This window comes from Scyliorhinus canicula, chromosome 29 (assembly GCF_902713615.1).
Source record: "Scyliorhinus canicula chromosome 29, sScyCan1.1, whole genome shotgun sequence".
NCBI lineage: Eukaryota > Metazoa > Chordata > Chondrichthyes > Carcharhiniformes > Scyliorhinidae > Scyliorhinus > Scyliorhinus canicula.
Window position 1 is genome coordinate 10,315,920 of NC_052174.1, and position 288,358 is coordinate 10,604,277.

Consider the following 288,358-nt stretch of genomic DNA (forward strand, 5'->3'; position numbering starts at 1 on the left):
CACGGCCAATCCACCCTAACCTGCACATCTTTGGACTGTGTTAGGAAGCCGGAGCACCCGGAGGAAACCCACGCGCACACGGGGAGGATGTGCAGACTCTGCACAGACAGTGACCCAAGCCGGGAATCGAACCTGAGACCCTGGAGCTGTGAAGCAATTGTGCTATCCACAATGCTACCATGCTGGAGGGAAGGGGGACTGTTACTGCTCCACTTACAGGTTTTTACAAGACGTTGTTTTAACAGCTTGTCCAAGAGATTTCAAAATGGCTACTTTGGTCACATAGTTATTTCAGTAGGCATTTGTTTAGCTGAACTGACTGTGACTTTTGTTTCATGCCCGAGGTTCTGTAATGTTTTCACCATTAACGTCTCAATGATCCATCTTGATGCAATAGGAAAAATAACTTTCCATGTAGCCACAGCCCTGGTAGACATTCAGTCTCCGCTTGATATGCAGCCTCTTGGAACTACCAATGTGACGGCCAGCGTAGTGCCTTTCGAAATACTTCTGAAGTAGTTCTTGACATCAGCAGGTGTGAAATTCAATGAGCATTTCTGGGAATCGTAGTTCACATTGAAACTTTCCCGAAACCGGCCAGCTTGCACATGTGCCAGGTGACTAGTGGCGGCCATCTTAAGTCGATGCTTTTTCTTGCCTTTAAATCGTCCCTTTTCAACAGTTCAGAGTATTTCTGATCACCTGATGAATTTACACAGCAATATTACTCATTGTGAGAAGGTTCGAGGGGCCTCGATGCCTGTCCCCTGTTCACAGATGCCTTCTAGAATCGCTGTCGTCCAGTGGGTTGGAAATGAACTGTTCAATTTCCCCTCCCCCTCACCCCCCCCCCCCCCCTCAACTCATCCCCGCCGAACAGAATCCAGCTCGAACATCCATCACCTCAATGAGCCGAAACACAAATAGAAAGCATCGAAGGCCAACAGCACCACAGGACAGAGAACTGTTAGTGTAAGAGCATTGAGTTTTCCTTTCAGTAAAGCCATTAGTCGCAGAACTCCAGCTGGGGAACCTGCCAGCTGACATTTCACTGAGATGAACGTGTTCTCTGGAGGTCGATATCTGGGACTTCTCCTGACAGGAGTTATCAAGAGTCCTCGTCGAGCCATGCACTGTTATTACCTTAACAGAACCAATCTCAAAGCTGGTATTTAGCGATCTCCCACCGTGACGAATGCAGGGCCCCCAACTGTCAGGTGATAGAGGGGGGTGGGGGGGGAGGGGGCATGGCCTTCGTTGCCAATTAACCTGCTCCACAAATCAATGAGCCTTTCAGCCACCGGGGTCAGAGTTCACAGGTTTAGTCTGCACACAGGCCGTGTGTCGACAGATAGCGTACGCGAACGCCGCCAGGTAGTGGATAGGGTGGGTCAGGAGCTCATCTGTACCACAGATCAGTGTCTCACCAGAATCAGAATGCCTTATTTCTCTCACCCCCATCTGAATGGCAAGAGATCAACCCCAACTCCACAACCAGAGAATTCCATTTCACTTTATCCGCCATTTTGGACCATTTTCCTCCCGTCCGATTGCCCTGCTCACAGCCACTCCTACCAGGAGATCTGTTGTCATGGATTTTCCCTCGCTAACTATAGGCCCCAGGCTCTTCTCAAGAGCCTGGCCATTTTTTTTACACAGATAATTGAAAGGATGAGGGCGTCGCTGGGCAAGGCCAACATTTGTTGCCCATCCCTAATAGCCCTTGAGCTGAGTGGCTTCCCGGCCGTTTTCTGAGAGTATTTAAGAGCCAACCACATTTGGCTGTGGATCGGGAGTCACATGTAGGCCAGACCGGGTAAGGGCAGCTGATTTCCTTCCCGAAAGGGGACATTAGTGAACCACATGGACAATCAACCATGGTCATCATTGGATTCATAGAATCTACAGTGCAGAAGGAGGCCATTCAGCCCATCGAGTCTGCACCGGCTCTTGGAAAGATCACCCTACCTAAGCCCCACACCTCCACCCTGTAACCCAGTAACCCCACCTAACCATTTTGGACACTAAGGGGAATTTATCATGGCCAAACCACCTAACCTGCACATCTTTGGGCTGTGGGAGGAAACCGGAGCGCCCGGAGGAAACCCACGCACACACGGGGAGAACCCCGCACAGACGGTGACCCAAGCCGGGAATCGAACCTGGGACCCTGGGGCTGTGAAGCAACCGTGCTAACCACTGTGCTACCGTGCCGCCCTAACTTTGAATTCCAGCTTTTTTGATCGCGCTGCTAACCCATTAGGATCTCATCGGCCCATCCCAGTCCTCATGGACCTAGAAGGAGTCACGTCCGCGTCTTGCACAGCTCAAGCTGATGGGCCCCCTAATTTGGCCTCGCACAACCTGCCGTACCCTGGGATATGGCCACTGGTGCGACAACCGACGTCCCAGGCGAGAGTTGGAGAGCTGTGGGACACACCGGCTTCCCTTACCCACACCCCTATTGACCTGGAGGGTGTGGCTGGGCAGGGGATCAAATGCACTTGCCTCCCCCTACCCCCCCCCCCCCCCCACCCCATGACAAACATCTCTTCCTTACATATTCCCAGCATGCTCCTATTTTGCCGTGGAATATCACTCTCTCATATTGTTTGCTTCTTTGTTGTATTAAGTTGCTGTTCCACAAGGTGGAGTCTTTTACAATCAGCCAGGACAAGTCAATCTCCTCGTTCTCAGCCAATCATACGTACGTTATGAGTTCGGAGCAGAGGGAGGCCCCTCGAGCTTGCTCCGCCATTCAATACGATCATGGCTGATCTGGGGCGCGATTCTCCCCAACCCGGTGGGACGGGGGGTCCCGGCGTAGCGGAGTGGCGCCAACCACTCCGGCGTCAGGCCCCCCCAAAGGTGCAGAATTCTCCGCACCTTTGGGGGCTAGGCCCGTGCCGGAGCGGTTCGCACACGCCGAATGGCGGCAAAACCGGCACCAACGGCCTTTGACGCCCGCCGCCCGGTGCTGGGGCTGCCGCTGACGTCACCACCGGCGCATGCGCGCTGGGGGATTCTCTTCCGCCTCCGCCATGGTGTAGGCCGTGACGGCGGCAGAAGAGAAAGAGTGCCCCCCATGGCACTGGCCCGCCCGCTGATCGGTGGGCCCTCGATCGCGGGCCTGGCCACCGTGGGGGGCACCCCCCGGGGTCCGATCGCCCTCGCGCGCCCCCCCCAGGACCCCGGGGGGCCCGCTCGCGCCGCCGATCCCGCCGCCACCAGAGGTGGTTCAAACCTCGGCGGCGGGAGAGGCCTCCCAGCGGCGGGAATTCGGCCCGGGGGGCTCGCCGCTCAACGTGGCGCGATTCCCGCCGAAAATCCCGAGATTTTCGGCGGCCCCGGGCGATTCCCCGACCCTGCGTGGGGTCCCCGACCAGCGCGGCGCGATTCCCACCCCCGCCAAAACCCTGGCGTCGGAGAGTTCGGCAGCCGGCGGGGGCCCCCGGTGATTCTTCCACCCGGCGGGGGGGCCGAGAATCTCGCCCCAGGGTTTTCATTCTTTTTTACAAAAGTTTAGTGTATCCAATTAACTTTTTCTATTAACGGGCAATTTAGCGCGGCCACTCCACCTACATTGCACATCTTTGGGTTGTGGGGGCGAAACCCACGCAGACACGGGGAGAATGTGCAAACTCCACACGGACAGTGACCTGCGACCTCGGCGCCATGAGGCACCCACCGTGCTGCCCTCAGGAGAGGTTTCTTGACACAAAAGGTTGATGGGGTGCAGAATATTTTCCCCAGGGAGTGAGAAAGGTGCGCACTGTTGCGTCTTTTAATGGAACAGTGGATGCGTGTTTGAATCAAAGGTCATGGGCTGGGATTCTCCCCTACCCGGCGGGGCGGGGGGTCCCGGCGTGTTGGGGTGGCGTGAACCACTCCGACATCGGGCCGCCCCAAAGGTGTGGAAGTCTCCGCACCTTTAGGGGCCAAGCCCTGACATTGAGGGGCTAGGCCCGCGCCGGAGTGGTTGGCGCTCCGCCGGCTGGTGTGAACGGCCTTTTGGCACCGAGGGTGAAAGGACTTCGCCGGCCGGCGTAAATCCGCGCATGCGCCGGAGCGTCAGTGGCTTCTGATGTCATCCCGGCGCATGCACAGGGGAGGGGGTCACTTCCGCCTCCGCTATGGTGAAGCCCATGGCGAAGGCGGAAGAAAAAGAGTGGCCCCCACGGCACAGGCCCGCCCGCCGATCGGTGGGCCCCAATCGGGGGCCAGGCCACCGTGGGGGCACCCCCCGGGGTCAGATCGCCCCCCGCCCCCCCCAGGACCCCGGCGCCCGCCCGCGCCGCCAATCCCGCCGGTCAGGTAGGTGTTTTGATTCCCGCCGGCGGGAGAGGCCTGTCAGCGGCGAGACGTCGGCCCATCGCGGGCCGGAGAATCGCCACGGGGGGCCCGCCGACCGGCGCAGCGCGATTCCCGCCCCCGCCGAATCTCTGGTGGCGGAGAATACGGGACACGGCGGGGGCGGGATTGACGCTGGCCCCCGGCGATTCTCCGACCTGGCAGAGGGGTCGGAGAATCCCGACCATGGAGAGCAATGTTTGCTTGTCTCGGGATTATGGGCTGAGGGTGGATACAGATGAAGGAGGAACTGAACCTCTGCTTTATAATTGGACAGCTTGCAATCTTGTAGAATGAATACTGAGTTCAACAACTTCAGATCCAAACCGCTGCTCCCATTTTCTTTACAGAGCAACTGCTGCTGGTTGTAATAAGCCCCGTGGGGTTTGCGGAATACTAATTTCCCCGGTACTGGGTGTAGCCCACCCGGGTGGGGCTGGGAAGACCGAGCATAAATGCCGGCCCTGGCAGGGACTGACATGTTTGTCGTCCCAATGGGGACAGCGAAGCAGACTTTACGTGACCTTTAATAAATCCTTTCGTAGCCAGGCTGGGGAAAGGATGGCCGATCTCATTTCCTGGAGGACATGCGTTAACCAGATGGGTTGGCATGCCGACTGACAAGCGTTTTACGGCCACCCTTACCGAGGCGGGCTTTGCAAATTCCCCGGTTCACCAGCCGGCGTGGCACGGTCGGGAACCCGTGACCACAGAGCTTGAACCTGGGCCCCTGGATTGGTGGTCCAGGGACATGCCCGCCATGCCAGCGTCGCCACCCATTACCGTTGACCCCGTTTCCAGCTCCTTTCACCTTGCACCAACGTTCCTGTTGTCGTTTAGGTTCTCCCGCCTCCCGACTGTACGTCCCCGTTGCTCAGCTGCAGCGCCGGCCGTGGGCGCAAATCCCGTAATGGCTGCCAAATATCGCGAGAGGCCAAAAACGGGATTCGCGTTGGCGAAGACCCCGACCGCGGTCTTCTCTGCCACCCCCCACCCACCCACCCTGCCAATGACTCGATCGGCCTATTTTAGAATGAATTTCAATAGGATTAGCGAGTAAAACGGAAAACAACAGCGGTTGGCAAGCCAGAGGTGAACAGTGAGGTAAACCCACCCACCCCCCCCCCCCCCTGCCCCAGTGCCTCTGAAGGGGGTGGGACTGATGCCACGATCCAGGGGTCGGAGAGGGGCTTTGCCCCGATCCTTGTGGAGGACGGGTTGGGCCAGGCCGGGGGGGGGGGGGGGGGGCGATGCCATTGATGAGGAGGGGGAACCGGACCCTCTGACTATGAGAGGAGGTGGTGCCAGTGGATGAGAAGGGGAGGCTGCCCGTGTTGGGGGGGGGGGGGTGATGGATGGCCCCGATGCCAGGGGATTGGGCGGTCACCTCGATGCTGGTGCGGTGGTGTTGCGGGGGGGGGGGGGGGGGGGGGGGGGGGCGACGAAAAGGCGGTCGGCCTGAAATGTTAACTCTGTTACTTCCTCCACAGGGTCCTCGAAACACACGGTGACGTATAAAACTGGACACAAACCGTTGTCTTGGGTATTGAAATGAAATGAAACGAAAATGGCTTATTGTCACGAGTAGGCTTCAATGAAGTTACTGTGAAAAGCCCCTAGTCGCCACATTCCGGCGCCTCTGTTCGGGGAGGCTGGTACGGGAATTGAACCCGCGCTGCTGGCCTGCCTTGGTCTGCTTTAAAAGCCAGCGATTTAGCCCAGTGTGCTAAACCAGCCCCTTCAGTTTGATCGCAGGGCACAGCATTCCGTATGTCTGCCTCCTAACGCCAAAGGCCTTGAGCATGCTGGTGAACACAGTGTGTGTGTGTGTGCTCCCTCTCCAGGGAATCCCGGATGCGGGTATAGCCTTGGAAGGGGGACAGGGAGTTGGAGCGGCTGCCCTCTTCCCTGCCCGCTGTCTGGACCGGTTCTTGGCCACTCTGGCCGGGCCCAGGGGCAGGCTTTCAAGGAGTTCCCCCTCAGCACCCTCCCAGCTCCCTTTACACTCCTGAGTACGCTCCAGCGAACCCATAGAATTCCTACAGAAGGAGACTATTCGGCTTCGCCCCTGTGAGGTGGCACGGAGGTGGCACGGCAGTGAATGTGTGGCAGGGAGTGCGAAACACCGCGACGGGTGAGGAGCAGAGGCCCAAGCAACCGGAGACGTGTCAATCTCTTGGCACTCATTTGAGAATATCCATTAAACAAATGGGCAAATTAACTCATTCACACAAATTGACAGCTCCTTAACGGGACACCGTGACTCAGGAACAGAACTGGAGGCACATTCCCCAACGAATTAAATTAAAATATCGTTCTGGGGGGTCAATGATGTCCCGCACTGCCCACCAGTCAAGTAGGCCTCAAATGGACGCCACATGCTACACCTCCCTGGCCGTGAATGCAAGTCTCTCTTTAGAAATGCTTCAAGTACTTAATTGAACAATGCCCTGTGTTGCTTCATTATATAACTAACATATCATTAACACCCAGGTGCTGCCAGACCTGCTGAGCATTCCCAGCATTTCTAGCTTTCTTTCAGATTTCCGATATTTGTCCCACAATGTGTTGGGGAATTGAATTCCCACCACGGCTGCGAAAACATCGCCGATTGTCGCGGAAAAAAAAAAATCACCTGGTTCGCTCACGTCGCCTTGAGGGAAGGAAATCTGCCGTCCTGACCCGGTCTGGCCTACACGTGACCCCTGACCCCACAGCCACCTGGTTGACTCTCAAATGCCCCTTGGTAATGGCCGAGCGGGCCACACTCAGTTCAGGGGCAATTAGGGATGGGCAACGAAAGCTGGGTCCAGCCCGGTGGTGCTCACAACCCCAAGAACAATTAAAAGAGGGTTTTGTTTTTTTTTTTTTGGATGGTTCCAGCGGCAGGGAGGTGGAGCCTGGATGGGCCAAATGGCCTCCTGTTCTCTTGTCAGCTTCCATGGGTCACAAGGAAATACTGGAGGGGGCCTTCTAATATTAATAGGGAAGGGAACCTTTGTGAGTGATATTTGAGGGCCCAAGGGTAAAATGTACCCGACTACATACAATTTTCAGGCTGGGATCGGATTAAGTCAGGCTGACTGACCCCAGCACTGACGGCAGCACGGTAGCATTGTGGACAGCACAATGGCTTCACAGCTCCAGGGCCCCAGGTTCGATTCCCGGCTGGGTCACTGTCTGTGCAGAGTCTGCACGTCCTCCCCGTGTCTGCGTGGGTTTCCTCCGGGTGCTCCGGTTTCCTCCCGCAGTCCAAAGATGAGCAGGTTAGGTGGATTGGCCGTGATAAATTGCCCTTAGTGTCCAAAATTGCCCTTAGTGTTGGGTGGGGTTACTGGGTTATTGGGATAGGGTGGAGGTGTTGACCTTGGGTGGGGTGCTCTTTCCAAGAGCCGGTGCAGACTCGATGGGTCGAATGGCCTCCTTCTGCACTGTAAATTCTATGAAGCAGAGGGTAAGTGGGCACAGGTGTGGACAAATGGCAAGGTGAGCTGCCTAGATGAGCCACCTTGGTTCCCTGGGACTTTACCTCAGTTGCTTTAGCAGTTGTTCGGGCCTCTACTCCTCACCCGCCGCGGTGTGCCGCACTCCCTGCCACACATTCACCGCCATGCCACCTCTGTGCCACCTCACAGCCCCAACCCCTCCCCCACCGACCCACATGCCTCTTCATAACCTTCCTGACCAACCCCTCCCCCACCGACCCACATGCCTCTTCATAATCTTCCTGACCAACCCGTGCCCACATCCCTTGTCCTCCCTCGTCCCAGCTCAAATGCCATCGCATGCCCTCCAACCACCCACCCCATGAAGGCATCCGTGCCGCCTCCATGGCCACTTACCCAGAATCCACCAGGGGTTGGAAGCCAGGTGGAGGTGAAAAGAAAACAAAATTCCAACGACCCAAGACAGCTCTCGCCAACACACGCTGGATACTGAAAGTACCCCCCCCCCCCCCGAAATCCTTTCAAAACCTTTTCAGCCTCCTCAAGAGGTTCGCCTCCGATAAGAACAAACATATTCAGATCCTGCATTAAAGACGGCGAATCCTTTAATAACCTCTTTAAAGAGTAAATCAAACTGAATTCGCAAAACCCTCCTGAGACAATTATAGCTTTTGAAACTCAGCCAAGTGTTCATACAATGGCACAGAGATTACCTTCAGAAAACCTCAACAAAGAGGTCGATTGAAACTGCAGGAGCAGATCTTTTTTTGCCTAACATCTACCAAAATGGTTGCCAATCAATGTAGCCCAATCGAAGGTGTGTGTTTTTTTAACTTCAACTGACGGCTTCAACCCGTTCCTTGGAAAATGTTTATAGAAGGGGGCATTTCAAAAATTAATCAGGTTTTGCTCGACTGAAACAGAACTCACATCCAGCCTACAAGAGTGTTTGCGTCTACTCCATCGATTTGTGACTCCCCCGCTGTGGGTTTGAGACCCTTGCGACGGCCAAAGTGTTTGAACTCAGCGCCGGGTCCGAAATGGGATGGGCAGCCCCTCATTAGTGCCCCGCCCGCCGCCTTTAAAGGCCTGCGGAGCAGGAAGGCCCCCACGGGCATCTGGCCCTTGACCTCACGGGCTGTTTTCCATTCCCTCTCACACCTCTTACTGATCTGTGATTGGGCCCGACAGAACGTGGCTCCAGAGAACATTCCAGAGAACAGAAACGGACCAGCTGGTGTCTCTGCTGTTCACCTCCACCATTCCCCGTGTCAGCAGCGCCCGCCTTCCCCACCCCCCCCCACCCTCTGGAGTTTCCATCAATGGCCACACTTGGATTGGTGGCCTACTACTTCTGGTCTCGTCCACATTTTCCTCGATGTCTACCCTGTAAAACCTCTTCTATCGCTTGGGAAACCTCTAAGACCCCTGAAAGGAGATCATCAGCCTATTCAGATATTCTGGTAGTCACAGGGCGCGATTCAGCGTGTATCCGGTTTTAGGGCGCGTTTAGTGGGGCGTTTCTTGCCGATGGACACCCCACTATTCAACGGCACTTTTCCCTTTGTTTTTGGCTTCCGGAAGTTTCTCTCCGCCGAGGTCGTGCTTGAGTCATTTCCTCCTGGCCAGCACAGGGGGAAAGGCGCCTCGTAGATCGTGCCGCCATTTTGTCTGGCCGCCCCCCCCCGATCTTCCCCGCCCCACTTCAGACTCCCCCCCCTTCCCCGCCAGTCCCTCTTCCCTTCCCTTCTCCCCCAACCTCGGCATCCGGCGCGGTCCGCTACCCAGGGGCGGCGATTAGGCCCCAGGCTCTAGGGGAATCCCACGAGAGCGCATTGAAATTGGCCGAGTGGCTCATTTAAATATGCCGACCTGGGTCAACAGCCAGGGTGGGCGAGATCCAGGTGGCGAGGTCTGACGAGATCTCGTTAGATCCCGCGAGGCCTTTCGGAGAGCCGCAAGCACGGTAGGGGCAGCACGGTAGCATGGTGGTTAGCATAAATGCTTCACAGCTCCAGGGTCCCAGGTTCAGTTCCCGGCTGGGTCACTGTCTGTGCGGAGTCTGCACGTCCTCCCCGTGTGTGCGTGGGTTTCCTCCGGGTGCTCCGGTTTCCTCCCACAGTCCAAAGATGTGCGGGTTAGGTGGATTGGCCGTGCTAAATTGCCCGTAGTGTCCTAAAAAGTAAGGTTAAGGGGGGGTTGTTGGGTTACGGGTATAGGGTGGATACGTGGGTTTGAGTAGGGTGGTCATTGCTCGGCACAACATCGAGGGCCGAAGGGCCTGTTCTGTGCTGTACTGTTCTATGTTCTAAGCCTCAGGTGGGGCCTCCCGCAAAATTCAACAGCCACCAAGTCGGGCCCAAGGAGGCCGCTAAATTGCGCCCCCAACCCCTCCGTTGTGACCTCACGCTTGTCAATGTTTAATGGCGTGGATTTTCGAAAGCCGGCTGGAGTTTGCCGGTGTGGCCCAGCCCAGCTCGTGATGGGGACAGAGGGGATTTGCCGTATTATGAATGTTTATTTACAGGACTTCCCATTGAGTCAGTCCTTAATTAATAAGGGGGTCAGGGGTTATGGGGAGAAGGCAGGAGAATGGGGATGAGGACCAAATCAGCCGTGATTGAATGGCGGAGCAGACCCCCGATGGGCCGAGTGGCCTAATTCTGCTTCTATGTCTTATGGTCAACCAATGAATTCGGGACTTTACTTCAGGGCCGTGACCAAAACTACAACACTCTCCTGAGTCCTTCACAATCATTTCTCATTCAAAATACAGTGAGCGGGAGCTAGTAAATTTAAAAAAAAAACATTTTAAAGTACCCAATTCATCTTTTGTTTCCAATTAAGGGGCAATTTAGTGCGGCCAATTCACCTAGCCCTGCACATCTTTTTGGGTTGTTGGGGGGGGGGGGGGGGGGGGGGTTGAGACCCACGCAGACACGGGGAGAATGTGCAAGCTCCACACGGATGGTGACCCGGAGCCGGGATCGAACCTGGATCCTCAGCGCCGTGAGGCCGCAGTGGGAAGATGGGTAGATAAAGTAAATTGATTATGCATTCATGAGATGGTTGAGCAATGCATATTATGCACACAAACTCCAACGCGGTCACTTATTACAGTGGTGGTCTGCAGGTGTGATCGACAGTGAGGAAATGGCTCAATTGTTACTATTGTGGTATTGTGGCATGGGATGACCGTGCTAATAGCCTTTAGATGAGGCCCATTTTCCCCTACATCAGCTCGGCTGCCAATGTGTTGAGAGTTCACCATGCAGCCCCCCCCCCCCCCCCCCCCCCCCCCCCCACCCCGGGAGAAATGAAAAAATTAAATGAAAATCGCTTATTGTCACGAGTAGGCTTCGATGAAGTGACTGTGAAAAGCCCCTAGTCGCCACATTCCGGCGCCTGTTCGGGGAGGCTGGTACGGGAATCAAACCGTGCTGCTGGCCTGCCTGGGTCTGCTTTCAAAGCCAGCGATTTAGCCCAGTGAGCTAAACCAGCCCCAACGCATCCAAATTTAGGCTTTTGGGCCTAAAGTTGGTACTCAAACCGAATGCGTTTAGTTAGTGGTCAGAGCATTAACGGCTCGTGTGAAGTCTGCCTGAGGTGTGGGCTGAGGGTTGAGGCCTACTCTATGCACTTGAAGCACCGCTTGTGTCTTTGAACTGGCTTTTCTTGACCGTCCTGTGGTCCGGAGGCCGGCTCGGTTCGGAATGTCCGCGGAAGAGCCTTCCCGTAACTCTCTTTTCTTAGTTCAGTTACAGCTGTGTCTGAGATTGGCCGGCAACCTCGCTCACCGCCCCCCCCACCCCGTGCAACAGGGCCGAAAAGTCGCCTCACCGCGTGCAAAGCTCAAGATTGGGATACTTCCCAGCGTCCATTTTCATCCAGGAGATCGGCTGACCGACAGTTTGTCCGAGAGACGCATTTCTCCGAGGGCCCTGAAGAGGGCGAATCCAGACCCCCGGCGATTTCTTTTTTCGAAACATGTGTAAACATTTGTGCCATCTTCCTGGGTTTTGTCCACCTTTGCTTCTGTGTAAGTAGCCGGTAAATAAATTTATTAGTGCGAGCCAGAATGCAATCAACTTGACGGCGTGGTTGTTTTGCCATCTCTTGAAGGGGGCCAGGGGAGAATGGCGGTCGTCCCTTCTGACCTCTGGTGCGTGACGCCCTCGCAGTCCACGTGCTCCACTGAGGCGTCCTCCCGCCTTCTCCCATCGAAGGCCGATCGTCACGACCCTCTCGCTCAGCGGTGGACAGCTTACGTCCGGCGGGGGCGGGTGGCTGCATGCGGCCCATCTGGGTTACGAGTGCGACCCACAAGACATTATGTTGACCGCTGCCCACGCGCGGGGTCGCCACATTGCGCCAATATCGCCCTGCTTAGCTATTTTCCGACCGGTCTGGCTCAAGTGATTTGCCCGTAAAGCGAGGACGGGTGAAGCGAGGTGGGTGCGGATCGCTCACACTGACTGTGAGAGCCGTGCTCTGTACCAGAGTGTCAATATTTATCCTGTTTTGACCATTTGAAGTTGACGACAATTCTATTAATACATGAACGATTCAGCATTTTCTATAACCTGTTATGAAATATTCGGCGTGTGTCAAATGTATTTAATCTTATTCATGGGGTCACGGTCAGTGAACAAGCCCGAGTTCAACCTTTTAATAATCTTTATTCGTGTCACAAGTAGGCTTACATTAACACTGTGAGAATCCCCTCGTCGCCACACTCCAGCGCCTGTTCGGGTACACTGAGGGAGAATTCAGAATGTCCAATTCACCCAACAAGCACGTCTTTCAGGACTTGTGGGAGGGAACCGGCGCACCCGGAGAAAACCCACACAGACCACGGGGAGAACGTGCAGACTCCGCACGGACAGTGACCCAAGCCGGGAATCGAACGTGGGTCCCTGTGAAGCAACAGTGCTAACCACTGTGCTACCTTGCCGCCCACTGAGGTAAAGGAGGGTCACACACGCGGGCCACTCGCTGGCCGAGGTTGCCCATCACTGCTCTATTATCTTGTCCCTCATATGAATGTCCAGGTTTCCCCTTGATTATCCTGTTCAGCAACTCACCAAGGCAGCACTGTGATGAACGGTATTTACCTTTAATACCTTGCCCTTTTAAGAGGCTTGGAACCCTGGGGGACTCCGCCTCTGGCTACGCCCCCAGGAAACAGTATATAGGATAAGGCTCCATGTGGCGAGCACACTTCTCTCGAATGCTGTCCTGTTCTCTGTATATTAAAGCCTTTGATTACTGACCTCGTTCTCGCGTCGTAATTGAGAGTACCTCAATTTAATATACAGAGAACAGGACAGCATCCGAGAGAAGTGTGCTCGCCACTTGGAGCCTTATCCTATATACTGTTTCCTGGGGGCGTAGCCAGAGGCGGAGTCCCCCAGGGTTCCAAGCCTCTTAAAGGGGCAAGGTATTAAAGGTAAATACCGTTCATCACATTCACCCCCTGTTTAAAAAAAAACACCTAGTCCGTCGGGGGTGAAGTGTTTTAAATTATAAGTTCACAGCACCTTCCAAACCCGCAATCTAGAAGGACAAGAGCAGCAGATACCTGGGAACCCCACCACCTGGAGGTTCCCCTCCCAGTCACTCACCGTCCCGACTGGGAAATATATCGGCCGTTCCTTCACTGTCGCTGGGGGCAAAATCCTGGAACTCCCTCCCTACTGTGGCTTGTCGATGGTTGATCAGACCGATGCCTGGGATGGGAGGCTTCTGAGGAGATTGAACACATAAGGACATGGCAATTGGGATCAGGGGTAGCCCATTCGGCCCCTCCAGCCTGCCCCTCCGGTCAACGAGGCCATGGCTGATTCGACGTGGCTATAATTCCACCTTGCTGCCCGAGGGGGGGAAGGGGAAATAGAGTCGGAAGTACAGCTCAACCATGATCTTATTGAATGATGGGGCAGGCTCAAAGGGCTTTTCATTTGGTATGTTCCACACGCTTCCCAATGCGAGCCACGTCTATCAGGGATAGATGGCATGGCACCACAGGTCTGACGTGTGCCGGGCAACCCAGCTCAGACACCGCACTCCAAACGTTATAGGGTCAATTCCAACAGGCTGACGAATTAGTCGCTCACTGTGAGGCCCAGTTGGGTGCCCTTCCCCGGTTGTACTGAATTGAAAGGGCTGTTTCTATGGCAACTAGAGGAAGAATCTTGGGCCCTTCCTTGAGGGGAGCTTGCTGGAGGGGATGGGGTGCAACGGTACGAGGGTGAAGGTGGACTGGCCGTGCTCGGGGCTGGTTTAGCACAGTGGGCTAAACAGCTGGCTTGTCATGCGGAACAAGGCCAGCAGCACTGTTCAATTCCCGTACCGGCCTCCCCGAACAGGCGCCGGAATGTGGCGACTAGGGGTTTTTCACAGTAACTTCATTTGAAGCCTACTCGTGATAATAAGCCATTATTATTATTAAAATTGTCCCTTGGTATCCAAAGATGTGCAGGTCAGGTGGATTGGCCATGTTAGAATTGCCCCTTGGTGTCCAAAGATGTGCACGTTAGGTGGATTGGCCAGGCTAAAATTGTGCCTTCGTGTCCAAAGATGTGCAGGTAACGTGGATTGGCCATTCTAGAATTGCCCCTTGGTGTGTTAGGTGGGTTATGGGGATAGGGCGGGGCAGAGGGCCTGAGTAGGGGTGGTCTTTCAGAGGTTCGGTGCAGACTCGATGGGCCGAGTGGCCTCCATCTGTGCTGTAGGGATTCTGTAAACTCTACGGATTCTGTGATTGGGCGGGGAGGTGATGGGTGGGGGTCTCTGCCCCACCCCCCCCCTTGTCGCCTCAGATGGCCTTCCTGCCCCATTGCCAATTGAGGCCCTTTGAGTGAACAGATAATGTCCACTTAAAGGCCTCAGTCTCTGGTTTTAACCAAAGACAGGTGGGCCGGGGGCCAAGGGTGGGGGCTCACTAAGTGGAAGGGGTCCAACAAGAACCCCCGGTGTGTTCACTTGGCAGTGGGGGAGGGGGGGAAAGAGGGTCTGGGGGGGGGGGGGGGGGGGGTTCCTTCATAAAAGGCCCCCAGCACCTGACTTAGGGACCCGTCATTGGAAAGGGGATGGTATGATAGCTGGAAGCCACTGCCTACCCTTGCTGTTGATCGCCACCCCCCCCCCCCCACACCCCCACACCCCTCTCTCCCATGACCCTTCCACCTCCCGACGACACCGCCGTCCCTGCCCTGCATGACAATGGCTGCCCTCCTCAACCACCCGGGGCTCGGGTGGGTGTCATACTGGCAGCAACCACTGCCTCCCTGGTGGCGCCACCGCAGAAGAGCTGCCATGTCCGATTGGCTGCCAGCGCTCGGCGGGCGGGAACACCCCCCCACCCGCCCCCCCCCAGGGACCTTGTCTGCCCCGGCCTACCAACCACCCGACTAGCACAAGGTGTGCAGGGCCTTCCTGAAAAGAGTCAACGCGGGGACCTCGCCCACGAGACAGGCAGCGGCCGAGACGCCCATAACCTCCACAAGATTCTGCTCCACATTTTTAGTCTGCTTCCAATCATCCTATTTGATGTTCAGCCAATTAAACTAAAGCAAACAAACAGAGGCACATCAAAAGAGCAGCCCCTTTCAAGGGACACAACACCAAACAAAAACGGATGGCATCGGAAACTTAAAACATCCAACCAAAATGTGATTAATGGAGTTGATAATAAAGCACAGTCCCTACGGTGCCCACTGGGCACGGAATGTTTCTATTTATGCTCGATAGAATTAAATGGAATTAATATACAGTTAACAAGCATATCACTGAAGCGCAGCGGCATCGATATTAATGACTAAGACAGGTGGGCCATAGTGGCACGGTGGTTAGCACTACTGCTTCACGATGCTGAGGTCCCAGGTTCGATCCCGGCCCCGGGTCACTGTCCGTGTGGGAGTTTGCACGTTCTCCCCGTGTCTGCGTGGGTCTCACACAACCCAAAGATGTGCGGGGTAGGTGGGTTGGCCACGCTAAACTGCCCCTTAGTTGGACAACAAATAAAGAATTGATCAGAGAATTTCCAGTGCAGAAGGAGGCCATTCGGCCCATCGAGTCTGCACCGGCTCTTGGAAAGAGCACCCCACCCAAGGTCAACACCTCCACCCTATCCCCATAACCCAGTAACCCCACCCAACACTAAGGGCAATTTTGGACACTAAGGGCAATTTATCACGGCCAATCCACCCTAACCTGCACGTCTATGGATACTCTAAATGTATAAAAAGACGAAGAGGACCCTGTGTCCATCCAGTTGCCTCACACTGTGAGTCACAATGACTAGGCTGAACGGGGAGAGAGAATGGAAGACAAGGAAGAAAATGCTGCTCCTCCGCCTCGTGGGACCTCCCACCTCGCCTGCCTAAAGATCTGCAGGCGCAGGATCGGCAGGGGCCTCACGGTAGCATGGTGGTTAGCATCAATGCTTCACAGCTCCAGGGTCCCAGGTTCGATTCCCGGCTGAGTCACTGTCTGTGTGGAGTCTGCACGTCCTCCCCGTGTGTGCGTGGGTTTCCTCCGGGTGCTCCGGTTTCCTCCCACAGTCCAAAGATGTGCGGGTTAGGTGGATTGGCCGTGCTAAATTGCCCGTAGTGTAAGGTTAATGGGGGGATTGTTGGGTTACGGGTATACGGATTACGTGGGTTTAAGTAGGGTGATCATTGCTCGGCACAACATCGAGGGCCGAAGGGCCTGTTCTGTGCTGTACTGTTCTATTCTATATCTTCGATATGTTCCGCCACGGATGACGATCCGCGGCAGAAACCAGGGGCCATGGGGCAATGGCCGCCGAGGACGAATAGGCACAAGGGCGGCCAAGCATTTACAGCACCGAATCAGACCATTCGGCCCAACTGGAACGTCCTCCCATCCCTTGCTCGTCTCATCCTATCCGCACATTCCGTTCTTTCTCGTGCCTTTACCCCTGAAATGCGTCTGCACATTTGGCCCCGATTGCTCCATGTGGGAGTGAGTTGTATATTGTAACCAGGACGATGCCCACCTCAACGTCGAACAAGAGCGCGATCAGAGGCCAGGGTTCCTCCCGAGCCCCGACGGGAACACCAGGCAGGGCCCCATCGATCTGGGTTGATGACCGAGAGAAATCCCGGATTGTCGGTGAGCACACGGGGCTCCTCCTTGGAGTCCCCGCAGCATTTGGGAAAATACTGGTGTCGTGGCGACGTCACTTGCTTTACGCCACCCTGGGACAATGTGCAGCCTCTGCCACAACACGGCTGAAGTTATCTCTCTCGTTAAAGCACCTGAGGTCTTCGGCTGGCCGGTAATGACAGTCACCAGGTTTGTAAACTTAAACACAATTAACTTTTCATTATTAACTAACTAACTATACTGGCACATGAAGAAAGACTGGATCGACTGGACTTGTACTCACTGGAGTTTAGGAGAATGAGAGGGGATCTCGCAGAATCGTATAAAATCCTGACGGGACTGGACAGGCTTGATGTGGGAAGAATGTTTCCGATGTTGGGGATGTCCAGAACTAGGGGGTCACAGCCTCAGAATAAGGGGTCAGCCATTCAGGACTGAAATGAGGAATGATTTCTTCTCTGAAAGAGTTGTGGAGTTGTGGAAATCTCCACCACAGAAAGCTGTTGGGGCCAGTTTGTTGGATATATTCAAGAGGGAGCTGGACGTGGCCCTTGCGGCTAAAGGGATGAAGGGATAGGGAGAGAAAACAAGAGTGGGATACTGATTTTGCATGGTCAGCCATGATTATATTGAATGGTGGTGCAGGCTCAAAGGGCTGAATGGACGACTCCTGCACCTATTTGCTATGTTTCTTTCATTACTCGGCAATAAATACAACTGATTAACCACTATCTAATCTCTAACCCCCATTTAACTTGCCCCACCCTCTTCACACTCACAAAGACAAACAAACACAGAGGGGAGAGAGGGGTGAAAAATACTGTTAAAATTCAAAATTTAAGAGTTAGTTTCTTTGTCAGTCTAGGCTTTCAAGTGGGTGATATTTTTTCATTCAGCCTGCAATGGTTTTCAATGTAGGACTCATAGAAGTAGCCAGCAGCCAGCCTTCAAGCGAGAGAGATACAGCTTCTTTTTTAAGGATCTAGAACAGGGGTGGGCAAACTTTTCCGTGCAAGGGCCACATTCAGAAATTCACAATTCACAAAGGGCCGCATAATATATTAAGTAAAATAATTACTTCACCCGGTTATGATTCTGGGCGCCTCATATAGAACATAGAACAGTACAGCACAGAACAGGCCCTTCGGCCCTCGACGTTGTGCCGAGCAATTATCACCCTACTCAAGTCAACATATCCACCCTATACCCGTAAGTAACCCAACAGCCCCCCCAATTAACCTTAAAAAAAAATTAAAAAAAAAAAAAAAATTTAAAAAAAAATTTTTTTTTTTTAATGACTTGGTGGGCCGCAGAAATACCTTTGGCGGGCCGCATGCGGCCCGCGGGCCGTAGTTTGCCCACCCCTGATCTAGAAGCTTCCGCCTTCTAGACAGTAGGCGGCAGAGAAAGAGAGAGCTGTAGGTCCAGTGGCTTCTCTCCAACAAACTTCACCTGTCAGGAACCAATCGCGGTCGGGTGCCGGGCAGAATACTGTCCCTGGCCAATCAATTGACCACCAGCCTACCAGTCGAAACTAACCCCTCCAATTTCTTGGGTGCCATAAAGTCTGGGTTATTCGGCCCAAGGTATAAAGCTTTATAACACAGTGAGCTGTTTTGACACTTCCTCTGCCTGACATAAAGTTATTGCTCCATTGACGACCCATGGACTAAAAACAATAGTGGTAAAGGAAAAGAAATTGGAACTGAGGGAATCAACAGGAAGGGTCCTCACAGTCGAATAGTACACTGAGGTTAATCCGCTGGGAACATGGGTTCGAATCCTACCATGGCACCAAGTGAAATTCAAATTCAATTAAATAAATTTCGAATATAAAGATAGCCTCAGAATTGGCGATTATGAAACGATTGTTGTTGAATGGGTTCATTCGGGAAGGAAATTGTCCTTACCTGGCCTGGCTCACGCGTGACTCTGAATCCACAGCAATGTGGGGCGGCAGGGTGGCGCAGTGGTTAGCACTGCTGCCTCAAGGCACCGAGGACCCGGGTTCGATCCCAGCCCCCGGGTCACTGCCCGTGTGGATTTTCCACGTTCTCCCCGTGTCCGCGTGGGTCTCACCCCCCACCCACCCACCCCCCCCCCCGACCCCACCCACAAGCCAAAGATGTGCAGGCGTAGATGGATTGGCCACGCTAAATTGCCCCTTAATTGGGGGGAAAAAACAAATTGGGGACTTTAAATTTAGGGCTGGCGCGATGGCGTAGTGGTTAGCACGGCTAGCACAAAGGTTCCAAGTTCGATTCCGACGGCGGGTGACTGTGCGGAGTCTGCACGTTCTCCCCCGTGTCTGCGTGGGTTTCCTCCGAGTGCTCCGGTTCCCTCCCGCGGTCCAAAGATGTGCAGGTTAGGGGTAGATTGACCATGCTTAATTGCCCCTAAATGACCCCTTAGTGTCCAACGGTTAATTGGGTTGCAGGGGTACGGGGATAGGGCGGGGGATTGGGCCTGGGTAAGATACTTGTGGTGAATGTAACTCCGTAATTCACACTGTATTCTATATACATGAGACCATGCATTTGTAAGCGCAGTTGCGTTTCCCGACCACTAGGGGGAGTAGCGCTGGGAATGCTTAGGACAGGGGTGGGCAAACTTTTCCGTTCAAGGGCCACATTCAGAAATTCACAATTCACAAAGGGCCGCATAGTATCTTAAGTAAAATAATTACTTCACCCGGTTATGATTCTGGGCGCCTCATATAGAACATAGAACAGTACAGCACAGAACAGGCCCTTCGGCCCTCGACGTTGTGCCGAGCAATGATCACCCTACTCAAGTCAACGTATCCACCCTATACCAGTAAGTAACCCAACAGCCCCCCCCCCATTAACCTTAAAAAAAAATTAAAAAAAAAAAAAAAAAATTTATTTAAAAAAAATTTTTTTTTTTTTTTTTTTTTAATGACTTGGTGGGCCGCAGAAATACCTTTGGGGGCCGTAGTTTGCCCACCCCTGGCTTAGGAGTTTGTACAGGGCTCCACCCTTGGCTCCGCCCACGACTCCTCCCCCTGGACTGCTGTATAAATACCAATGCTCAGAGCCAGTCGTTCAGTTCATCGAGAGTTCAACGCGGAACAGGCTGGCTCTGTTGTAAGTAGATTAAAACCACTGTTCATATCTTAAAGCGCGTGTCTAGTGAATTGATGGTTCCATCAATACTCTTTCAGAGGGTCGCTGCGGACTCGATGGGCCAAATGGCCTCCTTCTGCACTGTAGGATTCTATGATTCCATGAGTGTGGTTAACTCTCAACTGCTCCTCTGACATTGCCGAGCGAGCCCACTCGGTTTAAGGGCAATAAGGGCTGGGCAACAAACGCTGTCCTCGCCCGGCGACGCCCATGTCCCGTAAAACAAAATGGAAGACGTTCAGACCCCGGGGGTGACATGGTGACAGGTATATCCTTATCCAGCAGAGGGCGTTGCTCTGTGGTTTTGCCACAGGCGCCCTGCTAATTGGCACTCAGAATTCATGACTCTAATCATGAATCAAGCGAACCCTTTGGCAAAACCACAGAGCAACGCCCTCTGCTGGATAAGGATATACCTGTCACCATGTCACCCCCCGGGGTCTGAACGTCTTCCATTTTGTTTTACGGGACATGGGCGTTGCCGGGCGAGGACAGCGTTTGTTGCCCAGCCCTTATTACTTAACCCAGCAAGCGGGTGGCTTGGCGCCTTCGGAGTCAGCGGTACCACTGGACGAGGTGGTCACTCCTGAGGCAGGGGGTAGCTCGGGAGTTGGGCCAGGCTCAGGGGCGGGGGGGGGGGGGGGGGAGGAGCTGAAGGTCAGTGGAACCACGCTGCGGGGCCTTCCCCACATGGCTGCCCGCTGAGTTACTGCCCCTCAATGCCCCCAGGCCTTTTTCTCCAACCAGGGGGCCCCTGGGTGGGACTCACGGGAGTCTAGGCCTCGGCGAATCCGTAACTCCGCCGGCTTTTCCCGTCCGCCTGCCAGCCTCCTCCCTCGTTTCCACGGGGTTGGGAGTGGAGGGAGAGAGAAAAAGGAGGGTAGAGAAAGAGGGACAAAGATGGGATGGTGGAGATGGTGAGATGGTGAGAGAGAGAGAGAGAGAGACAAGAGGGTCAGGGGGCCAAAGAGATCGGCTTAATGAACACCATAGTTTGCGGTACATACATCGACCCGCCGTATAGGGAGACCCCATCTCTTCGACCCCCCAAAATCAATGACCCATTATATAAGTTGACCATCCTCTTTGTCCGCAACTTGCGATACACCCCCATGGGTAGATATCCTTAAGGTTTCAGACCACAAGCAGATACTTTACTCAATAATTAACCAGGGTGGAGGGTGGGGGGACAAACAAGTAATATAGACTGCGTCGCAAAGGCACGTGGGATTTTAAAGGCACGCCCATACACAGCAATCCATCTAACCTCCACATCTTTCAACAGTAAGGGGCAATTTAGCATGGCCAATTCACCTAACCTGCACATTATTGGACACTAGGGGGCAATGTTTCATGGCCAATCCACCTAACCTGCACATTATTGGACACTAAGGGGCAACTCATCATGGCCAATCCACCTAACCTGCACATTATTGGACACTAAGGGGCAACGTATCATGGCCAATCCACCTAACCTGCACATCTTTGGATACCAAGGGGCCGTTGATCATAGCCAATCCACCTAACCCGCACCCGCAAGGGGCAGCATGGTAGCATAGTGGTTAGCATCAATGCTTCACAGCTCCAGGGTCCCAGGTTCGGTTCCCGGCTGGGTCACTGTCTGTGCGGAGTCTGCACGTCCTCCCCTTGTGTGCGTGGGTTTCCTCCGGGTGCTCCGGTTTCCTCCCACAGTCCAAAGATGTGCGGGTTAGGTGGATTGGCCGTGCTAAATTGCCTGTAGTGTCCTAAAAAGTAAGGTTAAGGGGGAGTTGTTGGGTTACGGGTATAGGGTGGATACGTGGGTTTGAGTAGGGTGATCATTGCTCGGCACAACATTGAGGGCCGAAGGGCCTGTTCTGTGCTGTACTGTTCTAAATCTAAATCTTTGGACACTAAGGGCCAATTTAGCATGGCCAATCCACCTAACCCGCACATCTTTGGACACTAAGGGGCAATTTAGCACGGCCAATCCACTGAATGAATGCCAGTCATTTTCATCCCTCCCTTTCAGCCTCCTGCTAAGTAACAGGGGCACAGGCTCCAACTCCACCCCCCCCCCTCCCCCCTGCTGCGTTGACACGCCGTACCGACAGGAGGCCGGCTGAAGAGGCTTAACCTCCGCCCACTCGACAGGGTTTCCTTGGCGCGCTGCGTGGAACCCTCTGAGCTCTGGAGACCCACAGTTGCGTGGGACAATAATTAGATTGAGCAAACGCCAGCAGATCAATAACTTTCTCCGGAATGTAATTAAGGGCCTGGGTAGACGTTGCCAGGCAACGCAGGCCTGATAAATTAATTACCGCTCATGTTAATGGGAACATCAGGTGCAGATTCTTTCTGTGAATGATCACCCGCTGGTGAACTCCAAGTAGCTCCAAAGCTCACACACGTAACTAATCTGCTGTTAATATTTAATAAAGTTTCGTGGGGTAAATAAATTTGAAGACGTGTTTGTTGAGTTTGAAATTGAACGACTTTTCAAAGAGTATCTTTTCCCGGCGTATTTAACCTTTTGGGCAGGTAATCTTCACAGAATAGGAATCCCTAGGGTGCAGAAGGAGGCCATTCAGCCCATCCTGTCAGCACAGACCCTCTGAAAGAGCGCCCGACTGAGGCCCACTCGCTCGCCCTATCCCCGTGACCCCACCTGACCTGCACATCTTTGGACACTGGGGGGGCAATTTAGCCTGGCCAATCCACCCTAACCTGCACATCTTTGCTCCGTGGGAGGAAACCGGAGCACCCGGAGGAAACCCACGCAGACACGGGGAGAACGTGCAGACGCCGCACAGACAGTGACCCAAGCCGGGAATCGAACCTGGGACCCTGGCGCCGTGAGGCAGCCGTGCTAACCCACCGCACCGCCTCGCCGCCCAATTTTGGCCTCCGGTTTTTTTTGAGAGGGCGCCGAAAGACGCAGAGCAAGATCCCGTGGAGGGCAACGAGCCAAATCGCCGCTCTGTCGTTTTTGGCGGGGCCAAAACGTTTGGGGCTTTGGCCTTCCGCTCGTGAAGCAGCTGGGGAGGAGGCCCCAGGAGGTTGACCCCTGCGATCAACGGGGTTTGTCCTCGTGAATAAAGTCCAATGCCGATTGGCGTTCAGAAGAATGAGTGGTGGTCTTACCGGAACATTCTGAGGTGGGATGATGGTGGGGAGGGCTGTATTTTGCTGAGACGTGTAACCAGGCTCTTTCCAGTCAGCCAACAAGATTCTGATCAGGGGTAACTCCGACCCAGGTTTTAAGTCAGCCGTTTTCTCCCTATGTTTTGATTTGACGCGGGGATTTCAATAGCGTTTCTTAAAAATAAAATCCGACAGCAATTCGGGGAATCAGGGAGGCAGCTGATTGGAGTCTCCCTAAAATGCGGACCAAGGAAGTGTGAAGGGCGGAACTGAAGTGCTGCAGTGCCACCACTGTTGGGAGAGCGGAATTACAGCGTGACATTCTTCTGCAGGCAAAAATCCATTGCAAAAGTTGACATGGGTGATCTGTACTGTGAAAATTAACGGGATGTGCGTGCGTGGGATTGAATATCTTATTTTTAATTTGTGCAGCACGGTAGCACAAGTGGTCAGCACAGTTGCTTCACAGCTCCAGTGACCCAGGTTCGATTCCCGGCTGGGTCACTGTCTGTGCGGAGTCTGCACGTTCTCCCCGTGTCTGCGTGGGTCTCCTCCGGGTGCTCCGGCTTCCTCCCACAGTCCAAAGACGGGCAGGTTAGGTGGATCGGCCGTGCTAAATTGTCCTTGGTGTCCAAAAAAGGTTAAGAGGGGTTACTGGGATAGGGTGGAAGTGAGGGCTGAAGTGGGTCGGTGCAGACTGGATGGGCCGAATGGCCTCCTTCTGCACTGTGTGTTCTATGTACATGTTGCAGAGCGATGGATCAAGCATTTAGATGTTGCCCATTGACCTGCTCTTGGTGTGTGCATCTTACCGAAACCGGATGCGGAACTCTTGGGACCCAGTGGTTGGGACTATGAGGGAGAGACAGGCCCGTATCCTTTGTAGGACTGATTCCGTCATCCGCCATTGCCACACCGTTCCTCCCACCAAATCTCCCCCCATACCCCCATTGCTTTTCAAACCACACCGTGTTTTGCAGATATTGTTTTAATAAAACAGGTTGGGTCTTTGGTTTTGACACCTTGTCCAAGCTCAGCACAACGCAGGTCTTGTAGTCATCTGTACACCTGCTGGTATGTAAAGGGTTAACATAGTGTTAGACAACCACTAGATGGCAGCATCATATCCACATATATAAACTGAACTCAGACAATCTTCCCGCCTCACTGGACCGGGGGAAGCAAACTCTTTCGTATTTATATCTGTTATTCATTCAATGTTATTTCCTGTAAATTGAAGACTGATAGTTTCATTAAATTACAACCATCAGACCATTCTGGGAATGAGCAGAGTATTGACGTATCACAATCACGTAATATAACAGGTCTGACGCAAGTCTGTAAGTGCACAAAGGGTTTATTCACAGAAGTTTGTAAATGTCTCTGAAATCACATGGTTGACTGTACTCCATGCTGACAGGTCAGCGTCTTCCTGTGGTGCGAAGTTACTTTGCTCTGAGTCAACACCCAGGCTCGAATGATCAAGCACGGTGAGCATAGATCAGTTACGAGGTTCACATAATCAAGCACAGAACAATTAAACCATTGAACATTACGCCTCTGACTGTCTACGCATTGGGTGTGCCCGCCTGCGTTATGCACTCAAGTCATTGGAGTAGGGTTTGAACCCACAGTCTTTGTGACTCTGAGCTCTGTGGCCAATCTACATCTCTGTCTCCAGCAGATACTGCCCTTTCAATTCCCTTTCCTGGTGGAGGCCGAAGGAGCTCTGGCAGAAAGAATACATTTGCTTCCACAGGCATGGCTCCAGGGACGTAACGCAGTACAAGGAACCGTTCAAGGTGCCAATCCCCCGCTGGAGCTGAGCGAGGAACTGGTTCCTGGCACTGGGGAAGTGCTTGCCAAATATATCGATACTCAGGCAGTTGTAGTCAGCCCCCATGGGTATTCTGTAGGGGGTGGCGCCCAGGCTGAGGACCCTTGGCTCTTCCTGGCCGTCTGCCAACCAAATTAGATTTTTCTTCAGCAAGATCGCCAGGTTGCTCTGCAGGGGCCTGTACGGTGCCCAGTCCTGAACGATGGTCTTCCCGGGCAGCACTCCACCCACCACGTTGGGATTCAGGAACACGCGCTGGACGTCGGAGGCCCGAAGAAGAATGGGGTCTTCCCATTCCGTCCCACAGGCCTTCAGCTGGGAAATGGCAGCGTCCAGCTTTGGGCGGATCTCCTCCAGCTCGAAGCGTAGCAGCAGTATTTCCTGTAACCACACAAAGGAAGCTGTATGTTTTTTTTTTTTTTTTTTTCTTTATTTTTAATAAATTTAGAGTATCCAATTATTTTATTTTTTTTCCAATTAAGGGGCAATTTAGTGTGGCCAATCCACCTAACCTGCACATCTTTGGGTTGTGGGGGTGAAACCCACGCAGACATGGGGAGAATGTGCAAACTCCACACGGACAGTGACCCAGGGCCGGGATTCGAACCCGGGTCCTCAGCGCCGCAGTCCCAGTGCTATCCACTGCGCCACATGCCGCCCAGGAAGCTGTATGTTGGTATAGCGTCTGGCACAACCCAAACTCCAGGGTGGCAAGCATAAGATCAGCGGTCTTCATTAGCGTGTTTCTGTGAGAGGCTTTTATTGAACTGATCTCAAGATGTCTGAACAAAGAACAAAGAACAAAGAAAAGTACAGCACAGGAACAGGCCCTTCGGCCCTCCAAGCCTGTGCCGACCATGCTGCCCGTCTAAACTAAAATCCTCAACACTTCCGGGGTCCGTATCCCTCTATTCCCATCCTATTCATGTATTTGTCAAGATGCCCCTTAAACGTCACTGTCGTCCCTGCTTCCACCACCTCCTCCGGCAGCGAGTTCCAGGCACCCACTACACTCTGTGTAAAAAAACTTGCCTCGTACATCTCTAAACTTTGACCCTCGCACCTTAAACCTATGGCCCCTAGTAATTGACCCCTCTACCCTGGGGAAAAGCCTCTGACTATCCATTCTGTCTGTGCCCGTCATAATTTTGTAGACCTCTATTATGACGCCCCTCAACTCCTTCGTTCCAGCGAGAACAAACCAAGTTTATTCAACAGCTCCTCATAGCTAATGCCCTCCATACCGGGCAACATCTTAGTAAATCTCTTCTGCACCCTCTCTAAAGCCGCCGCATCCTTCTGGTAGTGTGGCGACCAGAATTGAACTCAATACTCCAAGTGTGGCCTAACTAAAGTTCGATAAGGCTGCAACATGACTTGTCAATTTTTATACTCAATGCCCCGGCCAATGAAGGCAAGCATGCCGTATGCCTTCTTGACTATCTTCTCCCCCGTGTTGCCCCTTTCAGTGACCTGTGGGCCTGTACACCTAGATCTCCCTGACTGTCAATACTCTTGAGGGTTCTACCATTCACTGTATATTCCCCACCTGCATTAGACCTTCCAAAATGCATTACCTCATATTTGTCCGGATTAAACTCCATCTGCCATCTCTCCGCCCAAGTCTCCAAACGATCTAAATCCTGCTGTTTCCTCTGACAGTCCTCATCGCTATCCGCAATTCCACCAACCTTTGTGTCGTCTGCAAACTTACTAATCAGGCCAGATACATTTTCCCCCAAATCATTTACATATACTACAAACAGCAAAGTTCCCAGCGCTGATCCCTGCGGAACACCACTAGTCACAGCCCTCCAATTAGAAAAGCACCCTTCCATTGCTACTCTTTGCCTTCTATAACCGAGCCAGTTCTGTATCCATCTTGCCAGCTCACCCCTGATCCCGTGTGACTTCACCTTTTGTACCAGTCTGCCATGAGGGACCTTGTCAAAGGCCTTTGCCTCCAGGAGCTGCCTCATGGCATACTCACCTGGCTACAGAAAGCCTGAAGTGACAATCAAATTGGCGAAACGGCAACACCAGAATGCCTCAAGGTATCCAGTGAAGTTCATGTTGAAGTGTAGCCCCTGTTTCAATCAGGGGAACACAGCAGCTAACCTGCTCGCAACAGCTACCACAAACAACAATATGATAAATGACAGCTAATCTGCTTTCGTGCTGTTGGTTAAGCGATCGGTGCTGGCCCCAAACACAATGTTCTCCTCACGGCCCTTTATAGTTAATTCATTCATGGGACGTGGGCTTCGCTGGCTGGGTCGACATTTATTGCCCATCCCTAATTGCCCTTCAGAAGGTGTTAGTGCGCCACCTTCTAGAACAACTGCAGGCCACAGAACAACACAGCGCCTGGGTCATAGGTTCGATTCCCGCTTGGGTCACTGTCTGCACGTTCTCCCAGTGTCTGCGTGGGTTTCCTCCGGGTGTTCCGGTTTCCTCCCACAAGTCCCGAAATGTACGATCTTTAGGTGAATTAGACCATCTGAATTCTCCCTCCGTGTACCCGAACAGGCGCCGGAATGTGGCGACGAGGGGATTTTCACCGCAACGTCATTGCAAGTGTTAATATAAGGCAACTCGTGACACTAATAAAGATTATTGAGGTCCACCCAGGTTATTCAGGTACAGCAAGTTCAAGAACCCGCCTTTCAATTAATTAGAATAAAATTAAAGCTTCCCGGGGTGGCAAGGTGGCGCATTGGTTAGCACTGCTGCCTCAGGGTGTTCAGGACCCATGACAATGCCTTCCCCATGCTCAGAGGTACTGCCCCTACCACACCCCCAATACTGCCCCCTACCACACTCCCAGGTACTGCCCCTACCACACTCCCAATACTGCCCCTGGCCACACTCCCAGGTATTGTCCCTACCACACTCCCAGGTACTGCCCCCTACCACACTCCCAGGTATTGTCCCTACCACACTCCCAGATACTGCCCCTACCCCACTCCCAGATACTGCCCCTACCCCACTCCCAGGTACTGCACCCTACCACACTCCCAGGTACTGTCCCTACCACACTCCCAATACTGCCCCCTACCACACTCCCAGGTACTGTCCCTACCACACTCCCAATACTGCCCCCTACCACACTCCCAGGTACTGCCCCCTACCACACTCCCAGGTACTGCCCCTACCACACCCCCAGGTACTGTCCCTACCACACTCCCAATACTGCCCCCTACCCCACTCCTAGGTACTGCCCCCTACCACACTCCCAGGTACTGCCCCTACCACACTCCCAGGTACTGCCCCCTACCACACTCCCAGGTACTGCCCCTACCACACCCCCAGGTACTGTCCTTACCACACTCCCAATACTGCCCCCTACCCCACTCCTAGGTACTGTCCCTACCACACCCCCAGGTACTGTCCCTACCCCACTCCCAGGTACTGTCCCTACCACACCCCCAGGTACTGTCCCCATACCACACTCCCAGGTACTATCCCTACCACACTCCCAGGTAATCTCCCTCCCACACTCCCAGGTACTGTCCCTACCACACTCCCAGGTACTATCCCTACCACACTCCCAGGTAATCTCCCTCCCACACTCCCAGGTACTGTCCCTACCACACTCCCAGGTACTGTCCCTACCCCACCCCCAGGTACTATCCCTACCACACTCCCAGGTAATCTCCCTCCCACACTCCCAGGTACTGTCCCTACCACACTCTCAGGTACTATCCCTACCACACTCCCAGGTAATCTCCCTCCCACACTCCCAGGTACTGTCCCTACCACACTCCCAGGTACTATCCCTACCACACTCCCAGGTAATCTCCCTCCCACACTCCCAGGTACTGTCCCTACCACACCCCCAGGTACTGTCCCTACCACACTCCCAGGTACTGCCCCCTACCACACTCCCAGGTACTGTCCCTACCACACTCCCAGGTACTGTCCCTACCACACTCCCAGGTACTGCCCCTACCACACTCCCAATACTGCCCCCTACCACACTCCCAGGTACTGTCTCTACCACACTCCCAGGTACTGCCCCCTACCACACCCCCAGGTACTGTCCCTACCACACTCCCAGGTACTGCCCCTAACACACTCCCAGGTACTGTCCCTACCACACTCCCAGGTACTGCCCCTAACCCACTCCCAGGTACTGTCCCTACCACACTCCCAGGTACTGTCCCTACCCCACTCCCAGGTAATGCCCCCTACCCCACCCCCAGGTACTGTCCCTAACCCACTCCCAGGTACGGTCCCTACCCCACCCCCAGGTACTGTCCCTACCCCACTCCCAGGTACTGTCCCTACCACACTCCCAGGTAATGCCCCCTATCCCACTCCCAGGTACTGTCCCTACCACACTCCCAGGTACGGCCCCCTACCACACTCCCAGGTACTGTCCCTACCACACTCCCAGGTAATGCCCCCTATCCCACTCCCAGGTACTGTCCCTACCACACTCCCAGGTACTGCTCCCTACCACACTCCCAGGTACTGTCCCTACCACACTCCCAGGTATGGCCCCCTACCACACTCCCAGGTACTGCCCCTACCACACTCCCAGGTATGGCCCCCTACCACACTCCCAGGTACTGTCCCTACCACACTCCCAGGTACGGCCCCCTACCACACTCCCAGGTACTGCCCCCTACCACACTCCCAGGTACTGCCCCCTAACCCACTCCCAGGTACTGCTCCCTACCACACTCCCAGGTACTGTCCCTACCCCACCCCAGGTACTGTCCCCTACCACACTCCCAGGTACTGTCCCTACCACACTCCCAGGTACTGCCCCTACCACACTCCCAGGTACTGTCCCTACCCCACTCCCAGGTACTGCCCCTACCACACTCCCAGGTACTGACCCTACCACACTCCCAGATACTGTCCCTACCACACTCCCAGGTACTGTCCCTACCACACTCCCAGGGACTGTCCCTACCCCACTCCCAGGTACTGCCCCTACCACACTCCCAGGTACTGACCCTACCACACTCCCAGATACTGTCCCTACCACACTCCCAGATACTGTCCCTACCACACTCCCAGATACTGTCCCTACCACACTCCCAGATACTGTCCCTACCACACTCCCAGGTACTGCCCCCTACCACACTCCCAGGTACTGTCCCTACCCCACCCCAGGTACTGTCCCTACCACACTCCCAGGTACTGTCCCTACCACACTCCCAGGGACTGTCCCTACCACACCCCCAGGTACTGTCCCTACCACACTCCCAGGTACTGCCCCTACCACACCCCCAGGTACAGCCCCTACCACATTCCCAGGTACTGCCCCCTACCACACTCCCAGGTACTGCCCACTACCGCACTCCCAGGTACTGTCCCTACCCCACTCCCAGGTACTGTCCCTACCACACTCCCAGTTACTGCCCCCTACCCCTCTCCCAGGTACTGTCCCTACCACACTCCCAGGTACTACCCCTACCACACCCCCAGGTACTGCCCCCTACCCCACCCCCAGGTACTGTCCCTACCACACCCCCAGGTACTGTCCCTACCCAACTCCCAGGTACTGCCCCCTACCACACCCCCAGGTACTGTCCCTACCACACTCCCAGGTACTGCCCCTACCACACTCCCAGGTACTGTCCCTACCCCACTCCCAGATACTGCCCCCTACCACACCCCTAGGTACTGCCCCCCACCCCACTCCCAGGTACTGTCCCGACCACACTCCCAGGTACTGTCCCTACCCCACTCCCAGGTACTGTCCCTACCACACTCCCAGGTACTGTCCCCACCACACTCCCAGGTACTGTCCCTACCACACTCCCAGGTACTGTCCCTACCACACTCCCAGGTACTGCCCCCTACCCCACTCCCAGGTACTGCCCCTACCACACGCCCAGGTACTGTCCCTACCACACTCCCAGGTACTGCCCCTACCACACTCCCAGGTACTGTCCCTACCACACTCCCAGGTACTGTCCCTACCACACTCCCAGGTACTGTCCCCTACCCCACTCCCAGGTACTGTCCCTACCACACTCCCAGGTACTGTCCCTACCACACTCCCAGGTACTGTCCCTACCACACTCCCTGGTACTGTCCCCTACCCCACTCCCAGGTACTGTCCCTACCCCACTCCCAGATACTGCCCCTACCACACTCCCAGGTTCTGCCCCCTACCCCACTCCGAGATACTGCCCCCTACCACACTCCCAGGTACTGTCCCTACCACACTCCCAGGTACTGTCCCTCCCACACCCCCAGTTACTGCCCCCTCCCACACTCCCAGGTACTGTCCCTACACCACTCCCAGGTACTGTCCCCACCACACTCCCAGGTACTGCCCCCTACCCCACTCCCAGGTACTGCCCCCTACCACACTCCCAGGTACGGCCCCCAACCCCACTCCCAGGTACTGTCCCTACCACACTCCCAGGTACTGTCCCTACCACACTCCCAGGTACTGCCCCGTACCACACTCCCAGGTACTGTCCCTACCCCACTCCCAGGTGCTGCCCCTACCCCAAGCCCAGGTACTGCCCCTACCCCAAGCCCAGATACTGTCCCCTACCACACCCCCAGGTACTGTCCGTACCACACCCCCAGGTACTGTCCCTACCCCACTCACAGGTACTGTCCCTACCCCACTCCCAGGTACTGCCTCCTACCCCACTCCCAGGTGCTGCCCCTACCCCAAGCCCAGGTACTGCCCCTACCCCAAGCCCAGATACTGTCCCCTACCCCACTCCCAGGTACTGTCCCTACCCCACTCCCAGGTACTGCCTCCTACCCCACTCCCAGGTACTGGCCCTACCACACTCCCAGATACTGCCCCCTACCCCACTCCCAGGTACTGTCCCTACCACACTCCCAGGTACTCTCCCTAACACACTCCCAGGTACGGCCCGTACCACACTGCCAGGTACTGTCCCTACCCCACTCCCAGGGACTGTCCCTACCCCACTCCCAGGTACTGTCCCTACCACACTCCCAGGTACTGCCCCTACCACACTCCCAGGTACTGCCCCCTACCACACCCCCAGGTACAGTCCCTACCACACTCCCAGGTACTGTCCCTACCACACCCCCAGGTACTGCCCCCTACCACACTCCCAGGTACTGTCCCTACCCCACTCCCAGGTACTGTCCCTACCACACTCCCAGATACTGTCCCCGACTACACTCCCAGGTACTGTCCCTACCCCACTCCCAGGTACTGTCCCTACCACACTCCCAGGTACTGCCCCCTAGAACACTCCCAGGTACTGCCCCCTACCCCACTCCCAGGTACTGCTCCCTACCACACCCCCAGGTACAGCCCCTACCACACTCCCAGGTACTGTCTCTACCACACCCCCAGGTACTGCCCCTACCACACTCCCAGGTACTGTCCCTACGCCACTCCCAGGTACTGTCCCCTACCCCACTCCCAGGTACTGCCCCCTACCACACCCCCAGGTACTGCCCCTACCACACTCCCAGGTACTGTCCCCTACCCCACTCCCAGGTACTGCCCCCTACCACACTCCCAGGTACTGTCCCTACCACACCCCCAGATACTGTCCCCGACTACACTCCCAGGTACTGTCCCTACCCCACTCCCAGGTACTGCCCCTACCCCACTCCCAGGTACTGCTCCCTACCACACCCCCAGGTACTGTCCCTATCACACTCCCAGGTACTGTCCCTACCCCACTCCCAGGTACTGTCCGTACCACACCCCCAGGTGCTGCCCCTACCCCACTCCCAGGTACTGTCCCCTACCCCACTCCCAGGTACTGTCCCTACCCCACTCCCAGGTACTGCCCCTACCCCACTCCCAGGTACTGTCCCTACCCCACTCCCAGGTACAGTCCCTACCCCACCCCCAGGTACTGTCCCTACCCCACCCCCAGGTACTGTCCCCTACCACACTCGCATGTACTGCTCCCTACCCCACTCCCAGGTACTGTCCCTACCCCACCCCCAGGTACTGTCCCCTACCCCACACCCAGGTACTGTCCCCTACCACACTCCCAGGTACTGTCCCTACCCCACTCCCAGGTACTGTCCCTACCCCACTCCCAGGTACTGTCCCTACCACACTCCCAGATACTGCCCCTACCACACTCCCAGGTACTGCCCCTACCCCACTCCCAGGTACTGCCCCCTACCACACACCCAGGCACTGCCCCTACCACACTCCCAATACTGCCCCCTACCACACTCCCAGGTACTGTCCCTACCACACTCCCAGTTACTGTCCCTACCACACTCCCAGGTACTGTCCCTACCCCACTCCCAGGTACTGCCCCCTACCGCACTCCCAGGTACTGTCCCTACCACACCCCCAGGTACTGTCCCTACCACATTCCCAGGTACTGCCCCTACCCCACTCCCAGATACTGTCTCTACCCCACTCCCAGTGACTGTCCCTACCCCACTCCCAGTGACTGTCCCTACCCCACTCCCAGGTACTGCCCCTACCCCACTCCCAGGCACTGCCCCCTACCACACCCCCAGATACTGCCCCTACCATACTCCCAGGTACTGTCCCTACCACACCCCCAGGTACTGCCCCTACCCCACTCCCAGGTACTGCTCCCTACCACACCCCCATGTATTGCCCCTACCAATCTCCCAGGTACTGTCCCTACCCCACTCCCAGGTACTGTCCCTACCACACTCCCAGGTACTGTCCCTACCCCACTCCCAGGTACTGTCCCTACCACACTCCCAGGTCCTGTCCCTACCCCACTCCCAGGTACTGCCCCCTACCCCACTCCCAGGTACTGTCCCCTACCACACCCCCAGGTCCTGTCCCTACCCCACTCCCAGGTACTGCCCCCTACCACACTCCCAGGTACTACACCCTACCCCACTCCCAGGTACTGTCCCTACCACACTCCCAGGTACTGTCCCTACCCCACTCCCAGGTACTGCCCCCTACCCCACTCCCAAGTACTGTCCCTACCACACCCCCAGGTACTACCCCCTACCACACTCCCAGGCACTGTCCCTACCCCACTCCCAGGTACGGCCCCCAACCCCACTCCCAGGTATTGTCCCTACCACACTCCCAGGTACTGCCCCCCACCCCACTCCCAGGTACTGTCCCAACCACACTCCCAGGTACAGCCCCTACCCCACTCCGAGGTACTGTCCCTACCCCACTCCCAGGTACTGTCCCCTACCACTCTCCCAGGTACTGTCCCTACCACACTCCCAGGTACTGTCCCAACCACACTCCCAGGTACAGCCCCTACCACACTCCCAGGTACTGTCCCTACCCCACCCCCAGGTACTGTCCCTACCACACTCCCAGGTACTGTCCCTACCACACTCCCAGGTACTGTCCCTACCACACTCCCAGGTACTGTCCCTACCACACCCCAGGTACTGTCCCTACCACACTCCCAGGTACTGTCCCTACCCCACTCCCAGGTACTGTCCCTACCACACTCCCAGGTACTGTCCCTACCCCACCCCCAGGTACTGCCCCTACCACACTCCCAGATACTGTCCCTACCACACTCCCAGATACTGCCCCCTACCGCACTCCCAGGTACTGCCCCTACCACACTCCCAGGTACTGCCCCTACCCCACTCCCCGATACTGCCCCTACCCCACTCCCAGGTACTGTCCCTACCCCACTACCAGGTACTGCCCCTACCCCACTCCCAGGTATGCCCCTACCCCACTCCCCGATACTGCCCCAATCCCACTCCCAGGTACTGCCCCAACCACACTCCCAGGTACTGCCCCTACCACACTCCCAGGTACTGTCCCTACGCCACTCCCAGATACTATCCCTACCACACCCCCAAATACTGCCCCCTACCCCACTCCCAGGTACTGTCCCTACAACACTCACAGGTACTACCCCCTACCACACCCCCAGTTACTGCCCCCTGCCAGGTACTGCCCCTACCCCACTCCCAGGTACTGTCCCTACCCCACTCCCAGGTACTGTCCCCTACCACACTCCCAGGTACTGTCCCTACCACACTCCCAGGTACTGTCCCTACCCCACTCCCAGGTACTGTCCCTACCCCACTCCCAGGTACTGTCCCCTACCACACTCCCAGGTACTGTCCCTACCACACTCCCAGGTACTGTCCCAACCACACTCCCAGGTACTGTCCCTACCACACTCCCAGGTACTGTCCCTACCCCACTACCAGGTACTGCCCCTACCCCACTCCCAGGTATGCCCCTACCCCACCCCCAGGTACTGTCCCTACCCCACTCCCAGGTACTGCCCCAACGACACTCCCAGGTACTGCCCCAACCACACTCCCAGGTACTGTCCCTACAACACGCACAGGTACTGCCCCTTACCACACCCCCAGATACTATCCCTACCACACCCCCAGGTACTGCCCCCTACCCCACTCCCAGGTACTGTCCCTACAACACTCACAGGTACTGCCCCTTACCACACCCCCAGTTACTGCCCCCTCCCAGGTACTGCCCCTACCACACTCCCAGGTACAGCCCCTACCCCACTCCCAGGTACTGCCCCCTACCCCACTCCCAGGTACTGTCCCTACCACACTCCCAGGTACTGTCCCTACCCCACTCCCAGGTACTGTCCCTACCACACTCCCAGGTACTGTCCCTACAACACTCCCAGGTACTGTCCCTACCACACTCCCAGGTACTGTCCCTACCACACCCCCAGGTACTGTCCCTACCACACTCCCAGGTACTGTCCCTACCCCACTCCCAGGTACTTCCCCTACCCCACCCCCAGGTACTGTCCCTACCACACTCCCAGGTACTGTCCCTACCCCACCCCAGATACTGCCCCTACCACACTCCCAGATACTGTCCCTACCACACTCCCAGATACTGCCCCCTACCACACTCCCAGGTACTGTCCTTACCACACTCCCAGGCACTGCCCCTACCCCACCCCCAGGTACTGTCCCTACCACATTCCCAGATACTGCCCCCTACCACACTCCCAGGTACTGTCCCTACCACACTCCCAGGTACTGTCCCTACCACTCCCAGGTACTGTCCCTACCACACTGCCAGATGCTGCCCCCTACCGCACTCCCAGGTACTGTCCCTACAACACTCCCAGGTACTGCCCCTACCCCACTCCCCGATACTGCCCCTACCCCACTCCCAGGTACTGTCCCTACCCCACTACCAGGTACTGCCCCTACCCCACTCCAGGTATGCCCCTACCCCACTCCCCGATACTGCCCCAACCCCACTCCCAGGTACTGCCCCAACCACACTCCCAGGTACTGCCCCTACCCCACTCCCAGGTACTGTCCCTACCACACTCCCAGGTACTGCCCCCCTACCCCACTCCCAGGTTCTGTCCTTACCACACTCCCAGATACTATCCCTACCACACCCCCAAATACTGCCCCCTACCCCACTCCCAGGTACTGTCCCTACAACACTGACAGGTACTGCCCCCTACCACACCCCCAGTTACTGCCCCCTCCCAGGTACTGCCCCTACCACACTCCCAGGTACTGTCCCCTACCACACCCCCAGGTACTGTCCCTACCACACTCCCAGGTACTGCCCCCTACCACACCCCCAGGTACTGTCCCTTCCACACTCCCAGGTACTGCCCCCTACCACACTCCCAGTTACTGCCCCCTACCATACTCCCAGGTACTGTCCCTACCACACTCCCAGTTTCTGTCCCTACCCCACTCCCAGGTACTGTCCCTACCACACTCCCAGGTACTGTCCCTTCCACACTCCCAGGTACTGTCCCTACCACACTCCCAGGTATTGCCCACTACCACACTCCCAGGTACTGCCCCTACCCCACTCCCAGGTACTGCCCCCTACCACACTCCCAGATACTGTCCCTACCCCACTCCCAGATACTGTCCCTACCACACTCCCAGGGACTGTCCCTACCCCACTCCCAGATACTGCCACCTACCACACCCCCAGGTACTGACCCTACCACACTCCCAGGTACTGTCCCTACCACACTCCCAGGCACTGCCCCTACCACACTCCCAGGTACTGTCCCTACCACACCCCCAGGTACTGACCCTACCACACTCCCAGGTACTGCCCCTACCCCACTCCCAGGTACTGCTCCCTACCACACCCCCATGTACTGCCCCTACCAATCTCCCAGGTACTGTCCCTACCACACTCCCAATACTGCCCCTACCACACTCCCAGGTACTGTCCCTCCCACACTCCCAGTTACTGTCCCTACCCCACTCCCAGATACTGCCCCTACCACACTCCCAGGTACTGCCCCCTACCCCACTCCCAGGTACTGCCCCCTACCCCACCCCCAGGTACTGACCCTACCACACCCCCAGGTACTGACCCTACCACACTCCCAGGTACTGTCCCTTCCACACTCCCAGGTACGGCCCCCAACCCCACTCCCAGGTACAGCCCCTACCCCACTCCCAGGTACTATCCCTACCACACTCCCAGGTACTGCCCCCTACCGCACCCCCAGGTACTGCCGCTACCACACTCCCAAGTACTGTCCCTACCACACTCCCAGGTACTGTCCCTACCACACTCCCAGGTACTGTCCCTACCACACTCCCAGGTACTGTCCCTACCACACTCCCAGGTACTGTCCCTACCACACTCCCAGGTACTGTCCCTACCCCACTCCCAGGTACTGCCCCTACCACACTCCCAGGTACTGTCCCTACCCCACTCCCAGGTTATGTCCCTACCACACTCCCAAGTACTGTCCCTACCACACTCCCAGGTACTGTCCCTACCACACTCCCAGGTACTGTCCCTACCACACTCCCAGGTACTGTCCCTACCACACTCCCAGGTACTGTCCCTACCCCACTCCCAGGTACTGTCCCTTCCCCACTCCCAGGTACTGCCCCTACCACACTCCCAGGTACTGCCCCCTACCACACTCACAGGTACTGTCCCTACCACACTCCCAGGTACTGCCCCTACCACACTCCCAGGTACTGCCCCCTACCACACTCACTGGTACTGCCCCTACCCCACTCCCAGGTACTCCTCCCTACCACACCCCCAGGTACTGTCCCTACCCCACTCCCAGGTACTGCCCCCTACCCCACTCCCAGGTACTGTCCCTACCACACTCCCAATACTGCCCCCTACCCCACCCCCAGGTACTGACCCTACCACACCCCCAGGTACTGACCCTACCCCACCCCCAGGTACAGTCCCTCCCACACTCCGAGGTACTGTCCCTACCACACCCCCAGGTACTGTCCCTACCCCACTCCCAGGTACTGTCCCTACCACACTCCCAGGTACTGTCCCTACCACACTCCCAGGTACTGCCCCCTACCACACTCCCAGGTACTGTCCCTACCACACTCCCAGGTACTGCCCCCTACCGCACTCCCAGGTACTGCCCCCTACAGCACTCCCAGGTACTGCCCCCTACCTCACCCCCAAGTACTGACCCTGCCACACTCCCAGATACTGCCCCCTACCACACCCCCAAGTACTGACCCTACCACACTCCCAGATACTGCCCCTACCCCACTCCCAGGTGCTGTCCCTACCACACTCCCAGATACTATCCCTACCGCACCCCCAAATACTGCCCCCTACCACACTCCCAGGTACTGTCCCTACCACACTCCCAGGTACTGTCCCTACCACACTCCCAGGTACTGTCCCTACCACACTCACAGGTACTGCCCCCCACCACACCCCCAGATACTGCCCCTACCACACTCCCAGGTACTGTCCCTACCACACTCCCAGGTACTGCCCCCTACCACACCCCCAGATAATGTCCCTACCCCACTCCCAGGTACTGCCCCCTACCACACTCCCAGGTACTGTCCCTACCACACTCACAGGTACTGCCCCCCACCACACCCCTAGATACTGCCCCTACCACACTCCCAGGTACTGCCCCCTACCACACTCCCAGGTACTGCCCCTACCACACTCCCAGGTGCAGCCCCTACCACACTCCCAGGTACTGTCCCTACCACACTCCCATGTACTGTCCCCTACCACACTCCCAGGTACTGTCCCTACCACACTCCCAGGTACTGCCCCCTACCACACTCCCAGGTACTGTCCCGACGCCACTCCCAGATATTGTCCCTACCACACTCCCAGATACTATCCCTACCACACTCCCAGGTACTGTCCCCTACCCCAGCCCCAGGTATGCCCCCTACCCCACTCCCAGGTACTGTCCCTACCCCACTCCCAGGTACTGTCCCTACCACACTCCCAGGTACTGCCCCCTACCACACCCCCAGGGTTTTGTGCCCAAGACAGAGATGGGGAGGATTTTCTTCTGATTGGATGTCTTTCTTGTTTGTGATTCTTCCCCCCCCCCCCCCCCCCCCCCCAGAGAGCAGTGCAGTGGGATTTTTCTCAATCACATCATGAGGCACTTTACAATCAGCCAACAAGGACGGAGATTTCCATCAGGTGTGACTCCAACCCAGTTTTTAAGTCTCCCCATTTTCTCACCATGTTTTGGTTTGACCCGGGGATTTCGATAGGGGTTTAAAAAAAATAAAATATGAAGGCAAGTCAGGGAATCAGAGAGGGAGCTGACCGGAATCTCCCTAAAGTGTGGACCAAGTAACTGTGCGGGGCGGAGTTGAAATGCTGCAGTGCCACCACTGTTGGGAGAGTGAAATTACAGCGTGACATGTTTACGCAGATATTTTACATTGCAAAAGTTGACGCGGGTGATCTGCAATGTGAAAATTAACGGGATGTGCACGCATGGGATGCTTTTTTTAATATCGATGTTACAGAGCGATGAATCAAGCATTTGAATGTGGCCCATTGACCTGCTCTTGGTGTGTGCACCTGACCAAATCTCCCCCCCCCCCGCCCCGCCCCCCCCCACCCCACCCCACCCCCACCGCCATTGCTTTTCAAACCACACCTTGTTTTGCAGTTATTGATTTAATAAAGCAGGTCGGGACCTTCGGTTCGACATCTTGTCTCAAGGTGAGCACAATGCAGGTCTGACGCTTGTTTCTAAGTGTACGACAGGTTTATTCACAGAAGTTTTTAAACGTCTCTGAAATCACATGGTTGACTGCACTCATGCTTAAAGCTCCGCATCTTCCTGCGGTGCAAAGTCACTTTGCTCTGAGTCAACACCCAGGCTCGAATGATCAAGCACGGATTGGATTGGATTGGATTGGATTTGTTTATTGTCACGTGTACCGAGGTACAGTGAAAAGTATTTTTCTGCGAGCAGCTCAACAGATCATTCAGTACATTGGAAGAAAGGGAATTGAACAGAATTCAAGAAAGTACATGAGAATACATAATAGGGCTACACAAGATATACAATGTAACTACATAAGCATTGGCATCGGATGAAGCATACAGGGTGTAGTGTTAATGAGGACAGTCCATAAAAGGGTCGTTTAGGAGTCTGGTGACAGTGGGGAAGAAGCTGTTTTTGAGTCTGTTCGTCCGTGTTCTCAGACTTCTGAATCTCCTGCCCGATGGAAGAAGTTGGAAAAGTGAGTAAGCCGGGTGGGAGGGATCCTTGATTATGCTGCCTGCTTTCCCCCGGCAGCGGGAGGTGTAGATGGAATCGATGGATGGGAGGCAGGTTCGTGTGATGGACTGGGCGGTATTCACGACTCTCTGAAGTTCCTTGCGGTCCTGGGCCGAGCAGTTGCCATACCAGGCTGTGATGCAGCCCGAGAGGATGCTCTCTATAGTGCATCTGTAAAAGTTGGTAAGGGTTAATGTGGACATGCCAAATTTCCTTAGTTTCCTGAGGAAGTAAAGGCGCTGTTGTGCTTTCTTGGTGATAGCGTCGACATGAGTGGACCAGGATAGATTTTTGGTGATGTGCACCCCTAGGAATTTGAAGCTGCTAACCATCTCTACCTCAGCTCCGTTGATGCTGACAGGGGTGTGTACAGTACTATGCTTCCTGAAGTCGATGACCAGCTCTTTAGTTTTTCTGGCATTAAGGGAGAGATTGTTGTCATTGCACCACTCAACTAGGTTCTCTATCTCCCTCCTGTATTCAGACTCGTCGTTGTTCGAGATCCGGCCCACTATGGTCGTATCGTCAGCAAACTTGTAGATGGAGTTGGAACCAAGTTTTGCCATGCAGTCGTGTGTGTACAGGGAGTAGAGTAGGGGGCTAAGTACGCAGCCTTGCGGGGCACCGGTGTTGAGGACTATTGTGGAGGAGGTGTTGGTGTTCATTCTTACTGACTGTGGTCTGTTGGTCAGAAAGTCAAGGATCCAGTTGCAGAGTGGAGAGCCAAGTCCTAAATTTTGGAGCTTTGATATGAGCTTGGCTGGGATTATGGTGTTGAAGGCGGAGCTGTAGTCAATAAATAGCAGTCTGATGTAGGAGTCCTTGTTTTCGAGATGCTCTAGGGATGAGTGTAAGGCCAGGGAAATGGCATCTGATGTGGACCGGTTGCGACGGTATGCGAATTGAAGTGGGTCAAGGCATTCCGGGAGTATGGAGGTGATGCGCTTCATGATCAGCCTCTCAAAGCACTTCATTACAACTGACGTCAGGGCCACCGGGCGGTAGTCATTGAGGCACGTTGCCTGGTTCTTCTTTGGTACCGGTATGATGGTGAGCATAAATCAGTTACGAGGTTCACATAATCAAGCACAGAACAATTAAACCATTGAACATTAGGCCTCTGACTGTGCACGCACTGGGTGCGCCCGCCTGCGTTATGCACTCAGGTCATTGGAGTGGGGCTTGAACCCACAGTCTTTGTGACTCTGAGCTCCGTGGCCAATCTACATCTCTGTCTCCAGCAGATACTGCCCATTCAATTCCCTTTGCTGGTAGAGGCCGAAGGAGATCTGGCAGAAAGAATACATTTGCTGCCACAGGCATGGCTCCAGATATAGGAGACAATATAAGGAACCCTGCAAGGTGCCAATCCCTCGCTGGAGCTGAGCGAGGAACTGGTTCCTGGCACTGGGGAAGTGCTTGCCAAATAAATCGATACTGAGGCAGTTGTAATCAGCACCCATGGGTATTCTGTAGGGGGTGGCACCCAGGCTGAGGACCCTTGGCTCTTCCTGGCCGTCTGCCAACCAAATGAGATTTTTCTTCAGCAAGATCGCCAGGTTGCTCTGCAGGGGCCTGTACGGTGCCCAGTCCTGAACGATGGTCTTCCCGGGCAGCACTCCACCCACCACGTTGGGATTCAGGAACACGCGCTGGACGTCGGAGGCCCGAAGAAGAATAGGATCTTCCCATTCCGTCCCACAGGCCTTCAGCTGGGAAATGGCAGCGTCCAGCTTTGGGCGGATCTCCTCCAGCTCGAAGCGTAGCAGCAGTATTTCCTGTAACCACACAAAGGAAGCTGTATGTTGGTATAGCGTCTGGCACAACCCAAACTCCAGGGTGGCAAGCATAAGAACAGCGGTCTTCATTAGCGTGTTTCTGTGAGAGGCTTTTATTGAACTGAAAAGACAACGCAGTTGCAAAGTCAGGTTCGGAACCTATTCCCCGTTTGGAAATGTGGGGCAAGCAAGTTTGATCACCAAAGTTGACTTGCTCAAAATATACTGGCGAGTACCTTTATCAGACAGGGCGAAAGAGGTTTTGGCTGTTTGACACTAAATGGTCTGTATCAGTTTAAGGTTACACTGTTACGAACACAGGCTGTGCCAGCAACATTCTAAAGATTAACCAACAAGGTAATTTCTGGACTAAGCACTTTGTGCCGTGTACATTGACAATTTGGTGGTCTTCAGTCAAAGGTGGAAGGAGCATTTGGAACATATGAAGGAATTAGTCGCTCGACTACAGGAGGCTGGATTGGTGGTAAACAAGGCAAAAAGTGAATTTGCGACAGCTCAAGTCACATTCTTAGGATATACAATTGGACACGGTTGGATGGCCCCGCGGAATGCAGAAACAAAGGCTGCTGGGGAGTCCCCAAAGCCATCAGCAAGGAGCGACGTTCTGAGATTTCTGGGCAGGAGTGGGTTCTCCCAGAATATTCGTACCAAATATCAGCAGCGTGGTCGCTCCGCTGGCTGAACTTCTGAAAAAACACAACAGGTTTCAGTGGACGTCAGGATGTCGTCAGGAGGCATCCAACAATCTGCAAATTGTGTTAACACCTGCACCGGAATTGGCGACACTTAATTATGTCAAGCAATTTAAGGTGGCAATTGATGCGAGTGATGTGGGTGCTATGCTGTTGTAGGAAGACAATGAAGGAATAGAAAAGCCTGTTGGTTATTTTTCTCAGAAACAAAATATCCATCAAACAAAATAGTCGACAATTGAGAAGGAGACATTGAGTTTGGATGCAACATTTTGACATTTATGTTGCGCCCTATTGATTGCAGACATTTCAATAATCCATGAACGTTATTGGAAAACTTTAAGGATCAAAATGCAAGGCTGTTTAAATGGAGTTTATTGCTACAACCATTTAACTTGAAAGTTGTAGATGCAGCAGGAAGAGAAATCATTTAAAAAAAAAATTTAGTGTACCCAATAATTTTTTCCAATTAAGGGGCAATTTAACGTGGCCAATCCACCTATCCTACACATCTTTAGGGTTGTGAGGGCGAAACCCACGCAGACATGGGGAGAATGTGCAAACTCCACACGGACAGTGACCCAGGGCCGGGATTCGAACCCGGGTCCTCAGCGCCGTAAGCAGCAATGCTAACCACTGTGCTACCATGCTGCCCTAGGAAGGGAAATCATGATTGCAGATGCCTTATCGTGACTTTGAAATGTGAGAAGACTGGAACGTTCAAAGGTGGATATATCACATTGAACTTACTTCAAAGTCTTGAGTATCTTTTGGTCAAAGCTGCATCGAGTTGCAGCCTGTGTTAGCCCAGAGTACATAACACAACACAAGTCTTTTGGCGTTTTGGTTTCTCTTATTCGGAATCTGTTTTGTCTTTGCCTCTGTCAGAAGATCAGCTGGCTACAGGGTGTGGAGTCTTGATAATCCAGTCAATGCGGTGTGCTACGCAAGGTTGACGCCCAATTTAGCCTGTTTCTCCCCATTGATTTTGTATTTAATTAAGTGTGTTGAATACCAAAACAGGAACATCTTGCCAAACCTTTACAAAGCTCTGGATAGGCCTCTCTCTATGCTAAATTCAATTAGTCATAGAATTTAGATCATAGAATTTACAGTGCAGCAGGAGGCCATTCGGCCCATCGAGTCTGCACCGGCTCTTCGAAAGAGCACCCTACCCAAGGTCAACACCTCCACCCTATCCCCATAACCCAGTCACCCCACCCAACACTAAGGGGAAGTGTGGACACTACGGGCAATTTATCACGGCCAATCCACCCTAACCTGCACATCTTTGGACTGTGGGAGGAAACCGGAGCACCCGGAGGAAACCCACGCACACATGGGGAGGATGTGCAGACTCCGCACAGACAGCGACCCAAGCCGGAATCGAACCTGCGACCCTGGAGCAGTGAAGCATATGTGCTGTCCACAATGCTACCGTGCTGCCCATAGTCAAATCTGAAATGAAAAGATAATCTCAATAATGCCAACCACTGTCATAAAAAAACATCTGGTTCAGTCAGGGAGGAAATCTGTTGCCCTTACCTGGTCTTTAGACTGTGAGAGGAAACCGGAGCACCCGGAGGAAATCTACGCAGACACATGGGAGAACGTGCAGACTCCGCACAGTCACCCAAGCTAGGAATCGAATCCGGGTCCCTGGCACCGCGAGGCAGCCGTATTAACCCACCGTGCCACCGCGCTGCCCAACTTCGGCCTTTTTTGAGAGGGCACCGAAAGACGCCGCTGCTATTGCGCACAGCAAGATCCCGCGGGGGGGGGGGGGGGGCAACGGGCCAAATCGGCGCTCTGTCGTTTTTGGCGGGGCCAAAACGTTTGGGGCTTTGGCCTTCCGCTCGTGAAGCAGCTGGGGAGGAGGCCCCAGGAGGTTGACCCCTGGGATCAAACGGGGTTTGTCCTCGTGAATAAAGTCCAATGCCGATTGGAGTTCAGAAGAATGAGAGGTGGTCTTACCGGAACATTCTGAGGTGGGATGGTGGTGGGGAGGGCCTCCCCCCACCCCACCCCTCCCTCCACACCCGGCCGGTATTTTGCACAGACGCGTAACCAGGTCGGTTACAACCGACAACAAGGTCGGAGATTTTGATCAGGGGTAACTCAGACTCAGGTTTTAAGTCAGCCGCAATCTCCCTGTGTTTGGATTTGATGCGGGGATTCCGATCGCGTTTTTTAAAAATAAAATCCAAAGGCAATTCGGGGAATCAGGGAGGGAGCTGACTGGAGTCTCCCTAAAATGTGAGTGGGGGGGGGGGGGAGCGGAGCTGAAGTGCTGCAGTGCCACCACTGTTGGGAGAGCGGAATTACAGCGTGACATTCTTCTGCAGGCAAAAACCCATTGCAAAAGTTGACATGGGTGATCTGTACTGTGAAAACTAACGGGATGTGCGTGTGTGGGATTGAATGTCTTATTTTTAATATATACATGTTACAGAGCGATGAATCACACATTTGAATGTGGTCCATTGACCTGCCCTTGGTGTGTGCATCTTAACGAAACATGATACGGAACTCTGGGGCCCCGGTGGATGGGACTGTGAAGGAGAGACCGGCCGTCTCCTTTGTAGGACTGATTCCGTCACCCGCCATTGCCATGTAGTGACTCTCAGCAAATCCCCCGCAACGCCCCCCCCCCCTCAATGCTATTCAAACAGCACCATGTTTTGCAGATATTGATTTAATAGAACAGATCAGGATCTTCGGCTTGACATCTTATCTCAAGGTGAGCACAATGCAGGTCTGACGTTAGTTTGTAAGTGTACAACAGGCTTATTCACAGAAGTTTTTAAACGACTGTGAAATCACATGGTTGACTGCACTCATGCTTAAAGCTCCGCACCTTCCTGCGGTGCGAAGTCACTTTGCTCTGAGTCAACACCCAGGCTCAAATGATCAAGCACGGTGAGCATAGATCAGTTACGGGGTTCACATAATCAAGCACAGAACAATTAAACCATTGAACATTACGCCTCTGACTGTGCACGCACTGGGTGCGCCCGCCTGCGTTATGCACTCAAGTCATTGGAGTGGGGCTTGAACCCACAGTCTTTGTGACTCTGAGCTCCGTGGCCAATCTACATCTCTGTCTCCAGCACATTCTGCCCCTCAAAGTCCCTTTCCTGGTGGAGGCCGAAGGAGATCTGGCAGAAAGAATACATTTGCTGCCACAGGCATGGATCCAGATATAGGAGACAATACAAGGAACCCTGCAAGGTGCCAATCCCTCGCTGGAGCTGAGCGAGGAACTGGTTCCTGGCACTGGGGAAGTGCTTGCCAAATAAATCGATACTGAGGCAGTTGTAATCAGCACCCATGGGTATTCTGTAGGGGGTGGCGCCCAGGCTGAGGACCCTTGGCTCTTCCTGGCCGTCTGCCAACCAAATGAGATTTTTCTTCAGCAAGATCTCCAGGTTGCTCTGCAGGGGCCTGTACGGTGCCCAGTCCAGAACGATGGTCTTCCCGGGCAGCACTCCACCCACCACGTTGGGATTCAGGAACACGCGCTGGACGTCGGAGGCCCGAAGAAGAATAGGATCTTCCCATTCCGTCCCACAGGCCTTCAGCTGGGAAATGGCAGCGTCCAGCTTTGGGCGGATCTCCTCCAGCTCGAAGCGTAGCAGCAGTATTTCCTGTAACCGCACAAAGGAAGCTGTATGTTGGTATAGCGTCTGGCACAACCCAAACTCCAGGGTGGCAAGCATAAGATCAGCGGTCTTCATTAGCGTGTTTCTGTGAGAGGCTTTTATTGAACTGAAAAGACAACGCAGTTGCAAAGTCAGGTTCGGAACCTATTCCCTGTTTGGAAATGTGGGGCAAGCAAGTTTGATTACCAAAGTTGACTTGCTCAAAATATACTGGCGAGTACCTTTATCAGACAGGGCGAAAGAGGTTTTGGCTGTTTGACACTAAATGGTCTGTATCAGTTTAAGGTTACACTGTTACGAACACAGGCTGTGCCAGCAACATTCTAAAGATTAACCAACAAGGTAATTTCTGGACTAAGCACTTTGTGCCGTGTACATTGACAATTTGGTGGTCTTCAGTCAAAGGTGGAAGGAGCATTTGGAACATATGAAGGAATTAGTCGCTCGACTACAGGAGGCTGGATTGGTGGTAAACAAGGCAAAAAGTGAATTTGCGACAGCTCAAGTCACATTCTTAGGATATACAATTGGACACGGTTGGATGGCCCCGCGGAATGCAGAAACAAAGGCTGCTGGGGAGTCCCCAAAGCCATCAGCAAGGAGCGACGTTCTGAGATTTCTGGGCAGGAGTGGGTTCTCCCAGAATATTCGTACCAAATATCAGCAGCGTGGTCGCTCCGCTGGCTGAACTTCTGAAAAAACACAACAGGTTTCAGTGGACGTCAGGCTGTCGTCAGGAGGCATCCGACAATCTGCAAATTGTGTTAACACCTGCACCGGAATTGGCGACACTTAATTATGTCAAGCAATTTAAGGTGGCAATTGATGCGAGTGATGTGGGTGCTATGCTGTTGTAGGAAGACAATGAAGGAATAGAAAAGCCTGTTGGTTATTTTTCTCAGAAACAAAATATCCATCAAACAAAATAGTCGACAATTGAGAAGGAGACATTGAGTTCGGATGCAACATTTTGACATTTATGTTGCGCCCTATTGATTGCAGACATTTCAATAATCCATGAACGTTATTGGAAAACTTTAAGGATCAAAATGCAAGGCTGTTTAAATGGAGTTTATTGCTACAACCATTTAACTTGAAAGTTGTAGATGCAGCAGGAAGAGAAATCATTTTTAAAAAAAATTTAGTGTACCCAATAATTTTTTCCAATTAAGGGGCAATTTAACGTGGCCAATCCACCTATTCTGCACATCTTTAGGGTTGTGAGGGCGAAACCCACGCAGACATGGGGAGAATGTGCAAACTCCACACGGACAGTGACCCAGGACCGGGATTCGAACCCGGGTCCTCAGCGCCGTAAGCAGCAATGCTAACCACTGTGCTACCATGCTGCCCTAGGAAGGGAAATCATGATTGCAGATGCCTTATCGTGACTTTGAAATGTGAGAAGACTGGAACGTTCAAAGGTGGATATATCACATTGAACTTACTTCAAAGTCTTGAGTATCTTTTGGTCAAAGCTGCATCGAGTTGCAGCCTGTGTTAGCCCAGAGTACATAACACAACACAAGTCTTTTGGTGTTTTGGTTTCTCTTATTCGGAATCTGTTTTGTCTTTGCCTCTGTCAGAAGATCAGCTGGCTACAGGGTGTGGAGTCTTGATAATCCAGTCAATGCGGTGTGCTACGCAAGGTTGACGCCCAATTTAGCCTGTTTCTCCCCATTGATTTTGTATTTAATTAAGTGTGTTGAATACCAAAACAGGAACATCTTGCCAAACCTTTACAAAGCTCTGGATAGGCCTCTCTCTATGCTAAATTCAATTAGTCATAGAATTTAGATCATAGAATTTACAGTGCAGCAGGAGGCCATTCGGCCCATCGAGTCTGCACCGGCTCTTCGAAAGAGCACCCTACCCAAGGTCAACACCTCCACCCTATCCCCATAACCCAGTCACCCCACCCAACACTAAGGGGAAGTGTGGACGCTACGGGCAATTTATCACGGCCAATCCACCCTAACCTGCACATCTTTGGACTGTGGGAGGAAACCGGAGCACCCGGAGGAAACCCACGCACACATGGGGAGGATGTGCAGACTCCGCACAGACAGCGACCCAAGCCGGAATCGAACCTGCGACCCTGGAGCTGCGAAGCATATGTGCTGTCCACAATGCTACCGTGCTGCCCATAGTCAAATCTGAAATGAAAAGATAATCTCAATAATGCCAACCACTGTCATAAAAAAACATCTGGTTCAGTCAGGGAGGAAATCTGTTGCCCTTACCTGGTCTTTAGACTGTGAGAGGAAACTGGAGCACCCGGAGGAAACCCACGCAGACAGGAGGAGAACGTGCAGACTCCGCACAGTCACCCAAGCTTGGAATCGAATCCGGGTCCCTGGCACCGCGAGGCAGCCGTATTAACCCACCGCGCCGCCCAACTTCGGCCTTTTTTCAGAGGGCGCCGAAAGACGCCGCTGCTATTGCGCAGAGCAAGACCCCGCGGGGGGGCAACGAGCCAAATCGCCGCTCTGTCGTTTTTGGCGGGGCCAAAACGTTTGGGGCTTTGGCCTTCCGCTCGTGAAGCAGCTGGGGTGAGGCCCCAGGAGGTTGACCCCTGGGATCAACGGGGTTTGTCCTCGTGAATAAAGTCCAATGCCGATTGGCGTTCAGAAGAATGAGAGGTGGTCTTACCGGAACATTCTGAGGTGGGATGGTGGTGGGGAGGGCCTCCCCCCACCCCACCCCTCCCTCCACGCCCGGCCGGTATTTTGCACAGACGCGTAACCAGGTCGGTTACAACCGACAACAAGGTCGGAGATTTTGATCAGGGGTAACTCAGACTCAGGTTTTAAGTCAGCCGCAATCTCCCTGTGTTTGGATTTGACGCGGGGATTCCGATCGCGTTTTTTAAAAATAAAATCCAAAGGCAATTCGGGGAATCAGGGAGGGAGCTGACTGGAGTCTCCCTAAAATGTGAGTGGGGGGGGGGGGGGAGCGGAGCTGAAGTGCTGCAGTGCCACCACTGTTGGGAGAGCGGAATTACAGCGTGACATTCTTCTGCAGGCAAAAACCCATTGCAAAAGTTGACATGGGTGATCTGTACTGTGAAAACTAACGGGATGTGCGTGTGTGGGATTGAATATCTTATTTTTAATATATACATGTTACAGAGCGATGAATCACACATTTGAATGTGGTCCATTGACCTGCCCTTGGTGTGTGCATCTTAACGAAACATGATACGGAACTCTGGGGCCCCGGTGGATGGGACTGTGAAGGAGAGACCGGCCGTCTCCTTTGTAGGACTGATTCCGTCACCCGCCATTGCCATGTAGTGACTCTCAGCAAATCCCCCGCAACGCCCCCCCCCCCTCAATGCTATTCAAACAGCACCATGTTTTGCAGATATTGATTTAATAGAACAGATCAGGATCTTCGGCTTGACATCTTATCTCAAGGTGAGCACAATGCAGGTCTGACGTTAGTTTGTAAGTGTACAACAGGCTTATTCACAGAAGTTTTTAAACGACTGTGAAATCACATGGTTGACTGCACTCATGCTTAAAGCTCCGCACCTTCCTGCGGTGCGAAGTCACTTTGCTCTGAGTCAACACCCAGGCTCAAATGATCAAGCACGGTGAGCATAGATCAGTTACGGGGTTCACATAATCAAGCACAGAACAATTAAACCATTGAACATTACGCCTCTGACTGTGCACGCACTGGGTGCGCCCGCCTGCGTTATGCACTCAAGTCATTGGAGTGGGGCTTGAACCCACAGTCTTTGTGACTCTGAGCTCCGTGGCCAATCTACATCTCTGTCTCCAGCACATTCTGCCCCTCAAAGTCCCTTTCCTGGTGGAGGCCGAAGGAGATCTGGCAGAAAGAATACATTTGCTGCCACAGGCATGGATCCAGGTATAGGAGACAATATAAGGAACCCTGCAAGGTGCCAATCCCTCGCTGGAGCTGAGCGAGGAACTGGTTCCTGGCACTGGGGAAGTGCTTGCCAAATATATCGATACTGAGGCGATTGCAATCAGCCCCCATGGGTATTCTGTAGGGGGTGGCGCCCAGGCTGAGGACCCTTGGCTCTTCCTGGCCGTCTGCCAACCAAATGAGATTTTTCTTCAGCAAGATCTCCAGGTTGCTCTGCAGGGGCCTGTACGGTGCCCAGTCCAGAACGATGGTCTTCCCGGGCAGCACTCCACCCACCACGTTGGGATTCAGGAACACGCGCTGGACGTCGGAGGCCCGAAGAAGAATGGGGTCTTCCCATTCCGTCCCACAGGCCTTCAGCTGGGAAATGGCAGCGTCCAGCTTTGGGCGGATCTCCTCCAGCTCGCAGTGTAGCGGCAGTATTTCCTGTAACCACACAAAGGAAGCTGTATGTTGGTATAGCGTCTGGCACAACCCAAACTCCAGGGTGGCAAGCATAAGATCAGCGGTCTTCATTAGCGTGTTTCTGTGAGAGGCTTTTATTGAACTGATCTCAAGATGTCTGCCTCCACAGGCTGCCTCATGGCATACTCACATGGCTACAGAAAGCCTGAAGTGACAATCAAATTGGCTAAACGGCAACACCAGGATGCCTCAAGGTATCCAGTGAAGTTCATGTTGAAGTGTAGCCCCTGTTTCAATCAGCTAACCTGCTCGCAATAACTACCACAAACAACAATATGATAAATGACAGCGAATCTGCTTTCGTGCTGTTGGTTAAGCGATCGGTGCTGGCCCCAAACACAGTGTTCTCCCCACTGCCCTTTATAGTTAATTCATTCACGGGACGTGGGCTTCGCTGGCTGGGTCGGCATTTATTGCCCGTCCCTAATTGCCCTTCAGAAGGTGGTGGTGAGCTGCCGTCTAGTACAAGGGCCTGGTTTAGCACAGTGGGCTAAACAGCTGACTTGTAATGCAGAACAAGGCCAGCAGCGCGGGTTCAATTCCCGTACCGGCCTCCCCGAACAGGCGCCGGAATGTGGCGACTAGGGGCTTCTCACAGTAACTTCATTGAAAGCCTACTTGTGACAATGAGCGACTATTATTATTAGCTGGCTACAGGGTCGTCTTGATGGTCGAGCCAGTGCGGTGTGCTGCGTAAGGTTGATGCACCACTTCGTCTGTCCCCACCCATTGATTTTGTATGAAATTATTTCATAGAATTAGAATTTACAGTGCAGAAGGTGGCCATTCGCCCATCGAGTCTGCACCGGCTCTTGGAAAGAGCACCCTACCCAAGATCAACACCTCCACCCTATCCCCATAACCCAGTAACCACACCCAACACTAAGGGCAATTTTAGACACTAAGGGGCAATTTAGCACGGCCAATCCACCTAACCTGCACATCTTTGGACTGTGGGAGGAAACTGGAGTACCCGGAGGAAACCCACGCGCACACGGGGAGGACGTGCAGACTCCGCACAGACAGTGACCCAAGCCGGGAATCGAACCTGGGACCCTGGAGCTGTCAAGCGATTGTGCTATCCACAATGCTACCGTGCTGCGTTGAAGACCAAAACAGGAGCATCTTGCTAAACCTTTACAAAGCTCTGGCAGACGCCATTGACAATTGTGACCCGTGACGTTACCTGTTTACATATCAGTCGGAACTTGGCCAAGGTCTCTGGTCCAAGGTAGCCGCTTCTGGTGTATCTCCGCACCTTGACCTCCGGGAACTGGGCCCTGATAAGATCGAAGCAATACTGCTGGATGATGCCTGCGATTCCTTTGCCTCTCTCCATCGGTGCGACCCTCAACCCTTCCACCACAGCCGTACACCCATCATCCACGACGTTTGCTGATACAAGGGCGATCTGCCAACATATTAAAAAGCTTGGTCAAGGAGGTACTTGTTGATTCTCATTAATAGTGGAGGGGAGGTTTGCATATATACATAGAACATACAGTGCAGAGGCCATTCAGCCCATCGAGTCTGCACTTAAGCCCTCACTTCCACCCTATCCCCGTAACCCAGGGAGGGATTTCCACAGCTTCACCTTCAGGGAGAAAGAGATGGTTGCCAATGATGGAGCAATTAAACTGAGGGAGGCGTGAGAGGCCAATGTTCGAGGGGAGCAGAGATCTCAGATGGTTATGTGGGTGTGAGAGATTACAGAGTTAGGGAGGGGAAGGGCCATGGAGGGATCTGAACAGGAGATCGCTGGAGGCTGATGATATTACAGAGGTGGTGGTCTCCACGTTAGCAGGGCTGCACGGCAGCACAAGTGATTAGCACTGTGGCTTCACAGCGCCAGGGTCCCAGGTTCGATTCCCCGCAGGGTCACTGTGTGCGGAGTCTGCACATTCTCCCCGTGTCTGCGTGGGATTCCTCCGGGTGCTCCGGTTTCCTCCCACAGTCCAAAGACGTGCAGGTTAGGTGGGACTGGCCGTGATAAATTGCCCTTAGTGTCCAAAAAAGATTAGGAGGGGTTACGGGGATAGGGTGGAAGCGAGGGCTTAAGTGGGTCGGTGCAGACTCGATGGGCCGAATGGCCTCCTTCTGAATTCTATGTTACGTACTGGGCCATAAGATCTCTCATTCCCCCCATGTCGGCCTGGGTTTCCTCCGCGTGCTCTCGTTTCTTCCTCCAGCTCAAAGAAATGCATGTTAGGTGGGGTTACAGGGATAGGAGAGGGGAGTGGGCCTAGGTAGAGTGCAGACTTGAAAGGCCTTATTCGGTGCTGTGGCAGTTCTGTGATTCAATGAATTATTAAGTTCAATTAAAAATAAAAACTGGAAACGCAAGCTCGTCCCAGCCATGGCGAATATGACCGACTGTAATAAAGCCCCATCTGGTTCTCTCACATCCCTTTAGGGGAGGAGATTTGCTGGCCTTACCTGGTCTGGCCTACATGTGGCTCCAAGCCTGCTCCAGTGTTGTCGACTCAGCTGCTCTCAAGGCCCTCTCGGTTCAAGGGCAATTAGGGACGGGCAACAAAGACTGGCCTTGCCAACAATACCCACAACCCATGAATGAAGGATAAAGAACACAAAGGGGGATAAAACATGAAGGTTGATGCTTCCACTCATGCTGGGTCAGTTAACTTCTGAAATCATAGAGTCATACAGCACAGAAAAGTCATACAGACCAGGACTGCACACAATATCCCGGTTGTAATTGTAAAGTCACCAAAGTCCCAGATGACCATAGGCTGCTTTCCCCTTTCAGGGGAAAGACTGGCTATTGGTGATTGAACCTGAAGATCACCACACCTCAGGCAAGGTTGAAAACTCAGGAACAATCTCAGCCGGTACAGGTACTGGCCTTGCTCCGCATCATGACCCAGGTCTCCAGCCAACTGAGCTAAACTGGCTCCAATGGAGGAGCAGATTGAAAGCCTCAACTGAAGGCCTCGACACAAAATAATCAAACTGGCAGGGGTCCATGTGAGACAGAGTCTTTTCGGCCGGGATTCTCCGACAGCCCGCCTGGTCGGAGTTTTTCAGGAGGCGCAATATTCCCGCCTACCGATCCGGGCGGGTTGTTTCCATGGGGCCTTCTTCCCTCCACGCCGGGCCCCTGTAGGATTTCGCCATATTGCCTGAGGGCCGGCGCAGAGAAGAAAACCCCCGCGCAAGCGGGGAAATACACTGGCCGGTCTGCGCATGCGCGGAAATACGTTCCGCACATGCGGCGTCGGCTGGAGTGGCACCAGCCACTCTGGCGTCAAATAGCCCCGAAAACTTGGAGAATTCCTCACTTTCGGGGGCTGTTGGCGCCGGAGTAGTTGCCGCCGGTATTCCCGCCAGTGTGGGGACTTAGTCTCCAGAAGGGAGAATCCCGGCCTTAGTCTTTTAGCCTTCGTATGTTTTTTACTCTTTTTCCTCTGTGTTTGTCTGTCTTGTGCGTGTGTAGCGAGTGGGGAGAGTTCAAAAAGGCGGGGTTCGGAATTAGATGACCAGTTAACCAGTTGCATTTGCTGCCTATATAATTATTGTTATTAATATACATTATTTGTGTATAAATTTCCAACCCTGGAGACTGTAGTTATTCGGCAGCCAAAGACTTTGGATATTGTCATGTGAGAATGCCTTTAAGAAATGGATGTTTAAGCAATGTACCTTTAAGAAATGCAGTGATGTCAGAGTGTGGGTGGAGCTGGGCTTTTAGCTCAGCCATTTTGAAGTTAGTTTCAGTTTGAGAGAGCAGCTGAAAAGTGCCTGGCTGGTTTGCTGAGAGCTACAGGAAGGAAAAGAGCTGGTCTGGTGATTTCTGAAAATCCAAAGACGATAAATATATTGAATGTAACCCGTTGTACTCCTATTTTTGAAGGGTTGAAGTCTTTTGGATGTGTAAAGGAACAGTTTTCAGGATTGGGTAGTGTATTATTTTTGGGGTTATCTTTGAATGGCCGCCTGCCCCATCACACTCGACACCACCTGCCTGCCAACCTTTTAAAAGGTTAAGTTGAGTTCATGGAATAAACGTTTTGTTTTAAAAACGTGTCCATAATTGTAATACCACACCGAGGGAACAAGCCGTGTGCTTCAAAAGCAACAATACATTAAAGGGGGAGGTTGGTTGGACTCCATGATACATTTTGGGGTTCTGAAAATTCCTCTCCCATAACAGTATTGGTCGAAGAATTAATAGTTAATTTCAATTGTGTTGCAACTCTGGGTCAAGTGGGGCTGGAATTGAATGAGTCCCGGTCCAAGGGGGTCGTAACATGGGGCAATACCTGTCTCTCGCCCAAACATTAAAAAACAGATCACCAAAAACCTATACTTACAGGAGTATTACTAAACAAAGCTCGACACCGAACACAGAAGGAGATATTAGGTGATCAAAAGTGGGGTCAAAGAGATCGATTTTGAAGGCTGGCTTAAAGGAGGGGAGTGTGGTCGAGGGTGGGAGAGGTTGAGGGAGGGGATTCCACGACTTGGGGGGGCAGGGAACTGAAGGCACGGCCGCCAATGGCGGAGCGATTATAATCGGGATTGGGCAAGAGGCCAGAGTTTGGACGAGCGCAGAGATCTCGGAGGGTTGTGGGCCTGGAGGTGATTACAGCGATAGGGAGGCATTTGAAAACCAGGACTGGAGTTTTGAAATCTCGACCGTGAGCCATCCTAGGCCAGCGAGTGGAGGGGGGGCTGATGGGGGAACGCTACGCGCCAAAACAAGGGCAGCCGAGCTTTGGACAACCTTAAGTCTAACGGAGGGTAGGATGGAGGGGGGGCAGTCAGGGATCCATTGGAATAGGTGAGTCTGGAGGTCGAAGTAGATGCAAATGAATGTCCCACCAACGTGGGGGGGGGGGGGGGGGGGGGTAGGTGACTGGCATGGCCGCCTTCCCCATCACACTCGACACCACCTGCCTGCCAACCCCCTCTCCAGGAGATGGGTGTGCTTAAACCTCCAGCCCGGGCCTCCCCGGAGAGATGGACGTGGGTCACCATCACAGTGCCGTCTCTGGAACCTCGCCTTGTGCAGATTGGCGGCTGAACTTGTCACATTCCAGCAGCGAGCGCAGTTGGCGGAGAAGGAGCGCTTCACAGGCCGTGTGGATTTCCTCTGCTCACAGAAGGCATTAACGCCAAGTTTTATTTTGCTGCGTGGGGGGGGGGGGGGGCGGGAATATGGGGCAGCCAATCCCTGAACGGCAATGGCGGGGGGGGGGGGGGGGGTGAAGCAGGCCGAGGTCTTGCTGAGGAACCGGCCAGGACATCTTCTTCAAAATGGTGGCCTTGGCAACCTTGACCTTCACTTGTCACCTGAGGGGTGGGGGAGGGGGGGGGGGGGGGAGGATTGGCTTGAATGTCTTGTTCATGGAGGGGAAATGGAGGGGAAGTGGAGGCTGGAAAGGGGGGGGGAGGGTGAGATTGAGGGAAGAAGTTTTGGAAACAGGGGTGAAGTGGGAGCAGGGCTGTGAAGGGGTCAGTGGGGGGGGGGGGGGGGAGGGGAAAGCTTAGTAGTCCGGGTAGTGCCTGAGAATTGGATTTATAGGCCCTGGTTTCTACCAAGTTGGAAAGGAGAGGGGAGGAGGTGCTGGTGGAGGTGAAAAGCAGGCAATCAATTCGACAGGGGACAACCGCACTTACCACTTGCCCCTTCTTTTTAGCCAGTATCACCCTTCGATCCGGTTCCTGAAGCCAGGCGTGGTACTTGGCAGGCAGGTAATCAATGCCCCCGTAAATGTCTTCCGAGATGGACATCACCTGCTCAAAGTCGGCCTCCTTGGCGAGGCAGAACTCCAGGCCGTGGCTCGCTCCTTCCATCTCGGGCAACCAGACCCACCTCCTCCCGTCGGCCGGCACTCGGAGTGACCTGTGGACGGGACAGGACACGGCTCGTCACATCGGAGGGTGGGGAGTGAGGATTACGGTGAACCTTCAGGCAACGTGGTGGGAGCTCATTTGCAACCGTGTTCTGGTTTTCCCCGAAGAAAATTTACCCAACCGACGTGCCCCTAACTTCGCTTTGAATGACGGGGCACAGGTTTGGGGGTGGGGGTAAGGGGAGGGCGGAGGAAGTGGTGGTGGGAGGGGGGGGGGGTCAGACGTCCGCCCCTTGGGAAAAGAGGCACAGTAGATTCTCCCCCGCTCTCCCCCGTCATGTCAAGGCTGAGGGCCCCTGGGAGATTTCCCGGGACACACACCGACAATTACGCCAACCGTCACCTTAGTCCCAACGGATCGGAGGGAAAGGGGGGACAGGAGAGAAGGGGATGTATTACACTACCTCTACTCACCCCCCAGCCCCCCCCCCCCCCCACCACCCCCAGACAGGGTAAGAGTCTAAATCCCAGTATGGCCCTTGCCCGCGCTACGGGCCGTCATTTTGGCACCTTTCGCCAAGGCCAAAACGTTGATCTGAATTTGATGCTGGCCTCGAGGTGGGACCTCCACCACCTCCAGCCCAGCAAGGGGAGGACTCCCTCGGCCCTGGAGGCCAGGGTCCTGATGCGCGCGCCCACCACCACCCACCCGCTGACAACTCCTCCAAACAGGCATCCAAATTCAGAACCGCCCTCCCCCCCCCCCCCCCGTCAGACGCGGCCCAGGAGATTTCAATCTCAGGCCGGGGAAAATAACGCGCGCTCCCCTCAGCTCCCCAGGAATATTTTCATTCGGGTTATGTTTTTCAATCAATGACCAAAATTGTCCACCCACCCGCCCGCCCCAACATCATGGTGAGGCGGGCAGGCAGGCAGGGCCGCCATCTGAAGGACCCTTCAGATTTGGGGTGCGTCCCCCTCAGGAACGTGGGAGTTCCGGCTCTCTCACCCTCAGCCCCACACACGGCCTATCCCCCGGCATCAAAATCGCCCCCCACCTTTCAGGCCCCTGGTACTTTTAAAAAATATATATTTTTATTCTACTCCTCTTTCACATTTTCTCCCAGATTTACACCCAACAATAAGCAATGATCAGTAACGAATGCAATGTCAATCCCGACAACAGCGATCCCATCCTCCCACCAAACCCCCACACATTGGCCCGCATGTTAACACAAACAAATGACAAAAAGGAATCAGGAATCACCCATAGTCACCATTAACACATACAGTCCCCCTCACCGCAACACCCCCAGTAACCCCCCCTAATGTTCGATGTTATCCAATTCTCAAAAGTACATGATGAATAACGCCCATGAATTGTCGAACCCTCTCCTTCCTTCCCCTCAGTTCAAACTTGACCTTCTCCAGAGTCAAGAATCCCACCAGGTTCCCCCCCCCCACGCCAGGGCACAGGGTGGAGAGGTTGCTCTCCAACCTATCAGGACCCGCCTTTGGGCGATCAACGAGGCGAAGGTGACAACATCTTCCGCAGCGCCTGTTTCAAACCCCGGCTGGTCCGACACCCCGAGTATGGCCTCCCCGAGGGCCCAGGCCTAGTTTCACGTGCACCACTTTAGAGATGACCTTAAACAGCTCCTTCCAGTAATCCTCCAGCTTTGGACAGGACCAAAACATATGAACGTGGTTTGCGGGCCCCCCCCATCGCAATGTTCACACACATCTTCTACCCCCTCAAAGAGCCGGCTCATCCTCGCCCTTGTGAGGTGCGCTCTGTACACCACCTTCAGCTGCGTCAGCCCCAACCTCGCACACGAGGTGGAGGCATTCACCCTCCGGAGCACCTCACACCAGAACCCCTCCGCTATGCCCTCTCCCAACTCTTCCTCCCACTTTGCCTTGATCCCTTCTAGCGGTGCCTTCTCTTCCTCCAAAATAGCCCCGTAAACCGCCGATACTACCCCCTTCTCCAGTCCCCCTGTCGTCAGCCCCTCCTCCAGCAATGTGGAAGGCGGCTCCACCGGGAGATTCTGTATCTCCTTTCTGGCAAAATCTCGAACCTGCATGTATCTAAATATTTTCCCATGCTCCAGCCCATACTTCGCTCCCAGCTCCTTCAATCCCGCTAAACGACCCCCAAGAAACAAATCTTTTAGTGTCCGAATTCCTTTCTCCTCCCATCTCCGAAAATTTCCATCCCACTTCCGTGGCTCTAATTTGTGGTTCCCCCGAATCGGCATTTCCCTTGACCCTGCCCCCAACCCGAAGTGCTGTCGAAACTGCCTCCAAATTCTCAACGAAGCTATTAATACCGGACTCCCTGAGTACTTCCCCAGGGCCATCGGGAACGGCGCTGTCGCTAGCGCCTTCAATCCCGACCCCCTACCCCTCCATTCTGACCCATTGGGAGTCAGCCCCTCTCCACCTTCTCCACATTCGCCGCCCAGTAATAATACATCAGGTTCGGAAGACCCAAACCCCCTCCCTGCCTTCCCCTCTGTAGTAGCACCTTTCTAACTCTGGCCACCTTCCCTCCCCATATGAACGAGGTAATCATCCCTTCAATCTCTCTAAAAAAAATGGCTTTGGCAGGAAAATCGGCAGGAATTGGAAAATAAACAGAAATCGCGGCAACGGGTTCATTTTAACCGCCTGTACCCGACCCGCCAGTGACAGAGGGAGACCATCCCACCTCGCCAGATCGGCTTTCCCTCTCCCCACCAAACTAGAGATGTTGTACCTACTGAGCCCCTCCTAATCTCGGGCAACCTGCACCCCCAGGTACCTAAGTGAGTCCCTGCCCTACGGAATGGCAGCCCCCCCCACCCCTGCCCCCACCCCTGGCCGAGACACCACAAAATATTCACCCGTGCCTAGATTCGATTTGTACCCCGAGAAAAACCTGTGCTAGGGTGACTAGAGGTATGACGGTACCTAACAATGCCGAGACACCATTGGTGGAGAAGGCTCGCTGCTCATTGATCCAGTGGTGTGTAACACCCGCCATCCATTGGTTAAAGTTGTCAGGTAGCCCCGCCCAGTAAGGCGGAGTATAAGAGCCTGTGTATCCCCCGCAGCTCCCTTTCTGTACCTGAGCTGCCGGGGGAAACATCTTGTCTGTTAAAGCCTTCAGTTCGGACTACAACCTCGCTTCTGTGGTCATTGATAGTGCATCAAAACCCAAACACTCGAAGCATTCCCCCTATTGACACGCTCGGTCCTGACACGTATAATAACAAGTCATCGGCAGATAAGGACACCCTATGCTCTAACCCCACCCCCACCCCCTTTGCGTACCCCCAAACTTCTTAATACAATGGCCAACGGCTCAATCGTGAGTGCAAACAGCGGGGGGGGGGGGGGGGGGGGGGCATAGGACATCCCAGCCTAGTCCCACGGTGGAGAGGAAGATATTCTGAGATGATGTTATTTGTGTGAACACTCGCCGTCGGCTCCTTATACAGCTTTACCCAGTCCACAAATCTGGGTCCAATCCTAAACCGCTCCAGAACCGCCATCAAGTGCCCGATTCTACCCGATCAAACGGTGTCTCGGCGTCCAATGCCACAACCACCTCTGTTTCCTTTCCCTCCGGCGGTGCCATAACCACGTTCAATACTCGCCTAACGGTCAAAAAGAGCTGCCTCCCTCTCACAAACCCCTTTAGGAGGCACTCCTCCAGCCTACCTGTATCTTTGCATCCACGTTTAAAAGTGGCATGGGCCTTTACGACCAAACTCCGTCGGATCCTTATCTTTCTTAAGTAACAGAGGAATCGATGCCTGACCCAAGGTTTGTGGTAACACCCCCTTCCCTATCACCTCTTCAAACATCCCCACCATCAGCGGTACCAGCTTATTGTTGAATTTTTTAATAATATTCCACCGGAAACCCATCCGGCCCTGCCACCTTCCCCGACTGCATCTTCCCAATTGCATCCTCTATCCCCTGCTCCACTATCGCCTCCTCTAATGTGGCCCTGTCCCCCTTCCCTAACCTCGGGTACTCCTGCCCATCTAGAAATTCCTGCACCTCTCGGCCTCCCCCAGGTGGCTCTGACCTGCACAACATCTCATAGAATTTCTTAAAGGCCTTGTTAATCTGATCGGGAGCCACCACCAACTTCCCTGCCCCCGGGACAACCTCCCTACGGAGCTGACCCGCCAACATACGCCCCGTGCTCGTAAACTGCCCCCCTGGCTCGTCTCAATTGGCATAGCGCCTTCCTGGTCGATAGTCGGTCAAAGCTCGCCTGGAGTGCCTTCCTCTTTTCCAACTGCGCTGGGTCCCTATCTCCTGCATAACCTCCTATCTACCTCCACCATCTCACTTATCACCCTCTGACGTTCCAACCTCTCCTCTTTGTCTAGCCTCGCCTTGGACGAGATCACCTCACCCCTCACCACCCCCGTTAAAGCCTTCCAGACAACCGCCTTCGATACCTCACCCGTGCAGCTAAAACCTACATATTCCTCGATTACTTTTTCAATTTTGTCACAGAACCTTCGTCCCCCAACAGTCCCACGTCTAACTTCCACCCTGGTCCCTGTACCATCCCCTTCTCCAGTACCTGAGGGCCCCTGGTACTTAGTTGAAATGCGACCTTGGGATTGCCGCTCAGGCACGGCGCCGCAGTACCTCTTCTGGCCACTGCGGCGCTGTCCCTGGAGGGGGCTGGAAAGCCACCCACCAGTCTGAGGTGGGATTTCCAATGCGTAGGCCCCTTGCTGCGAGAGGCCGCCCGAATTTGGACAAGGGGGCTTAAAATAGACGTTAGGCCTCCTGAACTAAGGAGCCTAATGCTTACTTTGGGGGGGGTCCTGGAAGTCTCCCTGACCAACAACCCCTCCGGTTGTCCGGCCACCTAGCTCCTCAAGGGTCCCGAGCACAAATCGGTCCCTTTAAGCTCGCGCGATGACACAAAAGTGAAATTTAAAGGGATCACGCGTTTTATTTTAGAATTCAGGGGCGGGGCAAAATAAAGATTGCTGGGCCTCCTGAGGACTCAGGGAGCTGGTCCGGAATTGTCTACCTCTCTGCTATCGCCCCCCCCCCCCCCCCCCACACACCCCCACTTCTCCGCCGGGAATGCTTTCCTGTGGAGAACAATTTCTATCAGCCCTCCGAGGTCTGGCTCCGCTCTCGCTCACAATCGCGGCAAACCCGCAGGAGTTGGCCAATGACTGGCCCAATGGGGGCATTCAGAGCCTGGGAGCACCCATTGATAGAGTTACCTGTCGACGAGGCGGCAGTAGCTTGGAATGTGAGGGACTCTGAACCTGGAGTGGCTTTTCAAGGGTTGCTCTGCATCACATGACTGAAGTGCACCGGGAACGAAAGGGCAAAGTGCAAAGTCTGGAGTGTTCACTGGGCGTCCTGAAGGCCTGAGCAACACAACCCTGGCTGTAGGCCCCCTCCCCTTTCCCGAGGGCAGAGTAGGGGGATGAATGGGACACTGAAGCCCAAGGCCCTGTCTGCCCCCCCACCCCTTCCAGGGATTGGCCAGGATCCAGACAGAGATTGAAGGTCAATCTCCCAGGCTGAAAATGGGAAGTGCTGGATAAACCCGGCAACGTCAGTGGAGAGAGAGAGAAATCAATAGTTGACGTTGCATATCTAAACCTCTACTTCCTTCCGTTTTAGATCCTGCGACAGGGCATCCACGGTGGCACAGGGGCGCTGTCACTGGCCTAACGAGCCAGAGACCCAGGATCTAGGGGCTTGGGTTCGAACCCCGCCACGGCTTTTGAACTCAGTGAAAACAAACCTGGGATTGCAAGGTCAGTCCGTTCTCCCATTGTCGCAAACGCCCGTCTGTTTCAAGTGTCCCCCTTTAGGGAAGGGGAAATCTTCAGGGTTAGCACTGTCGCCTCACAGCGCCGGGGGCCCCGGGTTCGATTCCGGTCTCGGCTGTGCGGAGTCCGCACGTTCTCCCCCGTGTCTGCGTGGGTTTCCCCCGGGTGCTCCCGGGTTTCCTCCCACAGTCCAACAATTGACAGGTTGTGGCGAATTGGCCGCGATCAATTGCCCCTTAGTGCCCACAGGTTAGTGGGGTAAGAGGTGGGTCGGCTGCTCTGTCGGAGGGTCGGTGCAGGCTCGATGGGCTGAATGGCCATCTGTCGGGATTCTATGATTGCGGTAGAGTCAGAGAGGTCTGCAGCACAGAAAAGCCCCCTGGGGCCCATCGAATCTGCGCTCGTCAAAAACGACCGCTTAACTATTCTAATCCCATTTGCCAGCACCTGGCCCACAGCCTTGTCTGCCCACGGCTCGCAAGTTTAAGAAATACTTCTTAAACATTAGTTTGCAATCGCTAGCTTCTGAAAGCTAGTGATTCGAAACAAACCTGTTGGACTTTAACCCCGGTGTTGTAAGACTTCTTACTCTGCTCACCCCAGTCCAACGCCGGCATCGCCATATCATTCTGGAATGTTCTGAGGGTTTCTGCCTCCACCCCCCCTTTCAGGCAGCGAGTTCCAGACTCCCACCCCCCTCTGGGGGAAAAGGTTTTTCCCTCACATCCCCTCCTGCCCCACACCTTAAATCTGCGCCCCCGGTCGTTGATCCCTCCACCAAGGGGAAAAGTTTCTTCCTGTCGACTCTATCTGTGTCCCTCATCATTTTATCCATCTCAATCCCTCCTCAGCCTCCTCCGCTCCAGGGAAAACAATCCCAGTCTATCCAATCTTTCTTTATAGCTGAATTTCTCCAGCCCAGGCAACATCCTGGTCAATCTCCTCTGTTCCCTTCCCAGTGGCTATCACATCCCTCCTGTCATGTCTTGCAGGGAGAGGTTGGGTCGACGGGGCCTGTATTCACTGGAGTTGAGACATTGAGATATATACGGTTCTGACTGGGCCGGATGGCCTGTATGCAGGGATGTGGTTTACTCCGGCTTGGGGGGGGGGGGGGGGGGGGGGGCGTATTGAATGGCGGAGCAGGATAAAGGGCCGAATGACCTCCTCCGACCCCCGTTTTCTGCGATTCTGTGTTTCTAACACCGGGAACATATTTTCTCTCAGATAAAAGAGAGAACAAGATAAATTTATTGAAACTATGCCCCAAACAATAAAAATAGTGGAATTGCAACGGCCATTTGGATGTCACAAGCATTTGCCTGGGCCCACACACACACACATGCACACATGCACACTTGAACACATGCACACGCACACTCACACACGCATACGCACACACACACATGCACACATGCACACTTGAACACATGCACACGCACACTCACACACGCATACGCACACACACACATGCACACATGCACACTTGAACACATGCACATGCACACACACATGCACACACACACGCACACACACACACACGCACATGCACGCACACACACACACACACTCACATGCATGCACACGTATACACACACACGCACATTCACACACAGACACACACATGCACATGCGCACATACATGCAAATGCAGACACACATGTAAACACGTGCACACACATGCACATGCACACACACACATACACGCATGCACACAATACACAGGAACACACATGCACACACATGAATACTCACGCCCACACATGCACACACACACGCAAATGCACACACATACATACATGCACACTTACACATGAACACACATGCACACACACATGAATACACACACACATACACAGGAACACATGCACACACATGAATACTCACGCACACACATGCACACACACACAAATGCACACACACATCCATGCACACTTACACATGAACACACATGCACACACACATGAATACACACACACGTACATGCACATACACAATCGCACACACTCAAACACACGCGCACACACACGTACACACACATGCTCACACACACCACTCAGACATGCAGACATATGAACACACATGCACCTACATGCACAGGTACACAAACACGTGCTCATACACACACACGCATGTGCACACACACATCCACACACACACACAGTACAGATGGCAGATTAAGAAATTGGCTAATAGGAGTTTTTACGGGTCGTGAAAGAAAAACCACAAGGGTTTGTGGTGAGCTGTTTCTTCGCTGCCACTGATGAGGGTAACGCCACCTTGTGGCCATTTTGTTCAGTTGCCTTCCTGGGTGTGGTTGTATGGAGCAAATTTCCATCCATCTTTCCCCCCCCCCCCCCTCAGAGGCCTTGGCTCACCACAAATTTCTCTTCCCAGGACGGTGACTTTGCCAAAACAAGCGAAACGATTCTGAGCGAGGTTGAGAGAGAGAAAGAGACATGTTTAACACAGAGTTGTCTTTTTCCCTCTCTGCCCTGATTGGTAAGGAGCTCTTAAATGCGCCTTGCTGGCTGTCGATTCCAGAGGAATTCCGTTAGTGCATGATTGCTGCAGTTATTGTTTCAGAGCACGCAATTGTATCTTTGTGTCTCAGCTCAGAATCATTTCACAATTATCAGTGTGCCGTGAAGCCAATGCAGCATAGTGTCTTTCACACTCCCCAGTGTATTGTCTGCTTCTTTCACCCTGCTTAGTGGAACGCAAGGCGGCATGTATTGTCGCATTCTGGGCAGTTCTGCCTCAGTACTGACCCTCTGACAGTGCGGCACTCCCTCAGTACTGACCCCCTGACAGTGCGGCACTCCCTCAGTACTGACCCTCTGACAGTGCGGCACTCCCTCAGTACTGACCCCCTGACAGTGCGGCACTCCCTCAGTACTGACCCTCTGACAGTGCGGCACTCCCTCAGTACTGACCCTCTGACAGTGCGGCACTCCCTCAGTACTGACCCTCTGACAGTGCGGCGCTCCCTCAGTACTGACCCTCTGACTGTGCAGCACTCCCTCAGTACTGACCCTCTGACAGTGCAGCACTCCCTCAGTACTGACCCTCTGACAGTGCGGCACTCCCTCAGTACTGACCCTCTGACAGTGCGGCACTCCCTCAGTACTGACCCTCTGACAGTGCAGCACTCCCTCAGTACTGACCCTCTGACAGTGCGGCACTCCCTCAGTACTGACCCTCTGACAGTGCGGCACTCCCTCAGTACTGACCCTCTGACAGTGCGGCTCTCCCTCAGTACTGACCCTCTGACAGTGCGGCACTCCCTCAGTACTGACCCTCTGACAGTGCGGCACTCCCTCAGTACTGACCCTCTGACAGTGCGGCACTCCCTCAGTACTGACCCTCTGACAGTGCAGCACTCCCTCAGTACTGACCCTCTGACAGTGCGGCACTCCCTCAGTACTGACCCTCTGACAGTGCAGCACTCCCTCAGTACTGACCCTCTGATGTGCAGCACTCCCTCAGTACTGACCCGCTGACAGTGCGGCACTCCCTCAGTACTGACCCTCTGACAGTGCGGCACTCCCTCAGTACTGACCCTCTGACAGTGCAGCACTCCCTCAGTACTGACCCCCTGACAGTGCGGCACTCCCTCAGTACTGACCCTCTGACAGTGCAGCACTCCCTCAGTACTGACCATCTGACAGTGCAGCACTCCCTCAGTACTGACCCTCTGACAGCGCGGCACTCCCTCAGTACTGACCCTCTGACAGTGCGGCACTCCCTCAGTACTGACCCTCTGACTATGCGGCACTCCCTCAGTACTGACCCTCTGACAGTGCGGCTCTCCCTCAGTACTGACCCTCTGACAGTGCAGCACTCCCTCAGCACTGACCCTCTGACAGTGCGGCACTCCCTCAGTACTGACCCTCCCACAGTGCGGCGCTCCCTCAGTACTGACCCTCTGACAGTGCAGCGCTCCCTCAGTACTGACCCTCTGACAGTGCAGCACTCCCTCAGTACTGACCCTCTGACAGTGCGGCACTCCCTCAGTACTGACCCTCTGACAGTGCGGCACTCCCTCAGTACTGACCCTCAGTGCAGCACTCCCTCAGTACTGACCCTCTGACAGTGCGGCACTCCCTCAGTACTGACCCTCTGACAGTGCGGCGCTCCCTCAGTACTGACCCTCTGACTGTGCAGCACTCCCTCAGTACTGACCCTCTGACAGTGCAGCACTCCCTCAGTACTGACCCTCTGACAGTGCGGCACTCCCTCAGTACTGACCCTCTGACAGTGCGGCACTCCCTCAGTACTGACCCTCTGACAGTGCAGCACTCCCTCAGTACTGACCCTCTGACAGTGCGGCACTCCCTCAGTACTGACCCTCTGACAGTGCGGCACTCCCTCAGTACTGACCCTCTGACAGTGCGGCTCTCCCTCAGTACTGACCCTCTGACAGTGCGGCACTCCCTCAGTACTGACCCTCTGACAGTGCGGCACTCCCTCAGTACTGACCCTCTGACAGTGCGGCACTCCCTCAGTACTGACCCTCTGACAGTGCAGCACTCCCTCAGTACTGACCCTCTGACAGTGCGGCACTCCCTCAGTACTGACCCTCTGACAGTGCAGCACTCCCTCAGTACTGACCCTCTGATGTGCAGCACTCCCTCAGTACTGACCCGCTGACAGTGCGGCACTCCCTCAGTACTGACCCTCTGACAGTGCGGCACTCCCTCAGTACTGACCCTCTGACAGTGCGGCACTCCCTCAGTACTGACCCTCTGACAGTGCAGCACTCCCTCAGTACTGACCCTCTGACAGTGCGGCACTCCCTCAGTACTGACCCTCTGACAGTGAAGCACTCCCTCAGTACTGACCATCTGACAGTGCGGCACTCCCTCAGTACTGACCCTCTGACAGTGCGGCACTCCCTCAGTACTGACCCTCTGACAGTGCGGCACTCCCTCAGTACTGACCCTCTGACAGTGCGGCGCTCCCTCAGTACTGACCCTTCTGACAGTGCGGCACTCCCTCAGTACTGACCCTCTGACAGTGCAGCACTCCCTCAGTACTGACCCTCTGACAGTGCGGCACTCCCTCAGTACTGACCCTCTGACAGTGCGGCGCTCCCTCAGTACTGACCCTCTGACAGTGCGGCAGTCCCTCAGTACTGACCCTCTGACAGTGCGGCGCTCCCTCAGTACTGACCCTCTGACAGTGCAGCACTCCCTCAGTACTGACCCTCTGACACTGCGGCACTCCCTCAGTACTGACCATCTGACAGTGCAGCACTCCCTCAGTACTGAACCTCTGACAGTGCGGCACTCCCTCAGTACTGAACCTCTGACATTGCGGCAGTCCCTCAGTACTGACCCTCTGACAGTGCGGCACTCCCTCAGTACTGACCCTCTGACAGTGCGGCACTCCCTCAGTACTGACCCTCTGACAGCGCAGCACTCCCTCAGTACTGATCCTCTGACAGTGCAGTACTCCCTCAGTACTGACCCTCTGACAGTGCGGCACACCCTCAGTACTGACCCTCTCACAGTGCGGCACTCCCTCAGTACTGACCCTCTGACAGTGCGGCACTCCTTCAGTACTGACCCTCTGACAGTGCGGCACTCCCTCAGTACTGACCCTCTGACAGTGCGGCACTCCCTCAGTACTGACCCTCTGACAGTGCAGCACTCCCTCAGTACTGACCCTCTGACAGTGCGGCACTCCCTCAGTACTGACCCTCTGACAGTGCGGCACTCCATCAGTACTGGCCCTCTGACAGTGCGGCATTCCCTCAGTACTGACCCTCTGACAGTGCAGCACTCCCTCAGTACTGACCCTGTGACAGTGCAGCACTCCCTCAGTACTGACTCTCTGACAGTGCAGCACTCCCTCAGTACTGACCCTCTGACAGTGCGGCATTCCCTCAGTACTGACCCTCTGACAGTGCGGCACTCCCTCAGTACTGACCCCCTGACCGTGCGACACTCCCTCAGTACTGACCCTCTGACAGTGCGGCACTACCTCAGTACTGACCCTCTGACAGTGCGGCACTCCCTCAGTACTGACCCTCTGACAGTACAGCACTCCCTCAGTACTGACCCTCTGACAGTACAGCACTCCCTCAGTACTGACCCTCTGACAGTGCAGCACTCCCTCAGTACTGACCCTCTGACAGTGCAGCACTCCCTCAGTACTGACCCTCTGACAGCGCGGCACTCCCTCAGTACTGACCCTCTGACGGTGCAGCACTCCCTCAGTACTGACCCTCTGACAGTGCAGCACTCCCTCAGTACTGAACCTCTGACAGTGCGGCACTCCCTAAGTACTGACCCTCTGACAGTGCAGCACTCCCTCAGTACTGACCCTCTGACAGTGCAGCACTCCCTCAGTACTGACCCTCTGACAGTGCGGCACTCCCTCAGTACTGACCCTCTGACAGTGCGGCACTCCATCAGTACTGGCCCTCTGACAGTGCGGCATTCCCTCAGTACTGACCCTCTGACAGTGCAGCACTCCCTCAGTACTGACCCTGTGACAGTGCAGCACTCCCTCAGTACTGACTCTCTGACAGTGCAGCACTCCCTCAGTACTGACCCTCTGACAGTGCGGCATTCCCTCAGTACTGACCCTCTGACAGTGCAGCACTCCCTCAGTACTGACCCTCTGACAGTGCAGCACTCCCTCAGTACTGACCCTGTGACAGTGCGGCACTCCCTCAGTACTGACCCTCTGACAGTACAGCACTCCCTCAGTACTGACCCTCTGACAGTACAGCACTCCCTCAGTACTGACCCTCTGACAGTGCAGCACTCCCTCAGTACTGACCCTCTGACAGTGCAGCACTCCCTCAGTACTGAACCTCTGACAGTGCGGCACTCCCTAAGTACTGACCCTCTGACAGTGCAGCACTCCCTCAGTACTGACCCTCTGACAGTGCAGCACTCCCTCAGTACTGACCCTCTGACAGTGCAGCACTCCCTCAGTACTGAACCTCTGACAGTGCGGCACTCCCTCAGTACTGACCCTCTGACAGTGCAGCATTCCCTCAGTACTGACCCTCTGACAGTGCAGCACTCCCTCAGTACGACCCTCTGACAGTGCAGCACTCCCTCAGTACTGACCCTCTGACAGTGCGGCACTCCCTCAGTACTGACCCTCTGACAGTGCTGCACTCCCTCAGTACTGACCCTCGGACAGTGCGGCTCTCCCTCAGTACTGACCCTCTGACAGTGCAGCACTCCCTCAGTACTGACCCTCTGACAGTGCGGCACTCCCTCAGTACTGACCCTCTGACAGTGCGGCACTCCCTCAGTACTGACCCTCTGACAGTGCGGCACTCCCTCAGTACTGACCCTCTGACAGTGCGGCACTCCCTCAGTACTGACCCTCTGACAGTGCAGCACTCCCTCAGTACTGACCCTCTGACAGTGCAGCACTCCCTCAGTACTGACCCTCTGACAGTGTTGCACTCCCTCAGTACTGACCCTCTGACAGTGCAGCACTCCCTCAGTACTGACCCTTTGACAGTGCGGCACTCCCTCAGTACTGACCCTCTGACAGTGCGGCACTCCCTCAGTACTGACCCTCTGACAGTGCAGCACTCCCTCAGTACTGACCCTCTGACAGTGCAGCACTCCCTCAGTACTGAACCTCTGACAGTGCAGCACTCCCTCAGTACTGACCCTCTGACAGTGCAGCACTCCCTCAGTACTGACCCTCTGACAGTGCAGCACTCCCTCAGTACTGACCCTCTGACAGTACAGCACTCCCTCAGTACTGACCCTCTGACAGTGCAGCACTCCCTCAGTACTGACCCTCTGACAGTGCAGCACTCCCTCAGTACTGAACCTCTGACAGTGCGGCACTCCCGAAGTACTGACCCTCTGACAGTGCAGCACTCCCTCAGTACTGACCCTCTGACAGTGCAGCACTCCCTCAGTACTGACCCTCTGACAGTGCAGCACTCCCTCAGTACTGAACCTCTGACAGTGCGGCACTCCCGAAGTACTGACCCTCTGACAGTGCAGCACTCCCTCAGTACTGACCCTCTGACAGTGCAGCACTCCCTCAGTACTGACCCTCTGACAGTGCAGCACTCCCTCAGTACTGAACCTCTGACAGCGCGGCACTCCCTCAGTACAGACCCTCTGACAGTGCAGCACTCCCTCAGTACTGACCCTCTGACAGTGCAGCACTCCCTCAGTACGACCCTCTGACAGTGCAGCACTCCCTCAGTACTGACCCTCTGACAGTGCGGCACTCCCTCAGTACTGACCCTCTGACAGTGCTGCACTCCCTCAGTACTGACCCTCGGACAGTGCGGCTCTCCCTCAGTACTGACCCTCTGACAGTGCAGCACTCCCTCAGTACTGACCCTCTGACAGTGCGGCACTCCCTCAGTACTGACCCTCTGACAGTGCAGCACTCCCTCAGTACTGACCCTCTGACAGTGCGGCACTCCCTCAGTACTGTGCTGTACTGTTCTATGTCTATGTCTATGATAGTGAGGGGAGTTTCAGCCTGGGTTACGTGTTCAGGAGGGAGACCTGAATCCCATGACCTACTGATTCAGAGGCAAGAGAGACCGGAGGGAGAGAGAGAAAGAGGGAGAGAGAGGAAGAGGGAGAGACAGCGAGTGGGAGAGAGATAGGCGGAGAGATGGAGAGAAAGAGGGAAGGAGAGAGGGGGAAGAAGAAGAGAGCGAGAGAAAGAGAGTGGGAGAAAGAGTGGGGTGGCAGAGTAAGAGACAGGAAGAGAATTTTGATGGACGGAAAGAGAGTGAGAAAGAGAGAGACAGGGCCAGAGAGAGAAAAAGACAGTTAGGAAGAGAGAGAGAGGGAGAAAGAAAGAGAGAGGGTGAGCAAAAAGGGATGTGAGAGAGGGGAAGAGAGTGCGAAAGGGAGAGGGGATTGACGGATAGAGAGAGGGGGGGGGGGGGGGGAGAGAGGGAAAGAGAGAGCGGGGAGTGATGGATAGAGAGAGAGGGGGGGGAGAGAGGGAAAGAGAGAGCGGGGAGTGATGGATAGAGAGAGAGGGAGAGAGAGAGGGAAAGAGAGAGAGGGGAGTGATGGATAGAGAGAGAGAGAGATAAGATGGAGAGAGAGAGAGAGAGGGAGGGGAAGAGTGAGGGGAGTGATGGATAGAGAGAGAGGGGTAGAGAGAGAGAGGGGAAAGAGAGAGAGACTAGTGATGGATGGAGAGAGAGAGAGAGAAGAGAGAAGAGAGAGAGAGGGAGGGGAAGAGAGAGAGGGAGTGATGGATAGAGAGAGAGAGGGGTAGAGAGAGAGAGAGGGAAAGAGAGGGAAAGAGAGGGGAATTATGGATAGAGAGAGAGAGAGGGAGAGAGAGAGAGGGGAAAAGAGAGAGAGAGAGGGGAGTGATGGATAGAGAGAGAGAGGGGTAGAGAGAGAGGGAAAGAGAGAGGGGAGTGATGGATAGAGAGAGAGGGGTGGGAGAGAGAGAGGGAAAGAGAGAGAAGGGAGTGATGGATAGAGAGAGAGAGGGGGAGAGAGTGAGGGAAAGAGAGAGAGGGAGCGATGGATAGAGAGAGAGAGAGAGAAGGGGGGGGAGAGAGAGAGAGAGAGAGGAAAAAGAGAGAGGGAGAGTGATGGATAGAGAGGGGGGGGGAGAGAGAGAGAGAGGGAAAGAGAGAGAGAGAGAGGAAAAAAGAGAGAGGGGAGTGATGGATAGAGAGAGAGAGAGAGAGAGAGGGGGGAGAGAGAGAGAGAGAGGAAAAAAGAGAGAGGGGAGTGATGGATAGGGAGAGAGAGAGGGGGAGAGAGGGAGAGGGAAAGAGAGAGAGGGGAGTATAGAGCGAGAGAGGGGGGAGAGAGAGAGAGAGGGAAAGAGGGAGAGAGAGAGAGGCAAAAAGAGAGGAGAGACAGGAACGAAGATCTGGAATGTAAATCTCCAGCCATGAAACCATCATCAGTTTTTGCATCTGTGCGACAGGGTGATGTTGCGGTAATTTAGCTGGACTGGCTACGGTCTGACTGGGGAATCATCGAATCCCTACAGTGCAGAAGGAGGCCATTCGGCCCATCGAGTCTGCACCGACCCTCAGAAGGAGCACCCTTACCCAGGCCCACTCCCCTGCCCTGTTCCTGTAACGCTGCCTATCCCGCACATCTTTGGACACTGAGGGGTAATTTATCGCGGCCAATCCATCCTAACCCGCACGTCTTTGGACTGTGGGAGGAAACCGGAGCGCCCGGAGGAAACCCACGCAGGCACGGGGGGGAGACTCCGCACGGACAGTCACCAGAGGCCGGAATCGAACCTGGGACCCTGGAGCTGTGGGGCAGCAGTGCCAATCGCAGTGCTGATCGCTGTACCGCCCAGGCTAATGCCCTGTGCTGTCGCTTCAATTCCTACAGGAGATTGGAGGGAGCCTTTCCGCATCATGAACATGGCGGATAGGGAGAAGTCGCTCCCCTCGCGCCAGCTGCCCCTGCCATACTTTCCCCGGCCAGCAGGTGGCGACTCGTGCCCAGCAGCAAGGCATCCAAACCTTGAAGGCCAGGAGATGCTGCCACCTACTGGAGCAGCCGGAGAAATTCACCCGCTTTGGGCCCAGGAGGCAACAACAATAGCTTGCATTCGTGCGGCGCCTATAACACGATAAACCATGCGGTTTGACACTGAGGGGACATTAGGACAGTTCACAAATTATTCAGCAGGACGTGGACGCCGCTGGCTGGGCCCAGCTTCTGTTGCCCATCCTTAATTGCCCCCTCGAGGAGGAAGTGGGTGAGCCGCCGTCTTGAACCTGCCGCAGTCCTCGTGGTGTAGGTACACCCACCGTGCTGTTGGGGAGGGAGTTCCAGGGTTTTCACCCAGCGCCCATGGGCGGCACGGCGGTTAGCACTGCTGCCTCACAGCTCCAGGGTCCCGGGTTCGATTCCGCCCTTGGGTGACTGTGCGGAGTCTGCACGCTCTCCCCCGTGTCTGCGTGGGGTTCCGCCGGGTGCTCCGGTTTCCTCCCACAAGTCCAAAGATGTGCAGGTCAGGGAGGATTGGCCGTGTAAAATGTCCCTTACTGCCGAGCAATGTGCAGGGTAGGTGGGTTTACAGGGCGGGGGAGTGGGATGGGCCTGGGGACGGTGCTCTTCCGGATGGTCGGTGCAGACTAGAGGGATTAATGGCCTCCTTTTGCGCTGCAGGGATTCTGTGAAGGAACTGTCAATATATTTCCAGGGCGGTAAGTAGTATGGAGGAGCACCACCAGGTGGCGGTGTTCGCCTGTGTCTGCTGCCCCTTTCCTTCTCGATGGCGAAGATCGCAGGTTTGGAAGGTGCTGTCGAAAGATATGAGGGGCAAGCAAGTGTTTTAAGGAGCGTCTCAATGACACAGAGAGATCGGGGAGGCAGAGGGGTTTCTGGGGGGGGGAATTCCAGAGTTTGAGGTCCAGGCAACTCATAGAATCCTCAAGCCAGAAATTCTTCCGGCTCAGAATGAGGCCCTTCGGCCTAGTGCGTCTGCGCGGGGCACAGAACACCTATCCACCACTTGATCCGTAGCCTTGTTTGCTCATCTAATGTTGTTCCCGCCTCTCCTATCCTTTCAGGCAGCGAGTTCCAGATTCCCAGCATCCTCTGGGGGAAAAGGTTTTTCCTCACATACCCTCCAAACCTCCTGCCCCTGACCGTAAATCTCTGCCCCCCGGGTTATTGATGCCTTGATGACGGGGAAGCGTTCCTTCTTATCCACCCTATCTCTGCCCCTCATCATTCTGGACACTGAAGGGGTTAAAATAGGGCACGTTCAAGAGGCCAGGATCAAGAAGGGGCCACAGAGGGTTGCCAGGCCGGGAGGAGATTGCAGAGATAGGGAGGGACAGAAGCCTGGTGGGGGTGGATCTGGAAACGTGGATGAGGATTTGAAAATGGAGAGCGCTGTGCCATGGCCTGAGACTTCCAAAGATTCTCAGCCCGCTGACTGAGGAAATTCCTCCTCATCTCGGCTAAACGATCCTGGCAGCGATTTTCCCTTGGCCGACGCTGAAATCGCAAAACACATCGGGTGGCGAATGGGTTCCGATGGCAAAATTGCGGCGGCCGCCGATTTGACGGCAAATCACGATTGTCGGTCACCTCGAGAGTGGCGTCAATGCATTCCGGATCGCACGCACACTAAACACGTATCGTTAGCGGGGTCCGACCCAGTAATCTCCGGGGCCTCCGCGATTCGCCACCCCCCGATGGGCTCAGTTCCTGACGGCGCGATGCTTTTAAAAACGGTGGACCCGGTGTCGTGGCTGCTGAGGGAGAGGGAGAGCGGGGGTAGGGCGCGGAGAGGCGTGACCGGGCGGGGGGGGGCTGCGAGGCCGGACACTGGCTGGGCTGGCTGGGGTGGGGGGGGCCTTACCAAGGCTGGGGGAGGCAGGACGGGGAGGAACAGGCCGAGTGTACGAGAGGACCCCCCAACCCCAGGGGCCAGGCACGCACCGCCATTACCGCGGCCATCTTACTGCGCACCCGTTGACCTTGGCTCCTGGCTCTGCAGAATGACACCGGGCACCCGGGTGCCCCTACTCCTCTACACCCCCCCCCCCCTCCCGCACCCCAACCTCTACCCCCCTCCCCACCCCCCGGCCGCAAGCCGCCGGCGGCCTACCAGGGCAACACCCAATAGTAGCCCCAGCAGTGCCAGCCGATGCTACCACTGGCGTCAGGAACGGGCGCGAGCGCCAGAGGCTCCCACGGTGTCGCCCACCGACGGGGTCAGAGTGATGGGGATGGGAGGGGAGAGGCAGGGACATGCTGGGGCTACCATAGAGCCCAGTGGACCTGGTTGGGCATGGGGGGGGGGAGTAGGCACCATGCTAACGTGTCGACCTTTCACCCCCTGCAGACAATGGATATTGGAATTCAACCAGCCAATGGCGGCCTTGCTCCGAGTCGTCGCGGCCCTGGGGGATTGCCCTGCGGCTGGGCGAGCTGGAGCTGCTCGAGGAGGAGGAGGAAGCTGCAGCAGCGGAACCTGTGCCAGAGGAACAGGAGGCAGCTGCCCAGGCTGCCGAGCTGGCTGGCCAACAGGCCGAGGAGGAGGAGGTGCCAAGGAGGAGCCACATGAGGCCTCGTCTGCCTGTCGCGCTGCCTGTCGTTCGAGGATCTGCGACCAGCAGTGTGATTGAGCTCAGCTCCGGCCTCCTGAAGCTGTGGTGCTCCTGAACCAAGAGTGTGCACTTTTTACGTACAAGCCTGTTTGAGCTGTCAAGGAACTGTCATGTTGACATACAATTGTCAAGAGATTCCTCACTTTAGTCGACTGCCGGTCAAGAGGACTGTTTTGCGGTCTTGTTGGCAACTGTAGAGGGGCCCTCCAGTACGAGGCTGAGAGTGAGGGTAGTGCGGAGGGGTGAGGGTGGGGGAGAGGGTGGTGCTGAGGATGGTGTGGGGGTGGTGTAGGGGAGGGGGGTTGACTCCGTTTTGGCGATCTCCCTTTCTTCCGGGCCGCTGACTATGTCCGGGGCCTCCTGCTGTGCCACAGCGAGGGGTTGCAGGTCCAATTGGTCCCCCTCCTGTCTTCTCCCGCTCTTGGAAGTTGTGCACGGCCTTCTCCGGCGGGAGGGGGAGGGTGGCAGGAAACAGACGATGACAGTGTTAGACAGTCTGACACATGCGGCCCAGGGGATGGGTAGCTGGTGGCCAGGGCACCCGGCCATGGGGGCCAGCATGTGTTCAGCCACCCTCCGGGGGGGGGGGGGGGTTACGGATGTGTGGGTGGGGTTGTGTTGCCAGGGGTGCAGTGCTGCCAATTCACTCTGGTCACCAAGAGTGTGCACTTTTTACGTACAGGCCTGTTTGAGCTGTCAAGGAACTGTCATGTTGACATACAATTGTCAAGGGATTCCTCACTTTAGTAGACTGCCGGTCAAGAGGACTGTTTTGCGGTCTTGTTGGCAACTGCAGAAAAGACCTGGGTGGAGAAGGCAGGGGACTAGCGGTTGGAAAGAGGGTTTAATTTGGAGAAGGAGGGGGACTGCTCTCTTTGATTGAGGGTGAACCCAGTCTCTTATAAATGGTGGCCCGCAGGGGGTAGCTTTTCATTCTGCAGGATGTGGGCTGGACTGGAGGTCAGACCCGCAGCCAACAGCCCATGCCCTCCCCCAGCCCCCCTCACCTCCAGTATGTGTGTGGATGCTGCCAGTTATTCAGGCAGGCTAGGTGGAAACACAGCCCTTTGCAATTTGTTGACGGCATGACAGCCCTCTGACAGTTCCTTGACAGTCCATCGAGAGCGGAACAGCTTGTTGACAGCTGGACAGTTACATAGAACATACAGTGCAGAAGGAGGCCATTCGGCCCATCGAGTCTGCACCGACCCAGTTAAGCCCTCACTTTCACCCTATCCCCGTAACCAAATAACCCCTCCTAACCTCATTTGGACACTAAGAGCAATTTAGCGTGGCCAATCCACCTAACGTGCACGTCTTTGGACCGTGGGAGGAAACCGGAGCACCCGGAGGAGACCCACGCAGACACGGGGGAGAACGTGCAGACTCCGCATAGACAGTGACCCAGCCGGGAATCGAACCTGGGACCCTGGAGCTGTGCAGCCACAGTGCTAGCCACGTGTGCTACTGTGCTACCCACAGTCCGTGAGCTAAACCTTGCATTGTTGAGGGGCTGGTTTAGCTCACTGAGCTAAATCGCTGGCTTTTAAAGCAGACCGAGCAGGTCAGCAGCACGGTTCGATTCCCGTACCAGCCTCCCCAGACAGGCGCCGGAATGTGGCGACTAGGGGCTTTTCACAGTAACTTCATTGAAGCCTACTCATGACAATAAGCCATTTTCATTTGCATTTTTCATTTTCCACGGCCTTGGCAGCTTTGTGGAAACTTTGTTGCGGATTCCTTTTATCGGGGAGCACTGTCCCTCCCAGATCCCACCAGCACCGGCGTGGGATTGGAACCAGTCCCCAGCTCTCCGGGGAATGGGGAATACCAGCTCAGGCTCCAGCATCAACTGATGGCCTGGAGCAGATCTTTCATCCGCAAATCCCGGGCGTTGCCATGACGCTGGGCACTGGGCGGGAGGAGGTAGAAACCCGTTGTCTGACCGCGTGCAGCTCTACCCGGCTTCTGTTGCGAGGGATGACGGCATCGCAGCAACTCACTGCTGTGCCAGAATTACTCACCACAGGCCCACGTACCACCTCAGCATTAGTCACCGTGGCCTTGTTATGCTTTTTGCCTGCATCCATCACGGCCCCCATCAAATCTCTGATGAACAATGCTGCTAACGGGAGCTAGGGACACAATCTTCAACAGCGCTTGAGGCAGCTTCCTCCCCCTAACACATTTAACAGTATAGAGGGAGCTTTACTCTGTATCTAACCCCGTGCTGTACCTGTCCTGGGAGTATTTGATGGGGACAGTGTAGAGGGAGCTTTACTCTGTATCTAACCCCGTGCTGTATCTGTCCTGGGTGTGTTTGATGAGGACAGTGTAGAGGGAGCTTTACTCTGTATCTAACCCCATGCTGTACCTGTCCTGGGAGAGTTTGATGGGGACAGAGTAGAGGGAGCTTTACTCTGTATCTAACCCCGTGCTGTACCTGTCCTGGGAGTGTTTGATGGGGACAGTGTAGAGGGAGCATTACTCTGTATCTAACCCCGTGCTGTACCTGTCCTGGGAGTGTTTGATGGGGACAGTGTAGAGGGAGCTTTACTCTGTATCTAACCCTGTGCTGTATCTGTCCTGGGAGTGTTTGATGGGGACAGTGTAGAGGGAGCTTTACTCTGTATCTAACCCCGTGCTGTACCTGTCCTGGGAGTGTTTGATGGGGACAGTGTAGAGGGAGCTTTACTCTGTATCTAACCCCGTGCTGTACCTGTCCTGGGAGTGTTTGATGGGGACAGTGTAGGGGGAGCTTTACTCTGTATCTAACCCCGTGCTGTACCTGTCCTGGGAGTGTTTGATGGAGACAGTGTAGAGGGAGCTTTACTCTGTATCTAACCCCGTGCTGTACCTGTCCTGGGAGAGTTTGATGGGGACAGTGTAGAGGGAGCTTTACTCTGTATCTAACCCCGTGCTGTACCTGTCCTGGGAGTGTTTGATGGGGACAGTGCAGAGAGAGCATTACTCGGTATCTAACCCCGTGCTGTACCTGCCCGGGGAGTGTTTGATGGGGATAGTGTAGAGGGAGCTTTACTCTGTATCTAACCCCGTGCTGTACCTGTCCTGGGAGTGTTTGATGGGGACAGTGTAGAGGGAGCTTTACTCTGTATCTAACCCCGTGCTGTACCTGTCCTGGGAGTGTTTGATGGGTCCAGTGTAGAGGGAGCTTTACTCTGTATCTAACCCCGTGCTGTACCTGTCCTGGGAGTGTTTGATGGGGACAGTGTGGAGGGAGCTTTACTCTGTATCTAACCCCGGGCTGTACCTGTCCTGGGAGTGTTTGATGGGGACAGTGTAGAGGGAGCTTTACTCTGTATCTAACCCCGTGCTGTACATGTCCTGGGAGTGTTTGATGGGGACAGTGTAGAGGGAGCTTTCCTCTGTATCTAACCCCGTGCTGTACCTGTCCTGGGAGTGTTTGATGGGGACAATGAGTGAGAACAATCAGCAATGTTCCAAGAAAATCCTCTCTCTGCAATCACTCCGAAAGATGAGATGGAAGACAAGGAACAAACTCGATGTGAAGAAAGGAGGAAAGGACTGAGATACGAGAGATTGGAGTGACTGTAAGGGGCAGCATCAGGTCTCATGGACCAGGGGAACAGTTTGCATTCGATGACATTCACCCAGAAACATGTATTAATTTAATAGTGAAGGCAATGTTGGAGGTCAATTTCATTTTGAAACGTGTTTGGGGCGCATGAAATGTTGAGTGATGGTGTCTGGCTTGACGTAATTGAGAACCACCAGCAGATTAATCCCGAGGAAGGCCCGATTGTCGCATGAGGAGAGGTTCAGAGGACTGGGCCTGTATTCATAGAAGCCATCGAATTTCTGAAGTGCAGAAGGAGACCATTTGGCCCATCGAGTCTGCTCCTCCATTCGATCATGGCTGATATGTTTCTCATCCCCGTTCTCCTGCCTTCTCCCCATAACCCCTGATCCCCTTGTTAATCAAGAACCTATCTATCTCTGTCTTAAAGACTCTCAGCGATTTGGCCTCCACAGCCTTCTGCGGCAAAGAGTCCCACAGATTCACCACCCTCTGGCTGAAGAAATTCCTCCTCATGTCTGTTTTAAAGGATCGTCCCTTTAGTCTGAGATTGTGTCCTCTGGTTCTAGTTTCTCCCACAAGTGGAAACATCCTCTCCACGTCCACTCTATCCAGGCCTCGCAGTATCCTGTAAGTTTCAATGAGATCCCCCTTCATCCTTCTCAACTCCAACGAGTACAGACCCAGAGTCCTCAACCGTTCCTCATACGACAAGATCTTCATTCCAGGGATCATTCTTGTGAACCTCCTCTGGACCATTTCCAAGGCCAGCACATCCTCCCTTAGATACGGGGCCCAAAACTGCTCACAATACTCCAAATGGGGTCTGACCAGAGCCTTATACAGCCTCAGAAGTACATCCCTGCTCTTGGATTCCAGCCCCCTCGACATGTATGCGAACATTGCATTTGCCTTCCTAACTGCCGACTGAACCTACACGTTAACCTTAAGAGAATCTTGAACTAGGATTCCTAAGTCCCCTTTGTGCTTCTGATTTCCTAAGCATTTTCCCATTTAGAAAATAATCTATGCCTCCATTCCTCCTTCCAAAGTTCATAACGTCACACTTTTCCACCTTGTATTCCATCTGCCAACTTCTTTGCCCACTCTCCTAGCCTGTCCAAATCCTTCTGCAGCCCCCTTGCTTCCTCAATACTACCTGTCCCTCTACAGATCTTTGTATCATCTGCAAACTTAGCAACAGTGCCTTCAGTTCCTTCTTCCAGATCATTAATGTATATTGTGAAAAGTTGTGGTCCCAGCACAGACCCCTGAGGCACACCACTAGTCACCGGCTGCCATCCTGAAAAAGACCCCTTTATCCCCCCACTCTCTGCCTTCTGCCAGTCAGCCAATCCTCTATCCATGCCAGGATCTTACCCTGAACACCATGGGCTCTTAACCTATTTAACAGCCTCCCATTTGGCACCTTGTCAAAGGCCTTCTGGAAATCTAAATAGATCACGTCCACTGGCTCTCCTTTGTCTAACCTCCTTATTACCTCCTCAAAGAACTCTAACAGATTTGTCAGACATGACCTCCCTTTGACAAAGCCGTGCTCACTAAGTCCTATTTTATCAAGCGCTTTCAAGTACTTTGCGATCTCATCTTTAATAACAGAATCTAAAATCTTACCAATGGCCGAAGTCAGGCTAACCGGCCTATAATTTACCGTCTTCTGCCTCCCTCCCTTCTTAAACAGGGGTGTTACATTAGCCACTTTCCAGTCCTCTGGGATCCTTACTGCCTCCAGTGATTCCTGAAAGATCATCACCAATGCCTCCACAATCTCCTCAGCTATCTCTTTTAGAACCCTGGGGTCTAGTCCATCCGGTCCAGGTGATTTATCCACCTTCAGACCTTTCAGTTTCCCCAGAACCTTCTCGGTACGGGCGCTCTATCTCAGTGTCAGTGCAGGCGCGATGGGCCAAATGGCCTCTTTCAGCACCGTACGGATTCTATTCTGAGGGGGTGGTTTGACGGGGTGCGTTCTGAGAGATTGATTCCCCGATTCTCCATTGCTAATCTGTCCCGTTACCGGTGCTGGTGAGGATGGAGAATTTGGCGTTGTTGCTAAATTTACTCTTTTGTCTAGATATTGATGTTACATCGCTTTCAGAATCGGCAGGTATCAAATGATACCACCACAGGGTTCAACCGGATATCGATCAAAGACCCAACAACCAGTTAGTTAGTTCAAGCTCAATAATACTTTATTTACACACAAGATTAACTTATACATGCAACATGAACACTACGAGCTAAACTACACCTAACAAATATGACAACCTGTACTTAACTTCAGGCACCCGGCTTAGGTCAGAGGAACAATGGCCTTTCGAATCAGGATCTGCTGGGTCTGGAGACGTAACTGCGGTTCAGCTCGGCTCATCCGGCCGGTAGCGGGAGTTGAACTTGGACTTGCTTCTGGTGGTACTCCAGTTGGAGGTGGACGTTGACGGAGCGCCAGGTCCAAAAGAGATCGAACACATTGCAGTATCTCTCTTCATCCTTGGGGGTTTTGCGCTCTTTTGGGTGGTCGTTAAGTTTAGACCCAATAATTCAACAGACTTCGATCACTGCCTTCGATCTGAGCCAATAAAGGGGCGGGTGCCTTGATGGCTGGGTGTGTCCTGAGCGGTCATTGACCTTTGGCTGTTTGTGTCTGGAATTGTATCGGTTACCTGAGTATCAATCCTTTATAGAATAATAGAACAGTACAGCACAGAACAGGCCCTTCGGCCCTCAATGTTGTGCCGAGCCATGATCACCCTACTCAAACCCACGTATCCACCCTATACCCGTAAACCAACAACCCCCCCCTTAACCTTACTTTTTTATTAGGACACTACGGGCAATTTAGCATGGCCAATCCACCTAACCCGCACATCTTTGGACTGTGGGAGGAAACCGGAGCACCCGGAGGAAACCCACGCACACAGGGGGAGGACGTGCAGACTCCACACAGACAGTGACCCAGCCGGGCATCGAACCTGGGACCCTGGAGCTGTGAAGCATTTATGCTAACCACCATGCTACCCTGCTGCCCCAGAAATTAGAATGCTGGAGGTTTCGATACTGTCTGCTTCTCCGCTTACAAATATACATTTAGGCTCTGAGCCTGAATCTCGTATTGGCCATATTTCCACTGAGCCTTTGCAAACGTCAATGTTTCTTTGCAAGTGCCCATCCCAGATGGCTACAGCGTTCCGCCCATTCTTTGCAGAGCAGCCGGAGTATCCGGCCGGTGTGAACGGAGGGACAATCCCGCCCTGGGTCATTGATGATACGCCCGGCTGAGTTAGACAGGTTTGTGATCTCCGGGGTGTCCAAGGTTTTTGGGGGTGGGGTGGGGGTGAGTGGTGGTGGGGGGGGGGCACATGGGAAAGTAGGGTTAAGCCCACGGTCTGGTAGAGCAGGCCCGAGGGGGCCGAAGGGCCAGCTCCTATCCCTTTCACTTCGCGTGCCATCAGTTGCCCGATGGGACGGCACACGCCCACACCATGTACCCCCGCTCGACGAGAAGCGAAAGATGCAAGACAGGAACGACAACTTTAAGTCGGCTGCGATTGCTGAGAGGTTTTGTCAGCGTCAAGCTGCAGGAGATTGGAGCTGGGAGTTTTGTCAGTGCAGTAACCATGACGTCTGCACAGTGACTCACGCAGTCATTAGAGAACTGCATTCGCTCCATTAACGTCGTGCTGACAATTCAGGGGCTGTGTGGCGCTCGCAAAACCGAGGAGTAGCGATCCCTCGAATTCCCAAGTCAGAGCTCGTAGGAAACAGGGGAAGAGGACGGCGGAGGGTGGGTGGGGGGGGGGGGGGGGGGGGGGGGGGGGGACAGAGAGAGGGGGGGGAAAGGCCATTCAGCCCTTTCAAAGTTGATCAGAACATGGTGGAACTTCATCTTGACTCTGCGAGCATGTTAGCACAGTGGGGGGCACAGTAGCACAGTGGGCAGCACAGTAGCACAGTGGGTGGCACAGTAGCACAGTGGGCAGCACAGTAGCACAGAGGGGGACACAGTAGCACAGTGGGGGGCACAGTAGCACAGTGGGCAGCACAGTAGCACAGAGGGGGGCACAGTAGCACAGTGGGGGGCACAGTAGCACAGTGGGTGGCACAGTAGCACAGTGGGGGGCACAGTAGCACAGTGGGGGGCACAGTAGCACAGTGGGCAGCACAGTAGCACAGTGGGGCAGCACAGTAGCACAGTGGGGGCACAGTAGCACAGTTCGGGGCACAGTGGCACAGTGGGCAGCACAGTAGCACAGTGGGGGGCACAGTAGCACAGTGGGCAGTACAGTAGCACAGTGGGCAGCACAGTAGCACAGTGGGCAGCACAGTAGCACAGTGGGGGGCACGGTAGCACAGTGGGGGGTACAGTAGCACAGTGGGGGGCACAGTAGCACAGTGGGGGCAGCACAGTAGCACAGTGGGCAGCACAGTAGCACAGTGGGGGGCACAGTAGCACAGTGGGGGGCACAGTAGCACAGTGGGGGGCACAGTAGAACAGTGGGTAGCACAGTAGCACAGTGGGGGGCACAGTAGCACAGTGGGCAGCACAGTAGAACAGTGGGGGGCACAGTAGCACAGTGGGGGGCACAGTAGCACAGTGGGGGGCACAGTAGCACAGTGGGCAGCACAGTAGCACAGTGGGGGGCACAGTAGCACAGTGGGGGGCACAGTAGCACAGTGGGCAGCACAGTAGCACAGTGGGGGCACAGTAGCACAGTGGGGGGCACGGTAGCACAGTGGGGGGTACAGTAGCACAGTGGGGGGCACAGTAGTACAGTGGGGGCAGCACAGTAGCACAGTGGGGGGCACAGTAGCACAGTGGGGGGCACAGTAGCACAGTGGGTAGCACAGTAGCACAGTGGGGCAGCACAGTAGCACAGTGGGGGGCACAGTAGCACAATGGGCAGCACAGTAGCACAGTGGGGGGCACAGTGTCACAGTGGGCAGCACAGTAGCACAGTGGGGGGCACAGTAGCACAGTGGGGGGCACAGTAGCACAGTGGCAGCACAGTAGCACAGTGGGCAGCACAGTAGCACAGCGGGGCAGCACAGTAGCACATTGGGCAGCACGGTAGCACAGTGGGGGGCACAGTAGCACAGTGGGGGGCACAGTAGCACAGTGGGCAGCACAGTAGCACAGTGGGGGGCACAGTAGCACAGTGGGGGGCACAGTAGCACAGTGGGCAGCACAGTAGCACATTGGGCAGCACGGTAGCACAGTGGGGGACACAGTAGCACAGTGGGGGGCACAGTAGCACAGTGGGGGGGGGCACAGTAGCACAGTGGGCAGCACAGTAGCACAGTGGGGGGCACAGTAGCACAGTGGGGGGCACAGTAGCACAGTGGGGGGCACAGTAGCACAGTGGGCAGCACAGTAGCACAGTGGGGGGGCACAGTAGCACAGTGGGCAGCACAGTAGCACAGTGGGGGCACAGTAGCACAGTGGGTAGCACGGTAGCACAGTGGGGGGCACAGTAGCACAGTGGGTAGCACAGTAGCACAGTGGGCAGCACAGTAGCACAGTGGGGGGCACAGTGGGTGGCACAGTAGCACAGTGGGGGGAAGCACAGTAGCACAGTGGGCAGCACAGTAGCACAGTGGGGCGCACAGTAGCACAGTGGGGCGCACAGTAGCACAGTGGGCAGCACAGTAGCACAGTGGGCAGCACAGTAGCACAGCGGGGCAGCACAGTAGCACAGTGGGCAGCACAGTAGCACAGTGGGCAGCACAGTAGCACAGTGGGCGCACAGTAGCACAGTGGGGGAAGCACAGTAGCACAGTGGGCAGCACAGTAGCACAGTGGGCAGCACAGTAGCACAGTGGGCAGCACAGTAGCACAGTGGGCAGCACAGTAGCACAATGGGGGGCACAGTAGCACAGTGGGGCACAGTAGCACAGTGGGGGCACAGTAGCACAGTGCGTGGCACAGTAGCTCAGTGGGGAGCACAGTAGCACAGTGTGGGGCACAGTGGGTGGCACAGTAGCACAGTGGGGGGCACAGTAGCACAGTGGGGGGCACAGTAGCACAGTGGGGGGCACAGTAGCACAGTGGGGGGCACAGTAGCACAGTGGGGGGCACAGTAGCACAGTGGGGGTACAGTAGCACAGTGGGGGGCACAGTAGCACAGTGGGGGGCACAGTAGCACAGTGGGGAGCACAGTAGCACAGTGGGGGGCACAGTATCACAGTGGGGGGCACAGTAGCACAGTGGGGGGCACAGTAGCACAGTGGGGCAGCACAGTAGCACAGTGGGCAGCACAGTAGCACAGCGGGGCAGCACAGTAGCACATTGGGCAGCACGGTAGCACAGTGGGGGACACAGTAGCACAGTGGGGGGCACAGTAGCACAGTGGGGGGGGGCACAGTAGCACAGTGGGCAGCACAGTAGCACAGTGGGGGGCACAGTAGCACAGTGGGGGGCACAGTAGCACAGTGGGGGGCACAGTAGCACAGTGGGCAGCACAGTAGCACAGTGGGGGGGCACAGTAGCACAGTGGGCAGCACAGTAGCACAGTGGGGGCACAGTAGCACAGTGGGTAGCACGGTAGCACAGTGGGGGGCACAGTAGCACAGTGGGTAGCACAGTAGCACAGTGGGCAGCACTGTAGCACAGTGGGGGGCACAGTGGGTGGCACAGTAGCACAGTGGGGGAAGCACAGTAGCACAGTGGGCAGCACAGTAGCACAGTGGGGCGCACAGTAGCACAGTGGGGCGCACAGTAGCACAGTGGGCAGCACAGTAGCACAGTGGGCAGCACAGTAGCACAGCGGGGCAGCACAGTAGCACAGTGGGCAGCACAGTAGCACAGTGGGCAGCACAGTAGCACAGTGGGCGCACAGTAGCACAGTGGGGGAAGCACAGTAGCACAGTGGGCAGCACAGTAGCACAGTGGGCAGCACAGTAGCACAGTGGGCAGCACAGTAGCACAGTGGGCAGCACAGTAGCACAATGGGGGGCACAGTAGCACAGTGGGGGCACAGTAGCACAGTGCGTGGCACAGTAGCTCAGTGGGGAGCACAGTAGCACAGTGTGGGGCACAGTGGGTAGCACAGTAGCACAGTGGGCAGCACAGTAGCACAGTGGGGGGCACAGTGGGTGGCACAGTAGCACAGTGGGGGAAGCACAGTAGCACAGTGGGCAGCACAGTAGCACAGTGGGGCGCACAGTAGCACAGTGGGGCGCACAGTAGCACAGTGGGCAGCACAGTAGCACAGTGGGCAGCACAGTAGCACAGCGGGGCAGCACAGTAGCACAGTGGGCAGCACAGTAGCACAGTGGGCAGCACAGTAGCACAGTGGGGCGCACAGTAGCACAGTGGGGGAAGCACAGTAGCACAGTGGGCAGCACAGTAGCACAGTGGGCAGCACAGTAGCACAGTGGGCAGCACAGTAGCACAGTGGGCAGCACAGTAGCACAATGGGGGGCACAGTAGCACAGTGGGGGCACAGTAGCACAGTGGGGGCACAGTAGCACAGTGCGTGGCACAGTAGCTCAGTGCGGAGCACAGTAGCACAGTGGGGGGCACAGTGGGTGGCACAGTAGCACAGTGGGGGGCACAGTAGCACAGTGGGGGGCACAGTAGCACAGTGGGGGGCACAGTAGCACAGTGGGGGGCACAGTAGCACAGTGGGGGGCACAGTAGCACAGTGGGGGTACAGTAGCACAGTGGGGGGCACAGTAGCACAGTGGGGGGCACAGTAGCACAGTGGGGAGCACAGTAGCACAGTGGGGGGCACAGTATCACAGTGGGGGGCACAGTAGCACAGTGGGGGGCACAGTAGCACAGTGGGGCAGCACAGTAGCACAGTGGGGGGGCACAGTAGCACAGTGGGCAGCACAGTAGCACAGTGGGGGGCACAGTAGCACAGTGGGGGGCACAGTAGCACAGTGGGGGGCACAGTAGCACAGTGGGGGGCACAGTAGCACAGTGGGGGGCACAGTAGCACAGTGGGCAGCACAGTAGCACAGTGGGGGGCACAGTAGCACAGTGGGGGGGCACAGTAGCACAGTGGGTGGCACAGTAACACAGTGGGGTGCACAGTAGCACAGTGGGCAGCATGGTAGCACAGTGGGAAGCACGGTAACACAGTGGGTGGCACAGTAGCACAGTGGGGGGCACAGTAGCACAGTGGGGGGCACAGTAGCACAGTGGGTGGCACAGTAGCACAGTGGGTGGCACAGTAGCACAGTGGGCAGCACAGTAGCACAGTGGGCAGCACAGTAGCACAGTGGGGGGGCACAGTAGCACAGGGGGGGGGCACAGTAGCACAGTGGGGGGCACAGTAGCACAGTGGGGCGCACAGTAGCACAGTGGGCAGCACAGTAGCACAGTGGGGCGCACAGTAGCACAGTGGGCAGCACAGTAGCACAGTGGGGGCACAGTAGCACAGTGGGGGGCACAGTAGCACAGTGGGCAGCACAGTAGCACAGTGGGGCGCACAGTAGCACAGTGGGCAGCACAGTAGCACAGTGGGTGGCACAGTAGCACAGTGGGGGGCACAGTAGCACAGTGGGGGGCACAGTAGCACAGTGGGGCGCACAGTAGCACAGTGGGCAGCACAGTAGCACAGTGGGTGGCACAGTAGCACAGTGGGGGGCACAGTAGCACAGTGGGGGTACAGTAGCTCAGTGGGGGGTACAGTAGCTCAGTGGGGGGCACAGTAGCACAGTGGGTGGCACAGTAGCACAGTGGGGGGCACAGTAGCACAGTGGGTGGCACAGTAGCACAGTGGGGGCACAGTAGCACAGTGGGGGGCACAGTAGCACAGTGGGGGTACAGTAGCTCAGTGGGGTGGCACAGTAGCTCAGTGGGGGAAGCACAGTAGCACAGTGGGCAGCACAGTAGCACAGTGGGTGGCACAGTAGCACAGTGGGCAGCACAGTAGCACAGTGGGGGGCACAGTAGCACAGTGGGGGGCACAGTAGCACAGTGGGTGGCACGGTGTGGGGCACTGACCCGTCAATGGCCCGTACGGCCCTCGTTGACGCCTCAGGCCTACCCTCCCCCCGCCCCCGGGGAGTGACTCTTGCCGAGACCCCAGTCCCGGGGGGTGGGGGGGGGGCATGAGGAAAAGGAGGGTGGCGCACGGCACGGATAGGGGCACGCTGGGCGAATAACGGGAGGGGGTATTTCCCGTGCGGAGTCAGCGAGTTAGCCCCACGATGATGGGGGGCGGGGGGCTGGGAGGGGGGGGGGGGAAAGATGATTCCGGAGCTCGGAGTAAGAGAAAGGGCAGGATATGTGCCTATTTCTGCACAACAGCACCTGTGAGTCATCGACTCAGCATGCCAACCTAATGAGAAAAACATAACGGTAAACACTTTATAAAAAGGATTGATTTTAGCCAGCCGTGACTCTGCTGTTGTTTATGTCGGAGCTGATTGGCTGCGTTTCAGGAGCTGAGCTCCAGAAAGTGGCTCCTTGCTTCATACTTGGGTCAGCTTCCCTGCAAGTGATCAGTGTCAAAGGAGGCCATTCGGCCCATTAACTTTGCACTTGCTCTCTCTCAGAGCGCGAGGTGAGGCATTTTGGGAGCGTTAACAAGGCACGGGCATCGACAACCGATTTCCTGGAGGTCGTTCTGCCCATCGCGACCCTCCAAAAGAGCAACCCTACCTCGGCCCACTCCCCCACACCCTATCCCCATAACCCCACTTAACCTGAATACCTTTGGACTGTAGGAGGAAACCGGAGCACCCGGAGGAAACCCACGCAGACACGGGGAGAACGTGCAGACCCTGCAGACAATGGCACAAGGCCGGAATTGAACCTGATTCTCTGGCTCTGTGAGGCAGCAGTGCTAACGCACTGTGCCATCGAGTCGCCCTTGAGCAGAGGACCAGAGGGACCTTGGTGTGCATATGAAGTGTCACGTGAGAGTGCCTTTAACAAATGGGTGCTTATAAATGTGTGTGTATATAAATATCTGTAGTGAGAGTACCTTTAAGAAATGGGTGTTTACTACTGCAGTGATGTCAAAGAGTGAGTGGAGCTGGGCTGTCTGTCAGCTTTTTACTTTTGTTTTAGGCTGTTTGCTGCAGGGTGTGTTTTAGTTTCGTTTTCAGTGTTGGAGCTGAAGCCAGACAGAGCAGGTGGGCTGCTGTTCTCTCTGCCATGAAAAGACTATCTCTTGATCATTTGGTGAATTCAGAATTATAAATGTTCTCAGTAGTGAATGTAAACCTGATGTGGTTCTGGTAAAAGGGGTTGTTTAAGTCGTATGGATGTTAAAAAGGAAAGCTTAAAGGATTACTTAGTGTTGTATTCTTTGGGGGTTGCATTTGAATTAATGGTTGCTAAGATGTTGACTGAATGTTTTAAAAAGGTTAACTTGAGTTCATAGAATAAACATTGTTTTGCTTTAAAAAATACTTCTCCATTTCTGCTGTACCACCCCTGTAGAGTGGGCCGTGTGCTCCCCATACCACAATCTATTAAAAGTTGTGGGTCAGGTGATACACTTTGGGGTTCTATAAACCCTGGCCCATAGCAGAAGCAGCAGGGCAAGTAGATAAGGCAGTTAAGAAGGCTTATGGGATACTTGCCGTTATTAGCTAAGGCATAAGAGCAGGGAGGTTACGATGGAGCTGTATAAAACGCTGGTTAGGCCACAGCTAGAGTACTGAGTGCCGTTCTCGTCGCCACTCTATAGGAAGGATGTGGTTGTGCTGGAGAGGGAGCAGAGGAGATTCACCAGGATGATGCCTGGGTTGGAGCGTCTCAGCTATGGGGAGAGGCTGGTTCGGCCGGGGTTGTTTTCCTTGGAGCAGAGAAGGCCGAGGGGGGACCTGATCGAGGTGGACAATATTATGAGAGACATTGATAGGGTGGATAGGGAGGAACTTTCCCCCTTAGTAGAGGGTCAATAACCAGGGGGGTTAGATTTAAGATCGGGACAGGAGATTTAGAGGAGATTTGAGGCGGGAAACCTCACAACGTTTATGAAGCATTTAATCAATGCCTTTTGGAAGCTACTACTTCACATTCACTTTATTGTAATTCTGGATGTAACAGTATGAGATAGATAATATTGACTGTTTGCTTTGTCGACTCTTGTATTGTAAGATGTCTTCCAATTGTTCAATGCTGCAGAAATTTGTTGCTTATTATTTTCGTGAGTAACTGGGGTTACAAACGACACCGGAAAAGTCACTGGTAACGAATTGGGGGGAGTCTGGCCGAGGATCGCGACAACGTGTGGGAGGTCTGGTTTGGGGTTGTAACAGATTGTTTCCAAATTAACTCCCAATTTGTTTTTTCAGACTTTTGTCCGTTCAAAGCCCGTTCTAGGGAGCGAAGGACCAAGGTTGACCCTCGACTGTGGTACTGAGGGAGTGCTGCACTGTCCAAGGTGCTACCTTCCAGATCCTTTGGCAGCAGGGTAGCATGGTGGTTAGCATAAATGCTTCACAGCTCCAGGGTCCCAGGTTCGATTCCCGGCTGGGTCACTGTCTGTGCGGAGTCTGCACGTCCTCCCCCTGTGTGCGTGGGTTTCCTCCGGGTGCTCCGGTTTCCTCCCACAGTCCAAAGATGTGCGGGTTAGGTGGATTGGCCGTGATAAATTGCCCCTTAGTGTCCTAATAAAAAAAGTAAGGTTAAGGGGGGGGGTTGTTGGGTTACGGGTATAGGGTGGATACGTGGGTTTGAGTAGGGTGATCATGGCTCGGCACAACATTGAGGGCCGAAGGGCCTGTTCTGTGTTCTATGTTCTATCAGACATCAAACCAAGAATCTCGCCTGTCCCCCAGCGATGAACAGAAAGGGTGGAGGCCTGATCTGAAAAAGGATGGGTGATTCTATGGATGGTACGTGCTGAAACCCCCCCCCCCCCCCCCCCCCCCCCCCCCGCATGGAGGGAACCGATGTCGAAAGTGGTGTGTGCAGCCAATAAAATAATTTAAAAACAGACACGCTTTAATCCGAACTGCACAAATGCATTGTGCCAGCCGTTATTTCAATCAAATTATGACCTTTCCGGGAAATACGACAAACGTTATTTTCATACTCAGACGTGCTTTAACCTTTACACAGGGAGCGAGACAGAGAGTGCTCACTGTTTGTGTGGGCTTCAACAAAGCTCAAAGCTGGGGGGGAGACAGAATTGTGCACACACACAGACACACACATATAGACAGACACACACACATATATAGACACACACACAGGCACACACACATATGGACAGACACAGAAACACACATATACACACACAAGCATAGGGGCTGGTTTAGCTCACCAGGCTAAATCGCTGGTTTTTAAAGCAGACCAAGCAGGCCAGCAGCACGGTTCGATTCCCGTACCAGCCTCCCCGGACAGGCGCCGGAATGTGGTGACTAGGGGCTTTTCACAGTAACTTCATTGAAGCCTACTCGTGACAATAAGCCATTTTCATTTCATTTCACATGCACACACATACACAATCTGACGTACATGCACACATACGCATACACACAATCTCTCTCACACACACACATGAGCACACTAACACACGTGTACGCATGCATTCAAGCATACACACACAATCTCACATACATGCACGCATACGCTTACACACAATCTCTCTCTCACACACGCCGACAATCACACACACACAAAGACATAGAACATACATAGAACATAGTACAGCACAGAACAGGCCCTTCGGCCCTCGATGTTGTGCCGAGCAATGATCACCCTACTCAAACCCACGTATCCACCCTATACCCGTAACCCAACAACCCCCCCCCCTTAACCTTACTTTTTAGGACACTACGGGCAATTTAGCATGGCCAATCCACCCTAACCCGCACATCTTTGGACTGTGGGAGGAAACCGGAGCACCCGGAGGAAACCCACGCACACACGGGGAGGACGTGCAGACTCCGCACAGACAGTGACCCAAGCCGGAATCGAACCTGGGACCCTGGAGCTGTGAAGCATTTATGCTAACCACCATGCTACCGTGCTGCCCAAACATACATTCATGCACACATACATATGCGCAAGCATATACACACACATGCACATACTCACTCACAGACACAAACACACGTGTGCCCACAATCTTTCTCGCACAAACACGCAAATGCTTACGCATACAATCTCACACACACACACAAAATCGGGGGCTGTTAGACGGGTCACAGACCAGGCACACCGAGGCCGAGCGTCTCGTCACTCAGGCGAGGAATTGGCCAGGCCTGAACAGATGCCACACAGATCTGAGATAGCGTCGCTGTGTCGGGGGTTAGGAGGAGGCAGGTGGTCAGACTGAGCCAGACACAGCACAGAGAGACCTCGAAGTCAGCCAAAGGCATAGCAGACGATACATCACATGTGTGACCAGGGAGTCACAAGAGCTGTCTGCAATCTAATCTGCAGTGTTATAGAGCTTGGGCCAATGACTCATTGTTTACAGCATTGATCAGTCGGAACAATTTACAAGGCACAGTGGTTGCTGGCAATGTTGACAGTGAAAACCCACGGTACGGGCCAGTTTTCTCTCCATCTCAGCACGTCCTTCCTTCCTTTGCAAACAGGTCGTTGGCGTGGTAACAGTTAATGTTTAGTGCTCCCAGACTCCACGCTTAGCTAATAGAGCAAAGGTCTGTTGGCTCAGCGTCCGATTATGGAGCTGTGACGTTTGCTAACATCATGAGTTAGACGATGGAGAGTGGGGGAGGTTGCAGTGCTGAAGAGACGGGGAGAGAATGAGAGGGGGGCCATTCAGCCCCTTGAACCCTTACTAGCGTGGAATCAAATCGTGAGCGATCGATACAACTCCATTCTCCGCCATTGACTAACACACCTCCACATGTCAAAGTCCTTTTGAAAACAATTGCCAATTGAGGGGCAATTTAGCGTGGCCAATCCACCTACCCTGTGATGCGACCATCAATTCACACGAGACAGTTGAAGTGAACAGTGGCTTTAATCAACTAGAACAGTGCCTGCCTGCGACTGATCTGCTCGTGTGAGCTGCCTACAGGGCAGCTGCTCTTTATACCTCCCCTCAAGGGGGAGGAGCCAGGGGCTGAGCCCACAATGGCACCAACATGATACAATCAGTGTAGTACAGTACGATGGTCCATAGGTGGAGCCCACATGGGCAACAGTGTGATACAATGTGATACAGTGGTGACTGGTTGGTACAATACGTTTACAACACCCTGCACGTCTTTGGGTTGTGGGGGCGAAACCCACGCAGACATGGGGAGAATGTGCAAACTCCACACGGACAGTGACCCAGGGCCGGGATCGAACCCTGGTCCTCGGAGCCGTGAGGCAGCAGTGCTAAACACCGCGCCACCGGACAGAGGGAAGGGGGAGTATCCAAGGTTATTAAGGGGGGGGGGGTTCGAAGCACAAATACATCAGCCATGATCTTATTGAATGGCGGAAGCAGGTTGGGGGGGCCGAATGGTCAACCTCTGCCCCCCCCCCATATTGAATGTTCGTTGGAACATCATTAGGCAGCTGCGGGAGTGACCCCCCCCCCCCACCCCTCCCGTTGTTGACCCAACCTCCTAGAGATTGAGTAACGAGCCCACCCGTGACCCCGCGGAGGGATTTCTCACGCAGAGTTGAGGCGGCAGGTGTACGGGGCGGTTGACGAGAATGGGATTGGAAACTGGCACTGAGGCCGGAGACGCGAGAGCCCAACAAGCAAAATGCCACCTTCCTGCCACCCAGGTGATCGTGGGGGAGGGTGGGAGCACCCATGGTTTCGTAGACCAACTCCAACAGAAAGGGAGTCCATTTGGCCTGTTGTTCTCTGAAGGAACAATACAGCAGACGCCACTCCTCCCACCTTCCACCCCATCTGTCTTTAGAGGTAATAATCCAATTCCCCCTGGAAATCCTCGATTGGACCTGCCTCACTCTCTCGGGCAGCCTCTTCCCCATCCTAACCCCTCGTTGGCTGAAAACGTTCCTCCTCTTTCCCGCGTCGCTCCCTTAGCCAATTAATAGAACAGAGAACATAGAACAGTACAGCACAGAACAGGCCCTTCGGCCCTCGATGTTGTGCCGAGCTTTGTCCGAAACCAAGACCAAGCTATCCCACTCCCCGTCATTCTGGTGGGCTCCATGTGCCTATCCAATAACCGCTTGAAAGTTCCTCAAGTGTCCGACTCCACTATCACAGCAGGCAGTCCATTCCACACCCTAACCACTCTCGGAGTAAAGAACTTGAAATGAAAATGAAAATGGCTTATTGTCACGAGTAGGCTTCAATGAAGTTACTGTGAAAAGTCCCTAGTCGCCACATTTCGGCGCCTGTTCGGGGAGGCTGTTACGGGAATTGAAACGTGCTGCTGACCTGCTTGGTGTGCTTTCAAAGCCAGCGACTTAGTCCTGTGCTAAACAGCCCCTTACTTACCTCGGACATCACTCCTATATCTCCCACCCTGAACCTTATAGTTATGCCCCCTTGTAACAGCTACATCCACCCGAGGAAATAGTCTCTGAACGTCCACTCTATCTATCCCCCCTCATCATAAACCTCTATTAAGTCACCTCTCATCCTCCTCCGCTCCAAAGAGAAAAGCCCTAACTCCCTCAACCTTTCCTCATAAGACCTACCCTCCAAACCAGGCAGCATCCTGGTAAATCTCCTTTGCGCCCTTTCCAATGCTTCCACATCCTTCCTATAGTGAGGTGACCAGAACTGCACACAATACTCCAAATGTGGGCTCACCAGGGTCAAGTACAATTGCAGCATAACCCACGGCTCTTAAACTCAAGCCCCCTGTGAATAAACGCTAACACACTGTAGGCCTTCTTCACGGCTTTATCCACTTGAGTGGCAACCTTCAGAGATCTGTGGACATGAACCCCAAGATCTCTCTGTTCCTCCACATTCCTCAGAACCCTGCCGTTGACTCTGTAATCCGCATTCAATTTTTTCCTACCAAAATGAATTTAAATATGTATCTTCCCTTACTCTCAATCCTTCCACCAATGGAACAGTTTCTCCCCCATCTGCTCTGTCCGGACCTCCCCTTATGCTTTCGAACATCTCAACCTCTCTCAACCGTCTTTCCTCCAAGGAAAACCCTCCCAACGTCTCCAATCTGTGCCCAGAACTGAAGTTCCTCATCCCCTGGAACCGTTCAAATGAATCATTTCTGCGCCTCTTCCAATACCTCCCCATCGTTCCCAAAGTGAGGCTCCCCAGAACTGGCCGCAATACTTTGGTTGAGGCCCAACCTTTGTTTAAGGAAATTTCCTTTGCTTTTGACCTCTGCGCACCTATTAACCCACTGACCTTCTATTCTACAACCGTCGCACGATGTGAAATTCCCCCTCAGTATTCAGGGGAGGAGAGCAAAAGGCTTGTCAATATTGGCAAAGGCTCAAGTAAATGTGCCCTTGAAATGCAACTCTATTTATCAAGAGGTCCCTTTAAATGCGACCCCATTCACAAAATGGTCCCTTTAAATGTATCTCTATTTGCAAAGGGTCCATTAAATGCATCTCTGTTAACAAAGGGGTCCTTTAAATGTGCCTCGAATGACAAAGGGTCTTTTAAATGTGCCTCGAATGACAAAGGGGTCTTTTAAATGCGTCTCTGTTAACAAAGGTGTCCTTAAAATGTGCCTCGAATGACAAAGGGTCTTTTAAATTTGCCTCGAATGACTGAGGGGTCTTTTGAATGTGCCTTGAATGACAAAGGGGTCCTTTAAATGTGCCTTGAATGACAAAGGGGTCCTTTAAATGTGCCTTGAATGACAAAGGGGTCCTTTAAATGTGCCTTGAATGACAAAGGGGTCCTTTAAATGTGCCTCGAATGACAAAGGGGTCCTTTAAATGCGCCTCTGTTGTCAATGGGGTCCCTTTGAGTGTTGTCAATATTTGCAATGGGGAACGTGTTGCCTTTTGCACAGGCCATTCGGCCCAACATGGTCGTCCTCGCCCTCTCTCAGCATCTTTTTTTTCCCGTCCTCCCCCCCCCCCCCCCACCCCCCGCCCCTGTCCCCTCATGTACCCTGTCTAGTTTGCCCCCTTAAACGCCTCTAATGGGGGGCACAAACGGTGTGTCCAGAGGAAGAGGCAACCAGTGTTTTCAAGGGGAGCTGAAGGCGGGGTGGGGAGTGGGGGGAGGGGGGGGGGGGGGCTCTGTTCCCAGGGGGGGGGGGGGGGGGGGTGAGGCTGAGGAGAAGCCACTCCTGGCAAGATGCTGCAGCAGCGATCTTGGCAAGTCAGTGATGCCGGCGTTCAGCTCTCACAGTGTGGGTGGTACCTGGTATTTTGATCGATTCTTGCTGGCGTGGAACTGTATCGCTTTGCTTTGCCAGGCTCTGTAATCCACGCTCCCAAAACCCCCCAAATATTTCCCTTTAAAATAACCATTTTCATTTGACGTGAAGGGGCCTTGATATATTTTTTTTTTTTTTGCAAGGGCTGGATGTATTGAAGGGTGAGCCTTCAAAGTCTTTGTTCAGTGAGGTGTGAATGAAAATTCTCTCTCTCTCGCTCACTCTCTCTCTCTCTCTTTCATTGAATGTTGGGAAGTCTTTTCAATACCCCCCCCCCCCCCCCCCCCCCCACATAGCAGCACTGACGCACAGTGAGGTTTGCAGTAGGTGAGTCACCAGCCTCAGGAGACAGGATCACAAATATAACTTCCACCGATACCTCCTGAATACTGATGAGCACTGCCCCATCTCCTTCCCTTCCCCTTTCTCCCCCAAGAAGGCGAGAACCTATTCAAATCTCATTTCCACTTCAAGGTTTAATTGCTGTGGCGATAAAGTGCATTTGTCTCTCTCGTTCTCTGCCTAACACTGCAGAATCTTTCCACTGCTGTGTTTGTGAATATCGGTCACCCCTCCCTCCATGCATCTCTCTCTCTCTCTTTATCTCTCTCTCTTTATCTCTCTTTCCCTCTCTCTCTCGCTCTCTTTATATCTCTCTCTCTCTTTATCTCTCTTTCTCTCTCACTCTCTTTATTACTCTCTCTCTCTCTTTCTCTCTCGCTCTCTATATCTCTATCTCTCTCTTTATCTCTCTCTCTTTATCTCTCTCTCTCTCTTTATCTCTCTCTCTTTATCTCTCTTTCCCTCTCTCTCGCTCTCTCTCTTTATCTCTCTCTCTTTATCTCTCTTTCTCTCTCTCTCACTCTCTTTATAACTCTCTCTCTCTTTCTCTCTCGCTCTCTATATCTCTCTCTCTCTTTATCTCGCTCTCTTTCTCTCTCTCTCTCTTTATGTCTCTCTCTTTATCTCTCTTTCCCTCTCTCTCTCACCCTCTTTATATCTCTCTCTCTCTTTATCTCTTTCTCTCTCACTCTCTTTATAACTCTCTCTCTCTTTCTGTCTCGCTCTCTATATCTCTCTCTCTCTTTATCTCTCTCTCGTTATCTCTCTTTCTCTCACTCTCACTCTCTTTATCTCTCTCTCTCTCTTTATCTCTCTCTCTCTTTATCTCTCTCTCGTTCTCTCTCACTCACACTCTTTATCTCTCTCTCTCTCTTTATCTCTCTCTCTTTATCTCACTTTCCCTCTCTCTCTCGCTCTCTTTATATCTCTCTCTCTCTTTATCTCTCTCTCACGCTCTCTTTATAACTCTCTCTTTCTCTCTCGCTCTCTATGTCTCTCCCTTTATCTTTCTCTCTTTATATCTCTCTCTTTCTCTCTTTCTCTCACTCTCTTTATCTCTCTCTATCTCTCTTTCTCTCTCTCTCGCTCTCTTTATAACTCTCTCTCTCTTTCTCTCTCGCTCTCTATATCTCTCTCTCGCTCTTTATCTCTCTGTTTATCTCTCTCTCTTTCTCTCTCCCTCTCGCTCTCTTTATATCTCTCTCTCTCTTTATCTCTCTCTTTATCTCTCTTTCTCTCTCTCGCTCTCTTTACCTCTGTCTCTCTTTATCTCTCTTTCTCTCTCACTCTCTTTATAACTCTCTCTCTCTCTTTATCTGTCTCTCTCTCTTTCATCTCTTTCTCTGCCTTCCTTCATTAATCTCTCTCCCATCGCCACGGAGGGGGGAGGGGGCGCGGTTAGGAAATCCCGCTCTCTTGTGTCATTCTCGCCCTCTCTCAACTTTCTCTCTTTCTGTCCATCTGCTTTATCTCTTTCTCTCTTATCCCTTTCTCAATCTCTCTCTCTCTCTCTCCCTACTGTGCCCCCCACTGTGCTACTGTGCTGCCCACTGTGCTACTGTGCCCCCCACTGTGCTACTGTGCCCCCCACTGTGCTACCGTGCCCCCCACTGTGCTACTGTGCCCCCCACTGTGCTACTGTGCTGCCCACTGTGCTACTGTGCCACCCACTGTGCTACTGTGCCCCCCACTGTGCTACTGTGCTGCCCACTGTGCTACTGTGCCACCCACTGTGCTACTGTGCTGCCCACTGTGCTACCGTGCCCCCCACTGTGCTACTGTGCCCCCCACTGTGCTACTGTGCTGCCCACTGTGCTACTCTGCCCCCCACTTTGCTACTGTGCTGCCCACTGTGCTACTGTGCTGCCCACTGTGCCACTGTGCTGCCCCCCACTGTGCTACTGTGCCCCCCACTGTGCTACTGTGCCCCCCACTGTGCTACTGTGCCCCCCACTGTGCTACTGTGCCACCCACTGTGCCATCCACTGTGCTGTCCGGCCTGCTGAGATGGTCCAGCCTTTTCTGGCAGTACGGCGGCGCAGTGGTTAGCACTGCGGCCTCACGGCGCCGAGGTCCCAGGTTCGATCCCGGCTCTGGGTCGCTGTCCGTGTGGAGTTTGCACATTCTCCCCGTGTCTGCGTGGGTTTCGCCACCACAGCCCAAAGATGTGCAGGGTAGGTGGATTGGCCACGCTAAATTGCCGCTGAATTGGAAAAAAATGAATTGGGTACTCTATATTTGTGGGCAGAACGGTAGCATAGTCGTTAGCACTGTGGCTTCACAGCGCCAGGGTCCCAGGTTCGATTCCGGCTTGGGTCACTGTCTGTGCGGAGTCTGCACGTTCTCCCCGTGTGTGCGTGGGTTTCCTCCGGGTGCTCCGGTTTCCTCCCGCAGTCCAAAGCCGTGCAGGTTAGGGTGGATTGGGCATGCTGAATTGTCCTTAGTGGCCAAAAAAGGTTAGGAGGGGTTATTGGGTTATGGGGATAGGGTGGAAGTGAGGGCTGAAGTGGGTCGGTGCAGACTCGATGGGCCGAATGGCCTCCTTCTGCACTGTATGTTCTGTTTTTGTTTCAGATTCCAGCATCTGCAGTAATTTGCTTTAATCTTAAAGTTGATAATTGCGGGCGGGGAAACCCCTGATGGGGCAGAATGTAGAACGCTTCCTCTCCATGCTTGACCATGGCCTCACACAAGATTGCCACATGCTGATGAATCAGTACTCCTCCACGTTGAAGGGAGCACTGAGGGTGGCAAGGACACAGAATGTACTCTGGGTGGGGGGGGGACTTCAATGTCCATCACCAAGGGTGACACGTTAGCACTGTTGCTTCACAGCTCCAGGGTCCCGGGTTCGATTCCCCGCTGGGTCACTGTCTGTGTGGAGTCTGCACGTTCTCCCCCGTGTCTGCGTGGGTTTCCTCCGGGTGCTCCAGTTCCCTCCCACAAGTCCCGAAAGACGTGCTGTTAGGTGAATTGGACGCTCTGAATTCTCCCTCAGTGTACCCGAACAGGCGCCGGAATGTGGCGACTAGGGGATTTTCACAGTGACTACATTGCAGTGTTAACATAAGCCTACTTGTGACACTAAAGATTATATTATATTAAGAGTGGCTCGGTAGAACCATGTAATCCCGACAGTGCAGAAGGAGGCCATTCGGCCCATTGAGTCTGCACTGACCCCCTGAAAGAGCACCCTACCTAGGCCCACGCCCTCACCCTAACCCAGTAACTTCACCTAACCTTTTGGACACTGAGGGGCAATTTTGGCATGGCCAATCCACCCTACCCTGCACATCTTTGGACTGTGGGAGGAAACCGGAGCACCCGGAGGAAACCCACGCAGACGCGAGGAAAAAGTGCCAATTCCACACAGACAGTCACCAGAGGCCGGAATTGAACCCGGGTCCCTGGCGCTGTGAGGCAGCAGTGCTAACCACTGGGCCATCGTGCCTTCCTTTCGTTACATGCTTTATGTGTGGCGGTACTATCATCACAGACCGAGCTGGTCGGGTCAAAGGACAGAGGTGCTAGACTGGGACTGCAGCAGGTGGTGAGGGAACCAACAAGAGGGAAAAACGTATTTAATCACCAACCAGCTTGCTGCAGATGCATCAGCCCATGAAGATATTGGTAGGAGTGACCACAGCAGTCCTTGTGGAGACAAAGTCCCGTCTTCACATTGAGGATACCCCCCCCAAGGCCCTGTGTAATTGCAGCAACATATCCCTGCTTCTATACTCGAAACTCTCGCAATGAAGGCCAACATATCCATTAGCCTTCTTTACCGCCTGCTGCACCTGCATGCTTACCTCCAGCGACTGGTGCACAAGGACACCCAGATCTCACTGCACACACTTCCCTCTCCCAATTTACAACCATTCAGGTAGTAATCTGCCTTCCTGTTTTGACTTTGAAAGCAAATAGCCTCACAATTATTCAAATTATACTGCATCTACCATTGATTTGCCCACTCACCCAACTTGTCCAGATCTTGCTGTCGGATCCCTGCATCCTCGTCACAGTTCACCCTCCCACCTAACTTGGTATCGTCTGCAAACTTTGAGATGTTACATTTTGATCCCTCATCCAAATCATTAATATATATTGTGAATAGCTGGGGTCCCAGCACCGATCCCTGTGGTACCCCACTGGTTACTGCCTGACAATTTGAAAAGGATCCATTAATCCCGACTCTTTGTTTCCTCTCTGCCAACCAGTTTTCTATCCACCTCAATACATTTGCCCCAATCCCATGCGCTTTAATTTTGCACAATAATCTCTTATGCGGGACTTTGTCAAACGCCTTCTGAAAATCCAAATATACCACATCGACTGGCTCCCCCTTATCAGCTGTACTGGTTACATTTCAAAGAATTCCAACAGATTTGTCAAGTATGATTTCCCCTTCACAAACCCATGCTGACTCTGACTGATCCTGCCACTGCTTTCTAAATGTTCCGCTATAAAGTCCTTGGTAATGGATTCAGAATTTCCCTCACTATCGATGTTAGGCTGACTGGTCTATAATTCCCTGCTTTCTCTCTACCTCCCTTTTTGAATATCGGAGTGACGTGAGCTACCCTCCAATCTGCAGGGACAGTTCCAGAGTCTATCGAATCCCGGAAGATGACCACCAATGCATCCACTATTTCCAGAGCCACCTCCTTAACCACTCTGGGATGCAGATTCTCAGGCCCTGGGGATTTATCCACCTTCAATCCCATCAGTTTTCCCAGCACCATTTCTCTACTAATGCTGATCTCCCTCAGATCTTCCCTCTCACTAAACCTTTCATTCTCCAACATTTACATAGAACATAGAACAGTACAGCACAGAACAGGCCCTTCGGCCCTCGATGTTGTGCCGAGCAATGATCACCCCTACTCAAGCCAACGTATCCACCCTATACCAGTAACCCCCCCATTAACCTTATTTTTTAGGACACTAAGGGCAATTTAGCATGGCCAATCCACCTAACCCACACATCTTTGGACAGTGGGAGGAAACCGGAGCACCCGGAGGAAACCCACGCACACATAGGGAGGACGTGCAGACTCCGCACAGACAGTGTCCCAGCCGGGAATCGAACCTGGGACCCTGGAGCTGTGAAGCATTTATGCTAACCACCATGCTACCGTGCTGCCCCCTATTGGCAATGATTTCTGGGATCTGATTTGTGTTCTCTTTTGTGAAGACAGATCCAAAGTATGTATTCAATTGCTCAGCCATTTCTTTGTCCCTTATTATGCTTCCCCTGTTTCTGTCTGTAGGGGGCCGACATTTCTCTTCACCAATCTCTTTCTCTTCACATATCTACAGAAACTCTTAGTGTCAGTCTTTATGTTCCCTGCAAGATTCCTTTGGTATTGTACTTTCCCCTTCTTAATCAATCCCTTCGTCTTTATTTGCTGAATTCTAAACTGCTCCAATCCTCAGACCTATTATTTTTCTTGTCCGATCTGTATGCTTGTTCCTTGTATTGGATACTATTTCTAATTTCCTTTGTAAGCCATGGATTGGCCCTCTTACCCCCTTTGGTTTTGTCCCAGACAGGAATGAACAGTTGCTGTAGTTCCTCCATGTGTTTCTTGAACGTTTGCCATTGTCTATCCACTGGCATCCATTTTAGTAACTCTCCCCAATCTATCAAGGCCAACTCACGCCTCATATCTTCATAGTTCCCTTTATTAAGATTCAGCACCCTAGTCTCCGAATTAACTACCTCACCTTGATAAAAAAATTCTATCATGTTATGGTCGCTCATCCCCAAAGGGCCTCGCACAGCCAGATTGGCAATGATTCCCGTCTCATTACACAGTACCCAGTCTAAGGTGGCCTGCTGTCTTGAATGGATAACATGGTGACACAGTGGTTATCACTGCTGCCTCACAGCGCCAGGGACCCGGGTTCAATTCCGGCCTTGGATGACTGCGCGGAGTCTGCACGTTCTCCCAGTGTGTGCGTGGGTTTCCTCCGGGTGCTCCGGTTCACTCCCACAGTCCAAAGATGTGGAGGTTAGGTGGGGTTACGGGGATAGAGTGGGGGACTGGGCCTGGGTAGGCACTCCTTCAGAGGGTCGGTGCAGACCCGATGGGCCGAATGGCCTCCTTCTGCACTGCAGGGATTGGTTGATTCTGCGATTCTGAATGGGCATATGAGGCTCCAGCACCTAAACCTCGGAGGAGGGGACAGCGGGAGATGACACGCCCCCTGTACATGGGATACTCTGAGCCATCATTGAGAGCTGCGATGTGGTGTGATAAGGAATTGTCACACCCTCAGGCTCCAGTGTTAGGCGATCAAAGGGAAGCGAAATAGCAACATCGAGATTCCAATTGCTGTTTGATTCATCCGTTCCAGCTTCAATAAAATCTTAATGGAAGCCCAGAGGGAGACATATCTGCCAGTGTGTGCATGAGTGTTTAATATTCTCTATGAAGACTCCTCTCACATTTTTCATTCCCTGGAACCCTTGTGTGTTACAATTCGTCAACCGCAGGGGTATCTTAACATTACCGGGTGGCGAGGTGGCACAGTGGTTAGCACTGCTGCCTCACGGCGCCAGGGACCCGGATTCGATTCCGGCCTCGGGTCACTGTCTGTGCAGAGTCTGCACGTTCTCCCCGTGTCTGCATGGGTTTCCCCCGGATGCTCCGGTTTCCTCCCACAGCCCAAAGATGGGCAGGTTAGGGGGATTGGCCACGCTAAATTGCCCCATTAGTGTCCAGTGTCTGGATCCGCACAGTTTACCGCAGTTGGGGGGGGGGGGGGGGGGGGGGTGGTATGCTGTTACGTGGCAGGGAGTGGAATTTTCAGCTCTGGGTTGGCTTCCGTCTCTACCTCTGCCTCCGCCGTTCTGCCTCGCTCCGCCCTGACAGACCAGCTGGAGCCACGTCGAGCGTTCCGGAACCTTCTCCGCCCAGTCAGTTAATGCCTCCCTGCTTTAGAACATAGAACAGCACAGCACAGAACAGGCCCTTCGGCCCTCAATGTTGTGCCGAGCCATGATCACCCTACTCAAACCCACGTATCCACCCTATACCCGTAACCCAACAACCCCCCCTTAACCTTACTTTTATTAGGACACTACGGGCAATTTAGCACGGCCAATCCACCTAACCCGCACATCTTTGGACTGTGGGAGGAAACCGGAGCACCCGGAGGAAACCCACGCACACAGGGGGAGGACGTGCAGACTCCACACAGACAGTGACCCAGCCGGGAATCGAACCTGGGACCCTGGAGCTGTGAAGCATTTATGCTAACCACCATGCTACCCTGCTGCCCCAAAATGGACGCGCTCCATTTGCCCAAACTGGCATTTGAAGCGGTGACATTCAGCTTTAGAGCAGCCTTGAGAGCATTGGCCAATGGGAGAAGAGGACCTGACGGGGTAGGGGGTTCCTCGGCACCTGGGCACAATGGCCCATCCATCGGAATCGATTCCACGGGGCAGGGCTTTGATGCTGGCAGATACAGCTTCAGGAGGACATTAGGATTGATCCGGCAATCCTCTCATTTGATCGCCAGGATTTGCCCACTGATGGAAGCTCTCAAAGATCTTAGCTTGATAGACCGTCTAGATTTCGCCACCGGAGAGTAAGGTGGTCACCACAAACTTATGAATCAGGGCCCCTGTCGACTCCCAAAGGTCCCTATTGCCAAAGACACATTGACACAGCTTGAAGGAAGCACATTGAACCGGTGCTGGACTACCTCATCGATGGTAGACCCTTGGGAGAAGCGGTTTCTGAGAGATGCAATGCAGGGAAACGCAGAAGCCAATTGTGCACAACAACATCCCCAAAGCACCCGAGTGTTGATGGGCGAGTGTCAGCCGGGACACCAGGGCCAACTCTTTATCCCCTCCTCCACCCCCCCCTCAGCACTGTTGCACTCCCTCAGTACCGTGCTGGACCTGCCAGCCTGGAGGACGCGCTCCATTTGCCCAAACTGGCATTTGAAGCGGTAACATTCAGCTGGCAACAGGGGGTGACGTTACGGCCGTGTGGTAGTGATGGCCACGGGACTGAAATATCCAATCCCCCCCCCCCCCCCCCCCCCCCCCCCCAAGCTGGACTCTCCAGCGAAACAGGTTCAAATCCCGCAGCATGGTAGCATTGTGGTTAGCACAATCGCTTCACAGCTCCAGGGTCCCAGGTTCGATTCCCGGCTTGGGTCACTGTCTGTGCGGAGTCTGCACGTCCTCCCCGTGTGTGCGTGGGTTTCCTCCGGGTGCTCCGGTTTCCTCCCACAGTCCAACGATGTGCAGGTTAGGTGGATTGGCCGTGCTAAATTGCCCATAGTGTCCTAAAAAGTAAGGTTAAGGGGGGGTTGTTGGGTTACGGGTATAGGGTGGATACGTGGGTTTGAGTAGGGTGATCATTGCTCGGCACAACATCGAGGGCCGAAGGGCCTGTTCTGTGCTGTACTGTTCTATGTTCTAAAATTGCCCTTAGTGTTGGGTGGGGTTACTGGGTTATGGGGATAGGGTGGAGGTGTGGACCTTGGGTAGGGTGCTCTTTCCAGGAGCCGGTGCAGACTCGGTGGGCCGAATGGCCTCCTTCTGTACTGTAAATTCTATGAAATCCCACCCTGGAAGCTGGGGAGGCGGTGGAATTGTGGTACCGTCACTGGGCTGGTTGTCCAGGGGTCCAAGGCAATGCTCTGGGGACCTGGGCACACATCGCGCCCGCAATGAAGGGAAACGCAGAAGCCCATCCGTGCACAGCAAGATCCCAAATGCACCTGAGTGCCGATGGTCGGTTTTGTTGCCGTCGGTTGGTGGGTTAGTGTCAGCCGGTGGGGGGGGCAGGCGGGGAAGATTGAAATTCCATAAAAGACAAAATCTGGAAGTGAAAGTCGGACAATGCCCACGAAAGCATCGTGGATCACTGTAACTGACGCCCCTTCAGGGAGGGAAATCTGTTGTCCTTCCCTGGTCCGGCCTACATGTGACTCCAGACCCCACACCAATGCGGTTGACTCTTATCTGCACCTCCCTGAAATGGCCGGGAGAGGAATTGCTCTCTCTTAGGCACTGAGGCCAATTATATACCCGGCCTGAGAAACAGCCAACAATGAAATGAAAATCGCTTATTGTCACGAGTAGGCTTCAATGAAGTTACTGTGAAAAGCCCCTAGTCGCCACATTCCGGCGCCTGTCCGGGGAGGCTGGTACGGGAATCGAACCGCGCTGCTGGCCTGCTTGGTCTGCTTTAAAAGCCAGCGATTTAGCTCAGTGAGCTAAACCAGCCCCAGTAACTGAGACCCAGGGTTAAATGTACTGAAGAGCTGGTCCCCAAAGACTCAAGTAGCCATTAGCTCAGGCACGGGATATTTGTTCCAATTTAGGAGGTGGCACGAAATCACTTTCATGTTACCGAGAATTCATTTTCAAAGCAGTGTTCATTTCTATCAACCCAAACAGATATGAATAATGAAGGACACGAGAGGCCTGTGCACACTTCAAGGAAGTTACCATTTCAAATTATAATATGAATTAAATTACTCCCTTGCTGCACGTCAACACCTAATTATAATAAATTAATTATAAATTAGAATAACTCGATGTAGGTCGAATGTTGCTCAGTTACCTCAGGGTGCAGCTGTGTCGAGCTCTATCTCCACACAGATCACTGCTCACTGATTGTACCTCCTCACTGGGGCCTAGTCCACACTGGGCCTACCTCCACACTGGGGTCATCTGGGGCCTTCTCCTCACTGGGGCCTAGTCCACACTGGTCCTACCTCCATACTGGGGCCATCTGGGGCCTTCTCCTCACTGGAGCCTAGTCCACACTGGGCCTATCTCCACACTGGGGCTATCTGGGGCCTTCTCCTCACTGGGGCCTAGTCCACAATGGGCCTATCTCCACACTGGGGCTATCTGGGGCCTTCTCCTCACTGGAGTCTAGTCCACACTGGGCCTATCTGCACACTGGGGCCATCTGGGGCCTTCTCCTCGCTGGGGCCTAGTCCACACTGGGCCTACCTCCACACTGGGGCCATCTGGGGCCTTCTCCTCGCTGGGGCCTAGTCCACACTGGGCCTACCTCCACACTGGGGCCATCTGGGGCCTTCTCCTCACTGGAGCCTAGTTCATACTGGGCCTATCTCCATACTGGGGCCATCTGGGGCCTTCTCCTCACTGGGGCCTAGTCCACACTGGGCCTATCTGCACTGGGGCCTTCTCTCTGGGGACATATACACATTGGGACCCATCTCCACACTGGGGCCATTCCTGCACCGGAGATATCTCCACACTGGGGCCAGATAAGGGTCATCTCCTCACTGGGGTCTTCTCGCCATTTGGACGCTCTCCTCACTGGGACCATCTCCACACTGGGGACATCTCACTGGGGTATTTTCCTCACTCAGGCCATCTCCACACTGAGGACCATCTCCACACTGGTACCACCCCCCTCACTGGCCCCTGTCTCCTCATTGCCATTCCCCATTAGGTGTCCATCGCCAACATGGAGCAAGACGTCGGGAAAGATCAGAAGCCGATCTTCACATTTATCGAGAAGCTGTTGGATACGAACGAGTGCAATTGAGAAAGTCAGGCGGTAAAACTGGAAGGAGTGGGGTGCGAGAATGGGGGGGGAGAGTGGGATTGGTGGCTGAACCCACTGTTCCATTTTAGTTGCCACCCCCCCTCCCCTCCCCAGACCTTGCCCACTCTCTGCTGGGTTCGGGGAGGGGTCTAACTCTGCCGCCCCCACACCCTGCACCCACCATTCACATACGCGCTCTCGTCAGGGCTTGCTGTTAATTTGCAGGTGAGGCCACACCTGGGGTACTGTGTACAGTTTTGCCCTCCGTACTTGAGAAGGGATGTACCAGAACTGAAGGGGGTGCAGAGGAGATTCACTAGGTTGGTTCCGGGGGGGAGAGGATTGGCTTATGAGTAGAGACCAAGTAGACTGGGACTGTACTCATTGAAATTTAGAAGAATGAGGGGGGATCTGATAGAAACATATAAAATTATGAAGGGAATAGATAGGATAGATGCGGGCAGGTTGTTTCCACTGGCGGGTGAAAGCAGAACTCGGGGGCATAGCCTCAAAATAAGGGGAAGTAGATTTAGGACTGAGTTTAGGAGGAACTTCTTCACCCAAAGGGTTGTGAATCTATGGAATTCCCTGCCCAGTGAAGCAGTTGAGGCTCCTTCATTAAATGTTTTCAAGGTAAAGATAGATAGTTTTTTGAAGAATAAAGGGATTAAGGGTTATGGTGTTCGGGTGAGTAAGTGGAGCTGAGTCCACAAAAGATCAGCCATGATCTCATTGAATGGCGGAGCAGGCCCGAGGGGCCAAGATGGCCGACTCCTGCTCCCAGTTCTGATGTTCTTATGACAATGAGTGACTCACATTGATGCACTTTGTCACAGCTGTCGAGACACGCCCTCACACAGGCCTTCACCCTTGCGCAATCGCGATCGAACTTAAACGGGCGCCAACGCTCAACCCTCAGCACTTGCGACTGCCCGCCTACCGACCGCCACGCATTCACGATGCGTCGGATTGATGCCCAAGTGTTAAACAGACACTGTGAGGCACAGGCAGTAATAAACACCCAGCAACTCACGCTTAGACACCAGATTTCTCCCCCCCCCCCCCCCCCCCCCCCCCCCCCAACACCTGAATCACCCCCAACACCCGAATCACCCTCCCCACCCACCCTGTCCGCTGTCTAAGTTCAGGACAATTCCCTAAACCGAGCGGTCTCTCCCAAACTTTTAAATACAGCTGGCCGGCAGCCAACACATTGAGATGAGCTCCAAGCCGGCTCTCCTTGAAGCGAATCACATCCGTGTCTATTTATAAATGAATCTCCGAGGCAATGTACTTACTGGCATTCATTTCATTACAGCTAGGCTGCTGGACCAATAAAGAAATGTCAGACTTCATCACCCAGAGGTAGCAGATGGATTAAACCCACAAGACAGCAGAAAGTACCATTAACATAGCAGAAGGAAATTCAGTTCATGATTTGAGTTTGTCCCCCAGGATACAGAGGGTTAGATACAGAGTAAAGCTCCCTCTACACTGTCCCCATCAAACACTCCCAGGACAGGTACAGCACGGGGTTAGATACAGAGTAAAGCTCCCTCTGCACTGTCCCCATCAAACACTCCCAGGACAGGTACAGCACGGGGTTAGATACAGAGTAAAGCTCCCTCTACACTGTCCCCATCAAACACTCCCAGGACAGGTACAGCACGGGGTTAGATACAGAGTAAAGCTCCCTCTACACTGTCCCCATCAAACACTCCCAGGACAGGTACAGCACGGGGTTAGATACAGAGTAAAGCTCCCTCTACACTGTCCCCATCAAACACTCCCAGGACAAGTACAGCACGGGGTTAGATACAGAGTAAAGCTCCCTCTACACTGTCCCCATCAAACACTCCCAGGACAGGTACAGCACGGGGTTAGATACAGAGTAAAGCTCCCTCTACACTGTCCCCATCAAACACTCCCAGGCCAGGTACAGCACGGGGTTAGATACAGAGTAAAGCTCCCTCTGCACTGTCCCCATCAAACACTCCCAGGACAGATACAGCACAGGGTTAGACACAGAGTAAAGCTCCCTCTGCACTGTCCCCATCAAACACTCCCAGGGCAGGTACAGCGCGGGGTTAGAGACAGAGTAAAGCTCCCTCGACACTGTCCCCATCAAACACTCCCAGGACAGGTACAGCACGGGGCTAGATACAGAGTAAAGCTCCCTCTACACTGTCCCCATCAAACACTCCCAGGACAGGGACAGCACGGGGTTAGATACAGAGTAAAGCTCCCTCTACACTGTCCCCATCAAACACTCCCAGGACAGGTACAGCACGGGGTTAGATACAGAGTAAAGCTCCCTCTACACTGTCCCCATCAAACACTCCCAGGACAGGTACAGCACGGGGTTAGATACAGAGTAAAGCTCCCTCTACACTGTCCCCATCAAACACTCCCAGGACAGGTACAGCACGGGGTTAGATACAGAGTAAAGCTCCCTCTACACTGTCCCCATCAAACACTCCCAGGACAGGGACAGCACGGGGTTAGATGCGGAATCTTCACTTTCAAATCCTATTACATGCTTGGAATATTTCCTGTGTGCTCATTCCTCAAATTGACACCTGAATCTGTACTAATCCATCTGGTGACTTCCAGCTTCTGTGCTTTATTATCCTTTGAATCTATAGAAGGGGAATGGGAGTGTTTGAAGAGCTCTTTCAACGAGCTGTCTCTGGTTCAATGGGGCTGAATGGTTTCCCTCTATGGGGGTATGAGTTCATTCCTCACTGATAACGTGGGCGGACATTTGGCTGCGATCAAGTGCGATTCAGTGGCATCTTCGAGGTGTCGCTGACACACCTCCCCAACGCTCAAACTTCTCGCGTTCATTTCCTCTCCGGCACATCAGGAGCTCGCTGGGAGATGTCTGCCAAAGCGCAGAGTCTTCAGGCTGAATATCAACGGGACACACAGGCCGTGCCCCGAGCGGATGGCAGAGAGCTGCTCCTGTTACATCACCATTGACGGCCTCACGATGCCTCAGAGCACCTGAGGGACAATCGGTTCGGAGGGGCTCGGGCCGTCTGCACGTCACCTGGACAGAAGTGACCCCATGCACAGGAAGACCCCACAAACAAACGACAGGAAAGAGCATTGGCATCGGCAAGACCGCCCCTGGGGTACTGTGCACGTCTGTCCCCCTTTTTTGAGGAAATGTAACGGAATTGGAGGCAGTTCAGAGGAGGTTCACTCGATTGATTCCAGAGAGGAGGAGTTTGCCGTACTAGGCGAGATCGAACAGTTTAGGCCGATACTCTCTGGAGTTTAGAAGAATGAGGGGAGATCTAATTGAGGTGTACAAGATGAACAAAAGGTGTGGATAAAGTAGACGCGGAGCGGATGATTCCTCTTGGGGGGCATTCTGAAACGAGAGGCCATAATGTTAGAAGAAGAAGTCTCGAATTTAAAACAGATTTGAGGAGAAACTACTTCCCCCAAAGGGTTGTGAATCTGTGGAATTCGCTCCCCCAGAGTGTGGTGGATGCTGGGACAGTGAGTAAATTTCAGGAGGAGTTGGACAGATGTTTAATTGAGAATGGGTTGAAGGGTTACGGAGAAGGGGCAGGACGGTGGAGTTGAGGCCAGGATGGGATCAGCCATGATCACAGTGAGGGTGTTTAGGCCCGGGAGGGTAAATTGCCGACTCTCGCTCCGAGGTCATGTGTTCCAGGGAGGAGATGCTCAGGCTGATTTCGCGATCCAGCTCGCAAACGTTGGCCTGCAACGTTGTCGGCGGCGGATGAGGAACGTATCAGCCTTGATAGAATGGCGGAGCCGACTCGATGGGCCGAGTGGCCTAATTCTGCTCCTGTATCTTCTGAACTTAGGAACAGCGGATGTTTCAAGTGGCGTTGGCCGCGATCTTCGAAAGGCGCGGCACAAGAGGGCGATCGCTCTGCCTCTGTGCTGTGCGACCCCTCACTGACAACCCCTTAAAATGGCCCAACAGGCCACTGGTGTTTCCACGTGATACAAAGCGTGGAAAATAGGAGCAGGAGGGGGCCATTCGGCCCCTCGAGCCTGCTCCGTCATTTAATCCGATCATGCCTGATCGTCGATCTCAATGCCAAACTTCCGCTCTCCCCCCAAACCCCTTCATGTCTAGATATCTATTACTTATTCCCATCCTATTCATGCCAAGATGCCCCTTAAACGTCACTATCGTCCCTGCTTCCACCACCTCCTCCGGCAGCGAGTTCCAGGCACCCACTAACCTCTGTGTAAAAAAATTTGCCTCGTACATCTCCTCTAAACCTTGCCCCTCGCACCTTGAACCTGTGCCCCCTAGTAATTGACCCCTCTACCCTGGGAAAAAGCCTCTGACTATCCACTCTGTCATAATTTTGTAGACCTCTATCAGGTCGCCCCTCAACCTCCGTCGTTCCAGTGAGAACAAACCGAGTTCATTCAACCGCTCCTCATAGCTAATGCCCTCCATACCAGGCAACATCCTGGTAAATCTCTTCTGCACCCTCTCTAAAGCCTCGGACCCAGGTGGTGTAGAAGATTTTAGTTTCGACGGGCAGCATGGTCGGCACGGGCTTGGAGGGCCGAAGGGCCTGTTCCTGTGCTGTACTTTTCTTTGTTCTTTGTTCTGTTGTAAGGCCTCCCCCGACTCTGTGGTAGAGAATTCCCCAGGTTCACCATTCTTCTGAGTGAAGAAATTTCCCTTCATCTCAGTCCTAAATGGCCCACCCTGTATCCTGAGAATGTGATCCCTTGTTCTGGACTGCCCCCCTCCTTCCCAGCCAGAGGAAGCCACATCCCTGTATCCAGTCTGTCTGGGCCTGACAGAATTCCATACGTTTCAATGTGATCCCCTCTCATTCTTCTAAATTCCAGTGAATACAGGCCCAGTTGACCCAACCTCTCCTCCTCCGACAGTCCTGCCATCGCAGGGATCAGTCTGGTGATCCTTCGCTGCACTCTCACTAAGGTAAGTACATCCTTTCTTAGATAAGGAGACCAAACTGCCCACGATACTCCAGGCGCAGTCTCACCTGTACAGCTGGAGTGAGACATCATTGCTCCTGTACTCCCAGTCCTCTCGCAATGAAGGCCAACACACCATTTACCTCCCCAACTGTCTGCTGCTTTCAGTGATTGGTGTGCGCGGGACACCCCAGGCCCCTTTTGTACCTCAACCTTTCCCAATCTATCACCGTTTAAATAATACTCTGCCATTCTGTCTCTCCATCCGAAGTGGATAACTTCACATTTATCCATGTTATACTGCATCTGCCGCACACTTGCCCACTCACTCGACTTACCTAAATCACCTTGAAGCTTCTGAACATCCTCTTCGCCACTCACAATTAGTTATGATGGCCACTCAAAATGGCCACTCAAGATGGCCACTCAAAATGGCCACTCAAGATGGCCACTCAAGATGGCCACTCAAGATGGCCACTCAAAATGACCACTCAAGGTGGCCACTCAAAATGGCCACTCAAGATTGCCTCTCAATGTGTGGAGTTTGTACATTCTCCCCGTGTCTGCGTGGGTTTCGCCCCCACAACCCAAAAATGTGCAGAGTAGGTGGATTGGCCACGCTAAATTGCCCCTTAATTGGAAAAAATAATTGGGTAATCTAAATTTAAAAAAAAAAAGATTGCCTCTCAAAAATGGCCACTCAAGATGGCCACTCAAAATGGCCACTCAAGATGGCCACTCAAAATGGCCACTCAAGATGGCCATTCAAAATGGCCACTCAAGATGGCCACTCAAGATGACCTCTCAAAATGGCCACTCAAAATGGCCAATCAAGATGGCCTCTCAAAATGGCCACTCAAGATGGCCACTCAAAATGGCCACTCAAGATGGCCACTCAAAATGGCCACTCAAGATGGCCACTCAAGATGGCCTCTCAAAATGGCCACTCAAAATGGCCACTCAAGGTGGCCACTCAAGATGGTCATCCAAATCATTGACATATATTGTGAATAGCTGGGGCCCACGCACTGATCCCTGTGGGATCCCAGGAGTCACAACCTTCCATTCTGAAAAAGATCCATTTATTCCGACTCTGCTTCCTGTCTGCGAACCTATTCTCAATCCGTGCCAATATATTACCCCCAATCCCATGGGTTTTAATTTTTCACACTAACCTCTTAGAAAATCTAAATACACCACATCCACTGGTTCACCCTTATCTATTTTACTAGTTACATCCTTCAAAAATCATGGCCAATCCACCTAACCCACACATCTTTCGATCGTTGAATTTGAAATTCCAACAGTGACTATTGGCAGGATCTGAACCTAGCCGTCAATTATTAACCTGAGCCTCTGGGTTACTGGTGTAGTGGCATTGAAGTAGTGAACCAGATGGGTCTTTAATGACAACGATTTCTTGGTCATCTTGTTTTCAATTTGTTGAATTCGACTTTTGTCATCTGCTGTACTTTGATTTGAACCATGCCACTGCCCAATCCCGTTGGCTGGCCCCGGGTTTGCCTTTCAAACCACTCAGTCCAAGGGCAATTAGAGATGGGCAACCAGCACTGAGATTCCGCAGTCCTACCAAACGATGAAGAGCAAAAACAAAATGGAGCCAGGTCCAGTCGCCTGCTTCACTCTTTGTTGAACATTTTGTAAGATTGCACCGCTGAGACCAGGGGCGGAATTCTCCGCTCCCGCGATAAATCGGGAAGGCCGTCGTGAAACTCGGCCGAGTTTCACGACGGCCTCGGAGGCCGCACCTCTCACCTTATTCACTCCCGGGGGGCTAGGAGTGGCGCTCCGTAACTCTCGGCCGCCGGGCCTTGACGCTTGCGTCAAGGCGGCGCGCCGAGAATGATGCGACGGCGGCATGTAAGTGACGTCAGCCGCGCATGCGCAGGTTGGCCGGCTGCAACCCGCGCACGCGTGGCTGACGTCACGACGGCTGACGGCTCAAACCCGCGCATGCCCGGTTGCCGTCTTCCCCTCCGCTACCCCGCAAGACGTGGCGGCTTGATCTTGCGGGGCGGCGGAGGGGAAAGAGTGCGTCGCTTTGAGACGCCGGCCCGATGATCGGTGGGCACCGACCGCGGGCCAGTCCCCTCCCGAGCACGGCCGTGGTGCTCACTCCCCTCTCCGCCCCCCCCACAAGCCTCAAACAAGCATTTGGCGCCCATGTTCACGACGGCAGTGACCAGGTGTGGTTGCCGCCATTGTGAACCGGTCGGGAACGGCAGGCCGCTCGGCCCATCCGGGCCGGAGAATCGTCGGTTGCCGTGAAAAACGGCGAGCGCCGATTCTTCCGAGCGGGGGATGGCAGAATCGCAGGGGGGCGCCAGGGGGGCGTGTCGTGAGTCGCCCGGCCCTCCCGCGATTCTCCCACCCGGCGTGGGGAGCAGAGGCGTAGATGAGCCTGAAGAATGATTGGATCAGCACATGGTCCTGTACAGATACGCAAGATGTCCTTCCATGAGCATTCTACTTCTTGACTCTGCCCCAACTCTTCTGATGACCGGAATTCTCTGTCCGCGAATTTCCCAGCGGCTTCAAATGGAAATCCCGCTGTCAAGCGGTGGGAAGAGAGGATCTCGCCACCGGCGAATGGCGCACCCTCCCGCCCGAGACACCAGCGGCTGGTGGTCCTGGGAATCCCGTCTACTCTTTCTCCAGCCCCTTTGCCACCCTCAACACCCTAATACTGCAGAGCCCCAGACTTACCGATTTGAAAAAGTCGCCTTGCCCACATATCCCCCCCTCCTCTCGACCCTGAGAACTATTTCCCAGTCTCGACGAGACGATTAAAATCTTCCTAATAATGCCACTCAGTTGTTTGCTCCATGCCTGTGAACGTTGCCAACAAATCTGCGCATCTATCTCCTTCTCACAGAAGCTCCTATAAAAACCGCACAGCCATGTAACAGTTCCCCTTCTGTTCCTTAACCCAAGCCAAGACGATTCTGTCCAGGGCCACACACACTTGCTATTTTGAGAGCGCCAACTTGGAATTTTATGAGAGATGTTCTCGTTTTCAAGTCAGGAGGCCTGTTCAAGAGCCACTCCAGGACTTGAGCGTCTGATACATCACTGCCAGTCCCAGCGTTGTGCTGAGGGAGCGCTGCACGAATAATAATTGCATATTGTCACATGACGTTACTGTGAAAAGCCCCGAGTCGCCACATTCTGGCGCCTGTTTGGGGAGGCTGGTACGGGAATTGAACCCGCGCTGCTGGCCCTGTTCTGCATTACGAGCCGGCTGTTTAGCCCACTGTGCTGAACCAGTCCCTGTCAGCAGTGCAAACTTTCAGAGGACATGTTACGCTGATGCCCCCCCCCCCCCCCCCCCCTCAGCCCACGGATGGTCTGGGACTTTTTTCCCTGGAGCGTAGGAGGCTTAGGAATGATCTTGTAGAGGTCGATAAGGGAGATAGTCAACGGGCGCGATTCTCCGCAAATGCGGAGAGTCGTGAAACTGGCCGTGTTTCACGGCAGCCTCCGCGACCCCTCCTGGGACCCGATTCTGCTCCCCGGTCGGGGCTAGCAGCGGGCCCCATGAACCTCGGCATCGCAGGCTTAGCGAACTTCGCTAAGCCCGCGCGCCAAGGGTAACGGCGGCTGACGCGCACGACGACGTCAGCCGCGCATGCGCGGATTGGACGGCTCCAACCCGCGCATGCGCGGATGACGTCATCACGCATATGCGTGAAACCGGCGCATGCGCGGGCCGTTATGCCCCTCAGCCGCCCCGCGGACTGATCCAACGGGGCGGCGGAGGAACAAATTATGCGTGGGGTTCGGACCCGCTGCCCGCGATCGGTGCCCACTGATCGCGGGCCCATGCCACCCTTGGCAGGGCCGTGGTGCGGCCGTGCCAATCGGTGCCATGGTTCTCGAGGACGGCACTTTGCGGCCGTTTTCACGAATGGTGAGAGCAGGTGTGTTGGAGTGCGTGAAAACGGCCGTAAAGGCCTGGGAACTCGGCCCATCGGATAGGTGGTGAGCATTTGGAACGGGCTGCCAGAGGCAGTGGTAGAGGTGGGTACAATTTTGTCCTTTATAAAGCAGTTAGACAGTTACATGGGCAGGGTGGGTATAGAGGGATATGGGCCAAATGCGGGCAAGTGGGACTAGCTTAGTGATAGAAACTGGGTGGCATGGACAAGCTGGGCCGAATGGCCTCTTTCCATGCTGTAAACATCTATGACTCTATGAATATGACTCTGAGTGCCCTGCCTCGCCCACCTCCTCCCCGCCCTCCCCCTGATCTCTTGCCCCCTCCCCTCCCACCATGCCCCGGACAAAATCCACCCCTTCAGTCGGCATTGCAAGCTCCCCTCTGAGCCACTCACCGTCCTCCTGACCTGGCCTCTCCTTCGCTGTTGCGAAGTACGGGAACTCCCTTCCTAAGCGCACTGCGGGTGTACCTACACTGCACGGACTACAGCGGCTCAGGAATTCCAAAGATGAGCAGGTTAGGCGGATTGGCCGTGCGAAATCGCCCCTCAAGTGTCCCAAGGTGTGCAGGTTCTGCTGGATTATGGGGATAAGGCGGAAGCCCGGGGGTGGGGGGGGGGGGGGTGTGAACCTGGATATGATGCTCTTTCGAAGGGGCAGTGCAGGCCCGATGGGCCGAATGGCCTCCTTCTGCGCCGCGGGAATTCCATAGATTCTATTTAAGGCGGCTCGCCACCACCTTCTCAAGGGGCAATTAGGGCTGGGCAATAAATGCTGGGCCCAGCCAGTGACAGCCCACAATCTGTCATGATATGCAGGCACACGCATAATGATATACAGACAAGCAGCTAATGGACACAGAGAACAGGACATGGCCAATAAGCAGGCAGGACACTCAGGGGTGGGATCTGACTATAAAAGGCGCGAGGCACTCACACTCCGCCTCCTTCCGCTGATGAAGATCTAGAGAGTGAGTCAGGGGTGTATGTACAGTATCACACCTCCAGCACGTGGCTAAGAGCTAGTCTGGTTCAGACAGACAGAGTAACCACACTAAAGTTAGCAGAGAGTCGAACTCACAGAGAACTGTGCTAACTGTGCTATTAGTTCAATAAACCTGATTGAACTAACTTCAAGGTCTGGAGTATCTTTCTGATCTAAGCTGCATCCAGTTGCAGCCAGTGTTAGACCAGTGTACCTAACACGACGCAATCCAAAAAAATAATAAAAGCGAAACAGGTGGACCGGCCTCGATTCCATCGCTGTATGTGGGATCTGTGCACAAATTACAGGCAGCGTTTCCTTACAACGTACAACAGTAACTGCACTTCACTGGCTGTTCTTGTGTGTTTTCGCTTAACGTGAAGTCGTGATGTTAGATATCTGTCCTTTCGAGCGAGTGAGGATAATGCGTTACCATCAGGTGTCCCACGAGGTTTTTGCGAACACGTAATTTGCAAGTGGCTGTGGGAATGTCATTAAAAATCTAATTGTGTTGGATTAAAGCCTCATAGGATGGGTCTGTCACTGTATAACACTGGGGTACAGTACTGGTGGGGACGGGTCTGTCACTGTATACCACTGGGGTACAGTACTGGTGGGGTCGGGTCTGTCACTGTATGACAGCAGGGGGCAGCAGGGTAGCATGGTGGTTAGCATAAATGCTTCACAGCTCCAGGGTCCCAGGTTCGATTCCCGGCTTGGGTCACTGTCTGTGTGGAGTCTGCACGTCCTCCCCCTGTGTGCGTGGGTTTCCTCCGGGTGCTCCGGTTTCCTCCCACAGTCCAAAGATGTGCGGGTTAGGTGGATTGGCCAGGCTAAATTGCCCGTAGTGTCCTAATAAAAGTAAGGTTAAGGGGGGGGTTGTTGGGTTACGGGTATAGGGTGGATACGTGGGTTTGAGTAGGGTGATCATTGCTCGGCACAACATTGAGGGCCGAAGGGCCTGTTCTGTGCTGTACTGTTCTATGTTCTATGTTCTATATTCCTCGTCATTAGCCAGGCCTCGGTTAGTGAATCATTTGAAGTCACGGGCCATCGCTCTGACGATTAGCTGCTTCTGGTTTGCAGCTTCCGGCCGGGTTAATGGCTCTCCTGCGGATTGGAAAGGGGGGGAAATCCTTTGTCGGCGTTGCGACACACAGCGGGAGAGGCTGCCGCCCTCACAAGGTCCAACCCCGCTTCGATTTTCAGCAGGGTGTCTTTTGGTGGTGATCCGGAGTGGTACCCCCACTCCCCCCCCCCCCCCCCCCACCCAAACCTATTCCGCGCACCCTCTCCCACAGAGCTGGCATTTCTTCTCCCCAATCCAGTGGCACTGAGGCCGAATGGGGCACCAACTATAACCCAGGCCCGTAAGGCCCAGGAGGCCCCCAGGTTTCATCGCTTGCTCTGGGCTGCCTTAGCCCGAATCCAGCCATGGGGGGGGGGGGGGGGGGGGGTCGCTGAGCTAGGGAGGCAAACACGACCAGAGAGGCTCCGCGCCCCTCGACGTTAATCTTTCCCTCCTTCGGCCGGTCCCTCAGGATCGGGGGTGACTTGTGGGTTCACTGGGTACTGTGATGGCTGATCAGTCTTATGCGCGATCTGTAGACTCTGCCAAATGTCTGGGTGTTGGGGGACGGGGGAGGTGTGGGAGGGGGGGCGGGCTTCACTTCCGCCCCCTTCCCGACAAAGTCTCTCGATGCTTTCGGAGCTTCCTCAAATGAACCTCCTCCGTTTGGGCCGGTCTCAGGCCAGGATCTCCCACGGGCCGCCCGGAGAGACCTCGGATCTCTCCAAGGACGGGTCGAGGACATCCCCAAAACAGTTTTCCTCTCCCTGGGAGCTACGACCGAGATCCGAGTGGTGGGGATGCCTCGGGAATCTGGGGTCAGGTGCCCAATCCAGAATTGAGCTGCTTGAGCACGTCATCGATCATAGAATTTACAGTGCAGAAGGAGGCCATTCGGCCCATCGAGTCGGGGCAGCACGGTAGCATGGTGGTTAGCATAAATGCTTCACAGCTCCAGGGTCCCAGGTTCGATTCCCGGCTGGGTCACTGTCTGTGCGGAGTCTGCACGTCCTCCCCGTGTGTGCGTGGGTTTCCTCCGGGTGCTCCGGTTTCCTCCCACAGTCCAAAGATGTGCGGGTTAGGTGGATTGGCCATGCTAAATTGCCCGTAGTGTCCTAAAAAGTAAGGTTAAGGGGGGGTTGTTGGGTTACGGGTATAGGGTGGATACGTGGGTTTGAGTAGGGTGATCATTGCTCGGCACAACATCGAGGGCCGAAGGGCCTGTTCTGTGCTGTACTGTTCTATGTTCTATGTTCTGCACCGGCTCCCGGGAAGAGCACCCCACCCAAGGTCCACACCTCCACCCTATCCCCATAACCCAGTAACCCCACCCAACACTGAGGGCAATTTTGGACACTGAGGGGCAATTTAGCACGGCCAATCCCCCCTAACCCGCACATCTTTGGACTGTGGGAGGAAACCGGAGCACCCGGAGGAAACCCATGCACACACGGGGAGGATGTGCAGACTCCGCACAGACAGTGACCCGAAGCCGGAATCGAACCTGGGACCCTGGAGCTGTGAAGCAAGTGTGCTCTCCACAATGGTACCGTGCTGCCCCTGTAGGCTCAATCCAGGCCATTCAAGAGGCGATTGGACCATTCTCTGAGAAGGAAGAGTGGGCAGGGGCATGGAGAGAAGGCTGGGGGGGGGGGGGGGGGGGGGGGGGGCGATGCGGGGTGAACTGTGCGTCCGGAGAACCAGGTACGGCAGGTGGAGTGGCCTCCTTCAGTGCTAACGCCGTTGCATAATTCTACCGATGTACAAAAAGAGAACTGGACAAATACTTGCTCGCTGGGTGAGGGCTATCTGCAAGCCCTTTCAAAGATGGCAATGGGCTGAATGGCCTCCTTCTTGCTTCTGAGGGAGCTCAGGATTGATGCACTGATGCTCCTGTGTGACCAGTACCGTTGTGTTGCGCGGAAACAGGAGCTGCACATGGCTGTGCGTCATTCATCGCCAAGCCTCTCCCTCTCGCCCTGTCTCCCTGAGAGGGCCACTTTGAAGCCAGCCCCCATCAATCATGTCACCAGGGAGTGGACGTTGAGGAAGGGATACAGGGAAGGGGGAGACAGAGCAAGGCCAGCATCACATGTTCAATTCCTGTATCGGCGAAGGTTATTCAAGAAGCCCCCCCCCCCCGTCTCCCACGTTGCCCTCTCAACCTTGCCCCTCGCCTGAGGTGTGGTTACATCGCCACCCAGCCAATCAGCTCTCCCCCTCAATGGGGAAAGCAGCCTATAGTTGTGGTGAACGTGTATAGTAACCATTCACCACTGTATCAGCTGGGAATCGAACCTGGGACCCCGGAGCTGTGAAGCAACAGTGCTACCCACTGAAGTGTCACAGTGGGTTAGCACCGCTGCCTCACGGCGCCAGGGACCCGGGTTCGATTCGGGGCCTCGGGTGACAGTGCGGAGTTTGCGCGTTCTCAACACAGAGAGTTGGAGCAGCACGGTAGCATTGTGGTTAGCACAGTTGCTTCACAGCTCCAGGGTCCCAGGTTCGATTCCCGGCTGGGTCACTGTCTGTGCGGAGTCTGCACGTTCTCCCCGTGTGTGCGTGGGTTTCCTCCGGGTGCTCCGGTTTCCTCCCACAGTCCAAAGATGTGCAGGTTAGGGTGGGGTTACGGGAAATTGGGCGGGGGGGAGGGTCGGTGCAGACCCGATGGGCTGAAAGGCCTCCTTATGCGCCATAGCGATTCTATAATTCTAATTTTCTGTGCAGGGATTGAAATTGAGGCTGGCATCATGGTGCAGTATTGAAGGAGTCTGCAGAGGGATTTGGATAGGTTAAGTGAATGGGCTAGGGTCTGGCAGATGGAATACAATGTTGACAAATGCGAGGTTATCCATTTTGGTAGGAATAACAGCAAACGGGATTATTATTCAAACGATAAAATATTAAAGCATGCCGCTGTGCAGAGAGACCTGGGTGTGCTAGTGCATGAGTCACAGGAAGTTGGTTTGCAGGTGCAACAGGTGATTAAGAAGGCAAATGGAATTTTGTCCTTCATTGCTAGAGGGAATGGAGTTTAAGACTAGGGAGGTTATTCTGCAATTGTATAAGGTGTTAGTGAGGCCACACCTGGAGTAGTGTGTCCTTACCTGAGAAAGGACGTACTGGCGCTGGAGGGTGTGCAGAGGAGATTCACTAGGTTAATCCCAGAGCTGAAGGGGGTTGGATTACGAGGAGAGGTTGAGTAGAATGGGACTGTACTCGTTGGAATTTAGAAGGATGAGGGGGGATCTTATAGAAACATTTAAAATTATGAAGGGAATTGGTAGGATAGATGCGGGCAGGTTGTTTCCACTGGCGGGTGAAAGCAGAACTAGGGGACATAGCCTCAAAATAAAGGGAAGTAGATTTAGGACTGAGTTTAGGAGGAACTTCTTCACCCAAAGGGTTGTGAATCTATGGAATTCCTTGCCCAGTGAAGCAGTTGAGGCTTCTTCATTACATGTTTTTAAGGTAAAGATAGATAGTTTTTTGAAGAATAAAGGGATTAAGGGTTATGGTGTTCGGGCCGGAAAGTGGAGCTGAGTCCACAAAAGATCAGCCATGATCTCATTGAATGGCGGAGCAGGCTCGAGGGGCCAGATGGCCGACTCCTGCTCCTAGTTCTTATGTTCTTATGAGTGCTGCACTGTGGGAGGTGCTCAGGTGTGGGTGTATGTTTGGACCCTCTTACATCGATGGAGATGAGAGAGAGAGAGAGATAGAACAGAGGAGTTATCTCTGGTATCCACGGCAATATTCTTACCCTGATCAATGCAGCTAAAAGGCAGAGTAGCAGCCCACTGCAATATTGCTACTTCTGTTCCCTTGAGGTTGCCCTCGGATTGCCAAAGGCGTGGCATTAAACGCCGGTCTTTCCTTCTCCGAATTATTGCCGCGCCACTTGTTCGGAAGAACAAGTGACCCTTTAAGTGAGGGCTGCCGAATTATCGGAGCGTCTGATGAATAATGCCCTGCGAAGGGACAAGGGTGCTTCTGCACTGAAGAGGAATCAATCTGTGAAATTATACATTAAGCATCGGTTTGCCGTGCCATTCAGCGGAGTCAGAGACACCCACACAAACCAAATTCGTGACAAATGGTTTTTTGAGAGTGTGACATTATTTGCTGCTGAGCATAGCTATAAATATCGCCAGTGTCTGTCTCCATTCTTATTTTCCGATTGCGTGCATTTCCAACATCAACCATCAAAGTTGTGCTGAGATCAAAGCTCTCTCTCCGTTTGCAATAGGTTTTCTGAGCTGTTTTGTTAGCTTTGATGGGGGTCTGTTTTGTTTCAATCTCTCTGCCTCTTTCTTCCCCTCTCTCCCGGGCGGTGCAGTGGCACAGTGGGTTAGCTCGGCTGCCTCACGGCACCAGGGACCCGGGTTCCATTCCCACCTCAGGTGAGTGCATGGGTGGAGTTTGTGCTTTCTCCCCCGCGTCTGCGTGGGTTTCCTCCGGGTGCTCCGGTTTCCCCCCCACAGGCCAACAGTGTGCAGATTAGGTGGATTGGCCGCGCTAAATTGTCCCTTAGTGTCCAAAGATGTGCAGGTTAGGTGGATTGGCCGTGCTAAACTGTCCCTTAGTGTCCAAAGATGTGCAGGTTAGGTGGATTGGCCGTGCTAAATTGTCCCTTAGTGTCCAAAAATGTACAGATTGTGTGGATTGGCCGTGCTAAATTGTCCCTTAGTGTCCAAAGATGTGCAGGTTAGGCAGATTGGCAGTGCTAAATTGTCTCTTAGTATTCAAAGATGTGCAGGTTAGGTGGCTTGGTCAAGCTAAATTATCCCTTAGTGTCCGAAGATGTACAGGTTAGGTAGATTGGCCATGCTAAATTTGCCCCTTAGTGTCCAAAGATGTGCAGGTTAGGTGGATTGGCCGTGCTAAATTGTCCCTTAGTGTCCAAAGATGTGTAGGGTCGGTAGATTGGCTGTGCTAAATTGTCCCTAAGTGTGCAAAGATGTGCAGGTTAGGTTGTGTGGATAGGGCGAGGTGGACAGGGGATTAGACATGAGTAGGATGCTCTTTCCGACGATCAGTGCAGATTCGATGGGCTGAATGGCCCCTTTTCCATTGCAGAGATTCTATTGGATTGGATTTTTTTATTGTCACGTGTACCGAGGTACAGTGAAAAGTATTTTTCTGCGAGCAGCTCAACAGATCATTGAGTACATGGGAAGAAAAGGGAAGAAAAGAAAATACATAATAGGGCAACACAAAATATACAATGTAACTACATAAGCACCGGCATCGGATGAAGCATACAGGGTGTAGTGTTAATGAGGTCAGTCCATCAGAGGGTCATTTAGGAGTCTGGTGACAGTGGGGAAGGAGCTGTTTTTGAGTCTGTTCGTGTATCTCCTGCCCGATGGAAGAAGTTGGAAGTGTGAGTAAGCCGGGTGGGAGGGGTCTTTGATTATGCTGCCCGCTTTCCCCAGGCAGCGGGAGGTGTAGATGTAGTCAATGGTTGGGAGGTGGGTTTGTGTGATGGACTGGGCGGTGTTCACAACTCTCTGAAGTTTCTTGCGGTCCTGGGCTGAGCAGTTGCCATACCAGGCTGTGATGCAGCCCGAGAGGATGCTTTCTATAGTGCATCTGTAAAAGTTGGTAAGGGTTAATGTGGACATGCCGAATTTCCTTAGTTTCCTGAGGAAGTATAGGCGCTGTTGTGCTTTCTTGGTGGTAGCATCGACGTGGGTGGACCAGGACAGATTTTTGGAGATGTGTACCTAGGAATTTGAAACTGCTAACCATCTCCACCTCGGCCCCGTTGATGCTGACAGGGGTGTGTACAGTACTTTGCTTCCTGAAGTCAACGACCAGCTCTTTAGTTTTGCTGGCATTGAGGGAGAGATTGTTGTCGTTACACTACTCTACTAGGTGGACGCTTCCTTCTGTTCCTCCGCCATTGTCCCCCGTTCTCTCTCTCCCTCGGGGAAGGAGAAATAAGCCTCTCGCCTCACCCAGAACCGCACAGCACACGGGCAGGCCATTCGCTCCTATTTGTCCATGCTGGCTCTTCGAAAGAGCTATCCAGTTACTTCCACTGGTCTGTTCTCCACAGCCTTTGTCCTTTGCATGTATTTACCCAACACCTCTTTTGAAACCTCCTACTGGAAACTGCTTGCGATGGTTTTTCAGGCAGTGCAGGTGGAGACAGGTCAGACTGTTATTTGGAAGGGCTTAACTTTCGTGCTAATCGTGAGGTGGTGGATACCGACGCTTCACCCAATGAGGAATCCAGAAGTAGCGTGCAAATTCAATCAGTGATTGGGAAGTCAACTGAAATGTTGGTCTTTATTTCAAAGGGAATGCATATAAAAATAGGGAAGTCTCGCTAAAACTATACACGGTACCAGTTAGACCACACCTGGGATACTGTGAACAGTTCTGGCCCCTTATCTAAGGAAGGATATACCGGCATTGGAGGCCGTCCAGAGAAGGTTCACTGGGTTGATCCCGGGTAGGGAGGGATTTTCCCATGAGGAGAGGTTGAGTAGGTCGGGCCTGTCCTCATTGGGAGTTGAGAAGAATGAGAGGCGGCCTTATTGAGACATCTCGGATTCTCAGGGTGTTTGACAGGGTCGATGCTGAGAGGCTGTTTCCCCGTGTGGGAGAGTCTGGGACCAGAGGGCAGAATCTCAGAGTGAGGAGGGGGGGGGGTGCCCATTTCAGACAGAGATGAGGAGGAATTTCTTCTCTCGGAGGGGAGTGAATCTGTGGAATTCTTTACCGCAGAGAGCTGTAGAGGGCGGGTCGTTAAGTATGTTCAAGGCCGAGATTGTTAATCAGCGAGGGGAGCGAGGGTCACGGGGGACAAGGCAGGAAAGTGGAGTTGAGCATTCTCACATCAGATCAGTCATTGAATGGCGGAGCAGACTCGATGGGCCGAATGGCCTACTTCTGTCCCTACATCTTCTGGTCGCATCACTTTCTGTTGGATAGGCAACTTTCATCCAACCTCTTCCTGAACATGTCTGGCCGAACATAGGTGGCACGGTGGCGCAGTGGTTAGCACTGCTGCCTCACAGCGCCAGGGACCTGGGTTCGATTCCAATCTCGCGTGACTGCCTGGGTGGACTTTGCACTTTCTCCTCATGCCTGCGTAGGTCTCCTCCGGGTGCTCCGCTTTCATCCCACAGTCCAAAGAAGCGCAGGCTAGGTGGATTGGCCATGATAAATTGCCCCTTGGTGTCCAGAGGCGAGGCGGTGTTATGGGGTAATGGGGATAGGGCGGGGAGATTGGACCTAGATAGGGTGCTCATTCGGAGGGTCGGTGAAAACTCAATGGGCCGAATGGCCTCCTTCTGCATTGTAGAGATTCTTTGGCATCTTACCAAATGCATTGAATGCGTCTTGAAGTCCCTTTCCCTCATAATGATGGTGCGATACATCAGAAAAGGAGGCTATTTAGCTGATTGTCCCCATGTTGGAGTTTTCTCACAGATGTTTAGTTAGCTCCCCACTTACCAAATAGAAATGGACTGAACAAATTACAAAAGTAAAGTTTGGCCAATTCCAATCTAGGTATCTTTTCTCAGCCCAACACCCTCTTTAGCTCTGAGAATTAACTTTTACAAGTGTGGTGTCACATTCCCCTTTCAAATTTAAAAGCTGTTAAAAACATTATTTCTGCTTATTTTCTTTGGTTTAATCTTCTTCACTTTCTCACATTTTACTTCTTGTACCTGGTTTGACATTTGATTAATTATTCAAGCGGACACTCCCTAGTTTGTGGCTTTTTTGGGATTCTCCAATCTGATTGGTTCAGAAAATCGACAGTTGCTGGTTTCGATCACATCGGTCATGGGTGGAACTCCCGGCAACAAGGTCAGTCCAAATCGAGCAAAAATAAAGCTTTGGGTGGGATTATCTACAACCACCACCCCCCCCGCCCATTTTCTGATGGCAGAGGGAGGCTCTCCATTGGCTGCCCGGGGGCTCCCCCAGGGCCGGCCGAAGTCCACGCCGTTTTACAGCTCGCCGGCTGGATTCTCTGGTCACCGTCGGCGAAACCGTGTTCGGCGATCGGCCGGAGAACCCTGGTTTCTGACCAAATGGGGGCGGTGCCAAAGTGGTGTATTCTAGGATATTGCCAGAGGCCGCCCCCCCTCCCCTCCCCCCCCCCCCCCCCCCCCCGATCCGGGGGGGGGGCATTATTCGGGGCTGGGGGCACTGTGGAGGGGTGGTCCGGGGCGTGAGAGCCAGCCAAAAGGGGGGGGCGCTATTTCACAGGCCGTTTTGGCAAGCAGGCTCCGCCATGTAGCACAGCACGGCTGCCACAGGTCGCCGCCGTGCGCATGCGCGACCACGGACCCGGCAATTCTCCGGGCCGGATCGGTATCGGCAGCTACAGCCGGGTGCTCTACGCTGCCGGCATGCTAGCCCCCGGCAAAACAGAGGATCGGTGGCCATTTTATTCGTTGCCAGCATTCCCACGCTGGAAGATCCCGCCGACGGGAAGGTCCGGAAAATCCCACCCTTTGTGGAAAATAGGATTAGGAGTTAGACCAGTGTCCCACATCAGGTGGAGTGAGTGCCTCTCCTCTCCTTCACAGCCTAGGAGAGTTGAAGTGGGTTACGTTTCACTGGGGGCTGTTGGACCTCAGGAGGAGGCCAATCAGCCCATCGAGCCTGCTCTCCAATTCAATACAATCATGGCTGATTGGACGGTTTAATGCCTTTAACATCCACTATCCCCATAACGTCATTGTTAATCAGAAACCTATCAATCTCTGCTTAAAACATCTTCAATGACCAAGATTCCACTGCCCTCTGGGATCGAGAATTCCAAAGATTCAAAGCCCTCTGCGTAAGGAATTTTTTCCTCACCTCGTCCTAAATGGTTTACTCCCTATTTCGAAATTGTGTCCATCCCGCCAGGATTCTAGACTCCCCCACCAAGGTCCTACCTGCATCTACCCTGAGGAAAAAAGAGGCATGCTACCGAAGCTTTCCATCTTGCATCCATCAGGGCAAATGCAAGAATACCAAATTTCAAATGATGGCGACATTTTATACGACAGCTGAAAAGGGTACTGATTGGCTGGTAAGTCAACTCTGGTCGCCCGAGGCACTGCCGTAAAGAAAGTAAAGGGGGAACTATCGGTTCACCAAGCTCCCGGGTAATCATTAAAAAATGTGCAAAGCTTGACCATATTTCTCTCGTTTGCAGAGAATGGGCCCCTACCTCCCTTTTCTCCTGTAGTATAAATTGTTCTGATCGATTGAAATATGGCTATCTTGTGTTTGGCCTGATGCGTGTGAGGCAAAAAGCTTTGACAACATGCCTCTCTTTTCAGCAATATCTAAATTCTGTAATGCCGCCAGCTCTGGGCACCGCACCTTAAGGAAGATGTTGAACCCTTTGAAGAGTGCGCAGAGGAGATGGGGGGATTCAGTTGATTGCAAAGGACTGCCGAAATTGGGACTGTCCCCTTTATAAGACCATAAGACATAGGAGTGGAAGTTAGGCCATTCGGCCCATCGAGTCCACTCCGCCATTCAATCATGGCTGATGGGCATTTCAACTCCACCTACCAGCATTCTCCCCGTAGCTTTGTTCTTATGACAAAGAACGCCACGGGAACGTGCATTTGAAGCTCTCAAAATTAGGAGGGGGTTTGAGGGAGTCGATAGGGAGAAATTGGTTCCATTGGAGGGGCATCAAAGGAAGGAAATGGGTAAAAGCATTCGGACATGCGGAGGGTAGACATGAACTAGCTTCAAAAACGCTTCTTAGAAATGCTGAAAGTGGAGGATTCCTGTTCGGTTCAAAGTAGTTACCCAGTCAGCCTGCAGAAGAAACAGATGGACAGGCTAGGTGAAGGTGGGAAAAAAAAGAACATAGATACTGTGAATCATCGAATTCATCTCTTCACACACTTCACCTCGGAGAGCGGTGTGAAGTACTGGAAGGAGTCTCAGACTGATCACCAGGGCGACCGGACGCAACATGATTTCACAGATTTTACAGTGCAGAAGGAGGCCATTCGGCCCATCGAGTCTGCACCGGCTCTTGGAAAGAGCACCCTACCCAAGGTCAACACCTCCACCCCATCCCCATAATCCAGTAACCCCACCCAACACTAAGGGCAACCTTGGACACTAAGAGCAATTTATCACGGCGAATCCACCTAACCCGCACATCTTTGGACTGTGGGAGGAAACCGGAGCACCCGGAGGAAACCCACGCATACACGGGGAGGATGTGCAGACTCCGCACAGGCAGTGACCCAAGCCGGAATCGAACCTGGGACCCTGGAGCTGTGAAGCCATTGTGCTATCCACAATGCTACCGTGCTGCCCACAGCCTCCTGCGTCCGCCTCCACCTCCTGCCTCCGCCTTAACCATCTGCATAACCGATCGAAAGGTGGAGGTGTTGGGGGCTTAGCCCCATGCAGCAGACGGGGCTCCCGCGGCTCACGGGATTGCAAGAGGAAGGACCCCACATAGAAATTCAACGCTCGCCAAGCGCGTGTCCCCTCGCTATACAGGCCAAAACAGTCGGCAACGGGGGTTGCAACTGCACATATTGACTCAGGCGTACCGCGAGGCAAACAGAAACTGAGACAGACCGTACGCAACCAGCCCGCATTTTCAAAACCCAAAACAAAATCTCCACCTTTAGCTGGGATTCCGCAATTGGGCAGCACTTGTTGAACAACCCTGATTGCGCTACCAGCTGCACGAACAGCCAAATTAAAAATAATCAGTCGAGCGCGTAACGTGGTCCGTTTACGCTTGCTGGAAGCGACGCACGTTCATACACCGGGGCCTGTCCTCTACATACAAAAGGAATAAGGCCAAGCCTTGCACCTCTTCTGAATTACTCAGGTGCTTGGGGAGCCTGCTGTTCCCCTTTGCTTCCTCTGTGGCAAAGCCTCAACCCAATCAGAATTGACTTGCCCAAGCACTCAGTCCCATTTTCTCCTGTACCATAAATTGTTGCGATCGTTTGAAATTTGTCCTGATGAGTTGCAGATGAAAAGCTTTGGCAACATGTCCCTCTTTTCAGCATGATTTGAGATCTACGTATGACAGAGGTCAACTCAAACTCGTGATTCAGTTTTCAATAGCAAATATCTCCCAAAAATGGATTCATAGACAAATGGTGAAAATTATTCCAATTTTAGCAGGGAATATAATTTTATTTTGGCAGCTTGCTGAGTTCTGTGGGTTGTAGAATGTTACCTGCTTCAGAGATTGGCAGGTGTACACGACAATAGTAAGGCACTCTTAGGTACCACCGCAACTAGTCCTCTGAACAGTTCAAGAAGTAATGGCAGGATTATTGAATCCATAGAAGCCCTGCTGTGCAGAAGGGGGCCGTTCGGCCCATCATGTCTGCACCAACCCTCCGAAAGAGCACCTCAGCTAGGTCCATTCCCCGCCCTATCTCTAAAACTCCACCTAACCGTTGGATATTAAGGGGCAATTTAGCACGGCCGATCCACCCAATCTGCACACCTTTGGACTGAAAGCTACACTCTTGGAGGGAACCCACGCAGATCCAGGGAGGAGAATGTGAAAACTCCACGTAGTCACCTAGGTCGGAATCGAACCTGGGTCCCTGGCGCTGTGAGGCAGCAGTGCTAACCACCGTGCCACAGCATCCATGAGCTAGGGAATCCTTGCAGAGACTCATTCACCCTCTCCCCCCCCCCCCCCCCCCCCGGCTGATGCACGTTGTGATCCATCGCAATTACTCAGCCAAATAACTTGAAAGACGTGCCTGAAAGCTATTCAACTGGGCAAGGAATCGCAACTAAAACTCACCCCAACTGGGATGGGGAACCAATCTGCGGCCAAGGATCCTGGAGGTCAATTCTAATCCCGCAACCCCCACTGCTCTCGTCCGCATGATCCCAAGCTACCCCAGGAAGGGTGGCTGTACACCCTTTGTCTAAATGTTGTTATTCGTTCTTGGTAATGCCAACACTTGTTGCCCATGCCTAAGTACCCTTGAACTGACTGGTAATTTCAGAGGGGCAGTTAAGAGTCAACGACATTGCTGTGGACTGGAGCCACATGTAGGCCAGACCAACTAACGATGGCAGATTTCCTTCCCTAAAGGACATTAGTGAACCTGATGTTTTTTTCCTCCCTCACTGTCTGCTCCCTCACTCTCCTCCTCTCTCACTCCTCACTCACTCCCCTCTCTCCCTGTATCCTCTCTCTCCTCTCTGACTCTCCTTTCTCCTCCCTCATAGTCTGCTCTCTCTCCTCTATCGATCTCATCTCATTCTCGCCTCCCACGCTCTCTCCGCTCCCACACTCTCACACTTCCCATGCTCACTGTATCCTCTCTCACACTCTCCTCTCTCCCTGTATCCTCTCTCACTCTGTCCTCTCTCACTCTCTCCTCTCTCCCTGTATCCTCTCTCACACTCCCTTCTCTCACTCTCTCCTCTCTCACTCTCTCCTCCCTCACTCTCTCCTTTCTCCCTCTCTCACAGTCCCTTCTCTCACTCTCTCCTCTCTCACACTCTCCTCTCTGCCACCTCACTGTCTCTCCTCCCTCACTGTCTGCTCCCTCACTATCACTCTCTCCTCTCTCACACTCTCCTCTCTCCCTGTATCCTCTCTCATTCTCTCCTCTCTCACTCTCGCCTCTCTCCCTGTATCCTCTCTCACTCTCTCCTCCCTCACTCTCTCCTCTCTCACTCTCTCACTCTCTCCTCTCTCCCTGTATCCTCTCTCACTCTCTCCTCCCTCACTCTCTCCTCTCTCACTCTCTCCTCTCTCCCTGTATCCTCTCTCACTCTCTCCTTCCTCACTCTCTCCTCTCTCACTCTCTCACACTCTCCTCTCTCCCTGTATCCTCTCACTCTCTCCTCCCTCACTGTCTGCTCCCTCACTATCACTCTCTCCTCTCTCACTCTCTCACACTCCGCTCTTTCTGTATCCTCTCTCACACTCTCCTCTCTGTCTACTCTCTGACTCTCCATCTCACTCCCTCCTCTCTCACTCTCTCCCTCTTTTCTCTCTCCCTCTCTCCTCTTTCATTCTCTCACACTCTCTCTCACATTCTGCTCTCTGTCACGTCTCTGACTCTCCTCACTCACTCTCTCCTCTCTCACTCTCTCCTCTCTCACTCTCTCCTCTCTCACTCTCTCCTCTCTCACTCTCTCCTCCCTCACTCTCTCCTCTCTCACTCTCTCCTCTCTCACTCTCTCCTCTCTCCCTCTCTCCTCTCTCCTCTCTCACACTCTCCTCTCTGTCTCCTCTCTGATTCTCCTCCCTCACTGTGTGCTCCCTCACTCTCTCCTCTCTCACTCTCTCCTCCCTCACTCTCTCCTCCCTCACTCTCTCCTCTCTCACTCTCACTCTCTCAGACTCCCCTTCTCCCTCTCTCCTCTCTCATACTCCCTTCTCTCACTCTCTCCTCTCTCCTCTCTCCTCTCTCATTCTCACACTCCCCTCTCTTCCTGTATCCTCTCTCACACTCTCCTCACTCTCTCCTCTCTCACTCTCTCCCCTCTCTCCTCTTTCATTCTCTCACACTCTCTCTCACATTCTGCTCTCTGTCACGTCTCTGACTCTCCTCACTCACTCTCTCCTCTCTCACTCTCTCAGACTCCCCTTCTCCCTCTCTCTCTCACACTCGCCTCTCTCCCTCTCTCCTCTCTCACACTCCCCTCTCTCCCTCTCCTCTCCCACACTCGCCTCTCTCCCTCTCTCCTCTCTCACACTCCCCTCTCTCCCTCTCCTCTCCCACACTCGCCTCTCTCCCTCTTCCTCTCTCCTCTCCCACACTCTCCTCTCTGTCTCCTCTCTGACTCTCCTCCCTCACTGTGTGCTCGCTCACTCTCTCCTCTCTCTCTCTCTCCTCTCTCTCACTCTCACACTCCCCTCTCTTCCTGTATCCTCTCTCACACTCTCCTCTCTGTCTCCTCTCTGATTCTCCTCCCTCACTCTCGCCTCTCTCTCTCTCTCTCCACTATTAATCTCTCCTCTCTCACACCCTCCACTCTCTCCGCTCTCCCTCTCTCCCCTGGACAAATCAGAAATGGAATGAAAGATTAGAGCTGACTTAACTCGCTGTTCTGTGTGTGTGTGTGTGTGTATGTGGGGGTGGAGGGGATGGGTCACTGCAGAAATAGCTCCCCAAGAGTCTGCAATTTGGCAATTTGCTGGTCAGGGTTGAGGAACTTGCAGCTCGAGACAAAGCATTGCAGAACCCTCCTGGCAGAGGCTCCTCACGGTGAGGGCAGTGACTGCTACTGGGCTGAACAAAGACACTGCACTTTGCAATGTGTTTGCAACCTGCCTGGAGTGTGTTTTTCTGTCAGGCTACAAGGCAGCCTCTGATCGATTGGATGTGCGTAGGTGCTGTCGTCACGGCCATTTCCAATCTCATCTGTTGGCCTCCAGAATGACAATAGGTTTTTTATTTATATATATAAATGTTCCTCGCCAGCGTGATTCACCCTCGTCCACAGCCACTGACTGCGGAAGAGGACACAGCACACACTGGGACGTCATCCCAACAGGAGCTAGACTCTGTGGGCAGGGCAGAGCGGTTTGGAAATGAGGAGGGGGAGGTCAGGAAGGAAAGTGACCAAGAAAAGAGGAATGGAGGGCAAAGAGAGAGAGTCAGGGGAAAGTGGGAGGGACAATATAGAGATTGAGACTGGCAGAGAAAATTTTCAATGAGCCAGATTTGTAAGGTAATGAGAGAGAGAGAGAGAAGGGGAAACTGGAGGAATAGGATAGGAACTGGGAATAGGAGAGATGAGAGCGGAGTGAGAGGTGACGGTGGGAAAGGGGAGAAGATGGAGGGAGGGAATGAGAGAGGAGAGAGTGATAAAGGAAAGAGTGAGCAAGGAGATAGTGAGAGGAGAGAGTTAGAGAGGAGTGTAAGAGAGGAGGGAGTGAGAGAGGAGAGAGTGATAGAGTAGAGAGTGAGAGAGGAGAACGTGAGAGAGGATAGAGAGAGGAGAGAGTGAGAAAGGAGAGAGTTAGAGAGGAGAGAGTGAGGGAGGAGAGAGTGAGATAGAAGAGAGAGAGAGGAGGGAGTGAGAGAGGAGAGAGTGAGAGAGGAGAGTGAGAGAGGAGAGAGAGAGAGGAGAGAGTGAGAGAGGAGAGAGTGAGAGAGGAGAGAGAGAGAGAGGAGAGAGGTGAGAGAGTAGAGATTGAGAGAGGAGAGGGTGAGAGAGAAGAGGGTGATAGTGGAGAGAGAGAGGATAGAGTGAAAGACAAGAGAGTGAGAGAGGGGAGAGTGAGAGACGATAGAGTGAGTGAGGAGAGAGTGAGAGAGGAGAGAAGAGAGAGAGAGAGTGAGAGACAAGAGAGTGAGATGAGAGAGTGATAGTGGAGAGAGAGAGGAGAGAGGAGAGTGATAGTGGAGAGAGAGAGGGAATGATAGTGGGGAGAGAGAGGAGAGTGATAGTGGAGAGAGGAGGAGAGAGTGATAGTGGAGAGAGAGGAGAGTGATAGTGGGGAGAGAGAGGAGAGAGTGATAGTGGAGAGAAAGAGGAGAGAGTGATAGTGGGGAGAGGGAGGAGAGAGAGAAGCGAGAGTGATAGTGGGGAGAGAGAGAGAGAGAGTGATAGTGGAGAGAGAGAGGAGAGAGAGAGGAGAGAGTGATAGTGGGTAGAGAGAGGAGAGAGTGATAGTGGAGAGAGAGAGGAGAGTGATAGTGGGGAGAGAGAGCAGAGTGAGGAGAGAGAGGAGGAAGAGAGGAGAGAGTGATAGTGGAGAGAGAGGAGAGTGATAGTGGAGAGAGGAGAGAGAGAGAGGAGAGAGTGACAGTGGAGAGAGAGAGGAGAGGAGAGGAGAGAGTGATAGTGAGAGAGGGAGGAGAGAGAGAGAGAAGAGAGAGAGGAGAGAGAGAGAAGAGAGTGATAGTGGAGAGGAGAGGAGAGAGTGATAGTGGAGGAGAGAGAGGGAGAGTGATAGGGGGAGAGAGAGGAGAGAGAGGAGAGAGTGATAATGGAGAGAGAGAGAGAGAGAGAGTGAGTGGGAGAAAGTGAGAGACAGAGCGTGAGGAGAGAGTGTAGTGGGGAGAAAGAGAGAGAGTGAGAGAGGATGAGTGAGTGAGGAGAGAGTGATAGTGGAGAGAGAGAGGAGAGAGTGATAGTGGAGAGAAGAGAGGAGGAGAGAGAGAGGAGCGAGAGTGATAGGAGAGAGTGAGGAGGAGAGAGAGTGAGGAGGAGAGAGAGAGGAGAGAGGAGTGGAGAGAGAGGAGAAGGAGTGATACTGGAGAGAGAGAGGAGAGAGTGATAGTGGAGAGAGGAGAGAGAGAGGAGAGAGTGATAGTGGAGAGAGAGAGGAGAGATGAGAGGAGAGGGTGATAGTGGAGAGAGAGGAGAGAGTGATATTGGAGAGAGAGAGGAGACAGCGCTGTTTCCCATGCTGTAAGCATCTATCACTCAAGGATAGAGTGAGAGAGGAGAATGATGGAGGAGAGGAGAGAATGAGAGAGTCAGAGAGGAGACAGTGAGAGTTTGAGAGATGAGAGAGAGAGAATGGGAGACAAGAGAGTGGGAGAGGGCAGAGCAAGACAGGAGACAGTGTAAGAGGAGGGAGAGAGATGCGAGAGAGGGAGAGAAGAGACAGTGAGAAAGGAGGGAGGGACAGAGGATAACGGTGATAGAGGACAGTGGGAGATAGGTAACAGGGAGGAGAGAGGGAGAGACGAGACAATGAGGAAGGAGATGAGGAAAGAGGGAGACAAGAGACAGTGAGAAAGGAGAGAGATATGGAGAGGGAGGGAAGAGACAGAGAAGGGAGAGAGAGGTCAGTGAGGGGGACGGAGCACAAGAGACAGATAAAAAGAATAGATGGAGCGAAGAGAGAAAATGAGAGAGGAAACAATGGAGAGAGGAGGCAGTGAAGGAGAGGGTGAAGGGAGGGAAGGGACAGTGACAAAGGAGAGAGGTAGAGAGGTGTGGAGGGAGCGGGGGGAAAAGGAGAGAGTGAGGGGAGAGTGAGAGAGTGAAAGAGTGGAGATTAAGAGAGGAGAGAGTGATGCGAGTTGAAAGGCGAGAGGAGAAAGCGAGAGGAGAGTGAGAGGAGGGCAAGATGATAAGTGAGGAGAGAGTTGAGGGAGGACAGAGTGAGAGAGGAGACAGCAAGGGAGTGGGGGAGTGAAAGTGAGAAAGGAGATTGTGGGAGTGGAGAGAGGTAGTGAAAAGACAGTGAGAAAAGAAAGAGGGAGAGAGCAGTTAGGGAGAGAGGGGGAGACATTGAGAGAGAAAGGATGAGAGAGGCGAGGATGAGAGGGGAAAGTGAGAGAGGAGACTGTGAGAGGAGTGATAGAAGGGGAAAAGTTGGAGAGCAGAGAGTGAGAGGGGAGACAGTGAGAGAATGAGAAAGGAGAGAGTGAGAGAGGAGACAGTGAAAGGAGACAGTGAGAGGAAGGGAGGAGAGTGAGAGAGCAGAGAGTGAGAGGAGACAGTGAGAGGAAGGGAGGAGAGAGTGAGAGAGCAGAGAGTGAGAGGGTAGACAGTGAGAGGGAGAATGAGAAAGGAGAGAGTGAGAGAGGAGACAGTGAGAGGAAACAGAGGACAGAAAGAGAGGAGAGAGTGAGAGAGGAGGGAGTGGGAGGGGAGAGAGAGAGAGCAGACAGTGAGAGGAGACAGAGAGAGAAAGAGAGTGGGAGAGGAGAGAGTGGGAGGGGAGAGAGAGAGAGCAGGCAGTGAGAGGAGACAGAGGGAGAAAGAGAGTGAGAGAGGAGAGGAGTGGGAGGGGAGAGAGTGAGAGGAGACAAGTGAGAGAGGAGAGAGTGCGAGGGAGGAGAGTGGAGAGTGGGGAGAGGGAGTGAGGAGAGAGTGAGCGAGGAGAGTGAGTGAGGCGAGGAGAGAGTGAGAGGTGAGACCGGAAAGAGAAGGAGACAGTAGGAGATTAGAATGTTAGGGAGCGAAGGAGAAAAATTAATTATTGAATCGACTTCAGAAAGAAATATAAGGGGAGCATAAAAAAGTAAATAAGAATAAATATGATGCAGGAAGAGGAGTCAGATAGAATCCAGAACAACTGGGAGTGCAAGTGACAGGATCATTGAGATCAAACTAAGGGAGGTTAAGAAGAAACTAAAAGACTGTGGGGAGCAGAAGAGCAGGAGGGGGGAATGGAGATGGGCGGAATGAAGGATTAAATAAATCGGAACGATGAGCAAATGGGGGGAATTCAGTCAATCAGCAATGAGAGGGAGGAGAGGAGACCGAGAGAGAGGGAAAGTAAGAGGACAGAAGGAAAAACGGATAGAAAGGTTACGAGAACCATAACAAGCTTTTCTGAGATTGGGTGATTAATAGTAGTCATATCCTGGGCCACCTGCTCTAACTGAATGTTGGGAACAGGCACAAGAGGAAACTGGCTTATAGTCAGAGGGAGGCATGAGACAGGATGCATAAAAGCTCAAGAGAGGGTAGAGCAGAGAAAGCCATTAGCAAGAGGAAGGAGGTGAGGGAACAGAAAGTACAGAGTGATGTCCAATCGTCAGATCAACTTATGGATGCTTGTAAAAAGCACAATTGTAAATATTGAATCTGAGTAACAGGTCAGGAAGCAACAGGAGTTTGTGTTGACAGAATCCCTCATGCATTACATCTGTAAATGATGCCTAGAGGCTGACTACTGGAAGGATGGGGTGTCTACGTCGTAAATACGTTTTGTGAGGCAGTGAAAGGGAAGGAGTCACGCGGAAGAATGGAAAGTAGAGAAAGAGAAAGTGCGAGGGAAAGAAAAAGGGGGGTGGGCAAAGAGAGAGAGAAGGAAGGAGAGAGAAAGGTGGCCCGGAGATAGAAGAGGAGGAAAGTGAGACAGAAAATAGTGGGAGGGCAGAATAGCCGGGATTGTGATACTCAAAGGAGGAAAACAGTCAAGGAAGCACAACAATGTCTCTACTTCCTACAGAAGCTAAAGAAATTTGGCATCGACTCTCACAAACTTCTACAGATGTGCCATAGAGAGCTTCCTATCCGGCTGCATCACAGCCTGCTATGGCAACTGCCTGGTCCAAGATCGCAAGAAACTGCAGAGTGTGGTGAACTCAGCCCAACGCATCACACAAGCTTGCCACCCCCACATTGATTCTGTCTACACCTCCCACTGCCTCAGGAAGGCAGGCAGGATTATCAGAGACCCCCCTCCTACCCAAGCATTGCCTTATTCCAGACCCTTCCATCAGGCAGAAGATACAGAGTCTGAAGACCCGCACATCCAGACATAGGAACAGCTTCTTCCCCACAGCTACCAAACGCCTCAACGACTCCCCCTCGGACTGATCTGTTCCCTGTAAGAACACTATTCACGACTCCCTATGCTGCTCTTGCTCATGTATTTGCTTTGTTCGACCCCTTGTTCCGCACTGTAACCAATCACTGTTTGCCGATGTACCATTTGTCAATGTTCTCTGTTGATTATTCTTTTTGTCTACTATGTACGTACTGTGTACGTTTCCCTCGGCCGCAGAAAAATACTTTGCACTGTACTTCAGTACACGTGACAAGAAATCAAATCAAATCAAACCGCAGGATGAAATGTTCAGCTTGCGTATGCAAAAACAGAGACACCAGAGGGAGATCTGAAATCCATTTCATTCTCTTCAGTCAAAACCTGCAACAAATAAATGCAACTTTAAAAGCATCCGGTTGCAATCGCGTTTTCCGGTTCCAATGATCTAATATTGTTGATCCCACAGAAGCGAATGGCATAATACTCAATTCCTTCGACCTAGGAGAACACAAAGGACTGAGGATTTACCTTGGTGTGTGGCAACGCTCCAACGAATCCCAGTACAACCTGGAGGAGCAGCATCTCATCTTCCGATTGGGCATGTTACAGCCCGCAGGGCTCAACATTGAGTTCAACAGATATAGACTGCAGCCTTTCTCCTCCATTTTAACCCTGTTATTAAAATCTATCCCAAACGTTTATTCTCTTGATGTAAAAACCCTCCCTCCATGCCCCCCCCCCCCCCCCCCCCCCCCCCCCCCCCCGTCCTTCCACACACACACCAAGACATTTGCCTCTTGTTCTTAAGCTTGTTACATTTTTGTTGCTCCCCCGGCTACAGTTTAATATCCAAAACATTTTCCTCTCTTTAGTTCTGATGAAGAGCCCACTGGACTCGAAAATCTGGTTTCTCTCCCTGCAGATGCTGCCAGTCCTGCTGGGATTTCCCAGCATCCTCTGTTCATGTTTCAGATTCCATCGTCCGCAATATTTTGTTGATTTCTGAATGTACCACGTTGTGTGTTTTGAACACATTTTCATTGCCAACGATCTTGAGGAGAGGGTTGGGGTGCAGGGGCTGGGGATGGAGAAGGTGGGGGGGAGAGTTTTCCTGGCCCACCTCTGTCAATCAAGCAACTCTACCTGCAAACGACAGGAGGGGCGTAGATGATTCGGAATTATTATCCATGGCATGGGCATATCTTGGAAGGACAGGGTCACCAACTCAGATGTCCTGGAGTGTGCTAACTCCATCAGCATACATTCAGTTACTTTTCCACATTCATTGGATGGAATGATGGTCATATACCCACAGACATTCATTATTGTGAATTTCCCAGTTAGCCACAACCTCCTGGATGTTCATACCTCCGCTGGAGAATCAGAGAACCTTTGCAATGCCCCATCTCGGAAAGAACATTCTACTTACTCCCATTCCCCTACCTTGTCCCCATAACCTTTCAAATTCTTTGTTTTCAGATAGAAATCCGATTTCCTTAATCAAAACTGCCTGCACCATACTCTGAGGTAAAAGCAAATTACTGTTCATCCTCTGATGGTAGTTTCCCTTCTGTTTGACCTTTCACATCTTTTGTCCTCCCTGGGGACTGCCATCAACACTCTTTCCCCTTGGTATCTGTGGCCATTAGCACCCGGTTTCCCTGGATTTCTGTGGCTATGACTTATCTTTCATTCTCACTCCACAGTATAAATATTTCCCACTTTCTCTGTCTGTTAGCTTTGACAAAGAGTCATCGGACTCGAAACGTTAGCTCTTTTCTCTCCTTACAGATGCTGCCAGACTTGCTGAGATTTTCCAGCATTTTCCCTTTCGTTCCATTCTCTGAGGGCTCCATTGGTGAGACCACACCTGGAATATTGTGCACCATTTTGGTCCTTATTTGAGGAAGGATCTAATAGCATAAGAGGATTGATTACAGAGATTAGGGGTTTGTTGTTTGTGCAGAGATTGAACAGTTTAGGCCGATACTGGCTAAAATTTAGAAGAATGGGAGGAGATCAAATTGAGCTGTACAAGATGATAAAAGGTGTGGATAAAGTAGATGTGGAGCAGATGTTTCCTCTTGTGGGGCATTCTAGAAAGGAAAGGTCATAGTCTTAGGATAAGAGGCAGCAGATTTAAACGGAGTTGAGGAGAAACTACTTCTCCCCAAAGGGTTTTGAATCTGTGGAATTCGCTCCCCCAAAGTGTGATGCATGCTGGGACAGTGAGTAAATTTAAGGAGGAGTTAGACAGATTTTTAATTGGTAATGGGTTGAAGGGTTATGGAGAATGGGCAGGACGGTGGAGTTAAGGCCGGGATGAGATCAGCTATGATCAAATTGCGGAGCAGACTTGATGGGTCAAATGGCCTATTTCTGCTCCTATATCTCATGAATGTATGACTCCAACCATGCTCTGGATAGAAAATGATTTCCTCAGATCTCTTTGACTCCTTTTGCCAAGTATGTTGAATCTGTGCCCCCTAGGTCTTGATATGCCCTATGTGTGGGAACGTTTTATTAAAATTTACCCTTTTCATACCACTCAAGATTGAATCATAGAATCATAGAATTTACACTGTAGAAGGAGGCCATTCAGCCCATCAAGTCTGCACTGGCCCTTCGAAAGAGCACCCTACCTAAGCCCACACACCTCCACCCAATCTCCGTAACCCAGTAACCCCACTTAACCTTTTGGACACTAACGGCAATTTTTTAAGCATGGCCAATCCACCTAACCTGCACATCTTTGGACTGTGGGAGGAAACCGGAGCACCCGGAGGAAACCTACGCAGATCTGGGGAGAACGTGCAGACTCCGCACAGACAGTGACCCAAGCCGGGAGTCAACCCTGTGACCCTGGAGCTGTGGGCAGCAGGGTAGCATGGTGGTTAGCATAAATGCTTCACAGCTCCAGGGTCCCAGGTTCGATTCCCGGCTGGGTCACAGTCTGTGTGGAGTCTGCACATCCTCCCCCTGTGTGCGTGGGTTTCCTCCGGGTGCTCCGGTTTCCTCCCACAGTCCAAAGATGTGCGGGTTAGGTGGATTGGCCATGCTAAATTGCCCGTAGTGTCCTACAAAAAGTAAGGTTAAGGGGGGGTTGTTGGGTTACGGGTATAGGGTGGATACGTGGGTTTGAGTAGGGTGATCATGGCTCGGCACAACATTGAGGGCCGAAGGGCCTGTTCTGTGCTGTACTGTTCTATGTTCTATGTTCTATGAAGCAACTATGTTAACCACTGTGCTACCATGCTGCCCTGATCTTGAATACCTCTACCAAATATCCTCTCTGCCTTCTTTGCTCCAAGGAAAATAGTCCTAACCTCTCCAATATCTCCACAAAGCTAGAGTTGTTTATCCCTGCAATCATTCTTGTGAGTCTCCTGTGTTCTCTCGAATGTCTTCACATCCTTCCTCAAGTGTGGGAGCAATAACTAGATGCAGTACTCTGAATGAGGCATAACTTGTGTCTTATACAAGTTTAACATGACCTCCTTGCTCTTGTACTCAAATGCCCCTTTAAATAAAGCTTAAGATACTATAAACTGTATTAACTGCTGTCTTAACATACTCTATCATTTTCAGTTATGTACATATACACCAAGGTCCCTCTATTCCTGCACCTCATTTAGAATTTTTCCCTTAATTTTGCATACTCTCTCCATATTCTTCCTTCCAAAATGGATCACCTTGCACTTCCCTGCATTCAACTTCATCTGCCATGTGTCTGCCCATTCCACTGTGTCTCTGTCCATTCGGAGTTCAAAACTATCCACATCACAGTTGACAACATTCCCAATCTTTGTATGATCTGAAAATTTTGAAATCATACCCTGAACACCACAGTCTAAGTCATCACTATATATCAAAAGAGCAAGGGTTCCAGCGCTGACTGCTGGTGAACTTCACTGCAAGCCTTCCTCCAATCTGGAGAACAACCGTTTATCACTGCTCTCTGTTTCTTGTCACTCAGCCACTTTCTTATCCAAATGCCTACTTTCCCTTTTATTCCATGAGCTAGAATTGTGCTCACAAGTCTGTTGTGTGGCATTACATCAAATGACCTTTTAAAATCCAGATACTCCACATCAAGAGCGTTGCCTTTATCAACCTTCTCTGCTACTTCCTCAAAACAAACTCCAGCAAGTTAGTTAAACATAACATTCTCTTAATGTAGGCATGTTGGCTCCTAATTATCCTGCGCTTGTCTATGTGACACAAGCAAGTGAGGTATGAAGATGGTGGACATTGACACTGATGACTGGGAGACCATCACTGATGGCTATGATCTCTAGGGTCTGATAGTTTGGAAAGACATTGGAAGGGGTGAGCAGAACAAAAAAGTCTGAGAAGAGTGCCCAGGTTAAACAGCGAGCCGTGCACCTTCTCAGCCCACTCTCTAATTCTGCAGAAAATACAGCCAAGATTGCCGTGTCTGAATGGGGCCCCTGAGCTATACCAAGCAATGGTTAACACAGAGTTTACCACCAGGAGATGGAAGGTTGGCATCACTATCCATGGTGCTGAAAGTCTGGTGGAAGATTGGTCGTGCGTTTATGGTGCTGGAGGGACAATAGCTGACTGAGATAAACTGCTAATTGTACAGAAAGTGTAGCAATTTACAAAGAATTGCTACCCATGGATATGACTAGGATTCACTGTCCAGGTCACTGAACAGGTAGCGAATGACCTAGGACTGCCGACCAGGGTGCCGATAGGACAGTGAATGTCCTAGGACCCACTGTCCAAGGTGTGGGAGGCCGACACCACCTGCTGCCTTGGGAAAGTGGGCAGCATAATCAAAGATCCCTCCCACCCAGATTATTCTCTCTTCCAAATTCTTCCATCAGTCAGAAGATACAGATGTCTGAGAACATGTACTAACAGATTGAAAAACAGCTTCTTTCCTGCTGTTACCAGATTCATGAATGGCCTTCCTATGGACTGAACTGAATCTAAATGCATCTTCTCTGCTGTTGGAGCACAATACTCTGGGGCTTCACCCGATGTCTTTGTCCATGTATTTACATTGGGCATTTATCGTAAGTCTATGTTTTTCATGTATGGAAGGATCTGCCTGGACTGTACGCAGAACAATACTGTACCTTGGTAAATGTGACAACAAATCTAAAGAGCAGTGTAAGGGCAGCACGGTAGCATGGTGGTTAGCATAAATGCTTCACAGCTCCAGGGTCCCAGGTTCGATTCCCGGCTGGGTCACTGTCTGTGCGGAGTCTGCACGTCCTCCCCGTGTGTGCGTGGGTTTCCTCCGGGTGCTCCGGTTTCCTCCCACAGTCCAAAGATGTGCGGGTTAGGTGGATTGGCCATGCTAAATTGCCCGTAGTGTCCTAAAAAGTAAGGTTAAGGGGGGGAGGGGTTGTTTGTTGGGTTACGGGTGTAGGGTGGATACGTGGGGTTGAGTAGGGTGATCATTGCTCGGCACAACATTGAGGGCCGAAGGGCCTGTTCTGTGCTGTACTGTTCTATGTTCTATGTTCTATGAATGTCCTCGGACCCGCTGTCCAAGGTGCTGAAAGGGCAGCAAATGTCCTAGGAGCCGCTGTCCACGGTGCTGAAAGGGCAGCGACTGCCCATTGTCCTGCTGTCCACGGTGCTGAAAGGGCAGCGAATCTCCTAGGAGCCGCTGTCCACGGTGCTGAAAGGGCAGCGACTGCCCATTGTCCTGCTGTCCACGGTGCTGAAAGGGCAGCGAATCTCCTAGGAGCCGCTGTCCACGGTGCTGAAAGGGCAGCGAATGCCCTCGGTGCCGCTGTCCACGGTGCTGAAAGGGTAGCGAATGTCCTAGGAGCCGTTGTCCACGGTGCTGAAAGGGCAGCGAATGTCCTAGGAGCCGTTGTCCACGGTGCTGAAAGGGCAGTCACTGCCCATTGTCCTGCTGTCCAAGGTTCTGAAAGGGCAGTGAATGTCCTAGGAGCCACTGTCCACGATGTTGAAAGGGCAGTGAATGTCCATGGTCCTGCTGTCCAAGGTTCTGAAAGGATAGAGACTGTCCTCGGACCCGCTGTCCATGGGGCTGAAAGGGCAGTGAATGGCTAGGATGTGCTGTCCAAGCCCAAATAGAATATGCTGGAAAATCTCAGCAGGCAGGTCTGGCAGCATCTGTGAGGAGATAAAAGAACTAATGTTTCGAGTCCAGGTGATGGATGGATTTGTTTATTGTCATGTGCATCATGGTACAGTGAAAAGTATTTTTTCTGTGATCAGCTCAAACAGACCATTTAGTGCATGAAAATAAAATAAAATAGAAAGAAAATACATAATAGGGCAACACAAGGTACACAACGTAAATACATAAACACTGGCATCAGGGTGAAGCATACAGGAGTGTAGTATTAATCAGATCAGTCCATAAGAGGGTCGTTTAAGAGTCTGGTAACAACGGGGAAGATGCTGTTTTTGAATCTGTTCATGCGTGTTCTCAAACTTCTCTATCTCTGATACAAAGCTGAAAGGGAGCTTTAACAAAGGGTCATCTGGACTCGAAACGTTAGCTCTTTTCTCTCCTTACAGATGCTGCCAGACCTGCTGAGATTTTCCAGCATTTTCTTTTTTGGTTTCAGATTCCAGCATCCAAAGTAATTTGCTTTTATTCATGTGTTGTCCAAGGTTCTGAGAGGATCGTGACTGTCCTAGGACCCGCTGTCCAACGTGCTGAAAGGGCAGTGAATGGCCTAGGAGCCGCTGTCCATGGTGCTGAAAGGGCAGTGAATTTCCTCGGAGCCACTTGCCCAGGTTCCGAAAAGGTGGTGAGTGTCCTGAGGTCCAAGATGCTGAAAGGGCTGTGACTGTCCTGGGAGCCACTGACCTTGGTGTTGAAAGGGTAGTGAATGGCTGTCCAAAGTGCTGAAAGGGCACTGAACGCTCTGGAGCCCGCCGTCCGAGGTGAATGTCCTAGGAGCCGCTGTCCAAGGGGCTGATAGGGGCGTGAATGGCTAGGACCTGCTGTCTATGGTGCCGAAAGGGGAGTGAATGGCTAGGGCTCACGGTGCGTGTTTCTGAACGGGTAGCCAATGGCTAGGACTTGGCACTAAATGGCTCGTGGCACTAAAAGTGTGGTTGATCACAAGAACTGGATCTCTTGTGTTTTACTGACATTATTGCCGAAGAAGTGGGTTTCAACTACCCGTTTGATCGAGTACATATCCACTGTAGCTGTATTAATCTGTGCCCAGTATCCACTCATCAAATATGAATAGAAGGCAAAGCCAGGGGCTGTATTTGTGCCATATGCGTTTGAAAACCACCATCTTATATGAGGGGTGTCCGAGAGTGATCATGTTTATGGTGAAAAATCTCCTGTGGAGAGTGAAACTGAGTCATCAACAGAGACATTGACACCCCTCACAATGCGGCACAACTCCTTGGACTGTCTCGGGAGATAATAAATACATACTTTGTGCCCAGATCTGAATGGCAAAGTTGCCACTATCAGTAAAATAGATACATGTTTTATCTCTTTGAACCCGAGATGTGTCAATAAAAAAAGTCTCTGGTGGCTCTGCCGTCATTTCTAGTCCTGTCTGAAGTAAAGGATTGTACTATTCCCACGAATTATAACGAAACGTATTGCTTATAATGCTCATTTACAACTACAACACATATACAGACAAATTGATGTAGGTGGAAATCTCATTTTCCCATATAGGGTAGTCATAATGCTTGTTTCATATATTATATATAGCCACCCATGATACCTTTATACATTACATAATTACCTGCACATATAGATTTTTAAAAAACGTTATACTGATATGCAATGATGCCTTAAGGAGCCGGTTATTATTTAATTATTATACACGGTATTTCCGAATCAATATGTGCCTGTTCCATATTCGTGTGTTTTTGCATTGAATTTTAGCCCCCAGTGGAATCATCTCGAAACCCCGCTATGATGAACTGACATCTTCTAGAAACGTCCTCTGTTAATCTTGATGAACAGCTTACCAGAGCCCACGTTACACCATTGAAGTCTCTCTCTGTCTCTGCCTCTCTCTCTCTCCATCCGCAGTGTGTTATGATGTTTAATTACTTAAAAACAATGTTTGTCCTAATGATTCATTGCCTGGTGGGTGATTTTGCTCTCAACCTTGTGTGTGTGTGTGTGTCTGCATCTGCACAAGGATTAGTCTCAATGGCGGCTTTGCATCTCCTTCAGCATTTCCCTCCTCCCTGCTATGTGAATGAAGCAAAAGGTCCCATTCATGAATTTCTGGGCTGCGGGTGATTTCCACACCATAGGCTGGGGATGAATGAACCGCTGACGTCAATGCAATGTAGCGTCATGGGCAGGCGGAGCTTCGAGGGCGGAGGAGGTGGGTGGGGTGGTGGGGGAATGGAGATGGTTGGTTGCTCCCTCCAAGGTATAAAAGCCACGGGCGCTGTCCGCGGTGCTGAAACACAGAGACGGCGACCCAGCCGAGCAACAGCATCGCCTCTTGAATCCAGACTGCCTCCTGTTGCACCTCAGATAACCCGAAGCTCCCAGGTAAGAGCCAGCCAGACAATGGGCTGCCTTAAGGGAACGTATTTTGGGGGGAACCTACAGTAAGAATAAGAATTAAGGGCTCCCCCACCTACAATGAGGTCGCCGCCACACCCAGGGCTCGTGTGGGAATAGAATGTATTCAACATCAGACCAAAATGAAACAAACAGAAAAGGCTGACATTATTTTCATGTATTTGGGTTGGAAAATTGCCTGTTAATCCATCCTGGCAATCATTGGCAAATGAAGGGATTATATATGAAATATTTAATGGATACTATTTATTCATAGTTATTGCATGCAAATGTACCAGGCAATATGATTTTATGCATTCTCATTATCTATCAATGCATATTTTATAATGCACACATTTTATCGTATTTGGATAGTTATATTTACAGATGGAGAGCTCTCGACAAAGAAGGCATTCATGTCTGTAACAGTCGCTGTAGAGTCACTTGTTTCTCAATGCAGGCTACAGTTCCAGGGATCAAAGATACTTAACCTCGGTGGGCATTCATTTCCACAGCCTAATTAGCAGTGAGTGGGAATGAATTGGTTGTGTGTCCGTGGACCGGGAGGGGATGTGGGGCGGTCAGATTCCGGCTGGAGTGCATGCAGCAGCGAAACGCCATCGTCCCTGGCAGCACGAATGGGGTTTCCCAGTCCGGGGTAGCCTTTCGATTCAATTCTGAGCCCATGCACGCATTCATGTTTTGCTCCTTTGATCGGGGAGGTTTCTGGATGCCTACTACACACATAGGCAGGCAGGTAGATAAAAAAAACTACGGCGAGAAACAGATATAGAGAGCTAAATATAGGGCGATGTAGAGATATACCGTGATAGAAAGAGATAGGGAGAGAAGGAGATGTAGGGAATAGCGATAGAGATAGGAGCTACAGATAAATAGTGATAGAGATAGGGAAAGGAGATATAGAGGAATGGTGATAGAGATAGGAGATATAGAGATATAAAGATAGATGGGTAGATAGATAGATAGGTAGGGAGGTAGATAGATAGATAGATAGATAGATAGATAGATAGATAGATAGATAGATAGATAGATAGATAGATAGATAGATAGATAGATAGATAGATAGATAGATAGATAGATAGATAGATAGATAGATAGATAGATAGATAGATAGATAGATAGATAGATAGATAGATAGATAGATAGATAGATATAAGGTGAGGCAGAGATATAGAGACACAGTGATAAATAGATATATATAGTGATAGATAGATAGAGATAAGGAGAGATAGAGATATATAGATATAGTGACAAATAGATAGATAGTGATAGAGATAAGGAGAGGCAGAGTAATAGAGACACAATGATAAATAGATAGACATAGTGATAGGTAGATAGACGATTGAAAAGTGAATGGGAACTGACGCAGAAACATAGAGGGACGGAGTGTTCAGGGTTGAATCACGAATCAAACATTAGCTCCCCACCCACCCACTCATTCACCCACCTACTCACCCACACACACACAGTCATACCCCTACCCCTCGCCTCCACATAGTTTAGATGTCCAGTCGTTGATATGTACATATCATCGATATTGCAAAGGCTGAGTTTGCCTCTGGGGAGGAAGGATCCGCCTCACTCACCATTTAGTGCCTTGGAACAGTGAGCGCCTGTCACTGGCCATCAGAAAAAAATAATATCCCCAGAGTTGCTGTGGTAACCAGGAGGCTGCAGACATGGGCAGAGTCTTCAGGGACTGCAGATCAGGTGGCTGCCATGGTAACAGTTACTCATATCTTCCATCCAGGGTCCTCGTCCGCTGTGTGAAAAACTCGAATTCTCCCTCTGGAATGCATTTGGCACTGCACATTAAATGGCCGGAGCTTCCTCCCCTCCGGGGGAACCTGCTTCACTTTCAAAAAGTTATCCTAATCAGACCGGGCAGATTTTCAGCGTTTGCATTCATATTGGACCGCACGGTGGCACAGTGGTTAGCGCAGTTGCTTCACAGCTCCAGGGTCCTGGGTTCGATTCCCGGCTTGGGTCACTGCCATGTGGAGTTTGCACGTTCTCCCCGTGTCCTGGTGCTCCGGTATCTCCCACAGTCCAAAGATGTGCAGGTTAGGTGGATTGGCCATGTTAAATTGCCCTTAGGTTAGGTGGGGTTACTAGGTTACAGAGACAGGTTAGAGGTGTAGACTTAAGTAGGGTGCCCTTTGCAAGAGCCGGTGCAGATTCGATGGGTCGAATGGCCTTCTTCTGCACTGTAAATTCTATGATTCTATGAACGGTCACACGGGAAACATGTCAGTATAACCCACATTCATTTGATTTGGTAGTCGAATAGTCTCATCGAGTTAGCGTCTGCCAACATTAGGAGCTGTACAGTTAGAACAAGGCAGTGGGTGAGAGGGAAAGAGAGACCGACACACAATGGGCGGCAAGGTAGCACAGTGGTTAGCACTGTAGCTTCACAGCGCCAGGGACCGGAGTTCGATTCCCGGCTTGGGTCACTGTCTGTGCGGAGTCTGCACATTCTCCCCGTGTCTGCGTGGGTTTCCTCCGGGTGCTCCGGTTTCCTCCCACAAGTCCCGAAAGACGTGCTTGTTAGGTGAATTGGACATTCTGAATTCTCCCTCAGTGTACCTGAACAGGCGCCAGAGTGTGGCGACGAGGGGATTTTCACAGTAACCTTCATTTCAGAGTTAATGTAAGCCTACGAGCCTAAAGAGTATTATTATTATTATAGAGATAGACACACAGACAGACACATATGGAGAGATACATGCAGGCACACATGTAGAGAGAAATGCATACAAACATACATATAGAAATGTACACACAGACCTTATGGAGAGATGTACATACAGACACACATATAGTATGATGTACATACAGACACACATATCGGGAGAGATATGCAGACACACATATAGAGAGATGTATGTACAGGCACATAGAAATATGCAGAGACAGGCACACATTATGCACAGGGATACACAAATACACACACACACACACACACACAAAGCCAAACACACATTCACAAAGAACAAAAGGCAGAATCTGCAAGAGGAAGACCCTGTACTAAAGGGAGAGACTGAATGCCACAAGAACGAAGCTACAAAGACATACAGCGAGAGTCAGACACACAGTCAGAGTCAGGACTGCGTAAGAGATGGGCAGAGAGTACAATCCAGCGAGAGCTGTTGGAGGATGTGGGGAGGGAACGACATTGAATACCGGGAAATGTACATGAATGATGCTTGTCAGCTTACCTGACTCCCCAGTTCTGACTCTGGCATTATCCCATCTCTGTCCACTGTGCTGTCTGCTTCAATGACTCGGTCTCATTCTGATTGTCTGCTTGTTCCTATCTGACTCTATCCACTCTATTGTCCTTGTTGTCCTCTTACTTGCTTTCCATCACTATTTTTTTGTGTCTCAGGCTCTCCGTCTCTCTCTCTCTCTCTTTCTCGGGTACCTCTGTTTCTGTCTGTATTTCTGCTTGTCTATGTACATATCTTTCCACCTCTCTCTCTCTCTGTCTCTGCTTATCTCTTCCTGCGGTATCCACGAAACAATCGTCGATTGTTGTAAAAACCCATTTGGTTCACTAGCGTCCCCTTATTGACGGATATCTGCCCTCCATAAGACCTTACCCTGGCTTGACCCACGTGACTCCAGACCCACAGCAATGTGGTTGACTCTTAATTGTCCTCTGAAATGACTGAGCGGGTCCACTCAGTTCGAGGGCAATTAGGGATGGGCAACAAATGCTGGCCCAGCCCAGCGACGCCCACGTCCAAGGAAGGATAAATAAAAGATCATCTCACTTTCCAGCACTTGATCCATAGCCTTGTAGGTTCCGACACTTCCATTGTCTGTCCAAGTACTTTTTGAACATAATAGTGTTCCAGTTCTCCCACCACCCTCTGGGTGAAAAAAACCTCCCCTCCAAATCCCTTCCAAACCTCCGATTTCTCACCTCAAATCTATGTCCGTTGATGACCCACCACTCAACCAAGGGGGAATCTCTATTCACTCTGCCTTGACCCCTCGTTATTTTATACACCAGTTCCGGTTTCCCCTCTATCCTCTTCTGTTCCAAAGACAAACCACCCCAGTGCATCCAATCTTCTTTTGTCACTCAAATTCATCAACTCGAATTCACCGGGCTCTGTGTTTACTTAACAGCCCTTGGGCCCTGGCTCCTTAAACAGAAATGACGGCAGCGTTACAGCTTAGGGTGTCTTAGGGCAAAACTTTGCTGCCGTTCTAAATCACGGAGGATGAGCAATGCCATGGGATACCTCAGTGTAACCATGCTCAAATGAAATTGGGGAGGTGGTGGCGTAGTGGTATTATTCCTGGACTAATCCCCAGGTTCAAATCCCATCACGGCCGATGGTGAAATTTAAATTCATCTTTAAAAATCCGGAATTAAAAGTCTAACGATGACCATGAAACTTTTTGTCAATTGTTGTAAAAAAAAATCACCCGCTTTAAGGGAAGGAAATCTGCCATCCTTACCCGGTCTGGCCTACTTGTGACTTCAGAACTCCATAGCAATCATAGAATCTCTGCATGCTGACGGAGGCCATTCGGCCCATTGAGTCTGCACTGACCCTTCAAAAGACGACCCCAGCTGGGCAACAATCCTCAGCCCTAATTCCTGTAACCCCACCCGAAGGGACGATTTAGCACGGCCAATACACCTAACCTGCACATAGAACATAGAACAGTACAGCACAGAACAGGCCCTTCGGCCCTCAATGTTGTGCCGAGCAATGATCACCCTACTCAAACTCACGTATCCACCCTATACCCGTAACCCAACAACCCCCCCCCCCTTAACCTTACTTTTATTAGGACACTACGGGCAATTTAGCATGGCCAATCCACCTAACCCGCACATCTTTGGACTGTGGGAGGAAACTGGAGCAACAGGAGGAATCCCACGCAGACACGGGGAGAACGTGCAGACTCCGCACAGACAGGCGCCCGAGGTCGGACTCGAACCCGGGTCCCTGCCGTTGTGAGGCGGTGTCGCCCCCGTGTTGCAAATGTGGTCGACTCTTAAATGGTCCCAGCAAGCCACTCAGATGAAAGGAATGACGGATGGGAAATAAGAACTGGCCCAGCCACACCACATAAATGAAAATATCACAAACAATGCAATGGGAAAAATACATGATACACAATAAAACGTGTATTTACTCTGCAAATAGGCTGAAAAATCACAGTCCAGAGGAGACAGGAGTCAGTTGTGTGTAAATTGATGACATTGGCTGTAGATTATTCACTTCAGGAGAGTAATCAGTGTTGGAAATTAATCTCATGTTCTTTGTGTGTTTTGTATCCATAGCTTTTACTGTCCTATCCTGATCCGCAAAGATGATTTGGCCAACACGTTCGCAGATCCTTGTGCTGTTCGCCGTGACTCTCGCGTGCCTGACCTTGAGTGGCGCTGTGCCCCTTACAGAAGAGAGCCAAGGAGAGCATACACACCCAGCCAACCCGAAGGAAAGTGACCAGCTCCCGCTCCACAGCCAAGACCAGAGGATGTTCCCAGAAGCCGGGGACACAGCCGAGGACGAGGCGGAGACGGCCAAAAGTCACCAGGTCAGATCGGCTGCCCCCCGCCCTGGCGCCCAGCGTGAACCCAGTTACGATGATGAGTTGTTCAAGGACGTGGATGCCAAGACACTGGCGGCCATTCTCTTACAGGCGCTAAAGGTGGATGAAGACAAGCCCAGCAGCAGGGGGGATCCCAGGTGGCACAGCATGGGTGCGTCCCCCTCCACCAATTATGGGTCGACCAGAATCGAGGGGAAAGACTTAACGGAAAATGTGAAGAGTAGGACCAGGGTGGGCAAGATCCAGAGGACTCCAGTCTCCCAAGAGAGTGAAGAATCAGAGTGGAGGGAGCAGTCAAATGAAGAAGACACCTTGACTCCTCAGAGCATCGATAGGCTGGAGGCAATGCTACAGGACATGGAGAAATATAGCACAGCTGCCAAGAGAGAGAGGTCCAATGCAGCCCAGCGCTCCTTACCCATGTATAACATCAAGAATGATGATGAGTCCACTGAGAATGACGTCTTGAGAGACCTGGACGCCTTTGAAGAGCTCGTGGGCAGGAAGGAGAAATACTCTGACTATGAAGAGAGCCAGGAAAATGCCAGGGGCAGGGTGAAGTATGGGGCTAAAGACCTGGAGGCCAGAGAGGGAAGCAGGAGAAAGGTGGGGCAGCAGAGGGCAACGGACCGAGCATCTGACCTGCTGCTACAATACCTGCTGAGGGGGGAGGCCAGCGAGGAGGAGGAGGAGGAGGAGGAGAAGGTGAGAGAGGACCAGAGGATGGGTGGCAGGGGCTCGGAGGAGAGTGCCTCCGAGGAGAAGAGGGCGGACGAAGACGAGGACGAGGACGAGGATATCGACCCGCAGACGATTGACAGGCTGATCGAGATCTCCAGCAAACTCCATCTGCCGGCGGACGATGTGATCGACATTATCAACGACGTGGAGAAGCAAAGGAAGGATTCAGCAGAGAGGATAGAAAGCAGGCATGGGGCATCCTCAAGGGACAGATTCAAGTCTTCAGCCTCCCGTCCGGACAACAGCTATCTGCCCCACCACCGGTCAGAGAAGGCGAGGCACCATGCCAACGATGAAATGAGCCTTCAGGACCTGCTGGGCGCAGAGAACGCCTTGGACTACGAAAGCATGCCCTTCAACATGCCAAGGAGGTACCGACCCAGGCCAAACGGTTACCCCAATTACATCCACCCCAGAATCTACCAGCAGCGCCACCGACCTTACTACTACCAGCCCGCGCCCCCAGCCTACAGGAACAAAGACTACTACGATGATGAAACACAGGACAATGAGGAGGAGCTGGAGAACTACATTGAGAAGATCCTACTCAAGCATCCAGAGGTCTTTCAGTAGAGCAAAGGAAAAAAAAAAATTCAATGGTTTCTTTTCTTCTGTTCCCACCTTTTCGTTTCGTCCATAGTACCCGGTATGTCGAGGTTTTGTGCATGAGTCAGGCAGACGTGTGGACACATTAAGCCCCGTGCATGGAGACGCATTTGAAACACGCCATGCATCCCATCCAACAGTCTTTTCGCCCCCACCAGCCGAGGAGAGTAGAAGGCGATGGAAGAAGCAAAATCTGAATATTTTTGTACCATGCGCATGCGTAGGACCAGCCCGAGAGCTCCGAACGCTGCCCTGAATCTTTTAAAACAGTCCCCGTTTAATGTGACGATGACAATGTGTGTGTGTGTGTGTGTGTGTGCATTTGACTTCAAATCTCGCCAACTCTTTCTGCCCTAAAACACAATTGAAGAGAAATTGACCCGTGCTTTAATCAGTAATAATTTCCAATCTTTATCCCCCTGGTGAATTAAGACAGATGTTGGTCTGTTTCCACAGCTGGTTATCCCCGGAACTGGTCACTCGACTGTCGCCAGGGGCCTTTTTGGCTTGAGGAGGTGCCGCCCCATATCAAACGTTGCCATCCAGGAGTCTCTCTTACCGCCAGTTATTGGCAGGTATGGAAGGGTTTTGCCAGTTGACACACTCAACCCGGTTGGCCGTGTCATCGACGCGCCTTCCTCGGCTGTCAAGTCGTGGGGCGGCGCCCTAAACGGGAGCTCCTGTCTCAGAGGCAGGGGCGCTAACCCACTGCGCCACGAGACGTGCAACCGGTTCTGAAGAAGGGCCCGGACTGAGATGGTGGCTTGCCACAGCAGATGGCAACTCCTAATAATGCCACACAGACATGAGAATGTCAAAGCTTACGGAACACAGTCCCATGCGTACAAACAAGGCACTTCCATGCTATCTATCTGTGCGTGACAGTCTGTTGTCAGTGCTAGGATTCTCCTACACCATCCAACCCCCCCCCCCCCCCCCCCCAGCCTCCCTCTGCCCCCACCCCTGAATAAACACCCTCTTAGGTAAGTCAGAGGGTCGTCCTTCTTTAGAAAGTGACTTGCTGGCACTAACTGATGCTGCAAACGGCACCGAAGTTATGAAATGAAAATGGCTTATTGTCACAAGTAGGCTTCAAATTAAGTTACTGTGAAAAGCCCCTCGTCGCCACATTCCGGCGCCTGTCCGGGGAGGCTGGTACGGGAATCTAACCGTGCTGCTGGCTTGCCTTGGTCTGCTTTGAGGCGAATGTCTTCAATCCCACCACTCCTGGGAGGGGGGGATGATATAAATCTGTCCCCCGGCTCCCCTCCAAGGAGGTCATTAGACATTCATGGTTGCGAAGAGTACGATGCATCGAGTAAGACTTGCTCGGAATCCAATACGCCCTGTGGTGGAAATTTCACCAGGTCGAATCGGAAAAAAACACAAATGTTAAACAGATTTTTTTTTCCCAAAAAAACAAAGAGCCCCCCCCACCCACACAATGAAAGTTAAAGTAGGGACAACTTTGTGTCTTGAACCTTGTTTTCATCCACCGCTCCTGGACAGCAGCTGGCCAGCAGTGAAGATGTCCCACTCGAGTGTCCCACTCCCCACCCACCACAATGTCTCCACCCCCCCCCCCCCCCCCCCTCCCACTCACATCCCACCTGGAGCACTGATGGCCTTCAAGTGGAGCTGGCCTGTCCGTTGCTCGGCTGCGGGCCCCAAGGTCCGGGTGAGGGCACAGTCTGAGATGTGCAAAGGATGACAGTGAGATGCAGGAGCCCGGGTTTAAATGTTTGGCCTGTTTCCCCAATCCTCATGCAAGGATCCCACCTCTGATACTGCTCCCATTTTCCAGTCTCCAACCTTGAGGGTTTAACCCCAGAACTCGATACCTGATCCAAGCTCCGGCTCAACCAGGCGAGGGATTCTCCCACCGATATCCCACACAAATATTTGCTTCTTGCAACGAACATTTGAGAAGATGCTCTCCCGGTGGCTCCTCAAGTTGAACAGACAACTTTGTCAGCCCCGTGCTTTGGGCTAATCCACGGGAAACTCATTCTCACCAGGAACCCCCCCCCCCAGCCTTCGAGAGATCTCCCCCCCCCCCAGGGTTGCATGGACCACATGGCCCTTCCTCAGTCAGGCTGGCCTCAGAGTGACAATCACCCCGGTTGATTACTCCAAAGAAGAACTATTGGGTGGCACGCCAGTGGTGTTTTGCTCAAAGGAAAAGGTGGGGGGGGGGGGGGTTGGTGGGGGTGGGGGTTGGTGGGGGGGGGGGGGGAGATGGGGGGGGGGGGAAGAGGGGGGTGGGTGGTCCGCAGCAGAGGCAGGATTCGACCCCAGCTCCCCGTGCATTGACGCTCCTCGCCTGGGGCTGGAACACAGCAAAGACCGGCAGCATCTCGGTGATTCAAATGAAGAATTGTAGTTTAAAAGAAACGGAGATGGGGGAATGAGGGGAGTGGGGGGGGGGGGGGGGGGGACTGTACATTGTACCCCTCTCTGTAAATTTTCTCAAGTCTGTAAATATTGCTTTTTGGAATGTACACAAAGTCTTGTTATCCATCTGAAGAAAATACAAAGTATTTTGATGTTGCAACTATCCAATGTCTTTTTGCATTTAATAAAAGTTACTGTTGTAAATAGCACGGTGGGGTGGTTGGGCAGGGTTGTTGTGGGGTTTGGGGGGGGTGGGGGGAGGGAAGTACTAGTTTTGCAATGAATAAAAAGCAAATATTTTATTCAACACCAGTCTTTTGTCTTACGGTTCCATCGGAATGAAGGTGGCAGCTGTCACACGGCGGGATGTCAAAAGATTCACTGGGGGGGGGGCAGCGCGGTGGCACAGTGGTTAGCATTGCTGCCTCACGGCGCTGAGGACCCGGGTTCGAATCCCGGCCCTGGGTCACTGTCCGTGTGGAGTTTGCACATTCTCCCCGTGTCTGCGTGGGTTTCGCCCCCACAACCCAAAGATGTGCAGGTTAGGTGAATTGGCCGCGCTAAATTGCCCCTTAATTGGAAAAAATAATTGGGTACTCTAAATTTAAAAAAAAGATTCACTGGGTTGCTACTGTGTCCGTTGTGGGTGGTACCGACCATAATGTCAAGCACGGAGAGCACGAGGCTATTCCATGTCGGGAATGGCATTCAATTGGACCGGGCATAACTTTCATTCATATGGCACCATCCATGATCGCAGGACATCCCAAGGTGCCCTGAAACCAACAAAGTACGGTTGAACTGGAGTCACCATCACAATGTAGGAGACGGTTAGTGCTTTGGTGATGTCACTAGACTGGCAATCCAGAGGTTTAGGCTAACCCTCTGGGGCAGCACGGTAGCATTGTGGGTAGCAAAATCGTTTCACAGCTCCAGGGTCCCAGGTTCGATTCCGGCTTGGGGGCACTGTCTGTGCGGAGTCTGCACATCCTCCCCGTGTGTGCGTGGGTTTCCTCTTGCTCTTCATCAATAACGAGCCAGGGGATCCTATCCAGCCAATGCAGAGGGCGGACAGGCCGCGGTTTTAATGTCTCACCCGAGCGATGGCACCCGCGGGCGATCAGCCTTCCTCCAGCTCTGCACTGGGAACACCAGCCAAGGTTTGCGCAGTCGGGTAGACCAGGCCTTGAACCTGCAAACGTGTGATTGGGGGGTAAGTGTCCTACCCACTGAATCGCACCCGACAAAGCAGCAGCAACAGGAACATTGCGCAATGTGGAATCTCTTACACGCCATGATACCCTGGTCTAGTCAGTGGTCAACTACAGTCAAATTTGACCTGTAGTCTCGACACAGGCGAAGCTAGATTTTATATCAATACCGTGGTTAAATTGATGACAATAACCGAGTTTGTAAAATTTAAAAGCATGCAACCTTTCATTATTAACAATAATTATACTTAATTTGGCAGAAAAAAGTACATCTGGCCATCTACTGAGGGGAGGCACGGTGGCTCAGGGGTCAGCATTGCTGCCTCACGGCGCCAGGGACCCGGGCTCAATCCCGGCCTCGGGTGACTGTGCAGAGTCTGCACGTTCTCCCACGTGTCTGGATGGGTTTCCCCCGGGTGCTCCGGTTTCCTCCCACAGTCCAAAGATGTGCAGGTTAGGGTGGATTGGCCACGCTACATTGCCCCTTAGTATCCAAAGATGTGCAGGTTCTGGGCGGCACGTGGTGTAGTGGTTAGCACGGCTGCCTCATGGCGCTGAGGACCGGGTTCGAATCCAGGCCCTGGGTCACTGTCTGTGTGGAATTTGCACATCCCCCCCCCCCCCCCCGCCGTGTCTGCGTGGGTTTCACCTCTACAACACAAAGAGTTGGAGCAGCACGTTAGCGTAGTTGCTAGCACAGTTGCATCACAGCTCCAGGGTCCCAGGTTCGAGTCCCGGCTTGGGTCACTGTCTGTGCAGAGTTTGCACGTTCTCCCCATGTCTGCGTGGGTTTCCTCCGGGTGCTCCGGTTACCTCCCACAGTCCAAAGATGTGCAGGTTAGGTGGATTGGTCGTGCTAAATTGCCCTTAGTGTCCAAAATTGCCCTTAGTGTTGGGTGGGGTGACTGGGTTATGGGGATAGGGTGGAGGTGTGGGCTTGGGTCGGGTGCTCTTTCCAAGAGCCGGTGCAGACTCGATGGGCTGAATGGCCTCCTTCTACACTGTAACTTCTATGATTCTATAATTCTCTTTCTTTGAGGTCTAGAAGCTGCCGGCAGGCTCTCTCTGAATAAAGAAACCACCTGGCAGGAACCAATCTTTGACTGTTGTCAGGCAGAATAATGCCCCTGGCCAACACATTGGTTGCCAGTTAACCAATTGAACCCATCCCCTCCAGTCTGGTGGAACAGTGAATCTCATTTCCCAGATACACTTGAGAGCACAATGGTCCAGTGAGCAACCTGTTTGAAACTTTGAGTCCTCTACTTCCTCCGCTCGACTTTAAGGCTTACCTCAATTGTCGATCCTCCGAGCAAAAATAATGACTATAAAATCAAAGAAAAAGGAACAAAAGAAATCAACAGGCAGGACTCTTACATCCATCAGGGTGTCAAGGGGGATCAGGGGGTATGGGGAGAGCGCTGTAGGGTGACAATGAGATAGAGGATCAGACACAGTCATGTTGAATTGCGGTGCAGACTTGAAGGGCTGAATCGCCTACTCGTGCTCCTATTTTTTACATCCACGTCTGCAAGAGAACACACAATACAGAATTGGACACATTAAGGAAAATTGCATATCTGTGATTTGACTTATCCAGGAGTACTAAGAACTGCATATCTCACGCACAGGATAACACGCAGTATAAATCTGTCACGGAACAGGACGATACACACGCTCACATGGAAATGCGAGCACGCCGTCTCAGTTACGTCAACGGTGACTGCCACAGGGTGGATAGAGTGGCCTCCATCTGTGCCATAAACAGAGGATGTTTCCTCTTGCGGGAGTGACTAGAGAGGGCAAATGAATGGCAGTCGCATTATCAGTAATAATAGTAATAACGATAATATCATCTGGATAAATGTGAGGTTGTCCACTTTGATAGCAAAAACGAGAAGGCAATTTGGAGAGGGGACTGTGCAACGAGACCTGGGTGTCCTCGTACACCCGTCAGTCAAGGTAATTGTGCAGGCGCAGCAGGTGGCAAAGGCGTCAAGTGGCCTGTTGGCCTTCATAGCGAGAGAATTTGAGTACAGAAGCAGGGATGTCTTGCTGCAATTATACAGGGCCTTGGTGAGGCCACACCTGGAATATTGGGGGCCGTTTTGGTCTCCTTCTCTGAGGTAGGCTGTTCTTGCTGTGGAGGGAGTGCAGCGAAGGTTTACCAGACTGATTCCTGGGATGGAGGGCTGATATATGAGGAGAGAGTGAATCGATTAGGATTGTATTCACTGGGGTTCAGAAGAATGAGGGGGAATCTCATAGAAACCTATAAAATTCTAACAGGACTGGGCAGGGTAGATGCAGGAAGGATGTTCCCGATGGTGGGGGGTGTGTCCAGAACCAGGGGGTCACAGTCTGAGGATACGGGGTAGACCATTTAGCACAGAGACGAGGAGACATTTCTTCACCCAGAGAGTGGTCGGCCTGTGGAATTCGTTACCACAGGAAGCAGTTGAGGTCAAGACATTGTCGGCTGGATTCTCCGTTTACCCACGTGGAAATCACGAAACGCGATTGGGCAGAGAATCGGTTTGGACGCTGAAATCGGGACAGGTGCCAAATCGCGATTATCCGGTGCCTCGACAGCGCCGTCAATGCGTACCAGGATGCACATATAGTAAACACTGTTTGCATATCATTAGCGGGCCAAACTCGGTATTCTCCGGGGCCCCCGCGATTCTCTGCCTCCGATGGGTCGAGTTCTACATACATAGAATTTACAGTGCAGAAGGAGGCCATTCGGCCCATCCAGTCTGCACCGGCTCCTGGAAAGAGCACCCTACCCAAGGTTAACACCTCCACCCTATCCCCATAACCCAGTAACCCCACCCCAACACTAAGGGCAATTTTGGACACCAAGGGCAATTTATCATGGCCAATCCACCCTAACCTGCACATCTTTGTGACTGTGGGAGGAAACCGGAGCACCCGGAGGAAACCCACGCGCACACGGGGAGGACGTGCAGACTCCGCACAGACAGTGACCCAAGCCGGGAATCGAACCTGGGACCCTGGAGCTGTGAAGCGATTGTGCTATCCACAATGCTACCGTGCTGCCCCTTTTTTAAGTTCCTGACGGTGAGGATCCCTTGTGCTGTTAAAAATCGGGAAAGCGGCTCCGTGGCTGCTGAGGGAGAGAGAGAGAGGGGGGGGGAAGGAAAGTGACCACCATCGCCATAGCTGACTGACAGTTGTGCCACTGGCCGGGGGGGGGGGGGGGGGGGGGGGGCTTCTGCCAGAGCCGGGGTCGGTAGCGGGAGGGGGCCAGGAGGTGGGCTGTGGGGTCGGGGTGGATGGGCTCGGAACACCGTACAGCTGCGCACACCACTAACAGCCCACTGTGAGCTTAGGGCTACCGCTCGTATGGGTGACCCCCTCCTCCCCCCCCTCCCCCCCCCCCCCCCCTCCCGCACACCCACCTGGATTCCCTCTGGTCCCAGCCGACCCATCAGCTGTGTGGGCGCGCTCCAGCACAACCTGTCCCATCTTGTTGGCTGGGGTGAGTGTGCGTGGGGAGTGCAGTGTGTATGTGCGGCTGCAGCTTGTCAGCCTCCCGAGTGCCAATCACGGACCTGGCGAATCCCGCACCATTTTGTCATTGGAATCGAGGGAGTTCCACATGCACCCCCCCCCCCCTCCCCCCCCCCCCCCGGTGCTAGCCCCTCAACGGTAGTGGAATCGGTCTAGGTTCGGTGCCAGCTTTGATGTCGCGGTCCTGAAAGTCCACGAATTCTGCGTTGACGTCAACACTCAGGAGCTGAGAATCCCGCCGTGTATATTTTCAAGAAGCAGTTGCAGAGAGGACTCTGGGCGACGGGGAATAAAGGATATGGGGAGAAAGCAGGATTAGGCTATTGAGTTGGATGATCAGCCATGAGGGGTTCGAGGTTGGTGCCGGGCTGGGGAGCGGGGTGGGTGGGGGGGTGGGTGGGGGCGGGTGTGGTGGGGTGGGGGAGGGGGGGTGGGGGGGGGGGGGGGGAGAGGGGGTGGGGGGGGAGGGGGGGTGGGGGGGGGGAGAGGGTGGGGGGGGGAGGGGGGGTGGGGGGGGGGAGAGGGGGTGGGGGAGAGGGGGGTGGGGGGGGTGGGGGGGGGGGGGGTGTGGGGGGGGAGAGGGGGTGGGGGGGGGAGAGGGGGTGGGGGGGAGAGGGGGTGGGGGGAGATGGGGTGGGGGGGGTGGGGGGGGGGGGGGGGGGGGGGGTGGGGGGGGGTGGATGGGGGTGGGGGGGGGGTGGGGGTGGGGGGGGGGTGGGGGTGGGGGGGGCGGGTGGGGGGGGGGGGGGGTTGGAGTGGTGACGGGTTCCGCAGTGGTTACTCCACACAGAACTCTGGTGAAGGATCTGACTGCATTCCAGCTACTAGAAAGGAGCAGAAACTCCAACACTGAAACAAACTGAAAAAACTGCAACATTAGGGGCAGCAGGGTAGCATGATAGTTAGCATAAATGCTTCACAGCTCCAGGGTCCCAGGTTCGATTCCCGGCTGGGTCACTGTCTGTGTGGAGTCTGCACGTCCTCCCCCTGCGTGCGTGGGTTTCCTCCGGGTGCTCCGGTTTCCTCCCACAGTCCAAAGATGTGCGGGTTAGGGTGGATTGGCCATGCTAAATTGCCCGTAGTGTCCTAATAAAAGTAAGGTTAAGGGGGGGGTTGTTGGGTTACGGGTATAGGGCGGATACGTGAGTTTGAGTAGGGTGATCATGGCTCGGCACAACATTGAGGGCCGAAGGGCCTGTGCTGTACTGTTCTATGCTCTATGCTCTATCTGCCCGGTGGGGAGCAGGGAGTCTGGAAGAACTTGATCTGCTCGCATGGCCCTTCTTGTTTCTGCGCTCATGGTGGAGCCATTCCAGCACAAATGGAGGCCATTTGGCCTGTAGGTTGCAGTAAAGCCCCCGTAAAGCAGCCTGGTCTGCCCCAGTCCCCTCTGTTTTGTCCCTGCGTTATTTCCCTCAAGACAGATTTAAGGTTTTTGAGGAACAAAATGCGAGGAACAATGTTTTTCTGATGCAACGAATGGCAATGGCCTGAAACTTGCTGCCTACGAGTAGTGGCGGATGAGGAGATAATGAATGATTTTGAAAGGCACAAGTCAGGAGTGTGATGGAATACTCTCCACTTGCCTGGATGAGCGCAGCTCCAACAACACTCAAGAAGCTCAACACCATCCAGGACAAAGCAGCCCCGCTTGATTGGCTCCCCCCTTCCACAAACATTCACTCCCTCCCCCACCGACGCACAGCGGCAGCCGTGTGTACCGTCTACAAGATGCACTGCAGCAACTCACCAAGGCTCCTTAGGCAGCACCTTCCAAACCCACGGCCTCTACCATCTAGAAGGACAAGAGCAGCAGATACCTGGGAACCCCACCACCTGGAGGTTCCCCTCCCAGTCACTCACCGTCCCGCCTGGGAAATATATCGGCCGTTCCTTCACTGTAGCTTAACTCTCTCCCTAACAGCACTGTGGGTGTACCTACACCACACGGACTACAGCGGTTGAAAAAGGCAGCTCACCTTCTCAAGGGCAATCGGCGATGGGCAACAAATGCTGGTTTCGCTATCGACACCCCCTTCCCTTGAATTAATAAAGCAAGTAAATAAACCCTGGATTGAAAGCGCGTCTCGATAATGGCGGCCACGAAACTATCAGAAGTTGCCATAAAACCCCACCTGTTTCATTCATGCCTTCAAGGAGGGAAATCTGCCACCCTCACCTGGTCTGGCCCACGCGCCACTCCAGACCCACAGCAACGTGGTCAGCTGCTCTCTCAAATGGTGAGGCAAGCCACCGAGCTCGAGGGCATCTAGCCATGGGCAACAACGTGGCCTGGTCAGCGACGCCCGTCTCCCCCATGAAAACGTAAAGAGAAAAGCACCACGGGGATAAATCCCAGAACAGTGCCAGTCTCCTCTTTTCCGAGTCCCACAGGACAGCAAGGTAGCATAGTGGGTAGCACAATCGCTTCACAGCTCCAGGGTCCCAGGTTCGATTGCGGCTTGGGTCACTGTCTGTGCGGAGTCTGCACATCCTCCCCGTGTCTGCGTGGGTTCCCTCCGGGTGCTCCGGTTTCCTCCCACAGTCCAAAGATGTGCAGGTTAGGTGGATTGGCCGTGATAAATTGCCCTTAGTGTCCAAAATTGCCCTTAGTGTTGGGTGGGGTTACTGAGTTATGGGGATAGGGTGGAGGTGTTGACCTCGGGTAGGGTGCTCTTTCCAGGAGCCGGTGCAGACTCAATGGGCCGAATGGCCTTCGTCTGCACTGTAAATTCTATGACAGAGATACCCAGATGCTGAGAGTCAGCTCGCTCACACTGACACACAATTAGCAGCAATAATACTCCTCCTGATTGGAAAGCTGTGGGCTTGCATTGTCGAGGGCAGAAATGTCACGGTTCATTAGAATTTGATTGGGTCCATTTGCGTTCTTGGTGCAAAATGAGTATCAGTTGACGTGTTTGATGTAATCAGTTGTTTCTTGGCTCAGAGACCATTGTTCCTATATTTAGTCATCCCCCCCCCCCAGAACAGTGCAGCCTCAAAAATCTGGACTGGATTTTCAAGTAAATGGATTTCCCTTTCATGCTGTGAACATAGAACACTGCAGAAGGAGGCCATTCGGCCCATCGGGTCTGCACCGACCCCACTTAAGCCCTCACTTCCCCGTAACCCCTCCTAACCTGTTTTTTTGGTCACTCTGGGCAATTTATCACGGCCAATCCACCTAACCTGCATATCTTTGGACTGTGGGAGGAAACCGGAGCACCCGGAGGAAATCCACGCAGACACAGGTAGAACGTGCAGACTCCACACAGTGACCCAGCAGGGACTTTTCTTTCGGGCGGGGGTTCGGGAGGAGGGTGATTTACCTGATGGGTTAAAAGAGGCCAGATTTTCCTGTGTCCCCTCCTTTTTTTTTTACCCCATTAGATGCTTGAGACTGACCTGAGCTGTTACGGAATCGAGTCTGGAGTGGTTGCCAAGGTAACATTTTGGAAGGCAAGAGATAGAGAGAGGAGTGTGTGGAGAGGTTTCAGGAGAAACTTCGGACCCCGAGCAGCTAAACGAATGACGGCTGGATGTTTGAACTCTCAGGACAAAGTGCAGAGAGATGTCAGAGGGTTTGAGAAAGGTCTCAAGGTGGTGCGGACTAGGCCAAAGCATTGGTGAGATAGTGAAGTTGCGGCATTGATGGAAGGTGGCCCTGAGGGCTTACAGCATCCAATAATGGATAAGTTCATTTTTACGGAGCTAACTAGGAGGATGTGGGAATAATCAAGTCTTGGAGACTATTGCGCATTAGGCAGAACACCGACCCCTACAAGCGAGGGGCAGATGGCTAATTATAGTCTGGCAGAAAATGATTGGAATCAATTCCGAAGGCTGGGATTAAATGTCACTTAGAAAGGCACAGATCTGGACGGCTCAGTGGCACAGTGGTTAGCACTGCTGCCTCATGACGGCACCGAGGACTCGTGTTTGGCCTCGGGTCACTGTTCATGTGGAGTTTACACATTCTCCCTGTGTCTGCATGGGTCTCCCCCCCCCCCCCCCCACCCCCCACCCCCCGAAGATGTGCAGGTTAGGTGGATTGATCATGCTAAATTGCCCATGAATTGTGTTTTTTTTTATAAGACACGAGTTAATCAAGCACGGATCTGTTAAGGGAAGGTCACGTCTGACTAGCTGGATAGAATGTTTTGAGAAAGTTTAAGGGCAAATTTAAGGGCATTTAAGTGGTCGCTGGATAGACATATGGATGAAAATGGAATAGTGTAGGTCAGATAGGCTTCAGATGGTTTCACGGGTCGGCGCAACATCGAGGGCCGAAGGGCCCGTACTGCGCTGTAATGTTCTATGTTCTAAAGCAACAAGGGCAGCAGGGTAGCATGGTGGTAGGGCAGCAGGGTAGCATGGTGGTAGGGCAGCAGGGTAGCATGGTGGTAGGGCAGCAGGGTAGCATGGTGGTCAGGGCAGCAGGGTAGCATGGTGGTTAGCATAAATGCTTCACAGCTCCAGGGTCCCAGGTTCGATTCCCGGCTGGGTCACTGTCTGTGTGGAGTCTGCACGTCCTCCCCCTGTTTGCGTGGGTTTCCTCCGGGTGCTCCGGTTTCCTCCCACAGTCCAAAAGATGTGCGGGTTAGGTGGATTGGACATGCTAAATTGCCCGTAGTGTCCTAATGTCGCAAGGTTAAGGGGGGGGGGGTTGTTGGGTTACGGGTATAGGGTGGATACGTGGGTTTGAGTGGGGTGATCATGGCTCGGCACAACATTGAGGGCTGAAGGGCCTGTTCTGTGCTGTACTGTTCTATGTTCTAAGGAGGGTTGATGAGGGTAGTGCGGTTGATGTCATCTACATGGATTTTAATCATGGTTTTGACAAGGCCCCACATGTCAGGGTGGTTTAACAAAAAATTAAAAGCCCATGGGATCCAAGGGCCTGTGACAGACTGAAATCAAAATTAGCTCAGTAGCCGAAAATAATGGGTAATTGTAGGTGGGTATTTTTGAGACTAGGATGTTTCCAGTGGGGGGAGGGAGCTTTACTCTGTATCTAACCCCGTGCTGTACCTGTCCTGGGAGTGTTTGATGGGGACAGTGTAGAGGGAGCTTTACTCTGTATCTAACCCCGTGCTGTAACTGTCCTGGGAGTGTTTGATGGGGACAGTGTAGAGGGAGTTTTACTCTGTATCTAACCCCGTGCTGTACCTGTCCTGGGAGTGTTTGATGGGGACAGTGTAGAGAGAGCTTTACTCTGTATCTAACCCCGTGCTGTACCCATCCTGGGAGTGTTTGATGGGGACAGTGTAGAGGGAGATTTACTCTGTATCTAACCCCGTGCTGTACCTGTCCTGGGAGTGTTTGATGGGGACAGCGTAGAGAGAGCTTTACTCTGTATCTAACCCCGTGCTGTACTTGTCCTGGGAGTGTTTGATGGGGACAGTGTAGAGGGAGCTTTACTCTGTATCTAACCCCGTGCTGTACCTGTCCTGGGAGTGTTTGATGGGGACAGTGCAGAGGGAGCTTTACTCTGTATCTAACCCCATGCTGTACCTGTCCTGGGAGTGTTTGATGGGGACAGTGTAGAGGGAGGTTTACTCTGCATCTAACCCCGTGCTGTACCTGTCCTGGGAGTGTTTGATGGGGACAGTGTAGAGAGAGCTTTACTCTGTATCTAACCCCGTGCTGTACCCATCCTGGGAGTGTTTGATGGGGACAGTGTAGAGGGAGATTTACTCTGTATCTAACCCCGTGCTGTACCTGTCCTGGGAGTGTTTGATGGGGACAGTGTAGAGAGAGCTTTACTCTGTATCTAACCCCGTGCTGTACTTGTCCTGGGAGTGTTTGATGGGGACAGTGTAGAGGGAGCTTTACTCTGTATCTAACCCCGTGCTGTACCTGTCCTGGGAGTGTTTGATGGGGACAGTGCAGAGGGAGCTTTACTCTGCATCTAACCCAGTTCACAACACTCCCCTGCCTCGTGCTGAAAAGACGATGTCACGGGGTCAATTATGAATCAAAGCTCAGACGCGTGAAATGCACCAGTTCAATGTTTAATAAATAAAATCTCCAATTTCACAGATTTACACAGATCTTTTCACTTCACAAGTAATCCAAAAATAAACATTCAAAATTCTGGTAAGACAGGAGTGGAGCCTTGAAGTCAGGTAAAATCTCACATCATTCTGGCTGTGCGACATGGAGCAATAATTAAAAAATAAACACACTCATTTTCAGCTGCCTCAGCTTGCCCTGACTTCTCCCTGGGAACTGGGTATACAATCTTGTCACACACGAGTTCTTTGTTAAGCCTCTCCGGCCCCCTCTCCAAGGCCTTGATGCTTTTCCAAAGGTGCGGTGCCCAGAGTGGGCACAGTGATGCAGTCGTGGGCTAGTCCGTCAGTAATTATTCCGACAGAATTTAGCGCCACGCTGTTGGGGAGAAATTGAACAGATTCATCTCCGGTTCTAGTCCTTTGTAGCCCAACTTGTTGCTGCTCTTCGGAGACAGGTTGGGCAGCACACGGCGGCCAAGAGAGGTGCACAGGAGATAGATAGATAGATAGAGAAATACAGCACAGAACAGGTCCTTCGGCCCACGATGTTGTGCCGAACTTTTGTCCAAGGTTAATCATAGAATTTTGGACACTAAGGGCAATTTATCATGGCCAATCCACCCAACCTGCAGATCTTTGGACTTAGGAGAGTGGCGCCCAAGGTCTGGGTCATGACCCCAATTGGGGAGAGGGGGGTGGCTGGTCACAGAAACATCCAATGGGGGTTCATGAGGAATAAAATCAGATCAACCACCGTTCCTTAGGAAGTAACGAGTCACAAGCTGAACTCCCAGCATTGAACACTTTGATTAGCTCGGTGGCTATCATCAGTAAGGGTGCGTCTCGTCTTGTCTACAGATATACATCCCCCCCCCCCGCCGAGCAGCGGCAAGCGAGGTTCACTGGGATTTAATGTCTGGGAGCAGCACCGTCACGGAGAGCTCGAGATCTTCGCATTTACCTGATGTCTTACTTGTTGATCGATAACATACAGAATATAAATGATCAAACTTGTTTTTGTTAGCGTCTGGAGCCCAAGTTAATTTTCCAAGGGTTAAAATGGGGTCAAATTGGAAAATAGTTGGGAAAGACCTGGAATACGTCCCTACATTTACCGTTAATATGGGATTTCTGGTGAAAAAACGAACAAACTCCTTTAAAATGGATAAAAGTCAGCATTATTCATGTTGTATAAACAGCAAGCATAATTAAATTTAAGGGAAAAACACAATTCATCTTGAACAAAACAGAACAGCAGATTCCGCCATTTTGGAATGTGACATAGGTGAGAGAAAGAGAGAGAAAAGAGAGAGAGGGGAAATAGAGAGAGAGAGGGTATACAGAGAGGGGAGAGAGGGAAAGAGCGAGAGAGGGGGAGACAGGAGAGAGAGAGGAGAGAGAGAGAGAGAGAGAGAGAGAGAGAGAGGAGAGGGGAGAGAGGGAAGAGAGAGGGAAGAGAGAGGGAAGAGAGAGGGGAGGAGAGAGGGATATAGAGAGGGGAGAGAGTGAGAGAGGGAGAGAGAGGGAGAGGAGAGGGGAGAGAGGGAAGAGAGAGGGGAGAGAGAGGGGATATAGAGAGGGGAGAGAGGGAAAGAGCGAGAAAGGGGGAGAGAGAGAGGAGAGAGAGAGAGAGAGAGAGGGGAGAGAGAGGAGAGAGAGGGGAGAGAGAGGGAGAGAGGGAAAGAGTGAGAGGGAGAGAGGGAAAGAGTGAGAGGGGGAGAAAGGGGAGAGAGAGAGGAGAGAGGGGGGAGATAGAGAGAGAGAGAGAGAAAGGTAGAAAGAGAGAAAGGTAGAGAGAGATAGAGAGAGTAGCTATGTGGGCAAGACACAATTTATAGCCCACCACCCATTCTCTAATTAGTGCTTTGATTCGTTAATCAGTGCGTGACCTGGATGGGAGGCGTTGGGGAGGAGAATGTGGGGTGTTTATGATCCTGGAGAAGCCAGCCTGCCTCAAGGAGGTCACCTCATCGGCCTGGGCTTCGAACGATAGCTTGGAGGTGTGAAGTGTGGTTCAAACCTGAAATGGACAAATCAGTCAGATGCTGACTTGCTCCCTCGAGTTCCTTTGAGGATTGAACTCGTTGGGATGGGAGCTTTGCGCCCTCACCCGTGAGCTCAGCTGTGAGATCGGAGATCGTTGCTGTGACAGAACCACTTCCCAATCGAGGGAGGAGCGCCTTGGAATTCCCGGGATCTGCCCCAAACTCCCAACGGCGTGATGCTACGAACCTGCTCCATCTTACCCCAGGCACCGCCATTTCTCATCCAGATGACGAGTTTGAAACCAGATTGCACCGTGTGACGCGGCACTCGATGGACAAGGCCCAGGCCTTCCCCTCCATGATGTCATGTCGCACACCCAGCACCACTCCGCAACCACAGAGGCACATGGACATATAAACACGTGGGGGGGGGGGGGGGGGGGCAACAATCAGCGGCAACACACCAAACACACTATCCCACAAAACACCGGGGATTGAGCAGAAACGGATCAAAATCCCTCCTGGGTGAACCCCCCCCCCCCCCCCCCCCCCCCCCCCCCCCCCGCCCGCGCAAAAAGAAAACCCGAAATCCATTAATCTGCAGTTCTGCAACCTGCTGACGATGAAACCCTGTTGTTGCCTTTCAGAACGCGTGTACGCTCACCGAAATGGGGATGCGGCCACGTTCATCTTTACGGGGCTGGTGGGGCCGAACCCCTTAGAAAATGGGTGCAGATTCCCCATTGCGAGCGCCTTGACGACCACTGCAGGGAATTGAGGGGCTGGGCCCAGTGGGGGAGTCGCACAGTGAAGGCTCTTCCATCTCCGGGTGTGTCCAGTCAGTACTCTAGTGAAGGAAAACAATTTGCGTCCCTTCTAGCTTCCACATCGAATGTGCATCCCGGCGAAGATCCCCAATATTATTTTGCGTGACACGCAATTCGCACCGCCAGGATTTGGGGGGGGGGGTTGCACATTTCTCTTTACCGGGGCTCCTGGCGGCCACTGCAGTCGCAGGCTCCGCTCACTAGGCGGCGCCGGCCGTGGAAAGGGCCTCCCACTACCACCTTGCCCGTGTGCTCAAAGCCTCACCTGGCCACGCCACAGGAGGGGCCCTCAAACAGGGAGCAGATACCCACTTTCCCAGTGTTACCGAGGGCTCGGAGACAGCTCGTGGAGGCAGGGAGGGAGAAGACGGTGGGGGGGGTGGGAGGAGGGAGAGGGTGAAGGGGGCCCAGCTTGGTGGGTACAGGTCTGCCCTGCCCGCGCCAGCTGCGGCAAGATCATGGACACCTACCGTCTGCTAACCGGTTTCCTCCACGCAGGCACACACATACACACACACACACACAGGAACAGATGCAGGAAAATAAAGTGTTTCTAGCACAAGTCCCTTCTTTTAAATGGGAGCACTGGACCAGAGTAAGAAAATCGCCTCCGTCTGTCTGTAAAAAAGCCCCTGGTTTTACATTAGTGCCCACCACTGCCTCCCAAGACCCAGCCCCTGCCTCCACACCTCCTCCCCACCACCTCCCAGTTAATTCATCAGATCCCGCCTGATCCCGATACAGCGGCTGGACCCGACGGCCCTCGTTTCCCCGAGGGTCGGAACCCCAACTGCTCCCGGGGGGGGGCGAGAGGACATCCAGGGCGGGAAGCAAGTTCGATTCTTTATTTCAGACAGACAGCAGACTCCACGGGACCAATATAAAAACGCAAGGTAGTGTTTTAATTCACCCCACCAACCCCTACCCTCCCACCCAGTCAATCAAGACCTCTTTAAATCAGCTCTGTGTTGGGCCTGTCAAGCTAAGCCAGGCCCATCTCCTCGAGAACGCTGCGGGGAGATTCGTCATCCTGTAACCAAAAAAAAAAGGGGAGGAGAAAAAAAAAATTGTAACAACGCGTAAATGGTGCAACTCAGAAAATTAGCTCAAACATTTAATCGGAGGATCACCGCACCTCAGGCTAGGTCGAGAAGGCTGGGAGGGAGCGGCTTCATGAATAACCTCAAGCCGGTACGGGAATTGAATCCCACATACCAGCCGTGCAGCCGACTGAGTTAAACCGGCCTCCTGGCAGTGGTAATGTCACTGGGCCAAGCGATCCAGAGGCCCCGGCGCTAATGTTCTGGGGGACGCGGGTTCAAATCCCACCACTGCAGCCGAGCCCACTCAGTACGAGGGCAAGCCGCTGGCGTCACCCAGCAGAAAATGATCGGTTTGTTCAGGGTTCTGATCGTGCTCCCCTCTGCATTTCGATTTCTGTGGTTATTTCTTTTATTTTGGAGGTGGGGAAGGTGGCCGGCATTGGCCTCTTGCCCTTCGGTGTTGGAATGAAGAACTTGTCGTATGAGGAGCGGTTGAGGACTCTGGGTCTGTACTCGTTGGAGTTTAGGATGAGGGGGGGATCTTATTGAAACTTACAGGATACTACGAGGCCTGGATAGGGTGGACGTGGAGAGGATGTTTCCACTTGTAGGAAAGACTAGAAGCAGAGGACACAGCCTCAGACTGAAGGGACGATCCTTTAAAACAGAGACGAGGAGGAATTTCTTCAGCCAGAGGGTGGGTGAATCTGTGGAACTCTTTGCCGCAGAAGGCCGCGGAGGCCAAATCGCTGAGTGTCTTTAAGACAGAGATAGATAGTCTTGATTAATAAGGGGCTCAGGGGTTATGGGGAGAAGGCAGGGGAATGGGGATGAGAAAAATATCAGCCATGATTGAATGGTGGAACAGACTCAAGGGTCCGAATGGCCTAATTCTGCTCCTAAGTCTTACGGCCTAATGGTCTGCTCGGAGTTTGTATGTTCTCCTTGAAATGGGGTCCAGTGCCCAACAGCGGGAACTTACAAAAAGGTGATGGCTGCAACCAGTCAAGTCCCAAACGAGGGGGTACACAACACCGTCAGGGAGGCGGTGAAAGACAGCGATGAGGGTACTACCATTGACCGTACCTTCTTCCCTAAAGAAAATAGCCAATGCCCACATCGCGTGAGTGAATGGTCAAAAAAAAAACAACCAAATTACACAGAATGGCAAGGCTCAAGGCCCCGCTCCAGGGCCTTGTTGGAGGTTGGAGCTTGGTCTGTTATTTTTTGTAATGGGGGGGCATTGCTCGAGGCCCGCCCAGCGATCCTCCGCTCCCGACCGGCCGAGTTCCCAAAGGCGTGGAACTAGCCACTTATCGCCGGTCGCGAATCTCACGTGGCGGCTGCAGATTCAGTCTGCGGCCCCTAGTGGGGGGGGGGGGGGGCCTTCCAGGCGGTCGGGGACAGATCAGGGCGGTCAGATCTTCAGGCACGCGGCCGATCGGGAAGGCTTATATTTTTCAGCTGCCTCCGCGCTCCGTGTCCGCCATGGCACTCGGCGCGGCTGCTGGAGGCCGGAGCCATGCGCATGCGTGGACTCCAAACTGGAAATGCGGGGGACCTGTATCCGCAGCTACAGGTGCGTGAATCACTCCGGGTCTCTGCTGGCCCCCTGAAGGCGAGTGAATTGCTGATCTTTTTTTACAGGAAACTCCAGAGTAAAACTCCAGGGTTTGTACACCGGCGTGGGGACATAGTCTCATTTTGGGAGAATTCAGCCCCCGGAATTGTGCCATGGTCCAAAGGGAAACTATCAGAGAGAGAGGGGGGAGCGGGTGGTGAGAGAACTAAGTCCTGTGGGAGTGAGCGGACGGAACAGTCTTCTCCACAGACCCAAGCAACCCGCTGCATCATTTGAGATCAGGTCATGGCAGCGACAGGGCGAAACAGGTTTTATGACTGCCTGGTTAGGGTTTTATCACCGTCTCGTGCTCCAAATGGCTATTCGCCACTTTCCGTTTCGCCCGCTGGTGACTGGACACGCTAACGTCATTCTCTAATCCGCAATATTCCCCGGACAAAAAGAAGAGGTCGCGTGACTGAGCACGATCGCTCGCTCGTTCAAGAGGGGATAGTACAGGCAGGGCAGGCTGAACGGCCTCCTTCCTGTGCTACAGGTTTCCCGGAGATTTACCAGGGGGTTTCGAATCGGTTTTCTGTCGCGCCTCTCCCTGGAACAGCGCGGGTGTTCCGGGGAACCGCAAAAGGCATCGTGGCTGCAGGGGGGTGGGGGGGCGAACGCATAGAGCCTATTTACCGGTGTTCCTGCGCCCCCCCCCCCCCCCGGTGTTCGCAACATGCCCAACAGCGGGGCCCCAATCCCACACCCACCTCCTGCATCAGGTCTGCCTGCTCGATGGCCTTCAACACGTTCTTTTTCGATGTATCTTGGATCTCGCCCCCCATAATAAACTCGTCCAGGATGAAATAGGCCTTCTCGAAGTTGAAGATTATATCCAATTCGCAGACCTGCAAATCAACAGGGGAAAAAGGAGCAGTTAAATATTTGGTGGCCGGAGGTGAAACCAGTATTGGGTATACTCCCAAAGTCCAAGGGTCTGTGCTTCAAAGCCTAGCCCACCATGATACTGAGCTACACAGACCCCGAAGACCCTACTTGTGTTCAGTTAGCACAGTTTTCAGAATTCTTTCACACGGCCAATAGCCCTAATCCCAACCGCCGGCTCTATTGCCATATCCTGCATCTCCCGGTTCTCAAATTGGTTCCCAAGATCGACAGGTGGTTGGTGGAGCAGAAGCCAAGGCGTAGAGCAGGGGTGGGCAAACTTTTCCGTGCAAGGGCCACATTCAGAAATTCACAATTTTAAAGGGCCGCATAGTATATTAAGTAAAATAATTACTTCACCCGGTTATGATTCTGGGCGCCTCATATAGAACATAGAACAGTACAGCACAGAACAGGCCCTTCGGCCCTCGACGTTGTGCCGAGCAATGATCACCCTACTCAAGTCAACGTATCCACCCTATACCAGTAAGTAAGCCAACAGCCCCCCCCCCCCATTAACATTAAAAAAAATAATTAAAAATTTTATTTTTTTTTAAATTAAAAATTTTTTTTTTTTTTTTAATGACTTGGTGGGCCGCATAAAGACCTTTGGCGGGCCGCATGCGGCCCGCGGGCCGTAGTTTGCCCACCCCTGGCGCAGAGCTTTTCTTTATTGAGTCTATTGGCTTGTTCAATCTCAGAGCTCTCCTCCCACACAAACCACTGTCCCAGCTTACCCCCACCCCCTCCTTCATCAAAGGCAATTAATATCCATCACCGGTTTCTCTTCACTGAAACTGGGCAATTGACATTAACAATGTAATTGGTAAGACATGGACACCAAACATCATACTGGCTTCACTGAAATTTGGGTGGAAGCTGTGCTTGACTGGCTGCAGAAATACAACAATTCGGTCCCCTGTATCCTTGTAGGCAGTCCCACCAGGATGGAGGACGACTTGCTTCCAAGCTGGCTCGATGGGCTCCGGGAAGCCAGACCGACGTGCCCTCTGCAGACTCTGTCGGGAGTGGTGTCGGAGGGTGGATAGGCCGGTCGTCTGGAAGTTAGCGGGCTCCCTCCGAAGTCTCGACTTCACCGGCAGCACGTCTCCGAGGTGCTGCTGTAGCTTGTCCAAATCTCCGAAGCGTGTGCGGGGATCATTGCTGCCTAGAAATCCCAGGGTCAGCAAATACGGACATACGAAATAGGAGCAGAAGTAGGCCATTCAGCCCCTTGAAGCTGTTCCATCATTCAACTGGATCTTGGCTGGTCTGTTTCAGTTTCGATGCCACGTTCCCATCTCCCCACCTTCGATTCCCTCGCCCAACACTAATCTATGTACCTCTGCCTTCAAAGTACATAGAACAGTACAGCACAGAACAGGCCCTTCGGCCCTCGATGTTGTGCCGAGCAATGATCACCCTATTCAAGCCCACGTATCCACCCTATACCCGTAACCCAACAACCCCCCCTTAACCTTACTTTTTAGGACACTACGGACAATTTAGCATGGCCAATCCACCTAACCTGCACATCTTTGGACTGTGGGAGGAAACCGGAGCACCTGGAGGAAACCCACGCACACACGGGGAGGATGTGCAGACTCCACACAGATAGTGACCCAGCCGGGAATCGAACCTGGGACCCTAGGGCTGTGAAGCATTTATGCTAACCATCATGCTACCGTGCTGCCCAGTGTATCCAGTGACCCCCGTCCTCCAGCGCCTTCTGAGCCGGAGTGTTCCAAAGTCTCTCTCAACCTACTGAGAGAAAACATTTGACTCCATCTTTGTCCCAAGAGGCCGACCCCGAGTTTTAAAACTGTAGCCTCTAGTTCTGGGCTCACCCACAAGAGCATGGCGGCACAGTGGTTAGGACCGTTGCCTCACGGCGCCAGGGACCCCGGGTTCGATTCCCGGCTTGGGTCACTGTCTGTGCGGAGTCTGCACGTTCACCTGCGTGGGTTTCCTCCGGGTGCTCCGGTTTCCTCCCACATTCCAAACACGTGCAGGTTCGGGTGGATTGGCCGTGATAAATCTACTCCTTAGTGGAGTTACGGGGTCAGGGTAGGCGATTGGGCATGGGTAGGGTGCTCTTTCGGAGTGTCGGTGCAGACTTGATGGGCTGATTGGTCTCCTTCCTCACGGGAGGGATTCACTCAAGAGGAAACATGCTTTCCCATCCGTCAAGAAAGCTCTGGATCTTATATAATTCAGTCAAGTAACCCCTCACTCTTCTGAGCTCTGGTGGAAACAATCCTCGGTCTGTCCAACTTTTCCTCATCAGACAACCCGACCATACCAGTTTTCAATCTAGCAAACCTCCCCGGAACTGCATCTTCAATGCATTTATATCCATCCTTAACTAAGGAGATCAAAACTGCACACAGTATTTGAGATGTGGGCTCACTTTAAATGAAGCGTCACTTTGTGTGTTCAATTCCTCTCATAATAAAGGATAAGGTTCCATTGGGTTTCTTAGTTAACTAATTCTGTAACTGTGCAGCTCAATATTACAACGCACGTTAGGGCTCTGAAGGAAGATCAGCGAACTGGAATTTACTAACACTGTTCCTTTCTCCACGGATGCGGCCTGTCCTGCTGAGCACGCCCATCTTTTTCCGCTTTTTATTTCCCCAAATTTAATCTCCCCATGGCTTCGCCCAGCCCTATCCCACCGCACCGGAACAACGCCTCCCAGGCCCGCTGCTGCCCGGCCAACCCAGCCGCGGGTGCATAACCACTTACGCTCCCAAAGTACTTGTCCAGCAACTCCACGTAGCGATGGATGAGCTCCAGAGTCAGGAGCTCGTTGTCTTGGTCCTCAATTGCGCAGCAGAAATATAGACTGGCGTACCTGTCGGGGCAAGTCAAGGGCAACTTTTAGCGTCCAGCATTGGCAAGAGAGAGTTCATAAAAATTATTTTTTTTTGCCGATACGCGTACTCGCACACATCCTTGTATGCACACAGCACACAGAGGCAACGATAATTTTCCCCAAATAGAATGCACTCCCAAATCTTGGACAAACTCTTCCTTCAGACGTGACCTTTGGCCCACTTTCCCCATCACGGGTTGGCGATTGACTCGGGGATGCATGGGAGAAAGTTGGCCCCCCCCGAGCCCGCTCCGCCATTCAATACGACCATGGTTGCCGCGATCGTAGCCGTAACTCCGCTGTCCTGCCTGCCCCCGCCAGTAACCCTGGACTCCCTTGCCCAGGCCGTGGATATATTCACCATCCCAGCCTCCTCTCCTCTCTGTGGGAGCAAGTCCCAAAGACGAACGACTCTCCGGCAAGACATTCTTCCTCATTGCTATCTTAAACCCCCCAAACCCAAACCATCTTTCAATTGGGGCAGCACGGTAGATAGCACAATCGCTTCACAGCTCCAGGGTCCGAGGTTCGATTCTGGCTTGGGTCACTGTCTGTGCGGAGTCTGCACGTTCTCCCCGTGTGTGCGTGGGTTTCCTCCGGGTGCTCCGGTTTCCTCACACAGTCCAAAGATGTGCGGGTTAGGTGGATTGGCCATGATAAATTGCTCTTAGTGTCCAAAATTGCCCTTAGTGTTCGGTGGGGTTACTGAGTTATGGGGATAGGGTGGCGGTGTTGACTTTGGGTAGGGGGTAGGGTGCTCTTTCCAAGAGCCGGTGCAGACTCGATGGGCCGAATGGCCTCCTTCTGCACTGTAAATTCTATGTAAACTATGTAAATTGTGCTGCCTAATCTGGAAATATCCTCTCGGTATCTATCTTGTCAAATCCTTTCAGAATATTATATCTGTTTGAATAAGATCATCTCTCATTCTCCTAACTCTGATAAATATGATCCCAACCTGCTCACGTTTCCCTCCCTTCAATCCAGGAATCTTTTTAATAAACCTGCTTTGAAATGCTTCCAATTAAAGCGTTTTCCTCCTTCGGTATAGAACATAGAACAGTACAGCACAGAATGTACAGCCCTCGATGTTGTGCCGAGCAATGATCACCCTACTCAAACCCACGTAACCCGTATACCCAACAATCCCCCCATTAACCTTACACTACGGGCAATTTAGCATGGCCAATCCACCTAACCCGCACATCTTTGGACTGTGGGAGGAAACCGGAGCACCCGGAGGAAACCCACGCACACACGGGGAGGACGGTAACCCTGGACTCCCTTGCCCAGGCCTTGGATATATTCACACGGTATGGAGACCAATACGATATAGTACACCAGGTAGGGTCTCACTAACGCCCTGTACAGTTATAAAGTCGGAGAGGTCTGCAGCACAGAAAAGGCCCTTCAGCCCATCTCATCCGCACCAGTCAAAAACAACCACCTAACTATTTGAATCTTGGCAAGCGCACATCTAAATGCTTCTTAAAATGTTGTGAGGGTTTCCGCCTCTCCCTCCCTTTCAGGCAGCGAGTTCCCGATTCCCAGCATCCTCTGGGCGAAAAGGTTTTTCCCTCACATCCCCTCTAAACCGCCTGCCTCTCACCTTAAATCTCTGCACCCTGGTCACTGACCCCTCCACCAAGGGGAAAAGTATCTTCCTGTCTACTCTATCTAGAACATAGAACATAGAACAGTACAGCACAGAACAGGCCCTTCGGCCCTCAATGTTGTGCCGAGCCATGATCACCCTACTCAAACCCACGTATCCACCCTACACCCGTAACCCAACAACCTCCCCCTTAACCCTACTTTTTATTAGGACACTACGGGCAATTTAGCATGGCCAATCCACCTAACCCGCACATCTTTGGACTGTGGGAGGAAACCGGAGCACCCGGAGGAAACCCACGCACACAGGGGGAGGACGTGCAGACTCCACACAGACAGTGACCCAGCCGGGAATCGAACCTAGGACCCTGGAGCTGTGAAGCATTTATGCTAACCACCATGCTACCCTGCTGCCCAAAATCTATGCCCCTCATAATTGTATACATCTCAATCATGTCGCCCCTCAGTCTCCAAGGAAAACAACCCCAGTCTATCCAATCCCTCTTCAAAACTAAAACTCTGCAGCCCAGGCAACATCCTGGTCAATCTCCTCTGCTCCCTTTCCAGTGGCTATCACATCCCTCCTATAATGTGGATTCCAGAACTGCTCACAATCCTCTCGCTGTGGCCTAACCAACGTTTTATACAGTTTCAGCAGAACCTCTTAAACTCTGTGCCTCGGCTAATAAAGGCAAGTATACCATTTGCCTTCTTAACCACTGTATCCACCCACCCTGCTACCTGAAGGGACGGGTGTACATGCACACCAAGGTCCCTCTGATCCTTGGTGCTTCCCAGAATCCTGCCGTTTATCACATCTTCCCCTTGTCTTGCTTGTCCTGCCCAAGTGCATCCCCTCACACTTATCCGGGTTGAACTGCGTTTGCCGTTCTGGCCGTTTTATTCTGGTTATAAATACAGCCCGTCTGTATCCTCCTGTAATCGGAGGCTACCCTCCTCACAGTTTTAGCTTCCCCGCTTTGATATCCATCTCCTCCTTGCAGTAAAGGTCGCATTCCATTTGCCTTCACAATTACCTGCTGTACCTGCACGCTGAGGTTTTGCCATTCACGTACAATCCCAATTGTTCTAAAAAGATGGGAATGTGGCCAAGGACTGCCAATGAGAAAGTACAACTGTGAGAGTCCTTCCTATTCACTTCCTTTATTCCCATTTCTTTTAGTATTTTTGGTCGGTGGACCCTTAATCGGAATGTGCCTTTAAGCAGAAGACAACCCGATTGCCAGGACAGTGTGTTCCCAGGTTTTGTTTTTGGAAGGGAGAAGCCATACTCTTTGGCACCGAGTGTATCTGAGGAACCAGTTGTGGAGGAAGTCAATTTGATTGGTTGACTGACATCCGGTGGGTTGGCCAGGGACAGTGTTCTGCTCGACAGCGGTCAGCGATGGGTTTCTACGCGATGCTTTCGGAGAGACCTTGGCAGAAGCGATTAGAACTTTTGGCGTTTCGGCTCCCTCTGGTGTCCGAAGGTCGGAACTGCACCAACTTGAATCTTCTGTGCAGAGCTCCACCTGGTGGTCGAAGCTCGGAATTGCACCGACAGGGGTTTTGGAATAGGTAGATTAGTGGACCAAAGTGTCAATTATTTCCTTGATCTGTTCATGTTTTATTCTGGTTATAAATAACGTTTGTTAAATTTTACTGATCAATCTGTTGTCCGTAACTCATTGGAGCAGCTGCGGGTTAGAGAGGTCAGGAAAACACGAACCATTGGTCAATTCACATGTTGGGACTCTGGGGCAGGAAGTGACCGCGAACTACAGAATTTACAGTGCAGAAGGAGGCCATTCGGCCCATCGAGTCTGCACCGGCTCTTGGAAAGAGCACCCTACCCAAGGTCAACACCTCCACCCTGTCCCCATAACCCAGTAACCCCACCCAACACTAAGGGCAATTTTGGACACTAAGGGCAATTTATCACGGCCAACCCACCCTAACCTGCACATCTTTGGACTGTGGGAGGAAACCGGAGCACCCGGAGGAAACCCACGCACACACGGGGAGAACGTGCAGACTCCGCACAGACAGTGACCCAAGCCGGGAATCAAACCTGGGACCCTGGAGCTGTGAAGCCATTGCGCTATCCACAATGCTACCGTGCCGCCCTAACTCGCCCATGATGTCGTAACACCTTATATGATAAAAAGGTTACTTATGTTGAGAAGTTACAAACCTGGGGACTGTACTTTATTGGACTCAACCAAGGACCTCGGATGCCTTCAATGAAATCTAATTTCACCGGTGTTGCCCCTCTGGGTCAAGTGGGGGCTGGAATTGACCGCTCACTATCCCAGAACGTGGTGACACAACCAATCCTGACTGACCACTCGGAAGAGCCACCAGTTTGAGAATGAGGGTGGAAACCAAACAGATCATTCAATAAGGTGCAGAAGCAGGCCATTCGGCCCATCGAGTCTGCTCCACCATTCAATGAGACCATGATGTGAGAGTCCTCAACTCCACTTTCCTGTCGTCTCCCCGTAACCCTTGATCCCCTCACTGATTAACAATCCATCTCGGCCTTGAACATACTTAACGCCCCGGCCTCTACCGCTCTCTGCGGTAAAGAATTCCACAGATTCACTCCCCTCTGAGAGAAGAAATACCTCCTCATCTCTGTCTGAAATGGGCGCCCCCCCCTCCTCCTCACTCTGAGATTCTGCCCTCTGGTCCCAGACTCTCCCACACGGGGAAACAACCTCTCAGCATCGACCCTGTCAAACCCCCTGAGAATCCGATACATCTCAATAAGGTCGCCGCTAAACTCCAATGGGTACAGGCCCAACCCGTTTCACAACAAAAATTCTGCTGCCCGCTTTCAGCACTCGGGGTCGGGCCTCGTACTCAACTCCCCCTCTGGACTCTGGCCTCCCCCTCTTCACAGACGAGGGAAGAAGCTTCGGGAGGCGAGAAAGGGAAGGGAGCTGCCTTTTTATAGCCCCGCTCGAAACGACCCAAAGCGATTTACAGCCAACTAAGCACATTTTCGGAGTGCAGTTGGCTGCTGCAGTATGGGAAACATGGCAGTCAATTTGTGCACAGCAAGAGTTCGCAAACAGCAATGCAACATTTACTGGATAATTAGCTTTCTTTTTAATAGAAAAGCGATGCCGATTGAGGGATATATATTGCCCAGGAGACCACGCAGAACTGCCCTGTTCTTCTTCGGAGTAGCACGACGCCTCTTCCGAAACACAGCACCTCCGACAGTGCAGCACACACCCGCCCCAAGAACTGGGCCTGGACTGCACGCTCGAGCCCTTGGGAGTGGGACTCGAACTCGTGACTTTCTGACCCGGAACAGGTAAACAATAACCAGAAGAAGGAGAGAAAGACGCAACAGAGTGAGGCAAGCTGGGCAAGGTTGAGGGGAGGAGGAGGGGGGGGGGATGTCCATGGAACACACCAACCATGCCAACTGAGCTGAGCCAACACGGCTGAAAATAGAAGCGGTCAAAAGCATGCACAGATCGATGATGGTGGAGCAATTAAGGACCTCTTCCCGGCTCTGCAGCGCATTTCCAGTTCCCTTCTAATTCCCGACTGGGATTTAAAGTGCCGTGCACAGAGAGGTAGATTGCAATCGGGACGCTAATCGCTGGAAAGATGTGGTAGCAGTTTCCTAATGGCTCCACAGCCAGTAAAAGCACTTAAGGGCTTCGCTCCTTGCAACCGCCCTGCTGGTGGAGTTCCAGAACAAGACTGTGTTCGGACTGCCACTTTAGCACGATGGCATTTTAAAAACATAATTTTAGTAGCTCGCACAGCAGAAGTCCGACAGGTAGGAATGGGGAGAATGAGCGAAGTGGAAACCTTACGGAATTTACTGGAGGAAGATCGTGGGAGAAAGCGGAGGTCAAGGTAAATGGTCCGAAGTAGGAATCTTAGTCATTACAGTGCACCCTACACAGGCCCACTCCCTCTCCCTATCTCCGTAACCCCACCCAGGGGGGAAAAAAAAAAAAGAGAACAATGCTGGACAGGCCGAAATCGAAAATGCGGCGGCTCCTGCGAGCAACTACAGGAGGAAAGCCAAGATACGGAGGAAACCCCCTTCGGCAGGACCCACTGGGCATGTCAAACCCCAGCTGCATTTATTGCACATCCCTAATTGCCCCTGGAGATGGCGGTGACGAGCTGCCTTCCATTTGTTCAGCGAATGCAAGGTCGCCGAGCCATGCACGTTTCGCCTGGCCCTGCTGTGTCGAGCGCAGATCGGCCTCCGCCGAGTCTGTGGACTGGACATTCTTCTATGATGAGGTGCACGGTTTGCTTCCGCCCACGGGCACACGGTGGGGGGCTGGCACTAATGCCCCATCTGCGAAGGTTGGGCAAGCAGGGGCCGTGGCCGGTCCTGGACCTGTCGAGGGTGGGCCGCGCTCCCCTTGGAAGGTTGAAATCAGGCAGCTGGTGCGTTTGCCATGCCCAATGATTCCCATTCATTTTGTCCAGGCGGAATGTCGCGCGTGGGGGAAATTAATGCGATTAAACCTCCGGAATACCTCCAAGCATGGTTGGCAACCAACAGACAGACCTGGCTCTCTTGCCCGATCGTCAGTGTGGCCCAGCAAACCCCATCGTGGCATCAAAGAAGGCGGTGGCCAAGAATCTATGCAAACTCTGATCAGGACGTAAGATCTTGGAGCGGGAACAGGCCATACTCCCTTCCAGCCTGCTCTGCCATTCAATAAGATCACGGCTGATCATCTGCACTTACTCTTCTTTCATGCCTTATCCTATGCTGCCTCCCCACCCCCCCCCCCCCCCCAAAAAAAACACTATTGGGCGGAGAAAATCAGAATCAGCCTGTCAGCGTCGACTCTGCGAAGGTCCTCTCAGAACCAGGAATGTGTGTTCTCAACGGGGCAAGGTGCCAGAGAACATTGTCCGACAGTATTAGCCGTTGCAAGACAGATCTCGCCAGAGGTTGGGCCTCCAGGATTTGAGGAGGGCGCGCAGTAAATCTTGCTGCACGGCGCTCAAGCTTCATCAATTACACAGGCGACAGTAATGAATAATGCAGGGTTAGGGATAAAACCACTTCTATTATCGCTTTGTGCTTTTCTGCACAAAAAAATGTATTACAGAAAATGTCAGCAGCAATGACTGGCAGGAAAGACTTAATTCACTCACCAGCCGCAGCGTTCAAAGAAGGGCAGAGAAATGGCAGATGGAGTTCAATCCAGGCAAATGCGAGGTGATGCATTTTGGAAGATCTAACTCAAGAGCGGACTATATGGTCAATGGAAGAGTCCGGGGGAAAATTGATGTACAGAGAGATCTGGGAGTTCAGGTCCATTGTACCCTGAAGGTGGCAACGCGGGTCGATAAGAGCGGTCAAGAAGGCATACAGCATGCTTGCCTTCATCGGACGGGGTATTGAGTACAAGAGTCGGCAGGTCATGTTACAGTTGTATAGGACTTTGGTTAGGCCACATTTGGAATACTGCGTGCAGTTCTGGTCGCCACATTACCAGAAGGATGTGCATGCTTGAAATGAAATGAAATGAAAATCGCTTATTGTCACGAGTAGGCTTCAATGAAGTTACTGTGAAAAGCCCCTAGTCACCACATTTCGGCGCCTGTCCGGGGAGGCTGGTACGGGAATTGAACCGTGCTGCTGGCCTGCTTTAAAAGCCAGCGATTAGCCCTGTGAGCTAAACCAGCCCCTTTCGGAGAGGGTGCAGAGGAGGTTCACCAGGATGTTGCCTGGTATGGAGGGTGCTAGCTATGAAGAAACGTCGAGTAGATTAGGATTGTTTTCATTGGAAAGACGGAGGTTGAGGGGAGACCTGATTGAGGTCTACAAAATTATGAGAGGTATGGACAGGGTGGATAGCAACAAGCTTTTCCCAAGAGTGGGGGTGTCAATTACAAGGGGGTCACGATTTCAAGGTGAGAGGGGAAAAGTTTAAGGAAGATATGCGTGGAAAGTTTTTTACGCAGAGGGTGGTGGGTGCCTGGAATGCTTTGCCAGCGGAGGTGGTAGAGGCGGGCACGATATCATCATTTAAGATGCATCTGGACAGATATATGAACGGGTGGGGAACAGAGAGAAGCAGACCCTTGGAAAATAGGCAACAGGTTTAGATAAAGGATCTGGATCGGCGCAGGCTGGGAGGGCCGAAGGGCCTGTTTCTGTGCTGTCATTTTCTTTGTTCTTTGTTCTATCCTCCCAGCCGCTAATGCACAAGTTTTGACAAGGCAGAAAATTTTGCCGCGGAGGTTAGCTGGGTTGTAAGGGGAAGCAGGGAAGGTCCGGTCACCTTATCACAGGGTGGATCCTGAAAGGATGTTTCCTCTTGTGGGAATGATGGGAACGCGGGGTCATTGTTTAAAAATAAGGGGATTCCTATTTAAGAGATTGGCTGACTGAGTATTTAAGTCTGAGGAATTTCTTGACTAACAAGGGAGTCAAAGGGTTTCGTCGATAGGTGCAACAAGGGGTTGAGGCCACAACCAGATGGGCCATGGTCTTATTCAATGAATTGTGGGCAGCACGGTAACACACGTGGCTAGCACTGTGGCTTCACAGCGCCAGGGTCCCGGGTTCCATTCCCCGCTGGGTCACTGGCTGTGCGGAGTCTGCACGTTCTCCCCCGTGTCTGCGTGGGTTTCCTCCGGGTGCTCCGGTTTCCTTCCACAGTCCGAAGACGTGCAGGTTAGGTGGATTGGCCGTGCGAAATTGCCCTTAGTGTCCAAAATGGTGAGGAGAGGTTATTGGGTTATGGGGAAAGGGTGGAAGTGAGGGGTTAAGTGGGTGGGTGCAGACTCGTTGGGCCGAATGGCCTCCTTCTGCACTGTATGTTCTATGAATGGCCTGCTCCCGCGCCTGATTGCTGTTCTACGTATGGCTGTTGGCTCCCAAGAGGTGAAGACCCACGAAAACTACACACCTCCAGCAATTCAATCTACAGACAGAGTACTCGGGCGTGGAGGCTGGAAGAAGAGCGGGAGAGTGGTTAGTGGAAAACAAGGGGAAAATGAGGAAGAGGAAGAAGTGGACATGAAGCGTCGGAGAGTGTAAGCATGAGGGAGAGGATAAGCTGAGGGGAGGAGAAAAAGAGTTTGCAAGGGAGAGAGCATGTTTGCACGAGAGAAAATGTGCACGGAATGTGCGAGAGCACTTACGAACGAGAGACAAAGAAATGAGCCAAACGCGGGGGGTTGAAAAGGCAGGAGGAAGGAAATGACAGCCCGCAAACATGAGAGCACGAGTACAAGATAGCAGGAATCAGGGAGTTCACGCGAGCAGGGATGGCGCTGGGAGATAAGAACACGCGACTGATACAGCGTAGAGAGAATTGCAAATGTTCAGGAGACCATGGGAGGGTTCAGCAACGGGCCACGTGCAGGAGCAGAGTGGGGTTAGGGGGCGGTGAAAGGAAAGATTGTGCTTGTGCAAACGGAGGTCAGGGGTGATGGGGGAAGGATGCCTTGCAAGTCCTCTGGCGTCGTCGAGGGTGGCGCCCACCAGGTTTCCGCCCTGGGTCTTTGTGCGGCTGAACAGGCCGATTCCCGACCTGCAGGTCTTTGGTTACATACGGGGCAGGATGTGCCACGATGCGCCAGGAGGACAGGATATCCTTCCTTTTCTTTCCTTCTCTGCTTCCGCTCTGCCTCACCATTAAGCTGTTACGGCTTGACGAGTGCTGTGGCTCAATGGGGGAGTTGCCGCCATTTTGAACGACTGGTCGCTGGTTACTCCCTGCCATTAACGTCGATACCGCTGCCCTTCGAGGGGGGCCTCAGAGTGGTCAACGGTTCTCCCATAGAACATTACAGCGCAGTACAGGCCCTTCGGCCCTCGATGTTGCGCCGACCTGTGAAACCCTTCTAAAGTCCATCTACACTATTCCCTTATCGTCCATATGTCTATCCAATGATCATTCGAATGCGTTTAGTGTTGGCGAGTCCACTACTGTTTCAGGCAGGGCATTCCACGCCCTTACTAGGGGCCTCACGGTAGCATGGTGGTTAGCATCAATGCTTCACAGCTCCAGGGTCCCAGGTTCGATTCCCGGCTGGGTCACTGTCTGTGTGGAGTCTGCACGTCCTCCCCGTGTGTGCGTGGGTTTCCTCCGGGTGCTCCGGTTTCCTCCCACAGTCCAAAGATGTGCGGGTTAGGTGGATTGGCCATGCTAAATTGCCCGTAGTGTAAGGTTAATTGGGGGGATTGTTGGGTTACGGGTATACGGTTTACGTGGGTTTAAGTAGGGTGATCATTGCTCGGCACAACATCGAGGGCCGAAGGGCCTGTTCTGTGCTGTACTGTTCTATGTTCTATGTTCTATTACTACTCTCTGAGTAAAGAACCTACCTCTGACATCTGTCCTATATCTATCTCCCCTCAATTTAAAGCTATGCTCCCTCATGCTAGACATCACCATCCGAGGAAAAAGGCTCTCACTGTCCACTCTATCTAATCCTCTGATCATCTTGTATGCCTCAATTAAGTCACCTCTTAACCTTCTTCTCTCTAACGAAAACAGCCTCAAGTCCCTCAGCCTATCCTCGCAAGGTCTTCCCTCCATACCAGGCAACATCCTTGTAAATCTCCTCTGCACCCTTTCCAATGCTTCCACATCCTTCCAATAATGCGGCGACCAGAACTGCACGCAATACTCCAAATGCGGCCGCACCAGTTTTGTACAGCTGCAACATGACCTCAGGGCTCTGAAACTCAATTGAATCTGGAGGATGCAGTGGAGATGTTGCTGATGGAACTGCCCCGATGCTCTTATGTGCCTCTGATGCGCAGTCCAGGTCTCACCGCAGTACAGGAATGCAACTGACTTGAGGGGATCCTTGAAACACCCACTGTCGCAGTTTGAAAAAGTTCCGCTGAGGTTTGCAGCTGATCTGGTGCTGGGTTTCCTCGCCAGAGGTAGCTTTAGAAGACGGGCAACTTCCATGTTATAGGAAACGCTCAACATATTCCAGAGTCTCTCCTCCGGCATGCAAGGATGTGGAAAATCTGGTCACTTTATTGTCACAAGTAGGCTTACATTAACACTGCAATGAAGTTACTGTGAAAAGCCCCTAGTCGCCACATTCCGGTGCCTGTTCTGGTACACAGAGGGAGAATTCAGAACGTCCGAATTAGACAGGAAGAGATAGAGAGCGGCTGGAAAGTCTGATGCAGAGTGGGCAATGGCACTGCAGTCATCCACAAACTGCTCGTCATGCGCATCAATGGCAGTCCGCTTAGATTTAGCTCACTAAGCTAAATCGCTGGCTTTTAAAGCAGACCAAGGCAGGCCAGCAGCACGGTTCGATTCCCGTACCAGCCTCCCCGGACAGGCGCCGGAACGTGGCGACTAGGGGCTTTTCACAGTAACTTCATTGAAGCCTACTCGTGACAATAAGCCATTTTCATTTCATTTTTTCAGATTTGGCACGGAGGAGGCTGTGGTGAGAGTGTTTTCCATTTATTTAATACTAATTTACCAGGATGCTGCCTGGATTGGAGGGTAGGTCTTATGAGGAAAGGTTGAGGGAGCTAGGGCTTTTCTCATTGGAGCGGAGGAGGATGAGAGGTGACTTAATTGAGGTGTACAAGATGATGAGAGGGATAGATAGAGTGGACGTTCAGCGACTTTTTCCTCGGGTGGATGTAGCTGTTACAAGGGGGCATAACTATAAGGTTCATGGTGGAAGATATAAGAGGGGTGTCAGAGGTAGGTTCTTTAATCAGAGAGTGGTTGGTGCGTGGAACACACTCCCAGCTATGGTAGTGGATTCGGGAACTTTAGGAACTTTCAAGCGGTTATTGGATAGGTATATGGAGTGCACTAGAATGATTGGGAGTAGGTTGATTTGATCTTAGTTTCAGACTAGTTTGGCACAACATCGTGGGCCGAAGGGCCTGTACTGTGCTGTCCAGTTCTACGTTCTATTTAATACTGACACCAGGGGGCAGTTGATCGGATGAGATGCATAGCTACGGTCAGGTAGGTAGATTATGAGTAATATAAGGGAGTAACACATCGCCCCCCCCCCCCCCCCCCCCCCCCCCCCCCCCCCCGTCCCTCTCCTCACACCCACCCAAGGGAAGTAGCATCATTAGGCATTTTGGGACATAGCCCGAGGTTCAATTTAATGGGTCCCATTCCAAGAAAGGAGATTCCCTTCCCCACCTTGGAACGACGGCTCTACATCACCATTCCCATTAAATCAAATCTAATCAGAAGCCCCTTATTCCTGGAATAAAGAAGCGCATTAGAAAACAGGACATGGAGGCACTGGCCAAGGAGATTTCCAAGGAGATCAGAATTGAGGGGTTATACCCGTCAGGAAAGGTTAAACACGCTGGGCCATTTCTTTTGGAAAAGAGAAGACCGAGGGGGTGACTTGGTAAGAGATCTTCAAGATTGCGAAATGGTTCAACAGGGTGGGTGTACAGGAGTTTCCCACTTGTGGGAGACCATAACTAAAAGCGGTGGCGTAGAGGTATTGTCAATGGACGAGTAAACCAGAGACCCAGGGTAATGCTCTGGGGACCCAGGTTCGATTCCCGCCACGGCAGATGGTGAAATGTGAATTCAATAAAAATCTGGAATTAAAAGTCTAGTGATGACCATGAAACGATTGTCGTAAAAACCCATCTGGTTCACTAATGTCCTTCGGGGAAGGAAATCTGCCGTCCTTACCTGGTCTGGCCTACGTGTGACTCCAGACCCACAGCAATGGGGTTGACTCTTAACTGCCCCCCCAAGTGCAATTAGGGATGGGCAATAAATGCCAACGTCCCATGAACGATTTAAAAATAATACGATCAATACAGGACAGTCACGCGTAAACCCAACAAGGGAATTCAGGAGAAACCTCTTCTACCCAGAGAGAGGCGAGGATGTGAAACGTGCTCCCATAGGTCAAAAGGCTACAAGTGCTTTCAATGCAAAGCTCGATAAGTGCTCGAGGAAGAATGGAATGGAATATCAGACATACGATGAGTAGGAAAGACTGGAAGAGACTTTGATCACTCTTTGAGAGTAGAGGCACTTTCTAATTTGACTCCTCAAAGACCTGGCTCCAATCTGCCCCTTAATCCAAGACTCCCCCCCACAACCAGTGGAGATAGTTTTCCAATAATTCAAATTAGGGGCTGGTTTAGCTCACTGGGCTAAATCGCTGGCTTTTAAAGCAGACCAAGCAGGCCAGCAGCACGGTTCGATTCCCGTACCAGCCTCCCCGGACAGGCGCCGGAATGTGGCGACTAGGGGCTTTTCACAGTAACTTCATTGAAGCCTACTCGTGACAATAAGCCATTTTCATTTCATTTCATTTTTTCAATTACTGTATTGCCTAAAATTTGAAATTCCAGGGAAGGCAGCTGGTGATTAATGTAACCTCTCCTCATCATCTATCCTGCGGGAGTCCAGGTTTCATTGTGTTAAATCTATGTACCGCGCCCCGTACGAGGTCTGTACGTTCTTCCCCACGTGGTGTAGTGGTCAGAACCGCTTGATAAACAGGAGGGGGAAAGGGATAGAAGGATATGCTGAAGGGGGAAAGAGGGGAAACAGGGTTGGTTGGGTGGGCAGGCCGATGGAGGAGCATATGCGCAACTGGGGCTAGCTGGGCCAGGTGGCGGGCTCCCGTGCTGCAAAAACTTTTGGTCATGCTTAATAAGTAGGGGACGCACCTCTTGTAAACTATCTTCAGGTCCTTCCACTCCAAGAAGCTGCACATCTTGGGCTTGCGCCCCAGCACGATTTGCATCAGCTCCCGCCCCAGTTTCTTCTTCTCCTTCTCCGAGATGGCTATGTACCACTTCTGCAATCGCAGCTTCCCCTGGCGGCTGAACAACAGCATGAAGCGCATCTGTGGAGCCAGAGGAGACCAGAATGAGCCAGCAATTAACGTTCAAACAATCTCACACCACCCAACATCCCCCCCCCCCGCCGTCCGCTCACCTTACTTGGGGTGCTGGGGCCATTATTTATCCTACATCACCTTGGAAAATAAATTATCTGGTAATTTATCACATTTCCGTTTGTGGGATCTTGCAGTGCACAAATCGGCCGCGCCCTTTCCCACGTTACAATGGTGAGTATACTTCAGAACGTTTCCCTTTGACACACAGCGTACCTCTGTTCTGCCACTGACACATTTTGATCTCTTAATGTGCCACCATCTTAATAATAATAATCTTTATTATTGTCACAAGTCGGCTTACATGAACACTGCAGTGGAGTTACTGTGAAAAGCCCCTAGTCGCCACACTCCGGCGCCTGTTCGGGTACACAGAGGGAGAATTCAGAATGTCCAATTCACCTAACCTGCAGGTCTTTGGACTGTGGGAGGAAACCGGAGCACCCGGAGGAAACCCACGCAGACACGGGGAGAACGTGCAGACTCCGCACAGACAGTGACCCAAGCCGGAATCGAACCCGGGACCCTGGAGCTGTGAAGCCACAATGCTAACCACTGTGCTACCGTGCTGCCCTTGGCCATGGTCAGCACCATTTACATTCCCTTTGTCCACCACACCTTCGTCAGCCTCCACCTATCGTTGGCCCTCTATCCAGCCCCACTGCTCCACGCGTCCTCCTCCCCCACACACATCCAGACTCCGGAACGCTGGTTCCATTCACGCCGCACGGATGCTGCCAGACCTGCTGAGAGTGTCCGGCATTCCCTGTTTCGGTTTCAAATTCCAGCTTCCGCAGTAATCTGCTTTTATCAAAGAGTGCTTCATTGGCCTGACAGCATGTGGCGATATCCCCAGGTTGCAAAGGTCACCATGCACAGGCACAGTCATTTATCTGCTAGCCCTGCTGTTTGAACTATCGAGCAAATGCTGCTGAAAACTAAGAAATCGCCAATCCCCAGGATGAATCCATCGAGCGAGCAGGTAGCATTGAGAATAAAGTAACTTAAAAACACAGCTTGACGAACCGACTGGCGTTATTATTTTCAAACGGAACAGCGCTTGCACATATTCACAGGAGAATCCTGAATGAGAAGCCGACTACTTGCAATCTGTAAAACTGTTGAGGAAATATTACTGCACCCCAGGACTGATAAAACTGATCAATAGCTATCCTTTATGTTCAAAAAAATTCAACACAGAATTAACCACATGAGCAACAGAGTAATGGCTTTGCAGTTAACAGTTATGATCGTTCTTAAGAAGAAAGCTTAACTTACTTCCTAAACCTGCCACTACATTCCAATTAAGAAAACCAATATATATTAAATACCACTCTTGAATAAAGTTCACATCCAGGTTTCTACTTACTTTTCTCTGTGCAGAGTCTTTGGAGAGAGAACCTTTCAGGATCAAACACTTCTGTTAGATAAGAGTTTGAGGACCGGCTGACCCTTCAGACAGACTTGGCTCCTCCCATTAACTACATCACCTGTGCCCAAAGCATAAGGCACTCTTTTGCCTCTTCCAAAGCATAAGGCACTCTTTTGCCTCTTCCTACAAGACGTTTAGCTTGTTTAGCCTGCACCAAACACAATGCCCCTCATAAATTTTCTCCATCCCGGGGGCTCTTCAAACCTCAACAAATTTGCATTAGCGAGCAATCTGTAATCATGTTAATTATTCACAAGATCGATTAACAGAAAGTTTCAACTGCAAATCAACGATTAACGCACTTTTGCAACACCTTAATCACCACTCTAGCAATCATACGGTCTGTATGCACCTTAACCTAGGGTTTAATAACATTACTGCAAAACATATAAAATCTGGCAATTTCTTCCCTTCATCACAATATACTGGATTAATTCCAGATGGACGGAGCATTGAGAGGAGGAAGTTTTCTTCCTCATCCTTGATCACAATGTATTTTATTCACTTTCTAAGATGAACCCAGGCTGGATCCGCTCCTGGGGGAATTTGATGGGAACAGTGTATAGGAAACTTTGAGCCAAGGAAAACAGGAAATGGTAGAAATTCTCCGCAGGTCTGGCATCATCTGTGGACAGAGATGCAGAGTTAATGTTTTGAGTCTGAAGAAGAGTCCTTTGGACTTGAAACGTTAATTGATGAGGGGCAGTGTAGAGGGAGCTTTACTCTGTATCTAACCCCGTGCTGTACCTGCCCTGGGAGTGTTTGATGGGGACAGTGTAGAGGAAGCTTTACTCTGTATCTAACCCCGTGCTGTACCTGTCCTGGGAGTGTTTGATGGGGACAGTGTAGAGGGAGCTTTACTCTGTATCTAACCCCGTGCTGTACCTGTCCTGGGAGTGTTTGATGGGGACAGTGTAGAGGGAGCTTTACTCTGTATCTAACCCCGTGCTGTACCTGTCCTGGGAGTGTTTGATGGGGACAGTGTAGAGGAAACTTTACTCTGTATCTAACCCCGTGCTGTATCTGTCCTGGGAGTGTTTGATGGGGACAGTGTAGAGGGAGTTTTACTCTGTATCTAACCCCGTGCTGTACCTGTCCTGGGAGTGTTTGATGGGGACAGTGTAGAGGGAGCTTTACTCTGTATCTAACCCCGTGCTGTACCTGTCCTGGGAGTGGTTGATGGGGACAGTGTCGAGGGAGCTTTACTCTGTATCTAACCCCGTGCTGTACCTGTCCTGGGAGTGTTTGATGGGGACAGTGCAGAGGGAGCTTTACTCTGTATCTAACCCGTGCTATACCTGTCCTGGGAGTGTTTGATGGGGACAGTGTAGAGGAAACTTTACTCTGTATCTAACCCCGTGCTGTATCTGTCCTGGGAGCGTTTGATGGGGACAACATAGATGGAGTTTTACTCTGAATCTAACCGCGTGCTGTACCCGCCCTGGGAGTGTTTGATGAGGACAAAGTAGAGGGAGTTTTACTCTGTGTGTAGCCCTGTGCTGTACCTGCCCGGGAGCGTTGTAATGTTTTGCTGACCTTGAATAACAAATTCCACAAAATTATGTAACATAAGGCGCATAACGAAGGGCTGCTGTGTCATTCAGAGAAGTTATCAAACTGCCTCGTGGAGCGGAGTAGAACTCAACTGCAATAACTTGTGCAGGCAAACACAATTAATTTTTTACAGGCTTCAGCCGACAGCAATAAGTCGAACACCCAGTTAATCTGCGTTTAACTATACTCCGCAAAGTGGCAGATGCCTTTGCTACGACAACAGCTACTGCACGCCAAAATGTATTTCATTGGCTTAGGGTCTGCCGGAGGCTATGAAAGGCGCTACGGAAGTGCAAGTAATTCTTCATGGTTGAGGGAAATTAAGTTAACAAGAGAGTTCCCTTGCTACCTGCATCAGAGGGAAATTTAAAAAGAAGAGAAGGAAAAGATTCAGCGGACAATCCTAGGCCTGGAGTTTGCTGTGCGCGCTCTAGGTGGCTGAACGGAGATACGCTTTGTTGATCTGCAAAGCACCAGGCGTGAACCTGGAGCGTTTCGCAAGCAGTGCTGACGACAGGAGAAATATTAACCTCCAGTACATGTATTTATCACTCAGGTTGACCATTAGCTCTATCACTGAGGTTGACCATTAGCTCTGTTGCGAAGGGACGAACGCCACTCATGCATTTCCAGGGTCAGAAGGTCTTACCCTTTGCGATAATACAGCCACCTGCAAAGCAACGGAGCTTCAAAGGGCCACGCTCAGAGAACAACGTAGAGTTTACAGCAGACACACACAGGGGCTTTTGGCCCAGCTAGTCCCAGCCGGCATTCACGTCTCCTGCCCTATTCCGTAGAACCTTAGAAAAGCTACAATACCGAGTGAGGCCATTCAGCCCATCCTGTCCGCGCCGACCATACAAAAATCAGACACCCATTTTACTCCCGCTTTCCGGCACTTGATTCGCAGCCTTGCAGGGGGAGATGGCGGGCACTCCAATGATTCGGCCAACGCTCTGGGGGTTGGCGGCTCATATGCCACCGTGGCAGCTAAATTGGATCAGGTAAATCTGGAAGGTAAAAGCGAGTCTCAAACACGGTGGCTGTGAAACTATCGTAGATGTCGTACGAGCCGGTCTGGTTCCCTAATGCCGTTTTGGGGTTGGAAATCCGCCGTCCTTACCCTGGTCTGGCCTACATGTGACTCCAGGCGCCACAGCCAAATGTGGCTGGCTCTTAACTGCCCCTCTGTAACTGGGCCTAGCGAGCCCCACTCCGTCCCAGGACAATTAGCCACGTGCCAGAAATGTTGGACTCGTCAGTGTTGCCCACATCCCTGGAGAGAATAAATACGTACAGATCCAAGAACCATTTCAGCCCCAACTACCGATTCGGGCAGTGAATTCCAGACGCCCGCCTCCTTCGGCGCGAAAATGATTTTCCTCACATTTCCCCCCTCTAATCCTTCTACCAATCACCTCACGTTTAGGCCCCAATTTACCTCTCAGCTAGGGGAAAACGGGTCTTTCCTTTTTTTTAAAAAATTACTTTTTCTGAGTTACAAAGCCAGGGTTCAGAGTGTGGACAGGGGGGAACCCCTAATCCAGCTCCTTGCCTGCTCCAAAAACCAATTCGAAATCAAATTGAATCCAATTCATGGGCCCCACAAGAGAGACATAGCAGATCTGAGCCAATAGGCCGAGCAGATACTTCACTTGATTTTAGCCAAAAGACCGAGAAGCGATAAAACAGGTCCTTCCTGCCCATCCAATCCGGGTCCCTCACAACTCCATCGACCACGACCAGGTCACGCCCTCGGCCTCCTCTGTTCTGAGGAAACCAAACCCCAGGCCCTGGCTTCGCAAATCTCTCCTGCGCTCCCTCCAGACAATCGCGTCCGTCCTCTAATGTGGCGACGAGAAGCACACACAAAGCTCCAGCTGTGGCCCAACCCATCCTCTGCACGGTTCCAGCGATACATCCCTGGCTTTGGTATTCAGTACCTCATTCAATAAAGGAAAGTATTCCAGCTGCTTCCTTTTGTCACCACATCCACCTGTCCTGCCACCTTCAGGGTCCCGTGGACACGCACTCCGGGGTCTATCACTTGCGATGAGTGGAGGAATTTCAGATATATATTGGATATGTAATAATGGTTAAACACCTCGGTCCGTGTGTGTATGCATCTGCTGCAGTAATTTCTTTTTAAGTCCTGGTTTTAAAGAAAGACCGACACTGTGGCTAAAAGGTGCAATTAAGAGGTCATAAAAGAAATATAATTCATTCCAACCATGTATGTTGTTCACCAAAATAGGGATAATGGGATTTTGTTTATAGAAAAAAGGTTGCTTGGGGAGTAGATGATTAGAGATATTGGGCTGGATTCTCCGTCCTGCCGCACCCGTTTCCGGGTGCGGCGTGCCCCCGCCGGCAGCGCGATACTCCGTCCCAGCAGCCGGCCAATGGGGTTTCCCATTGTGGGCATCCCCACACCAATCGGCAAAGATGGTCACAGTAAGATGGTCATAACCCGATTAGTGGGATGAAGATGGCGTTATTAATGGGAGGAGCCAGGGCTGAAGGAGGTTGGAGTTTTCAGTTCGGTTTAGATTTGACTGTGAGCAGGCCAGTAGCTTCTGGAAAAAAAAAGAGTGATTTGACACAGATAGGAATCTACCGGCTGTTTCCTGAAGGATATCGCCCTGTCCAAGCCATCTCTACACAGCAAGCATTCCTGTGTTTGCTAACTGTATTTAAAAGTGGGTTTTGACCAGAGATGGGTTCGGCTTGATTGGAGATAAAGAAAATAGCAGTTAGGAGTTATCGCGTTTCATTCTGTTGTTAAGACTGGTATAACTGTTGATTGTAAGCTATTTCTTTAAATGATGCTAAAGTAAGTTTAATGCTGTGGGAGTAATAAAGTTCCTGTCTGGTATCCTAGCACAGGTTGGGGTCTGGTCTGGGAACCTGATTTCCCCAACCCCACTCAATATCCTCTTTGCTATCAATTGCACGGCCAATTTCTGTGTCAGCTGCAAACTTCCCAACCATGCCTCCCACATGAAAGTCCAAATCATAAATAGATACAACAAACAGCAAGGGCCCCAATACTGAGCCTTGTGGAACACCACTGGAAACCGCTTTCCACTTGAAAAAACATCCATCAACCATTACCCTTTGTTTCCTGTCGCTGGGCCAATTTTGGATCCAACTTTCCCTGCCCCATAAGGGAGTTCACTTTTCTGAGTTTGCCGTGTGGGACCGTGTTAAATGCCTCATCAAAATCCGCCCAGGAAATTATGGCAAACGTTTTTATAAGACACCCTCAGTTGGAGCCACGGCCTCCAACCCGGTGCACGGCCCGTTTCGGAAGGGCGCGCAGGCACCGGAGGGGACGCAGAACTGACTCACGGGAACGGTTCCGGGGACGAAGGACTTCAGCCGCGGGGACGGATGGGAGAAGCCGGGGGGGGCGCACTTCTCCCATGAGAGAGAGAAGAGGAAGGCAGAGAGCAGATTCGATAGAGGTGCTCAAAATCAGGAGGGGTCCGGACGGAGAAGAGGGAGAAACTGTTCCCGTTGGCGGGAGGACGGAGGATCAGAAGTCACTGATCTGAAGGGATTGGAAAAAGGAGGCAATACGAGGACAGACCTCTTCATGTAGCGAGTGGTTAGGATCTGGCCTGCACCATCCGAGAGCATGGCGGAGGCAGATTAGAATTAGAATTAGAACAGTACAGCACAGCACAGAACAGGCCCTTCGGCCCTCAGTGCTGCGCCGAGCAATAATCACCCTACTCAAGCCCACGTATCCACCCTATACCAGTAACCCAACAACCTCCATTAACATTATTTTTAAGACACTAAGGGCAATTTAGCATGGCCAATCCACCTAACCCGCACATCTTTGGACTGTGGGAGGAAACTGGAGCACCCGGTGGAAACCCACGCACACACGGGGAGGACGTGCAGACTCCGCACAGACAGTGACCCAGCCAGGAATTGAACCTGGGACCCTGGAGCTGTGAAGCATTGATGCTAACCACCATGCTACCGTGCTGCCCACATCACCCTATCAGCGTGTCCTTCGATTTCGTTCTGCGTCAAGGGGCAGCACTCTCCCAGGTGGTGAACACCACATCCCCCGCTCCCAACTCTCTGGGTAAAGGAGTTTCTGCTGGATTTCTTGATGGCTGTCTCACAGTGACAGCATCCAATTCTGCTCTTCCCCACGAAGAGGAAACATTCCCCTTTTTCCACTCCTATCAAAACCTTGCAGAATTTTAACGATCGCTATGAAGGTCACCCTTCACGAAAGAGAATAAAGAGAGACCTCATCATTCCCTTTGTGTGGCCACACCTTTCTGGCTTCAGCCTTGCAAATCCTCTCTGCACCCCTCTCCGGTGCCTCCATTGTATAATGTGGCGAACACATGGATGAAGCCATCTGGCTTACGGATGCCGGCTGGGGAAGGGAGCCTGCCGTCCTTATCCAGTCGGAGCCAACACGTGACTCCAGTCCCACAGCAATGTGGTTGATGATTAATGCCCTCATGGGATGGGCAATGAATGCTGTCATGCCAATGTCACCCACATGACAAGGGAAAGATGATCGAAAACACTCCCCAAGTCCCCAGACATCTGTTTGGCTGAACATTGTAGATGAAATGGCACAAGATGAAGGCTACCGCCTCGGATGCTCCAGCCAAAGTTTGCCGCTCTGCCTTCAACACCCGCGCTGTTTATTTGTGGGTACATGTGTCTTTCGACAAAAAGCAATTAATCACTTGTAAAGCACTTCAATAAAGGCCATTCGTTTTCAAATCTCTGCACTGCTCCCCCCCCCCACCCCTCCAACCTCTGTCATCTCCCCCAGCCCCGCAACGCTCAGAGATCTCCGCATTCCTCCAATTCAGGTCTCTTCAGCGAGCCCGGTTTTAATCGCTCCGCCACGGTTGGCCATGCGGTCAGTGACTGCCACGGCCCAAAGCTCTGGGGTGCCCTCCCGGAATCTCACCACTTCCCTCTCTGCCTTTAAAAGACGCTCGGTAACCCTTTCCGATTTGACCAAACCAGCCTTGAGGCAACACCCTGAACAGGGCGAGATGTCGCATTATCTCAAATGGCCTGGCGTCCAATTGTACTCTCCTGAGAAATGCCTTGGGGCACCCGACAACGGTCAAGGCAGTCTGTAGATACAAGTTGTTATTGTTGAATATATAGAGTGTTCCTTTCTGGTATGTCCACTGCGGGAGGCAGCGGGTTTCATCCGGAGCAAGATTAATAAAATGTTAAGGGCACTGTCGACTATTTACACCTTTTGTGACGTTTATGTTTTCCGAGCGGTTAGAGATTGCCGTTAATCAGTAACATTTAGTCAACTATTAGCGGCAGAGTTTACTAAATTTATCAGGCGCCCTCAACTCATGTTGCAAGGTTTTTAAATGGGATGCAGGTTTCAGCACAGTAACGCAGGGATAGAATCCAGTCAACGGTGAATAATCTGGTTTGTCCCTCTCTGGCCTTGCCCGAGTGGAGTTAAAAGCAGGCGGGGGGGGGCCTTGCTCACCCTGCGGCCTGAACAGGAAACGCCAGTCAATGGCAGAGTCACGGTCAAGGACACAGTCCAAGAGGGACTGTGGGTCGTTCTTCTGAAACACTGGGAATCACGTGTAATCAAAAACAGAGCTCCACTCACTCTGGCAGGCTCGGCAGCCACTGTTTATACATTGGAATGCGACAGAACCGCTGGAACTAATTCCGCTTACTCTTGCTGGGGTTCAGAAGAGCAGGAGGCCACTTGATTGAAACACAAGATCCCGAAGGGGCTTGTTGCCTCTCGTGGGTGGGTGGGTGGGAGGAGGAGAGGGAGAGATCTGGAACCACCGTTTAAAAATAGGGAGACGGCCATTTAAGACAGGGATGAGGAGATTTTTCTTTCTCTCAAAGGGACACGAGTCTTTGGAATTCCCTTCCCGAAACGGTCTTCAAAAGGTACAAGCAGATATGCAAGGGGCTGAAAGGCCACCGGAGGCAGGCAGGAATTTGGGGGGGGGGGGGGGGGGGGGGGAGGTTAAAAGATCAGCGATCGTCTTATTGAACGGCAGAGCAGGCTCGAGGGGTCTAGCGGGCCCTTCACCTAGTTAGTGTGTTTTATAAAAATCATTCAAGGGAGGCGGACGTCGCGGGCATTTATTGGTAGCATTGTGGATAGCACAATCGCTTCACAGCTCCAGGGTCCCAGGTTCGATTCCCGGCTGGGTCACTGTCTGTGCGGAGTCTGCACATCCTCCCCGTGTGTGCGTGGGTTTCCTCCGGGTGCTCCGGTTTCCTCCCACAGTCCAAAGATGTGCGGGTTAGGTGGATTGGCCGTGGTAAATTGCCCAAAATTGCCCTTAGTGTTGGGTGGGGTTACTGGGTTCTGGGGATAGGGTGGAGGTGTTGACCTTGGATAGGGTGCTCTTTCCAAGAGCCGGTGCAGACTCGATGGGCTGAATGGCCTCCTTCCGCACTGTAAATTCTACAATTCTATGATCCCTAATCGCCCTCCAGAAGGTGGTGGGTGAGCCGCCTTCTCGAACCCGCTGCAGTCCGTGTGGTGTAGGTGCACCCACAGTGCTGTTAGGGAGGGAGTCCCAGGATTTTTGAACCCAGCGATGATGAAGTAACGGCCGATGTACTTGCCAAGTCAGAATGGTGAGAGACTTGGAGGGAAGGACATTCCGCCCAGTCACCCAACGCTTTTCCTCCCCCATTGATATAAAAAAATAAATCACCTCTTAAAAGTCACACTTTTAAGAAAAAACAAATTCCAATTAAGGAGCAATTTAGCATGGCCAATCCACCTACCCTGCACATCTTTTGGGTTGTGGAGGGCGAAACCCACGCAGACACGGGGAGAATGTGCAAACTCAACACGGACAGTGACCCAGGGCCGGGATCAAACCCGGGCCCTCGACGCCGTGAGGCAGCAGTGCTAACCCACTGCCCCACCGTGCTGCCCCCAAAAGTCACACTTTTCAAAGAAAAAAACAAAGAGCATCTTTGGATTTTTAATCTGTTAAAGTACACGGAATGCCCTGCCTGCAACAGTAGTGGACTCGCCAACACTAAGGACCTTCAAATGGTCATTGGATAGACATATGGATGATAAGGGAATAGTGTAGATGGGCTTTAGAGGGGTTTCACAGGTCGGCGCAACATCGAGGGCCGAAGGGCCTGTACTGCGCTGTAATGTTCTATGATCTATGTTAACTACACTTTTGCATCTTCACATTTAGGCATTACAGAATCAGAGAAATTCACAGTATGGATAGAGATTACTTGGCAAGTATCCATCCAGCCCAATCCCTCTCTCTATCTCTTGGTCTGTAGCCCTGTAGGTTAGAGCCCTTCAGGGGCACATCCAAGTCTGCGCGGAGTCTGCACATCCTCCCAGTGTGTGCGTGGGTTTTCTCCGGGTGCTCCGGTTTCCTCCCACAGTCCAAAGATGTGCAGGTTGGGTGGATTGGCCATGATAAATTGCCCTTAGTGTTGGGTGGGGTTACTGGGTTATGGGGATAGGGTGGAGTTGTTAACCTTGGGTAGGGTGCTCTTTCTAGGAGCCGGTGCAGACTCGATGGGCCGAATGGCCTCCTTCTGCACTGTAAATTCTATGAACACCTTTTCAGGCAGTAGGTTCCAGGTCCCACCATCCTCTGGGTGAAGAATATTCCCCTCGAATCCCCTTTAAACCTCCCACCTCTTACTCCAAATCTATACCCCTCCTCCACCCTACCCTCAAACAACAGGAATAGGACCACCCTATTCACTCAAATTTTATTCACTTCAATCGAGTCCCCCTCAGCCCCTTCTGTTCCAAAGGGAACATAGGCTGCCCAATCTTTCCTTATAATTAAAATCGTCCAGCCCAGGTAACATGCTCACAAATCTCTTCCATGTGTACAATCACTGCTGCCTTGACTGAGGGAATGTCTTATGAAGAAAGGTTGAGGGAGCTAGGGCTTTTCTCACCTGGAGCGAAGAAGGCAGAGAGGTGACTTGATAGAGGTGTACAAGGGTGATGAGTGGCATGGATAGAGTGGATAGCCAGAGACTTTTCCCCAGGGCGGAAATGGCTGTCACGAGGGGGGACATAATTTGAAGGTGATTGGAGGAAGGTATCGGGGAGATGTCAGAGGTAGGTTCTTGACACAGAGAGTGGTGGGTGGGTGGAATGCACTGCCAGCAGAGGTGGTGGAGTCAGAGTCACTAGGGACATTTAAGCGACTCTTAGAGAGGCACATGGACAGCAGTAAATTGAAGGGGTGCAAGTTAGGTTGATGACAACATCGTGGGCCGAAGGGCCTGTACTGTGCTGTACTGTTCTATGTTCTATGATGCCTTTCCTGGAGCACAAGTTGTAATTACAGACACTGTTAATTAATTAATTAATCTGCGATGAAGAAGGATTAAGAAGACAAGGCCAGTTTAGAAGACCAAATGCGCAAAACTCTTACTGGGCCGGACAGGGTAAGGTGCAAGAAGGATGGGCAGCACAGTGGTTAGCACTGCTGCCTCGCAGCGCCAGGGGACCTGGGTTTGATTCCACCTCGGGTCACTGTCTGTGCGGAGTCTGTACGTTCTCCCCGTGTCTGCGTGGGTTTCCTCCGGGTGCTCCGGTTTCCTCCCACAGACAATACATGTGCAGGTTAGGTGGACTGGACACTCTAAATTGCCCCTCGTGTCCAAAGATATGCAGGTTAGACGGGGTACGGGGATCGGACGGGGGGGAATGGACCTAGGTAGGGTGCTCTTTCAGAGGGCCGGCGCAGACCCGATGGGCCGAGTGGTCTCCTTCTGTACTGTAGGGATTCTATGTTCTTGAAATCATATCTTGGTCCCTTTTATCTTTTATTTGGGATTGTATGGGATGATCCTGCAGGGAGGGTGAGGAGGGTGGGGGGAATATTGTTTAGAACCTGGGCACACGGTCTCAGAATAAGGGGAAGGCCGTTTGAGATGGCATTGATGAGGAATTTCATCACTCAAGAGGGGGGTGGAAATCTTGGGAATTCCCCGCTCGAGAACCGCGGAAGCTCAGTCATCGGGTATATTCAAGAGAGAGGTCGACAGTAAAGACATCAAGGGGCAGTGCGGGCAAATGGAGCGGAGGTAGACGATCAGCCGTGACCGAGTTGAACGTCGCAGCGGGCTCGAGGGGCCGAATGGCCTCCTCCTGCTGCAGTGTGAGAGTGGAGAAAGAGCATCCCAAGGCTCTTCAGAGAGGCGGAACGGCAGATGTGCTGGAGGAGAAACAGATGAAGAGAGTTGATCAAACGTTTAGTTTCAGGAGAGACTTTTCTCTTTAAAAAAATTTTTTTTTTTTTTTTTTAAATATAAAATTTAGGAGAGCCCAATTCATTTTGTCCAATTAATGGGCAACTCAGTGTAGCCAATCCACCTAGCCTGCACATCTTTGGGTTGTGGGGGGCGAAACCCACGCAGACACGGGGAGAATGTGCAAACTCCACACGGACGGTGACCCAGAGCCGGGATCGAACCCGGGTCCTCGGCGCCGTGAGGCTGGAGTGCTAGCCACTGCATCCCCGGCCTGGGAGACGAGGAGCAGCAGTGCCAATCTGACCAAGAGGACGGGGTTTGCAGTCCCAGAATCCTCTTTGCGTTCCACCTTTTGTCACCCTTCTAGAATGTCACCTCGATCACACACGCCGCCACCTCGCAGGGTCCCAGTACTCGACATCCCACCAGCACGCACCCCCCCCCCCTCCCCACGGCACTCCTCTTCAGAATCCTTCCCTGCTCAGGTGCAGTGCCCACACGTGCCAGGTGTCATCGACCTCGGATCCACTGGGCTTCTAGCTCACATTATCCTCTGTGTTTCTACAGAAGATTGTCCACAACCTCGGCGAGTGAGAGAAAACGGGCGATGGGATGCCCGAGCGGGGGGATCCTGACTCCGTAAGGAGGAGTGAGCCGTGCAGCTCGCAGGAAAGGGGCAGGAGCGGGCCTGGGCTGAGATCGAGGTGGGTCTGCGAGAGAAAGGTGAGGAGCCACTGCACCTTCATCCAGATGACCAGTCGCAAGCGAGTTCTATGTTGTCCAAATCCCTGACCAGGCCACGTACTCAAACCATGTCCTTGCAGGATCATCAGCCCAAGAGGCTGGTCCGTTTCCCAGCAGTGATCCACCTCTAGGAGATCTCGGAGGAGGACATGGATGACCCGTCACAGCTATTGTCCACACAATCCATCATCGCGGAGACACACGCCTCGGTGGGCGGACTTAGCAGACAGGTTTCTGGGTCACTGGCTGGTGAGCGCCACACTACTTCCGACACACGCAGGTGCGTCCCGAGATCGGAAGACTCCTGGATCCCAGGACCCAGGTGACCAGCCAGCCAGGTTCTGTGCCTCCGGACAAGTTCGTCCCTCAGCTGCTGGAGATGCAATGGCAGAGCCGGGAATACCAGGAGGGGCCGTCAGCGACACCCCTGCGACTACAGGGCCGAATGGCGGAGTCCCAAAGCCTTCTGCCACAGGAGGTGTAGCCGGCGAGGCACGGCACCCAGGGCACCCAGGCCAACACTGGGAGGGTGGCATCTGCATTGGAAAGCCTGCTGTTCAAGTTAGCTCCATGGCTGGAGAACTCATGGCTCAGTCTCGGAGGACCCTGGTTGAGGGCTTCAAACAATGGTGGGCCTCCAGGTACGGCAACGCCAGATGGCGCTGAGGCTTCTGGAGCTCACTCCATGGTGTAACCCAAGGGCTACGAGCACCTGGAGGGAGGATCCGCTTCACTACCCTCCAGGACCTTCCACCAAGGGAGTGACTAGCCAATCTGAATTCCTCCCTTTGTGCGACGGGCACAACTCATGCACAGCAGGCAGACTGAGCGTGTGAAACCTGGGGTGCACAGAGCGATGTGGGTGCAGTCGATCGCCCCCTGCACCTGCGGTGGACCAGCTATGATGCCACATCCTGTAGCCCTCTGCCTTGCTGAAATTAATTTATTTCTCTTCCCACCCCCACATGCCAGCCAACACGACCACTTCCCAATTCTTCATTCCTTGCGGTGGGTAACCAAGCTTCCTCAGTACATCCAGCGTGATGGCTAGCTCGCTTCGCCCTCAGAGTCGCACTATGTACACTGTCACGGCTAACCTTCCAGCACCATACAGCCAGCCGTGGCTCCGTGGGTATCGCCCACACCCCCAAGTCAGAAGGTTGTAGATTCAACCCCCATTCCAGAGACCAAAGCACACTGAACAAAAGAAAAACTGGGCCCGACACTGCAGTGAAGTCCAGAGGAAACACAGCACTGCTGGAAGTGCATTAAACTGAGGCCTAATCAGCCTTCTCAGGTGGACGTAGAAGATCCCATGGCACTATTTGGAATGAGTTCACCCCGATACCCTGGGAAATACGTTTCCCTCAGTCAACTTCACTATAATAGGTTTCTCGGCCATTATTACATTGCTGTTCGTGGGATCTTGCTGTGCGTAAATGGGCTGCCGTTTCTCCGACACAACGACAGCAACTACACTTCAAAACCATTTTGTTGATTGTTGAGCGTCCTGCGATGTCACAAGCTTTGATTGTTAAGCATTTTGGGGTGTCATAAACTTGTGAAAGTCACTAATTAAGTGAAAGACTTCCTTTCTAATTAACACACTGCGCCCGTAACCCCCGTGCTCCAGGGCGCATCCCGAAAACAGAGCGCTTGGGGAACTCCCCCCCCCCCCCCCCCCCGGGATCCAAGCTTCCAACGGACCGTCTAAAAATGCAATTTAATTTGCAAACTCGGAATGGTTCCAACTGTGTTACAGCAATAGTCACCCAGGAAAAGGAGGAAGAATTAAAATCACACCCACCCCCCCCCCCCCCCACACACACACCCCTCTGGGAGAACTTAAAATTTTTTTGATAAGACAGACATAGAACATAGAAGGAGGACATTCAGCCCAGCGAGTCTGCACTGACCCACTTAAGCCCTCACTTCCACCCTATCCCCGTAACCCAATAACCCCTCCTAACCTTTTTTTTGGTCACTAAGGAAAATTCAGCATGGCCAATCCACCTAACCTGCAAGTCTTTGGACAGTGGGAGGTAACCGGAGCGCCTGGAGGAAACCTACATAGACACGGGGAGAACGTGCAGACTCCGCACAGACAGTGACCCAGCGGGGATTCGAGCCTGGGACCCTGGTGCTGTGAAGCCACACAGTGCTACCCACGTGCGATGCCGTGCAGAACTTGATTACTGCTGAAAAGAGGCAGGTGCTGTCGAAGCTTTTCACCTTGCATCCTTTCAGGAAAAATGCAAGAGTGCCAAATTTCAAACAATCGCAATTTATACGCCAGGGGAGAAGGCTGCCGATTGGTTGGCGAGTCGTAGCAGGTTGGCCCGGAGTGTTGGCATGGGGAAAGCAGTGAGCTCGCCAAGCCCCCCCCCCCCCCCCCCCCCCCGGGTAAGCGAGGCTCGAAGGAATTCCTTTTCGTCTGCAGAGAACCGTTCGCCGCACATTACTTCGCAGCAAGTGCAAAAACGAGCCACCTTCCGGGTTTGACTGGTTATTTTTAATTGGTTGACGGTGCAGCTATGAGCGCACTCAGGATTGTTCCGCAGGTGCTGCCCAAATCGCAGACATTTTGTTTTGGGTTTTGCGAGCAAGGACTGGGTTGACCGTGGTCTGTACTCGGCCTGATACGACCAACCATAGGAACATGCTGTTGGATTTGAGCAGTCACCACTTGGACATGCTAGCCACCGTACAGTATTAAAAACTTGAGGCGCCGCCAGACGGAGAGATGCAAACTGGGACAGGAATAGAGCAGAACCAGGTTCCCTTCCTTGGCAGTCAACTCACGTGTCTGAACATTTATTGTCTGGCCGCTTTGCAAATGCCTGAAGGAATGAGCACTGTCTAAGTAGGACAAAGAGACTATTTCTGGTGCCTGTCGCACTGGCTCTAACGCACTTTGATTTATCGCTAACGCCAGTTTCCTCTTCCCGGAGGACTCTTTAGCTTCAGCGGACGTCCATCAATGTATTCCCTTCCCAACCGAGAAGATTAAATATAGCGTCCAGTGGGTTACGTGGTTGAATAAACCGGGGCAAAGAGACACCCGAAACTGTGGACCTGGGTTTTTAAGGAGTTTGTTTGATCTCCTGGGTGAGGATTCGGAGAATTATTGGCCAGCAGAGTCCTGAACCGACTGACACTAGCGTCTCTGTATTTGTTTTTAAAGTTCTCCCAGTAGGTGGGGAAGGAATGTTTGATCCCGCCTACATCAGCACGTTGCAGCACAGAAGGAGGTAATTCTGCCCTTTGTACTACAAGACTGAGGAACAAGGGCAGGAAGAAGTCCCTGTCCCTCGAGCCTGCTGCGCCAGTCAATAAACCGGATTGTGGCTTTAAACTCCACTTTCCTCCCTGTCCATTGAAAATCTGTCTAAGTCATTGAATACATCCAATGGCGGGAGAGAGAAAGAAAGAGAAAGAAAGAAAGGAGAGAGAGAGAAAGAAAGAGAGAGAAAGAAAGAGCGAGAGAGAAAGAGCGAGAGAGAAAGAAAGAGCGAGAGAGAAAAAAGAACGAACGAACGAGAAAAAAGGAGAGAAAAAAAGAACGAGAGAGAAAAAAGAGCGAGAGAAAAAGAGCGGGAGAAAAAGAGCGAGAGAAAAAGAAAGAGCGAGAAAAAGAGAGAAAGAACGAAAGAGCGAGAGGGAAAGAAAGAGCGAGAGAGAGAAAGAAAGAGCGAGAGACTGAGAAAAAGAGAGAGAAAGAAAGAGCGCGAGAGATAAAGAAAGAGTGAGAGAGAGAGAGAGGGAGAGAGAGAGAAAAAGAGCAAGAGAGAAAGAAAGAACGAGAGAAAGAGCGGGGAGAGAGAGAGAGAAAGAAAAAGAAAGCGAGAGAGAGAAAGAAAAAGAAAGCGAGAGAAAGAAAAAGAAAGCGAGAGAGAAAGAAAGAGCGAGAGAGAGAGAAAGAACAAGAGAGAAAGAAAGAGCAAGAGAGACAAAAAGAGAGAGAGAAAGAAAGAGAGAAAGAAAGAAAGAGAGAGAGAGAGAGAGAAAGAGCGAGCGAGTGAAAGAAAGAAAGAGCGAGAGAGAAAGAAAGAGCGAGAGAGAAAGAAAGAGCAGGAGAGAAAGAAAGAGCGAGAGAGAGAAAAAAAGAGCAAGAGAGAGAGAAAGAACATACCCCAGCGTACCTTTTTGGGGTGTGCCCTGGAGCACGGAGGTTACGGGCTCAGTGTGTTAATTATAAAGGAAGTCTTTCCCTTAATTAGTGACTGTCACAAGTCTACCTGGTCAAAGTCCCCTCAAAACCTTATGTTTCAATAAGATCACGTCTCATTCTTCGGAATCCTAATGAGCACGGGCCCAATCTGTTCAACCGTCCCTCATTCATCCCAGAAATCACCCTACCACCCTCTCCCTCCATGCCTGCTCGCTGAATAGTTTCGCTGCAGTGCGCACTCCCCCGCACACCAAATAACAAGGGTACAGGGTCAATCTTGATGAAGCTCGACTGGGATTTGGGAACTGGAAGCCAGTCACTACAACACACACAAACATGCCACAATGACTGAAATAGCAATCTGGAAGCCTGGAGCAACGATGCAGAGGCAGGAGTTCACCACGGCAACCGAAGAGCGTACGTAAATTTGGAACAAGAAGCTCGCCTCAGCCATGGTGATCACAGAACTGCTGGATTGCTGTAAATACCCGTCCGGTTCACCAGTGACGGGCAGGAGAGGAAACCTGCCCTCTTTACCTGGCCAGGCCTACCTGTAACCCCAGGCCTACCTGTGACCCCAGGCCTACCTGTGACCCCAGGCCCACAGCAATTTGGCTAACTCTTAGCTGTCCTCGGAAACGGCCAAGCAAGCCACTCGGCTGTGTCACCCCAATAGTGGTTCAAGGAGGTGACCTGTTACCATTCCTCTTCCCAGTCGTGCAGACATTCCGAGAACGCATTTACGGATTTCCCTGGTGAGTGGGCGCCCCGTGCCGTGGCTTTCTTGGGGCCCGTTGATGCTTAGCTGACAATCTGACCTCTCCCTGCCTTCCAGGGAGCCGGCAGATTCCTGGGACGGAGAGGCCCGTTTATCTTATGAGGAAAGAACCAAATTCCATCTCACCCATCAACACAGCCTTTGTTTCTTTTTGCCTCCCCTCAACATGTCTGTACTATTCTCCTCAACTACTCCCTGTAGTTACAGGTTCCTCCTCCTCTACAGCAATAACAACTCACGCGCATATGGCACTCTCAAAGAAACAAAAAATATTCGAAGGCGCTACACAGGAGGGTCAGAAACAAGGTATAACACTGAGCCCGCACACAAGGAGGCATTAGATCAGGCTTGGTTGAAGAAATGGGTTTTAAAGGAGCATGTTCAAGGGAGAAAGCAAGGTAATAATTTTTAGTATTGTTGCAAAGTAGGCTTACATTAACACTGCAATGAAGTTACTGTGAAAAGCCCTAGTCGCTGTGGTTATATAAATCACTGTAAATACACAAGAGGTTAACGTAAATATGCTACAACTGAGTAAACACTAGAGGGAGCACCAGAGATGTCATGACATGCAGACATACAGCGAATTAACACATAGAATGGAACACGGCCAATGGGCAGTCAAGACACCCAGAGGTGACACTACCACAAGGGGGCATTACACAACCCATATACAAGGACAGGGCACACATGCTGTTTCTCTTTCCACAGACGACACTCAGAGAGGACAGGGGCAGATTAGAAGCACCACACCCACCACATGGCTTAGAGTAGACTGGTTAGTTAGACTGAGTTACGAGAGCAAGATTAGCCGGAGAGTCGAACTCAAGTAGGAGAATTGTTAACTGTTCAATAAATGTGTTAAACCTATCTCCAAGTCTGAACCTTCCTTTGTCAGAGCATACATCAAGGAAGTAGCTTATGCTACGTGAAGAAGCAGAACACAACAGTCGCCGCACTCCGGCGCCTGTTCGGGGACATGGAGGGAGAATTCAGAATGTCCAATTCACATAACAAGCGGGTCTTTCGGGACTTGTGGGAGGAAACCGGATCACCCGGAGGAAACCCACGCAGACACGGGGAGAACGTGCAGACTCCACACAGACAGTGACCCCAAGCTGAGAATTAAACCCGGACCCCTGGCGCTGTGAAGCAACGGTACTAACCACTGTGCTACCGAGAGAGATAGAGGGATGGTATTCCAGAACACTGTTTATTTGCGACTTCTTTTAATAAGTCAACACGCTCATTCTGAGAGCGCGATCATCCCGGGAATGCAAGCAGGAGGGGACTGTTTGGAATTAGATGTTTCACTCACTGCGTACTTAAACACAGCCAGAAGTCTTACAACACCAGGTTAAAGTCCTGACTAGGTTAAAGACTTTAACCTGGTGTTGTAAGACTTCTCACTGTGCTCACCCCACTCCAACACCAGTATCTCCAAATCTTAAACACAGTTGTATGCGAATGAACCCAATACGCAAAAGGAAAAGGTTGGTGCGATTTTGGTCTTGTTCCCTCTCCAGGTGGTGTGGACAGTCGCCGGGCAGGGCTCATGGATCATTCCCTGAAGTCTTCCGTCTCAGCCAAGGGCCGGGTAACCGGGACTGAGCGACTTCAGCTGCAGACGACAGGATACAGCTCATCCAGAGCTGGGCGAGGTGCCGGGCACGGAGACAGCGAACATTGACCCGGGAGCCACGAAAGAGAGAGCGGGCGACTCACCGGGAGGGCCCGGATGTTGCAGTCGCTGCCCCCACCCCTCGCCCTTTCAGGGTTACAAACTTCCTGAGCAATTGGAGAACACAGGAAATAGGAGCAGGGTTAGGCCATTCGGCCCCTCGTGCCCGCTCCGCCATTCAATCAGATTGGGGCCAATTCCAAACACGAACGGCCCTGTGGGGCAGAGATTCCTCCTCACCTCCGTCTTCAATGGGAGACCCCTTATTTTGGAAACTGTGCGCCCCTCTTCGGGTGCGAGTGTTCCAGGGGTCCTTTCAAATGTGGAATTCACGGAGCGAACACTTAAAAACGGGCTGGGTTAATCAGTTTTAATTCGGGAGCTTCGCTCGTCAAGGGCATGGAAGGATTTATGGAGCCAAGACGGGTGGATGGAGTTGAGAGAAGGCCAGCCTCGTTCACGTGGGACGGTGCGGAACAGGCTGGAGGGGCTGAATGGTCCATTTCCCTATTGTGCTGCCTCTCAGCGCCATCAAGGAGGCCACTCTGCCTATTGTGAACGTGCTGGAATATTTAGCATGATCCAAGAGGCAAGGTGACGGAGTCAAGGTGCACTTGCTTGGGCAAGGCAAATCTAGAGGTTCAATTTGACGGGAGGAATGGCCTTTTCAGGTCCATACTCTTTTTTTTAAATTATGCTAATTTCTTTCATTTAATGCACCGCACAAGTTTACTCAAATGAGTGAATTAAGCGGGGTGTAATTATCTCAATTTAACTCCCTTCTGATGCTCTTTCAACACTTGCCCCGGATTGTTTTAATTGTTTCAGGGTAATTACTATAATAGATCCACTGCTGACACTCGTGGTCTGCAGCACGTGGACAGGAAACATATGAAACCACGCCGGCCCGGGGAGATGGTAGTAAAAGGGCAGGAAATAGGAGCAGGAACGTGACAGAGAGCCTCTGGAGCCGGCCCCGCTATCCAGTGCTGATCTCCTACCTTCATCGTCCTGCACTGTCGTTGTAAAAACCCGTCTCGTTCACGAATAAAGGGACGGGATTCTGCCATCCTTACCCTGGTTGGGGCTGCACAGAGGGTTAGCACTGCTGCTTCACAGCTCCAGGGTCCCGGGTTCAATTCCGCCTCGGGTGACTGTGTGGAGTTTGCTTTTGCACCCTCGTGCCTGCCTGGATCTCCTCCGGGTGCTCCGGTTTCCTCCAAAGATGTGCAGGTTAGGTGGATTGGCCGTGATAAATTGCCCCCATGTGTCCAAAAGGTTTGACGGGGTTACGGGGATAGGGTGGGGGCATGGGATTAAGTACGGTGCAGACTCGACGGGCCGAATGGCCTCCTGCTGCACCGTAAATTCTAAGATACATGCCACTCCGCGGGAATGTGGTTGACGCTCAATTACCCCTGAAATGGCTAAACACAGTTGAAGAGCAATTAGAGATGGGCAGCAAATGCTGGACTTGCCAGCCATGCCCGCATCCATGAAATCACAGATAAAAAAAATAAATTCCACCAGCCTTTGCTGCAATACTTTGCCTTTCGAGTCCATAGCGAATTCCCCTTTGAAAGGCACCATTGTGTCGGCTTCAAGGATTCAGTCAGGCAACGCATTTCAAATGTTTTAAGTATCCGTTCATGGTTACGAGTGTCGCCGGCTCGGCCACCATTAGGTGGCAGTGGCGAGCCGCCCGCTGTCGGTACACCCGTGGTGCTGTCAGGGAAGGGGTTCCAGATTATTTTGCTCCCAGCGACAGTGAAGGAACGGCGAACAAGGAGGCCTTTCCCCCTTTGAAACTACAAACCAGGTGGGGGGAAAAGAGCCCAGAGGGATGAACCTTTTCCAGTGATCGCAGGGCTGCGATGAGGCGGCGCGGAAGCATGGGTTAAATGAAAGAGGGTTAAAAGTGCACAAAGTCCATGGAAAATGGGATCTTGCTGCTCATCGCTTCCTCTGCCGCAACGGCACCTCTGGCTCAAGGGTTGAGGGGGATTTAAACAAGATCGGATAAGACATAGAACATAGAACAGTACAGCACAGAACAGGCCCTTCGGCCCTCAATGTTGTGCCGAGCCATGATCACCCTACTCAAACCCACGTATCCACCCTATACCCGTAACCCAACAACCCCCCCCCCTTAACCTTACTTTTATTAGGGCACTACGGGCAATTTAGCATGGCCAATCCACCTAACCCGCACATCTTTTGGACTGTGGGAGGAAACCGGAGCACCCGGAGGAAACCCACGCACACAGGGGGAGGACGTGCAGACTCCACACAGACAGTGACCCAGCTGGGAATCGAACCTGGGACCCTGGAGCTGTGAAGCATTTATGCTAACCACCATGCTACCCTGCTGCCCCTAGGAGCAGAATTATGGCAGTCAGCCCATCGAGTCTGCTCCACCATTCAATCATGGCTGATACTTTTCTTATCCCCATTCTCCTGCCTTCTCCCCAAAGCCTCTGATCCCCTTATTAATCAAGACTATCTCAGTCTTAAAGACATTCAGTGATTTGGCCTCCACAGCCTTCTGCGGCAAAGAGTTCCACAGATTCACCACCCTCTGGCTGAAGAAATTCCTCCTCATCTCAGTTTTAAAGGATCGTCCCTTCAGTCTGAGATGGTGTCCTCTGCTTCCAGTTTTTCCTACAAGTGGAAACATCCTCTCCACGTCCACTCTATCCGGGCCTCGCAGTATCCTGTAAGTTTCAATAAGATCCCCCCCCCCCCTCATCCTTCTGAACTCCCATGGAGTACAGACCTAGAGTCCTCAACCGCTCCCCATACGACAAGCTCTTCATTCCATGCGTGAGACTTACGACAGATAGCTGTGGGAACGTGTTTGAATCTGAAGGTTGGGAGGCTGTGGAATGCACGACTGTTGAGAGGACACGTTAACACTCAAGAACAGGTTAGATTGGTAGTGGCGAGGCAGTTAGTGGATACAGTCCACATCAGCAGGCACAGGGGATTAAGTTACGGCTCAGACAGAAGATAAACACAAAGAGTTCAGCTGCGCCAACCGACCAGTTTATGAACGGTGTATGAATCCTCCAGGTTGCCTGATTAAATTTCTTTATTCTTTCATGGGGTGTGAGCGTGGCAGGTTGCCCCAAATTGGCCCTTGAACGGAGTGGCTGGCTCGACCATTTCTTTCGAAAGTCAACCCACGTAGCTGTGGGTCTGGAGTCACATGTAGGCCAGAACGGGTAAGGACGGCCGATTTCCTTTCCCTAAAGGCATTAGAGAACCAGATGGGTTTTTTTTTTAAATGACAATCGATGACGGTGGCCACAGTCACCATTACACGGTAGCATTGTGGACAGCACAATTGCTTCACAGCTCCAGGGTCCCAGGTTCGATTCCAGCTTGGGTCACTGTCTGTGTGGAGTCTGCACGTCCTCCCAGTGTGTGCGTGGGTTTCCTCCGGGTGCTCCGGTTTCCTCCCACAGTCCAAAGATGTGCAGGTTAGGTGGATTGGCCGTGATAAATTGCCCTTAGTGTCCAAAATTGCCCTTGGTGTTGGGTGGGGTTACTGGGTTATGGGGATAAGGTGGAGGCGTTGACCTTGGGTAGGGTGCTCTTTCCAAGAGCCGGTGCAGACTCGATGGGCCGAATGGCCTCCTTCTGCACTGCAAATTCTATGATATCTACACGACCGGCTTCACATTCTGTCAGCCTGCCCCCCCCCCGCCTCCTGGGTTACGTATCTCGCGGCATGATCACTAAGCCATAGTGTCTCCCCGTCTAACAACGCATGTGCCGCTTTCAAGGGCTGACCGAGACTCACCCCTCCACTTGGATTAGAAATGTGGATTGTGCTTCAGCCCTGAACGAAACGAACCACGTTGCCGACAGGTTTGCAAGACAGATATTTGTGCCCAGGGGGCCAGGCGAGTTTGATTCTGCTGCCACTGACGAAACGGGATCCAGCGTGAGGCAAGAACCTGTCGCTTCCTATTGCACAGGGCAATGAGCAATCGGCAGGGAGTTCAGAAGTGACTGTTGCACAATTGGAAACACAACACCGGCCGCTTACAAAGCGTCGACTCAACCTTTGCCAGGGACGGAATCATTCAGGCCTGCAGCACAGGAGGAGGCCACTTGGCCCATCGCGTCGGCACCAGCTTCCTGAATGAGCTCCGATTTACAATTATTAACCCAGCGCGTTTAGGTATTCACTCCCCGAGAGGGGAATGCGAAGAGGGGGGGGGGGGGGGGGGGAGACCTTCCCACACTGTAAGTGGTTGGGGTCTGGAATGCACTGCCTGGAAGGGGGGACGCAGGGTCCATCGAGGCATTGAAGGGGGAATTAGATGATTATTTGAATAGAAAGGATGTGTAAGGGTTGTGGCAGAGCAGGGAGGGGGGGGGGCGGGTAGAAGAGGCAGGAGAAAGGCACCGAGTCACCATGCTCATTTGGAGAGCCGGTGTAGACACATGGGCCGAATGGCCTCCTTCTGGCCCGCAACAAGTCTGTGATTCCCGCCCGCCACCAGAAATAGTTTCTCCTCATTCACGGTGTGAAAACACCCCAGAACTTTGAACCCAGCTACTAAATTCCCCTCTGCACATTCCCCGCTCCAGGGAGGAGAGCGACTCCAGCTTCTCCGGACCCTCCACACGACCGACGTTCCCACGTCCCGATGAACAAACAGCGGCAAATTGCTAAATCAACGGGTCCCGAGCCTGTGGGGAATACATGGCCTGGTCGCTGTGCAAATCCTACTCACCAGCACCTGCCCGGCTCAAAACGGCTGCAGTGTCTCCTACATTCCAACAGTGACTACACCTTAGAAAGTATTATCTCGCTGGCCGCAACGCGCTTTGGGTACCCCGGGTTTGGAAACGAACGCAAAGAAATAGGGGCAGGAAAAGGCATTTTGGCCCCATGAGCCTGCCCCACTGTTCAATCCTGGCACATCTGATGGAGGTCTTAACTCCACCTGTCAAGACCCCTTCAGAACCTTTTCTCTTTCAATACGGCCCCCTCTCAATCTTCTAAACTCCGAGCGGTCCAGGCCCAACCTTTCCTGACAAGACGAACCGCTTCACCCCAGTGAACGCTCTCTGAAATCCTCCCGTTGCAAGTGTGTCCGCCGCGGGAGGTTCACAGCTATTCGACTACAGTGTACCTCACTCCCCCAACTGACTCGACGACAGTCGGGAGTTCCATTTCAAGATCTTTATTCAAGCTATAGCAGGGAGTTAAACATCCACCACGTGGCTAGCCAGCTCCCAGAACAAAGGAATACAATGGCAATTATACCTTTGGGCTCAACTACAAACAATTAACATATACCAATCAAAAAAGTACATTTCTTTAAAAGTCTATGCACAACGAATAATTAGGATTACATAATACCCACCTGATGAAGGAGCTGCGCTCCGAAAGCTAGTGATTCAAAACAAACCTGTTGGACTTTAATCTGGCGTTCTTACTGTGCCCATCCCTGTCCAACGCCGGCATCTCCACATCATAATATATAACGAATGAGTATCGTTATCCAATCACAATTTGGGCACATCTACTTAACTATAATATCACCAAGCACGTATTTTTCTCTATCACTCTACTAACATCCAGACAGGAGTGGGATAGAAAATGTCTGAGCGCTGGTGTATCAAACTTTCTTCCCATTGTTCTTTGTTTTAACGGACACACAACATACGGCTGCGCAATGATCAATTGATGTTTTGCGTGCGAGCTGTGCAACTACAAAGTAACGGCCCGGTGGCACAGTGGTTAGCACTGTGGCTTCACAGCTCCAGGGTCCCAGGTTCGATTCCCAGCTGGGTGACTGTCTGTGCGGAGTCTGCACGTCCTCCCCATGTCTGCGTGGGTTTCCTCCCACAGTCCAAAGATGTGCGGGTTAGGTGGATTGGCCATGCTAAATTGCCCTTAAGTGTCCAAAAAGGTGAGTGGGGGTTACTGGGATAGGGTAGATATGTGGGCTTGAGTAGGGCGCTCTTTGTAAGGGCCGGTGCAGACTCAATGGGACGAATGGCCTCCTGCACTGTAAATTCTATGAATATTATCTGACGGCAGTTTGAAATTAAGGCAGAAGGTGCCTTTTCAGAGATTTTCTGCCACTGCAGTCTGAGGATCCAATAGTTGGCAGCTTGTGTTTTCTGCTTTTTTACCCCTTACAGCGTTCCTCTTTTCAAAGGTGACCATAACGGTGCACAGGAAGCAGTCTCACCAATGCCCGACATAGATGTAGCAAGACTTCTCTACTTCTGTGCTCCATCCCCCTTTGCAATTAAGGCCAACATTCGGTTTGCCTGCCCAATCGCTCGGTGTGCCAACATGCTGACTTTCTTTCGTTTCCTGCTCAAGGACAGGCAGAACCCCCTGTACTGTGCTGATCGTCGCTTGGCAGACTCCCTCTTCTCGGAAGTAAAAATGAAGGACTTGGAAAACTGTTTTGGAAAGGTCGGAGGAGTTACCAAAAAATAAATAAAAAGCGTATTTACTGATCTCCGCAACGAGAAGGGGAAAAATTGAGCAAAGGAATACGCAGCTAGGAGACGATATGCCCGACATCAGTTAACTCAATACATGGGCAGCACGGTAGCATGGTGGTTAGCATAAATGCTTCACAGCTCCAGGGTCCCAGGTTCGATTCCCGGCTTGGGTCACTGTCTGTGTGGAGTCTGCACGTCCTCCCCGTGTGTGCATGGGTTTCCTCCGGGTGCTCCGGTTTCCTCCCACAGTCCAAAGATGTGCGGGTTAGGTGGATTGGCCATGCTAAATTGCCCGTAGTGTCCTAAAAAGTAAGGTTAAGGGGGGGGTTGTTGGGTTACGGGTATAGGGTGGATACGTGGGTTTGAGTAGGGTGATCATTTGCTCGGCACAACATCGAGGGCCGAAGGGCCTGTTCTGTGCTGTACTGTTCTATGTTGATCTGCTCAACACAGCCCAAGGTTCAAACCACAATGTAGCTCAGTGCCATGCAGCAGTGCTCGATAATCTTCTGCACAAACATAGGAGGCATGCTCCTACAAAAGGACTTGCTCCTCTCACGCCCTCAGGCTTTCCTAAAGCATTTGCTCCACCCCAAAGGAAGTACTTTTACAAATAGAACGTTGACCTTGATTGCGAGAGGATTTAAGCACAGGGGGCAGGGATGTCTTACCGCAGCGCTGCACAGGACCCTGGTGAGACAGCACCTGGAGTGTTATGTGCAGTTTTGATCTCCTTACCGAAGGACGGGTATTCTTGAAGGAGTGTAGCGAAGGTTCACCGGACTGATTCCTGGGCTAGGGAGGACAGCACAGGAACAGGCCCTCCAAGCCTGTGCCAATTATGACGCCTACCTAAATTAAAACCTTCCAGGGTCGGTATTCCTCTGTTCCCATCCTGTTCACGTGATCGTCAAGATGCCCTTCAATGTCACTGTCGTCCCTGCTTCCACCACCTCCCCCCAGCAGCAGCTTCCAGGCACCCACTAACCTCGGTGTAAAAAAAAAACTTCCCTCGCACATCTCCTCTAAACTTTCCCCCCCCCGCCGCACCTTAAAGTTAGGCCCTTGAATAACTGAGTCTTTCATCCTGGGAAAAAAGCTTCTGACTATCCACTCTGTCCATGCCACTCAATTTTTAAAAATACATTTAGAGTGCCCAATTCATTTTTTTCCAATTAAGGGGCAATTTAGCCTGGCCATCTACCTACCCTGCACATCTTTTGGGTTGCGGGGGGCGAAACCCACGCAAACACGGGGAGAACGTGCAAACTCCCACACGGATAGCGATCCAGAGCCGGGATCGGACCTGGGGACCTCGGCGCCGTGAGGCAGCAGAGCTAACCACTGCGCCACCGTGCTGCCCTACCACTCAATTTTCTAATCCTTTATCAGATTGCCTCTCAACATCTGTCGTTCCAGTGAAAACTATCTGAATTTATTCCAACCTCTCCTCATAGCTAATGCCCTCCATAAGAACTCGAAGCAGGAGTAGGCCAACTGGCCCTTCGAGCCTGCTCCGCCATTCAATGAGATCATGGCTGATCTTTTGTGGACTCAGCTCCACTTTCCGGCCCGAACGACATAACCCTTTATTCTTCAAAAAAATTAATCGATTTTTATCTTGAAAACATTCAATGAAGGAGCCTCAACTGCTTCACTGGGCAGGGAATTCCATAGATTCACAACCGTTTGGGTGAAGAAGTTCCTCCTAAACTCAGTCCTAAATCTACTTCCCCTTATTTTGAGGCTATGCCCCTTAGTTCTGCTTTCACCCGCCAGTGGAAACAACCTGCCCGCATCTATCCTAATTGTTCCCTTCATAATTTTATATGTTGCTGTAAGATCCCCTGCATCCTTCTGAATTCCAACGAGTACAGTCCCAGACTACTCAACTTCTCCTCGTATACCTCTTCTGTACCCTCTCCAAAGCCTCCACATTATTCTGGTAGTGCAGCGAACAGAACTGTACATAATATTCCAAAGTGGCCTAATTAAGGTTCTATACAACTGCAGCATAACTTGCCAATTTTAATACTCAATTCTGCGGCCGATGAAAGCAAGCATGCTGTATGCCTCCCTGACTACCTTACTTTCAGTGATCTGTGGACCCGTACGTCCAGATCTCTCTGCCTGTCAATGCCCCGAGGGTTCTGTCATTTACTGTAGAATTCCCGCCTGTATTTGACCTTCCAAAATGCATTACTTAAACATTTGCCCGGATTAAACTCCATCTGCCATCAAGTCTCCAACAGATTTATATCCTGCTGTATCTTCTGACAACCCTCTTCACTATCCGCAATTCCACCAACCTTTGTGTCATCCGCAAACTTACTAATCAGACCAGCTACATTTTCCTCCACATCATTTATATATACTACAAACACCAAAGATCCCAGCACCGATCCCTGCGGAAGGCCACAAGCCTCTGCCTTCCATTCAGAAAAGCACCCTTCCACCACTACCCTCTGTCTTCTATGACCTCGCCAGTTCTGTGTCCATCTTGCCAGCTCGCCTCTGATCCCGTGTGACTTCATCTTTTGTACCAGTCTGCCATGAGGGACCTTGTCAAATATCCAGTAGACAACATCCACTGCCTTTCCTTCATCAATCATAGATTTATAGATTCACAGCGCAGAAGGAGGCCAATTGTGTCTGTACCGGCTCTTGGAAAGAGCACCCTACTTCCACCCTACCCCGTAACCCAACCGAACATCTTGGACGCTAAGGGGCAATTTATCACGGCCAATCCACCCTAACCTGCACATCTTTGGACTGTGGGAGGAAACCAGAGCACCCGGTGGAAACCCACGCACACACGGGGAGAAACTGCAAACTCCACACAGAGACACCCGAGGCTGGAATTGAACCCAGGTCCCTGGAGCTGTGAAGCAGCAGTGCTAACCACTGTACTGCCGTTCCGCCCACTATCTTCATCACTTCCTCAAAAAACTCGATCAAGTTAGTGAGACACGACCTCCCCTTTATAAAACCACGCTGCCTTTCGCTAATAGGTTCACAAATGTGAGTAAATCCTGTCCGTAAGAACCTTCTCTAATAGTTTCCCTACCACTGGCATAAAACTCACCGGCCTATAATTTCCTGGATTATCCTTGCTACCCTTCTTAAACAAAGGAACAACATTGGCTATTTTCCAGTCCTTTGAGACCTCATCTGTAGCCAATGAGGATACAATGATTTTGTCATGGCCCCCCAGCAATGACTACACTGCGTCCCTCAGTATTCTGGGGTAGATCCCATCAGACCCAGGCATTGCCTTCTTCCAGACCTTTCCATCAGGCAGAAGGTACAGAAGTCTGAAGACTCGCACATCCAGACATAGGAACAGCTTCTTCCCCACAGCTACCAGACTCCTCAACGACTCCCCCTCTCGGACTGATCTGTTCCCTGTCAGAACACTATCAAGGGCTGGTTTAGCACCGGGCTAAATAGCTGGCTTTTAAAGCAGACCAAGGCAGGCCAGCAGCGTGGGTTCAATTCCCGTAACAGCCTCCCCGAACAGGCGCCGGAATGTGGCGACTAGAGGCTTTGCACAGTAACTTCATTTGAAGCCTACTTGTGACAATAAGCCATTTTCATTTCATTCACTATCCACAGTGCCCTATGCTGCTCTTGCTCATGGATTTGCTTTGTTTGGCCCCTTGTTCCGCACTGTAACCAATCACTGTATCGTCGATGTACCATTTGTCGATGTTCTCTGTTGATTATTCTTGGTGTCTACTATGTACATACTGTGTACGTTCCCTCAGCCGCAGAAAAACACTTTTCACTGTACTTCGGTACATGTGACAATAAATCAAATCAAATCAAATCTTGCGGACTTATCAATCTTCATGCTTTTTAAGGGGCCAGACACCTCATTTTAATATCAACATGACCCAGACTATCATCCACCAAGTCTTTCTCTTTGGTGAATACTGATGCAAAGTACTCACTTAGTATCTCGCCCATTTCCTCTATCTCCATGCGTAGATTCCCTCCTCTGTCCTTGAGTGGGCCAACCCTTTCCCTGGCTACCCCCTTGCTCTTTATATACGGATAAAATGGCTTGGGATTCTCCTTAAGCCTGTTTATCACGAGGAGAGGTTGGGTCGACTGGGCCTGTATTCACTGGAGTTGAGAGAAATGAGAGGGGATCTCATCGAAACGTATGGAATTCTGACTGGTCCAGACAGACTGGAGGCAGGCAGGTGGCTTCCTCTGGATTGGGGGTGGGTTCTAGAACAAGGGGTCACAGTCTCGGGATATGGGGTCGGCCATTCAGGACTGAGACGAGGGGAAACCTCTTCACTCAAGAGGGCGGCGATCCTGTGGAATTCACGACCACAGAACGCATGGAGGCCAAGCCACTGAATGCATTTGAGAAGGAAAGACAGAGATTGCTAGGCACTAAAAGGCATTGAGGGGTATGGGGAGGGAGCGGGAGTACAGAACCGAGATAGCCACCATCATCCCGAGTGGCGGAGCAGGATCGAAGGGCCGAATGGCCTCCTCCTGCTCCAATTTACCACGTCTAAACTTTTCCCTCCCACTGTTGAAACGTTTGGGAAATGCAGCAGCTCAGACAAACAGCAATGAGCTCGCAAGCAGATCATCTGGCATTAGGTTGTGGGGTGAATATTAGCTCAGGCATGCTGGAGAACAGCCCATCCATGTCCAAATGGCACCATGGGATATTTTGCACGTACAGACGCAGCCTAAGTTTTCCATCTCATCTGAACATACCAGCTGAACATATCTGAACATTCCCGTACCGGCCTCCCCGAACAGGCGCCGGAATGTGGCGACTAGGGGCTTTTCACAGTAAATTCATTGAAGCCTACTCGTGATAATAAGCGATTATTATTATTATTATACGGGTACAGCAGCATAGCGGTTAGGTTACAGATCCAGCAATGCTGAGTCGTAGAATTTACAGTGCAGAAGGAGGCCATTCGGCCCATCGAGTCTGCACTGACCCTTGGAAAGAGCACCCTACCCATGGTCAACACCTCCACCCTATCCCCATAACCCCACCCAACGCGACACTGAGGGCAATTTATCATGGCCAATCCACCCTAACCTGCACATCTTTGGACTGTGGGAGGAAACCGGAGCACCCGGAGGAAACCCACGCACACACGGGGAGGATGTGCAGACTCCGCACAGACAGTGACCCAAGCCGGGAATCGAACCTGGGACCCTGGAGCTGTGAAGCAACTGCGCTAACCGCTGTGCTGCCACACCGCCCCTAATCTTCGACTAATGATCCTGGAGACACTCAAATCCCAACACAGCGACTAGCGATTTCAAAGTTTATTCACTGAATCTGGATTCTTAAATCTGGCTTCCGTAATGGCGACTGTGAAACAACCTCCCGTTGTAAAAACAAATCCGGTTTGCTGACGGCCTTTCGGGAAGGAAATCGGCCACCCTCAGTCGGTCTGGCCTACACGAGACTCCGGATCCCACAGCCCGCTGAGACGGCCGAGGGAGCGGCCAAGTCGCGCTCAAGAAGCTGGGTCGACCACCAGTTTCTCAAAAAAGGAATTGAGGGTGGGCAATAAGTGTTGGCCTTACCCGCGACACCCTCCGCTCCTTTGACAGCGCGGCACTCCTTCAGTAACTACTCGGCAGGAGTGTGGGCGGAGGGGCCACTCAACCCGGATTATGCGCCAAATGTCGGGACTGGGGTTTGAACCCACAACCATCCATCCTGCAGGCCAGTGTGGTACCACCGAGTTGATAATACCAAGTAATCAATTGGGATTATGTAAGTAGCTCATTACTTCAGCATCAAAGATGTGCAGGGTAGGTGGATTGACCACGCTAAATTGCCCTTAATTGGAAAAAATGAACTGGGTACTTTTTTAATAGGGCAACACGGTAGCACAGTTGCTTCACAGCTCCAGGGTCCCAGGTTTGATTGCTGGCTTGGGTCACTGTGCGGAGTCTGCATGTCCTCCCCGTGTGTGCGTGGATTTCCTCCGGGTGCTCCGGTTTCCTCCCACAGTCCAAAGATGTGCAGGTTAGGCGGATTGTTCGTGCTAAAATTGCCCTTAGGTTAGGTGGGGTTACTGGGTTACGGGGGTAGGGTGGAGTTGTGGGCTTAAGTGGGGTGCTCTTTCCAAGAGCCCGTGCAGACTCGATGGGCCGAATTGCCTCCTTCTGCACTGTACATTCTATGATTAACTCTCGTTTCTTTCTCCGCCCAACCTGCTCACTATTTCAGCATCCACGGTATTTTGTCGCAATATCTCCATTTAGATGGCGCACGTCTGTCCCTGTATCTTGGGAGACGGTGGCATAGACGGTGCCACTGGATCGACAGACCCCGGAGGCTAACGTTCTGGGGGACACCGAAGGGTGCGCATCTCACCCCGACAGCTGGTGGAATTTAATTTCAGTTAATAATCTGGAATGGAGAAGGACAGGCTCAGTCACGGCGACCATGAAGCAGGATAGCCCACCTGGTTAATTCAGGAAATCTGCCGTCCTTACCCGGTCTGGCCTACATGAAACTCCAGACCCACAACAGCCAATGTGGCTGACTCTTAACTGCCCTTCGGAATGGTGGGCAAGCAACTCAGTTCAAGGGCAATTAGGGATGGGCAATGAAAGCTGAACTTGCCCCCGTCCCAACAGAGAATAAGATTAAATTCATTGTTTTAGTGGAAAACCCCGCACACAGTACAGACACCCTAGATAGATAAAGAGGAGATCTGACACCATGTTCAAAACCATGCGAGGGCCAGTCAGAGTACAATCCAGACAGGGCAGGAGGAGGCCATTCAGCCCAAACTCAAAAGTCTAGGCGCACTCTCTCCCCCAGGAGTGTTACACTGTCGAATGTGTATGATCCTCCAATTGTTACAATTCGGAAAGGGGCCATTCAGCCAACTCTGCAATGAGCAATGGGCCAAGTCCCACTGGCCCGCCCTTTCCCCGAGAGCCCTGCAAATGGGCTGTTTAGCACACTGGGCTAAATCGCTGGCTTTGAAAGCAGACCAAGGCAGGCCAGCAGCACGGTTCGATTCCCGTACCAGCCTCCCCGAACAGGCGCCGGAATGTGGCGACTAGCGGCTTTTCACAGTAACTTCATTTGAAGCCTACTCGTGGCAATAAGCCATTTGCATTTCAAATGTTTCCTTTCAGAAACAAAGAAAATAGGAGGAGTGGGGAGGCCATTCGGCCCATCGAGGTTGCTCCGCCATTCAACGCGGCGATGGCTGACCCTCGAACGCAGCGCCATGCTCCAGCACTCTCTCTCCCCAGACCCCTTGATGCCTTCAGAGTCTAAGAATCTATCTATTTCCTTACGTATAATCCTCAGATCAGATATTGAAGCGGATGATCAGCCATGACTGTATTGAATGGCGGAGCAGACTCAATGGACTGAACAGCCTATTGCTGATCCACGTTCCGATTAATTTGTCTCTAGCACACTCTCAGGCGGCGCATTCCAGAACCTAACGACTTACTGTGTGAAGAAGGTTTCCCTCGCGTCACCTTTAGTTATATTGCCCTTCACCCCGCATTGGTATCCTCTGGTTCTTAATGGTGACATTTTTTCCCTACCCCTGCGGCAAGGACATGGGTTCAAGGGTGGCTGTCCGTGCGGAGTCTGCATATTCTCCCTGCGTCTGCGTGGCTTTCCTCCGGGTGCTCCGGTTTCCTCCCACAGTCCAAAGGTGTGCAGGTTAGGTGGATTAGCCGTGCTAAATTGCCCCTTAGTGTCCGAAGATGTGCAGTTTCGGTGGGGATACGGCGATTGGGCGGGGAAGTGAGTATAGGTAGGGTGCGCTTTCAGAGGGTCGGTGCAGACTCGATGGGCTGAATGGCCTCCTTCTTCACTGTAGGGACTCTACTCTGATTCAACCTCACATGGTTTTGAGCACCTCAATAAAATCTCCCCTTAAACTTCTAAGATACGAATGTGCAGCAAGACAAGGAGAATGTGGAGCAAGACAAGGAGAATGTGGAGCAGGACAAGGAGAAGGCCATTCGGCCCCTCGAGCATGCTGATCTGATTGTGACCTGAACGCCACATTCCGCCGACCCCCGATAACCACGTCCCCTGGTTCCATTCTCTGCCCGCCACAACAAAGGGAAACATCTTTTCGGCATCCATCTTGTCAAGTCAAAGGACAAAGAAACCCAGGAACAGGCCCTACGGGTGTCCAAGCCTGCGCCGACCATGCTGCCCGTTTAACCTAAAACCTTCCACACATCCGGGGCCTGTATCCCTCCATTCCCATCCTATGCATGCATTTGTCAAGACGCTCCTTAAACATCACTACATATACCTGCTTCCACCACCTCCTCCGGCTGCAAGTTCTAGGCACCCATAACCCACATCCCTCGCACATGTCCTCTAAACTTTGCCCCTCGCACCTTAATATGTCCCCAGGTAATGGACTCTTCCATCCTGGAGAAAAGCTTCTGACTACCCACTCTGTCCCCTCGAGTCCTTCTCGAAGGAAAATGTGCCCAGTTTCTGCAAACCATCCATGTAACTGAACTTCCACATCCCTAAAAATGTTCTTGCAATTCTTTTCCACACACTCACCAACAATATTTATCTCCTTCCGAGATGCTTCAGTGGGATTTGGACAGGATGAGTGCGTGGGCAGATGCAGTACAATGTGAATAAATCTGAGGTCATCCACTCTGGTAGCAAAAATGGGAAAGCAGATTATTATTTGAATGGGTGTAAATTGAGAGAGGCGGATACTCAGCGAGACCTTAGTGTCCTCGTGCATCAGTCGCTGAAAGTAAGCGCGCAGGTAGAACAGGCAGTAAAGAAGGTATGTCAGCGTTCATATCGAGAGGATTTGAGTATAGGAATAGGAATAGAATTAGAACATACAGTGCAAAAGGAGGCCATTCGGCCCATCGAGTCTGCACCGACCCACATTAAGCCCTCACTTCCACCCTATCCCCGTAACCCAATAACCCGTCCTAAACTTTTTGGACACTAAGGGCAATTTAGCATGGCCGATCCACCTAACCTGCACGTCTTTGGACTGTGGGAGGAAACCGGAGCACCCGGAGGAAACCCACGCCGACACGGGGAGAACGTGCAGACTCCGCACAGACAGTGACCCAGCGGGGAATCGAACCTGGGGCCCTGGTGCTGTGAAGCCACAGTGCTATTCACTTGTGATACCGTGCTGAGAGTTTGCCACCTTGAAAGATACATGCACCTAGCTGTTAAACCAGTATAATATTACATAGCGGCATTTCGAAGAGGTGTAAGGCGGGTGTCCTGATCAATATTTACCGCCCCAGCCAACAGCACAAAACCGGATCAGCTGCTTGTCAGCTTGCAGAGCTAGCTACGGACAAGTTGGTTCCCTGCCGATTTCCCATATCGCAACAGCGCATTGCTGGCAAAGCCAGCCTTCGATACCCATCCCTATCTGTCCTTGAACCGAGGACAGTTAGGAGTCAACCACATTGCTGGAAGAAAAGACAACATTTTGTCAAAGCTTCTCATCTTGCATTCAATCAGGACAATTTGCAAGAGTAAGGGGTACAAGAAGAGAGTGCTAATTGGGCGCCACGGGAGCACAGTGGTTAGCACTGTTGCTTCACAGCGCCAGGGTCCTGGGTTCGATTCCCGGCTCGGGGCACTGTCTGTGCGGAGTCTGCACGTTCTCTCCCGTGTCTGCGTGGGTTTCCCCCCGTTTCCTCCCACAAGTCCCGGATGATGTGCTTGTTGAGTGAATTGAACATTCTGAATCTCCCTCTGTGTACCCAAACAGACGCTGGAGTGTGGCAACTAGGGGCTTTTCACAGTAACTTCATAGCAGTGTTAATGTAAGCCTACTTGTGACATTAATAAAAATTATTATTATTTCCTGATCAGTGGACTCTGATTGGTAGAGGTGTTGCCATGGAGAATATACCAATTGATGGTGACCGACAAGTTGATTGCCAAGCCTATCCGAAATTCAGTTTGTTAGTCACCATTGACTGGTGCATTCTCCATGGCAACGCCTCTACCAGTCAGGGTCCACTTTCTAACCAATCCTCTTCAGTATGTTTTCCCTTACTTTGCTATTCTTAGCGAATTGTCTGATGAGTGCAAAACAAAAAGCTTTGACAAGATGTCTCTTTTCTTTTTCTAGCAATACTCGAGTTCTGTCCGATCAAACGCCGAATCGCTGAGAGTCCGGAGTCACACGTGGGCCAGACCAGGTAAAGGCGGCAGATTTCCTTCCCTGAAGTGTGTCTTTGCGTCGTTGTCATCATTACCGCGACTAGCTCTCAATTGCAGATTTCTTTGAAATGAATTAATTGCAACAATCGATGACCACTTCACGGCCGCCATTACTGAGACTTCCTGTCAATTCCAGATTTTTAAATATTAATCAATTGCAACAATCCATGATGGCTTCATGGTGACTGGACTGAGGTGAGAGTTCAGGCCCAGCTTTGATCGAATTTGAATTCTACGACCTGTCCTGGTGGAATATGGACCCAAGTCCCCAAACTTCGGTTCTCTGGATAGACTTGGTCAGTGACATTTTGTACAGTAAATTTAAAGCGCCCAATTCTTTCTTTCCCCCAATCAAGGGGGAAGTTAGCATGGCAAGTCCACCTACTCTGCACATTTTTGGGTTGTGGGGATGAAACCCCAATCAGGGCAGGGCAAGAGCCGGTGGGCGGGATCTCCCTCTGTCCCACCGCTCTGATTGACCGATGCAGCAAGCCAATGGCCAGCACCCTTCACCTCCCGTCGCTGGCCAATCAGGGAAGGGGATGTGTTGGTAGGCGGATCAGGCAGTGACCTGGGTCCTCAGCGCCATGAGGCAGCAGTGCTAACCACAGCACCACCATTTCGCCCCTCGGGCCAGTGACATTAACTTTACACCATGGTCTGTTCTTCAATAAGAGACTACTTCATTACGAAGAAGGAACAGGAATAGACCATTCAGCCCCTCGAGCTGGCTCTGCCATTTAATAAAATCATGGCCGATCGAATAATAACCTCCCGCCTCCCCACGATCACCTATTTCCCCCTTGCTTACCAAGATCCTACCCAGCTCTGATTTAAAAAAATATTCAAAGGCTCTGCTTCCAATGCCTTTTCAAGAACAGAGTTCCAAAGACTCTCAACCCTCGGAGAAAACTATTTCTCCTCACCCCCGTTTTAAATGAGTGACCGCTTAGTTTGAAAGAGACCCCCTAATTCTAGATGCTCCAAGAGGAAACTTCCTCGCCATATCCACCTGTCAATACCCCTCAGGATTTTAAATGCTGCAATCAAATCGCCGCTTGCTCTTCCAAACTCCATTGGATACAAGCTTAACCTCTCCAACCTCTCCTCGTAAGACAACCCGCCCATTCCAGGTATTAGTCTGATGAATCGCCGCTGAACCTGTTCCAAGGCATTTACATCCTTTCTTAAATCAGGTGACCAATACAGTACAGTATTCCAAATGTGGTCTCATTCATGGCCCGTATGAGTTTGCAGGTTGGATAGGGGAGGTGGACATGGGTAGGGTGTTCATCTGAAGGGCCGGTGCAGACTCGATGGGCCAAATGGCCTCCTTCTGCACTGTAGGGATTCTATGAATGTCAAGTGGCGGTGACTAGATGACTCTTGTAGATTGCCTGGCACTTGTGTGTGGCACGAATGTAAGATGCCAGCGGCCAGCCCAAGCCTGGGTGTTGCCCAGGTCTTGCTGATCGATGGTCAAGGGGCGCTGGCTATTGGCCATTGACCTCTTGTCAATCAGATTGGAGGGCAAAGGGAGATCCCACCTATCGACACATCCCCTTCCCTAATTGGCCAGAGACAGGAGGTGAAGGGCGCTGGCCATTGGCTTGCTGCACTGGTCAATCAGAGCGAGATCCTGCCCACCGGCTTACCCTGTCCTGATTGGTCAGCCACGGGGGGGGGGGGGGGGGGGGGGGAGAAGGGCGCTGCCCATTGGCGACGCCTCCTGTCAATCAGAGCGGGGACAATGGTAACCACGAGCAACCGGAGGGAGATCCCGGCCAGCAGCCCTGATTGGCTAGCCACGGGGGGGCGGGGCGGGGAATGGAGCCTCCTCCTGTCAATCAGAGTGGGAGGGGGCGTGGCGGTAGACCTGTCAATCAGAGCGGAGGGGCGGGACGGATGAGCTGTCCGTCCGTCGTCGAAATCACGATTAAAAAAAACAAAAATAAAAACACAATCTGCAGGTCGCCACCGGCACCGGGGCTTAAAGGAAACCTGGCCTGTGGAAGGTAAGGAAAAAAAATGAGGCGAGGGCGGGTTTCGATGCTCTTACCTGGCGGCGGCGCGCGCGTCTCTCACCTGAGGCTCAGGTGCGCTCGAGCCGGAAACGAGCTGCCCCCGCATCGCGTCTCATTCATTTTATATATTCACCCCCTCCCCTTCCCCAGATTGCATTCGCGTCCATGCAGTACCTACCATGTCGGCGATCTGTGCAATGACCCCCCCTCTCCCCCAGCCCCGGGGGGTCGCTGACACTGGCGCGCCGAAAACTTGCTGGCCCGCTCCTCCTGCCGCCGGGGCTGTCACTCGGCCATGGGGGGGGAGGGGCCTGGAGAGGAGGGATCGGCGCATGCGCAGCGATCTAACCCCGCCTCGGCTCTTTCCGGGCGGAGCTTCTGCGCCTGCGTCCGTTACGTCGGCTCTTTCCGTTCGGCCCGGGCGGAGCTTCTGCGCCTGCGCCCGTTACGTCGGCTCTCTCCGGCCGCCCTCGGCTCTTTCCGTTCGGATCGGGCGGAGCAGCTGCGCGCCGGCGCCCCAGACGTCGGCTGTCTCCGGCCGACCTCGGGCTTTTTTCCGCTCGGCTGCGCGTGCGCCGAGCCCCTCCCCAGGGGCCTTCGGGTCTCTCCGGCCGCCCACTCGGCTCTGTCCGGGCCACGACGCCGCCGCGCGTGCGCCGTAACCCGCAGCACCCGCCCAAGGTGGCCGCTTTTCACACCTGGAGGAGGGCTGGCTGCCACGGATTTTCTCCCACAGCGCCAGGGGCTCTGGGTTTGATTCCGACCTCGGGCGACTGTCCGCGCGCAGTTTGCACGTCCTCCCCTCCCGTCTGCGTGGGTTACCCTCCAGGTGAACATAGAACATACAGTGCAGAAGGAGGCCATTCGGCCCATCGAGTCTGCACCGACCCACTTAAGCCCTCACCCACCCGCTCCCGGTAACCCACTAACCCCACCTAACCTTTTTTGGACACTAAGGGACAATTAAGCACGGCCAGCTCACCTAACCTGCAAGTCTTTGGACTGTGGAAAGAAACCGGAGCACCCGGAGGAAACCCACGCAGACACGGGGAGAATGTGCAGACTCCGCACAGACCGTGACACAGCGGGGAATCGAACCTGGGACCCTGGGGTTGTGCCACAGTGCTAATCACGTGTGCTGCCGGCTGCACCGGTTCCCCCACTGAGTGCGTCGAAAAGGTCCGCTGGTCACGGGGAGAGGGCGGGGGAGTGGGCCTGGGTCAGGCGCTCTCTCGGGGGGGGGGGGGGGTCAGTGCAGACTCGACGGGCCGAGTGTTGTCCTTCACTGTGGCTTCACAGCGCCAGGGTCCCAGGTTCGATTCCCCACTGGGTCACTGCCCGTGAGGAGTCTGCACGTTCTCTCCCCGTGTCTGCGTGGGTTTCCTCCGGGCGCTCCTGGTTTCCTCCCACAGTCCAAAGGCGCGCAGGTTGGGTGGATTGGCCGTGCTAAATTGCCCCTTAGTGTTCAAAAAGGTTAGGAGGGGTTAGTGGGTTACGGGGATAGGGTGGAAGTGAGGGCTTAAGTGGGTCGGTGAAGACTCAATGGGCAGAATGGCCTCCTTCTGCACTGTATGTTCTATATCCGGCACCGAAGGTATTCAGCGTTCTCAAAATCGTACCTTGGACCTATTTACCTTTTACTACCTCTCCTGAAGGAACTAGATCGTTTCTTCACTTTGTGACAACACCTTGGGCCTTGGCGCGGCCAATTCCAACCCCACCGGTGCTAGGAATTGCGGCCCCAATTAGAAAAGTGATGGCGGGGCCCCTACTGTACAAAAGTAAAAATTTATGTATGTTTATATTTTGTGTAGTATGCTCGTCTTTAACCAAAAAAAAACATTAAATGCTTGAATTAAAAGTACTAAAATTTTGAAACTTACTTACCCGGGCGGAAGGATTTGGCGGCGCAGGGTTGAAGGATTTGTCGACGGTAATGCGGTGCGTTCCCCAAAAGTATAGTTCCTCTTAGAATACAGAAAAGGCTTAAAACGGTAACTCTGTCGCCCCTTAAGGTGCGGGGCCCAATTTGATGAAATTGGTCAAATAGGCTTAAAACCGGCCCTGGTCGCAACACAATACAAATTGACAAATAATTCTGAGAAAAACACTCAATTGGCTGCCCAATAACTACATTACCTGGTTTGCAAATTTAAACACAGTTAGTCCTGATCAATAACAATAATTAAGCATGCAATAAATACAACTGGTTAACTATTATCTAATCCATAAATTCGCCGCACCCTCTGTACACAAACACAAGACAGACTAACACAGATGGGTGGAACATTATGTTTGTTTCAGATGGTTGTCTTGCCTTCAATCTAGTCTTCATTCTAGTCCTTCAAGTTGGGAGGTTTTCACTCTGTAATGGTTCACTGTAGATTCATCCGGGTCTCAAAAACCTCTCTGCTGTTTCAGAAAAACAGCAAACAGACTATTTCTGGAGAGTGAGAGAGAGAGAGACAGACACACGCACAGCTGGTCCTCTCTGCGTCCAGGATCCGACTCCCATTTCCTGAGTCCTCGGAAAACCATCCCACTTGGTTGCGACCCAATCCCCGCCTGTCGCCGGGCAGAATGCAGCCTTGGGCCAATTTATTCACCACCAGCCAGCCAATTAAACCAAAACCCTCTACTCTGGATGCCAAAAGACATTTTCTGTTGAGAAGCACAATCTTCATAGCACAGTGTACCATTTTGCATTTTTCAGTTCCTCATTTCCTCTGCTCGACTGACTCTCTCTGGGGTATGGTCACTTGGTACTGACTCTCTCTGGGATATGGTCACTTGGCACTGACTCTCTCTGGGGTATGGTCACTTGGCACTGACTCTCTCTGGGATATGGTCACCTGGTACTGACTCTCTCTGGGATATGGTCACCTGGTACTGACTCTCTCTGGACTATGGTCACCTGGTACTGACTCTGGGGTATGGTTCACCTGGCACTGACTCTCTCTTGGCTATGGTCATCCGGCACTGACTCTCTCTGGGGTATGGTCACCTGGTACTGACTCTCTCTGGGGTATGGTTCACCTGGCACTGACTCTCACTGGGGTATGGTTCACCTGGCACTGACTCTCTAGTAAGTTTGCAGATGACACAAAGGTTGGTGGAATTGCGGATAGCGATGAGGACTGTCAGAGGACACAGCAGGATTTAGATCGTTTGGAGACTTGGGCGGAGAGATGGCAGATGGAGTTTAATTCGGACAAATGTGAGGTAATGCATTTTGGAAGGTCGAATGCAGGTAGGGAATATACAGTGAATGGTAGAACCCTAAAGGGTATTGAAAGTCAGAGAGATCTAGGTGTACAGGTCCACAGGTTACTGAAAGGGGCAACACAGGTGGAGAAGGTAGTCAAGAAGGCATACGGCATGCTTGCCTTCATTGGCCGGGGCATTGAGTATAAGAATTGGCAAGTCATGTTGCAGCTGTATAGAACCTTAGTTAGGCCACACTTGGAGTATAGTGTTCAATTCTGGTCACCACACTACCAGAAGGATGTGGAGGCTTTAGAGAGGGTGCAGAAGAGATTTACCAGGATGTTGCCTGGTTTGGAGGGCATTAGCTATGAGGAGCGGTTGAATAAACTCGGTTTGTTCTCACTGGAACAACGGAGGTTGAGGAGCGACCTGATAGAGGTCTACAAAATTATGAGGGGCATAGACAGAGTGGATAGTCAGAGGCTTTTCCCCAGGGTAGAGGGGTCAATTACTAGGGGGCATAGGTTTAAGATGCGAGGGGCAAGGTTTAGAGGAGATGGACGAGGCAAGTTTTTTACACAGAGGGTAGTGGGTGCCTGGAACTCGCTGCCGGAGGAGGTGGTGGAAGAAGGGACGACAGTGACATTTAAGAGGCGTCTTGACAAATACATGAATAGGATGGGAATAGAGGGATACAGACCCAGGAAGTGTAGAAGATTGTAGTTTAGTCAGGCAGCATGGTCGGCACGGGCTTGGAGGGCCGAAGGGCCTGTTCCTGTGCTGTACTTTTCTTTGTTCTTTGTTCTCTGGGATGTGGTCACCCGGCACTGACTCTCTCTGGGGTATGGTCACCCGGCACTGACTGTCATTGGCTTGTGGCTCACCTGGCACTGACTATCACCGGGGGTATGGCTCACCTGGCACTGACTATCACCGGGGGTATGGCTCACCCGGCACTGACTGTCATTGGCTTGTGGCTCACCTGGCACTGACTATCACCGGGGGTATGGCTCACCTGGCACTGACTATCACTGGGCTGCCAAAGAGCCTCGATGAGGTGTCCTGGCCACTGTCTGGCCTTTCTTCACAACTGGTGAAGTCAAAGAAGAGGTCATGTCCTTGGAGGGGAGTATCGAGAGCCTGCGTCACTGAAAGTCGGTCAGCAGCTTGAACTCTGCCTCGCCGATCTGTCTCGCGAGCCACACGTGTGCTCTGACCAACTCTGAGGCACCGCTCGCTTCCGTGCTGAGATCAGCACTGCTTTTGATGGAGTAATTAGGGAGTGACATAGTGTTACGGTGGAAGAACCAGAGGGGGAGATGAGGAGAATCCTCTTTGCGCTGCCTGTTGTGATCTGGAAGGTGTTGCCTGAAAGGGCGGTGGTAGCACGTTCAACAGGAACTTTCAAAAGAGGAATTTGCGAAATACCTACAGAGCGGAAAAAACGTGCAGTGCGATGGGGAAAGAGCTTGGAGAGTTGCGACAAATTCTGTTGCTCCTTCAAAAAGCCGACACATGTGGCTGGACAAGACCGTAAGACATAGGAGCAGAATTACGCCATTCAACCCATCGAGTCTGCTCCGCCATTCAATCATTGCTGGTATGTTTCTCATCCCCATTCTCCTGCCTTCTCCCCATAACTTCTGACCCCCTCATTAATCAAGAACCTATCTATCTCTGCCTTAAAGACACTCAGTGATTTGGCCTCCACAGCCTTCTGCGGCAAAGAATTCCACCGATTCACCACCTTCTGGCTGAAGAAATTCCTCCTCATCTCTGTTTTAAAGGATCGTCTGAGACTGTACCCTCGGGTTCTAGTTTCTCCTACAAGTGGAAACATCCTCTCCACGTCCACTCTATCCAGGCCTCGCAGTATCCTGTAAGTTTCAATGAGATGCCCCATCATCCTTCTAAACTCCAACGCGTACAGACCCCACAGTCCGTAACCGCTCCTGAAAACCCCTCCTTCTGTGCTATTACAAAACTATAATCCAGTGATGGAGTCTGCAACCTATTAGACTAATGTGGCACAGTCCATCACAGGGTTATGCTGCCAAGCCACTGAGTAAATGTTCCAAATTGAAGCAAAAAAGTCTGAAAAAACACAACAGGTCGCCCAACATGTGCTACGAGAAACAAGGGATTTAATGTTTTGGGTGCACATTTATCATCAGAACAATTAGTAGTATCCCTCGCGTTGGAGCGAGATCTCTCAAAATAAATTGATTTACATTTATGGGCTACGCAGCTATTTGGAAGGCTGTGGTTTCTATTTCTCTCTCGCTGTTTCTGATGCACCTCACATATTCCCTTGACAACGGTGTTGCAAAGGAATATAACTCTGAATGCAGAAATCCTGCCGCGAAGCTGCTCTGGCAAACAGGATGTGCGAGCAGAAGATGGTGTAAGTGGGACACAGATTTTGCAGGCGCGAGTGATAGGAATTATGACGACCCCGGACCAGAGCCCAGCAGTTGCTAGGATACCGGACTCAAACCCCAATATTTTATTTGACTTGTAAGATCGTGAGGAAAGGACACCTCGCTCCGGGAGCAATTCGATTGGCCATGCTAAGTTGCCCCCGACGTGTCCGGAGATGTGCAGGTTGGGTGGGGGGGGGTCACAGGATTAGGGCGGGGGAGTGGAGCCTGGGTGAAGTGCTCTTTCAGGGGGTCGGTGCAGATTCGATGGGCCGAATGGTCCGGGTTAGGTCACTCGGCTAAATCGCTGGCTTTTAAAGCAGGCCAGCAGCATGGTTCGATTCCCGTACCAGCCTCCCCGGACAGGCACCGGAATGTGGCGACTAGGGGCTTTTCACAGTAACTTCATTGAAGCCTACTCGTGACAATAAGCCATTTTCATTTTTTCACTTTTCATGAGCAAGTTTGCAGATGATACTAAGATTGGTGGAGTTGCAGATAGCGAGGAGGACTGTCAGAGAATACAGCAAAATATAGATAGATTGGAGAGTTGGGCAGAGAAATGGCAGATGGAGTTCAATCCAGACAAATGCGAGGTGATGCATTTTGAAAGATCTAATTCAAGAATATGGTCAATGGAAGGGTCTTGAGGAAAATTGATGTACAGAGAGATCTGGGAGTTCAGGTCCATTGTACCCTGAAGGTGGCAACGCAGGTTGATAGAGCGGTCAAGAAGGCATACAGTATGCTTGCCTTCATCGGACGGGGTATTGAGTACGAGAGTCGGCAGGTCATGTTACAGTTGTATAGGATTTTGGTTAGGCCACATTTGGAATACTGCGTGTAGTTCTGGTCACCACATTACCAGAAGGATGTAGATGCTTTAGAGAGGGTGCAGAGGAGGTTCACCAGGATGTTGCCTGGTATGGAGGGTGCTAGCTATGAAGAAAGGTTGAGTAGATTAGGATTGTTTTCGTTGGAAAGACGGAGGTTGAGGGGGGACCTGATTGAGGTCTACAAAATTATGAGAGGTATGGACAGGGTGGATAGCAACAAGCTTTTTCCAAGAGTGGGGGTGTCAGTTACAAGGGGTCACGATTTCAAGTTGAGAGGGGGATAGTTTAAGGTAGATGTGCATGGAAAGATTTTTACGCATAGGGTGGTGGGTGACTGGAACGCTTTGCCAGCGGAGGTGGTAGAGGCGGGCACGATAGCATCATTTAAGATGCATCTGAACACATATATGAATGGGCGGGGAACAGAGGGAAGTAGATCCTTGGAAAATAGGCAACAGGTTTAGATAAAGGATCTGGATTGGTGCAGGCTGGGAGGGCCGAAGGGCCTGTTCCTGTGCTGTAATATTCTTTGTTCTTCTTTGTTCTTTGTTTTCTGCTCTGAATCCATGCAAAAACAGGGATATGGTATGTTGAAACAAATTTTATTACTGAGACAGGGTTAAAATATCCCCTGAACGAATAATTTTAAAAATAGCCCAATCCCAGTGAAAATTGACAATAGTTCCATTTTAAGGTTTATGGGACCAGTCCGGACAGAATTTACTGGTAACCATCATTTCCAAGTTTTACTGTATCTCCCTTTTCGGAACACGGATTTCTCAGCCGGGGTGTGGGGCTGGAGGAGGTCAAGAGTCGCGAGGGAAGAGATGAAGCCATTTCCCCTTCTCCCACCTTCTGTTAAAATGATTGGCAGTCATGCCTGGAAGCAAGAGAGACCTAAAATCCCAGTCTCTATGGGTTCGGAAGTGTGGTGGTATGCATGTGCACATTAATGTATATAGTTAACTATTAATGTACATAGTTATTGGTATGACCTCCGACCAGCTGGTGGCGATAGAGATGTTGCCTTTTATACCTGCTATGAATATGGCAATCAATAAGGTTGTCCTTTCCTTTGATATCGATATCATCAGAGTCGCCAGGTATCAAATGATACCACCACAAGGTTCAACCGGATATCGATCAAAGAGCCAAACACCAGTTAGTTAGTTCAATGGTACTTTATTTACATACAAGATTAATCATTCAACATAAACACTACTAGTTAAACTACACCTATCAACTATGACAACCTGTACTTAACTTCAGGCACCCGGCTTAGGTTAGAGGAACAGTGGCCTTTGTTCGAATCTGGGTCTGCTGGGTCTGTAGAAGTAACTGCTGCTCAGCTGGGCTCATCCGTCTGGTAGCGGGAGTTGAACTTGAACTTGCTTCTGGTGGTGCTGTAGTTGGAGGTGGATGTTGCTGGAGCGCCAGGTCCAAGAGAGATTGAACACATGACAGTGTCTCTCTTTTGGGGAGTCTCGCGCTCTTTGGGCGCTTCTTCGGTTTGGACCCCATTAACTGGGTAGTTCTTGATCACGGTGTTCGATTTGAACCAATAGAGGTGCGGGTGCCTTGATAGCTGGGCAGGTCCTAAGCGGTCATTGACCCTGTTGTTTGGGCTTCCTGAATACATGGAGTGGCACCGAGGTGTCTGGGATTGTATCGGTCGCTCGAGTATCAGTCCTTTGTCTCACGGAGATGGGCCATCAAAATGCGAATCAGTTGGGGGTTTCGATGCTGTTTGGATTCTTTGCTCACAAATATACATTCAGGCTCTGGGCCTGCCTGAATCTCGCATTGTCCACATTTCCCTTTAGGCTTTGCGAACGTCCACGTTTCTTGTCGTAAGTCAAATGGCTACAGAGATCCACCATGTGATTCCTGAGACACAGCAGTTGGTAGTAAGTGGTACTGGAGGTCAGTCGCACTAGACGTAGCTCCAGGGAAATTCACTGAATTCGCTTATTCGTTACCGTTTGCATTATAGTTTGTTTGTTATCTGTCCAGGTGTTCATTTTAAAAATAAACTGTCTTACTAGACACAGAACTAGGTGTTCCGTGTGCATCTTTACCACGGCCACAACACATGTAATTGCATATTTCGTCTGCAAGGGACCTTTTACCTTTTTTGAGGGGCTCCGTAAAGCTCTCTGAACAAGCTGGTCACATTATCTTAAGAGGCTCAGCGTCGCATTGTCACAACGCTTCTGGGAAGCCAGACGGGGCTTTTCAATTACATTACCGGCTTTGTGAAAATGCAAGTTGTTGCCGCAATTTTCCTGCGGTTGGTTAGTAACCTTGCCGGAGCGAGAAGGGGAAAAAATAGAATGGGAGTCAGCATGTTATTTCGGTCAAACACATCTTGCGTGTGAAGGATTTGAACCGAGCCCAACTCCTGACATCCCCACAGCAGGCTGTCCCTGGCAGTCAAGCTGGAGGGGTGGGGCTGTGTGGATTGGGTTTGGAGGATGTGTTTGATTTCTCAGCTCTGGTTTCAGGGCGGGGAGTGGTGTTTTAATTTTAGGTTCACCACTTGAGCATTTTAGGGCAGGACGCAGCCCTGTTTGTTTTCGAGCAGACGGCCAATTTAGTTTCCCAGGAACATTGATTCTCAGTGGAAAGATAACCGTGTGGTTTACTGCTGCGGCCAGGATCTACAATCCCGATGGTTTAACCCCCGACGGTAAGCCGCAAGGAAAGAAAATGTCCGTGCCTCATCCAGCGCAGCCGACAGTAGTGATTCCGCTGAGACCTTCGGGAATGGAGCCCTCTTCCTTTTAAGAAAAAAAGATTCTTTCACAGGACGTAGGCATTGCTGGCAAATGCCAACTTGCCCTTGAGGGAGTGGTGGTGGGCCGCCTTCTGGGACCGCTGCCATCCATCAGAGCGGTGTGGCGGGGATTGAGTGGTGGCTGACGAGGCCCTTTCATTTAGGAGTCGGCCGCCTTGCTGTGGGTCTGGGGTCAGACGTCGGCCAGACAGGGTAAGGACAGCAGAGTTCCTTCTGTGAAGGAGATGGTGTTTTTCAAAAAATTGATAGTTACACGATCACAGGATTCTCCATTTCTGAGACTAGGCCCGTGATTTACCAAAGTGTCATTTTGAGCGAGTTTAGAGGGGTGAAGTCCACACATTTTATTTGCGCCTCGGGGGGTTTTCTCCCCAGTCTCGCGCACTCTGAGGAATTTTTTCATCACCGGAGAGCTGAAATAGCCAGCCAGGCCGGCTCCTCCGAGTTCGGGCCACCATCTTGAGAGGATGCCCCGATCTCTAAGTTTGAGGGTTTCCCCCACCTCAGGCCCTGACCATTGGCAGTGCCACCTGGGCACCCTGGCAGTACCAGTGTGACAGTGCCATGGTGCCAGGCTGGAAGTGCCAAGGTGCCCGGGTGCCTGAGGGAGAGCCAGGGTGCCACCCTGCCCTGGCCCCAACCACCCAGGTGCCTCCACTGGCCTGGGAAACCACCCAGGTGCCTCCACTGGCCTGGGAAACCACCCAGGTGCCTCCACTGGCCTGGGAAACCACCCAGGTGCCTCCACTGGCCTGGGAAACCACCCAGGTGCCTCCAAACGTGGATCAGTGAGAAACGGCGCCCTGTCGAGTCCTCACTGGGGAGGCCGACCATTAGTTCCCGGGAGCCTAGAGAATATGGCGCGTGCATAATGGCTCATTTGAATGTACTGATCCGGAACTCGCTCAACGCGGGCGAGATCCAAACCGCGAGGTCTCACGAGGTTCGGTTCGAATCTCCTGAAACAATCTCGAGCGTCGCGAATCCTGCGAGAGGTCTCTCGCTAGACCCGACAGCCACGTCACGACACCAAGTCGGGCGAGATGAGGCCATTAAATAGCACCCTAGATTTCAATTCCGGATTTGTTAACTAATTGATTTTTTTTTTTAATTATCGCTGAAAGGAGAGACATATTGTTGAAACATTTCATCGTTTATTCATCAGGACGAATGCAAGAATGACAAATTTTTAAAAATTGTATGCATCACCAGGACAAACGGCCAATCAGAGTTGCCCAATCGGTACCCTTTTAGTATAAGTGATCGTTTGAAATAGATAGATAGATAGAGAAATACAGCACAGAACAAGCCCTTCGGCCCACGATGTTGCGCCGAACTTTTGTCCTAGGTTAATCATAGAATTTTGGACAATTTTTCATGGCCAATCCACCCAACCTGCACATCTTTGGACTGTGGGAGGAAACCGGAGTACCCGGAGGAAACCCACGCAGTCACGGGGAGGACGTGCAGACTCCGCACAGACAGTGACCCAAGTCGAAATCGAACTTGGGACCCTGGAGCTGTGAAGCAATTGTGCTATCCACAATGCTACCGTGCTGCCCTTAAGAAGTTAACCTACACTCCCTTATTCTACCCTAATCCAAGTACCTATCCAATAGCCGCTTGAAGGTCCATACATTTTCCGACTCAACTACTACCACAGGCAGTGCATTCCATGCCCCCACTACTCTCTGGGTAAAGAACCTACCTCTGACATCCCCTCTATATCTTCCACCATTTATCTTAAATTTATGCCCCCTTGTAATGGTGTGTTCCACCCGGGGAAAAAGTCTCTGACTGTCTACTCTATCTATTCCCCTGATCATCTTATAAACCTCTATCAAGTCGCCCCTCATCCTTCTCCGTTCTAATGAGAAAAGGCCTAGCACCCTCAACCTTTCCTCGTAAGACCTACTCTCCATTCCAGGCAACATCCTGGTAAATCTCCTTTGCACCTTTTCCAAAGCTTCCACATCCTTCCTAAAATGAGGTGACCAGAACTGCACACAGTACTCCAAATGTGGCCTGACCAAGGTTTTGTACAGCTGCATCATCACCTCACGGCTCTTAAATTCAATCCCTCTGCTAATGAACGCTAGCACACCATAGGCCTTCTTCACAGCTCTATCCACTTGAGTGGCAACTTTCAAAGAACTATGAACATAGACCCCAAGATCTCTCTGCTCCTCCACATTGCCAAGAACCCTACCATTAACCCTGTATTCCGCATTCAGATTTGTCCTTCCAAAATGGACAACCTCACACTTGTCAGGGTTAAACTCCATCTGCCACTTCTCAGCCCAGCTCTGCATTCTATCTATGTCTCTTTGAAGCCGACAACAGCCCTCCTCACTATCCACAACTCCACCAATCTTCGTATCATCTGCAAATTTACTGACCCACCCTTCAACTCCCTCATCCAAGTCGTTAATGAAAATCACAAACAGCAGAGGACCCAGAACTGATCCCTGCGGTACGCCACTGATAACTGGGCTCCAGGCTGAATATTTGCCATCCACCACCACTCTCTGTCTTCTATCGGTTAGCCAGTTTGTTATCCAACTGGCCAAATTTCCCACTATCCCATGCCTCCTTACTTTCTGCATAAGCCTACCATGGGGAACCTTATCAAATGCCTTACTAAAATCCATGTACACTACATCCACTGCTTTACCTTCATCCACATGCTTGGTCACCTCCTCAAAGAATTCAATAAGACTTGTAAGGCAAGACCTACCCCTCACAAATCCGTGCTGACTATCCCTAATCAAGCAATGCCTTTCCAGATGCTCAGAAATCCTATCCCTCAGTACCCTTTCCATTACTTTGCCTACCACCGAAGTAAGACTAACTGGCCTGTAATTCCCAGGGTTATCCCTATTCCCTTTTTTGAACAGGGGCACGACATTCGCCACTCTCCAATCCTCTGGTACCACCCCTGTTGACAGCGAGGACGAAAAGATCATTGCCAACGGCTCTGCAATTTAATTTCTTGCTTCCCATAGAATCCTTGGATATATCCCGTCAGGCCCGGGGGACTTGTCTATCCTCAGGTTTTTCAAAACGCGCAACATATCTTCCTTCCTGACAAGTATCTCCTCAAGCTTATCAGTCTGCTTCACGCTGTCCTCTCCAACAATATGGCCCCTCTCGTTTGTAAATACTGAAGAAAAATACTTGTTCAAGACCTCTCCTATCTCTTCAGACTCAATACACAATCTCCCGCTACTATCCTTAATCGGACCTACCCTCGCTCTAGTCATTCTCATATTTCTCACATATGTGTAAAAGGCCTTGGGGTTTTCCTTGATCCTACCCGCCAAAGATTTTTCATGCCCTCTCTTAGCTCTCCTAATCCCTTTCTTCAGTTCCCTCCTGGCTATCTTGTATCCCTCCAGCGCCCTGTCTGAACCTTGTTTCTTCAGCCTTACATAAGTCTCCTTCTTCCTCTTAACAAGACATTCAACCTCTCTTGTCAACCATGGTTCCCTCACTCGACCATCTCTTCCCTGCCTGACAGGGACATACATATCAAAGACACGCAGTACCTGTTCCTTGAACAAGTTCCACATTTCACTTGTGTCCTTCCCTGACAGCCTATGTTCCCAACTTCTGCACTTCAATTCTTGTCTGACAGCATTGTATTTACCCTTCCCCCAATTATAAACCTTGCCCTGTTGCTCGCACCTATCCCTCTCCATTACTAAAGTGAAAGTCACAGAATTGTGGTCACTACCTCCAAAATGCTCCCCCACTAACAAATCTATCACCTGCCCTGGTTCATTACCAAGTACTAAATCCAATATGGCCTCCCCTCTGGTCGGACAATCTACATACTGTTTTAGAAAAGCTTCCTGGACACACTGCACAAACACTACCCCATCCAAACTATTTGATCTAAAGCAGGGGTGGGCAAACTTTTCCGTGCAAGGGCCACATTCAAAAATTCACAATTCACAAAGGGCCGCATAGTATATTAAGTAAAATAATTACTTCACCCGGTTATGATTCTGGGCGCCTCATATAGAACATAGAACAGTACAGCACAGAACAGGCCCTTCGGCCCTCGACGTTGTGCCGAGCAATGATCACCCTACTCAAGTCAATGTATCCACCCTATACCAGTAAGTAACCCAACAGCCCGCCTCCATTAACCTTAAAAAAAATAAAAAATAAAAATTAAAAAAAATTTTAAAAAAAAATTTTTTTTTTTTTTTTTTTTTTAATGACTTGGCGGGCCGCAGAAATACCTTTGGCGGGCCGCATGCGGCCCGCGGGCCGTAGTTTGCCCACCCCTGATCTAAAGAGTTTCCACTCAATGTTTGGGAAGTTGAAGTCGCCCATGACTACTACCCTGTGACTTCTGCACCTTTCCAAAATCTGTTTCCCAATCTGTTCCTCCACATCTCTGCTGCTATTGGGGGGCCTATAGAAAACTCCCAACAAGGTGACTGCTCCTTTCCTATTTCTAACTTCAATCCATATTACCTCAGTAGGCAGATCCCCCTCGAACTGCCTTTCTGCAGCTGTTATACTATCTCTAATTAACAATGCCACCCCCCCCCCCCCACCTCTTTTACCATCCTCCCTAATCTTGTTGAAACATCTATAACCAGGGACCTCCAACAACCATTTCTGCCCCTCTTCTATCCAAGTTTCTGTGATGGCCACCACATCGTAGTCCCAAGTACAGATCCATGCCTTAAGTTCACCCACCTTATTCCTGATGCTTCTTGCATTAAAGTATACACACTTCAACCCATCTCCTTGCCTGCAAGTACTCTCCTTTGTCATTGTTACCTTCCCCACTGCATCACTATGTGCTTTGGCGTCCTGACTATCGTCTACCTTAGTTGCTGGACTACAGATCCGGTTCCCATTCCCCTGCCAAATGTACTATTCTTGCATTTAGAACATAGAACAGTACAGCACAGAACAGGCCCTTCGGCCCTCGATGTTGTGCGGAGCAATGATCACCCTACTCAAACCCATGTATCCACCCTATACCCGTAACCCAACAACTCCCCCCCCCTTAACCTTACTATTAGGACACTATGGGCAATTTAGCATGGCCAATCCACCTAACCTGCACATCTTTGGACTGTGGGAGGAAACCCACGCACACACGGGGAGGACGTGCAGACTCCACACAAACAATGACCCAGCCGGGAATCGAACCTGGGACCCTGGAGCTGTGAAGCATTTATGCTAACCACCATGCTACCGTGCTGCCCCATTTGAGGGTGCAGAGGAGATTCACCAGGATGTTGCCTGGGTTGGAGCGTCTCAGCTATGAGGAGAGACTGGTTAGGCCGGGGTTGTTTTCCTTCGAGCAGAGAAGGCCGAGGGGGGACCTGATGGAGGTGGACAAAATTATGGGGGACGTAGATAGAAAAGGACATTTCCCCTTAGTATCGGGGTCAATAACCAGCTGGGAATAGGTATGAAGTAATTGGTGGAAGGATCGGAGAGGTGTTGTGTGGAAACCTGCCACCTCGAGGGTAGTGGGGATCTCGAAATCCCTGTCTGAAAGGGTGGTGGACGCAGAAACTCTCATCGTGTCTTCAAAATACTTGGATATGCACTTGAGGTGCCGTGACCCACTGGACTACTGGCCAAGAGGTAGAAAGTGGGATTGGTCTGGCGTCGTGACCAGTAAAGACATGTCCTCTTCATGACCCTTAAACTGTGAACTTTATTAATCTTTTGGAACTAACTTTTCGTTCTAAAATTGGAAATGTGCGGCAAAATATGGCGGTCAAAGGTCAATTCAAAAACTAACGTCCTGTCTCATAAAGACAAAAGGGTACATTCCAGTCTAAGAGGTGTCACCTGAGACCACCCAAAAAACATTCCTGAATTGAATGGGTTTTTCTGAAACAACTGACTCAAACATCTCTCCCCTCCACCTGCTCCCAGATGAATATTCCTTTTGCTTATAACTCTTAAAAGTGCACTATTCTCTTCAACTGTACTTTCCTTGAGCGTGTCTATAAGCATGTGCCTGTGTGCACATGTGTGTGGCTTTGCACGTGTGTGTGTGTGTGTGTCATCGTGTTAGGTTTCAGGATCAGTGCAAGGATAAACAACCTTCTTTATTTAAATTCGTCAAAAGCTTGCTGCTGGTTATTTGAATTGTCCACGCATGCAAGGGTTAGGAAACGCACGCATCTTCCTTTCAAAGGCATTACTGACAGCAGGGAAGGGTACAGGGATTTTAGCAGCTTTCTCCTACCCTGGCTCCTTCTCAGCCAGCACAGCCACGATGGGCCGCTTGGCCTCCTTCGGTGGCTCTAAACGTCAACAGCTCTTTGATGCTGGATTCTCCTTTTGGGATTTTTGGGATATTATGTTCTACCCCCCGGAGATGAATCACCCCTGATTTGCGCTCTTGCTGGGAGTCCGGCAGCCGGCCCTGACCCCCCCTCCCTGCATCGCATTTCTGCCTCCCCACCATGGAATTTTCTGGGTCACTCTTCCCCCCCCCGTATGAAGTTGACCCGACACTCCCTGCCCCACCCCCCTCCAATAACAGCCCTCTACCTGGAAGTCAGAGAGCAGTACAGCCAAAGACAGTGAAAAACCCACCTGTGCTTTAAAATTCACCTGTGCCTCACACCTGCTGACTCAGGCAGAGAAAGCAGCACTTGTAAATTCGTGGAATACAAAATCCACATCCCAAGGGTTTAAACCCCATGAGATGTTTGACCTGCAAAGCTTCCATTCACATCAATGGGAACTTGCTTGCACTAGGCTGTACGTCACAACCTCCAGGCAGCTGTCTGGATTGTGAAATTTTTATTTCCTTTCACGCTTGACTGGAACTCAAGTACCCTGCTGTGTAACTAACCACAATGTTTACAAACATGATTGACAGCTCTTGACCACATCAAAAAGCAGTAATGTGCTTTCTGCTGAGAAAAAGAGGGAGTGGGAGCACTTTACTGCATTTGATGCGGTCAAGAGCTGATCAAAGATCTGGGACAGGATTCTTCAGTCTGCCAGCTGCATTTTCCTGCACTCGCCGGCAGCAGGATACTGCCGACCGTCGGTAAACCCGCGGGCGTGGGTGAGCTGCTGGAGGAGCGGAGGGTCCCGTCGACGGAGAATTGCACAGCAGCCCTCGGGGTGGGGGGGGGTGGACACTCTTGGGGGGCTCTATTATGGGAGGAGGGGTGATGACTGGGGGTCTCTGCTGTGCCTGGGGGACGACTGGGGGGTCTCTCTGGTTGGGGGGGGGTCCGGTGGAGTCTGGTGGGCAGGATTTGCATTATTGGGGGGGGGGGCAGGAAGGCCCTCCAATGGACTTTGGGGGAAACCACCTTGAAGGCTTGGTCCATGAGGTCCAACGTGCCAAGGCTCCGCTGGGAAATACCTGCACGAATCTGGGACCCGAGAGTTAGAGCATCATGGAGATTCCAGTGCCCTGTCTGTTAATAGGACGCAAATGGGTCAATTTGATCTATTTGCATCCTCCCGCTGGCGGAGGGCGTCATCCTCGATGGCGCCGCCAGCAGTGGGGGACGGGTGGCGTACCCGTTTTCCCCATGACGCTGGATTCTCCGCTGCATTGGGAACTCCGCTACCCAAGGCGGGCAGCAAAGAATCCAGCCCATGATTTCGTTCAACTGGCTGCATCCTCGTGGTGCACAATGGGTCCCCAGCCTTGGCGGAGATCACGGCTGAGAGTGGGCCAAGGTAAAACCCCCACAGAGAAGGTATTTGGGACGGGCAGGTCTCCCTCTCCTCATAGCCACTTAGCTCTCATTAAGGCCCTCATCCAGTCTGCAATATTATTGGCGATCCATATTCCAGGAATCTCCTGGATACTGGTCTCTCTATGGAGGGGGAAGCTATTTCAGTGTAGGATTGACCCCCCTCCCATTCCACCCCCATTCTCTACAATTCAGCTCAGATGTAGACTATGTCGTGTTAGCTGCACTGGTCTAACACTGGCTGCAACTGGATGCAGCTTAGATCAGAAAGATACTCCAGACCTTGAAGTTAGTTCAATCAGGTTTATTGAACTAATGGCACAGTTAGCACAGTTCTCTGTGAGTTCGACTCTCTGCTAACTTTAGTGTGGTTACTCTGTCTGACTGAGCCAGACTAGGCCTTAGCCACGTGCTGGAGGTGTGCTACTGTACATACACCCTGGCTGACTCTCTCGATGTTCATCAGTGGAAGGAGGCGGAGTGTGAGTGCCTCATGTCTTTTATAGTCAGATCCCACCCCTGAGTGTCCTGTCTGCTTATTGGTCATGTCCTGTTCTCTGTGTCCATTAGCTGCTTGTCTGTATATCGTTATGTGTGTGTGTGCCTGCATATCATGACAGACTAATAGCTACCTTAGAGAGACTTCGAGATTATAATCCCACGCTTGAAAGTATAAAATATAGAACAGTACAGCACAGAACAGGCCCTTCGGCCCTCGATGTTGTGCCGAGCAATGATCACCCTACTTAAACCCACGTAACCCGTATACCCGTAATCCAACAATCCCCCCCATTAACCTTACACTACGGGCAATTTAGCATGGCCAATCCACCTAACCCGCACATCTTTGGACTGTGGGAGGAAACCGGAGCACCCGGAGGAAACCCACGCACACACGGGGAGGACGTGCAGACTCCACACAGACAGTGACCCAGCCGGGAATCAAACCTGGGACCCTGGAGCTGTGAAGCATTGATGCTAACCACCATGCTACCGTGAGGTCCATATATTGTGTATGGAAGAAAACATGGGCAACACTCACATCTCCTGAAAGCTATTGAAATAGCTGAGAATGGAATCGAAAACCGGGGTACATCAGTAAACTGAATCGTCTGTGTAATGAACTCCAATAGGCTTTACTGGTTCGCCAATTGGAGTATGAGCTCCCTCAGTGATAACTCATTGAGGGGGCCCATATAAGCACCTGTGTAGGCTTTGTGAGCCAGTCTTAAGTTGACTGGACTGCTAGCAGCACTGTTTGTAGCTGCTCCTGTAATATCGTTATTGTAAATAAATATTGGTGTGGTGACGGAACTCCTGCCTCCCGTGGATTACTACAGTCTCCATCTCTGACTGAGCTCTGCTAGCTCAAGGGGAGCCCATTAACTTATTCCTCTTGTCCCAATCCTGTATCGCGCTCCGTCCAAATCCAATAAACCCCACCCTCCCGAAATCTAATCGGCAAGATGTTTGCCCATGGGTATCAGAAAGATAGGGAGCAGAGAAGGAATTGAGACGGTTTGCTCAGCGCTCCCCGGGGATATTTACTCGAGCTCTTGTCGCTGTTGGACAAAGGCGGAGATGTGATTGGCGAGGGTGCTGTAACACTGCACTCCACAGGGAAGCCTTCCCAAGAATTCAGGTGAGGCACCTGGTTTATTTACCTTTCATTTCGCCAAGTTTTGTAGCCAGAGCCAGCAGGAGGATGTACACGGGCGGGAATGCAGGTGACAAGCTGAAGACGGACTTGCATTTTTATAGCGCCTTTCAGCACCCCGGGGTGTCCCAATGGGCTCTGCAGCCAATGAGGTTCTTTTTGAGGTGCGGCCGCTATTCTAATATCCCCACAAACGGCAATGTGATAACTGGGATGTTGATTATTGGCCAGGTCACTGGTTAAACGTCCTGCGCTCTTTTTCAAAATGGTGAGATGACATCCAGCTGAGAGGGAAGGCCCGACCTCGTTTTAATGTCTCAATCCAAAGATAGCTCCCCTGACACCGCAGCATTCCCTCAACTGAAGCGACAGAGAGTCATCAAGTCGTACAGTCCAGAAAGGGCCCATCGGCCCATCTAGTCTGCACCGAAAATAGCTACCCCTAACCTCGCGCTAATCCCACTTCCCAGCACTTACCCCATATTCTTGAATGTGTCTTTCAAGTGCTCATCCAAGTGATTTTTAATGTTTGAGAGGTTTCCAGCCTCCGCGACCTTCTCAGTTCGTTCATTCCAGATTCTCACCACCCTCTGTGTGAAATTGTTTTTTCCCCAAATCCCCTCGGAATCTCCTGCTCCTCACCCGAAAACGTGCCCTCCCCCTTGTGATTGACCGTGTCGCGCCTTTTCATCCGACGTCACTTCGTCCAACGACACTTCGTCCACGTCTTTTGGTCCAACGTCTTTTTGTCCGCCCGTCTTTTGGTCCAATGTCACTTCGTCCAATTATACAATTACAAATTAACTCCGTATAAAACCATTTACATAGAACATAGAACAGTACAGCACAGAGCAGGCCCTTCGGCCCTCAATGTTGTGCCGAGCCATGATCACCCTACTCAAACCCACGTATCCACCCTATACCCGTAACCCAACAACCCCCCCTTAACCTTACTTTTATTAGGACACTACGGGCAATTTAGCATGGCCAATCCACCTAACCCGCACATCTTTGGACTGTGGGAGGAAACCTCCTCGGAGGCACCCGGAGGAAACCCACGCACACAGGGGGAGGACGTGCAGAGTCCACACAGACAGTGACCCAGCCGGGAATCGAACCTGGGACCCTGGAGCTGTGAAGTATTTATGCTAACCACCATGCTACCCTGCTGCCCCCAATTGATAAAATGCAAGTACAATACAGCAAGTGAATTTAATTGCTAAAATGCAAGTAATTGATAAAATGCAAGTAAAATGCAAGTTGAAAAATGCAGTTAAAAAGTTAAAAAATCTAAAAATGCAGTTAAAAAATCTAAAAGTTTACTAATTACTTAAAATTCCCAAAATTACTTAAAATTGATGTAAATTGTAAATTCCCGAAATTACTTAAAATTGATGTAAATTGTAAGCAACATTCCTCAAGAAATCAATTTTTGTTGTAGAATCATATTCAACGACCAATCTTTTGAGGCGTTCAGTTATTTTCTTATATCGCGTACATGAAGTCGACTGATCTCCCTGAGGAATTTGAGCCTTTTTGCCTATTATGAACCCTTCCTCTTCCTTCAGAGTTTTGATTAACCTCCGGATATTCAAATGAGCTCCACCCGCCGAACGCTTTATCGCAGAATGAAACCCCTCAGCAGCATTATTTGTTCTCGGTAGATCTTGTAGAACACGCTGATTAACATTCCATACAGCTGTCGGGAATGTAGGTGTTTCTCTCCTTCGTCTGGCACCACGTCCTCTCACAATGCCTATGTAAGTCAAGTCGAAGTAAACGATGAATTCAGCAGGTATTTCTTCATCGTCTATCAAATCTTTTCTCACATCTCCAGTATTCTTTTCCTAGGTTTGCACTGCTCGAATGAAAATCGTAGATATAGTTATTTCCATCAGCTACCTTCCGTTTACTCTTCGTTGACACAATGAACTTTGGCATTTCGGGATGGGCGAATTAAGAAAGAGAACGATAATATCTATCCTTTAACGAGGCTCGTTAAAGGAAAGAGAACGATAATAACAATCCTTTATTGCATATTATACCTTGCTATGTGCATTAGAGAAGATTTCTATTTACAAAAAGTTAATGAGTGGAGTGGAGTGCTACTAAGCAAGTTACAAAAAGTCAAGTTACAAAAAGTCTTTTACAAAAAAAACATCCGACAAAAAAACGTAACAAGTCACAAAAAGTCTTTGACGAAAAAATCATCGGACAAAAAGACGTTGGACCAAAAGACGTGCGGACAAAAAGACGTTGGACCAAAAGACGTGGACGAAGTGTCGTTGGACGAAATGACGTCGGACGAAAAGACATAGCACCGTGATTGACACCTCAACCAAGGGGAACAGCTACTTCCTATTTACCCTGTCGAAACCCCTCATTATCTTATACACCTCAATTATATCCTCCCTCAGCCTTCTTGGTACATAGAACATACAGTGCAGAAAGAGGCCATTCGGCCCACTGAGTCTGCACCGACCCACTTAAGCCCTCACTTGGGACTGGTTTAGCACACTGGGCTAAATAGCTGGTTTGTAATGCAGAACAAGGCCAGCAGCGCGGGTTCAATTCCCGTACCGGCCTCCCCGAACAGGTGCCTGAATGTGGCGACTAGGGGCTTTTCACAGTAACTTCATTGAAGCCTACTTGTGACAATAAACTATTATGATTGGGGGCTGGTTTAGCACAGGGCTAAATGGCTGGCTTTGAAAGCAGACCAAGGCAGGCCAGTAGCATGGGTTCAATTCCCGTACCGGCCTCCCCGAACAGGCGCCGGAATGTGGCGACTAGGGGCTTTTCGCAGTAACGTCATTTGAAACCTACGTGTGACAATAAGCGATTTTCATTTCATTTTTCATTTTCACCCTCTCCCCATAACCCAATAACCCCTCCTAACCTTTTTGGACAGTAAGGGCAATTTAGCATGGCCAATCCACCTAACCTGCACGTTTTTGGACTCTGCTCCAAAGATAACAATCCAAGCCTATCCAGTCTCTCCTTATAGCTCAGATGCTCCATCCCAGCCAACATCCTGGTGAATCTTCTCTGTAACTCCCTCCAATGCAATCAGCTCCTTCCTACAGTGAGGTGACCTGAACCGCACACAGTACTCCAGCTGTGGCCTAACCAACGTTCTGTGCAGCTCCAACATAACCTCATTGCTCTTATAATCTATGTCATGACTGATAAAGGCAAGTGTCCTTCTTAACCACCCTTTTCACCCGCTCTGCCACCCTCAGGGATCTGTGAACAAGTACCCCAAGATCCAGCTGTACCTCTGAGCTTCCTAGTGTCCTGCCATTCATTGCATCCTCCCGCTCCCTTGTTCCTTCTTGCAAAGTGCATCGCCTCGTACTTGTCGGGGTTAAATACCACCTGCCATTGATCTGCCCATCTAACCAATCCACCTATAACATCCTGTCACCTACGACCCCCTTCTTCACTGTTTTTGCACTCAAACCTCTCGCACGAGACTTGAACCCACGATCTTCTGACAGAGGCAAGAGGACCACCTGCTGAGTCATGGCCGAACTATAAGGGGTGCAGACTGATGGGATATGTCACAGCTCCATCATTCAGTCTCCCCCCTCTCCACCTCTCCCTCCCTCCCTCTTCTCACTCTCACCCTCTCTCTCTCTCCCCCTCACTTTCTCTTCCCCTCACTCTCTCCCTCGCTCGCTTCCCCTCTCCATAACGAGACCATAAGAAGCAGGAGCAGCAGTAGGCCATTCGGCCCATCGAGTCTGCTCCGCCATTCAGTGAGATCATGACTGATCTGATGTGATTATTCTCAGCTACTCTTTCCCGCCTTATCCTGTACCGGCCTTCCCGAACAGGCGCCGGAATGTGGTGACTAGGGGCTTGTCACAGTAATTTCATTTGAAGTCTACTTGTGACAATAAGTGATTTTCATTCATTATCCTCATAACTCTCGATCCCCTCACTGATTAACAATCTCGGCCTTGAACATACTTAGCGACCCGGCCTCGACAGCTCTCTGCGGTAAAACAATTCCACAGATTCACTCCCCTCTGAGAGAAGAAATTCCTCCTCATCTCTGTCTGAAATGGGCGATCCCCCCTCACTCTGAGATTCTGCCCTCTGGTCCCAGACTCTCCCACACGGGGACACAACCTCTCAGCATCGACCCTGTCAAACACCCTGAGAATCCGAGATGTCTCAATAAGGCCGCCTCTCATTCTTCTCAACTCCCAATGAGGACAGGCCTGACCTACTCAACCTCTCCTCATGGAAAAATCCCTCCCTACCCGGGGTCAACCGAGTGAACCTTCTCTGGACGGCCTCCAATGCCGGTATATCCTTCCTTAGATAAGGGGACCAGAACTGTTCATAGTATCCCAGGTGTGGTCTAACTAGAGCTTTGTGCAGTTTTAGCAAGACTTCCCTATTTTTATATCCATTCCCTTTGAAATAAAGGGAAACATTCCATTTGCCTTCCCTAAGACCTGCTAAATTTGCCTGTTAGATTTTTATGATTTATGCACGAGGATCCCCAGATCCCTCTGTGCTGCAGCTTTCTGCAATCTCTCTCCATTTAAACAATATTCAGCTTCTTTATTCTTCCTACCAAAGTGCACAACTTCACATTTTCCGACATTATTTTCCATCTGACGGGTTTTGCCCGCTCACCTCACCTGTCCATATCCCTCTGTGGACTCCTTGTGTCATCCTCACCATTGACCTATTTTTGTGTCATCAGCAAACGTGGCAATAGTCCATTGACTTCCCTCGTTCATCGTAAATAATTGTGGCCCCAGCCTGCGGCACTCCACTCGTGACAGGCTTCCATCCTGAAAATGCCCCTTTTATCCCAACTCCCCGTCTTCCATCAGTCAGCCAATCCTATATCCATGCTAATATACTACCCCCAAACACCACGGGCTCTTATCTCATTTTCCTTTCCAATTAAGGGGCAATTTAGCCTGGCCAATCCACCTACCCTGCACATAGAATCATAGAATTTACAGTGCAGAAGGAGGCCATTCGGCCCATCGAGTCTGCACCGGCTCCTGGAAAGAGCACCCTACCCATGGTCAACACCTCCACCCTATCCCCATAACCCAGTAACCCCACCCAACACTAAGGGCAATTTTGGACACTAAGGGCAATTTATTATGGCCAATCCACCTAACCTGCACATCTTTGGACTGTGGGAGGAAACCGGAGCACCCGGAGGAAATCCACGCACACACGGGGAGGATGTGCGGACTCCGCACAGACAGTGACCCAAACCGGAATCGAACCTGGGGCCCTGGAGCTGTGAAGCGATTGTGCTATCCACAATGCTACCGTGCTGCCCCACGTGGGTGAGACCCACGCAGACACTGGGAGAATGGGCAAACTCCACACGGACAGTGACCCAGGGCCGGGGGTCAGACAGGGTAAATGCTGGGAGGACGTTTCCACTCCTGGGAGAGTAGGAGCAGAGGAGGGCAGAGTCGCAGAATAAGGGGGAGCTCATTTCAGATGGACTTGAGGAAGAATTTCTTCTCTCAGAGTGGCGAATCTTTGGAATTCTTTATCCCAGGAGATGTCCTTGAACATTTTCAAAGCTGAGATCGAGAGGTTTTTAACCAGTCCGGGAATTAAGGGTTCACAGAATCAGGAATAATACAGTGCAGAAGAAGCCCTTCGGCCCATCGAATCTGCACCGATACATGACAAACCCCTGACCTATCTGATCCCATTGGCCAGCACTTTGCCCATTGCCTTGAATGTTATGATGCGCCAAATGCTCATCCAGGTACTTTTTAAAGGATCTGAGGCAACCCGCCTCTACCCCCCTCCCAGGCCGTGTGTTCCAGACCGTCACCACCCTCTGGGTTAAAAAATGTTTCCTCAAATCCTCCCTAAATCTCCCACCCCTCACCTTGAACTTGTGTCCCCCTCGTAACTGACCCTTCAACTAAGGGGAACAGCTGCTCCCTATCCCCCCTGTCCCTGCCCCTCATAATCTTGTCCGCCTCGATCAGGCCGCCCCTCAGTCTCTGCTCCAGAGAAAACAGCCCAAGCCCATCCAACCTCTCTCCATAACTGAAACGTTCCATCCCAGGCTACATCCTGGTGAATCCCCTCTGCACCCCCTCCAGTCCAATCACAGCCTTCCTATAATGTGGCGACGAGAACTACACCCAGTGCTCCAGCTGTGGCCTCACCAAAGTTCTATACAACTCCAACATGACCTCCCTGCTTTTGTAATCTGTGCCGTGATTGATAATTGAAAGTGTCCCATTTGCCTTTTTCACCCACCCCATTAACCTGTCCTTCTGCCTTCAGAGATCTCTGGACAAACACTCCCAAGGTCCCTTTGTTCCTCAGAACTTCCCAATGTCAGGTCATTCTTTGAATACGGTTACGGAGGGGAGCAGGAGAGTGGACTGAATTAGTGTTAGATGAGCCACGATTTTATTAAACGGCGGAGCAGGCTGGAACGGCATTAATGGCCTACTCCTGTTCCTAGTTCCTAGGCAGCACGGTAGCATTGTGGATTGCACAATCGCTTCACAGCTCCAGGGTCCCTGGTTCGATTCTGGCTTGGGTCACTGTCTGTGCGGAGTCTGCACATCCTCCCCGTGTGTGCGTGGGTTTCCTCCGGGTGCTCCGGTTTCCTCCCACAGTCCAAAAGATGTGCAGGTTAGGTGGATTGGCCATGCTAAATTGCCCTTAGTGTCCAAAATTGCCCTTAGTGTTGGGTGGGGTTACTGGGTTATGGGGATAGGGTGGAGGTGTTGACCTTGGGTAGGGTGCTCTTTCCAAGAGCCGGTGCAGACTCGATGGGCCGAATAGCCTCCTTCTGCACTGTAAATTCTATGTAAAAATTATGGTCAGCTAACGAGGCCGTAGCATAACCACTGTGCTACTGTCCCCAAGTTACAGTGTAGGAAATACAGCAGCCAACACCTCCATTTATCGTCTGATCAGAAAGCCTTTACGGAAGGCCTGACGGAGAAGCAGTCCCTCCGCACTGGGCTGGACCTGTCCCACAGCCTCTGCGGTGGGAGTTGAAGGAAAACCTTCTGACCCAGACCGGCTGTGTCACTGCTGACACTGTGTATGTGACCCTTTCTGACCCCCCCTCATCTTCAGAATGACTATCCTCCTTTCTCCAGCCCTGACGATTGGGTTATTTCTTTGATCCTTGAGAGTAAGGGAGGAACAGTGAATGAGCGTTTTGTGTCGATGTGAGAGACTGATTGTTAGCAGATGACTTCAGACCGTGGGTTCCCTCGGGAGATGTTTTATTTTAAGAATGCGGCATAAGTCGCGACCTAAACCTTGACACACACAACCTTCTGGAATGCAGAGATGAATAGAACATTCCCCGTACTATGTGTACAGCAGCCTTTTTAATAGCCTTTCCCTTTCCGTTGGTTGAGCAATGGGATGTGGTTCACTCATTCCAGCGATGTTTAATGCCAGTATCAAATTCAGGAATAGCCTCCTATTTCCCATGGATGTTCCACCAGTCGGCTAGCTCCTTCCAAGGGTCAACACCAGCTCAATGGGCTGAATGCCCTCCTCCTCTGCCGCACAATTCCGCGATGCTTCCTATTTGTCGTTACAACCTGGTAATAGGGTTTCAAATCAACCGTGACGCCAAGGCCTGGTGCGTTCAGTGGCGCAGTTGACATCGCTTGTATCCTGCTGTTGTTCCTACCCTCACGGAGGACACGATTTCCCTCAGAAGGTAGCGGGACAGGCTGTGAAAACTGCAAACGGAAGTGGCCCCCAATCCTTGGTTTTGCAAAGACATCGAATAATTAAAAAAAAGGAGGTGACTATATTAAACATTTATTCACCGCTGGTGGAATCGCCGCTCGTTTATCCAAATCCAAATGCGCCTGTGGTGAATCTAACTCCGTAATTCACACTGTAAGCGCAGTTGCGTTGCCCGACCACTAGGTGGAGTAGCGCTGGGAATGCTCAGGAGTTTGTACAGGGCTCCACCCTTGGCTCCGCCCACGACTCCTCCCCCTGGACTGCTGTATAAATACCAATGCTCAGAGCCAGTCGTTCAGTTCATCGAGAGTTCAACGTGGAACAGGCTGGCTCTGTTGTAAGTAGATTAAAACCACTGTTCACATCCTAAAGCACGTGTCTCGTGAATTGATGGTCTCATCAGCGCCCAATTCTGGGACCCATCCTTTCAGGGCAGATGTCAAGGCCTTGGGAGACATGTGGAGGGGATTTACCAGAACGTTTCCAGGGTTGAGGTAATTTAGTTCTACGAAAAGACTGGAGAACCTGGTTAAGTGCAGCTCCCAGCGACACTGGAGAAGCTCGACACCACCCTGGACGAAGCAGCCCCGCTTGATCAGCACCCCCCACTTCCCACCTTCAGCATTCGCTCCCTCCATCAGTGACGGTCGTGTGTACCATCTACGAGATGCACTGCAGCAACAGCCAAGGCTCCTTCTGACCGCACCTTCCCCAACCCGTGACCTCCGCCACCAAGAAGGGCGAGAGCAGAGACACATGGGGTACATCACCCCTTGTAAACCCCCTTCCAAGCCATACACCATCCTGACTTGGAACTGTATCGCCGTTCCTTCCCTGTCCCTGGGTTGAAAGCCTGGACCTTTCTCCCGAACAGCACTGAGGGTTGTAGCCACCTGGGGTGGCCACTGCCCAACACAAAATGGAAGATTACAAAGAATGCAGGGAAAATGGACATGTTGCAAAAGCAAGCAGCTTGCAAAAGCGCTTGCGTATTCTGACTGCTGCAGAAACCAGACAGCACTGTGAAAAAAACAAGTTAGCATACTAATGAGGCGATACCCGGTGATTCCCAGGTACAATAGAAACAAGTTAACTCAAATCGCTACAGTGAATAGGAGGCCAGACTTCCCGGCGCCAAGAGAAGTCCAAAACAATAAGCCCCAAGAACCGCCCAGTGATTGAGGAACTGCCCCGTTATTGGGGCAATTCAAATCAATCGATTGGGAAGAGACACAATCGATTGCGAGTGTATAGAGGGTCCGCCCAGGTGGGTGCAAGACCCTGAGAGAGGTATAAGACAGAGGCCCCGACCCCAGCTCTCTCTCTCTGCCGGCCCTCCCAACAAGAACACCTTTGTAGCAGCTCTCGAACTTGACCACGGAGAGGAGAGGCCTGGCCAGCAGCCGCCATCAAGTAAGTGTCATACAACGCACGCTACGAGAGTAGACACTCCTGACCCCTTTAGTCCACACCGACTGGAAGCCTGCGGATCCAGGACAAAGCAAGAGGCCATTGTCCCCTGATCCGGCAGTTCCCTTATCCAGATAAGTATTGGCCTGTTAGTGGTAGGATTAGCCTAGTCTTGTAGTTTTATATGCATAATTAGTAGATAACTATTATAATAAACGTGTCTTGTTTGAACTTACTAACTGGTGGATGGAGTTATTGGTCTGAACTTGAACTTGAAACTTGTGGCGGTATCTTAGCGATACCTGGCGACTCTAGAGCCAAGGAACGAAACAGAGCCAAATTGAGTGTAAAGCACACTCACCCAGAACGAGCAACACTCCCTAACAGCACAGTGGGTGCACTTACACCACATCGGTTGTAGCGGTTCAAGAAGATGGCTCCTTCTCGAGGGCAATTAGGGATGGGCACAACATACGTAATCCCACAAAATAATCATTTTTAAAAAGCTGGGATTGTTATCTTCGGAGCAGAGAAAGTGGACGGAAGGTTTAGTACGCCTAGATCTTCAAAATAATGATGGATTTTGAGAGAATAGTTGAGGTGAAAATGCTTCCACGTTGACACTGTCAGAGGACACAGATTTAAGAACAGGATGTGGGGTGATGAGGAGAGGTTTTTTTAAACAGTTGAGACCTGGAAAGTTTGTGGAAGCAGATTTAAAGTTTCAAAGGAGGATTGGATAAGATTTGCTGAGGAAAAATGTCACCGCGCCAGGGACCCGGGTTCAATTCAATCGGCTGACTGTGTGGAACCTGCACGTCCTCCCCGTGTCGGCGTGGGTTTCCTCCGGGTGCTCCGATTTTTTCCCGCAGTCCAAAGGTGCGCAGGTTAGGTGGATCGGCCGTGCTAAATTGCCCCTTAGTGTCCAAAGGTTAGGTGGGGTTACGGGGATAGGGCGAGGAATTGGGCCTAGGTTGGGTGCTCTTTCGGAGGGTCGGTGCAGACTCGATGGGCCGAATGGCACTGTAGGGATTCTGTGATTCAATGAGTTCAACTTGCCTTCCTTACTTCCAAGAACATTGTCAAGCCTTTCCCATCGTCCACTCTTCTGGACTGACCCACAGATGACGGCACAAGGCCGCAGCTGCGTAAACGAAGATGCCCGCCTGACTACACAGGAAATCTGGGCCCAAGGTGAGAGGGGTAACTCCCCCACTCACCTCTACCCTGCTCCACTGCTTTAACAGCAAACTTGGGTCTGGGGTGGAAATTCCACAGTCCCTGTGTGTAAACCAGGAGCCCTCTCGGGGACCCGCTTCCCGCTGTCGGCCTGGAATGTGCAACCATCACAGGCTCGGCCGGATGGCTGGCCTCCCCCCCCCGACCACAGCTTGTCTGGAAAGTGATCAGGGTGGCCTTTCTGTAGTTGCACAAGTCAACCACTGTCCCACCCAAAACCAATTTCGAAACCAGTCTTGTTACGCATGCCAGAGTCGGTTGAATGGACATTTTGGCTGCTGTTGAAAAATATGTTCAAGACCTCCGCTGCACATCGCACAGCCCCCCCCCCCCCCCCCCCCCCCGCACCACCCACCCACCACCTACATCCGGTTCCATGAATGTGCCCTGCTTAATGTCTACATTTGAGTCAAAGGGTTTACGAGTAGCTGGTTGATCATTTAGGTCAGTATAGTCTGTCAGTAAAATCCCATTCTAAAGGGATTGGAAGCATTGTAAACTGTGAACAGGACCCTGTCGAACCTCAAAAGGACGTAGACTAGGGCGGCAAGTGGCATAATGGTTAGCACTGTTGCCTCAAGGCGCTGTGGACCCAGGCTCGATCCCGGCTCTGGGTCACCGTCCGTGTGGAGTTTGCACATTCTCCCCGTGTCTGCGTGGGTTTCGCCCCCCCACAACCCAAAGATGTGCCGGTTAGGTGGATTAGCCGCGCTAAATTACCCCTTAATTGGCAGAAAAAATAAACAATTGGGTACTCTAAAAAAGGGGAGACAGACAAGTTAGTGGAGTGGGCAGAGTGGCGGCAGATGAAATCTGACGCGGAGAAGTGCGAGGTGATGGATTTTGGTGGGAAGGACATGGAGGGATTATGAAATGAAAATCGCTGTATTGTCACGAGTCGGCTTCAATGAAGTTACTGTGAAAAGCCCCTAGTCGCCACATTCCGGCGCCTGTCCGGGGAGGCTGGTACGGGAATCGAACCGTGCTGCTGGCCTGCTTGGTCTGCTTTAAAATCCAGCGATTTAGCCTGGTGAGCTAAACCAGCCCCAGCTAGACCAGCGAGATTATGGGCTAGATTCTGCAGTCCTCCAGCCAGGGTTCCCCAGTGGCGCGCCATTCACTGGCAGCGGGATTCTCTATTCCGTTGCTTGCCAATGGTATTTCCCAGTGAAGCCACCCCATGCCACCGGGAAACCCACGGGCACGGTGCGCTGCCAGCGGGAATAGAACATCATAATGCCAGAGAATTCCGGGCAACATAAAATGAATAAAATTCTTAAGGGGGTGAGGGAGCAGAGGGATCGGGGTGTACAGGAGCAGAGGGATCTGGGTGTACAGGTGCAGAGGGATCTGGGTGTACAGGTGCAGAGGGATCTGGGTGTACAGGTGCAGAGGGATCTGGGTGCAGAGGGATCTGGGTGTACAGGTGCAGAGGGATCTGGGTGTACAGGTGCAGAGGGACCTGGGTGTACAGGTGCAGAGGGACCTGGGTGTACAGGTGCAGAGGGACCTGGGTGTACAGGTGCAGAGGGACCTGGGTGCAGAGGGATCTGGGTGTACAGGTGCAGAGGGATCTGGGTGTACAGGTGCAGAGGGGCCTGGGTGTACAGGTGCAGAGGGGCCTGGGTGTGCAGGTGCAAAGGGATCTGGGTGTACAGGTGCAGAGGGACCTGGGTGTACAGGTACAGAGGGATCTGGGTGTACAGGTGCAGAGGGATCTGGGTGTACAGGTGCAGAGGGATCTGGGTGTACGGGTGCAGAGGGACCTGGGTGTACGGGTGCAGAGGGACCTGGGTGTACGGGTGCAGAGGGACCTGGGTGTACAGGTGCAGAGGGGCCTGGGTGTACAGGTGCAGAGGGGCCTGGGTTTACAGGTGCAGAGGGATCTGGGTGTACAGGAGCAGAGGGATCTGGGTGTACAGATGCAGAGGGACCTGGGTGCGCAGGTGGAGAGGGATCTGGGTGTACAGGTACAGAGATCATTGAAGGGGTCAGGTCAGGTGGAGAGAGTAGTGAATAAAGCCGATATTTTCTTGCGATTTATTAATCGGGGCACAGAGTACAAGAGCGAGGAGGTTATACTGAACTTATACTTTTTTAAAAATTTAGATTAGCCAATTATTTTGTCCAATTAAGGGGCAATTTAGCATGGCTAATCCGCCTACTCCGCACATCTTTGGGTTGTGGGGGTGAGACCCACGCAGACACGGGGAGAATGTGCAAATTCCACACGGACAGTGACCCAGAGCCGGGATCGAACCTGGGACCTCGGCGCCGTGAGGCAGCAGGGCTAACCACTAGGCCACCGTGCTGCCCTATACTGAATTTATACAAGACATTAGTTAGACCTCAGCTGGAATATGTAGCGGGATTCTCCGACCCACCGATTGGGGCCCACCGATCTGCGGGCGACCTTGTGGCATGGGGGCACTCTTTCCCTCCGCGTCGGCCGCTGTAACAGTCCGCCATGGCCAGCGCGGAGAAGAACCGCTCTGCGCATGCGCTGGGATCATGGGCAGAACACGGTGTGTTCTGGTGTGCAGAACGGTAGCATTGAAATGAAATGAAAATGAAAATGGCTTATTGTCACGAGTAGGCTTCAATGAAGTTACTGTGAAAAGCCCCTAGTCGCCACATTCCGCGCCTGTCCGGGGAGGCTGGTACGGGAATTGGGCAGCACGGTACCATTGTGGAGAGCACAATCGCTTCACAGCTCCAGGGTCCCAGGTTCGATTCCCGGCTTGGGTCACTGTCTGTGCGGAGTCTGCACGTCCTCCCCATGTGTGCGTGGGTTTCCTCCGGGTGCTCCGGTTTCCTCCCACAGTCCAAAGATGTGCCGGTTAGGGTGGATTGGCCGTGATAAATTGCCCCTTAGTATTGGGTGGGGTTATTGAGTTATGGGGATAGGGTGGAGGTGTTGACCTTGGGTAGGGTGCTCTCGGTGCAGACTCGATGGGCCGAATGGCCTCCTTCTGCACTGTAAATTCTATGTAAACACGACAGCGCTCCTGCGCATGCGCCAACTTGCGCCGGCTGGCGGAGGCCCTTTGGCGCCGGTCGGCGGGATCCCATCCCCACCGCCGCCGGCCTAGCCCCTGAAGGTGTGGGGGATTCCACACCTTCCGGGCAGCCCGACACTGGAGTGGTTCACGCCACTCCTCGGCGTCAGTACGGCCCACCACACCGGATAACGGAGAATCCTGGCCATTGTGTACAGTTCTGGGCCGCACTATAGGAAGGATGGGAACACATTGGAGAGAGCGCCGAAGAGATTCACAAGAACGGTTCCCGGGATGAGAAACATCAGTTATGAGGATAGAGGGAGAGGTCGGGACTGTTCCCCTCGGAGTGCAGACGGAGATTTGATAGAGATGTTCAAAATCATGGGGTGGGGGCTGGACAGGATTGGTTAACTGGATATCGCCTGCTCCAGGATTGACTCGTTCTGCCTCGGGGTTACTTAATCAACTTGTCTCAATTCCACATCCCAACAAGGAGATAGAGACAGGCAAACTAATTCTACATCCTGATTCCGAGATGGGGACCGGGTTGAATCTGAGAGAACAATTGCGATTGAATTTTACCGAAGAGGGAGGGTTGAAAACGAAGCAAAGGAATAAACAATCATGGAAATCTCGTGCTCGTTGAGACAGATATTTATTTTAAATCTTATTGCAAATCACAGAAAATACAAATGGCTCTATTTTTCCCTCACAATAAATTGAAAATGCAGTCACGTAAACAATATAAAAATACTCTTAAGCCTGGATAGACATTCATACAATACGGAGAAAAGAAACCAGTGCTTGTGGTTTAGTCATTTCCAAGTGGAGGAGGACGGCCCAACTTTATTCCTCTTGGCCCATCCACTGGTTGATCTCGGTATGGCCGGATTTAAAACATTGGACAAAAACCCTGGGGCAGATGACCAGTACACGACTGGGCGGCGATCGAGGCATCAAATCGCCGACACCTCGCTGTACGTTGGTGGCGATGCATCCCGGCCGAAGGATCGAGGGAGCGGTCTTTCCCCTGGCACGTCTGACAATCCTTGCTTAGTGCTGGAGCGGGAGGGGGGGGGGGGGGGGGGGGGGGGGGGGCGTTGGGGGATCAAAGCTTGACGCTCGGTGAAAGTGCAGACAGGGGTTTTTGATCGTCTCACTAACTACTCCTTGCGAGAACTCATTGGGAGGGGGGCTTGACGGCAGTGTAAAAATACTTCCCCGCTCCAAACCGAAGCACGGACTCGATGGTCAAAAAGCGTCAAGCAGAACTTGCGCACAGGAAATCTGGAACTCTTTCCCCCTTAACCACCTCAGCCCCCCCCCCCCCCACCCACCACAACGTTAGGGGCGTCAACTCAAATTCCAAAACAGGGAGAGATTTTTGTCAGGCGAGGTGATTAAGCAATTGGGGAAACAATAATGAAATGAAAAAATGAAAATCGCTTATTGTCACAAGTAGGCTTCAATGAAGTTACTGTGCAAAGCCCCTAGTCGCCACATTCCGGCGCCTGACCGGGGAGGCTGGTACGGGAATCGAACCGCGCTGCTGGCCTGCTTTAAAAGCCAACGATTTAGCCTGGTGAGCTAAACCAGCCCCTGACCAATAGACAGGTGATTGGAGTGAACCGTGATCGAGTTGAATGGTGGAGCAGGCCCGATGGGCTGAATGGCCTCCTCCTGTCCCCAGAATTCAGTACCTTCAGTACTGGACTGATTGGAATTCCACTGAATGTCAATTATTCCACAACGCTTACATTCCACGTATCGACATAGCTTTTAGGGTTTTTGTTTTTAATTAATATACTATACTTATAATGTTCGAAGAAATAAATTACATAAATCCCAAAAAATATATTACAAACTATACTATGAGGTTTCATATTTTCAATAGTAAAGCAATTTTTTTTTTAATAATGCAACAGTGCAAGTCTTGCTATAGAGCTATACATGTAAATAAGGAGGGAGCTTGAATTTTTACCCACACACGATGGATGACGGATAGCCGGTCCCAAGCATTCATCTCGAACTACACCCTTGTGGGAAGTTAATGCAGGTTGGAACTGGGGCAACAAGTGGTCCGAGTGTCTCAGAGCTCAGGGCAGGGGAGAAAGGGAGGCGTGAGTAGAGTGTCTACCAGGGAAGGACTCTTGAAATGAATCGGGCCACCCATTTCTGTGGCCGTGTTTATCAATGAAGGCTGAAGTTCAAAGGTCACTTCTGGTTCTATGTGAGCAAGTTTCAGGCAGGGAAACGGTCATCGTCTCCCGTGTCAAAATCCCAAATCTTCCATTCCTCATTATACATTTTTCTGCCAGTTATTTCCAGGACTGTATCTTCCTTGCCGGTTTCCACAGATAGAATACCTGAGTATTGTCTTGTCTGAATAGTTACCACTTTTCTATGGCTCCATAACTTGTCCCATGAAGAGAATGGTGCCTGGAAAGCAAGAGCGAGCGCCGTCATCAAACTAATGCCCAACTTTATTTCAGTCAAAGCTTTACAACACATTCCCTCACCCTCCTGACCATCCTTAGGCGTCCCGCTCCCACCCCATTTGTGAGTCAGAGGATGCACATTTAAATTCCGCCGCTGTTGTTCTTATAAGCCTCTGCAATTGTTTTCCTGGCGTTTGTTGAGGGTTCTGAGCATGTGCGAGCTTTGGGAGGGCTTTTTCGGTCTGCAAGAGGGTGACCTGTGAGCAAGACCTGTTTTACTGCACCTCCTGTTTTCATACTTATAGAATTTATACACACTTATAGAATTTACAGTGCAGAAGGAGGCCATTCGGCCCATCGAGTCTGCGCCAGCTCTTGGAAAGAGCACCATACCTAAGGTCAACACCTCCACCCTATCCCCATAACCCAGTAACCCCACCCAACACTAAGGGCAATTTTGGACACTACCCTATCCCCATAACCCAGTAACCCCACCCAACACTAAGGGCAATTTTGGACACGAAGGGCAATTTAGCATGGCCAATCCACCTTAACCTGCACATCTTTGGACTGTGGAGGAAACCGGAGCACCCGGAGGAAACCCACGCACACACGGGGAGGATGTGCAGACTCCGCACAGACAGTGACCCAAGCCGGGAATCGAACCTGGGACCCTGGAGCTGTGAAGCGGTTGTGCTATCCACAATGCTACCGTGCTGCCCTGCTCTGCTGAGTTCCTGTTAAACGTTGTTATTTATTTAGATAAAGAAGTTTCTTCCTTGCGACAACACATTCGACAACCATCTTTATGGTCTCAGATTACCACAGCCGCATTTGAAAGAAAAACAAATTCTAGAAATTAAATATTGGCATCAAAACAGCTGGTAATAAATCTGTCAGAGTCTCATTAAAGGTTAATTAGGGAAGGAAACTTGTCTTCGTTATCCATTCTAGTCTGGAGTATGACCACTATTCTCTAATAATAAGGTTGACTCTTAACTATTAATGAAGTAGCATAGTAGAGCAACTTATTGCAACTAGGGATGGGCAAAGTATAAAAATATTAACTTCCAGACATCGAGCTCCTGATTCTAAATGACTTTAGAGTTTTACTTTTCATTGATCCTTGGGAACCGCCTCCAACCCGCTTACACCCTTGTTTACATAAGGAGACCAAATCTGCATACAGTATTCACCAATGTCCTGTATAATAATCTTTATTGCCACAAGTAGGCTCACATTAACACTGCGATGAAGTTACTGTGAAAAGCCCCTCGTCGCCACATTCCGGCGCCTGTTCGGGTACACGGAGGGAGAATTCAGAATGTCCAATCACCTAGCAGCACGTCTTTCGGGGCTTGTGGGAGGAAATGGGAGCACCTGGAGGAAACCCACGCAGACACAGGGGAGAACGTGCAGACTCCGCACAGACGGTGACCCAAGCCAGGAATCGAAGCCGGGTCCCTGGCATTGTGAAGCAACAGTGCATAACTGAAGCATACAGCGTCCTTGCTTTTCTGTTCGATTCCTCTCATCAGTAAGGACAACATTCCATTAGCCTTCTGAGTATTCCAGGTGTGGCCTCGCCTAAAACCCTTTCCAGCTGTGGCAAAGACACCCTATTTTCGTGTTCCATCTCCCCTTGGGCTAAATGACAGCATTCCACTTGCCTTCCTAATCGCTTGCCGTGCCCGCATGCTGACATCTTGCGATTCACGCACCCGGACACCCAGATCCCTCTGCACCTCGAGAGTGCAGCAATTTTAAGGTCCAGTTGATGAAGGTGGGATTAGCATTATTCAGCCAGAACTCATCTCTGCGTGCTTTCTATCCAACCCAATCAAGGCTCATGACAGCCTAATTTTGCCCCACAAAAAATGGGAAAACAGAAATGGGATTGCACTGAGAACCAGGGGCAGGTGTGGGGCCATTCAGCCCCACGAGCCCGCTCCGCCATTCAATACGATCGTGGCCGATCTCGTCCCAGCCTCAACTCCACTATCCGGCCCGTTCTCCATAACTCTTCAACCCACTGCTAATTTAAAAATCCATCTAATCTCCTCCTTAAATTTACTCACTGTGCCGACATCCATCACATCAGAGAACTATCTCCTCATCTCTATTTTAAACCTGCTCCCCCTTATCCCAGGACAGTAACCTCTCGTTCTGGATTGCCCCTCAAGAGGAAGTATCCTTTTTCAATCATCTTATATACTTCAATAGATCTCCTCTCACTCTTCTGAGAGAGTATAGGCCTAAACTGCTCCATCCCTCATCACAAGACAAGCCCCTCATCTCCAGAATCAATCCAGTGAACCTCTGAGCTGCTTCCAATCCCTCCTCAAATCAGGGGACCAAAACTGTGCACAATACTCCAGGTGTGGTCTCACCAATGCATTGTACAGTTGCAGCAACACTTCCTTACTTTTATACTCTACCCTTTAGCCATCAATGCTGAATTCACTACAGCTCAGCAATTATCTAAAGCAATGATGGAGCAGGTGGGAGGAGACTGACTAACCCGACTCCTGATCCTAATGTTCCCATGTACGGCCCAACAGGCCCGAGCAGCTGGGTAACTGATGGGACCATCAATTTAATCTACTTACTTCAGAGCCAGCCTGTTACCCGTTGAACTCTCGATGAACTCAGGCTGGCTCTGGACACGGTTATTTATACAGCAGTCTAGGGGGAGGAGTCGTGGGCGGAGCTAAGGGTGGAGCCCTGTACAAACTCCTGAGCATTCCCAGAGCTACTCCCCCTAGTGGTCGGATAACGCTACTGCGCTTACAATAGTATTGGTAAATACAGTGTGAATTACTCAGTGACATTCGCCACAATAACCTACCTCTGCTTCCATTCCCATGCAACAGTGGGGTGTCAGTGGGGTGTCAATGGGCTTCCCTCCCCCCACCCCCAGGTGGCAGGGCGACCCTCCGCGAATTTAATTGGCTTACCTGTGGGGTTGTGTCGCACCAAGAATAGGAAGGGCCGGTCGATCACAACCTCGAGCGGAGCCATGCGCTCGTAAAAGATGGCGGCTGTTAGAAACAAAAACAAAATGGCAGCCATGGTTAGTCAGCGAGCGGATCGTTGACTCGATATTCAACCGCGCCCGCCTCTACAATTCGCCCCGTCAGCCATTGAGTGGCAGCAGTGAAACTTCCTTCGGTTGAATGTCGGCGAGCTGCGTGCGGACAGGAAGAGGATGGCATCTGAACCGAGGCGTTCACCCGGGCCCCGGGCGAGCTCAAGTCTGGGGTGGGTCTTCCTGGGGGTCGGAGGAAGGACCACACCCTGAAAACGTCCCTTCAGAGCTTCGGCATCGACCCCGAGTCCAGGTTGGCGGCAAATAGCGCAACCAAATTGTTTTTCAAAATGGTGCGGCGTCATCCCAAAAGCAAGCGAGTATCAGAGGCAAAGGGAAAACGGAAAAGAGGCAACGCCCCGAGCCGGATAGCCGCCCGTAACTCCGTCTCCTGCATTATTCTCTCCTGTTTGCAACAGAACCTTCCAGGACCAGATGGGTCCTAGCAGTCACCTACCTACCTACCCATCAGAACCCTCCCAGACACATGGTAACCCATCACCACCTCGAAGAGCGAACACCAAAGGAAGGAATAGCAAAACTCTTGGTCGCTATTGAGTCCAGTCCAAAGATGTGCAGATTAGGGCGGATTGGCCACGCTGAATTGCCACTCGTTGTCCAGAGTTGTGCCGGCTAGTTGGGGTTACGGTGGAGCTGGCCTAGGTAGGATGCTCTTTCAGGGTGGGTCGGTGCAGACTCGATGGGCCAAATGGCCTCCTTCTGCACTGTAGGGATTCTATAAGTGACTGGGGGGCTCTTTGCTGGCAGCCCCTGAGAGGAAGCGGGGTACTGGTATTGAGTTAGGGGCGGAGCCGGGTGCGGTGCAGAGCAGATACAGGCCCGTGGCAGTCGGGTGATCTCAGCCAGGGACAAGCGCAGCATTGGCTCTGGGTTACCCATGGGCTGGGGAGTGGCCAACGTCAGCCGGCGAGCAGCTGCCACCAATCCCCGTCAGGAATTGGGACTCAGCTGTGATGCCCCACGTAGCCGAGTAGCAGGCTCCACCCCCGCACAAACCTCCCCAACCCCCCCCCAGTTTGGAAGGCTGGGTGGGGGAGATGTAAGGTACCATGGAAGCGACAGAACCCAGTCAGAAACGTTGAGTGGACGTTGCGGGTGTGTGAAATCCACTATATGGGGCAGCCCACTGTGTATGTCACTCGCACTTGATTGAACATCAGCCAGGTCTTGTCATGGGCAGTGGATTTTCCATCTGCCCGCTGTGCACCCAACATCTGGAATAAACTTGCTACATTGGAGAACTCAGCAAGGACGGGGAGACTCCGACTAAAGGGACGACCCTTTAAAACAGAGATGGAGGAGGAATTTCTTCAGCCAGAGGGTGGTGAATCTGTGGAACTCTTTGCCGCAGAAGGCTGTGGAGGCCAAATCACTGAGCGTCTTTAAGACAGAGATAGATAGGTTCTTGATTAATAAGGGATCAGGGGTTATGGGGAGAAGGCAGGAGAATGGGGATGAGAAAATATTCGCTATGATCGAACAAAGAACAGTACAGCACAGGAACAGGCCCTTCGGCCCTCCAAGCCTGCGCCGACCATGCTGCCCGTCTAAACTAAAATCTTCTACACTTCCGGGGTCCGTATCCCTCTATTCCCATCCTATTCATGTATTTGTCAAGATGCCCCTTAAACGTCACTAATGGCGGAGCAGACTCGATGGGCCGAGTGGCCTAATTCTGCTCCTATGTCTTATGGACTCACCTGTGGCCGAAGACGCTTTGGTTCCACTCTCGTTAACTTCAATCTTTACTTTCTGCAGAGCCTTTGACACAAACAGCGGCTCCGTTTCTGTAGCGGGGGAGAAGGAGAGGAAGGGGTTAATCGATTTCTCGCGTTCGGCCAAATCAGGGAGCGTTCCCTCCATCCGCACCACTCCCCCCCACCCCCCCCCCCCCCCCCTGCCAAGTCTGCCCGGGGCGAACACTTACTGTTGATCTTTGTAAAGTCTGCCTTCCCCTCGTTGAACATGTCTGTTATTCCCATGCCTGACAGCGGCTTTCTCAGATCCGTCTCGCTATCCAGGGAAAATCTGCCGGGAAAACAAAAAGGGAAATATGTCAAGGGAGATGCCGAGCAAAACCATCTCGTCCCGCTTGGCCGGGTTGTATTGGATCAATCGCAACGTGCCGGGCTGACGTTATAAACATGCTCTGGGGGGGCCAGGCTGCCAAAAGTTAATCTGCCGGCAGTCGACAGACTTAATTTAACTGCATCGGTCCTTGGATAATTACTAAAACTCCACCTCGAATTCCCCTCCCGACTCGGAGATGTATGGGCCGTCCCTTCACTGTCGCTGGGTCAAAATCCCTCCCTAACAGCACGGTGGGTGTACCTACACCACACGGGGACTGCAGCGGGTTCAAGGTGGCGGCTCACCCACCACCTTCTGAAGGGGCCAATTAGGGGTGGGCAACAAATACTGGTCCCGGCCAGCGACCCCCACATCCCGTCAATGAATTTTCAATGCAAAGCTTTATTGATATCCCAGCTCTCTCGGTAACCTCCCTCCGCCCAGCACCCTCTGTTACGGACTGCACTCAATAACCCCTCACCTCGAGGTTATTGCTGTATGTTAATCCAGTTCCCTCACCCATCCCGGGCCTGGTAACTCCTCCCTGGTTAAGACCTGGCTCCCGACTCAGTGACTGCCTTTAGTTCGGTCGGCACGGTGGCACAGCGGGTTAGCGCGGCTGCCTCACAGCGCCGGGGACCCGGGTTCCATTCCAGCCTCAGGTCACTGTCTGTGCGGAGTCTGCACGTTCTCCCCCGTGCCTGCGTGGGTTTCCTCCGGGTGCTCCGGTTTCCTCCCACAAGTCCCGAAAGATGAGCAAGTTAGGTGGATCGGCCGTGATAAAATTGCCCCTAAAGTGTCCAGGTTAGGTGGGGTTTTGGGGATAGGGTGGGGGAGCCGGCCTGGGTAGGATGCTCTATCGGAGGGTCGGTGCAGACTCGATGGGCCGAATGGCCTCCTTCTGCACTGTCGGGATTCTTTGGGAGACATTGCTCTCCTCTTCCTGGGCTGAGGAATTGTTGAGCCGATGTGGCCTACACTCTTTGGGGGTTAGAGAATGGGAGGTGACCTTGTTGGAGCGTAATGTTTAAGATGGAGATGAGCGTGAATTTTGTCTCTCAGAGGGTCGCACCTTTTATTAATCCGCTCCCCCGTGAGCAGTGGAGGCTGGGTCACGTTCAGAGCTGCGTTGGACGTGTTTTGGGCGGGTCAAGGACAGGCAGGAAAGTGACGCCACAATCAGATCAGCTTTGATCGTATTGAATGGTGGAGCAGGTTTGAGGGGCCAAATGTCCTGGTTCTTATGTACACGAGGGTCAGGTCAGGTCTCTGGGCGCGACCTAACGGAAAATCAACAGAGCTCCGCTTGCCAGGGCAGGAAGAGATTGGGCCGCCATTTTCAAAATGGCTGCCGGATCTCTTGAACCCCGACACGCACCCACCCCAATGCTCCAAGTCAGGTGTTGGGGGGGGGGGGGTCTCTGAGCCCCTCCTACCGCACCTACCTCAGACGGGCAGGGCACCCCCGGGTCTGATCCCCAGCGCGGGCAAAATGCCACCTTGGTACCCCCAGATTGACACCCTGGCAGTGCCCATGCCAGCCTGGCATGCCACTTGGGCCCCTCGGCAGTGCCAGGGTGCCACCTGTCTGGAGTCTCCTCGGCGAAGCCGGTAGATCATCGAATTTACAGTGCAGAAGGAGGCAATCGCCCCATCGAGTCTATACCGGCCCCTGAAAGAGCACCTTACCTACGCCCCGGGTGCCGATTAGATAGGCGCGGCAGAGTAAAGCTCACTTCACGGTGCCGATCTGGGTCACGCGTATTGTGGGCGGAATCCAGAGATCTTGTCAGATCTCTCTAATTCCCATTTAAACGCCCTCCCCCCCAAAATTACGACGATCGCGAATCTAGAAGGCACCAGCGGTAAATACTGCCCCCCACCACCCCGCGACACAAAGCCACTTACTTGGGCAGGACGAGGTGGCGTTTCACCGTCTCCAGGTTGCTCTTCCACTCGTTGATCAGCGAGGCAGTAATGATGTTCGTGAGGGCGGAGAGCGGCACCGTCTTCAGGTACGGAGCCACAATGTACATGCTGAGGGTCTCCCCGTGGTACGGCAGCTCAATGACATCGTAGTCCAGGCCAGTGGGGGTCACAAATTCACCTGGAGAGATAAGAGCATCGGGATTGGTTCTCTGGCCCGCCAATCAACCGGCCGGCTCCGCGTGACGCCTCGTTGGGTTGGTTTAATTAGCTTGCGTTGATAGAGCCGCAAGGATAGAGCCCAGCATGAGCACGGGTGCGCTGGGTTGCAGTCGCCCCTCCAAGCCAGGAGGGCGCGCTCTAACCCCACTCACTGCACAGGCCTGAACGCATAACCCAGGCCCACACCCCACCACGGCACTCGGGGAGTGCTGCACTGTCAGATGAGACGTTAAAGCCAGAGTCCTCGGGCCGTCAAGGTGAACATAAAAGACCCCCCCCAAGTTCGAAGGAGAGCTGTTCAATTGGCCCTTGGCCAACATTCATCCCTCCACCCAGAGCGGCAGAAACAGAATAAGGCGTCACAGAATTGTTACACCACAGAATGAGGCCATTCGGCCCGTCCGGTCGGCGTCGGATCTCCGAATGAGCAACAAGCCTCAGCCTACGCTCCCGCCTTCTCCCTGAACAGCCTTTTCCAATTCACAATCCGATCTCCCTCTGGAAAACCCTCGATTGAACCTTCCTCCGCCACAATCTCGGGCAGCGCCTTTCCCGATCCTAACCCCCTGGCCGGGGAGAGAAGGGTTATCCTCCCGTCTCCGTCGCTCCTGTAACCAATCCTGTGCCCCCTCGTTCTCAAACCCTCCACCGATGCTCGCCACCCAGTCACTACTCAGTTGGAGCCTCTGTGTTCAGGCCCCTGGAGTGAGGTTTTTAAACCACAGCTGACTCAGAGAACATCAATGAGAGTTTCCCTTTATATATGAGAGACGCCTCCGAGCGCAGCACAACTGCCTTTAACTGGAGCAACTGGTGTAATAATCTAGATGTCGGAGAGTGGGATTAGACTGTGGGCGAGGGTCGCCGGGCCTAGTAGTTAGCTTGCCTGCTGCTCCCTTCCTCAGACGGCGTCTCCCTCTTCAACTGTTGGCCGGAACCAGCTCTAAAGTGGGTGAGGGCAGCACACGCTGGCCTCATGTGTCAGGGATGCGCAAGGGGACTGCACAGAGGAGTTAGGAAGCAGCTGCCAAGTTGAGGCCGGATTAATCCTTTACCTCCGGCATCAAACCGCAGCACAATTTTGGCCCCAACGCAGCCCGAGATACGTCAAGGAAAAAAAGTAAACCACAAAGCCGCTTGCCATTCTGACTCGGAAATACATCGGCCCTTTCTTCCTTTCTTCACTGCCGCTGGGCAATAGAGGGAGGCAATTTCAGAGCTGATTACCCAGGCAACAGAGAGGGGAGTGAGTCATGTACAAAGAGGGAACTCCCCCCCCCCCCCCCCCCCCCGTCCCCACCCCATCCCCGGACGTCCAGCGGCCCATTTATACTCACTGGCATTTAATTTGGCGCTCTGTGCCATCATGGGGACCAGGATCTTGGTGCCATCTTCCTTGTAGAACTCCCGCTGGTGCGTGCCCTCGGCCGGGAACGGAATCTTCCACACGCCCTTGAAGTAGACGGCATTGAGCAGGACCATGCGGGTTAGAACGGGATCCAGCAAACCCGGACGAAGGAAGTTAGGGATCATACCTGGAGAGAGAGAGAGAGAGCGCGGGAGGGAAGAGAAGGGGACGAGTACAATTAAATAGAGACGGCGCAAAGTGTGACAAAACCCAACGCCAAGGTAGAGTGGGAGCTAGCACAATATCCTGGGTGTTCCTATCCTCCGATTTGCTTCCGCCTTCCCCCTACAAACCCACTCGCCCCTCTCTGCCAACCCCCACTCTGTCCCACCCCAATTGTTTTTGGTCTCTTTCAGATATATTATTTTCTGCACATCAACCTCAGCACAGGGTGCACTGTTATAATTTTGTTCCCCAGTTGTCACTTTTGAAGTACAGATACAGCACAGAGTTAGATACAGATTGTCCCCATCAAACACTCCCAAAACAGGTACAGCACAGGGTTAGAGACAGAGTAAAGCTCCCTCTACACTGTCCCCATCAAACACTCCCAGGACAGGTACAGCACGGGGTTAGATACAGAGTAAAGTTCCCTCTACACTGTCCCCATCAAACACTCCCAGGACAGGTACAGTACGGGGTTAGAGACAGAGTAAAGCTCCCTCTGCACTGTCCCCATCAAACACTCCCAGGACAGGTACAGCACGGGGTTAGATACAGAGTAAAGCTCCCTCTACACTGTCCCCATCAAACACTCCCAGGACAGGTACAGCACGGGGTTAGATACAGAGTAAAGCTCCCTCTACACTGTCCCCATCAAACACTCCCAGGACAGGTACAGCACGGGGTTAGATACAGAGTAAAGCTCCCTCTACACTGTCCCCATCAAACACTCCCAGGGCAGGCACAGCACGGGGTTAGATACAGAGTAAAGCTCCCTCTACACTGTCCCCATCAAACACTCCCAGGACAGGTACAGCACGGGGTTAGATACAGAGTAAAGCTCCCTCTACACTGTCCCCATCAAACACTCCCAGGACAGGCACAGCACAGGGTTAGATACAGAGTAAAGCTCCCTCTACACTGTCCCCATCAAACACTCCCAGGACAGGTACAGCACGGGGTTAGATACAGAGTAAAGCTCCCTCTACACTGTCCCCATCAAACACACCCAGGACAGGTACAGCACGGGGTTAGATACAGGGTAAAGCTCCCTCTACACTGTCCCCATCAAACACACCCAGGACAGGTACAGCACGGGGTTAGATGCAGGGTAAAGCTCCCTCTACACTGTCCCCATCAAACACTCCCAGGACAGGTACAGCACGGGGTTAGATACAGAGTAAAGCTCCCTCTACACTGTCCCCATCAAACACTCCCAGGACAGGTACAGCACGGGGTTAGATACAGAGTAAAGCTCCCTCTACACTGTCCCCATCAAACACTCCCAGGACAGGTACAGCACGGGGTTAGATACAGAGTAAAGCTCCATCTACACTGTCCCCATCAAACAGGTAAACACAGGGCCCAGGGGTGAAGCTGGGAGTCTGTGCCCTAATTGAGTGACTTCAAAACAGAAAGAAAGTAGAGCGGGTGGAGATTATTTTTGTCAGACAGGTTGGGTCGGACTCCGAGGCCCAGAATAAAATATCACCATCAGCGTCCCGCCCAAACCCCCCCCACCCCCGAGGAGTTTGTTGATAAATTGATGAAAACAGGAGCTGTGGTCTCACCTCTGGTTTGCCTTTCGACCCACTTGTTGATGATGTAGGTGGCCATCTTGGATTGCTGGAAGAACACTTGCTTTGGCCAGCCATTGAACAGCCTGCGATAATTCTTCTGGTACGCTCTCAGGAGCTGCATGTTCCTCTGGATGAACGCGCTGTTGGCCACGTAGACAATGTCCTGGTTGCTCTTGGAGGTCAGATCCTTCTGGAGGTGCTTGAGGGCCAGAGGTACGCCCTTATCTGCCAGCAAGAAAATTAATTCCATGAACCCCTGAGTTCCTTCCTCCTTAACCCTCTCCATCTCCTGGCACCCTGGTGTCCCACTTTAAGGTTTCGAGTACCCAATTTTTTTTTTTTATACATTTAAGGGGCAATTTAGCGCGGCCAATCCACCTACCCCGCACATCTTTTGGGTTGTGGGGGTGAGACCCACGCAGACACGGGGAGAATGTGCAAACTCCGCACGGACAGTGACCCGGGGCCGGGATCGAACCCGAGGCAGCAGTGCTAACCACTGCGCCACCCCTTCCCTAGGGTTACAAGCCCAGTTCGGACCAGTATTCCCGTTTCCCTGTTTTTTTTTCCCTTCTGGAATGGGCTGCCTGAGAGTGTGGTGGAGGCAGTTTCAAATGTGGCTTTCCAAGGGAAATTGGACCGCTATCCGAAAATAGAGAATGCGCCGGATTACGGGGAGCAGGCGGGAGAATGGCACTATGTGCTCATCCGGCGAGCCGGGCAGGGGGCGCCGAATGGCCACCCTCCTGCACCGTAATGATTGTGCGGTTCTGAGGCCGATGAGCTGTGGTGGTCAGGTCTGGCAATGGCCGACTGCTGCCAGCAGAGGGCCTCGGTTAGCTGTCGCAGGCGCTGCCACGAAGCGTTTCAATTGTTTTGTTTCTGTCGGCTGTGCGGTTTCCCTGATCTGCATCCCCCAATCTTCCGAGTAATCCGCACCTGGTCGTGTGCACCGCCTGACTCAGGGCAGGGCAGCTCAAAGGCAGGATGAGACTGAGGACTGATTCACGCCGACAGGTTAATCACCGCCCCCCCTTGACGCACGCTTCGCTCACATGCCCGGTGTCCAGATCGCCCCCGGGCTCAATCCGCGCGTTAGCCCACAAGACACAGCGGAGAGAAAGCAGGACGCAGACGGGTGGAGAGGGTGATAGAGGTGACGGAGGTAGAGAGTGTGATAGAGACAGAGAGAGAGAAGGAGGGAAAGTGAACAAGAGAGAGTAATAAGGCAAGTGGGGCACAGCAGTAGGGGGAAAGAGGCAGTGAGAGGGGGAAAGGGGGGAGAGAGAGAGAGAGAGAGAGAGAGAGAGAGAGAGAGAGTGAGAGAGTGAGAGAAAGAGTGACGTGGGGCGATAGAGCAGGGCGAGGGGGGGGGACACAGCAAGAGAGCGAGAATGAAGAAGTAACACCTCTATCAGAACCAAATTGAGAGACGGAAAGGTACAGAGACAGTGAAAGACTGAGACACGGGGGCAAGAGAGAGACACAAAGAGACAGGCAGGAAGAGAGAGACACACACACACACACAAACACACTTGCTCACCCACTCACACACACACTTACACACACGAACACATTCATCCACCCACACACTTGCTCTCACACTCACCACTCACCACTCACGCACACTCGCTCAGACACACTCACCACTCACGCACACACACTCACTCATACAAACACATTCATCCACCCAGACACACACACTCGCTCACTCACTCACACTCACCACACACACACTCATCACTCACACACACTCGCTCACACACTCACTCACACTCACACACACACACGCGCACTCGCTCACTCGCTCACTCACTCACACTCATCACACACACACTCATCACTCACACACACTCGCTCACACACATCACTCACACGCTCGCTCACACTCATCACTCACACGCACTCGCTCACACACATCACTCACACGCACTCGCTCACACACATCACACACTCACTCACACTCATCACTCACACACACACGCGCACTCGCTCACGCACTCACACACACACACTCGCTCAGACACACTCAACACTCACACACACACTCACACTCAAGTCACTCACATACACTCACTCATACAAACACATTCATCCACCCAGACACACACACTCGCTCACTCACTCACACTCACCACACACACACTCATCACTCACACACACTCGCTCACACACTCACTCACACTCACACACGCGCACTCGCTCACTCGCTCACTCACTCACTCACTCACACTCACCCTCATCACTCACACACACTCGCTCACACACATCACTCACACGCACTCGCTCACACACATCACACACTCACTCACACTCATCACTCACACACACACGCGCACTCGCTCACGCACTCACACACACACTCACCACTCATGCACACACACACACACTCGCTCAGACACACTCAACACTCACACACACACTCACACTCAAGTCACTCACATACACTCGCTCATACAAACACATTCATCCACCCACGCACACTCGCTCACTCAGTCACACTCACCACTCACATGCACTCGCTCACGCACACTCACCACTCATGCACACACACACACGCACTTGCTCACGTACACACACACTCGCTCAGACACACACACACTCGCTCAGACACACACACACTCACTCACATAAACACATTCATCCACCCAAACACACACACTCACATGCACAGACAGAAAGACACATACACACAGGGACAGAGAGAGAGAGGCACAGAGAGTGATACTGAGAGAGACTGGCAGACACAAGCTCATTCACTCACTCACTCAGGCAGTCACTCACTCGCTCACTCAGTCGCTCACTCACTCAGTCGCTCACTCACTCACTCAGTCGCTCACTCACTCACTCAGTCGCTCACTCACTCACTCAGTCGCTCACTCACTCACTCAGTCGCTCACTCACTCACTCAGTCGCTCACTCACTCACTCAGTCGCTCAGTCACTCACTCAGTCGCTCAGTCACTCACTCACTCGCCGGTGCCGTGAGGTTTCATGTGTGAATTACAGGGAAGGATTTCAATCCGGAGACCAAGGCCACAGTTGACAAACTTCCCAGCAGACACCGGGAAAGCCCAGCTCACCTTCCAGCCGAAATCCCATGGCGGACGCCAGCTGCGCCAGCGTGTCGCCGGCCGCTCCCAGCTGCACCATTCCCATCAGGGTCGCCGCGCCGTGGGGCGAGAACACCACGTTCCGGTCCCCGGCAGAGGCGGCAATTTCCCGGAAGAGGCGTATCCCAAAGTCGGCGCTGAGCTCGGACACGGGCCGGCCCTTGACGGCGTCGGAGAGGGTTGCCGTGACGACCAGGAGGGTGGCCAAGCACAGGGCGGAGCTGCTGCTGATCTTCATGGTCCCCAGGGTACCTGGAAAAGGAGAGGAGAGTGTGAACGGTCAGAGAGAGAGAGAGAGAGAAACATCACAAACACCAGCCGATCTAGTCAGTGCCGAATTATATGTCAGTGGGAGCTTGCTGTGCACTAATTGACAGCCAAGGACAACGCGGCAGCTGTGACTCACAGAATTGATGCTGGATAACTTTAAATTCTGAGATTAATACATTTTTGTTGAGCAAGAGGTATTCAGGGCCAACAGCAGGTGTATGGGGGTTAGGCCACAGTTCAGCCATCGAATCCCTACAGTGCAGAAAGAGGCCTTTCGGCCCATCGAGTCCGCAACGACCCTCTGAAAGAGCCGCCTTCCTAAGCCCGCGACTTCGTCCTATCCCTATAGTTCCACCTGACCTCTTTGGACACGAAGGGGCAATTTCAATTTCCTGCAGAAGGCATCGATTGGGCATGCCTGCGTCACACCACGTTCAAGGTCCTAACCTCTACGCTGTGCGAAGAAGCGGGATCAGGGTGTCCCCCTCCCCCAAGCTGGTGTCAGGCGCTACATCAATGCAGGGTCTCCAGGTTCCCCAGTACAACCTCCCCCCCCCCCCCCCCCCCCCCCGCCACTCCACTCCACCCTCAAACCCCGATCATGCCCCCCTCTGCCTCCACCGCCGGGGAAATGAGCGCGCCCGGGCGCCAGAGGGTCAAAGGAAGGTTTCAAGGAGCGCGATGCCTCCGCAGTCGAATAACCCGGCGACACCACTCCAGGCGCAGACCGCGAGGTGCCACAGGGCTGCCGGTGAGGCGGGCACCTTGAGGGAGAGTGGGGTGGGGGTGGGCAGAGATGGGGGGGGGGGGAAAGGGGGGAGAGAGGTGGGGGGGGCGCGGGGAGAGGAGCCAATCGGTTCGAGCAAACGGAAATGAACTAGGGTGGGCCAGTTGGCTAGCCCGCCTGGCTGGGGGAAAGGGGGCAGCCGCTGAATTTACGTGCACAGGAAGATCCCATGGGCGGCCACCGATCCGGCGTCTTTCTATCCGTTTTGGGGCTGGAATGGGAAGAGGGATTAAGAGGCAGTTCTGCAGGTTCGGGGGGGGGGGGGGGGGGGGGGGGGGGGGGGGGGCTTGCATTCAGAGTCTCCAACATTGCGGCATCATTTAACCTGCACCTCAACCACTTGAGCCGATTAAGACAGCAATCTCCACTTAATCTCTCAACTCAAGACAGCACCTCTAACAATGCAGTATTCCCCAGATGGGGTGTAAGGTCGGTGGAGTGGCAATTGAACCCACAGCTTCCTGACTCAGAGGGTGAGTACGCTCTCCGTCGAGACAAACAGAAGATAAATAAAGACGCTACTCTGCTACTTATTAAAACGAAGCCACTTCCTGACGCAGACAGAATTAGAAACACTCCGAACGCAAACCAATGTTGTGTCTCAGGAGGGATTGGGAGTGCCTCAGCCCACGCTGGCTCCAGCTGGACATGCGTCGCCGATTTACAGCACGTATCCTCTCCAGTTCCTGTGTCCTGGCCGGGCCGATCAGAGGCATGTCCCCAACTTGCCAGCCCAGCTCTATCGACTGCAGCAAGGTTCACGGGAGAACCCGGGGATTCCAAGCAGAGAGAGAGAGAGACCCGTGCAAGTTTCTAAAGCTCTTTCCCGCCACGATTGCGACATTGCCCAGGCAGAGGGACAGACGCACATACAGACACTGACACGCAGGAGTGTGATGGAATATTCTCCACTTGCCTGGATGAGCGCAGCTCCAACAACACTCAAGAAGCTCAACACCATCCAGGACAAAGCAGCCCCGCTTGATTGCTCCCCCTTCCACAAACATTCACTCCCTCCCCCACCGACGCACAGTGGCAGCCGTGTGTACCGTCTACAAGATGCACCGCAGCAACTCACCAAGGCTCCTTAGGCAGCACCTCCAAACCCACCACCTCTACCATCTAGAAGGACAAGGGCAGCAGATACCTGGGAACCCCACCACCTGGAGGTTCCCCTCCCAGTCACTCCCCGCCCCGACTGGGAAATATATCGGCCGTTCCTTCACTGTCGCTGGGGGCAAACCCCTGGAACTCCCTCCCTAACAGCGCAGTGGGTGCACCTACAACTCGGGGACTGCAGGGGCTCAAGAAGACAGCTCACCCACCACCTTCCCGAGGGGCAACTAGGGATGGGCAACAAATGTTGGTCTAGTCAACAACGCCCACATCCCGTCAATTAATTTCAAAAAGACATGCACACGCACAGAAACATGCACACACACATGGACACAGACAGAAACATGCACACACACAAACATACATACACACACACACAGACACAGACAGAAACATGCACACACACAAACATACATACACACACATGGACACAGACAGAAACATGCACACACACAAACATACACACAGACAAATATAAATGGACACATGCACAAATGCGGACGTGTGAACATAAACAGACAGGACGAACATAGATTCACACACGGGCACACATACACAGGGCCTCGAGGGTTAAACATTAATTGCACAAAGTTAGGACAAGGAGAGACAGCACAGACCTGGGTAGGAATGGACACACCGGGATAGCTAGACGCACTCACGTATATTACTGAGGAAGATGCACACATGGGAGATATAAACACACACACACAGGGTTAGAGGAATAAACACACACACACAAAGTGCACACAGCACATTGAGTGACTTACGGTGCCAGACAGTGCTCTCTCTCTCTCTCTCTCTCTGCTGTGCTGGACACTCTGCTCGGATTCTGCAGTAGCTTCTTTGTCAGCTTCAGCGTCGCTTCACAACTCTACTCCCTCACCGCTCGCTCCGCTCCCTTTTATACACCTCTGGACGGAAGCTGATGCGCTGAGTAAATCACGACTGCCCCGCGAAATGCCGCCCCCCTCCCACCCGCCCCTAAAACATGGTTACTGTATGGTTACTGTAAACAAGCCCACTCAGACTTTCCCAACAGCATCTCCAAGAACACAGCCACTGCCTTCCGGGGTCCTAGTGTCCGTCAGGCTCCAGGCGAAACTTCCACTTAGCCTGTTCAATGCCAGACTGCAGTACCCTCTGATATGAATTGTACGACCTTTCCTGACAATGCTGATATTTGCTGTCACTGTATAACACTGGGGTGCAGTACTGGTGGGGACGGGTCTGTCACTGTATAACACTGGGATACAGTACTGGTGGGGACGGGTCTGTCACTGTATATCACTGGGGTACAGTACTGGTGGGGATGGGTCTGTCACTGTATAACACTGGGGTACAGTACTGGTGGGGACGGGTCTGTCACTGTATAACACTGGGGTACAGTACTGGTGGGGAGGGGTCTGTCGCTGTATAACACTGGGGTACAGTACTGGTGGGGACGGGTCTGTCACTGTATAACACTGGGGTACAGTACTGGTGGGGACGGGTCTGTCACTGTATAACACGGATACAGTACTGGTGGGGAGGGGTCTGTCACTGTATAACACTGGGGTACAGTACTGGTGGGGAGGGGTCTGTCACTGTATAACACTCGGGTACAGTACTGGTGGGGATGGGTCTGTCACTGTATAACACTGGGGTACAGTACTGGTGGGGACGGGTCTGTCACTGTATAACACTGGGGTACAGTATTGTTGGGGACAGGTCTGTCACTGTATAGCACTGGGGTACTGGTGGGGACGGGTCCGTCACTGTATAACACTGGGGTACAGTACTGGTGGGGACGGGTCTGTCACTGTATAACACTGGGGTACAGTCCTGGTGGGGATGGGTCTGTCACTGTATAACACTGGGGTACAGTACTGGTGGGGACGGGTCTGTCCCTGCATAACACTGGGGTACAGTACTGGTGGGGATGGGTCTGTCACTGTATAACACGGGTACAGTACTGGTGGGGAGGGGTCTGTCACTGTGTAACACTGGGGTACAGTACTGGTGGGGATGGGTCTGTCACTGTATAACACTGGGGTACAGTACTGGTGGGGATGGGTCTGTCACTGTATAACACTGGGGTACAGTACTGGTGGGGATGGGTCTGTCACTGTATAACACTGGGGTACAGTACTGGTGGGGATGGGTCTGTTACTGTATAACACTGGGGTACAGTACTGGTGGGGACGGGTCTGTCACTGTATAACACTGGGGTACAGTTCTGGTGGGGACGGGTCTGTCACTGTATAACACTGGGGTACAGTACTGGTGGGGATGGGTCTGTCACTGTATAACACTGCGGTACAGTACTGGTGGGGACGGGTCTGTCACTGTATAACACTGGGGTACAGTACTGATGGGGACAGGTCTGTCACTGTATAACACTGGGGTACAGTACTGGTGGGGACGGGTCTGTCACTGTATAACACTGGGGTACAGTACTGGTGGGGACGGGTCTGTCACTGTATAACACTGGGGTACAGTACTGGTGGGGATGGGTCTGTCACTGTATAACACTGGGGTACAGTACTGGTGGGGAGGGTCTGTCACTGTATAACACTGGGGTACAGTACTGGTGGGGACGGGTCTGTCACTGTATAACACTGGGGTACAGTACTGATGGGGACAGGTCTGTCGCTGTATAACACTGGGATACAGTACTGGTGGGGATGGGTCTGTCACTGTATAACACTGGGGTACAGTACTGGTGGGGACGGGTCTGTCACTGTATAACACTGGGGTACAGTACTGGTGGGGACGGGTCTGTCACTGTATAACACTGGGGTACAGTACTGGTGGGGACGGGTCTGTCACTGTATAACACTGGGGTACAGTACTGGTGGGGATGGGTCTGTCACTGTATAACACTGGGGTACAGTACTGGTGGGGATGGGTCTGTCACTGTATAACACTGGGGTACAGTACTGGTGGGGATGGGTCTGTCACTGTATAACACTGGGGTACAGTACTGGTGGGGATGGGTCTGTCACTGTATAACACTGGGGTACAGTACTGGTGGGGACGGGTCTGTCACTGTATAACACTGGGGTACAGTACTGGTGGGGACGGGTCTGTCACTGTATAACACTGGGGTACAGTACTGGTGGGGACGGGTCTGTCACTGTATAACACTGGGGTACAGTACTGGTGGGGACGGGTCTGTCACTGTATAACTGGGGTACAGTACTGGTGGGGACGGGTCTGTCACTGTATAACACTGGGGTACAGTACTGGTGGGGATGGGTCTGTCACTGTATAACACTGGGGTACAGTACTGATGGGGACAGAGTTAGGACACTCCCCTTCCCTACCTGAGACATAGCACACTGTAACGCTGCAAACCTGAGCCCTCAATCCTCTGCTGGCGCCCGCTGTACCCGCCCTGAGAGAGCCGAGCACCGTTGAAGGTGCCAGCTTTCAGATGTGACCTTAAACCCCATCCCTCAGTGCCCCCCCGAGTTGTACAGAGAACACACCTTTGACGCCATTTGAAGACGATTTATTCTGGCTCGCCTTTAACCCTGAACCCAAACAGACGATCTGTTCACGATCACATTGGTGTTTTTTATTTGTGCGGGATCTTGCTGTGCAAGAAATGGCGGTCGCTAATGCGCAATAGTGACGGCACTCCAAAATGCTTAATTGGCTATTTTGGGCTGTCCTGTCAATGTGAAAGGGCGGGGGGGGGGGGGGGGTGGGGGGGCGTTAAATCCATTTACAACTCATCACAGAGGGTGATGATACATTGACCGGTTTTATAATTAGCTCTCTTCTCTCCTGATCGAATCTCCACTTCAGGGATGTGAATTAAATGTGCGCGCGCTTGTCTTCTGGCCACAGTGTGTCAGCAGAACGAGCTGGGCTTCGTCCAGTCCCGGAGTGGTGTGGGGTGTGGGGAGGAGGGAGGAGATCGGACTTCATCCATCGAACCAGTGCCCTGGCTTCAACTCTCAGGAGTCTGACTAAGGAGACACGCCACGGGGGGGAGGGGGGGGGGGGGGGGCAGTGTCAGAACTGAACGTCCCCGTTATTGTGTTTCGTTTCACATTATTGTACTTTACAAATCTCTTTCTCAGCTGTTCACTGACTCATATCAGACATGTGCCCGAGGAGAATCCCCCCCCCCCCCACCCCCAACCCACGGTTCCACAAAACCTGCAGCTCACAATGTCCTGCCTTGCACGACCCCTGCTACCCCCGACTACTCCTTCCCCTTCTGAAACCGTGTGACTGGATCTTGGGCACAGTGCGTGGGCCGAGTGCCCAGTCGAGTTCGCCAGTCTCCACGCGCAGGCTCACACTGGCGGTCAGCTCATCGACCACACGGGGCTTCTTGGCCTCCCGACACGCAACTTACGGGCAGTGCGGTGGGGGCGTTAGGGGGACGGTGGGGGGGGGGGGGGGGAGGAGTTCGAAGGGCAGGTGGGGGTTTGTGACGAGCACAGGACAGTGATCGGGAAGGTGGAACTGCTCCTTGGGCAGCACAGTGGTTAGCACCGTGGCTTCACAGCGCCCGGGTCCCAGGTTCGATTCCCCGCTGGGTCACTGTCTGTGCGGAGTCTGCACTTTCCCTGGGTTTCCTCCGGGTGCTCCGGTTTCCTCCCACAGTCCAAAGACGTGCAGGTTAGGGTGGAGTGGCCGCGATAAATTGACCCTTTGTGACCAAAAAAAGGTTAGGAGGGGTTATTGGGTTACGGGGATGGGATGGATAAAGTGGGTCGGTGCACACTCGATGGGCCGAATGGCCTCCTTCTGCACTGTATGTTCTATGGTCTCACCGTGCTCCCTCGCGATTTCCTCCTCCAACGCAGCACCTTCCATGCCGGACAGCACCATAGAATTCCTGCAGTGCTGAAGGAAGCCATTCGGCCCATCGAGTCGGCACCGACCCTCTGAAAGAGCACCCTACCTAGGCTCACCTCTGCTATCTGGAGAGTCGGCGGACCGGCGTCGCGTGATTCGTGCCCAGCCCGGCGATTCTCCGGCTGGCGTGGGCTGAGAGAATCCCGCCCCCTGTCTTTCATGTGCGACGTAGAGGCCAGGCCCCCACCCAGGTGAATGTAAAAGATCCCCCCCCCGACGCTATGGGAAGAAGTGCGGGGGAAGGGGGTGGGGGAGGGGGTTCGCAGGGAGGGTGAACAGTTGGTATCCACCGACCTGGTGCCCTGATCAATAGTCTATTCCTCAGCTAACATCATTGAAGCAGATATACTTGAAAGGAACTGACAGGTTGTTGGGGGGTAAGATGTTTCCCTGTGGTTCTGGGCGTCTAGAATCAGGGGGCACAATTTCAAAGTCAGGGGACCCCACTGGTGACCGAGACGAGGAGAAATTCCTTCACACAGAGGGTGGTGAATCTTTGGAATTCTCCATCTTAGAGGGCAGTGGAAGTTCAATCATTTAGTGTGTTTAATGTAGAGATTGACGGATTTCTGATTAATAATAAGTTAAAGGGCGAGGGGGGGGGGGGGGGGGGAATTATAGAAAAAGGCATCGCGTGTCCAATCAGCCTTGGTCGTATTGAATGGCAGAACAGGCTCGATGGGCTGAATGGTCTCCTCCTGTTCCTCTGGTTGCTGCTTGCGGGAGCTTGCTGTGTGTTCGTTGGCCGTTATGCTTCCTCTATTTTACAACAGTGGCAGATTGAGGCTCCCACATTGCCAACGTGAAGGGCAAGGATTCCCAGCCTGGACATCGGGGGTCAAGTAGAAATGCGGGATAAATGGCATGGGGGTTGGAGTGGGGGGGGCATGAAGGGAGGGGGCGGGCAGGCAGGGGGCGTGGGGGCATGGAGGGAAGGGGGCGAGTGGATGCAGGGTTTCCAACAGGACGTGGGTTAAATGTTAAAAATATGGGACGATCCCGGAAAATAGTTACCCCGCAGCCCCCCCCCCCCTTTCACGTCGCCACTGCGCCGCTAAATTACCAATGGGGGTCGCTTACATTCACTCTGTACGCGGAGCCTCGCTTTAACATCACATCAGCTTTCACATCAGAAGAGCAGCAGATACCTGGGAACCCCACCACCTGGAGGTTCCCCTCCGAGTCACTCACCGTCCCGACTGGGAAATGTATCGGCCGTTCCTTCACTGTCGCTGGGGCAAAATCCTGGAACTCCCTCCCTAACAGCACAGTGGGTGTACCTACACCCGAAGGACTGCAGCGGGTTCAAGAAGGCGGCTCACCCGCCACCTTCTGAAGGGCAACTAGGGACGGGCAATAAATCCCCAGCGACGGCCCACATCCCGTAAACGAATTAGAAATGACATCGGGGAGGCAACAGCTCCGACAGTGTGGCACTCCCTCAGTGCTGCACAGCTCAGTGTCAGCATGGATTTAGCCCTCAGTCCCTGGAGCGGGACTTGAACCCACAGCCACAGTGCCTCAGATGGCACACTCCGGAAGGACAGAGGTTTCTGTGGGCTGACGTTGGTTCCATTTCTCATTTTCGATTAACTTGGGGCAGGCTTTTAGCTCCTCAGCTGGCTTTATGAATGAAATGAAAATGAAAATCGCTTATTGTCACGAGTAGGCTTCAATGAAGTTACTGTGAAAAGCCCCTAATCGCCACATTCCGGCGCCTGTTCGGGGAGGCTGGTACGGGAATCGAACCGTGCTGCTGGCCTGCCTTGGTCTGCTTTAAAAGCCAGCGATTTAGCCTTGTGAGCTAAACCAGCCCCTGAAGTTGGGTTGAATGGCTGAGATTAATGTGGCTCGGGTCGGGACGGGGGGGTGCGGGGGGAGGTGCGATGCACGATCTCAGTTTCACATCCATGAGACGTGGTTCCGTGTGGTTTCCTGTGTCAACTGGGCGCACAAGAATCCTCCCACCCCCATTGCCTGCCCTGGCCTGTGATCTGGGAAATCAGATTGACTCTGGGGTCTGGTAATGTTCCACCATGAGCTCCTGTTTGCTTTTTTTTTAGCACTGCTGCCTCACGGGTGCCATGGACCCCGGGTTTGATTACGACCTTGGGCGACTGTGTGTGTGTGTGTGTGTGGAGTTTGCATGTCTTCCCCGTGTCTGTGTGGGTTTCCTCCGGGTGCTCCGGTTTCCTCCCACAGTCCAAAAATGTGCAGGTTGGCCTTGTTAAAATTTCCCCTTTGCGCCCAAAGATGTGCCGTTTAGGTCCCAGGGATGAGATGGGATGGGGTGGGGTGGGGGAGTGAGTCTAGGCGGGGCGCTCTTTCAGAGGGTCGGTGCAGACTGGATGGGCTGAATGGCCTCCCTCGGCACTGTAAGGATTCTATGCTTGTAGGTGAGGGAGATTGAGGCCCATGGGTTTGGCCACTTCCCAGAGATCGATGAGCGTTCAACACCGGCATGGCATCCTTGTGTGACATCACAGGTGTGACATCACAGGCGTGACATCACAGACGTGACATCAATACTGACATCATGGGCGTGACATCAGCGACATGACATCACTGGCATGGCAACATTGGTGTGACGTCACTGGATATGAGGGTGGGCTGAGCCGGTTAGGCCTACACTCATTGGAGTTTAGAAGAATCAGAGGTGATCTTCAAACATCTCAGGTTCAGAGAGGACCTGACCAGGTGGATGCTGGGAGGATGTTTCCCTTTGCCGGGGAATAGAGGACTGATCGGACGGGGCGTCGATGGAGTCACAGTTTCAAATTAAAGTGTCTTCTATTTAAGATGAAATTAAATGAAATGAAAATCGCTTATTGTCACGAGTAGACTTCAACGAAGTTACTGTGAAAAGCCCCTAGTCGCCACATTCCGGCGCCTGTTCGGGAGGCTGGTACAGGAATCGAACCGTGCTGCTGGCCTGCTTGGTCTGCTTTTTTAAAAGCCAGCGATGGAGAGGAATTTCTTCTCACACAGGGTCGTTAACCTTTGCTGTTTTATCCCCAGTGACCAGGGGAGGAGGCTGGGTCATTGAATACATACATGGTTGAGTTAGTTAGATAATTGCTTGACACGAGAGTCAAGGGTTATGGGGACTGGGTGGATTCTGAGGCCTGGTCACTTTTCTAACAATCTAAAGGCACCGACGCTCAGAATTGGACTGGATAAACACGTTAGGGGTTCATTTATTAAGACTAGGGAACATTTGTGTAAAGGTAGACAGCTTGACGACAACCACAACATGAGCTGTGCGCGTTTGCTCTGCTCACAGGCCAAAGTGATACCGAGACGGGACACACGTCCTTTCTGGTGATGCTGTGCTGCTATCTTTATCGGGCGAGGATGCTTTCCCCCTCCTGGGGAATCTGCAACCCCAGGCGGGGGGGGGGGGGGGGGGGGGGGGGATGAGAGGGAGGGGGGGTGAGAGGGAGGGAGGGGGGGGGGGCATTGGGAGAAGTTTCAAAATAAAGGGCCTCCCAATTAGGAAAGGGACGAGGAGGCAATACTTCTCCCAGAGGCTCATCAATGTTTGGAAATCTCTCTCGCAGAGAGCTGTGACGGCTGGGCTTTGAGGCGGAGTTAGGCAGATTTTTGTTAGACGGGTGAGTCAAGGGCTACGTGGGATGGGAGGGGGGGGGGGGGGGAGCGGGGGTTACGTTTGCATGCCCAAATCTGCCCGGAGGCCTAATTATCTAAAGCAATAGAACTCCAGCTGAGCGATGTTTTCCGACCACAACAGATTGTTTTCCTATTAGCTTCTCTACCCCCGATGGTTTGTTCAGGTCACTGAAGACACCGCCTCCGGAGTAGAAGGCCTTTGGTTTTGTCTCCATGGTTACAGATGTTTTTTGACCTCCCTGAGGGCCTTTGATTCAGGCCTTTCAATCGAGGAGGGAGTAGGACATGTAGCAGAGACAGAAAGATCCACCACGCCCTGTTTCTCACACCTTCTTAAACAATAATAATGATCTTTATTAATAGTGTCACAAGTCGGCTTACATTAACACTGCAATGACGTTACTGTGAAAAGCCCCTAGTCGCCACATTCCGGCGCCTGTTCGGGTACACGGAGGGAGAATTCAGAATGTCCAATTCGCCTAACAAGCACGTATTTCGGGGACTTGTGGGAGGAAACCGGAGCACCGGAGGAAACCCACACAGACATGGGGAGAACGTGCAGACCCCGCACAGACAGTGGCCCAAGCCGGGAATCGAACCCGGGACTCTGACGCTGTGAAGCAACAGTGCTAACCTCTGTAGGGATCTGAGAGGTTACACACGTTTAAATATTCAATTTTAATTCATCCAAAATACGGACTTCTGCGAATGTGAATGGTTAATGCAAAGGAGGTTTGTAGGGGCCGGGATGGAGGTGGGGAATGGAATGCTGGAGTTACTTAAAGCACGGGGTTAGATACAGAGTAAAGCTCCCTCTACACTGTCCCCATCAAACACTCCCAGGACAGGTATAGCACGGGGTTAGATACAGAGTAAAGCTCCCTCTACACTGTCCTCATCAAACACTCCCAGGACAGGTACAGCACGGGGTTAGATACAGAGTAAAGCTCCCTCTACACTGTCCCCATCAAACACTCCCAGGAAAGGTACAGCACGGGGTTAGATACAGAGTAAAGCTCCCACTATACTGTCCCTATCAAACACTCCCAGGACAGGTACAGCACGGGGTTAGATACAGAGTAAAGCTCCTTCTACACTGTCCCCATCAAACATTCCCAGGACAGGTACAGCACAGGGTTAGATACAGAGTAAAGCTCCCTCTACACTGTCCCCATCAAACACGCCCAGAACAGGTACAGCACAGGGTTAGATACAGAGTAAAGCTCCCTCTACACTGTCCCCATCAAACACTCCCAGGACAGGTACAGCACGGGGTTAGATACAGAGTAAAGTTCCCTCTACACTGTCCCCATCAAACACTCCCAGGACAGGTACAGCACGGGGTTAGATACAGAGTAATGCTCCCTCTGGACTGTCCCCATCAAACACACTCAGGTCAGGTGGAGCATGGGTTTAGATACAGAGTAAAGCTCCCTCTACACTGTCCCCATCAAACACTCCCAGGACAGGTACAGCACAGGGTTAGATACAGAGTAAAGCTCTCTCTACACTGTCCCCATCAAACACTCCCAGGTCAGGTACAGCACGGGGTAAGATACAGAGTAAAGCTCCCTCTACACTGTCCCCATCAAACACTCCCAGGACAGGTACAGCACGGGGTTAGATACAGAGTAAAGCTCCCTCTACACTGTCCCCATCAAACACTCCCAGGACAGGTACAGCACGGGGTTAGATACAGAGTAAAGCTCCCTCTACACTGTCCCCATCAAACACTCCCAGGACAGGTACAGCACGGGGTTAGATACAGAGTAAAGCTCCCTCTACACTGTCCCCATCAAACACTCCCAGGACAGGTACAGCACGGGGTTAGATACAGAGTAAAGCTCCCTCTACACTGTCCCCATCAAACACTCCCAGAACAGGTACAGCACGGGGTTAGATACAGAGTAAAGCTCCCTCCACACTGTCCTCATCAAACACTCCCAGGACAGCTACAGCACGGGGTTAGATACAGAGTAAAGCTCCCTCTACACTGTCCCCATCAAACACTCCCAGGACAGGTACAGCACGGGGTTAGATACAGAGTAAAGCTCCCTCTACACTGTCCCCATCAAACACTCCCAGGACAGGTACAGCACGGGGTTAGATACAGAGTAAAGCTCCCTCTACACTGTCCCCATCAAACACTCCCAGGACAGGTACAGCACGGGGTTAGATACAGAGTAAAGCTGCCTCTACACTGTCCCCATCAAACACTCCCAGGACAGGTACAGCACGGGGTTAGATACAGAGTAAAGCTCCCTCTACACTGTCCCCATCAAACACTCCCAGGACAGGTACAGCACGGGGTTAGATACAGAGTAAAGCTCC

General features: G+C 52.4%; 5 protein-coding genes across 7 annotated transcripts; 1 reads left to right on the plus strand and 4 right to left on the minus strand.

The window, feature by feature from the left end:
- Positions 1-24,617: 24,617 nt before the first annotated feature.
- LOC119958311 (histidine N-acetyltransferase-like) lies at positions 24,618-27,013 on the minus strand. Its single transcript, XM_038786748.1, has 2 exons — positions 26,978-27,013; positions 24,618-25,415 (listed from the first exon to the last, which is right to left on the minus strand). Exons 1-2 carry the CDS (start codon positions 27,011-27,013, stop codon positions 24,861-24,863), a joined length of 591 nt encoding a protein of 196 aa, XP_038642676.1. The 3' UTR covers positions 24,618-24,860.
- Positions 27,014-45,650: 18,637 nt separating this feature from the next.
- On the minus strand, positions 45,651-145,681 carry nat16 (N-acetyltransferase 16). 3 transcript variants are annotated; one of them, XM_038786953.1, is made up of 4 exons: positions 62,070-62,202; positions 56,639-56,864; positions 52,185-52,409; positions 45,651-46,618 (listed from the first exon to the last, which is right to left on the minus strand). In XM_038786953.1, the coding sequence occupies exons 2-4, from the start codon at positions 56,813-56,815 to the stop codon at positions 46,064-46,066; spliced, it is 957 nt and encodes a 318-aa protein (XP_038642881.1). In that variant the 5' UTR covers positions 56,816-56,864; positions 62,070-62,202; the 3' UTR covers positions 45,651-46,063. The 3 variants fall into 3 exon arrangements, with proteins under 3 accessions (XP_038642881.1, XP_038642880.1, XP_038642879.1); XM_038786952.1 differs by lacking the exons at positions 45,651-46,618; positions 62,070-62,202 and adding exons at positions 49,992-50,959; positions 145,548-145,681; XM_038786951.1 differs by lacking the exon at positions 45,651-46,618 and adding an exon at positions 49,992-50,959.
- A 252-nt stretch (positions 145,682-145,933) lies between these two features.
- vgf (VGF nerve growth factor inducible) lies at positions 145,934-154,463 on the plus strand. The gene is made up of 2 exons (XM_038786967.1): positions 145,934-146,088; positions 151,433-154,463. Exon 2 carries the CDS (start codon positions 151,462-151,464, stop codon positions 153,016-153,018), a length of 1,557 nt encoding a protein of 518 aa, XP_038642895.1. The 5' UTR covers positions 145,934-146,088; positions 151,433-151,461; the 3' UTR covers positions 153,019-154,463.
- A 14,299-nt stretch (positions 154,464-168,762) lies between these two features.
- Positions 168,763-227,630, minus strand: ap1s1 (adaptor related protein complex 1 subunit sigma 1). The gene is made up of 5 exons (XM_038786800.1): positions 227,493-227,630; positions 188,735-188,913; positions 175,323-175,431; positions 172,400-172,537; positions 168,763-170,055 (listed from the first exon to the last, which is right to left on the minus strand). Exons 1-5 carry the CDS (start codon positions 227,493-227,495, stop codon positions 170,008-170,010), a joined length of 477 nt encoding a protein of 158 aa, XP_038642728.1. The 5' UTR covers positions 227,496-227,630; the 3' UTR covers positions 168,763-170,007.
- Positions 227,631-261,217: 33,587 nt separating this feature from the next.
- Positions 261,218-278,456, minus strand: serpine1 (serpin peptidase inhibitor, clade E (nexin, plasminogen activator inhibitor type 1), member 1). Its single transcript, XM_038786798.1, has 9 exons — positions 278,308-278,456; positions 275,338-275,619; positions 272,247-272,480; positions 270,443-270,640; positions 268,866-269,064; positions 266,815-266,915; positions 266,588-266,674; positions 264,736-264,819; positions 261,218-261,779 (listed from the first exon to the last, which is right to left on the minus strand). Exons 2-9 carry the CDS (start codon positions 275,603-275,605, stop codon positions 261,742-261,744), a joined length of 1,209 nt encoding a protein of 402 aa, XP_038642726.1. The 5' UTR covers positions 275,606-275,619; positions 278,308-278,456; the 3' UTR covers positions 261,218-261,741.
- Between the last annotated feature and the right edge of the window lie 9,902 nt (positions 278,457-288,358).

Bases quoted from the DNA above. Each gene is read 5' to 3' on its own strand.
- LOC119958311 (XM_038786748.1), bottom strand. From the start codon at position 27,013: ATGAGGCAGCTCCTGGAGGCAAAGGCCTTTGACAAG. The intron at 25,416-26,977 runs GTCCCTCATGGC...GTGTGGTTACAG, and splicing joins AGGCAAAGGCCTTTGACAAG to GAAATACTGCTGCTACGCTT.
- nat16 (XM_038786953.1), bottom strand. From the start codon at position 56,815: ATGGAAGGAGCGAGCCACGGCCTGGAGTTCTGCCTCGCCAAGGAGGCC. The intron at 52,410-56,638 runs GTAAGTGCGGTT...ATATGTTGGCAG, and splicing joins CTAAAAAGAAGGGGCAAGTG to ATCGCCCTTGTATCAGCAAA. The intron at 46,619-52,184 runs GTAACGTCACGG...GTGCGGTTACAG, and splicing joins TCCGACTGATATGTAAACAG to GAAATACTGCTGCTACGCTT.
- vgf (XM_038786967.1), top strand. From the start codon at position 151,462: ATGATTTGGCCAACACGTTCGCAGATCCTTGTGCTGTTCGCCGTGACT.
- ap1s1 (XM_038786800.1), bottom strand. The intron at 172,538-175,322 runs GTAAGTGGTTAT...GTTGATTTGCAG, and splicing joins TGGACAAGTACTTTGGGAGC to GTCTGCGAATTGGATATAAT. The intron at 170,056-172,399 runs GTGGGTGTGGGA...TTTTGGTTACAG, and splicing joins AGGCAGACCTGATGCAGGAG to GATGACGAATCTCCCCGCAG.
- serpine1 (XM_038786798.1), bottom strand. From the start codon at position 275,605: ATGAAGATCAGCAGCAGCTCCGCCCTGTGCTTGGCCACCCTCCTGGTC. The intron at 269,065-270,442 runs GTGAGTATAAAT...TTATCTCTCCAG, and splicing joins GAGCGCCAAATTAAATGCCA to GTGAATTTGTGACCCCCACT. The intron at 264,820-266,587 runs GTGAGTCCATAA...TGTTTCTAACAG, and splicing joins CAAAGCGTCTTCGGCCACAG to CCGCCATCTTTTACGAGCGC.